Source organism: Microtus pennsylvanicus, chromosome 1 (genome assembly GCF_037038515.1).
Source record: "Microtus pennsylvanicus isolate mMicPen1 chromosome 1, mMicPen1.hap1, whole genome shotgun sequence".
Lineage (NCBI taxonomy): Eukaryota > Metazoa > Chordata > Mammalia > Rodentia > Cricetidae > Microtus > Microtus pennsylvanicus.
This window is the reverse complement of record NC_134579.1, coordinates 114,035,883-114,241,295: the sequence shown is the minus strand read 5'-3', so window position 1 is coordinate 114,241,295 and position 205,413 is coordinate 114,035,883. Positions and strand designations below refer to the sequence as shown.

Genomic DNA, 205,413 nt, shown 5'->3' with positions numbered 1-205,413 from the left:
GAACCGATTGGTGCACATTGTCCTCTGACCACATGTGTGCTGGGGCCTGATGGGGGCCTGGGTAATGGAGTGAATCTCCACGGTGATCTGAGAAGGAAAGACTCAAACCCTGAGCAAGGCTGGGTATAGTGGCACAAACAGTAATTCCAGCAATTGGGATGCAAGCAGAAGGATGGCCAAGTGTTCTAGACCAGCCTTTGTAAAATCCTGCCGCACGTGACGCAGGGCTAGTGAGATGTCTCAGGATGTCAAAACACCCATGTGGGATATAACCTGAGTTTAGTCCTCAAACCTCACAGTGGAAAGAAGGAGAGAGCTGGCTCCTGAGAGTTGCCCTCTGATTTCACGTGTGCTGTGTGGCGAGTGCATGCATCCACACATGCATGTCACACACAATAAAGTAAAAATTAAAACCCAAGACAAACCTGGGAGTAGAACCAAGCAAGGTGATTCGTGCCTGTAATCCCAGTACTGGAAAGTCAGGAAGACTTTGAGTTCAAGGCTACATACTAAGACCCTGTCTGAAAAACAAAAACAAATGACACACGTGAAAGCAGGCGGTGGTGGCAAGCGCCTTTAATCCCTACACGTGGAGGCAGAGGCAGGTGGATCTCTGTGAGTTTGAGGCCAGCCTGGTCTACGGAGTGAGTTCCAAGACAGACTCCAAAGCTACAGAGAAACCCTGTCTTGGAAAAACCCAAACAAAACCATGTCCATGACCCTGTGGCAGCCACTGTGTAAATATGTTTGATGTAAGAGTCACAGCAGGCTAGGAGATAAGTGTTTCCTCCATTCACCAGACGGGCGACAGGCTCTGCCGAGTAGCATGCCCAAGGTCGTCTAGGTAGCAAGTAGCTGGTATGGGATGTGGCTATGGCCATCTGAGCCCACTGAGGGTGTTAGGTATACGGTTAGGTACCCACAACTTAGTACCAAGGCAAGACCAAAGACAAGGGCATCTATTGTGAGAAGCCCAGAAGCCCCAGGAGTGTGTGAAACGGCCCCGCTTTCTAAAACGCTATCTGGAGCAGGGCATGATGGCACGTGCATTCAATTCTAGCATCCAAGAGGCTGAAGCAGCTGGATTTCTGAGTTACAGAGCAGCCTGGTCTACGTAGAGAGTTCCCGGGCAACTAGGCTACACAACCGTCTCAAAACAACAACAAATATATCGACTCATTTGTTTGAAATCACACAGACAAAATCTGTGCAGATGTGGCCCACGCGCTGCGGGTTTTCAAGCCTTCTGTGTCAATGTGTCAAGAGCATTTCTCTTTTTTTTTGCATGAGCCATGAAAATAGGGAGGGAGGATTTTTGCATTGGCTGCAGCCTGATCCTCTCATTTTCTTCTGCATCTTTTGTTTTTGATTTGCTTTTATGAGTCTCAGTACAGCATGGAGACTGTCCCCAAACTTCTGATCCTCCTGCTTCAGTCTCTTGAAGTGCTGGGATTGCAAGTGTGCACCACCGTATCCAACACCAACATCTTTCCACTTCTCAGTTCATGATCTTAGAAGCCCTGGTTTTTCCTCTGATGGGAAAAACCCAAAAGCCACAACAGAAGTTATGGCAATTTCCCCCGTGATACCAATGCCATCTCAGGTCTTTTTCCTACAGAGATCAAAGTGTGCCTAGTTTGTCATGGTGTGGTGCCAAACACGTTTGATTCCCAACCCTTTGGGAGGTGGAGGCAGAGGCAAGCTGAACTTGAGTTACAGGCTAGCTTGGTCTGCATAGAAAGTTCCAGGTCAGCCTGGGCTACATAGTCAGACACCCCCTCCATTTCAAAATAAAGTAAGTCCAATTTTAAGTTGGTTTGTGTTCAAAAAGAAAGAAACCAAAGTCCACCCCACTCTGTTTTTTTTGTTTGTTTCTCTCAGCTGCACCCCCAGGGTTTTGAAGGAAGCCAACCAGTAGCGTTTGACTGTTAGCCCCTTTCCCAGCTGTCTGGAGAACAAGGACATGCGGAAGGCAGCTGCACTGGGGGTTGGGGCACCAGTGCCCGCCAGCTCAGGGTGCAGGGAAGGGGCTGAGGGGTTCAGATTGGACTCTATCACAGACCAGGAAGGGTGTCCTGTGATGGCTCAGGAAGGATGCCATCCCAAAGTCCTCTGACCCCCTCCATGTGGTCCGAGTGACGACATTAAGGAGGGCTCGGCTCATCTTTAAAGGTTTTTAAAGCTATGTCGGGACCTTGTCTACTGTCTTTCTAGTACTTTCCCTGGATCAGATGGTCACTGGACTCAACCCCACCACCCGCCTTACTGTCTTAGTGGCACTTATCGCTCCTTGAAACGGTATTATCTCTTTGCCTCTATAGTGTATGCCCCTTGTTCCTAGTTCCACAAGTTCGTCCCACCAGTAGGGTCCCATTTATTAAAGTTCTTGCACCCTGCACCTGCAGCTCCGCACACAGAGGACCCAGGCTGCTCAGCAGTCTTGGTCTCCCCCTGGCGGCGAAGTGACGCCACTACTTCTCGCCGAGCGCAAACACAAGACAAAGTTTTGGACCTGGGAAGGTCGTTTTACTCAGCAGGGAAGGAGCAGGCAAGGAGGGACCCTTGCAATTGAGGGACGTGGTCATGATGTGGGTGGAACCCCGGGTTTGTCTCAGCCAGCAGAAGATTGATGCACCCGGCGTCTGCCTTGGTCTGGGTGTGAGCCGAACCTACTTTCCCGACCTCACTCCGTTGGTCTCCAGGTCGGTGAGGTTGCCCCGTAGGGCTTGCTCCTCTTCGAAAGCCTTGAACAGGGAATTGAAATTGCCCGCTCCGAAGCCCTGTGGCGATGGAAGGCAAGAATGAGGTGGGGACTTAACAAGGAGCGGGTGCTTTTCTTGGGTGCGGCCTTACCTGGTGGTTGTGGCGCTGGATGACTTCCAGGAATAGTGTGGGCCGGTCCTGCATGGGTTTGGTGAAGATTTGAAGGAGATAGCCTTTCTCGTCGTAGTCTACCAGAATTTTAAGCTCCTGGGAGGGAGACAGTGGGCTCCGTTAGAGGAAGGCCCACCAGCCCTTGTAGGATCCTTGTGGGATCCTTAGAACTGCTTGAGGTCTGGCCTCCCCCCACCCCCATTCTCCCATAGCCCCTATCAGATGTCACTCTGTGGAAACTGGGATTCTCTTCTATGTTGCTGATGAGAATATAAAATGCTGCATCCACTTTGGGAAAAGAGCCTGGGAGTCTCTCAGAACGTTACACACGTCTTTCGCCTCAGAAATGGCTCAGCGTGTAAAAACACTTGCTGCCGAGCCTGACCACCTGAGGTTAGTCTCCGGAACCCACATGGTAGAAGGAGAGAACTGGCTCCCACGCTTGTGCCATGGATTCCCCCCTCCCCCCCACAATAAATAACGCAGAGAGAATGTCTTAAACATATTTGCCTGTGCCGGGTGGTTAGTTTCCCATATACACAAGAGAGGGAATGTCCGTGTAGAACCTTGTACACCAAAGTCCACAGAAGCCTTAGCCATGATAGCCAAAAAAAAAAAAAAAAAAAAACCAAAAACAACAACAACAACAAAAAAACCCAGAACCAACTCACAGCCACCCACTGGTGAAAGAATAATTACAATGTGATTTATCCACACAGTGGGATGCTATTCAGCCCTGACAAGGATCAGGTACCCCATAGGCATGGCCTGTGGGGCTGGAGAGATGGCCCAGAAGTTAAGAACATTTGCCAATCTTGCAGAGGACCCAAGTTCAGTTCCCAACACCCATATCAGGTATCTTACAACCACTGTGATTGCAACTCCAGGGGTCTGGTGCCTCTGACCTCTGCAGCCATTGTGGTGTGCACACACCCACGTGCAGACACATACCCACACATAAAAACAAATCTTTTTTGTTCTTCTTTTTGACTTTTCTTTGTTTGGTTTTTGGGTTTGGGGTTTTTTTGTTTGTTTGTTTTGTTTTGTTGTTTTGTTTTTTGTTTTCGACACAAGGTTTCTCTGTGTGTGTATCCCTGGCTGTCCTGGAACTCACTCTGTAGACCAGGCTGGCCTCAAACTCAGAGATCCGCCTGTCTCTGCCTCCTGAGTGCTGGGATTAAAGTTGTGGACCAGCTGTGTGATTCTTTTTTTTAAAAATAACTTTTAAAAAAGAGTTTTTATGCACATTGGTGTTTTGCCTGCCTGTATACCTGTATGAGGGTGTCAGATCCCTGGAACTGGAGTTATAGACAGTTGTGAACTGCCCTGAAGGTGCTGGGAATTTAACCTGGGTCCTCCAGAAAAGCAGCCAGTGCTCTTAACTGCTGAGCCATCTCTCCAGCCCTTTTAATAATTTTTAAAGATTTATTTATTTTATGTCTATTTGGTGCTCTATCTGTATGTATATGTATACCCGCATGCCAGAAAAGGACATCAGATCCAATTATGTATGGTTGTGAACTACCATGTGGGTCCTGGGAATTGAACTCAGGACCTCAGGAAGAACTGTTAATGCTCCTAACCGCTAGCTGAGCCATCTCTCCAGCCCCCAAAGTAGTGGCACATGCCTGGGGTACAAAAGCCATGTACAAAGTTCCAGGACAAAGCCGGGCAGTGGTGGTACACGCCTTTAATCCCAGCAGTAGGGAGGCAGAGGCAGGCAGATCTCTATGAGTTCGAGGCCAACCTGGTCCACAAGAGCTAGTTCCAGGAGAGGCTCCAAAGCTACAGCGAAACCCTGTCTCGAAAAAACCAAACCAAACAAAACAAAAACAAACAAACAAAAAAAGTTCCAGGACAGTCAGAGCTGTTACAAAGAGAAAACCATGTCTTGGAAAACAAAACAAAACAAAGTAAAAAAAAAAAACAAAAAAACCCCCAAACAAACAAAAAAACAAGTAAACGGGCTGGAGAGATGGCTCAGTGGTTAAGAGCACTGGCTGCTCTTCCAGAGGTCTTGAGTTCAATTCCCAGCAACCACATGGTATCTCACAACCATCTGTAATGAGATCTGGCTCCCTCTTCTGGCGTGCAGGCATACATGGAGGCAGAATGTTGTATACATAAGAAATAATTTTAAAAAATGTTAAAAAACAAACAAGTAAACAAATAAACAAAACCCACAAATATTAAAAAAAGAAAGGAAGGAAGAAATAAAGAAAGAAGCAGACTGGTCACATCAGTGAGTCCTGGGTTTGATTGAGAGACCCTGCCTCAGTGAATAAGGTAGAAAAGTGATGAGGATGATTTCCAACATCAACCTCGGGCCTCCACAAGCTCACATGCATCCCTCACACAGGCAAATGTGCACATACATGTACATACGAGAGAGAGAGAGAGAGAGAGAGAGAGAGAGAGAGAGAGAGAGAGAGAGAGAGAGAGAGAGGAGAGAGAGAGAGAGAGGAGAGAGAGAGAGAGAGAGATAAAAAATTTTAAAGTTATAAAAATAAAAACAAGCCGGGTGGTGGCGGCATACACCTTTAACCCAAGCACTCAGAGGCAGAGGCAGTTGGATTTCTTTTTTTTTTTTTTTGGTTTTTCAAGACAGGGTTTCGCTGTGGCTTTGGAGCCTGTCCTGGAACTAGCTCTGTAGACCAGGCTGGTCTCGAACTCACAGAGATCCGCCTGCCTCTGCCTTCCAAGTGCTGGGATTAAAGCGTGCGCCACCACCGCCCGGCAGGCAGTTGGATTTCTGTGAGTTCGAGGCCAGCCTGGTCTACAGAGTGAGTTCCAGGACAGCCAGGGCTACACAGAGAAATTCTATCTTGAGAAAAAACAAAAAACAAAACACTGGTCCCTGCCAACCCGCCCGGCCTCCAGTCACTTCACACAAGGCCTTCTTTCTGTCCCTCACACACGTGGAGGCTGTGACTGTTTCAGGACCCTCGCACTTGTTGCTCTGTCTTTGCCCAGCCCTTCACGTGACCGGAACCTTATCACACAGATTTCAAGCGAAGCCGTCAGTTCGGAGAGGCTGTCCCCAGCTACTCCGCAAAGCAGCCTCAGGTGGGTCTGTTTTCACTCTGCTGCTTGTGCTTGTTCCTGTCTCTGACACCCCCTTTCCTGCACCCCAGATTTCCACTGCCTGTGTGGCCCAGTGGACTCAGGACTCTTGTTCTTCTAGCTAGGCATGGGCCAGGCCTCACCTCTAGCGTGTCCATGCTCTCCTTCACCTGGATCTTGGCTGTCTTGAGATTCTCCCGCAGCAGCTTGTAGTAAGAAGACGGGACAGCCAAGAACTCCATGCCTCGCTCCCTCAAGTGGCGGATCTGTCACGGAGCAGGGTCCAGGTCAGCCCGGTTGCCTAATCTCAACTACTGTAGCCAGGAGGGGCTAGCAGGGCAGGAGATGGCAGGGTCCTGCCCAAGCTCCTCTGTCAGGATGCCCCGTGACCTCCTTCCTATGTCTGAGCTGCACAGAATGGAAGTGATTGGTCTCACAGAAGTGTACTCCATGCCTGCCTTTCTATGTTAGGGAAACTGAGGCAGTAAGCTATGTCTGTCTCAGCATAGCGGCTGGATGAATTCGGTGGAGATGAACCAAGTGTGTCGCTTCTCTGCTTACCCCACAATGAAGTCACAGTCACAGTCAGAATTCAAGGTCCTCCATGGCCAGTACCACCTGCCCCATTCTGACTTCTTCCTGTCTCCCTCCCTCATTCGGTCCTAGCCATACGCTTCTCGCTGCTTCTGCAGCGTTCCTGGCTTCCTTATCTTTGTCTTGGTGGTCCTTTCTGTGTGGGGTGTCTCTTTTCAACTGCCTCCTCCACGTGGCCCTCGGTCCTGGCTGGGTTTATGTCAACTCGACACACTCTCTCCTCATCAGAGAGGAGGGAGCCTCAGTTGAGAAAATGCCTTCATAAGTTGGGCTGTAAGCAAGCCTGTAGGACATTTTCTTAACTAGCAAGGCCTCATCCATGGTGGGTGATGCCTTCCCCTGGCCTGCTGGCCCTGGGTTCTATAAGAAAGCAGGCTGAGCAAGCTATGAGGAGCAAGCCAGTAAGCAGCAGCCCTCCACGGCCCCTGCATCAGCTCCTGCCTCCGGGTTCCTGCCCTGCTTGAGCTCCTGTCCTAGCTTCCTTCAGTCATGGACAGTGATGTCAAAGTGCAAGCCAAATAAACCCTCTCCCCGCCAAGTTGCTTTGGTCATGGTGTTCCATCGCAGCATTAGAGACCTTAACTAGAACACCCTCCTTGATTGCCCTATTTAGATGCACCTTGCTTTATCTTCTGCTTTCTCGCACTTCCCAGCTTTTCCCCACAGCTCTTACACTGACCTGTTGTCTGTCCTTTGGGCCAGGACTAAACTAGTCCCTCCTTTAGGACTAGATAGGCTCTGGTCTCCTTGAATGTTGCATCCATAGGCAAAGCATATTTAATTTGGATAAAAGAACATAAGTGGTCTTGTAGTCTAATATCCTTGTTTGTAGACTGAGGCACACTGAAGCCCAGAGAGGGCACTGGATCCCCTTGGGCACACAGCAAAGTACCAGGAGAGCTGGGGCTGGAGCCCAGGCTTTCTTATACTTGGGACTGGATTTTTTTCCATCACAGTGGGCAGGGGTAACTCTGTGAGTTACATGATCTGGAAGGAAAGCCCTGTCATCCTCCCAGAGGGACTGCCACCACCCTCTCCTACTCTATTTGGCAGAGACTGTCCCAGCAGTGGACAGAGAGGGCACATGGGCCAGGAGCAGGGTTCTAACCGCTGTGATGATGTCGTCCGTCTTGAGAGCGATGTGTTGGACCCCGGCACCCCCATTATAGTCCACGTATTCCTGGAGAAGAAGAAGAAGAGGCCGGGCGGTGGTGGCGCACGCTTTAATCCCAGCACTCAGGAGGCAGAGGCAGGCGGATCTCTGTGAGTTCGAGACCAGCCTGGTCTACAAGAGCTAGTTCCAGGACAGGCTTCAAAACCACAGAGAAACCCTGTCTCGAAAAACCAAAAAAAAAAAAAAAAAAAAAAAAGAAGAAGAAGAAGAAGGAGGAGGGAGGAGACCGCTGCCGTTTGTCGGTCACTCAGATCTGTGCCCCGTAAGAGCCCTCAAACCTCCTTCCCTGTTCTTTCCCCACCTGAATCTGCGACTTCTTCTTGCCCGGCGCTGGTTCGTTAATGGGCATCTTGATGGACTCCTCGTAGTTGGCCACCACGATGGAGCGCAGAGAGCTGTATTCCGTGTGCACCTGCGTGTCATCCACGGACCAGAAGCGGTGGAACTGGAGGTTTTTCAGATACCTGCGGAGTGGCCAGGGGACACGCCCCTGAGTGCCTGGCCAGACTCACTTACAGCCATCTCATTCCCACCACTGAGCATGTGAGCGCTCAGTGACACCTTGGCCATCATAGATGTGAGAAAGGAAAGGGTCTCGTAACAAAACAGAAGGAAGCCAATACTCCCAACCGGGGGCCAGGAGCTTACTTCTCATCTAGAGGAGGGTGATGCTGATGCAAACCTATGGCTTGGATGTGCTGACCAAACTCATTTAATTGCCGCTGTGAGGTTTTGCAGAGCCGGGACCCTTAAAGGGCTGGGCTGTAGCTTAGTGGTGTGTTGTGGAATATTCCTTTACACCGTGTGAAGATGTGTCACCGTGATTGGTTTAATAAAGAGCTGAATGGCCAATAGCTAGGCAGGAAGAGGTTAGGCGGGACTTCTATCTCAGGGAAGAAGAAGCAGGACATGCAGGAAGAGAGGTAAAAGCCATGAGCCGCATGATGACACATAGATTAATAGAAATGGGTTAGTTTAAGTTATAAGAACTAGTTGGAAACAAGCCTAAGCTAAAGCCAAGCTTTCATAATTAATAAAAGTCTCTGAGTCATGTTTTGGGGGCTGGCGGTCCAAAACAGCCTGCTACTGTGGTTGAGTGCTTTTGTAGCTCCCTCAGCTGGGCCATGTTAATGTTCCCAGTTCAATATGATAATGTTGCCAGGTGGTGCACACCTTTAATCCCAGCACTCAGGAGGCAGAGGCAGGTGGATCCCTGAGTTTGAGGCCAGCCTGGTCTACAGAGTGAGTTCTAGGATGGCCAGGGATATAGAGAGACCCTGTTTCAAAGAACCAAAAAATACATATAAGTAAGTGGGCTTGGCTTTATCTTCCTCACGCGCAGGTCTGCACGCCCCGCTGTGACCTTGTGCAATAATAATAAGTAATGATATATAAACAGACTCAGGTAGGTAGCGACACTCCTCAATGAAGGTGAGAGTTTACACCGAATGCACGAATCTGCAACCTCAGTTGCCTCCCACTGCCTGTACCCTATTTCCTACTTTACTTAGAGAACTGGGGCGATGGGGGCAGGTGGGGCGCTCAGTGGGAAAAGCACTTGCTGCCAATCCTGATGGGTTCCATTGTGGGACCCGGGTGGGGGAAACAGAGTCAGCTCTTGCCGACTGTTCTCTGGCCTCTACACACGTGCTGCGGGATGTGTGTGTCCCCACACACAAGCACAGGAAGTGGTGGCACACGCCTTTAATCCCAGCACTGGGGGGCAGAGGCAGGCGGATCTCTGTGGGTTCAAGGCCGGGGACTCACCATTCTGAGGCAGATACCATTTCCTGGTCGGGTTGGTTGCCTACGATATGGTCGATGACCTCGAGGTTGCATCTGGGCCTAGAAGAGAGATGGGGTTAGAAGATGGGAAGACTAGCCCCCCCAAATCCTCTCCATTGCCGCGAACCTTTCTCCAACCCTAGTAGCTCACATTTATGTAGCAGACTCTGCTGTGCATTAGGCACAGTTAACCCGACAGCTCTTAACAGCCCCATTGACTGTCCTGGAACTCACTCTATAGACCAGACTGGCCTCGAACTCACGGAGGTCTGCCTGCCTCTGCCTCCTGAGTGCTGGATAAAAGGCCTGCGCCACCACCGCCTGGCTCTCCCTATCCTGTCTTATGATGAAGAAGCAGAGATGTAAAGAGGAGCCTCCTGCACAAGGTTCATGGGCTGGAAATGGAGCTGAGATGTGAGCCAGAAAGTCTGGCCGGGCCCTAGGCCTTCATCTGCTATACCACCGCTTGGTGTCTGTGCCACCTTCAGATTCCACCAGAGTGGAAAGGGGGGGGGGTGTCTCTTTCTGCCACTCCCACACCAAGGGGCACTCACAGTTTTGGAAGGAGGGTGTCCTTGTACACTGGGGCCTCGAATCCAGGTAAGAAATGGCCAGTGTAGTTGATCTTCTCCACCAGGGTGTGTGTGGTATCTCCATACTGGGGGTGGGAAGCAGCTGGAGTCAGGGAGAAGCCCCTACCCGCCAGCTCTATCAGGGTCCGGTGTTTTCAAGGCACCAGCAGACCTCTGCGTTCCACCAGGAATCTGACCCCGCCTCAGTGGGCAGTCCTTTTTGGAATGCATGGCTACTTGTCATTTGTTTGGTAGTGTCTTCAGTCTGCCTGTAGGTCCAGAAACTGTGGCCTGGGGATTCAGTTTTCTCCTTCATGGCTTTATTTATGTTTGGGATTGAGTCTAGTTAGTTCCACTTAGTTCCAGGGATTTTCCCGTGTCTACCCCCAACCCCCTAATGCTGGCCTAACAGGTATACTGGCTCTGCTCCTACCACCAGGGGTGGGGATTGAACCTAGGTCCTTACGTATGCCAGGCAAGTGCTCGACCACGAAGCTATGTCTCCAGCCACTACTGCACCTGGCTTTTTATACAGGTACTGGGGATCCGAACCCATGTCCTCATGTTTTTCTGTGGGTGCTGGGGATCTGAACCCACGTCCTCATATTTTTCTGTGGGTGCTGGGGATCCGAACCCATGTCCTCATGTTTTTCTGTGGGTGCTGGGGATCTGAACCCACGTCCTCATGTTTTTCTGTGGGTGCTGGGGATCTGAACCCACGTCCTCATATTTTTCTGTGGGTGCTGGGGATCCGAACCCATGTCCTCATGTTTTTCTGTGGGTGCTGGGGATCTGAACCCACGTCCTCATGTTTTTCTGTGGGTGCTGGGGATCTGAACCCACATCCTCATGTTTCTGCCCAGCACCCACCACACCATCTCATTTCCGCAGCTCTCTGTCCACTTTTTAGATCTTGAGACAGCGTCTCACTGAGTTGCGCAGGCTGGATTTGAGCCTAAGCACCTGGAATTTGTGATCCTCCTGCCTCAGACCCCAAGAGGCTGTGATTACAGGCCTTTCCTCACTTTTAGCAATCTTTAAATTTAATATAACTTTGAGGAAGAGGGACTGGCGGCTGCCCCGGTCTCCAGGTAACAGGAGTGCCACGCAGGCTCACCATCCCTGTAGAGAGTGACCCCTGTGCTGGGCATTGTCCTCCTGGGTGCTTTCCTGACAGGGGAGGGGTTGTAGGTGGAGAGACTGAGGCACGAGGAGGCTCAGTATGTGCCCAGGTCACGTGTAAGTTCCCGCTTCAGTATTTGGTCACGTGTGAGTTCCCGCTTCAGTATTTGGTCACGTGTGAGTTCCCGCTCAGTATTTGGTCACGTGTGAGTTCCCGCTTCAGTATTTGGTCACATGTAAGTTCCCGCTTCAGTATTTGGTCATTTCAGCAGTGCCACGGGGGAGGGGGTTTGCTCAGATGCCACTGCTCGCCTCTTTTTAATGCCCCCACCTCTGCTGAAGCTTATACCCCCCAAGCTGTTGCTTCCCACTGGGAAGGATGCCTGGCAGCTCCCAGCAGCCTCTGGGCACTGGTCATGCTTTTCAGAGGTCAGTCTTGAGAAAGGCTATACTCCGAGGCTCGTGGATAGGGTGGTGTAATGGACGAGTTGGGGGTGGTGGTGTCATGGTGTCTCCGTGGGAGTGGGCCAGAAGAGTTCACTCACCGTCTGTAGCACAGCGAACTTCACCTTCCCGAACTTGTCTTCCTCCACCCAGGGCTCCCTCACAATTTTGGCTCCCCGTTCCCGGGCTTTCTATATGGGAGACCAAATTGGGAGACTAGTGAGGGCTGGAGCCTCTCAGAGACATTTTGCAGGGCTCCTGCTGTGGGCTTCTGTGTGGTTCTGACATAGCAGGGCACTTAGCTAGCTACCTTCAGCTGGATTCTCTGGGACCATGCCTCATGCCCATCTGCCAGATAGAGAAACAGGTCCAGGTTTGAAGCTGTGCTTATAGGAGACAAAGCAAGCGAGCGTGCCTGTCAGCCCTGCCTTTACCAACTACTCTTTGAACCTGCTGTCTCTCCAGTCCTCAGTTTTCCCTCCTAGAAGAGGAGTGGTCATATAGCAACAGACGAACTGTTCTTTCATTGGGCACTTAGCGTGTCAGACCCTGTGCCGAGTGCCCGACCAGGCTCACACATTTTCTCAGCGGGAGCTCACTCACTGCACGAAGTGTTCCTAACACAGGCCGGGCACTGCTTTGAGGTTAATCTGACAATCACATGAGATGGGATTGCTACCTCCATTCGGAGGAAAGAAGCACAGAGAAGTTATGTCACGCACTCAAAACTGCACAGCCACGCACTAAACCTCTCAGTTCCCATTTTCTTCTGTTCAGTGCCTTGCTAGGGATGTTTATTAGGCAAGTGCTCTACTACGGAGCCCAACCCATGAGCAAGGAGACCTTCTGAAGGAGGGCCTCGTGTAGCCTAGGCTATCCTTGAACTCTCTGTGTAGCTGAGGATAACTCTGAACTCTGGATCTTCCCTCCGAGGCTCAGGGTGGGCATCACCATGCCTGGCTCTAGACTGCCTCTTGAGAATGTTATGGTCCAGATATGATCATTTTAATTCATTTTCTTTCCAACCTTCCAGCAAGGCTATGATTATCCCCACTTTGGAGAACTGGACATGAGATTTGCACAGAGAGCAGACGCAGTCAAGGATGGGGTGTGTGTCACTGGAACTAGTGTCCGGCCTGACTGCTGGGGTCCTAGTGGCAGAGGCTTGCTCTGTCCATCCAGCGGCTTCTCACCTGCACGATGTGCTCACAGTCCTCCACCTCGAACGCGATGTCCTTCACCCCATCACCATGCTTCACCAGGTGGTCGCCCATCTCTGCGGCCAGCAGGAGAATACAGGCAGTGGCGATCCGAGCCCCTATCCCGCCCTGGCCTTCTGGGCTCCAGTCTCACCCTGCCCCAATCCATGCCCTGATCAACTGTCAGGGTCACACTGCCACCCGCTGTGATGCTCCTCACCTTTGTTCCAGGGGTTGAGAGCAGAACAGAGAACAAACACGATCTAAAAAGTGGACAAGGGGATGGGATTGGTGGCCAGGAGAGGGTGAGGTGCCTGTCCTCCATCTTCCCTGCCTACTCTATGGCACCACTGGTGGGACATAAGACTCCACCATACAGGATCCCTGGAGCATGTGTTCCTGCCCCTTGTTGCCTCCGGTCCCTCCTGGTCCTCAGAGCTGGGGGTTTTCCCCTGTGGTAGCCTTGTGCTGGGTCCTCAGTCAGAGCCTCTAGAACTCCATGGATCCCATGGATCAGAGCCCATTTAAAGTCTCTTCTCTGACATCCTAGGTTTCTAGGGCTTCTATGGGTCCAATGCTAGGCTAGTTTGAGAAAGCCATGAAGCCAGGGAGATCCCGCTGCCTAGGGCATGAGTCAGTAGCAGCTTTGCCATGCATCTTGGAACCAGCTGGGTGTGTGTCCTGAAACGACAGGGTACCCCATTGCAGGACACACTGGAGCCCTCCACACCAGGACACCTGGGTGCATACTCACTTTTCCTTGCTTGATGACGTGGCTGACCACCTCCCGGGAACCCGTCTCCAGGCCCTTGTAGGCCAACGGCTCGAAGCCCATCTTGTTGCAGTAGAAGGAGGCAGCCTGGGTGGCACAGTGGTCAGGGGTTCAGAGGGGCATGGGGACCAAACCCGGAGATCCCTGGAAGGGATCCCCAATCTTCTGCCTGCCTTCTTGTTCCCCATTCGGAGACCCTCCTAGGAAGAGCAGCAACCCTCCCCTCCCTCTGAAAGGTCCCTGCTGGGGTCTGTGGATCTGATTGTGTAATGAGAATCCAAAGGGCCAGTTCTAGCCTGGCCTAGATCCTCCCCTCACAGTAGCCAATCCCAGCTGCAGCTGGGGCCAGCCCCCTAAAGGAGGCCTCTGACCTGTCCCCTGCCCCCTCCAGCCTTTCTACCTGCTTGGCATTGCCAACCCAGAAGGTCACAGAGTGGAAATGGAGGAATCGGCCTCGCTCGGGCTACAGGAAGGAAGAAAAAGGAGGTTGGATCCCAGGATGGAGTTTGTCCTTGCCTCTTTTCTCCAGTCTCAGTCCCCAAACCTAGGAGAATGTCACCCACCCCCCACATCTTTGTCTAGCCTCCAAAGACATCTCGTGCTAGAGGGTTTGAGCTCCTTGAGAGTTCAGAATTGGGGATCCCCCTCAGGAGCCTGCCCAGGGTTCTCAGAAGGAAGTGAGCTCATGTGGAAACGGCATGGGTGTCAGGGAGACCACAGAAAAAATCTAAACAGGTAAGCCGGGCGGTGGTGGCGCCTGCCTTTAATCCCAGCACTTGGGAGGCAGAGGCAGGTAGATCTCTGTGAGTTTGAGGCCAGCCTGGTCTACAAGAGCTAGTTCCAGGACAGGCTCCAAAGCCACAAAGAAACTATGTCCCGAAAAACAAAACAAAAGAAAAGAAATCTGAACAGGTTCAAGAGACCAACAGGTATTTATGGAGGGAGTTCTTCGGGAAGCTGACATTGAGTCCAGCTCGGTCAGCTGGAGGGGATGGGGATTCAAGCGTAGATGTCACACACCCCGTGGGCATCCTCCTCCTCCACTTTGACACCTTTGTCTTTCCCTTCCTCGGCCAAGGGCCCCGCATCTCTCTTCTTGGCTTACCTTTGGTCCTTTGTTGGTATAGGTTGTCTAGAGGGGAGAGGAAAGGCACAGTGAGAGGTGACGGCACGGACTTCACTCATGGCTACCCGCATGACCCAGACACACTTACCATGGTTGATAGTGGTCAGGAAGGCTGGGGCGAGAAGCCTGGGGAGGTTGGACGGTGTATTTATTGCAGGGCTAAGGCAGGGACCGCCCCTGGCCTGGCCTTCCTGGAGGTGGAGAGCTGAGTTAGCTCAGAGCTCCTAGACTTGGGAACCTCTGAGTCAGTTCTGACTTCACAGGGACAGGGCGGTTGTGCCAGCCTCAGAGGGAGAGGGGTGTTGCTATGGATCACTGGCCAGCAGAGCAGAGCCAGGACAAGAAGCCAAGGGCACATTCTCTCTATGTGGGGTGGGACTGTGATCTTTGCATCCAGGTTGAAAGCTCTGAGAGTAAGTCCAGTTTTAGTGCAGGGGCTATCTGATTGTGGGGAGTGAGCTGGGCTGCTGGGGGTGTGTTGAAACCCAGTTTGCAAAGCAAACATGTAGATTATATTTAGGGCAGGGTGCTCCACGGTTCCTGGAGGCACGGGTGTAGGGGGGGTTGCATCCTGGCGTAAAAGTCACCAAGCTTGGGAGTCGCAGTTTCTTTCTCTGTAAAATGGAAACAATAGCCAGGTATGGTGACACATGTCTATAATCCGAGACCCACAGGCCAAGCATGAGGATGCCCACAGTTCAGGTCCAGCCTGGTCTACATCGTGAGTGCTGGCCAGCCAATCCAGGGATATACAGTGAGACCATGTCTTAGAAAAGGGGTCAGGGTACGCAGTGATGGTTAATATGGAAGGGTCAATAAGATGACATGCAGTCTTTGGCATGGGACCTGAAGCATGGTATGGCTCTATTTATGCTGTCTGTAATCAGTTAGACTTCTTTGAGAGCTGAGGGGGGCCTTGGCCTTGCTATAATCTGAGTATTTATTAGAAGGGAGTTTAAGGCTTTATACCTGCCCCCGGCTCTTAGGATGCTGGGAAGGCAGAACTGATAGTTCTGGGGTGGGGGCAGGAAGGTCCAGGAGCTTTCATCCACATCTCTGGGTCTTTCCAGGAAGATGACGTGACAATAGCTGGTATTTACCCAAGGTCCCTAGGACACCCCCCCCTTTCATTCTGTCTCCACACCAGGACCTAAAACCTCTTTTTTTCTGGCTGACACCGGAGAGCCTGGCCAAGGACTCAGGTTTTGACTGTGCAATCAACAAATGGCAGAATGAGACCGTTTACTCTAAGTCCAGGGCCCAGGCTTCAAAAATGTGTAAAAGGCGTGGTGGCGCGTGCCTTTTATCCCAGCTCCTGGGAGGCAGAGGCAGGCGGATCTGTGTGCCTCCAAGCCAGCCTGGTCTCCAGAGTGAATTCCAAGATAACCAAGGCTACACAGTGAGACCCTGACTCAAGCCCTGCTCACCCAAAAAAGGGGGAGACCGGGCCAGGGAGGGCTCTCTGTTGGTAAAGTACTGAGCCCATGAACTCACAAGTATGTGGTTGCGTGCCTTTTTTAATCTCTGCACTGGAAGATGGAGACAGGAGGATCCCCAGGGCTCCCTTGGGCAACCAGCCTAGTCAACATGATGAGTTCCAGGGCAGTGAGAGGCTCCAGCTCAAAGGTCAGGAGTAGGGTGAACAGTACCTGAGGAACAACAGCTACGATTGTCCTCTGACCACCCACGAACATGCACACACCAGCATATCACACAAGTCCATCACACACATACGCATAGAAATGGAGTGAACACATCTCGGAGGTGGCGGAGCTGGTGGGAACAGAGAACCAAACTCTAGCCTGTTTGATTCTGAAGTTGAATCTTATCTGCCCCTCCAGAGACCATTTCTCCATTGTTAGATCTCTGTATTTGGGGCAGTTGTGGAGGCAGAATAGGTGGTCTCACTCCCTTACTCCTGCCCCTCCTCGGTGACTCTCTACCAGAGAAGGTTCCATGAGGGAGAAGGCCACCCACTATTATGCTGGACTGGACCACAGGAACGTCTTGTCCTTTGTTTACTGTGACCAACTCAACCCCCTGCTGCTGGAACCTGGCCTGGCTTCTATCCTAGGCATAAGGCCAGCCTTTCCCGAATTCAGGAAGCACGTCACGAGCAGCCTTGGGTTCAGAAGGCTGGAGCGGCAGGTGTCGGGTTCAGCTGGGCACAGCTGGTGCCTGTAGCTCTCCTCCCCTCTGCCTTTACTTCCAGAAATGTGTTGGTTCTCAGTCATGGTCTAGATATGCTACAAGGTACTCGTCTCTCTTTGGGCAGAGCCTTGGGAGCCCCCCTTGTCCCTCCCTCATGCTCTAGTTGGGCTCTGCTGGACATTAGTGGTGGTTGGATGTGACCATCGCTGCTCTACCCCTGTGCTAAGGGGTAGGTTCTAGAAGCATTTTTTTTTTGAGTCAGGGTTTCTTTGTGCCACCACTGCCCGGCCACAGCACCACCTTTAACAACCTATTCAAACAGAGCAGTGGTGGCGCACGCCTTTAATCCCAGCGCTTAGGAGGCAGAGGTAGGTGGATCTCTGTGAGCTCGAAGCCAGCTTGGTCTACAAGAGATAGTTCTGTCAAACAGAGAAACCCTGTCTCAAAAAACCAAACCAAACCAAACCAAAACTAACCAAAACTAACCAAAACAGAAGGTGGTGCTATGGCTTGTGCCAGCGATCTCAGTGCTTGGGGGTAGAAGTAAGAATTCAAGGCTAGCCTCAGCTACAGGAGAACAGGATTCTATGATTTATCCTGTACCACACCCCAGAGTACAGAAAGAACTCCCATAGCAGACCTACAATACAAGGGGGCCTTGGCTGGTATCCAGGATTCTGGGCTTCAGGAGAGTTCCCATCTTCTCAAAAATGATGGAAGTGGTTGGCTGTGCTCAGTTTGGTTTATCCAGTATGAAGTTGGTGAGATAGCTCAGTGGTAGAGAGAGAATGGGTTCCACCCCCTCCCCCCCCCGTACCAATAAGAAAGAGAGCAGGTAGGGAGAGGATGGGAGGGAGGGAGGAAGAGAGAGAGAAAGCATGAATTAATGAGCTTCTATGTAGTCACGGGGAAAGAGATTCAGGATATATGTTGGTTTTGGTTTGTTTGGGGTTTTTGTTTTGTTTTGGTTTGGTTTTGATTTTTCAAGACAGGTTTTCTCTGTGTAGTCTTGGCTGTCCTGGAACTCACTCTGTAGACCAGGCTGTCCTTGAATTCACAGAGATCCACCTGCCTTTGCCTCCCTAGTGCTGGTATTAAAAGTGTGTGCCACCACCACCCAGCCTGAATTGTTTTTTTAAGACACAGAATAATGTATGTAACACAGCACCAGACAGTGCCATGTAAAGAATCCCAAAATTCAGGAAGCAGAGGCAGGAGGATTTCTGAGTCTTCAGAGTGAGTTTCAGAATAGCCAGAGTTACGCAGAGAAAGCCTGTCTTGAAAAAGCAACGGGGACTAAAAGAAAAAGAAATTTATACCAATGAGTTATATCCTCAATCCAAATCATGTTTCTTTTCCCTCCCTTCCTCCTCCCTCTCTCCTCCCTCCCTCCCTTAGTGTGTGTGTGTGTGTGTGCATGCGAGCATGAGCGCAGGAGTCCACTCTCCCTGTGTGTGCGTGGGGGTCCACTCTCCCTGTGTGTGTGGGTTCATTCTCCCTCTGTGTGTGGGGCACTCTCCCTGTGTGTGTGGGGAGCACTCTCCCTGTGTGTGGGGGACACTCTCCCTGTGTGTGTGGGGCACTCTCCCTGTGTGTGTGGGGCACTCTCCCTGTGTGTGTGGGGCACTCTCCCTGTGTGTGTGGGGAGCACTCTCCCTGTGTGTGTGGGGAGCACTCTCCCTGTGTGTGGGGGTTCATTCTCCCTCTGTGTGTGGGGCACTCTCCCTGTGTGTGTGGGGAGCACTCTCCCTGTGTGTGGGGGACACTCTCCCTGTGTGTGTGGGGCACTCTCCCTGTGTGTGGGGAGCACTCTCCCTGTGTGTGGGGGGCACTCTCACTGTGTGTGGGGGGCACTCTCCCTGTGTGAGGGGCACTCTCCCTGTGTGTGTGGGGCACTCTCCCTGTGTGTGTGGAGCACTCTCCCTGTGTGTGGGGAGCACTCTCCCTGTGTGTGTGGGGCACTCTCCCTATGTGTGTGTGGGGGGCACTCTCCCTGTGTGTGTGGGGGCACTCTCCCTGTGTGTGGGGGGCACTCTCACTGTGCGTGTGGGGGCACTCTCCCTGTGTGTGGGGGGGCACTCTCCCTGTGTGTGTGGGGGGGGCACTCTCCCTGTGTGTGTGTGGGGGGGGCACTCTCCCTGTGTGTGTGGGGGGGGCACTCTCCCTGTGTGTGGGGGGGGCACTCTCCCTGTGTGTGTGGAGCACTCTCCCTGTGTGTGGGGAGCACTCTCCCTGTGTGTGGGGGGCACTCTCCCTATGTGTGTGTGGGGGGCACTCTCCCTGTGTGTGTGGGGGCACTCTCCCTGTGTGTGGGGGGCACTCTCACTGTGCGTGTGGGGGCACTCTCCCTGTGTGTGGGGGGGCACTCTCCCTGTGTGTGTGGGGGGGGCACTCTCCCTGTGTGTGTGTGGGGGGGGCACTCTCCCTGTGTGTGTGGGGGGGGCACTCTCCCTGTGTGTGGGGGGGGCACTCTCCCTGTGTGTGGGGAGCACTCTCCCTGTGTGTGGGGAGCACTCTCCCTGTGTGTGGGGGGCACTCTCCCTATGTGTGTGTGGGGGGCACTCTCCCTGTGTGGGGGCACTCTCCCTGTGTGTGGGGGGCACTCTCACTGTGCATGTGGGGGCACTCTCCCTGTGTGTGTGGGGCCACTCTCCCTGTGTGTGTGTGTGGCACTCTCCCTGTGTGTGTGTGTGGGGCACTCTCCCTGTGTGTGTGTGGGGGGGGCACTCTCCCTGTGTGTGTGGGGGGGCACTCTCCCTGTGTGTGTGGGGGGCACTCTCCCTGTGTGTGTGGGGGCACTCTCCCTGTGTGTGGGGGTTCATTCTCCCTCTGTGTGTGGGGCATTCTCCCTCTGTGTGTGGGGCACTCTCCCTGTGTGTGGGGGTTCACTCTCCCTCTGTGTGGGGGGCACTCTCCCTGTGTGTGGGGCACTCTCCCTGTGTGTGGGGGGCACTCTCCCTGTGTGTGGGGGCTCACTCTCCCTCTGTGTGGGGGGCATTCTCCCTCTGTGTGGGGGCACTCTCCCTGTGTGTGGGGGTTCACTCTCCCTCTGTGTGGGGGGCACTCTCCCTGTGTGTGGGGGGCACTCTCCCTGTTTGTGGGGGTTCACTCTCCCTGTGTGTGGGGGTTCACTCTCCCTGTGTGTGTGGGGCACTCTCCCTGTGTGTGGGGAGCACTCTCCCTGTGTGTGGGGAGCACTCTCCCTGTGTGTGTGGGGAGCACTCTCCCTGTGTGTGGGGGGAGCACTCTCCCTGTGGCATGTACATGTGAGCAGAGAACAACTCCCAGTGTCTGTTCTTGCTGTTCCTCTTGTTTGAGAAATGATCTCCTGTCCTAGGCTCGTCCACAAGTTTCTGTGGAGTTTCCTGTCTTGCTGCCCCAGTGCTGGGGTTAGAGATGTGCTGTGGCTTCTGGGGATCCAAGCTCAGGTCCCACACTTGTGCAGCAAGTGCTTCACACATCTCCTCTGTAGACAGAAGTTTTTGTCCTGCCCAGTTCTGCAGCTTTTCAGTCCCAAAGAAACACACAGAGGATTATATTAATTAGAAACTTTTTGGCTTATTAACTTAGGTCTATTATTAACTAGCTCTTACAACTTAAATTAACCCATAATTCTTGTCTATGTTTAGTCATGTGGCTTGGTACCTTTTCTCAGTAAGGCATTCACATCTTGCTTTCTCTGTGTCTGGCTGGTGACTGCGTCCCTCTGCCTTTCCTCTTCCCAGAATTCTCCTAGTCTGGTCACCCTGCCTAAAGTTCCTGCCTGGCTACTGGCCAATTAGCGTTTTTTTAAACCAATACAAGTGACAAATCTTTACAGTGTACCAGAGCATTATCCCACAGCATCTCATGAGTGCATCAGGGTCTGTTCACAGTATGCTCCCTTTTCAGAAATCAGCTTATTGGTGTCCAGAAAAACCAAGTCTTGGGTATGAGACAAAGTGCCAGAGCAGAATGGTAGACAGCAGAACCATCAGTCACATTTTCTCCCCTTCATTTTATGAAGAGGAGAATTCGGATTGGGCATGTGGCTCAGGGGTAGAGAGGCTTGCTTAGGTTGCCTGCAGCCCTTGGTTTGAATCCCAGCATTGCACATGACATGCCTGTAATCCCAAAGATCCAGAGGCAGAGGTAGGAGGGTCAGGAGGTAAAGGCTATCCTCAGCCACATGAACTCTATCCCCTCATCTCCCATGAAGCAGTAATTTCAGCATGTTCTCTAAAGGCACGGAACAAAAGCATTTCATCTGCATGTGGTGTACATCTGCCATCCCAGCCCCTGAGAGGCTGAGGCAGGAAGATCTGTGTGAAGCTGAGGCCAATCTGGGCCTAGAGCAAGGTCTTAACTGTGGTGGCTTGAAAGAATAGGGATTGGCACTATTAGGAGGTGTGGCCTTGTTGGAGCAGGCGTGGTCTTATTAGAGGAAGTATGTCACTGTGGAGGTGGGATTTGAGGTCTCATATATGTTTAAGCCATACCCAGTGAATCAGTTCACTTCCTGGTGTCTGCAAGATGTAGAACTCTCAGCTCTGTCTCTAGCACCATGTCTACCATGATGATAATGGACTGAACCTCTGAACTGTAAGCCACCCAGTTAAATGTTTTCTTTTATAATAGTTGCCATGGTCATGGTGTCTCTTCCCAGCAATAGAAACCCTAACTAAGGGCTGGAGAGATGGCTCAGAGGTTAAGAGCATTGCCTGTGCTTCCAAAGGTCCTGAGTTCAATTCCCAGCAACTACATGGTGGCTCTCAACCATCTGTAATGAGGTCTGGTGCCCTCTTCTGGCCTGCAGGCATACACACAGACAGAATATTGTATACATAATCAATAAATAAAATATTTTTTAAAAAAGAAAAGAGCTGGGCAGTGGTGGCACACCTTTAATTCTAGCTCTTGGGAGGCAGAAGCAGGCGGATCTCTGTGAGTTCAAGGTCAGCCTGGTCTACAGAGTGAGTTCCAGGGCAGCCAAGGCTACACAGAGAAACCCTGTATCAAAAAAACAATAAGTAAGTAAGTACGTAAGTTAGTAAAAAAATAAATAAGTAAGCAAATAAAAGAATCTTATTTAAAACAATGAAGAGAATCAGTCACAACCCACTTAAGGAGCTGGGTATGGTGGCACAGGCTTTTAATCCCAGCGCTCAGAAGGCAGAGGCAGGAGAAGCTCTGAATTTGAGGCCAATCTGGCTTACAGAGTGAGTTTCAGGACAGTCAGGGCTACACAGAGAAACCCTTTTGTAGAGGGTGGGGGTGGGTGGAGAGAGCCATCTAAGGGGCTGGAGAGATGGCTCAGAGGTTAAAAGCACGTATTGCTCTTCCAGAGGACCTGGGTTTGACTCCCATGACCCCCATCACCTGGTTCACAACCACCTGTACCTTCAGATCTAAGAGTAGGAGCACCGCTAGCCTCTGTGAACGCCTGCGCACACACACACACACACACACACACACACACACACACACACACCCATACGCTGTAATTAAAATAATAAAAATAAACTTAAAAGCAAAGCAAAACAAAACCCACCTAGCAGATTGGTCACAGGAATCAGAACAATGACAGCAATCTATCTGAGGGTCTTTGCCCCTCTTTCATAAAACGCCAGTGGATACGTCTAGAGAGTAAGTGTGCTTCCCAAGTGGCTGTGACTGCCAGGGTCATAGTGAAGACCCTGGGTTTCAGAATGTCCCTGATCTGGGAAGGAACCATTCAACAAATATGGTCGCTATGGGAACACTCACTGAAAGTTTGTGCCTCCAGAGTAGATGTTATCTTTTAACCAAAAGAACTTTCTTTTTGTCTAATTTATTTAAATTTGTCTGTTTGTGTATTGAGACGAGGTCTGGTGTGTAACCCAGGCTGGCCTCAGGCTCATGTCCTTCTCTCAGCTTTCTGAGTTCTCCTCTGCCTCTCCTAGAAGCTGAGCATCCTGAAGCCAGTCACTCCGCTTCTCTGAGTCCATTTCATGCCTGAGAAGCAGGAATGGCCCTAGTGCCATTTCCATAGGGTTTCTGTGATGTCATTGCTGTTTGGATAGGAAATGTCTCCCCAGTGAGCTCACAGACCAAACGAAGGCTTTGCTCTTTGAAGCAAGCATTGTTCAGAGCTTGGATCGTGAAGGCTCCGTGTTGCCAGTGGATTAATCCATCGATAGAATCCACATCTTTCTTTTAAGTCCTTTTAAACCCATAGAATAAATTGTATGTGTTTATTTTCCGTGGATGGGTATTTTGCCTGTGTACATCTTTATGCGTGCAGTGTCCTCAGAAGACAGTGTTGGAGCACCTGGGACTGCAGTTACAGGTGGTTGTGAGCTGCCATGATGGTGCTGAGAACTGAACCCGGGTCCTCTGGAAGAGCAGCAGTGCTCTTAATCATTGAGCCCTCTCTCCAGCTCCCAAGTCCTCTTAATTTTGTCATAGTGGGTATTGAACTTAGGATGTCATACGTGTTCTGAAAACACTCTGCCACTGAACTGTTTCCCCAGCTCTGAATTTAAAATCTATTTTTTAAATGTGTGTGTGTGTGTGTGTGTGTGTGTGTGCGCGTGCGCGCATGCACACATGAGCACAGGTACCCTTGGAGACTCGACCAGGTTGTCAGATCCCTTGCAGCTGGAGTTGCAGGCCTTTGTGGGCTCTCCAGCATGGGTGCTGGGAATCAAACTCTGTATGGAACACTCTTAATCACTGGGCCCTTTCTCCAGCCCCTGAGTTTCAAATTTACGGAACAGAAGGAAGGTGGTGGCAGATAGAAGCGGCGAGGTTTCAGAGGTGCGGTCCTGTATGTAGAATGTCTTTCTCTCCAGCTGCCCAAACAGCCTCCCCAGGCAAGGGCAAAGGTCATAGTGGGAGCTGGAGAAAGCCAGGAGGGCCCGCCTACTCATCTGCTGTAGGGTGTCTTTCACTTTTTACTCCTTTGGGGACCTGCTACCCAGCTCTTAAGCACGGAGGCTTATTATGACTTATGAGTGCTGGGCCTTAGCTTGGCTTGTTTCTTGTCTACCTTTTGCCTCTGGGCTTCTACCTTTCTCTATTTCTGTGTATCTATCTTGTCTTTCCTTCTTATACCATGTCTGGCTGTGTGACTGGCCCTCCTTCTCTTGCTCCTCAATCTTTTTTTTCCTCTTTTTCTCCTTCTCTTTTTTCTCTCTGCCTGCCAGCCCTGCCTAACCTTTCTTCTGCCTCATTATTGGCCGTTCAGCTCTTTATTAAACCAAGCTCACGTTTTCAGAGAGGTAGAGAACACAGCTTCACACAGTTAAACAAATGCAACATAAAAGAATACAACACATCTTTGCATCAGTACACAAATGTCCCACAGCATGGACGAATGTAACACTTCTTAAAATGATATTCTACAACCTTCATCTCACGCGGTTATCAGTCCTGGCACGGCTAGGCAGGGCCACTTGGGTGGAACTGTTTTTATCTTTTGAGGCATAGTGCTGTAGCTTGAACTTTGCGGTGACAGGCAGCTATATCTCTAGGCATCACTGAGGCTCTCTGGAGTCTCTGATGACATGGACTACAGGGGCTCTAGGCACTGTGAACTGTCATCTCGAGTCGTCACTGGCTTCTTTCTAAGTTTCAGTGTACCTAATTTTTAAGGCAGGGAGCCCTGAAATCTAGCAGGTTTGAAGGTTTTCCTCTGCGCGGCACTGGGGACACTAAGGAATCTCCTGGCTGTGTCATTCACATCCCTGCAGTGTGTTTCTGTAATGGTTTCTCATTTTTCCTTTGTGAATTGCCCCTTTACCGCTCCGTCTGATGGGTCACAGGACTAGAACTGGCTTCTGGGAATCCTGTGACTGCACCGAGGATGGACAAGGATTTGCCCTGGGCTTGAGGAAGCCTGTGTCTGCTGTGCATATCAAATGGTCCAAGAGAGAAAGAAGATCCATCCACACTTAGAAACAGTTGGGAGTGGGGCGCGTAGAGTTCCAGCATCTTCAGATCTTGGTCCATGTGTGCGTCTCCCTGAGCCTGGGTCTCCCACTGGCTTAAGTTCGAGCTGGGTCTCTGGCATTCACGATGCGGCCCTAGCAAACCCAAGGAGAACAACAGCAACAGGAAGTGTTTCTTCGCCCTCCTAGGGTGGGGAAGGGAGTCTGATTTGGCAAGGACAAATACCTTTTTGCCTTGAGGCTTATTTTATTATTTATTTGTTTAAATTTTGTTTTGTTTTATTTTCGTTTTTTTTGTTTGCTTTTCTTTCTTTTTTTCTTTCTTTCTTTCTTTCTTTCTTTCTTTCTTTCTTTCTTTCTTTTTTTGAGACAGGGTTTCTCTGTAGCTTTGGAGCCTGTCCTAGCACTAGCTCTTGTAGACCAGGCTGGCCTCAAACTCAGTGTAACAGCGCTGGCTGTCCTGGAGACCAGGCTGACCTTGAACTCACAGAGATCCACCTGCCTCGGCTTCCCTAGTGCTGATTAAAGGTGTGTGCCACCATCTCCCAGATCTGTCCTTCCTTCCTTCCTCCCTCCCTCCCTCCCTCCCTCCCTCCCTCCCTCCCTCCCTCTCTCTCTTTCTTCCTTTATCTATTTATTGGTGTGTGTGCATGCATGAGGATTTTCAGGTCTCCTGGAACTGGAATTAAGGGTAGTTTTGTGTCAGGTGACTTGGGTGCTGGGAACTGAACTCTGGTCCTCTGAAAGATCAACAAGTGTTCTTAAGCACTGAGCTATAAAATCTTATTAACAAAATTGCTTATGTTTGCTGGCACATAATGATAAAACCATTGGAATTTATCAGTTTTTATTAATATTCAGGTATGAGCTTTAGTGTCGTTAGTATTTTTACATATTTTTATTTTTGTATTGAGTGTGCACACTTGCAGGGGTGCACTCATGCCGTGGCCTGTGTATGGGGGTTGGGGACAGCTCTACCTTGTTTGAGACAGGATCTCTTTTTAGCCACTCTGTATGCCAGGCCAGCTGACCTTCTCCTGTCCCACCTTGTAATTCCTGGTAGGAGAGTTGGGATTGCAGATGTGTGCTACTGGAACTGGCTTTATTAATTTGAGGTATGGTCTCTCTACCTAGCTCTGCCTGTCCTGGAACTCAGCATGTAGACCAGACTGGCCTCGAACTCACAGAGATCCACAGCCTCTGCCTCCCAAGTGCTGGGATTAAAGGCATGTGCCACCACGTCTAGCCCCTGAATCCGACTTTTTGTGTATTTTAGAGATCTAAACTCTGGTCCTCTTACTTGTTTGGCGAGCATTTTGCTCAGCTTGCCCCAGACTTTCACGTGTGGCAGGGAGGGGCGTGTGCACGTGTGCCTGTATGGGTCACAGTGTGTGCACAGAGGTCAAAGGACAACTTGTGGGTGTTGTCCTTCCATAGATTCTGGGGATCAGACTTTAGTTTCCAGGCTTCTTGTTTTTTTTTTTTTTTTTTAACCCAAGGTGTCACTATGTACCACAGGCTAGCCTCAAGAGCTCACCAGCTTCCTATTTCAGTAGGGGCTTGGGATTGCAGCTGTAAACCTTCTGGCCCGATGTGAGAGTGTTTCATTTTGTTTTTGAGTGGATCCCAGGCTACCCTTGAACTTGGGTAGTGACAGACGACCTTGTACTCCCACCCACTCCCCGGAGTGCCGGGACTGCAGGTGTTTACTGCCAGGCCAGGTTTCCAGCTTGTTAAAATTGTAAAAGAGCTGCAGACAGCACACCTTGGGATAGACAGGCTCGCACTCTTCCTCAGGGGAGGCTTTCCTGCCCTTCTGTGGAGATGAGGCAGCTGTCACCCCCTAGCAGGTGACCTCACCTATCTAGACTGCTCTGGGCCTCCTTCTTCCCAGAGCAGCTCACGTGTGGGTATTTAGCACTGAGACAATAAAGTTGGGCTTGTCACCAGAGTATGGTAGGTAGATCTGCTCCCAGAGCTGGGCAGAAATGCCCAAGGCCCTCTTGGATCTCTACCACCAACTTCTCTATCCAGCCCCGCCCCTTGTCATTTCACCAGTGTGGATCCTCAACCTGTGTGTCTTCGTCTCTGCCATGGGAGGCCCAGCTTACCAGTGCCTCCTTCCCACCCACACCAGGCCAGCACAACCTCCTAGCTCTCCTTGCTTGGTGTGCCCGCCACTGCTGAACACTGTGCCTGCCCGGTGTGCCCTCTGGGAAAGCAGAACATACTCGGAAAATCTGTCCATGGCCATTAGAAAATGCTGAATCAGGTCATACGCGGCAGTATGTACCTGTAGTCCCCAGCTACTCAGGAAACTGAGTAAGGGAGATACGGATGCAGGGGAGTCTGGGTGCCTAGTGAGACCCCATTCCAAACAGACAAAGAGCAACATGGCTCAGCAGGGGGAGGTGCTTGTTGCCAAATCTGAGAACTGCAAATTGTCTTTCAATTTCCACATGCATGTCATAGAGTTTGGATGCACACACACACATACACACACACACACACACACACACACACACTCACTTGGAAGCTCCATCTCAGCCCCCCCCCTCCAAACCCTGTCCCACCAAGGGGCAGCTCCTCCCATGGAACAAGACTTTGCCTATATTCAAGCTCCGGTTCCTACACCTGCCATGCGATTTCTCTTCCTCCGTTCCCCCGAAATCACCAGGGAGTGCTTTGCTCAGATTAAACCTGCTCCTTTATTTTCTAATTCAGCTTGATTTAGCTTGTTGCACTGGCGGAGAAACCCACAATTGAGGTACTGAAAAATGCCTACCAACACACATGCATGCACACCTTGTAATTTTTATAAAGTTTAAAACAAAACAAAAATAACACCTCTGAGCCAGGACTCAGATTCACACGGCGCTCAGCAGTCATTCTAGCCATCTAAACAAAAGCAGTTCCCATCTTCAAAATCTCAAGGCACTGGAGGCACACACCATGGCCTCAGTGCTCAAACTCCTGAACCAGAAGTGTCACAAGTTCAAGACCAGCCTGAACTTGAAAGCAAGATCCTGATTCAAAGAGAAAACAAAAAAGTACATGAATTCAAAATTAAAAACAAAACAAAACAAAAACCAACAGTCTGCGTTTGAATCACCGACATCACTTGCTAACTCTTGCTTAAACAAGGAAGAAGACAGTGAGGGGACCTTGGTTTGCAACACTGATTTCTGTGTTGTGAGCACTCTCTGTGGCCCATTCCAAGTTGCCAGTGGGAGGTCACTGGACTTGGGCTGGGATAGGACATGTTCAAGGACACACACAGGGCATAATAAGAGTCATACCAAGAATAAAATGATTAAAGAGGAAAGAGATTTGAGCATTTAATACCTCTATTGTTTACATTGTGTGTGTGTGTATGTGTGTGTGTGTATTTGTCTGTCTGTCTTTCTGTCACAGAACACACATGGAGGTCAGAAGACAGTTTGCAGACTAGTTTTGTTCCTTCTGCCCTGTGGGCTCTGGGGATTGAATTTAGGCCATCAGGCTTGTCAACAGTGCCTCAACCCACTGAGCCACCTTGCTGGCCCCTATTGTCTTTCCTGTTGAATGTCCCCAGGCTTGCAAAAATCTCCTATGGTTCCGTTTGAAAATGCTGACTTTCATTTTGTCAAGGGCCATGGTGGAATTCACTGCTGGCCTCTGATTCGCTGGGTCACCTTTAATGCATCATTTAACCTCCCTCTATTTGGATAGTTGTGGGGATTCATGGCTTTTAAACTTGGTTTTAAGATGCAGTTTAAGTGGTTATATTTGAAAAAAACCATTCACAAACTTCCTTAGGAATCAGCAGAGAACCTGAGAGCCCACAGCAGCTGTCCCTCCGCTTTGGTTTCAGGGGTGGGATCAGGAGTAGGAAAAGCTGGTTGGGAAGCTGATCCAGCCTGGAACACATCAAAGGAGTTTCCTCTCCATTCTGACCAAACTGCTTTGACATCAGTAGCTCCATTGCTTGCATAAGGTGAGGGTGAAGTTACTCAAGACCAACCATTGATCCCCTCCCGGCTAAACCTGTGCCCTTGCCATCCAGTGTCCCTGGGCTTGCAAAAAAAAAAAAATTCTCCTATGGTTGCATTTGGAATGCTGACTTTCAATTTGTCAAGGGCAATGGGGGGAATTCACGGTTGGCCTCTGATATGCTGAGCTGACTTTAATATATCATGTAACCTCTCTTAACCTTCTTCTTATTTTTGAATATTTAAAGAGAGCCGTTATGAGTCCCTGTTAACCCACAGGGACAGGAGTGGCACCAGACATGGTGTTGTACATTCAGCCTCATAACCTCATGTTGTTTTGAGACAGGACCGTGTGTGGCCCAGGCTGGCCTCAGACTCACCACAAAGCTGAGAATAGCCTGGAACCTCTGTCAAGTGTCGGGGTTACAGGTTGTGCCAACTGTACCCAGCTTATTCTGTGCTGGAGATTGAACTTAGGGCTTCATGAAGGGAGCACCTCTACCAACTAAGCTACATACCTGTCCCCAGGTAGGTCTTATAGCTGTTTGAAAGATGGGGAAACTAAGGCTCACAGCAGTTGAGAGGTCTACACTAACAGGGAGAGATGGGGCTCGTCTGTCCTTCCCTCTGTCCTCATTAGGGTTTCCATGGCTGTGACCAAACACCACGAGCCAAAGCAACTTGGGGAGGGAAGGGTTTCTTTGGCTCACACTGCACAGCACTGTGCACCATCGAAGACAGTGAGGACAGGAGCTCAAACAGAGCAGGATCCTGGAGGCAGGAGCTGATGCAGAGGTCACGGAGGGTGCCGCTTACTGGCTTACTCCCCATGGCTTGCTCAGCCTGCTTCTTATAGAACCCAGGACCACCAGCCCAGGGATGGCACCACCCACAACGTCTGGACCCACCCACGTCAGTCACTAATTAAGAAAATGCTCTACTGTTGGATCTTATGGAGACATTTTCTCTGTTGAGGCTCCTTCCTCTTTGAAGACTCCAGCTTGTACCGACCCCTGTATACTGTTTTCTCCTCTTTCTGGTGGTCTTGTCGCCTTGAGATCTTTACACGGAGAGGGGTGTGAAGACCAGTAAACTGCACTTGAGTTCAAATGCCTTAGGAACCAAGAGGGTGACACAGAGGGCAGAGCCATTTGGGGCTGTGAAGAGTTAGCTGTCAACAAAGGCAAAAACAGATCTAGAGTGTGGGGACATGGACCAAGCCAAAGACTGAAGAGAAGTTAGAAACCTGAACGTTCCTGTGGGATCTGTTGATGAAAGTTATATTAATATCGTATCCAGGAATAGTCACAGTTGCCTAGAATCCCAGAATTTGGGAGGCTTGGGGCAGAAGTATCTTGAGTTCAAGGCCACTCTGGGCTGCATAAATTCTTGTCTAAAGTAGAACAGGTTGCATTGCTGGCAAAAGCCTTGATAGTTAATACTGATGTCAGTAAGACAGGGTCTACAGTCACTGAGCAGACAAGCCTCATGCCTGTGAGGGATTGTCTAGACGATGATATAGCCTCTGGTACGTCTGTGAGGGATTGTCTAGACGATGCTATAGCCTCTGGCACGTCTGTGAGGGATTGTCTAGACGATGCTATAGCCTCTGGTACGTCTGTGAGGGATTGTCTAGACGATGCTATAGCCTCTGGTACGTCTGTGAGGGATTGTCTAGACGATGCTATAGCCTCTGGTACGTCTGTGAGGGATTGTCTAGACGATGCTATAGCCTCTGGTATGTCTGTGAGGGATTGTCTAGACGATGCTATAGCCTCTGGTATGTCTGTGAGGGATTGTCTGGATGATGCTAGCCTCTGGTACGTCTGTGAGGGGTTACCCAAAGTCGGTTAGCTGAGATGGGAAGACCCAGCCTGGATGTGGGCAGCACCATTCCATGGACTGAGAAAACAAGCTGAGCAGCAACATTTATTGCCCTCTGCTTCTTTTTTTTTTTTTTTTTTTTTTTTTTTTTTTTTGAGACAGGGTTTCTCTGTGGTTTTTGGAGCCTGTCCTGGAACTAGCTCTTGTAGACCAGGCTGGTCTCGAACTCACAGAGATCCTCCTGCCTCTGCCTCCCAAGTGCTGGGATTAAAGGCGTGCGCCACCACCGCCCGGCTTGCCTTCTGCTTCTTGATTGAAGACCCAGTGTGAACTGCAGCTTCACTGCTTCTGTTAGGAGTTTTGTTGCATCAACATGACAAGTAGCTAACCCACTCCATTAAAAAACAAACAACAACAACAACAACAACAAAACGACTATCTCGGATAGATAAGTCACCAACTCCGTTTGCCAAAGCCTAGGACAAATGACAAGGAGACGAGCTTATGCAGTGAGTGTAGTGTATGGGAAGAAATATTCTGGATCAGAGAGAGGTGGTGGTTGTGCTACACTGTCAGTATTCTCGAAGCCACTGAAGCTTGCTCTTACTTACTTTATTTAGAGACAGGTTTCACTGTGTAACCTGGGCTGTCCCAAAACTCACTGTGTAGACCAGGCTGGCCTCAAACTCAAAGAGATCTGTCTGCCTCTGCCGCCCGAGTGCTGGAACTAATGGCACCATCCGGCCTGTACATTTTAAATCTTGGGAAATAGGATAGTGTTTTTTACTGAAGTTGGCTAGATATGGAAAAAGCACATAGCAGCATGTGGCCCAAATTATCCCAAACTGAACATACCTGCTTAATCAGCCCAGAAATGTGTGCCTTTCTTCTCCCTTCCTCCTTCAGACTCTGGTGTGTATTTGTGTGTGTGTGTGTGTGTGTGTATGTATGTGTGTGTATACATGTGTGTGTTTTAGACAAGCTGTCATGACATAGAGAAATTGATTTTCTTCTTTTAAGAAGTGAAGTTTGTTTAGAACGGAAATAATAAAAGTTAATTTAGAAGATGAAAGAAAGCATGTGAAATTACCTGGCGCGTGTGAGAAGAAAACACAGAACACAGAACAAACTCTCTTAGGAGTTTATTAGAGGGCATGTGCAGGCCTGGTGAGGTGGGTGTGCAGGGGGGGGCTAAAGATGGCGCCTCCAGCTTTTAAGGGCTGCCTAGCTCATATGCACAGAGGGATAACATGGTTATATCATATGCAGATGATGGAGCTCACGCATGTGTGCAAGGGCTCACGCAGCTGCATCCTATGTAGATGATGCAACCATGCTGCACGTGGGTCACGCGGGGTCCTTTAAGATTCCCGGGGCCATTAGGCACTTCTGCCTGAGGGCTTGTCCATACGTGTGGCCCTGGAACCGGGAAGTGTCAGCCATGTTGTGGGGCTGAATCATTACAATATCTAATTAAGAGTAAAAAAAAGTAAAAAGGAAGTTTTAAAAAATTTGGTAATCTTTTATCATTCTTTAACCATAAACAACCAAAGACATTATCTTATCTACAGTCTTCTAAAAAGTATCCATATACATATATATGTGATATGCATGCATGTATACATGTCTGTATACATATATACACACATATATACACATACATGTGTGCATATATGTGTATGTGTATATATATGGAGAGACTTTATACTTTATATAATTTTTATATATACTTTTTGTTGTATAGTCAAGGGTTACCTTAAGCACCTGGCCCTCCAAAGTCCTGGGATTACAGGACTGCACTACATTCTTGGTTCTTTTCATCTTTTCTCTCCGTGTGTGTGTGTGTGAGTGTGTGTGTGTGTGTGTGTGTGTGTGTGTGTGTGTGTGTGTGTAAGCCAAAGGTTGTAGTCTAGTGTCTTTCTCTGTTACCCTCCACCATATTTTTTTGAGACAGGGTCTCTTCATTGAGCCTGGAGGACACTGACTTTGGTCAATGTAAACCTCAAGGGTTCCAAAGGCCTGTGTCCTCCCCACACTGAGGTTATGAACACATGTTCACACCCGACCTTTCATGGGCACTTTCATGTGACACTTCTGTGCCAAGCACTATACTCACGAAGCCATCTTTCTAGTATCATTTTTTTTTCTTTCTAATTTCTTAAAAACTCTTTGGGCACCAACTTGCACAAATCTGCCACCCTTTGAGCTCTTGAAATCTCACTTCTTTATTGTTAAGAAACTCAGGAAAGCCAGTCGGTGGTAGTGTGGGCCTTTAACCCTAACACTCTGGAGGCAGAGGCAGGAGGATCTCTGTGAGTTTGAAGCCAGCCTGGTCTACAAGAGCTACCTCCAGGACTGGTTCCAAAGCTACAGAGAAACCCTGTCTTGAAAAACAAAACAAAAACAAAAGAAAGAAAGGAAGTCAGGAAAAGAAAAGATGGAGTCTTGAACCAGGACTGAAGTGAGAGAAATAACACAGACAGCCGATTCTGACCCGCAGATCCGGATAGGGTGGGTCTTTGTCTCCAGCTCCCTTATCTCCTGGCCTCTCTTGTTCTGAAGTGAACATGAGAAAAACAAGTTACATAGAGGAGATAGCAATTCAGGCTCCTCTGGATCTTGGCAGCTTCCTAAGACACAAGTCTTACTGGGTTGGGTGGCCGTGCAGGCTGTTCACCCAACAGCCAGGTGAAGGAAAAACGGTTGGTCCTTCCCCCTCTCCACTGCAGCTATTACAACCGTGTTCAAACACCTAACGGTAAACAAGGCTCTGTCCACAAGTTTCTGAGAATCCAGACCAAACACGTACATCTGGGGCCAACATTTACATACTGCACCGAGCGGAGAGGATCAGACACCGAGCTTCGGGGAGGAGCTGATCAGTCGGGCCCGAGATGCTCTTCCGAGAAAGGGATGATCAGGCACTAAGCCCCTGAGTGCAGAGACTGCTAGATGCTCAGTACTGCTAGAATCCTAGTAGCGTGAGCATTGTCAGGAGGAAGGAGGGAGACTGAGCGTCTGAAATAAACAGAGACCAGAGCCGGGCGATGGTGGCGCACGCCTTTAATCCCAGCACTCTGGAGGCAGAGGCAGGCAGATCTCTGTGAGTTCGAGACCAGCCTGGTCTACAAGAGCTAGTTCCAGGACAGGCTCCAAAGCCACAGAGAAACCCTGTCTCGAAAAACAAAAAAACAAAACAAAACAAAAAAACAAAAAAAAAAAAAACAAAAACAGAGACCAGAAAGGCTGGAAAGGCAAGAGAAGAGGCAGAGAATCATTGAAAGCTTTTAACGGACGCATGGTAATGGTGCCCTTTAGAAAGGTTATTCAGGCTGCTGTGGGGATGGATTAATAAGTCGACTGACAGGCTGCAATCAGGGAAGATGCGGAGCTGCAGACAGGAGTAGCGATGAAGGCGATGATGGATTGGAGAGCTACCCAAGCAGTAGAAAGGGACAGGACATTCAAAGGTTTCTTGATCACAGCCACACTGATGTAACAGCATAACAGTCTTTTAGACACCAGCCTTGGCTTTAGGTGGCTCTGATGGGGCTCCTCTCCTTGCTATTTGGGCACATTTCAAAGCTCAGAAGATTTGCCAGACAGTTTCCGTAGACATCCGCATACCTTTCTCCTGCCTTACATATTGTTACATTTGCTTCTTCACACCGCCCTGGACCTTTTAAAACTCATCAACATCACTTGCAAGGTGGTTGCAGAAACCACGACCCCTTCAAAACTAGGGCATTTGTTGCTTTTCAGTAAGGAAATTCTCTTATGTAATTACAATATCATCGTAGTGCGGGAGTTACATCAAATATATGTGTAAGTATACATATATTTGCATATATATATATATATATATATATATATATATATATATATCACCATGCCTGGCTCCAAATAGTGTCAGATGCCAGCTTCAACAAGGATACCACTTACCAGAGTAGGGGCATGGGGTTTAGAAAAATAAGTAAAGAGAACAAAGACCTGAGTGAAAATAATAAAACAGAAAGATAGGACAGTACTGGGAGAGAGTTCCAGTGAATACTGAAATTGCCTGTGTTTAATTTTCCATGCACTTTTATACCCCAATACAAGGGGGGTGGGAAGGGGTGGCAAAAGACTGCTTTAACGTGATACAAAGGACAATCAGAACAGTTACTTTCCTCAATACTTGAGACATCAAGTCATTAATGCTGTTTAGGTAGTGAACCCACCCTAGTCCAAGTATCCTGAAGGCAGCTAGCTACTCCCTAGGTCAAACCTATTAATTCAAAAGAAGGAGCAGAAGTATACTTGAATTCTCTGACCCTGGTCGGGGTAGAAAGAATAGACCTCTATGGGCCATCTTAATGTCCAAAACACCACGTAGCCACACCCTAGATCAGCCTGTGTCGTCACACTTGTTGACAATTTTGAGCAGGCTGAAACTCTCTGACCTTCAGACAAGGTAGAAATAGGTTCACATTTTTGGGCCTCCACAAAAATATTCTCCTCTTTCGTTTGTTTTTTTCTTAGTTTTTCAAGACAGGATTTCTCTGTGTAGCAGTCCTAGCTGTCTTGGTACTTGCTTTGTAGACCAGGCTGGCTTCAAACTCATAGAGATCTGCCTGCCTCTGCCCCCACCTCCAGTGCTGGGATTAGAGGTGTGCGCCACTACCGCCCTGCAACCAAATAGCATGTTTTAAAGCCTCTACTTGACATTTCATTGACTTTTACATGTATCCATATTTTGCTGGCATGAATATATGTAATATAAATATCACATGTGTGCTTGGTGGCCTTGTGTAGCGTCCGACAATATAGTACTCCTCCTTTATTGCAGCGCCTGCACTATAGAACCATTCGTGAGCCTCGGGCAAGGGGCTGGAGATGGAAACACACAAAGACACACAGAGACAGCACAGACAGAGACACACACCTCTAGTCACTGGTAAGAAGCCCTTTATTGAATAGCACCACGGAGGCTTATATACCCAACACAGTCAGGTGGGCCAGCAGGTGAAAACTTCATCTCCTGATCCTCAATCAACGACAAAGACAACACGTGCTCAGGAAGCAGAGCTGGACACAGCTTTCGGCAGCACAAATCAGAAGGCCAAGTAAAGGTCACTAGTAGGGGAGAGCAGCTGGAGGCCAGGACCCCAGACGGTTCCAACAGCCTTGGAGGGGTACAGAAGAGGGAGTCAGAGCCTCTGGTACTGGAGTTATAGAAGGTTGTGAGCCATCACATGGGGGTGCTGGGGAACAAACCTGGGTCCTCTGGAAAAACAGCCAGTGCTCTTAACTGCTGAACTATCTCTTCAATCCCCAAATTAAAGAACTACTTTTTGCATTTATTTTATTTATTTATGTGCATGTCGGAGGAGGACAATTTGCAGAAGTCTGTTCTCTCCTTCCATCTAATGTGGGTTTTGGGGATTGAACGCGGGTCCTCAGGTTTGGCAGAAAATAATTTTACCCACAGAGTCATCTCATTAGCTCGTGGACCTGCTACATTACACCAGAAGTGTCCTGTAGCCAATCAAGAATCGTGTATTATATTTAGTTATTGTGTCTCTCTCCCTCTCTTACTTTTTGTTCAACATCTGTGTCAGTTTGTTTATTGACACATGGTCATACTATATAGCCAGGGCTGCCCTCAAACTTGCGACTGTCGTGCCTCAGCCTCCTGAGTGCTGAGATTACAGGTGTGCACCACCGTGCCCGGCTTCTGAGCCACGGAACGACATCCATCTACTTTGTTGTATACAATATGGAGTATATCTTGAGGACATTGCCTTGTACAACCACAATGCAAAACTTGAATAAGAAATTTAACATTAGCCAGGTGGTGGTGGCGCACGCCTTTAATCCCAGTACTCAGGAGGCAGAGGCAGGCGGATCTCTGGGAGTTCGAGGCCAGCCTGGTCTACAAGAGCTAGTTCCGGGAGAGGCACCAAAGCTACAGAGAAACCCTGTCTCAAAAAACCAAAAAAAAAAAAAGAAAAGAAAAAAAAAGAAATTTAACATTGATGCTGTGCAATCTACACCTACGTCTCCAGGTGCTCCCAGGAATAGCTTTGATAGCATTTTGGTGGGAAACGGAGTGAGATCCCATCAAAGGATACACGCTGGACTCAGTAGGTGTATCTTTGTTTTCTCCCTTAATCTAAGGCACTTGCCTAACTGACTCCACTTGGGTGTTTGTGCGTGTTTCACAACATTGACCTTTTGGAAGACTTCAGGCCAGTTGTTTTGAAGGATGTGTCTCTATTTGGAGTTGTCTGTTTCCCCATGATTAGACTCAGGGCAAACATGTTCGGATGCTAGTAGGTTAATGTCTCTTCAGTAAAAAAAATACTAGCTTTGTCAGACGTTGAGTTTGAGCACTAGATTAAGCTGGGTGGAAGTTTTGGTTTCCCACATTTTGCCAGCCAGACAAGTCAGTTATTGGATTGTCTTTCTTTCTTTCTTTCTTTCTTTCTTTCTTTCTTTCTTTCTTTCTTTCTTTCTTCCTTTCTTTTTTTTGAGGGGGGTTTGGTTTTTCAAGACAGGGTTTCTCTGTAGAGTCCTGGCTGCCTATCTCTGCCTCCCAAGTGGTGGGAATTAAAGGAGTGAGCCACCACTGCCCAGCTCTGAAATGGTTTTCCTAGCTGTCGAATAAGCGTAACAACACACTTGGTGTCAATGGGTTGTTGAACCATCACAGGTAAGGCGTGTAGAACAGTACTGAGATCTTGCCATTCTTCTCTTTCTCATCAAGGTCTACTTCATACCTGCATGTGCTCTACCTTTGAGTTAAACTCCCTTCCCTTATCACTATTTTAAAATTTTTATTTTTATTACGTATGTGTGGACTGACTAGTTTTATATCAACTTAACAAGCTAAGGTTATCTAAAAGGAGGCTTGAACTTCAATTGAGAAAATGCCTCCTTAAGATCCAGCTGTAGAGCATTTTCTTAATTAGTGATTGTTTGGGGTGGGACCAACCCATTGTGTGTGGTGCCACCCCTGGGCTGGTGGTCCTGGGTTCTATAAGGAAGCAGCGCTTCTCCGTGGCCTCTGCCTCCAGGTTCCTGCCCTGCTCGAGTTCCTGTCCTGACTTCCTTCACTGATGAAGAGTGGCATGGATGTGTAAGCCAGATAAACCCTTTGCTTGCTAAGCTGCTCTGCTCATGGTGACAGCAATAGTAGCCCTAAGACAGTCTGCAAGGGTTTTGCCTGCATACACGTATGTGCCTGATGGTCATGGAAGCCAGATAAGGGCATTGGATCCCTTGGAACTAAAGTAACAGACAGTAGTGAGCTTCCAAGCGGGTGCTGGGAACTAATCCCAGCTCCTCTACAAGAGCAGCCAGTGCTCTTTACCGTCTCTCCACCCCATTTGTTTTCACCTACACTTACAGAGACTATGGCATGGCTTCATATTCACCACCACTGAGGGATAAGAAACCTGAAAGTGGCTGGGGATACAACTCAATTGGTACAGTGCCTCTAGCATCCGCCAACCCCCTGGTTTGGTCACCAATGGTGCATAAACCACGCCAGGTGGTATATCTCTGTAATCCCTGCCTGTGGAGGGAGAAGAGTACAGAAAATCAGATCTGCAAGGTCATTGTTGTGGAATATTTAACTACGCAAAGATGTGTTGCGTTTTTTTTTTGTTTTTTTAGAATTTCTTTTTATCTTATGTACATTGGTGTTTGGCCTGCATATATGTCTGTGTGAGGGTGTCAGACCTTGGAGTTACAGACAGTTGTGAGCTGCCACGTGGGTGTTGGGACTTGAACCTGGGTTCTCTTAACCACTGAGCCATTTTTCCAGCTCCTGTGTTGCATTTGTCTAACTATGTAAAGCTGTGTTGCTGTTTTACCTTGTCTGCCTAAGGCACCTATGAGGTCTAATAAAAAAAGCTGAATGGCCGATAGCAAGGGAGGAAGTATAGGAGGGACGTGCAGGCAGGGAGAGTGCAGGAGGAGAAATGTAGACTCAGGGGAATAAAGAAAAAAGAGATGACAGGAAGATGCCAGGGGCCAGCCAGACTTGGAAGAAGCAGGAAAGTTGGACATACTGAAGGGAAGGTAAATGGATAGAAACGGATTCTGTTAAAAGAGCCAGTGGGACAAGCCTAAGTAAGCAAAGGGCAAACATTCATAGTCGGTAATAAATCTCCACGTTTTTCTTTGAGAGCTGATTGGGGCCCCAAAGAAAAATCACAACTACAGGCCATTATACTTAGTAGGTTGTTTAAAAAAAGGGAAAACAGCCGGGTGGTGGTGGCTCACGCCTTTAATCCCAGCACTTGGGAGGCAGAGGCAGGCGGATCTCTGTGAGTTCGAGACCAGCCTGGTCTACAAGAGCTGGTTCCAGGACAGGCTCCAAAGCCACAGAGAAACCCTGTCTTGAAAAACCAAATAAAATAAAATAAAATAAAAAAGGGAAAACAAATGAGGATTTGAAGGTGTGAAGTGAATGGGCCCAGGCAGAATGGGAGGGGTGCTGATGGTGGATCAAGACATAAGACTCTTTGCATGCAGAGAATTGTCGAATATTCTAAAAAACTTGAAAAAAGTTCCGAGATCACCTTCATCTACATGAGTTTGATATAGGCAACCCTGTCTGAAAAAACCCAAAACGCCTAAAAGCAGTTTTTTAAATGCTCAAGGGCTTTGCCTGTGTGAAGAACTGAGTTGGACAGCGGGACAGGACCCTCTCATTCATACAGCTGACAGCACAGTGTCACAGTGATGCTGGATGTCCTGGACATGGTGGCAGAGGCAGGGGAATGCCCACTTTGAGGCTAGCTTCTACAGAGTGAGTTCCAGGACATCCAGGGCTACACAGAGAAGCCCTGTCTTGAAAAAAAAAAATGAAAGAAAGAAAAGAAAAAGGTCGGGTGGTGATGGCGCATGCCTTTAATCACAGCATTTGGGAAGCAGAGGCAGGCGGATCTCTGTGAGTTTGAGGTCAGCCTGGTCTACAAAGTGAGTTCCAGGGCAGCCAGAGCTGTTACTCAGTGAAACCCTGTCTCAAAAAAAAAAAAAGGAAGAAGAAGAAGAAGAAGGAAGAAGAAGAAGAAGAAGAAGAAGAAGAAGAAGAAGAAGAAAAGAAGGAAGGAGGGAGGGAGGCAGGGAGAGATGAAGAAAGGAAGGAAAAGGAAAAAAAAGAAAGAAAATCAGCTGGGAAGTGAGAGTATGAAAGGGCTAGGCTGTCCGTGCCTCCACTCGTGCCTGCCGAGTCATCGGAAAACCACGTGGTGTATCTAGCTGGGGCTTCCGGTGATCAAAGCTTCACTCTCTGAGTTTCCCGGCGCGCCAGCGCTGCCTGGGTATTTTGGGCCTTGGAGGGATCCGTAGTCGCCGTCTCTGCCGGCGTCCGTAGCCGGGAAACCGAGCGTCCGGCGCCGCGGGTTGTGGTCCGCGATGTCTGGTGAAGAAGCCCCGCGTAAGGCAGAGTCCTCCGAGGCCCGTGCGGCCGCCGTCAGTGACATCCAGGAGCTGATGCGCCGCAAGGAGGAGATCGAGGCGCAGATTAAAGCTAATTACGACGTCCTAGAAAGCGTGAGTGTGGCTAGGGCTCCGGGCAGAGAGGAGGGCGAGGCTTGCGGACGCGAGGCCCAGGGGTGCCTGCCGAGCACTAACTAAGCGCTTTCCATCCGTTACTCCTTAACAACCCCTTGACGTGGGACTTATTTTCATTTGCGGAAGCATTTAACTTTGTTTTAAATGCAGCCCAAGCTGGCCTCGAACTCCTGAGCTTGCTTCAGCTTTCCAAGTGCTGAGTTACAGGTCGGAGCCATCATGACAGGCCTGAAGCATTAGTTAAACTTCATGGTCACAAAGAGAATATTTGCTGAGGCGTATGATAGTCACCGCTGTCACCGTCCATGGGTCACGTTCCCGGGTTTGGCGTGCCTTGCCACCCGCTTTTCAGTCATCAGTGAGAATTAACTGGGCCCCTTTTAAAAGGTAGGCTAGGCTATAGCCAGGAGAGGCAGCCTTACCTGTAATCCCAGCACTTGGAAGGTGGAGGCAGGAGGATCTGGAGTTCAGGGCTATCCTTGGCCACATAGTTAGCTCGAGGCCAGCCTAGGCTATATTGGACTCAGTCTCAAAAATTAAATAAAATAAAATGCAGTTTCTAATTGGAGTGGGGAACTGACTCTGCATTTCAGGAAAACTCCTGGCAGCGCTACAGAGGACTGCTTTGAGTGTCAGGTAAAGCCCATTATCCTTACTGTAAAAGGGGGAAACTGAGGCCCAGAGTGGAGCAAATGCTTGCCAGGTTAGGAAGTGGCCGTGGTGGGTCAGGTTCTATGATTTGTCTTCCTCCAAAGCAGACATTTTTTTTTCTCTTAAAATCACAAGTCACGGTCTGAAGAGATGGCTCAGAGGTTAGTTAAGAGCACTGGCTGCTCTTCCAGAGGTCCTGAGTTCAATTCCCAGCAACCACATGATGGCTTACAACAATCTGTAATGAGATCTGGTGCCCTCTTCTGGCATGCAGGTATACTGCAGGCAGAACACTATATAAATAATACATAAATAAATCTTAAAAAAAAAATCACAAGTCACTTTGTAGAGGAAGGGGAGACAAAATCAGACCCGGATAGGCTGGGTAGAAGGGACTAAGAGGATGATGTTTCACGTGGAGGTGCCATGTTGTGGATATTAGTTAAATGTAGTTTTTTTTTTTCTCTTTGGAGGTCTGCCACCCAGCTTCCAAATAAATACATGGGGTCTTATTCTTACTTATGAATGCCCAGCCTTAGCCTGGCTTGTTGCTAGCCAGCTTTTCTAACTTAAATTATCTCGTTTCTCTTTAACTACTTTTTGCTTCTGGGCTTTTTACCTTTCTTTATATATTTTTCTTTCCATCTTCCTCTGAGACTGGCTGGGTGGCTGGCCCCTGGTACCCTCCTCTTCTTCTCCTTTTCTCCCTCCTCTTGTTTATTCTCTCTGCCTTGCAGCCCTGCCTATCCCTCTTCTGTTATTAGCTGTTCAGCTCTTTATTAGACCAATCAGGTGTTTTAGGCAGGCAACGTAACACAGCTTCACAGGGGAAAACAAATGGAACATAAAAGAAAGCAACACATCTCTGCATATTAAACAGATGTTCCACAGCCTAAACAACGTGACACAGCTTAGCTGATAGTCCACAGCAGTACCACTAGGTACCGTCTTACCAGGTGCTGACCCGACGCCCGAACCGTACTGACTGTGTGTGCTATCAGGAAACTGTCACAGCTACTCCGCTCAGTTGGTGTGTGTCCCTGAAGCTCAAAGAGGCGAAATCGGGGGCTGGAGAGAGAGTGCATTGGTTACGAGCACTGGCTGCACAATCATGACTGGAGATCAGATCTAGCCCCTACTATATAACAGTCCACATGTCCCACAGACACCTCTAACTCCATACCCTCGTGGGTACATTTAAACAGACATGTTAACAAACACAATCACTTTTTAAAAATGTGTGTGTATTCATATAAATATTTATACATATGAAAGGAGAAGTCATTTGCTTAAAGTCACAAGTGGGTTTCAGTCAAGTAGAATCAAACATCTCATGTATTATTATTCTTTGGTATTGGCCTCCTGTTTACCATTTAGCCGGATGTGGTGATGTATACTTGCAATCTCAGTACTTAGGAGGCAAAGGCTGGGAGATTGTCCCATGTTCATGGCCAGTGTGGTCTACACAGAGTTCCAGGGCTATGTAGTGAAATAGCAAGATCCCGTCTTAACAGCAGTGGGTGGGGGAGGGGAGATACTGGAGATATAGCTCTGTTTGTAAAGTGCATCCCTCAAAAGCCTGAAGACCTGAGTTCAGTCCCTAGAATCCATGGGTATAGTTGTTCATGTTCGTAATCCCAACTGGAGAGGCGGAGACAGGAAGATCGCCGGGGTTTCTGGACAGCCAGTCTAGCCTGATTGATGAGTTCTAGGCAAGTGAGACACCCTATCTCAAAGGAGGTAGATGATGTTCCTGAGGATGTCCCCGAGCTTGTCCTCTGACCTGCACATGTGTATGTGCACACACGGGTGCACCTGCATTCATACACATGCACATGCGATAAAAACCAAATAAGAGGGAAATTTATAATTACATTGCACATGGAATCTGAGCTATTTGCTAGTTTCTCTTAAATATAAGGCGATAGTGTCTGTTAATTGCCTTTAATTTATTGTATGATTGCTGAGGGCTTTTAGCATAAATATCTGCTCTGATTTTTTGTTTGTTTTTTTTTTTGAAACAGGCTCTTGGTAGGAAGCCTAGGCTGTGTAGTAGGACCCTGCCAGAGAGAGAGAAAGAGAGAGAGAGAGAGAGAGAGAGAGAGAGAGAGAGAGAGAGAGAGAAAGGAAAAGTAAGGTAAAGAGAAAGGAAAATGATACAAGTATTAAAACCTTTCATTTTGGGGCTGGAGAAATGACTCAGTGGTTAAGAACACATTGCCTGCTCTTCCAGAGGTCCTGAGTTCAATTCCCAGCAACCACATGGTGGTTAACGACCATCTGTAATGGGATCTGATGCTCTCGTCTGGCCTGCAGGCATGCATGCAGACAGGTCACTCATTAAAAAAAAATACATAAAACCTTGCATTTCATAGTACTTAGTCACGAATGTGAAAAGAGAAGGAGACAGTGGTTGCAGATCATTCAATAAGAAGCTAATGCCTGGAATATAGTAAAAGCAGCAATAAATACACAAGTAAATAAAAAAGTTAGCAAAAGACATAGGATATAAATGGACATTCCTCAAATAAAATATGTATGGTTGATAAATAAGCACATAACGCATCTGGAACAGGCCCTGGAGACAACTCACTGATCAAGAGCTCTGGCTGCTCTTTTACAGGGCCTGGAGTCAGTTTCCGGCACCCTTATGGTAACTTAAAACCAGTTCTGACTCCTCTTTCAGGGACCTGATGCCTCTTCTGACCATTGTGGTCACTGTATGCACATGGTTCGCATGCATACATAGAGACAAAACACTCATACACAAAATAAATCTTAAAAGCGAGACATGCTAAGTATAGCTATTAAGGAAATGTGATCATAGCGAGATACTACTTTATACTTGCTAGGGATGGGTATAATGAAAATGTAGGTAATATCTTAGGGGGAACACGGAGAAATAGGAAACTTCATACAACTGTAAGATGGTGTAACCATTGTCCAAAATTGTTTAGCAGTTTCTCAAAAAAAATTAAACAGTTATATAACCCAAAAAAACCCCATTCCTCCAATGTGATAATTATGATAGTTGCAAATATATATTCCTCCCAAAATTCATGCACATTGTTTAAAATATCCAAGAAGTGGAAAATGACACAGTTATTCTTCAGGTAACAGATATAGTCTACCCATATGGTGGGCTATTATTTGGAATAATAAAAGGAATAGTGAATTAATCATACTATAATTAGTAATAGTCATACTATAATGTAAATGAGCTTCAAAAACATTGTGATAAAGAACTTACAAAACACCATGAATTGTATGTCTTCTCTCTTTCACATCTTACTGTGTGCTTCTGGCTAGTTAGTTCCCTGTACTTACTATATAGCCCAGGCTAACCTTGAACTCTTGGCAATCTTCCTGCTTAAGCCTCCTGAGTGCTGGGATTATAGGTCAGCACCACTACACCTGCTTGTTTATTTGATACACATCTGGGTAAGAATCCAGACTAGGCTTGAACTCACTCTGTAATTTTCCTGTTTTGGCTTGCCACATGTTGGGCTTATAAGAGTGTGTGAGTGTGGTTCTATGTATATGAAATATCCTGTTCTGAATCTCTGAAGTCTCCCCTGAAGACCTGAATATTAAAAGTTTGGTGTCCAGGGTGATGCTCTTGAGGCATGGTGGAACCTTTAAGAGATGGAGCTCTGTAGGTCTTTGGAGGCATGCCTTTGGTGGGGTAGTTACTGTGGGTCATTGGAGGTGTGTCCTTGCTGGGGTAGTTACTATTGAAAATTGGAGCTGTTCTCTTGCTGGGGTAGTTACTATAGGTCATTGGAAGTGTGTCCTTGCTGGGGTAGTTACCATAGGTCATTGGAGGTGTGTCCTTGCTGGGGTAGTTACTGTTGATTATTGGAGGTGTGTCCTTGCTGGGGTAGTTACTGTTGATCATTGGAAGTGTGTCCTTGCTGGGGTAGTTACTGTTGATCATTGGAAGTGTGTCCTTGCTGGGGTAGTTACTGTTGATCATTGGGTCTAAAGGAGGTTGGTCATGCTGTCTCTATGTGCCCCTCCCGTGTCTTTAAGAAAACCCCCTTTTTCTTTTTCTTTTCTTTCTTTTTTCGAGATAAGGTCTTGGTTTGTAGTCAGGTTTTTTTTTTTTTTGTTTGTTTTTTTGAGACAGGGTTTCTCTGTAGCTTTGAAGCCTGTCCTAGAACTAGCTCTTGTAGACCAGGCTGGTCTTGAAATCACAGATATCTGCCTGCCTCTGCCTCCCAAGTGCTGGGATTAAAGGCGTGCACCACCACCGCCCAGCATCAAGTTGGTTTTGAATTCCACATTGTCCTGCCTCAGCCTCCTGACTGCTGGGATTGTAGGAGTGGGCTGTCCAAGGTTGTTTGTTTTTTTTCTTTTTTAGGAGGGTTGATGCAAATGTACTAAAACTGATTGTGGTGGTGGGTGATTAACTCTTGAACATATTGCAAACCATGGGCTTGTATATTTTCAGTGGTTCCGCTATGTGTATATGAATTCTGTTGTATTACAACTGATTTAATCCCAGATTAGCCTGTAGCCTAGACTTGTTGTAACAACTAGCCCCAAATGGGAGTATTGTCCTTGAGTGCTGGAGAACTGAAGAGAACTGGCACAATCCTCCTGTCTCTGCTTACCTTGAGATCCTTGGCTTGATCCCATCCTTCCTCACAAAGTCACAGTGGTTCTGGGGAGCAGGATGTGGACATATTTGGGAGCCGCCATTCAGTCACCATATTGCATGGCCTGGCTCTCTGCTAGGCGTTCATTCAAGTCTGTGTGTTAGTCTTTCAGCGGGGGAGTGTTGTGTTCCTGGTGTGCGGCTGAGGAACTGAGCCTTGGAATGTGTCTTAGATAAAGATGCCCAGTTTGTGTATAACAGAACTGGGATTGAGCTCCAAGTCTAGGCAGCTGGGCAGCTCCTGCCCACCTCAGTGCAAAGCATGCTCTGTGCCCTGATTGATGTGGGAACTTCAGAACAAACTTCAGGTGTGGTGGCTCAAGCCTGTAATCCCAGTACTTGAGAGGCTGAAGCAGGAGGATTGCTGTGAGTATGAGGTCAACTTGAGCTATAGTGTGAGAGTGTACTTCAGATAAACACTAGAGAAAATAGCAGAGCCTCTGTTCCAGCGGCTCAGGAGGCTGAGGCTAGAGAACTGAGAACAGCCTGAGTCAACACAGTGCAGCTGACTAGAAAGCGGTAACATGGATAGATTGTTTTGAATAGGGAATATATTCCCAATGTTCAGATTCAGAACCTCTAATGGATATCAAATGCAAAAGCTCTCCCCTTTCCCTAATTCCCAGCCACTTAGTTTCTTTGTCTGGTGGTGACCAGTACCATCCAGTGATGAAAAGAATCTTGGTAGACCTCTTCTTTTTATTTATGTATTTATTTTTTGAAGAGTCCAAACCTGGCCCCAGCTTGATCTCTTTAATGTTTACTCCCTCCTGTTTCAAGGCTTCAGCAAGGTGTCAGCTGCTGGGAGGGAGGAGTAGGAGGGGTCAGGCCAGGGATGGGACTGGGAGGGAACCTCTGAAGGCTCTTTGAGTGTTTTGTTGTAACTTTAAATAATTGGTTTTGGAGAGATCTAATGTATCCCAGGCTGATACTGAACATACTGTGTAACCAAGGATGACCTCAGACTTCTGATCCTCCTGCCTCCCCGTCATTCACCACCACAGTGGCTTATGCAATGCTGGGGGTGGAGACCAGGGTTTTATGCATGCTAGGCAAGCACTATAGCAACTGAGCTACATCTTATAGCCCCAGCCCCGTTTATTAATTTTTTATACTGCAGAGAATCAAATCTAAGGTCTTGCATAACCAGTCAGGTGCTGTGCTCTGAGCTGCACTCCAGCCCTGGGATCTTCGCTCTGTGTGCACTGTTCTCATGCATCGCTTGCTTTATGATTTTAGAGACTTCATTTTATAAATGTGTGTACCATGTGAGGGGCGCTGGTGACAGAGTGTGTGGAGGTCAGAGGACAACTTTGTGGGATTTGTGTTCCTCTTCTGCCTCTATGTGGGCCCAGGAACTGAACTCATTGTTCATCTTGATGGCAGATCTTTATTCACTGGCTCATCTTTATTGCCTCCCTGTTTTCATTGGTACCCACTGCAGAGGGTAGCTGCAAGGACACAGGTAAAGAGCCTGGTGTGTGCTAAAGAGATTACTGTGCGGCCCTTACTGTCACTTTTGTCATGAGTTAGAAGGACAAGGGACTAGGTAATTGCCTAACGATGTTCTTACCTGTTTAACTACATGTCTTTTCTCCAGCAAAAAGGAATTGGGATGAACGAGCCGCTGGTGGACTGTGAAGGCTATCCCCGGGCAGATGTGGACTTGTACCAGGTCCGAACAGCACGGCACAACATCATCTGTGAGTGACCCTTGCTGGGGCTCTGGCTCAGCCTGTGCTGGGGGTGCTGAAGACCCAGGGGAATGACTAGTGTTGAGCATTACGAAGTTTTTCTGCTGTGACAATATATCTTGTTACCCTTGCGTGACTGAGAACTGAAGAGTCCCATGTAAATGGTTTTAGTTTTCTATTTTAAGTACTTTCCTTCAAAGCCTGGTGTGGTGGCGCACATCTTTAATCCCAGCACTCAGGAGGCAGAAACAGGCAGATCTCTGTGACATCAAGGCCAGTCTGGCCTACGGAGCTAGTTCCATGACAGCAATTTGTAGAGAGACCCTGTCTAAAACAAACAAACAAACAAACAAACAAACCCAAAATACAAAAATCAAAACCTTGGTTCAGGCTGGGCGAGGTGGTGCCCAGCTGTAATGATCAGGAGTTGAGGCCAGTCTGGGCTGTACAAGAAAGCAAAAAGCAAGGAACGAAACTTTCCTTCCTTATGGGAAGTTTATTGAATTAACAGTGGAAGCCCATACCAGTATTGCTTACCAGCCCCATCAAATCCATGAAGGAGATTAGATTCAGCTTCTTAGGGTAGTGACCTGACTCCCACCATTCAAACAGAAAAGACCTGGACTGGCGCTCAGTGGAGACCCTTGAAGTATGCATGCAGTACAAGGGTCAGCAGAAATCAGTCTCTGCTTCTTCTTCAGGGCCCACAGGCTGTGTTCCAGCCAGGAGGCAGGTGACAGAAGGGAGGGTCTTGGCACCCTACCCTCAACTCTTTGTGTCAATTAACATTTTTCTCTCACAGTCCCCCTGCCTGCCAGGAAAGCTGGGCAGACTAGTCCACTGCGGCCCGCACTGTCCTAAGTGAGTCTCCTATGTGCTTGTTGGTTTTAATGAAGAAGCTAGCAGAGCGTGGCGCCTGGAGAGGGTTTTAGGCTTGTGTTTCTGCCCTGACAGGCTACAGACACATGTTATCTCTGACTGCTCTGGAGGTGAGACGTCCAGATAGCCTCACTGACAAAATCAAGGTGTCAGCAGGGCTGGCTCCTCCTAGACTGGGGGCAGGGTGTATTTTTTGTCTTTCCTGAGGCCACCTGTGTCTCTTGGCTCTCGGCCATCCTCTGTCTTTAGAAGTAGTGATCATATCTTTCTAGCCTTTGGTCTGTTATCTCGTCTTTTTCTGTGGTCCTCCTGTCTCCCTCTTTAACTTGTTGAGACCTTGGGATGATATCAGGCCCTCCTGGCTCAACCGTCCTCTCAAGATCCTTAATTATACCTGACCTGTGCACTCTGTTTTGTTTCATGAGGTCGCGTGTGCCCCGGCTTTGGAGATGAGGATGTGAGCATCTTTTTCTTGGCACTGGTAGATAACCAGTCCTCCATCCCAGTTACACCAGGAGATTAATCACCCGCCATTTGCACTTAATCATTTCCATTGAATGCACCCCAGCTCTGGCTTCATCTGCAGAGTGTTTCGGTAATGAGGCCTTCTTCATAAAAATAGGATGCAGAGTAAGATGCAAGGTTTCTTAAAGCCACAGTGTGATGATTGAGCACCTCAGAGCATCCTCTTTACCCTGAATATTCTGGTTTCAAGAAGGCTCAGTTTACATTAAAACAACAGGAAATGCCGAGAACAGGAAAGCCACCCTAAGACAGCCAGGTGTGAGGCAAATTCTGGGCTTTACTCTAGACCTCTAAGCCCCAGTGATGTGGCCCACTCTCTTCCACACTATTAGCAGGACCTTGGGGAAGTTTGAGAAATGCAGATTTTTATTCAAATAATTAACTTCATGTTTTAACACCATTCTTTTCCCATTAACTTGAAATGCATCAGTGTGTGTGTGTGTGCGCGCGCGCGCGCGCGCGCGTGCGTGCACGTTCGCCCACGCACTCTTGTGCCTCTGCGTTGCTGGGGGTGGAACATAGGACCTCATGCTGAGTACTTACTGTACCATTGAACTAACCCCAATCCCAGCGTAGGTTTTTAGTTAGGCCTAGCCTATTTCTGGACTTTTTACACTGTTCTACTCTCTGTGGTAATTTTATGCCATCTTAATGACTTTATTATGTGTTAAGAACATGGTTCAACAATTCCCTCTTTTTAGTATTCTTTTGAGAAACTATTCTCACATGTTATTGTACTCTTAAACAGGGACTTTTCTTAAGGACTAGTCCTAGGCTTACATTGAAATTGGGAAAATAATGCAGAGAGGTCTCATACGCTCTGTCCCCAGTTTCCTCTAGTCACCAGCGAGTGTGAGCATGGCACATTTATGACAGCTTAACTTGGTTTTGAAATAATTGCTGCAGAAACATTTACCCAGGAGATGAAAGCCTTTTGAATCCTGAAGTGGAGCTGTAATGTGTTAGCGACCAAGCCATTCCTCCTCTCCCGCACAGCTGCGTGGTGGATATAGATTATGCAGGCGATTCTGGAGGTTCTGGGGCTCCCCGTGGCCTTTCCTGCTCAGTGTGGCTTTTCTAGTCATGATGACCTCTATAACACTGACTCTTGCTTTAAACCTTCCTCATCTGGAGTCTAGTTTGATTTTTTCCCCTCACATTTGCTTCTGTGGGCTGAGCCCCAAGTCCTGTAATGCCTGAGGGCCTCATCTTTGCTCTACAGTGACAAACCAGGTTAGGTAAACAAACAGCCCACGGTCAAAGCTTCTGCAGAGATGGAGAGAGTCTGTGACCCCTGGATGCCAGGTGTGGGCTGGCAAACGGAATGACAGTGCCAGGCTGTCTTTGAGATGGCAGTGCATGCAGGACTGGCTTCCAGGCAGGCCCTGATGGACGGCATGGTGGTTCTTCATTTAGTTTCACTGTTTATTTTATAAGTATGCTTGTTCTGCATGCTGCCTATAGCATGTGTTCCCGGTGCCTGCAAAGGCCAGAAGAGCGCAGTAGATGCCCCGGGACCAGAGTTACAGAAGGTTGTGAGCATCTACGTGGTGCTGGCATTGGACCTGGGTCCTTTGAAAGAGCAGCCGTTCTTCTAACTGCTGGTCCATCTCTCCAGCCCCTGGTTAAACGTTATGAACTAGTGTTTAACACTCAAAAATTAGAGGCTGTTCTCCTGTCAAAGCCCTCAGTTTTTGACCTTTCTAGAAAATCAAAACTTTGGCAGCACTGGATTTGTCTCTTGAGCCATGTCAGTTGGCAGGAGCCCGGTAGTAGTTGCCTACCCCACACTGAATTATTAGGGTCTTATGTCTTTTTTTTTCCTGTACAAGATTTCAGAGAAGAGGCTGAAGGGATAGCTCAGTAGTTAAGAGTACCGTTTGCTCTTCTAGAGGTCCTGAGTTCTATTCCCAACCCCCATATGGTAGTTTGCAACCATCTATAACTGTAGTTGCAGGGGATCCAATGCTTTCTTCTGGTGTGCAAATATACATACAGACAAAGCACCCATAAACATAAAGTACACAAATAAAGAGAAAGTTGCTTTACTTGTTTGAGACAAGTTCTTATGTACCTCAGGCTAGCCTTAACCTCAATATTTAGCTGAGCATGGCCTTGAAATTTTGATCCTTCTGTTTCCACTTCCTGAGTTCCTGAGTACTGGGATTGCAGGCTTGTACCACCACGCCTGGGAGATGCTGTGCCGGGACTCGAACCCCAGGGTCTCATGGGTGCTCACAGACACTCTGACAGTGGAGCTCCACCCCCGCCCCAGGGTCTCATGGGTGCTCACAGACACTCTGACAGTGGAGCTCCACCCCCGCCCCAGGGTCTCATGGGTGCTCACAGACACTCTGACAGTGGAGCTCCACCCCCGCTCCTCTTAGCAGCTGTTCAGCCTCACTGTTTTGATTTGTTTTCTTGAGATAGGGTGTCATGCACCCTACTCTGGCCTCCTGATCCTCTTGCCTCTGTCTCCAGGCATTGGGATTGCAGACTTTGCATCCTGCCCCGCTGCCACCTCACTTCTTCTGTCTGACTTCTGCCATTGTCCCTGTTTATGGCATGGTTACAACTGGATGTACCCAATTTGTCCTCACATTTCAGGGCTCAGCAGGCTATGCTGCTTTTGAGGGGCCCTCTTGATCCCTAACTTACTTGATCATCACTGTTGTGTTCTTCACTAGACAGCTCGCTAGATGAGGCTAGGTCTGCCCTGAGTCTGGACTCTGGCATCTAATGAACACTCGTTCAACATTCTGCTATGTTGTTACTTTGTTGGTTGCTGTGACAAAATCCCTGGTAAAAGAAACTTCAGAAGGAAGAGCTTGTTCTGGCTGACAGTTGCGGGTGCGTCCATCCTGGTGGAAAGTCTCAGGTACCAGGCCCAGTGTGTCTGCCTCAGGGGCAGAAGGTTGAGTACTGGTCCTCAGTCTCATGGGATGGTGCTGCCTGCATTCAGGACTGTCTTCCTTCCGCAGTTAAACTTCTCTGGAAATGCCCTTAAAGACACTTCCAGAGACTTTTCTTAGGTGTTTCTCAGAAAAGATGTTGGCAAGATACAGCAGCACAATGAGCAAATTCAGGTGTCTTGTGTCATCTGTCCTGTGTCCTGAGCTATTGTCTCTTTCCTCTGGCATGCTATTCTCTTCCCAGGTCTACAGAATGATCACAAGGCTGTGATGAAGCAGGTGGAGGAGGCCCTGCATCAGCTACATGCTCGGGACAAGGAGAAGCAGGCCCGGGACATGGCTGAAGCCCAAGAAGAGGCCATGAGCCGCAGGCTGGGCTCCAACAACCCCACCCTACCCCAGGCCTTCGCCAAAGTGAACAGTATCAATCCCGGCTCCCCAGCCAGTATTGCGGTAATCCTGCTTGCTCCCCAACCCCACCTCTAGGAGTGCTATGAGTTAGACTTGCCAGAAGCCCAGCCCAGTCTCTCATTCTGTGGCTCTGAATTCCTCTATCCCTTTAACACGTGCTGGCCAGAGTTTGGTATACATAGGGTCAGCGCACTGTACTCAGGGAGACCTGTTGTGGGGTAGCTGGGACACAGTGTAGAAGGCAGTCCACATCTCAAAGAAGAGAGGAACCATTTTCCCTGGACACTGAAGAAAAAAAAGAACGAGAAGAGCTTGAAATGAATTCTTCCTCGATAGGTTCTGAGGAGACATCTTTGCAGCATTACTGAGTGGCTGTGCTTAGTAAAGGAAGAGTAGCTTAGAGCTGTGTGTCCAACACTGCAGCCAGTTTCTGACTATTTTCTTTCGTTTTGTTTTTTGCTGGAACTAGCTCTGTAGACCAGGCTGGCCTCGAACTCACAGAGATCCGCCTGCCTCTGCTTCCTGAGTGCTGGGATTAAAGGCGTATGCCACCACTGCCCAGCTCCTACTATTTTCATAGTTCCTAAAATGAAGCCCTGTGGTCCCAGACAAGTCACTCGGAACTTGGCAACCGCCAGTCTTCTTGTCTGGACAGATCTGCCTGTTCTGTACACTTCATGGGAAGGCAGTCCTATGGCAGGTGGACTTTTGTGTTTGCTTTCTTTTACTCAGTCCTGTGTTCAGGATTTATTCAGGGCTCAGTCATATATCTGGGCTTCATAACATTTTATGGCCAAATAATATCCCATTGTGTGATAGATGTGACTTGTTTGTCCATTTGTCAGCTAATGTGTGTTTGGATCACTTCTACTTTGGGGCTGTCACGAATAATGCCGCCGTGAATATCCATGTAGAAGTTTGTATGTGGGCGTGTGTTTAAATTGAATACTGTTGCCAACCTCTGGGATAGTAGTACTGTTCTCCATATTTGACCTGTGAAGAAAAGCCACACAAACTTGAAGCAACCTGAGCCAGGACACACAGCTCCTGGGAAGCAGAATTAGATTCTGAATCCAGATCCTACAAGTCATCTTATGACCATTAAACCCTCAAGACTCTGGCTGGAGGGGTGGCTCAGTGGTTAAAATTACTGGCTGCTCTTCCAGAGGACCCAGGTTCAATCATCAGCACTCACACGGAAGTTTGCACCCATCTGTACTCTAGTTCTAGGAGATCGGTGCCCTCTTCCGGCCTCCATGGGCACCTGGCACATAACTGGTGTACAGACATACAAGTAGGCAAAACACCCATACACGTTAAATAACAACAACAACAAAAAACTTAAAAAAAAAAAAGGGTCACAAGACTGCTGGGTATGGTGACATATGTTTATAATCCTTACCTCTCAGGCAGCCGAGGACGGATCGTCACAGGTTTGGGCAACTTAGAAAAATCCTGTTTTGAAATTAAAAGTGAACGAAGACTGAGGATAGAACTCTTGCCTAGGTTGTGTCCCTAGTGCTGTAGACAATTTAAAAGCAAAATCAAATCAAGTCCCCAGATTGCAGGCTGCAGCCAGCTCTGTTTCAGTCCCAGCTGCTTCTGCAGCATTGCGTGCCTAGCTGCAGCCAGTCTGGCAGGTGTCTGTGAAAGGGATGGACAAGTGGATGTCGATAATCTTGGGATCTGAAATCAAAGGGCCACCCTGGGTCTGGCTGGCCTCATCCCTGTGCTTGCTGTTTAGGGACATCTAGCGCAAATGCTTGTCTTGTCTAAAAAATATGCCTACGTTAGCCTGTCTCTTCTTGCCCTGGAACCTGGCTCAGAAACTCCAGAAGGCAGCTTGAGCTTTTCCTGTTGTCCTCAAGGCCTCCACTGGGCACCCTGGATACCATTTGCTAGATCTGCCTTAGAAGAAACCTCCAGGATGAGGTGGTCCACTCACCCACTCCCCTTCCTGTATGAGGAGTCTAAACCTTTGACCTCTTTGCTTTGATCTTGCTTTTCTTCCCCTGTAGGAAGTGAGCTCTTGACCTTGTCACTGAGTTGTGTGTTGAGCAGTAAAAATGACCAGAAACGCATTTGGCCTCTTGGTTGATTTTTAATCTTCTCCTGTCTCTAGGGCCTGCAAGTGGATGATGAAATTGTGGAGTTTGGATCTGTGAACACCCAGAACTTCCAGTCGCTGCAGAACGTTGGCAGCGTGGTACAGCATAGTGAGGGGGTGAGTTAGGGGTGGCCTGGCATCTGGGTGCTTCACAAACTGCAGGGGCATGTTGCTCAGTTGCGGGGGGGGGGGGTGGTGGTGGTGAGAGGGAAGTCCAAGAGGAGCGTACTGCAGATTGAGGGTCTGCTGTGGATGGACTATGAATTCCATCACTGGGGCTCCACCCCCTAGATGACCTCCTGCTGAAGCCCAGTTTCCTGCTCCATCACACCGGGGGTTAGGCTCCCAGCATATGCATTTCTGGATGGAGACAAACATTCAACTCATAGCACTGGGCATAACATTGGTCCAGAAAATGTTAATGGGTTCCTCACTGCTGACAGTGTTGTCCCTCAAGAGTAGTCTGTGCTCCTCCCCTTTTCCGCCCTCGTCTTTAACCAGCTGAGTTCTTTCCCAGTCACCTTGTCTAAATCCCTTGTCTGTGTCCAGTGCCTGCTTGCAGTAACTCTTCTGGAAGGTCTCTCCGCTTTTGCACAGGCTCTGTTCCCCTGCAGCTGCTAATGGAGCCTCCTTGTCTGTCATTAACTTCTTAAGACCCTAGGATGTTTCCAGCTTCCCACTAGCCTGACCATGTGTACCTGTGCACGCTTTCTTCTTCTTCTTCTTCTTCTTCTTCTTCTTCTTCTTCTTCTTCTTCTTCTTCTTCTTCTTCTTCTTCTTCTTCTTCTTCTTCTTCTTCTTCTTCTCCTTCTCCTCCTCCTCCTCCTCCTCCTCCTCCTCCTCCTCCTCCTCCTCCTCCTCCTCCTCCTCCTCCTCCTCCTCCTCCTCCCTTCTTCCTTCTTCTTTTCTTCCTTCTTCTTTTTTGTTTTCTTCTTCTCGAGACAGGGTTTCTCTGTAGCTTTGGAGCCTGTCCTGGAACTAGCTCTTGTAGACCAGGCTGGCCTCGAACTCACAGAGATCCACCTGCCTCTGCCTTCCGAGTGCTGGGATTAAAGGCATGCGCCACCACCGCCCGGCTCCATGTGCATGCTTTCTGAGATGGCACCCCTAAAGAAGGATTACTGGGTCTGAGAGTGCCACTGAGACAGTCTCAGCCTACCCCAGGCTGGCCTGGAGCTCACTGTGTAGCCTGGGATGATCTTAACCCTCCTGACTTGTGTACGTTCTTATTTCTCTGGCACATATACTTCTGGAATTTATTTTGTAATTAGTGTGACACACATTGCCAGCCCACTTTTTTCCCAAGTGGATAGTAGTTGTCCCAGTAGCATATGCTATGATTAATGCTTTACACTGGCACCTTTGTTACTACCAGATATCTTTGTATGTGGGTGGTGTTCTATTTGTTCTGAGCCTTTTTGGAATTGCTTAAAAGAATCCATTTGTCCTGTCAGCTTTCCTTTAAATACCGTGCTATAGAGTGAGTGCAAAACCATTTTGTAGGCTACTACCACAGACACTGTCTAGAGCAGTGGCTCTCAGCCTTCCTAACGCTGCCACCCTTTAATACAGTTCTTCATGTTGTGGTGACCCCAACCATAAAATTATTTTCGTTGTACTTCGTAACTGTAATTTTGCTACTCTTATGAATTGTAACATAAACATGTGTTTTCTGATGATAATGAGAACCACTGCTCTAGATGGATAGATTAGCCATCCCCACCTAGCCCTGCTGGTTCTGGTCCAGAGGCTTCTCTGTGAGGATTAGCCAGGATCAGCAGAGACCATAGCCACCCAAAGGCTTCAATGAGGCTGTGAATCCACCTTCATCCCATGGTTGGCCTGAGGCTTCAGAGACTGACCGTGTGGCTTCTTACCTTAGGTGAAGAGAGCTGAGAGGAGGCCACAGGACTTTATTTTTTTAACCCAATCATGTAAAACTCCCAGAGTCATGTATGGAGTGCGTTGCTAGGTCCGACCCACAGTGGGGAGAAGGGAATTGGACTTGCTGAAGGGAGACATGTGAGAAGACATTGGGGCGTTTTATTAACCTGCCCAGAAGGTCTTCTCTGCTCGGCCCTTGCCCACTTGTCCAGTTTCTGTAAATTCATCCTGTCACCATCTGAGAGGTCTGTGACAGAGTAAGCAGGCTCACTCTCCCTCACCTCCAGCTCTCAGCTTTTTCTCCTAGCTCTTTTTTTGTTTTGTTTTGTTTTTCGAGACAGGCTTTCTCTGTGTAGCTGTGGCTGTCTTAGAACTCACTCTGTAATTGGGCTGGCCTTGAACTCAGAGATTCTCCAGCCTCTGCCTTGGAAGTACCGGGATCAAAGGTGTGTGCCACCATGCCTGGTTACAGATGTGTTTGTAAACATGTCCTGTTAGATTCTGGAAGAGGATGTTTATACAAACAAGTTCCTGGCCATTTTCTAGCTTGGGACCTTCCAGGAGGCCTGTGCATCCCCTAGCAGAGTGCTGTTGGCTGTCTCTAGAGCATAGTTTCCTATAGCAAGACCAGCTTCTCCAGCATTCAGGCCAAGGAGTTTCGATAGCTCTATGTAATTACATCACTACCAACACAGTAAACATGCCGAGCTGTGGACCCCAGAGTGACTCAGTTTCCTTGGTAACTAGTTCTTCCCTTCACTCGATCACTAATCAGTGCTCTGTTGAAAGTTTATATTTTCCAGAATGTTACAGAAGTTAACCATAGTGTAGCTTTTTTTTTTTTAAAAAAAAAAACTTGTCCTAGACAGGATCTCACTACATATCCCTTGTTGTCCTCAAACTTGCCATGTAGACCAGGCAGACTGCCCTTGAACTCACAAAAATCCTCCTGTCTCAGCCTCCCGAGTGCTGGTGGTATTAAAGGTGTGTGCCAGCACTAAAACTGGCACACTGGTTTGTTTTTGTTTGTTTTTTAAGTATAACTATTTATAATAAACTAGTTCAGCTATAGGAATGTAGTGAGTTCTTTGTTCCAACATGGATACTGAACACATGATTCAAAGTGAAAGACGTAGCACAAGGCCATCTAATTCCACTCGGTGAAACTGTCTAAAAAGCAGATGCCTGATGCAGAGATAGAGGGGAGATTGGTGGTTACCAGGGCTGGAGGAACGAGGATGGGGACTGACTACGGACGGTCTTTTGGATGATGCAAACATTCTGCAGTTGGATAATGGTGCTGGCCTATAGCTTTCTGAGTATAGGAAACCCACTGAGCCTTATTCTTTATTATATGCAAATTGTGTCTCAGTAATAAATATAATGCCTATTTATCTTTGCAAACAAAATCACATTGTGCAAAAATGTTTAAAGTAAAAATCAAAGCCCTGTGTCTCTCCCTCCCTCAATATCTCCCATGTGTGTGCCCCCTTTCGGACTGGGGGCTGGGGTCCAGCAGGGAACAAAAGGAGACGGTCCTGGTCCTTGGCGTTGATGGAGAGCACATTATGGGGGCAGACATTAATCACTAATCCTAGGCATGCAGTTTCTCACCCTGACAAGTGTTAGAAAAGCAGCACAGGAGGCCTGGAGGAAAGCAGTGGGGTCCCTGATGTAGTTTGGGGTTGAAGGAGAGTGTTCCGAAGGACGGAGCGTTGGTGTGTATAGAAGTTGATCAGGTAGGGCGGCCACCAGAGGAGCCTTCAGGCCGGTTCAGAGGCCAAGAGGGCAGGAAGAGCAGAGCAATCAGAGGATGTTGTTGGAGCTCAGAACCAGGAGAATGGAGAGAAGGGCAGGGGGTGGAGCAGGGAGGTGGCCAGGTGGCCAGCCACTCAGGCCAGCCTTGGAGTGCCTCACAGTGGAAATTAATTGCCTTCTTTTCCTGGGGAACAGCAGGAGCTGCTGTACCTCCCAAGTTGGGGAGAGTTTGTCTTAGAAATTTCACTGGTGGGGCTGGAGAGATGGCTCAGAGGTTAAGAGCATTGCCTGCTCTTCCAAAGGTCCTGAGTTCAATTCCCAGCAACCACATGTAAAGGGGTCTGGTGCCCTCTTCTGGCCTGCAGGCATATACACAGACAGAATATTGTATACATAATAAATAAATAAATATTGAAAAAAAAAAAAAAAGAAAGAAATTTCACTGGTACTAGTTAGAGCAGGTTTGGGGGGCAGTTGTGGCACCTGGGGCTGTGTCCTAATATGGTTCCAAATAGGGCCCAGGAGTTAAACACACGAACCTGGGGGACATTCTTACTCAGATCATCACTCTACTCCCTACCACTGTGCTTTGAAGTTGCACTCAGCCCCTTAATGCCACCTTCAGGACCCCGTCCAGCTAGGAATTCAGCTAGGAGCCCATGCTCTGTGATTTCTTATAGGTCAGGAAGTGGCTTTTCAGCTTGAGTCCATTTTGAGTGTTACGGACGCTGAGGCCAGAGTGACCTTATTTGCCTTTCAGAAGCCCCTGAATGTGACGGTGATCCGCAGAGGGGAGAGACACCAGCTCAGACTGACGCCGACACGCTGGGCAGGAAAAGGACTGCTGGGGTAATGGTCTGCTTCATTCCTTCACGCACAGTATTGATGGAGCCTTTGATGAGGCTGCAGGCAAGGGGCAGTGAGTCCTCAGGTTGCCTAAGAGTCTGGTTCTCTTATTACCTGATCATCATCTTTAAGAGGAAGAAGAAGGGCCGGAGGGAAGGCTCAGCAGGTAAAGGTACTTTCTGCCGAGCCCAGTGACCTGAGTTTGACACCCAAGGAGAAACCTGACTGCTGCAAGTTGTTCGTGGCACACACTGTCAGACTCTCTTACGTACACAGTGAATAAATTGAAAAATACAGTTTTGGGCTGGAAAAATAGCTCAGCAGTTAAGAGCACTGGCTGCTCTTTCAGAGGACCTGGGTTCAGTTCCCAGTACCCACATGGCAGCTCAGAGCTACCTGTAACTCCAGTTCCAGGGGATCTAACACGCTCATACAGACATAGGTGCAAGCAAACACGCCAATGCGCATAAACTAAATAAGTCATTAAAAAATAAAGACAAAGTTTTTTTAAAAAGAGAAAAAGTGTTGATGAACAGCCCAGGAGGCTTGCTTCAGCTGTTGGTCTTGCTGGGTGGAGCCATCAAGCATGACCCGTGTCTGTGTTTTCTTTCCCAGCTGCAACATTATTCCTCTCCAGAGATGACTGTCCCCAGGGACCTGCAAGAGAGCTGTCGCCGCCGGGCCCTGCTCTGGGTCTGGTAGGGATTTCCTCATTCTTCTCGATCTCTGAAGTGTAAGGATCTGGAAGAGAGCGGGGAAAGCCGGAGCATCATGGTGGAGGACCTTCTCTGGCCTTCGGTGTAATCTCTGTGGATTGAGGCATTAAAAATGTGATTTGTGCCTAGCTAAGTCTTGTGCGAAATAGGCCATGGCCCTGTCTGGGGTTCTGTCCATCAACCAGTGAGTTGGAATGATTCTGGCAGGCAATGATCCGACTTGATTTTCTTATTTGAGACAGTCTCACTGTGTAGCTCTGGCTCCCTTGGAACTCATTGTGTAGACCATTCTAGCCTTGAGCTGTCAGAGATCCTCCTGCCTCTGCATCCTGAGTATTGGGGTTAGAGGTATGCACCACCATGCCTGATTCCACCCTGAGGGATATTTGTTACACATACATATTTTTTACTTAAGTGTTTGAGAATACCTACACATAGCCTCTTCCCCTCCTATTTAATTATACCTCAGTCCCTCCCAGATCTCCCTCATGTCCACTTCATGTCTATTTTTTTTTAATAAATAACCTACTGAGTGCAGTTCGTGTTGCCCACACACTTACGGATGTGGGGTCTTCCACCTACCGGGGACCTCACCTCTAAGAGCCACAGGGACTTAAGTGCCCCCCCCTCTTTGAAGCAAGGTCTCATGTAGCCCAGCCCATCCTTTTTTTTTTTTTTTTTTTTTTGGTTTTTTCGAGACAGGGTTTCTCTGTGGCTTTGGAGCCTGTCCTGGAACTAGCTCTGTAGACCAGGCTGGTCTCGAATTCAGAGATCTGCCTGCCTCTGCCTCCAGAGTGCTGGGATTAAAGGCGTGCGCCACCACCGCCCGGCTCCAGCCCATCCTCAGATTTGCTCAGGATGGTCTTGAACTTCTAGTCCTTAAGCCTCCAACTCCTAAGTGCAGTGTGCCCTGCCTAGGCATTTCTTCTTGTGGGGGTGGGGTTTGGAGTCAGGGTCCCTTTATGAGTACTGTCCTTAAACTTGGGGTCTCCCCACCTCAGTCTCCTGAGTGTATGCCACCAACTCTGGCTCCTTGTATAGGTTTTCTCTTTTCAAATAAACCTAGTTTTATAGTGGTAATTGTGACCATTGTACATCCTACCTGGATTTCCTATGTTCCTCAAACCAAGCTCAGAAGGAGTTGGAAAGAAAGTTGGGCAAAGCAAACTGGTCCTGGGCTGCAGTCAAGTTGATTCTTGTGCTGGAAGCCGAAACCTAGAGCTCATACTCTGGGCAAGCGTTCTCCTGTGGGGCTACACATCTTCCAGCCCCTGACGTCGGCAGCTGGCCAGCATCTCTGCTTGGAGCGGACCTACCCTGGGTAGAGAAGGCGCTAGAGTTCTATGCATGCATCCTCTGAAATTGGCTCTGTATATCCAGAGTTCCAGGAAGGGGTTAGCAAAGGTCAGGAGGCCTCACAGGTTACCTGGGATGGTGATGGCTTCCTCTTCAGTGACCTGCTGGAGAGCAGCAAACTCCCTTTACTTCTGTAATAAAAGACCTTGCAGATGGCTCCTGATTGGACTTTTTTTTTTTTTCCAAGACAGGGTTTCTCTGAACTCGCTATGTAGAGTCTGCCTCTGCCTCCCTAGTGCTGGGATTAAAGGCCTGTACCACCACCGCCCAGCCTGACTTTTATAATTGAGCCCTGGCCTTGCCATGGAGTCGGCAGCTTGAGAAGTTAGGGTGTGCTGGAGGTTACCAAGGTGAACATGTTTATTTTAAGGGGTAACATCGGTGTGGGTGAGTCCTAGTGACTTTTTCTTTGTTTTCCCATGTACCGCACTCATTTTCCCCAGTTGCTGTTTTGAGGTCTGGCACGTTCTGAGATGGAGCTCGAGTCCTTGGGTTGGATTGCTCAGGATGGAGGCAGTCTGTATTGGCGTGTGCTTCCTGCCCTGAGTCCTCATTCTCAACCGGAGCCTCCCCAAACTACTTGAGCCAGCCTTATGTATTCCTCGCTTGTAGCCAGACGTACTGTGTTTACCAGTGTTTGCTGTTTAAATTGTAGGCTATGATTCCAAGTATTTCCCAGCCTTTCTAAGCCCTGCACTATAATAAACACAGCTTGCACCATTCAGTTCATCCCTCATGAGATCTGCGCATGATCACCAGCCAGTGCTGGGGTTTGGTGGTGCGCTTGTGGGAGTCATTCATGTTTCCTAAAGTGGCAGTAGCCGAGTGTTTCCTGCGGGCCTCTCCTTAGATGGCTCAAAACAGCCACCTTTGGGCTCTTCTGTGAGTGGCTGTGACATGAATGACCCTAATGGATTTAACCAAGGTGGGTTTGCAGAAACTTTGGGATAACAGGAAGATCATACATTCCACATAACTCCAATCCCAGTTAGCTAAATCCCTCTGCATGCCCTGCCCTGGTGAGAAGTGGACACACACCGTGTGCAAGGCGGCTGGGTTTACTTACAGGGGCGTCCCCCTACCACAGTGATAGCCCCACCAGACTGCGGATGGATGCCCAGCTGGCACGCAGCTCCACTCGACAGTCTTCTTTCTCCCAGGGAAGTCTTACGTAGCCCAGGCTGACTGAACTGTCTTCATCCCCCTAGGTTTGGGTTCGCAGGTGTGTTATGCCACACCTTGCCAGGAGGATGCACCAGGTTTTGTTTTTTGTTTTTTTTTCTTTCAGTTTTTCGAGACCGGGTTTCTCTGCAGCTTTGGAACCTGTCCTGGAACTAGCTCTTGTAGACCAGGCTGGCCTCCCAACTCACAGCGGTCTGCCAGTCTCTGCCTTTTTTTAAAAAAAACAAAAAAAAAAAAAAACAAAAAAACTTCTTTGATGACCTAGGGAAGGACTTCCTGACCCTTCAGGGTTGTTATTTGTTTGTTTATCTGAGTTTCTGGAGCATGTCCCCGTTTCCTCTACCAGCCAAAATGCCCCAATTTGGAGAAAATAACTTCAAACATGACTTTATTTTGTCCAACTTCGGGAAAGAACTGCCAGCATTGAATGAAGCTCTTTCGAAGGCTCTCTCAGGAAAAGCAAGACCGTGAACCGCTCGTCCGGAAGCCGGCAGGGGGCAGGCTAGTCTAGCTGGGCCTGTGACCACTATCCTGTTCCCTCCCTTTCCGGCCTGGGGTTCGTAGCTGTTGCCATAGAGACAGAGCTTGGTTGGCAACCGTCACTAGGGTTTGTGGACAGAAGACGCTGGGCCGCTTGGGATTTTGAGGAACGAAGTGGGCACGCCCCTGTAAGTGCAAAGTGGAGGGCACAGCCCGGGTGGGGGTCCCACTCAGGTAGGGCAGGGTTGTGGGACTTAGGGCACCCCAGAAAGAGGAACTGGTGGTGCCTGGACCTAGTTCAAGGATAGACACGCGCAGTGTCCCTGACCCTCCCCGGCACTGCCTGGGCGTAGAAGTTGTCCCGGCTAGCGCACTTGCATAGTTGACACTGGATCTCATAGCAGCGCTTTTTCTTTTTTCCTTTGTTCTTTTTGGATTTTCGAGACAGGTTTCTCTGTAGTTTTTGATGCCTGTCCTAGAACTAGCTCTTGAGTTACATATGGTTGTGAGCCTGTGTAGGGGTTGGGATTCAAACCTGGGTCCTCTGGAAAAGCAGCCAGAGCTTTTAACCACTGAGCCATCTCTCCAGCCAGAATTAAATTTTTAATTATATTTATTTGGGGGGGGCACACACAACATGCTGTATGTGGTGAGATCACATGACAACCTTTGGGAGTTGGTTTTCTCCTTCCACCATGTGAGTCTTGGGGGTCTGTCTACCTCAGGTTGTAAGACTTGGCGTCTCATCTACCCCCAGAAGACTTTCAAGCTTTTACGTACTTTGCAAAAGCAGAGTTGCTTTTATCCCCCTAATACCTGCCCCTACTTTTTTTTTTTTTGCAAGGTCTTGGCTGTATCTGTTCTGAGCATTTGACCTGTGTGGTCCCAGTCTTCAAATCATACTAGAATTTAGTACTATAGTTTTTGTTTTTGTCTGTGAGCAAATTTGACCTTGGAAGGAAAATGACTTGCTTCCTGTCACAGAACAAGGGTGGTGGACGTGGGTGTGGAGAGAACCTTTGACTGTGAAGCTCACACTTCAGTCACCAGCCCATGCCACTCTCTTATTCCTATCACGGGGGTTTTTGCTAATGTCTGCCTTATGCATTTTGCTGCCTATGGGAATATGAATTATCTGAAGTGAGTTAGAAGATGCTAAGATCATTCCTAGAAAGACGGGAGGCCCGGGAGTTGATATTTCAAAGATTTTTTAAGATCCGAGCTGGCTTTCTCAAGAAGATGGCACGATGGGAGTAAAAAGCTCCCACAGGAAGGACCAGAGCTGTTGTATTCATTTCAATGTGTTAACTTATCAGGGAGCCGGGGTGGGAGGCAGAGAGCCAGCTTGCTGAGTCTGTGTTACAATTGTTCTAGAGGAAACTACAGAAGGATGTCAGATGCAGAAGAAAGTGTAGAAACAGAAAATGAAGAGGAGCAATATAATCCAAATCACAAAGAAGAAAATCCGCAACAGAGCCTGACTGGAGACACATTACCATGGGAGAAGTCTCAGGAGATGGAGGAGAAATGGGTGGAGGAAGAGGAGCAGATAGAAGGAGAGGAAGCAAGAGGAAAGGAAGAGAAAAGGGAGGAAGAGGGAGTGGGAGGGGAGGAAGAGAGAGGGAAAGAAGAGGAAATGACTGAGGAAGAGGAAGTGGTAGGCGAGGAAGAAGAAGTGGTAGGCGAGGAAGAAGAAGTGGGAGGTGAGGAAGAGGAAGTGGGAGGTGAGGAAGAGGAAGTGGGAGGTGAGGAAGAGGAAGTGGGTGAGGAAGAGGAAATGAGAGAGGAGGAAGAGGAAAAGAGAGAGGAGGAAGAGGAAATGAGAGAGGAGGAAGAGGAAAAGAGAGAGGAGGAAGAGGAAAAGAGAGAGGAGGAAGAGGAAATGAGAGAGGAGGAAGAAGGAGTGAGAGAGGAGGAAAAGAGAGAGGATGAAGAGAAAAAGAGAGAGAAGGAAGAGGAAATGGGTGAGGAAGAGGAAAAGAGATGGGAGGAAAAGGAGAGAGGTGAAGAGGAAAAGGGTGAGGGAATGGGAGTTGAAAAAGAGGAAAGTAAGGAAAATGGGGATGAGGAGGAGGACAAGGAGAGGGGAGAGGAGGAACATAAGGAGGAAGGGCAGGAAGGAAAAGAGGAGAGGAAAGAGAGGAGTGGGGAGGAAGAAGAGGGAGGTACTCTCATAAAAGAAATAGAGAAACTAATTGGAAGCGTTAAGGAAGAAGGGGCAAAGAAGCCCCCAAAACGATTCAGCTTAGATGATATCATCATCAGCTCTGAGTCATCCACGACAGCATCTTCCCTGGTGAGTCCAGACAAAGTCACCTCCCCATCCATCCGGGAGCATCTGTTGTGTGCTTAGTGTATGTCAGGCTATGGGGTACAAAACCAAAGTAAGAGACAATCCTGGGGCTGGAGAGGTGATGTGGAGGTTAAGAGCCCTTGCTGTTTTTACTGAAGGCTTGAGTTGGGTTCCCAGCACCCTTGACGACGTGTCCTGTAACCCAGCTCCAGGGAATCTGATGTCCTCTTCTGGACTCCTTGAGCACCTGTATAAAACACATGCACACACGCGTGCACTCACACACATACACACACACACACCACATCACATAAACACATATGCACTCTAAAAAGAAAAGAAAGCTACATGCTATGTACAGTAATTGTGAGATGCCAAAGAGGGTGGTCAATGCAAGCTTCCATGACATGTGTACCTGACTTGGAAAGGGCCAATGGATTAGCTGAAGGTGAGACACACTTGTTTTGGGACCAAGTGCCTGTGGCATGATAGTGGCATGTGTTTCCCACAGCCTGCCCCCAACAAAGAACTCAGTGCTGGTCCAAGGGTGGGATTCTCAACGCTAATTACCAGGGCCCACTATATGGTCTTTGCTGTGTGGGCCTGCTGGGAGACCAAGAATTAACCTGAACACAGTCATGATTAATTTCTTTAGCACAAAATGTCCAAGGCCTGGGGCTGGAGAGATGGCTCAGAGGTTAAGCAGAGGCCCTGAGTTCAGTTCCCAGCAACCACATGGTGGCTCACAGTGATCCCTGCTGAGATCTGGCGCCCTCTTCTGGCAGTGCCGGCATACATGCAGGCAGAGCACGGTATACATAATTAATAAATAAGTTAAAAAACATATCCCAGACTTCTTTTGAACCACCTGTTATCGTGAGGCTGGCTGATTGGGAATGGAAAAAGACAGGAAATGGGAGAATGTAGCAGCACTGGGTATTAGGTGCGGGGTCAGAACCTTTTGTTTCTATTTAAAGATTATAACCCCGGGAAGTAGCAAGTCGTCCTCACACTCCCAGAGTCCTGTAGTGAGCGAGATCTTCCGAGATAGCGGCATAAAAGATGAAATCACTGAGTCTGAGGAGGGACAGATCGATTCTCTCAGGAGGTCATCGAAGGAAGTTAAGGAGGAAACTGGCCAGGAGGCAGATGTTTCAGCCCAAGGATCAAAACAGGAAGGTGCTGAAGCAGAATCTGGAGAACTGGCCTTCCTCAAGGAGGAAGAAAGACGAAAATTATCCCAGCTCAAATCAGGGGGTCCCGAGGAGTCAATGGTGTTCACCTCCACAGAGGACACCTTGTTCCAGAAGGAGGAGGCCTCCAAGGTGTATCCTTTGGTGAGTGTCACAGTCTGCCATGTGGGCTTGGACGGTGCTGTGAGATAGAGCGTCTGCGCGTGTTGGGGAAGTCCAGTGTGTTTGTGCTGTGTGTGTGTGTGTGCGCGCGCGCGCGTCCACGCGCATGTGAGAACCTTGGGTGTCTCTTCAGCCTCTCTTCCCCATTATTATTAGTACTTTTGTTTTGTTTGTTTTTTTTGTGACAGGGTTTCTCTGTGTGTCCTTGCCTGTTCTGGAACTTACTATGTAGACCAAGCTGGCCTCAAATTTAGAGATGGACCCACCACTGCTGGGCTTTTTTTTTTTTTTAAGAATTTGAATTGCAAAGTAGCTGCCTGGCCAGTGACATCTACCTCCAACCTCCCAAGACCCACTTGTCCCTCCCTCCCCTTCTGTCGTGCCTAGCCGGTTTTGGTATTTACAGGAGTCCTGAGGACTAAACACAGGACTCTCAGTTGGCATCTCTCCAACCCAGAGAAACAAACAAACAACTTTTTTTTTTGTTTAATGCTTTTCAGACAAACTATGTCTTTTTTTTTTTTTTTTTTAGTATTTTTTTTTTTTTGGTTTTTCGAGACAGGGTTTCTCTGTGGCTTTGGAGCCTGTCCTGGAACTAGCTCTGTAAACCAGGCTGGTCTCGAACTCACAGAGATCCGCCTGCCTCTGCCTCCCGAGTGCTGGGATTAAAGGCGCAAACTATGTCTTTTGAAGTTGTGTCAAGAGCTGGGAGGTGGGGGGCACCCATGTCTTAGATCTGGAACTTGATGGCAACATCTGGGTTCAATAGCACTGCTCAGCAGGCCGGAAATTCCCGGCATAGTTGGACTGTCGCGTTGGCTATTTCATGAGGGAGATTCTATCGTCTTTCCCTCTCTCTTTCCCTTTCCCACCCTCTGTTCCTCTCCTTCCTCCTCTGCTCGCTCATCTTCCTCTCTTGACCCTCTCCCTTCTCAGACACTGCCGACCTTCCTCCTTCGCTTCTACGCCTTCTGCCCTCTTCTGCCTCCGCCAGGTGGAGAACTCTGAGAACTCCCCAGACCTTCATCAGAAAGTGGCAAATCTCTGTCCTCGCTGCTGCTGACATGTATCCCAGGGAGGAGCCATCTGTGAGGCACAAAAATATTGTCGTTTGCCCAGCAAAGGAGGAAGAAGAAGCCCCTCCCACAACTCTTTCCCATCTGCTGCTTTCTGGAAATTGCTTGCTAGGATTCATTCTTGCTTTTTGGTTTATTTTTTCTTCTGTCCCCTTTCCTGAGGATTCATGCCTCTGGAAAATTGATTCTATGTAAATAATTTAGTCCTGACACAGCCTTTGTACACAGCTCACAGTAGATTTTGGTTTTTTTGTTTTGCTTTGAGACAAGGTTTTGCTATGTAGCCCAGGCTAACCTTGAATCTATAACTTTCTTAGCTTCAGCGCCAAGTTCTAGGATGATAGCCATGTACACCTTCCAGTCTTCAGTGAGTCCACTATTCTCCGCCTTACTTCTTCTTCTTTAAGAATCTATAGTGCATTTATTTGTGAGAGGATGTGCACAGCCCCAGGGTACACGTGAAAGCCAGAGGGCACCTTGCAGAAGCCGGTTTCCCCTTCCCATCACGTGAGTCTAGGGACTGAACTGACGTCCTCAGACCTGGCAGTGAGCACCTCCACTCACTGAGCCGTCTTGCCCATGTCCCACTGAATTTGTTTTGAGACAGTGCCTCTCACTTAGCCTGAAGCTCATCATTCCATTTAGACTGGCTGGCCAGCAAGCCTCTGGGATCCTCCTGCCTCCACACCCCTTTGCTGAGGTGTCTTAGTCACCATTGGAATGCTGTGAAGAGATACCACAACCACGGCATCTCGTAGAAAATAAAGCATCTTCTTGGAGGCTTGCTTACAGTTTCAGAGGGTTAGTTCATGGCTATCATGGTAGGGAGTGTGGTGGGCAGACAGGTAGGCACGGGGACTGGCATGGTGCTGGAGCTAAGAGCTTACATCCTGGTCCATCTGCAGGTAGCAGGGAGAGAAAAAGAGAGGCTGGACCTGGACCTCAAAGCCCACCCTCAGTGACATACCTCCTCCAGTGAGGAGTCCTGGTAGCCCCAGCCCTAGCCTCCTAGTCCTTCCTAAACAGTCTGCCAACTGGGAACTAAGCTCAGAAATGTATAAGCCTATAGGGACCATTCTTTTTCTGTTGTTTTATTTTTCAAGACAGGGTTTCTTTGTGTAGCTTTGGGTCCTGTCCTGGAACTTAGTCTGTAGACCAGGCTTGTCTTGAACTCAGAGATCCACCTGTCTCTGCCCCCGAGTGATGGGACTAAAGGTGTATGCCACCTCCGCCCAGCCCCAATGAGATCTCTTTATGGTCCTTGTTTTGTTTACTTGTCTATCTCAGGCTGGTTTCAAATTCACTGCGTAGCCAAGGCTAATCCACTTCCCTCCACCTCTGAAGTGCCGACATTAGAGACACTCACTACCACCCCCGGCTGGACTCTTTCCTTTCTCACGACTAATTTGGAATTGACAAAATGAAATTTCAGGATGAGCATGATGATCCTTTTAGGATTACCAAGTCTCCAAAAGAGCAGTTTCATTTGCATAAATTGGCATTAGAAACAAGGCAAATATTAAGTAACTGTTCCTAGAAGGTGCAGCTTGAGACAGTTATAATTCCACAGTCCTACCACCCCCACCCACACACTCTGAGATCTAAACAGAAACGCAAGTTCCAGGGAGCAGACAGATTGGAAACAAGAAGTTTGGGGAGTGAACACTGCAGGAGAGAGACGTCACTGCACACGTCACCTGCGGTGTCTGTCTTGGGCAGACATACGCACTTCCTCCATTCAGCTTGCCAAGTTTTGTTCTTCCAGTAAAACTCACTGATCTTCAGCCATTTGTCACGTGACCACCAGCACTTTCCACGCCGCTTTTACAGGTTCAGGGTCAGGGAAAATTTGAGTGGACAGTACATAGAGTTTCTGCACATCCCTTTGTGCCCCGCCTCCAGATTCCCCTTTCATTGCCAGCTTGTGTCAGCGTGGCACGTTCGCAGGCACCGATATGCCACTGTTAGCGTTACTATTGGCAGATGGCATTAGCAGCCGGCTATGCTGTGCCTTCTGCAGGCTTTGACAGGGGTGTCAAACTCTGCACGTCTGCCATTTCTGTCCACCCCTGCACACCCCCTGCACCCCTGCACACCCCCTGTGCACTCTGCCCCCTCTTCCAGAACCCTGGCAGCACTGGTCATTTTCAACGTTGTGGTTGTTTTGCCCTTTCCAGAATGTCTTGGTTTCTCATTTCATAAAATTCTTATTTTGCCATTGCTCCCAGAAGACTAGATTTATTTATCTAGTATATGTACGTGGTGCTGGTATTGGACTCAGGGCCTTGCCCATGCTTGGCAAGTACTCTACCACTGAAGTACGGAAAGGAACAGCAACAACAAAAACACAAAACAAGGCAGAAGAATCCGCTATTCAGGCTGAATGCTTCCCTTTCTTATAAACCTGCTGGGTGGCTTTATTACACGTTTTCTGTCCTGGGTTTCCAGGAAGTAATGGAATTCACCACATTAAGAAGTCATTCTGTGTTGGTTCCAAGTGGGGCTTCAGACTTGGGGAGTAGAGAACAGAAAAGCGTGTTTTGTTTGTTTGTTTGTTTGTTTGTTTTAATTTATTTTTTAAGAATTACTTTTATTTTATGTGCCTTGGTGTCTTGCCTGCTCGTGTGTCTGTGTGTCTGTATGTCCGTGTCAGATCCCCTGCAGATAGTTGTGAGCTGTCATGTGGGTGCTGAGAATTGAACCTGGGTCCTCTGGAAAAACAGCCCTTGTTCTTAACCACTGAGTCATCTCTCCAGCTCAGAAAGAGTGTTTTATGTGATGTTAAAAACCCTCCCTCCCTGCCGCTCCTTCCTCCATTTTTTTAAATCTATTTATTTATTTATTTTTAATTTTTAGAAAAGGTAGAATAGTCAGGATGATGGGGAGTAAAAGGCCACCCTTTAGCCATGTATTGAGTTTAAGGTCAACCTGGGTCACGTGTGTCCCTGTTTCAAACAAATAAAAAGGTTTTTTTTCTTCGATTGTCAAAGTCATTCTCCTTCGAAGGCAGGCAGGGTGGGACATGCTGGAGTCACAGCACTGCCCTGTTTGTCTTTGTCCTCCAGACCATGACCTGGTCCTTTGGATGGAACAGTTTCCTCCCTGTCTACTACCTCCGTGAGAACCAGAGAGTCATTCTCTATGTCTGTGGGCACACTGCTGTCATCTACAATGTCTTCATGAACACCCAGTACCACCTTCAGGTATGCAGGCTTCGGCTCCCCAGGAACAAAAATATGTCTTTGGCTTGTTTGTTTTTGTTTTTTGAGATAGGGACTCAGATATGGAGCTCAGACTGTTCCTGGGCTCTCAAACTTTCTGGTTCAGCTTCTGAAGTTGTAGGGACAACAGGCATGTGCCACCAGGCCAGGCTGGAAGAAGCCATCTACCTATAACTTGCATATAGAATTTTCCCCTGGGTCCCAGGCTGACTTCAGTGCCTCGATGTCATTCCTGCTGGCCTCTCCTTTTTTTCCAGAAAATTCTCCCTTTAGATCAGTGGCTCTCAACCTTCCTAATGCTGCTACCCTTTAATACCCTTGTGTTTCTGTGACCTCCCAACTATAAAATTTTTTGTTTTATTTTTCGAGACAGGGTTTCTCTGTGTAACAGTCCTGGCTATCCTGGAACTTGCTTTCTAGACTAGGCTGGCCTCGAACTCACTGAGATCCACCTGCCTCTAGCCTCCCAAGTGCTGGAATTAAAGGCATGTGCCACCACCGCCAGGCCATAAAATTATTTTTGTTGCTACTTTATACTGTAATTTTGCTCCTGTTATGAATCGTGGTGTAAATATTTTTGGTGATAAAGGTTTGCCAAGGGTCACCCCCCACAAGTTGAGAACCGCTGCTTTAGAGGCACATGCTATGACAGGTGAGGTGGCTTGCAAGCTCCAAGCCTGATGACCTGAGTTTGGTCCCCAAGACCCACATGGTGGAAAAAGAGAAACAGCTCTCATAGGTTGTCCTCTGACCTCCACATGCATTGTGGCAGGGGTGCGTGTTCACACCCGCACCCCTCTGCACCCCTCTGCACACCCGCACCCCTCTGCACACCTGCACCCCTCTGCACACCCGCACCCCTCTGCACACCTGCACCCCTCTGCACACCCGCACCCCTCTGCACCCCTCTGCACACCCGCACCCCTCTGCACACCCGCACCCCTCTGCACACCCGCACCCCTCTGCACACCCGCACCCCTCTGCACACCCGCACCCCTCTGCACACCTGCACCCCTCTGCACACCTGCACCCCTCTGCACACCTGCACCCCTCTGCACACCCACACCCCTCTGCACACCCGCACCCCTCTGCACCCCTCTGCACACCTGCACCCCTCTGCACACCCGCACCCCTTTGCACACCTGCACCCCTCTGCACACCCGCACCCCTCTGCACACCTGCACCCCTCTGCACACCCGCACCCCTCTGCACACCCGCACCCCTCTGCACACCTGCACCCCTCTGCACACCTGCACCCCTCTGCAGCCCTCTGCAGCCCTCTGCACCCCTCTGCACACCCGCTCCCCTCTGCACACCCGCACCCCTCTGCACACCCGCACCCCTCTGCACACCCGCACCCCTCTGCACACCTGCACCCCTCTGCACCCCTCTGCACCCCTCTGCACACCCGCACCCCTCTGCACACCCGCACCCCTCTGCACACCTGCTCCCCTCTGCACACCTGCACCCCTCTGCACACCCGCACCCCTCTGCACACCTGCACACCTGCACCCCTCTGCACCCCTCTGCACACCCGCGCCCCTCTGCACACCCGCACCCCTCTGCACACCCGCACCCCTCTGCACCCCTCTGCACCCCTCTGCACCCCTCTGCACACCCGCACCCCTCTGCACACCCGCACCCCTCTGCACACCCGCACCCCTCTGCACACCTGCACCCCTCTGCACACCTGCACCCCTCTGCACCCCTCTGCACACCTGCACCCCTCTGCACACCCGCACCCCTCTGCACCCCTCTGCACACCTGCACTCCTCTGCACACCTGCACCCCTCTGCACACCTGCACCCCTCTGCACACCCGCACCCCTCTGCACCCCTCTGCACCCCTCTGCACACCTGCACCCCTCTGCACACCCGCACCCCTCTGCACACCTGCACCCCTCTGCACACCTGCACCCCTCTGCACCCCTCTGCACCCCTCTGCACACCCGCACCCCTCTGCACCCCTCTGCACCCCTCTGCACCCCTCTGCACCCCTCTGCACACCTGCACCCCTCTGCACACCTGCACCCCTCTGCACACCTGCACCCCTCTGCACACCTGCACTCCTCTGCACACCTGCACACCTCCGCACACACGCACCCCTCCGCACACCCGCACCCCTCCGCACACCCGCACCCCTCTGCACACGCACACACACACACGCACACACGTGAAAGAAAAGAAAAGAAGCAAGTTGTGAATCTAATCAGTGCCCAGTGGCAAACAATAGTCGTTTCTAACATTTCAAGAATTGGAAACATCTGGATTTTGTACATTTCTGCAAAAATAAAGCAAAACAAAACAAATGACCAAACAAAAAACATGGCCCCATTGACCGTATCCCCAGAGGTGTGATGAGCTATGGAAGACGGGTTGCTCAGGGACGCAGGCCCACAGCCACTGAGACTCTGGGACCATGCTGGAAAGTAGGTGTTAGTATGCCCTCGTGACAGAAGAGGAAGCAGGCTCAGAGTGTGCCGGTGACCGCCAGACTGCAGACTGCATTAGTGTGCAGTGGTTCTAGGTCTCAGGATTTGGAAGTACTCAGGAGGCCTCCTGTTCTTCCCTTGCTTCTGCAGTGGCTCTTATTTCACCCCTTCCCTGGGTGTCCTCTACGCCTGCCCTGCCTTCCTCACCCTGCTTGCTTCCTGCATCCCTGATGGTCTGACCCCTTCCATTGTCATCATTCCCTACCCAAGTGTCCTGTTTCTGAGCATCTCCTATTCTGATGTTAACCTGGTTTTTAGTTATGTGTTGTCTTTTCATGAATGTGTGATGCTATAGGACCTCTGTGGTCAATGCTAAGATTCACGAAGGATTTCCCAAGCACCCCGGGGATGCAGCCTGAGGCCTTTCCTTTCTGATAAAAACAGTGAGTGAGCAAGTCCCATTGAAGCTGGATTAAGCATTAGTGTCACCATATACAGGAATCAAGAGGGAAGGTAACTGGGATGGGCTAGCATCTTAGATGGGTATAGCATAACCCACAAGAGCCTAGCCCTGCCAGTGCACAATGAGGGCTGATCTTGACCATCTGTTCACAATGTAGTTGTATCCTAACCACTGCTGAGTTTCAGATTGCCTGTGGCCGTGAACAAAACTGACCTAGCCCCATCTTCATGGATTTCCCAGTCTGTGAGATAAACAGGCATTGAAGCAGGGCACATACACAGAGGGGCACAGAGTCAGCATTCAGAGGAGATGGGAAGGTGCACTAAGGAAGCCGGGGTGTGAGAAACCTTAGGTTAACTAGCGGGGCCCAAGAAAGTCCTGTTTCTGCCGAGACCTAAAAATGAACCAACAGGACAGTCTGGGGAAGACCCTTCCAGATGGAAGCAGCTTCCAGGGCTAAGGCCTTGTGTGTGAGGGCCAGAGAAGACTGTCAGGGTGACTGGTACAGATTAGACAGCAGGGGAGGAAAAACAGGGACCAGGTCCTACAAGAATGCTGTCATCAAGCTGGGCAGCGGTGGCACACGCCTTTAATCCCAGCACAGCAGAAGCAGGGGATCTCTGTGAGTTCAAGGCCAGCCTGGACTACAGAGTGAGTTAGTTCTAGGACAGCCAGGGCTACACAAAGAAACCCGTTTTTTTGGGGGGGGGGGGGGAAGAATGCTGTCCTCTTTGAGTATGTTTCTGGAAGATTCCTTTGTTTTTTGGGGAGATGACTGGGTGACTTGCAGAGTCAATGTTCAGCGATACGAGGTTAGTAGTGTTTGTGGGGCACAAGGCCAGCAGGGAAGTTCAGAGGTCCTGGTTGAGTTGGCCACTTAACTCCATCCCTAGGGAGGACCTAATCCTTTGGTGAGTACAGCTCCTTCAGCTTCATGGAGGAAGAGAAAGCGTGGGAACCCTGCCCCACCCCCGACCACTGACTGACCGATCAGGGAGGGCCCATGGAAGTGACTCAGGCAGGCGAGCTTTTGGAAGCGCTCAGGGCTATGTGGACCCAGCCCTCCTTGAGGGCCACACTAGGCTCTATCCTTATTGTTTCTAAAACTGTCTTCTTCTTCTCCCTAGGGCCACCCTAATATCATCTCCTGCCTCTGTGTCAGTGAAGACAGGCGATGGATCGCCACAGCAGACAAAGGACCAGACTGCCTCATCATTATATGGGACTCCTTCTCAGGGTAGGCTCCGTGTGGGCGGGTCTTTCTCACTCCAATTTCTGTAGAGGATTGGCCACTGTGGCTGAGAAGGGGCTAAATAATGGTATTGCCAAGAAACTTGGTTTGCTGGTGGCCCAGAAGAGACTGGACTGAGGGAGGGTCATAGTTACCCAGCTCACGTCAGGGTGGAGCATGGCCTGGATGTCAAATCTGTCACAATCAGGAACCTTACCTCTATGACAGATACAAAAGATTTTCATTGAAGTTCCTTTTTCTTTTGATACAGGGTCCTCTGTAGCCTTTACTTACAATGAGTCCCCTCTTTTTACAGTCCACTGTTTTCTGTCTCTCTGTGTATATGTATATATAATTTTATGTTTAGTTAATTTGTATGCATGTGTGTTTAAATAGTAGGAGTTTACTTTCTCATGGGTCTAGAAGTATTAAATTAGAGGTGTCAACAGGTCTATTCCTCTGGGGCTCTGGGGGAGACTCTATCCCAGGCTGCTCCTCTTGCTTTTGCTGGATGCTGGCAGTTCTCGACGTTCTTTGGCATCTGGTCTCTGCCTTCCATCCTCTCATGGCTTTTCTCTGCCTCTGTGTCTCCTCTTCTGTAGGACATGGGTCTTAGAGCCTTCCTAGCCAACTGTATCTGCAAAGGCTCAACTTCTTTTAAAAATTACTTTCTGTGTGTGTGTCTCTCTCTCTTTGTCTGTCTCTCTGTCTCTCTTTTTCTCTTTGTCTCTCTCTGTGTCTCTGTCTCTCTCTCTCTGTCTCTTTCTCTTTTTCTCTGTGCGTGTGTGTACACACCATGGCCTACATGTGAAGGCTGGAGGAGAACTTGCAGTGTGTTCTCTTCTGTGGGTCCAGGGAATCAAACTCAAGCACTGAGACTTGCTGGCAAGTACCCTTACTGAGTCATCTCACATGCCCCAAAGACTCTGTTTCCAAATGACATTGCTCTTCTAGGATTTCCTAGAATTTGTCGACCCTGTTTGCCTTGCTCTGCCCACCCCTCAGGGCTGCTGTGCAAGTGGACCTTGCTTCAGTCCCAGCAGCAGAGAAGGGCTCTAGGCTTCAGCAGGACGGAAGGCCCTGGCTTGTTTGGGGGCGTTGGTAACAATTGAGTCAAGATGAATAAGACAGTTAAGCAGGGCTAGAGTGGGGCACACAGGGCTGCTGTCTGTCAGCTGAGCAGCGACCCTGCCCCCCTTTAGGTCCTGAAGTGACTCATACGGATAGCCAGCACTGCACTTCCTGAGGTTGCTTCCTCCAGCTTCTTGTCAGGTTCTCATTCTGGGCGTCCCATAAACGTGAGCAGTGATGAGAGGCTGCCATGTTGTTCTCAGGACAAGAGACAGTTGTCACCACAACCCTGTGGGGAGGCTGCGCTATTCCCAGGCATCTCCTGCTAAAATGACTGAAGTCCTGTGGTATCTACCCTAGACTGTTCCTAGCTGACTCCTCAGGTTCATTCCGGGACTAATCATCTGTTGAAATGGTTTGTTTTTAAATTTTATTTTGAAGGTGTCTCTCTGTAGACCGGGCTGGCCTGGAACTCACAGAGGTCCGCCTGCTCTGCCTCCCAAGTGCAGGATTACAGACCCTGCATGGGTTTATTATTTTTATTGTAGTAAAATATAGACAACTTAGAAGTCACCATGTTAACCATTTTGTTTATTTTTTACATTTATTTATTTATTTGTGTGTGTGTGTCCGTCTGTCCGTCCAGGCCACAGCACGTGTGGGGTTCACAGATAAGAGTGGGAGATGGTTCTCCCCTTCTGTGTGGGTTCTGAGGGGGCTGAACTCAGACTATCAAGCTTGCCAGCAGGTGTCTGTTCCCACCAGCCCTATTTTATTTTTATTATTTATTTTTGGGTTGTTCTGAGACAGGGTTTTACTATAGAATCCAGTCTGTCCTTGAACTCACGCTCCTTCTGCATACTGGGGTCCTGAGTGTACACCGCCATACCCAGCAGCCATTCTTAAATATATAATCCAGTGATATTAGTTACACCACAGCGAGCTGCTTCCAGATGGATATTGGCATCACTGCAGGTAGCAACTGTGCCCTGAGCAGCTCCCACCTGTCTCTTGCAGCTCCTCTGATACACCTCCCTCCACAGATGTGTGTATGTCAGACTTCCGGGAATGGAGTCATGCAGCATGTGGGCTTTGTGCTTCTCTCGTGGGCATAGCATCGTTAAAGCAAATTCCTGTTATAGCACTCTAGTCTTTTTGGTTAGAAAATTTATGTAGAGCCTTGAGCAATGGCTCAGTGGTTAAGAGCATGGAGTGTCCTTCTGGAGGACCCAGGCTCAATCCTCATCCACATGACAGCTCACAACCACCTATAATTCCATTCCTAGGGAGTCCTGTGCCCTTTTCTGGCCTCTGGGGACACTGCACACACATAGTGCACAGACATATACACCAGTAAAATACCCATAGACAAACACACAAATAAGTTATTAAATGTTAATTTTATGTATGTGCATGAGAAGTCATAAGAGGGGTTCTGATCCCCTGGAAATGGAGATACAGATGCTTGCGAGCTGCCGTGCGGGTGCTGGGAGCCAAGCCCAGCTCTTCTACAGGAGAAGAGCAGCCAGTGTGTTTGTTGACTGCTGAGCTGACTCGCCAGGCTTGTGCTTCCTTTTGAATCCCATTGGCCACAGTGCAACAGGAGTGAGGCGTGACTCATCACTGAAGACATTTGTCACAATTTTAATCAAAAACTAAATGAATTAGTTGAGCTGAAAATTGAAGTCTGCATTGGCCGTCATCACCAGCCACGGTGCTTTTTCCATTGATAATCAGTCTGCTGCACTTCCTTCTAGAACATCTGCTAGATTTAAACACACACAGAGGCCTTCATCATGTGGTTGTTCTGCACAGGATTTTGTACTGTCGTTTCCCAAGAATAAACCTGATTGTGTAGCTGCCTGTCTGGAAGCTGCCATGACCCTGGCTTACAGAGAACACATACGCTCCTCACATCAGAGCCACGAAGGCTCTTTCCTCAGATAGGGAGCTGTCCCCACGTGGCAGGGAAAGGCAGCGTGGAGGTCACCGTGGGAGAGTGGTCTCAGCCCTGGAGAGGTGTCAGATTAAACACAGAGAAGACTGATCACTTAGCTCTGTAGTATTAATGTGTGTATGACCCAAAAAGCTTGCTCAGAATTTCCGGGCTGTATACAGTTTAAGAGAACTTGATGGATCAGGGTCTCTAGCAGATTAGATTTGTGATTGAAATGTATTGCTAATTTAGGCTTCCAACCTTAAATAGAAATCATTTTAGCTTTATAAACAGTGTTAGAAATACTTATGAAAACTTAAGGTTTACCATATTTATAGATACTTTTATTAGATTTATAGGAATTACTCCAGTATTGGTAAGAAATTTGTTTCTTACTTAGACCACAAAAAATCTTAACCATAAAACTGAATATATTATATTTCCACACGCATCTTAATTTTTTTAAGGTTAATAGCCAGATTTGTGTAGCCGTACATTAATCAAAGCCACACAAAGGTGACTGCAAACAATATGCTCCGTTTATAAGGCAAGCAGGGTCTGTTTTGAGTCAGTGGCCTCCTAGGTAGTCTAGGGCGACGTGGAATTCACTGTGCAGCCCAGACTGGCCTGATGTCCCAGTCTCCAACTGCTGGGCTCACCGATATTTACCGCCACACCCAGCTAACCTTTTGCTACGGTCATAGCTGCAGTAGTAGGGACTGAGCCTGGGGTCACATACATGCTCTATGGGTTCTCCATCACAGAACTGTATCCCTAGCCCTGAGTAAGACTTTTAAGTTGAACAAACACCTTAAGGAAAAATAATGTTTTCTTTAAGTTGTCACTTTAATAAAGAGAATATTAATTCTAAGACCAGAAAAAGACTCTGGATAATCTTTTGTAGGCAGACTTTCTCTGTCCCACCAGCTGCTTCCCAAATAACCTATGCAGAGACTAATTATTAACTATAAATGCTCAGCTGATAGCTTAGGCTTGTTGCTAACTCTTACATCTGAAATTAACCCGTATTACTTATCTACACTCTACCATGTGGTGGTACCTTTTCTCAGTATGGCATGTTCATCTCCTTCTTCCTCTGCACCTGGCTGCTGACTCCGCCAGCCCTGAAAATCCTGCCTAGCTATTGACTGTTCAGGTTTTTATTGAGTCAATCTGAGTGACAAACCTTCACAGTGTACAAAGGGATTATATACCACAGCACCAAGTGGGGCTACAACAGTGCTCTGATCTAGCTGGGTGCCCATGTCATAAACAAGAAAGCAGTGGTGGGTCTTGCCATGAAGGCGACTGTCCACAGAGGCTTCCAAGAAGAGACACTGCTAACGACGCCCCTTCTGTTGATAGAGTTTTGCAGACATCTGATGTGGAATGTCCTTCTGTATATGTGTTGCTTTTATTGGCTAATGAATAAAGATGCTTTGGCCTATAGCAGGGCAGAATATAGCCAGGCTGGAAATATATATATATTTAGAAAGAGAGAGAGAGAAAGAGAGAGAATACTCAGAGTCAGAGAGATGCCATGTAGTTGCCAAAGGAGAAAAATGATAGAACCTTACCCAGTAATCCACAGCTTCGTCGTGATACACAAAATAATAGAAATAGGTTAAATAGCTAGAAATATGAATGAACCATTAACCAAACAGTGTTGGAATTAATATAGCTTCTGTGTGATTATTGGGGTCTTGGCAGTGGGAAACAAACGAGCAGCCTCCATTTACAGATGGTGCCAACATGGGCCAACTACTGAGAGAGCTTGGGAAGGAATTCTAGACACAAAAGAACAGTGCTAAGCATGGCTTCTTGGTAGCAGTATTTTCTCAGGTGGGCTCTGATTGCTGGCAGCAGGCAGAGGCGTGATTCCTTTAAGAGAAGGCTTCCTGACTCAGCATTAATGGCAAAAACTGCATGACTTCTTTAAGAGACAGCTTCCTGGTTCATGCTGGGAGCACAAACTCTGGCTCTTTTGGGAGGTCCTGAAATGGGGTTTGTGAGCAGTATGCTACTAGTTACTTAATGGTGACATCGACCTGCTGCGTCCCTGGGGCCGGAGTGGAGAGCATGGCTTGCAGAGGTGGTGAACATACCTCCATCGTGTTGAACTGAACACAACCAACAACCAAGCAGCCTTGGTCCCAGACACATCCGCTTAGCAGAAAAAAAAGGCACTTCTAGTCAGAAAATGATTACAGATACACAATAAAGACAGATTCAGATGAAAATACTCTAAACAAGACACAGTGTGTAAAAAAATGTACATAGGCTTGGGAGAGAGAAGAAAAAGAGTATAGACAGTTATATAAAGAAATGGTTTTAAAAATGAAACAAAGTCTTTAATGAGACAATAAAAGTAATATAAAAGAGTATAGACAGTCATAGATTAAAGGATTAAAAAAATAAACCACATAAAGATGAAATATACATAGAGAGTCTGGATTATATATATTATTGTGTTTTCTTTAATTCTTTTGACTGCAGAGAGATATTTGATTCTGGGGGATGCTAAGCTAAACCAACATATATGTTTTAAATGTATCTTGACTTCAAAATTTGAGTCTAAGGATATGTTACTTTGGAAAAGAAGTTCTACTTTTGTTTCCACAGAGGATGGGAACTTGTGGAATCCTTCCAGGCTAATGTGGTTTGATGTACCAAGACCCCTGAAAGGTCACTGTGAACACCTCCCCCCCCCAAATACTTGGTCCAACAAACAGCAGGAAGCAGCTTGGAGAAAACAATGCCCAAATTCCCAAAATGATTGTTTATAAATGTTTGTTTTCATTTAAAGAGGGATGTGATATAGAGATGGATACTTTGCATTGGTATGGATCTTGGTATATTGATACAAATTTAAGGTTGATTTTGTTATACTGTGTATATATATTTCTGCTCTTGTTTAAGGTATTGTGTTTGTGCAGCTCATTTAAAAATGTAATATATAGTTAAGAAATACAGATTAATCAGATAATATCAAAATAAAATTTTTAATTATATTAGTTATGTTTTCTAGGTATACAAAGATATATTTCAACTAAATAGATAATCTTCAATATTTCAAAGACCTGCTGAATATGGCATTTAAAATATTTTTAAGAACTTAGACTTTTCTTGACAGTGAGACATGTCTGCTTCTGGCAGCACCAATCTACTTCAAAAGAATGATGGGCATCAAAGAGGCTCCCTATGGAGTTTGCTAGCCATTTGGGAAAGAAATTGCTCTTGCCTGAATAGCTTGATGGTATGCTGTATGAACTGGACATACAAAAAAGTGACTGTTGAACGTTTCAAAAGATGGAATAGTCCTTCAGGGTTCCTGCTTCACAGAAGAAGCTGCCAGGACACAGAAGAAAGTGACTGACAAACTGTCAATATAGACAGAACAGATATTTAAATTTCCTTCTTCACTGAAATGTCTGTCAGATATTATGGGCCTGTAGGCTGAAGATTAGATGCCCCAACATTACAAAAGAACTTTGTATGACTGTCCAGGTTGTGAGATGTCTCTGTCAATTCTAGAGTTTTGGAAGTTGCTTACAATGTACTTCTTTTTTTTAATTAATTAATTTATTTATTATGTATACAATATCCTGTCTGCATGTGTGCCCGCAGGCCAGAAGAGGGCACCAGATCTCATTACAGATGGTTGTGAGCCACCATGTGGTGGCTGGAAATTGAACTCAGGACCTTTGGAAGAGCAGGCAATGCTCTTAACCGCTGAGCCATCTCTCCAGCCCCTACAATGTACTTCTTATTTACTTAGGTAATATATCCTTCTGGAGTCTTTGAAGAGTGGAAGAATAGATAGTTATAGTTTGTCTTAATTATGATAAAAGATAAATTAGATATGAAACTTTAGATTCACAAAGATAGGGTAGATGATACAGTAGTTTTCTTAATTTGTCTAATGTAAATGGACTAAATATTGTAACTATAATTCTTGCTTGATAACTGTTTTGTATGTCATTTTACTATGTTAAAGTTAAAACCTTCCTTTTTATTTAGACAGAAAGGGGGAGATGATGTGGGATATCCTTCTGTATATGTGTTGCTTTTATTGGCTAATGAATAAAGCTGCTTTGGCCTATGGCAGGGCAGAATATAGCCAGGCTGGAAGAGATAAATAGAGAGAGAGTAGGCAGAGTCAGCGAGATACCATATAGCTGCTGAAGGAAAAAGACAGACACTGGAACTTGGCCTGGTAAGCCACAGCCTTGTCATGATACACAGAATAATAGAAATGGATTAATTTAAGATGTAAGACTAGCTAGAAATATACATGAACCATTGGCCAAACAGTGTTGGAATTAATATAGTTTCTGTGTGATTATTTGGATCTGGGTGGCCAGGAAATGAATGAGCAGCCTCCATTTATAGATAGCCTCTTGCTTGGGTCAGTTTTCCCTCAGGGTCAAGTTGGATGTTCTGTTGCTTGCAAGGGGTAAGACCCATTCTTCCACAGTGACCTCCACGCTGCCTTTCCCTGCCATGTGAACGTTTAGGGCTGCATTTCAGGTAGCTGAAGCTTCTCAAATGACAGAGAACCAGTGTCCTTCAGTGGAGCACGGACTTTGTCCCGGCCAGCTGACACTTCTGTGACACAGGGGACTGTTCGCAGTGGCTGTAACAGGGCCTCTGGAGAAGGAAAATGTGGGGTGCCACACAGCCCACTGTCTTGCTGCCTCTGGATCCCCTCCCCCCAGGTTAAGTCCACAGCCTCCCAATCCCACACACTTACTCCCGTTGTGTCTGGCATTCATGGGTTCCCATTGGTGTTTACACGTCACCTCACTGAATTCTGTGTGTGTCAAGGCTGGGAAGGAACTGCGTTGTTGTGATGTCTTGGCAGAGACACAGCATAGGAGTGTGGAAGTGAAAACAGGAAAATGTCTCCTCACTTACACCCTTCTCCAAACCAGGACCGTGTTGTGTAGTTGGGAATCTCTTCTGGGGTTTACAAGGCTGAAGGAGCATTCATGCCCACACGACAGAGCAGTCTGTGTTTGCCTGTTCTCACTTGGATTGTTTTTTCTTTCCCCACATGTTTTGTTTACTTATTCAGCTCAAATCTCATTTAAAAAATATTTTGATTGTGGTCTGGAGAGATGGCTCAGTGGGTACGAGCCCTGCTGTTCCAGAGGCCTCGGGTTGATTCCCGGCACACTCACGGTGGCTCACGGGTGTCTGTAGCTACAGTTCCGGGGAATCCAATGCCCTGTTTTGGCCTCCGTGGGTGTCAGGCTCTCATATCGTACACAGATATGCTTGTAGGCAAAACAGCCATACACATAAAAACAAAAAAATAATTAAAGGAGAATGTTTTAATCCTGTCTCTTAGCAATTGCATTTTAAAACATATTTATCAATCCATTTACTGAGGAGGCACAGGTGTGCCATGTCTCAAGCGTGGCCGTCAGAGGACTTGTGGGTTCTCTCCTTCTGCCGTGCAAGTCCCTGGGATCAAACTGAGGTCATCTCGTTTGATGGTCAGCATCCTCACCCCCCCCCCCCCCGAGTCTATTGGGAGGCAGAGCATGGTGCCCAGGAAGTCAGAGAGCACTGGAACACAGCAGCTTACCTCACGCTACGCTAGCCAGGAAGCACACAGGAAGGGGCTGGGACATGACCTCAGTGACTACTTCCTGAAACAAGGCCACTTCCTAGTCTCCCTCACCCTGTGTGTGTGTGTGTGTGTGTGTGTTGGGGGGGTTCATATGTTAGTGGCCAAAGATTGACTTTGGGGAGCTATCGTCTATTACTCTTATATTCTCTGACACAGGGTCTCAGTTGAACCCAGAGTTTGTCAATTTGACTAGTTTAGCGAGCCAACTTGTTCTGGGGATCCTTGTCTCTTCTTTCCCAGCCCTGGGTTAACAGGTGGGCCACCACACCCACCCAGTGTTTATGTGCACGTTCCGGAGAGCAGAACTCTGGTCTTCCTGCTTGCAATGGAAGTGGTTAAGCGCTGAGCCATCTCCCCAGTACGACATTCCAGTTTCTACCATCAGCCCTCATGCTATGAATCGCTCTAGAGATTAATCAATTATGAGCATAAAGCCTTCAGGATTCAGTCTCTGCCCCAAAGTCTATCAGCTGACACCCAGGGCTCTGTGGACACTGCAGATTCAAACCTGACAGCATCCTTCCTGTCCGACAAAAGGGCCCTGCATCGAATCAGCACCGGGAGCGACTGAGGACCGGAGCCCTGCATCAAATCAGCACCGGCAACAAGCGACTGAGGGCCGGAATGCTCCTGAAGAGAGAACAGAGCACACGTACCCCAATGCTCCAGTTAGGCCTGTTCTTACTGTTGAGGAAAGTTCTAGCAGTGTACAACTGGGCACCAGAAAGCACACAGTGAGGGTTGGCATTCGGTCACAGTGTTACACAGACGTCACCTGTACCTTGTTCCAAAGCAGTCTAACCATCCCCATTCCCTGGGAGCATTGACTTCTCCCCCCACCCCCACACCCGGGCAGTTGCCAGTCTGTTTCCTCTCTGTGAGCGCGTGCATGTGAGCTTTGGTGTCTGGCTTCCTGCACTAAAGTCACGTTCTCAGGGTGTGTCTGTGTTGTGGCAGGTGTCAGTGCGTCTTTTCTCCTTGCGAAGAATGCATAATGATGATGCTTTGCTCATACATTAGTAGTGAATAAAAATGAATCAATTCAGCTGTGCCTTCTAGCTCATAGCTGTAATCCCAGCACTCAAGAGGATCATAATTTTGGGCTACAGAGCAAGCCCCTGTCTAAAAAGCGAGATGACCTAGCCTTTAAGAGGCTGGCTGCTCGTGCAGAGTTAAGTTCGTAGCATCCATGTCTGGCAGGTCACCTGCTTGTAACTCCAGCTTCATGGGATCCAATGCCTTCTTCTGGCTTCCACAAACCATTCATGTACATATGTCTGTACACACATACACATAATTTTAAAAATAAAATAAATATTTAAAAAGAATAAATTGCCGGGTGGTGGTGGCACTCAGGTATACAGAGGAATTCCAGGAATACACAGAGGAACTCTGTCTCAAAAAACAAAACAAAACAATACAAGGACTGGAGAGATGGTTCGGTTCAGAGGTTAAGAGCATTTATTGCTCTTCTAGAGGTCCTGAGTTCAATTCTCAGCAACCACATGGTGGCTCACAATCATCTATAATGGGATCTGATGCCTTCTTCTGGCCTGCAGGCAAACATGTAGATAGAACACTGTATACATAAAAATAAAATAAATCTTAAAAATATATGTAAATAAAATCAAATTATTTGGACACAAATGTTAAGTAGACATGAACATTCCTTTGCCTAGAGAGATCATACTTCGTTATGTTTGTGGAAGCTTTGGGCTGAGTTCAGCCCTGTCGCAGCCTCGCTGGGAAGCCAGGCATCCCTCGGCAAGGGCTGCCCCCTCTGTCCTGTTTTTCAGAATCCCAGTGCACACCATATTTGACAGCTGTCCAGAAGGGAATGGCATAAGGTCGATAGCCATCACCCGTGACGCCAAGCTTCTGGCTACCATCTCTGATGCCGAAATCCAGGTAACATGGCCTTTGGGTGGACGTCTCTGAGCTGGCCAACACTGCCAGATGTCTTTGCAGCCACCTCCACACGGGCCACCTGGGGTATGTGTGTAGTGTGTGTGTTTCTAGGCTAAGCAGGCTTCACAGTGCGGAGTGGCGGGGGGGGGGCATGCTTAGGACTTGACTGTTCCTTTGCTCAGTTACCCAGGCCTCAGGTAGGGTTTCCATAGCTGTAGGCTTGTCCTTGCACCCCCAGCGGCCTCAGAAGTCCCTCACTGTGCTTTCCTTGCAGAAAGTGTGCATCTGGAAGTGGACCTTGGCAGTGGAGACGCCTGCATGCACCCTTGAGCTTCCCAAAGAGTATGGTTTCCAGGTGCGCTGAGTTTGACCCTATGATTGCTGGCCTGTGCTTACACCGAGGCTGCTCCGTGGGGGCTCTTTGTTAGTGGGGTTTCCTCCTGGAGCAGGAGGGCTTTGAATGACACTTTCCTAGCCTAGACCTCATTTTATCCTTCCTAATAATAGCTAATATGTTTGACACACTTGCCTCGTCCTAGATTCTGCTCAGTTCTTGCGTTATCTCCCATAATCTACACAAACATGCCAGTGAAGTTACTGCTGCCTATGGACTACCACCATCAATTATTAAATACTCTATCTAAAGCCACCCGCCAGCAGCCTGCCTTATTCAGGGGCAGGTGCTCTGCTGTTTCGGACCTTGCAGAGAGTTGTTGAGATAAACGGATGGATACATTGTTGTCAGCTCGCCTAAGAAGGCCTGTCTAGGATGCCCTGAGCGCTGACGTCATGCCTCTGTGCCCCACGTCAGGGCTCTCTGCTTCTCATGTTCTCATTCTTCCTGGTTTAGAGGGGACTGGCTCGGTGCTACCTGGGTCACGCATCCGAAACGCAGAGTGTTGAGGAACTAACTCAGCGAGGCTCAGGTCCTCATGCAGTCACATGTCCAGCTGCCCCATTTCTACTAGCCTGTCAATCACTCAGGAAAATAAACGCTTCTATTTTTAAAATTTGCACTGATCCAACAGCCAGCCACATGTGACTATTTAGGCATGGGGTGTGTGCATGCGTGTGCATGTGTGTGTGTGAAGTGTGCATGTGTGTGTGTGAAGTGTGCATGTGTGGAGGCCGTTAGAATTTATGTCTGGGATTATCCTTCATTGCTCCTCTACTTTACTCACTGGGCCACGGTCCCTCAATCAAACCCAGAGCCAACTGATAAGATTAGTCCTGCTAGCCAGCTATCTGGGAATTCCCCCATCTCTGCCTTCTGAGGCTGGGATCACACAAGCAGGCCATCACGCTCATTCCACATTTACATAGGTTCTGGAGATCCCAGCTTCTGTCCTCGGGCTGTGTGGCAAGCACCTTTAACTGCAGACCTCTCCCTAGGTGCAACGTTTAGTTTTTGTTAATTGACGCCAGCCTAGGCATACCTGGGCAGTTGCCTCCATCACACTGGCCTGTGGGAAAGTGAGGCATTTTCTTCATTGCCAACTATTGTGGGCGGGCTCAGCCCGCTGTGGGCAGTGCCATCCGTGGACAGGTGTGCCTGGGCTGTACCGAAAGCAGGCTATGCAGGCCACGAAGAACAAGCCAGTGACCACAATACCCTGGAGCCTCTGTGTCCTGCCTGTGTCCTCCTCCCACCCGACCCCCTTCACCCCCAGCTCTCCTCCACCCCCACTTCGCTCAGTCAAACCCTCCCCTCTCCCAGTTGCTTTTGGTCACTGTTGTATCACAGCAATGGAGAGCAGACTAGGACACCAGTCTCAGGCTTGGCATCTTTGAGACAGGTGCTGCCTATGGCCCCAGGTAGCCTTGAACACAAAGTGGCTTTGGGGCTTGGCCTCCACAGCGTGGATAGCAGGTGTGTGCTGCCACAGTTGGCTTCAGGTTTTTCAGTTTGTTTCTGTGCAAAATGCCTTTAGGACTTTCCCCGCTGAGTCTGTAGATCACTTTGTGAAGTATTGTCATCTTAATTATATTGTTTCCCAATGCACAGCACACCAGGTGTCCCACTGTTTGTTTATGCCGTCTTCAGTTCTTTTTTGGGCAGTGCTTTGCAGTTTCGAGCGTACAAATCTTTTCGCCTCCTGAGTTAAATTTATTCCTGCATATATATATATTTTCCCCCTCTCTCTTTCTTGTGCTTTTAAAATTGGAATCGCTTCCCTAATTCCCCTTTTCAGGTTGTTCACAGCTGCTGTGTAAAAACACAGCTGGATTCTGCCTCTTAGTTTTGTGTCCTGCAACTTTGCCAAATGCACTATTTAAATTTAAATTGATTGCAGTGAAATCAAATGACGGGTGGTTCTCCGGCTTTACTGGCCACATTTAAAGTTCTCTCCAGCCATGTGGGTCCTGTAGGCTACAGAATTTGATACATTCCACAACAGAGATCTCAGGCTGGTCAGGGCCATTCCCACAGCTGGCGCCTGACGGCGTTCCTCATATGTCACTGAGAGGATGGGGACATGAGGGTCAAACACTGGCCCGTCCTCACTCCCACTCGCGTTCTTTGTCCCTTTAACTGCCCCATGAAAGGCTAGCTCACTAGACCTCTTGGTCTCCTCTGGCTATCTTCCCCTGGGGCCTCCACTTTGCCTCTCCTTAACCCGGAACCAGCACAGGGCAGATTATATCACTAGTCTCCAACCAGCTCCTGTGGGCCCCGCACCTCCTTCTAACTTTTCCCCTTGGCCCTTGTCTTAGGGTTTTGTGTTTGTTTGATTGTTTTGTTGCTGTGAAGTGACACCATGACCACGGAAACTCTTGCAAAGAAAACATTTAATTGAGATTGTGGTTTACAGTTTCAGAGGTGCAGTCCATTATCATCATGACAGTGAGCATGGTGGTGTGCAGACACATATGATGCCAGCTGCATCTTGACCAGAAGACAACAGGAAGTTGACTGTCAGTCATGCTGAGGGAAACTTGAGCAAAAAAGAGATCTCAAAGCCTGCCCTCACGGTGACACACTTCCTCCAACAAGGCCACACCTCCTAATAGTGCCACACCCTTTAGGGTCCTTTTATTTCAAACCACCACTCTCTTTTTCACATAAAATATCTAGAAGGGAGCTAGTAAAATGGCTGGGTAGGTAAAAGCAAACCTGAGGGCCTGAATTGAACCTCTGGAACTTACAACAGAGGGATGGATCCAACTCCTGAATGTAGTCTTCGGACCTTTGTAAGGGCTGCAGTCACACACATAATGCATAGTATACATTTTTAAAAACCCTTCTAGAAGAGAGCTCACTGCTTCTTTCCTCTATTTTGAATCTCACCTTCATACACCTTCCTTCCTTCCTTCTTTCTTTCCTTCCCTCCTTCCTTCCTTCCTTCCTTCCTTCCTTCCTTCCTTCCTTCCTTTCTTTTTTCTTTCTTTCAGACTGCCTTCCACCCCGGAAAGTTTTGGCTTCTTAATGTTTAATTTTCTAATCATTATTACCGTGTGCATGTGTGTTTGGGGGAAGTCGCATGTGTAGAAATCATAAGGCAACTCTGGATTCAATACACTCAATCCACCTCTACGTAGGCTTCAGGGATTGAACTCGGGCTGTCAGGCTTGCGCAGCAAGCACAGGCATTTTTAGCTGCTGAACCATCTCGCCAGCCCTGTTTCTTTCACTCAGCTTACTTTGTGACACTGGTCACAGACATTTTTCTTTTTTCTTTCTCATTTTTGACTGGTATGCCTTGGATGTGTCAACTGCTTGTTTGTCCTGTTAGTGGGCATTTAGGGCTTTTCCTCCTCCTGACCAGTAAGAGCAGATGCTTCTAGGAAACAAGCCTTCCCTTCTCAGTCTTTATTTTATTATTTAGTTTTGAAGGCTAGTTCCCCTAAATGATGACCAATCTTGTAACCTTTAATCCCGGCACATGGGAGGCAGAGGCAGGTGGATCTCTGTGAGTTCCAGGCCAGCCTGGTCTACATAATGAGCCCCTGTCTCAGGGGAAAAGAAAAAGAAAAAAGAAACTAAAAGAAGCATAGCAATTATTTACAGTTCAGGAGATAACTCCCTTGGCAGAAAAGACACTTTAAATAGAAAGTACCCTGTCTGAAGACCTGTTTTCAGCCGCGGGGAGGTCTGGTCCAAACCTTCTGTCAGTCTGCATCACCCCAGGCCTGTGTGCTGCCCTGTGAGTCCAACACAGGCATTGGCCGTTCATATTTACACTGTAGGTAGGGCAGACCATTGGCAGGGAATAGGCCTGGAGGTGGGGGGAGTGGCGGGGATGGGGCAGAAGCAGCTTGCTTGGCCTCGCAGTGTGCAAGGCCTCTCTGCCTCGGGCATCCCAGCTGGCAGCTCCTGCTCCCCGCACAGGCTTCTGCTCCCTGCACAGCTCCTGCTCCTGCACAGGCTCCTGCTCCTGCACAGGCTCCTGCTCCCTGCACAGCTCCTGCTCTCCGCACAGGCTCCTGCTCCCCGCACAGGCTCCTGCTCCTGCACAGGCTCCTGCTCCCCGCACAGGCTCCTGCTCCCTGCACAGGCTCCTGCTCCTGCACAGGCTCCTGCTCCTGCACAGGCTCCTGCTCCTGCACAGGCTCCTGCTCCCCGCACAGGCTCCTGCTCCCCGCACAGGCTCCTGCTCCCCGCACAGGCTCCTGCTCCCCGCACAGGCTCCTGCTCCCCGCACAGGCTCAAATCTTCCAGCCGGGGGTTTCTGTCCCATAACTGTGACCATTGTTTGGTTTCTGCATTTAGCGTTTGCCTCGCTACAGTTTCTGTGGCGTCGATTTTTGGGAAGGGTGCCAACAACTCACGCCATACTGTCTTGGCAGCAATCGGAACTCCCTCCCGAAGCCTCATATTCATTCCAAGATCTCTCGTGAGCCTGTCAGTCTCTGAAGTGTGTGCTCATCAGCTTTTGTCTGAAAAGGCACAGAATAAAGATGATTATAGACGGGGCAGAGGCCGTTGTTCAAGGGTGGAGTGCAGTAGCTGTAGCACCCCGGGTTTAGTGCCCAGTGTTGGGGGGGAGAATAGATGAATAGCTAAATGGTGGATGCAGCTTATTCTGTGCTTGTTACGGACGATGCCTTGTAATAAATGAACCTTGTAAAGCAAGTGCATCTTACACTCCTTCCTTAAAGCCAGTACTTAAATGCTCTTCTTCTTGTTTCCCAGGTTCCAAGTCTTTTTCATTTTTATGTCTATCCCTACTCAGTTATTTGTTTTCATTAAAATTAATATTTAATTGTAACAGCTGAAGCGGTGAGAAACAGGTTTATTTTCATGTAACACATCTTTATGCCTTATGTTTCAGAACTACCTCACCTTCAACCCCGCGAGCAACAGGGAGCTGGTGAGCAACAGCAAGACACAGGCCGTCTACTACTCCTGGGTGAGTCGAGCGAGGTGTGTCAGCTGCGGATGGAAACGACGCTTAGTTCCCGAATACAGATGTCCCATAGTGTAGTAACAGTGCTTCTCTTTAGGAAGCAATGAACATGTATTCAAACCTTTTTATTTAATTATGGTATTTATCTTAGTCTCATTGGAAATTAGCATATTAAATTAGAAGCAGATAATTAAACTTCATTTAATTTTTTAAGGTAATGAGGCAAATATTTATTTGACTATATCTAATAGGTCCGAAAGATGGGGGCTTGTTTGGTTTCATTTGTTTGTTTGACACCTGAACTCTATTGCAAATTTCAGAAAGGGTTTTTTTTTGTTTGTTTGTTTGTTTTTTGAGATAGGATTTCCTGTGTCACCCTGGCTGTCCTGGAACTCACTCTGTAGACCAGGCTGGCCTCAGACTCAGAGATATACCTTCCTCTGTCTCCCAAGTGCTAGAATTAAAGGCACCTGGCTCAGAAAGTAAATTTTTTAAAAGTAAAAATAGTTTATTATTTGACAGTTTCATCCATGTAAATAATGCATCTTGGTCATATGCACCCCAGCTCCCTCTCCACCTGCCCTCGGGAATCCCCAACTCTTTTCTTCCCTTCCCTTCAGGAACCCTCAACTTCTCCATCCATTCCCCCTAAGTACCACAACATGTGCCCCCCCCGCCCATTTAATGTCATTTGTTTATTATTTAATGAGATTAAACAAACACACAAACAGCCACAGCGGAATACAGATGGACTTTGACTCAGCTCCTTACAGACCTGCCAGTCTACCTAAGTAGTCATGGCAGCAGCGCTCTTACCAGTGACCAAAGCACCCCGTGCACTTGCCTGTGGCCCTGCACACCTCTAATCACAGCACTCAGGAGACAGGATCTCTGTGAGTTCAAGGCCCGCACAGTCTACAGAGTGAGTTCCAGGACAGCTAAGGCTACACAGAGAAACCCTGCTTCAAAAAAAACAATCAAGCGAAAAAGAAGAAGCAACACAGTTTGGTTATCGAGTGTATGATTCCATTTATATGGAATGTTGGACTAGGTAAGTCCACAGAGACAGGTTTATATGGAACGTTGGACTAGGTAAGTCCACAGAGACAGGTTTATATGTAATGTTGGACTAGGTAAGTCCACAGAGACAGGTTTATATGGAACGTTGGACTAGGTAAGTCCACAGAGACAGGTTTATATGTAATGTTGGACTAGGTAAGTCCACAGAGACAGGTTTATATGTAATGTTGGACTTGGGAAGTCCACAGAGACAGGTTTATATGGAACGTTGGACTAGGTAAGTCCACAGAGACAGGTTTATATGTAATGTTGGACTAGGTAAGTCCACAGAGACAGGTTTATATGGAACGTTGGACTAGGTAAGTCCACAGAGACAGGTTTATATGTAATGTTGGACTAGGTAAGTCCACAGAGACAGGTTTATATGGAACGTTGGACTAGGTAAGTCCACAGAGACAGGTTTATATGTAATGTTGGACTAGGTAAGTCCACAGAGACAGGTTTATATGTAATGTTGGACTAGGTAAGTCCACAGAGACAGGTTTATATGGAACGTTGGACTAGGGAAGTCCATAGAGACAGGTTTATATGGAACGTTGGACTAGGGAAGTCCACAGAGACAGGTTTATATGGAACGTTGGACTTGGGAAGTCCACAGAGACAGGTTTATGGCTGCCAAAGTGGAGCATCATACATGCCACTGACGTGGACACCTGAGGAAATGCACTTGCCTTAAAAAAACAGAAAGAAAGTAAACAAAGCAAAACCAAAGACTTGCTGAAAAGCTGCATGCCAGTGATATTTATTGCTTTGGGTGTTTATTTTCATTTTAAAGCCTCATTGATGTAGAGCTCAGATTTGCATTAACCACGACACAGAGGCACAATCATGCTGGCTTTTAAATAGATTTGTATTTCTTTTCAAATGTTTTTAACTCCTCCCCAGGTGACAGGTTTTCTTCCTGTAGGCGCTGCAGCCCTCTGATCCCATTTGGGTGCATTCGCCCTGGGTTAGTTAGCACGTAGTGCCTGTCCTGGCAGCTTAGTCTTGAAATAGTAATGTCTTTTTCTGTGCTTTTCAGCATGAAGAGAAGGGTATACTTGCTCACAGTGCCCCAATTTTAACAGAGAAAGTGAGTATCCCTGTTGCATTTTCATGTCAGACACCGTGAAGGGGAAATGCAGATGTGCTGACTTGGTGGGTGTGGGCTTGCCTGGATCCTTTGTCCGTAATGAATCGTCTTGTTAAAAATAATAGAAGCCTTGTAAAAATAAAACAAAATATTATGGAAAAAGATGCTATTAGTGCGAGGAAATCCCGAGAGATGGGTAGATGTCGTAATGTGCGTGTGTCTATTGACAGAGAATGAGAGCTAAGGACGACAGAGAGTGTGCCAAAGGGAAGAAACGAGATGGGTGGGCTGGAGGAGAGAGTTTCCCTGGGCCCCGTCCCCAGGGCTGCAAACAAACGAGATCTCCTCGGAAAGGTCACTCTGTGTCTGTCTGCAGACTTTGTTCTTGTGCTCATGACTCCTGGCGGCCACGGCTCATAAAGTCCCTGGGAATAATGAGCTAGAAAGTAGTGGACCATTGCTGCTGAGGGAACCAAATAATGTTGTTGGTTTCTGTAAACTGGTGCCATGTCTCCAGCTGATGAGGGCATAACCATGTTCCGTGTAGGCTTCTGCTTTAAAGACACCTTTTAGATGTGACATGGAGGGTGTGATGGCTCATGCTTGCACTCGGAAGACAGAGGCAGGCAGATCTTTGTGTTCAAGACTAGCCTGATTATACATCCAGGACTGCACAGTGTCTCAGACAAAACTAAACAAACAAATCCCTGAGGGCTGAGGACGTAGCTCAGTTGGTAGAGTGCCTGTCCATCGTGTGTCTAGGAGGAGGGAACCTCAATTGAGAAAAATGCCTCTATAAAATCCAGCTATGAGGCATTTTCTTAATTAGTAATCGATGGGGGAAGGTCCAGTCCATTGTGAGTGGAGCCATTCATGGGCTGCTGGTCCTGGGTTCTATAAAAAAGAAGATTGAGCAAGCCATGAGAAGCAAGCCAGTGAGCAGCACTTTCTATGGCCTCTGCTTCAGCTCCTGCCTCCAGGTTCCTGCCCTGTTTGAGTTCCTGTCCTGACCTCCTTCAATGATGTGCTACAGTATGGAAGTGTAAGCCAAATAAACCCTCCCTCCCCAAGTTGCTCTGGTCAAAGTGTTCCATGACAGCAATAGAAGCCCTAACTAAGACACAAATCTAGCATCTTCTTGCAGAAGGCGATGGGGCAGCAGATTTGCTGTGGTATGGGATAGATTCTGAGTTTCCTTCCTTCCTTCTTCCCTCCACAAATCCGCTGCAGGCTTCATCACAGCTCATTTCTTTTTCTCTATGTATCTTTAAAGATTTCTGTAGCATGAATAATAAAAACTCAGAGACAGATATTGGGGTTCAAGCTGAAGATCAGAAAAGCAAAACAGCCAAGCCACTAGAGAAGCCTTACCTCTACCAAGGCTGGGCAACTGCAGCCTGAACTTTTGTCTCCTCCTGTCTTATAGTCCCCTCTAGTGCTGGGGTTAAAGGTGTGAGCTGCCACCATTTGGATCTGTTTCTGCATTGATCTTGTGTAGCCTAGGGTGGCCTTGAACTCACAGAGATCCATCTGCCTCTGTCTCCCAAATCCTGGGATTAAAGGTGTGTGACACCACTGCCTGGCCTCTAGTGGCTTAGTTTTACCTTCTGATCTTCAGGCAAACTTTATTTATTAAAACGTGAATAAAATATCACCATATTTCCCCTTTGTGTCTAAAATTTAAAAAGAGTAACTAATATAAGAAAAACTATATACAGTAAGTAAAATAACTATATACATTATATACAGGCAATAAATATATCAACAATCTCTAGTTCATTTGCATTTGACAAATTCAGAGAAAATACTCCATATCTATCCTGCCTTGGTGAGTCCAAAGTCTTGTACCTAATTTACTTTCTATCTTAACTTGATTTCTGCATCTGGTAAAACAGGGAAAACTGTAACTCTCTAGTCTTCAACTCCTTCAGAGACTCACAAAGGAAATAAAATTAACTGAGTAAGCAGGAAGTGCAAACAAGTGACTTCCAAAAGCTGTGAGAAATGACAGAAACAGCAGGCTACCTGGACAGTCACCCAGAGTTTCTCTGCAATGTTGAGGCATCCATCTTCAGCCTACAGGCCTAGAATATCTGACAGAATTTTCTATGAAACAGGGTTTTTGAAGGACTGTCCCACCTTGTCTGGTAAGGTTTGGCAGTCACTCTCTTCTGTGTCCTGCTTGTCCCATTAGGACAGCATACTGTCAGAAGTTGAGGCAAGGGCATTTTATTGCTCCATGGCTTACTTTTGCTACAAAGAAAGCAAACTCCATATGAAATTTCTTTGCTGCTCATCATCTCTGAAGTAGATTGGTGCTGTCAGGAGCAGATGTGTCGTACTGTCATAAAGAAAGAAAAAAGAACCTATGTTATTAAAAATCTTAAATGCCATTTTCTGTAGATCTCTGAAGTGTTTGATGATGACCTGTCTGTTTAAAACATATCTCTGTTTGACCGTGAAAACATACCTAATGTGACTACAAGTTCAATTGTAATAGGTGACTAATTACTAACCTGCATTTCCTTATTATCCTAAACAGTTGGTAATAATAACTTTCAAGGACTAGAAATTTACATTATACTGTTAAATGAGTTGTATAGGTACAATGCCTTGAACAAGATTAGAAATGTATGTACAGTCTATTTTAACAAAATTAGTCTCAAATTTGTATCAATATACAAAATTTGTATACAATACACAAAAGTCCAATCTAGTGTAACATATTTAAAACTAGTATAGTTGTTTTTTTAAAAGTAGATTCAATAATCTACCTTTTTATCTTATCATATCTTTATCCCCCTTTTCTCTTCTCAAGAATCTTGACTCTAATTTTCTTTGTTTAGCTTTTTTCCTGACCATTACCAATAACAACTTGTAACTAATCCCCTTAAACAATGACAAATCCATAGCCTATTGAACAACCAAAAACCATCTACCCCACCTTTTGGGAATGTGGGCATCATATTTTTAAATTTCTGCTGTCTGGAGGTGACAGTGTCTTTGGGGATTCTGAAAAGAAAATTTGGGGTCAATTGTCAAGTCCTGGAGAGGTAGCTTTATCATTTGTTGTCCAGTCTCTGCATAATGGGAAAGTGCAGGACTTGTCTCAAGTCCTGGCTGGAGTAGTCTGTTAGACTAAATCATCTCAGCTAGCCACCTCAAAATTGTTCTGAGCAGTTTGTAGTCCAAAAGTAAATCTTTAGGTGGTGTTTTCCAGTTTAGTGATGTTATCTTAGTCCTGGAGGAATTATTGTTGTAGGGCTCCATATGGAGACTTCAAAGATCACCATTAGGTGTGCTCATGGTTCACTGCAGAAAACCGATAGAGACTCAAACTTGAAATCATGTACATGAAGGTTGATGAAACCTTTATCAGAATTAGTTAGTACTCTATATGATCACTAATATCATGACAAAAAGTGTTTATATATATATATATATTTATGATAAATCTCATACCTTAAGAAAAGCTGTTAAAGAGTCAATATAAAACCAAAGATTTATGAGATTCGTGGCAATAAAGGAGTCCATAAATATTTGTTTTTCTTCTGTCCAATATCAAGTGGCTCTTCTGACTATGGCAGAGATTTTGGATTTCACTTTAATGAACATGTTTGGGTTTAGAGAAGGAGAGAGCCACACTCCAACTCCAAAGCCAGCTTTAATCTTTAGTTGGACTGGGACTACAAAAAGGATTATTTGCATTACATGTCTGTAGAAAACAACAGAAACAAACTTTTGGGAAGATTTATGAAATTTTATCCTGATGGAAATGTGATATACCAATAGACTAATTACTCCTTTTCTTGGGACACTTTTTCTGGATGATTTGTCCTTTTTCTTCAGATGTCTCATTTTGCCCAGTGATCTTCAGATTCTTTAGCTGGATACCTTTATTCTCCTCTAAAGGCAGAAACAAAACCCTTCCCCAGCTCTAATTTTGGGGAGATTTTCTTTTGGAAAGTTAAGATCAAATGAAAAACATTGTTAGTTTTATAGGTTAGTTCAGATTAAATGGCCATAGTTCTTAATGAACTGTCATCTTTTCTAATTAAAAGAAGTCTCTTGTTCAAATTTAATCTTTGTCAATTTTGATAATATCCATAGCTTTTTTTCTTCAATAAAAACAAAAGCAAAACACCTTTCTCAACATGACACATGCCGTGGTTTCCATTCTGAGGTTAGTACATATTTAAAGTATATTGGCTGATTTAATTCTGTAGTTTTTTTCTATTATCCAATGTCTCTTCCCAGCTGTTGTTCCTTTCTCATTAGCATTTCAAAATTCAAAGTTAATAAAGCATTATGCGATCTATTTCTGGGGGTGCTGTGGGACAATGGTCTTGTACCCTGTCACTTGTATTATTTTAATAAAACACTGATTGACCTGTAGCCAAGCAGGAAGTAGAGGTGGGGTGGTGAGAACAGGGGAATTCTGGGAAGAGGAAAGACTCAGTCTGCAGTCATCACCTAGACACAGAGGAAGCAAGATGAGAATGCCTTGCTGATAAAAAGGTATTAAGCAATGTGGCTAACACAGACAAGAATTATGGACTAATTTAAGATGTAAGAATTAGTTAATAAGAAAGCCTGAGCTACTAGGCCAACCAGTTTATAATTAATGTAGACCTCTGTTTCTTTGGAACTAAATGGCTGAGGGACTGAGTGGGACGGAAACCTCAGTCAACATGGGGTTATTTATCATACCTTTCTGTTTATTTAACATATCCTTTAGAATTTTATTTGATCTTTCTATAACTGCCTGCCCTGTATGATTGTGTATAATATGCTTTATATTATAATAAGCAAAAAACTGTTTTATTTTCTTAGAGACTTATGCTTCTGGAGCATTATCTGTGTTTATTGGTACAGGTATACTTATGATGATCATAACTTCTAGCAAATATATGATTACCAAATCAGCCTTTTTCGAACTCAAAGCAGTTGTCCATTGAAAACCTGAATAGGTATCAATAGACGTACATATTTTAGTTTTCCAAATTCTACAAAATGGAACACATCCATCTGCCAGATTTCATTCCTTTAAGTACCCTTTGGGTTACTTCCTGCAGGTAGTACTGTTTAGTTGTATAAAGAACAAGTAGGACATTTCCTTATAATTTCTTTGGTTTGTTGCTGCATAATGGAAAAAGTCTTTTTTTTAAATCTTCACTATTGATATGATGTTTTCTTATGAAATTCTGAGGCCTTCAGCATACTTCCAACCAATAATTGATTGATTTCTGCATTAACTTGTGCTAGAGAACCTGGCAGACATGTATGGGATAGGTTGTGAGATATATATATATATATATATATATATATATATATATATATATATATATAGTGACTTCTATTCCTGATTGTATCTTGTAACTGAATAAATAGTGAAGTCAATTCTATATCATCTGGTATAAATCATTTCAATATTCAAAACAACTCTTTCTGCATATTGTGAATTGGTAACTATGTTGAGTGGTTCTTTAAAATCCTTTAGTGAAGATGGACACTAAAAAGAAATTCCACACTAGAGCTCAGAATTAAATATAATAAAGGGTTATTTATTTAGGGGTAGACACACAGATCACACTCCTCTGCTCAAATGGGGAACAGCAACCGAATCCTGCAGCTGGAAGAGAGAGTGTGTGCTTTACATCAGCATAAATAGTATAAGAGGCCATGCCCAAGTGGGCGGGTAACTTAAAGGCTGAAGGATTTTCTACAGCACCTCTCCCTTTTGTTTAAATACAAAACTTCTATGCCTAATACAAAATTATATACAATAAGAACAAATATCAAGTATAAAAATTAGAATTACAACCAGCATAAACAATATCAAGTAAGAAACATGTGATAAATGTTTCAATAATTATCCAATCCTAAGGAGTCTAAGTGTTGTATTATAAATAACTTGGCCGGCCGGGCGGTGGTGGCGCACGCCTTTAATCCCAGCACTCGGGAGGCAGAGGCAGGCGGATCTCTGTGAGTTCGAGACCAGCCTGGTCTACAAGAGCTAGTTCCAGGACAGGCTCCAAAACCACAGAGAAACCCTGTCTCAAAAAATAAATAAATAAATAAATAAATAAATAAATAAATAAATAAATAACTTGGCCAAGTCATGAGAGGAAAGTAACTGTGACTATCTAGTCTTCAACCCCATTGAAGATCTGAGAAGGGAAATAATATTGTTTGAGTAATCAGGAAGTGCAATCAAGTAACTTCAAAAATATGCAACAAATGACAGAGACAACTGGCTATCTGGGAAATCACCCAAAGTCTCGTTTGCAACATTGGAGCGACCAACTTTGGGTAAGGCCTACAGTAACTGACAGACCATTTTCAGAGGCAGGAAAATTTTCAAAACCATCTTACCCTGTCTTAGCAAGATTTGACTCTCTTTTTTCTTGTATCCTGCTTGTCCTGTCCAGACAGCATACATTTTGTCAGTAGTTGATGCATGGGCAGTTCCTTGCCCAAAGGCCATTTTTGACAAGAAAAAACAAGCTCCACGTGGAGTGTCTTCAGTGCTCAACATTCTCTCAGGAATAGATCAGTACTACAAGGAACAATTGTGTCTCACATCAACAGAACCCTAAGTTATTTAGATGCCACATACTACAGCTCTTTGAAGTGGTTGAAGATTACCTATCTATGCAAAATACAGTCTCTAGGTGTTTAAAGAACCTGATTTATATCCACTCTTAGCTTTGGTCTTTGATCATTTATAGAAGTCTGCCAGAATATACATTTCCTACTTCTTATTTGAATTTTTGATTCATCCTCCATGTTTGTTCTATCCTCCAGAACAGTATGGTTTTTTTACATAAGGATCTGGATTTTTTAATTTTCCTGGTGAGACATGTCCTTCACAGTGACTGGAAATGACTGCACCACTTTTGACTTAGGGGCCCGTGAGAGGTCCCCCAAGGAGTTTCTTGATGGTATTGGGTTGCCTTGTCTGTCTTTTGTTGATCTGCGTTCATTGGTCTGATGTCGGCCTTTGCCACAATTTCTACATAATCTAGAAGGTAGATACCTTTTATTTTTGCCATTCCCAGAGGAGACATTATTTATAGAAATCCCTTGTCTACAATTCCCTCTCAGATGTCCTATTCTATCACAATTAAAATATTTGACATTTTGATGTTTCCTCATGCCTTTGAAAAAATGTTTCTCCTAGCCGAGATTCAGTATTATAGTCAAATATATCAATATTCATTGTATGCAGGATCCATTCATTCATTGGTACTGATCTAACCTTTAACGGCCCAAGTATCTTTTTGTATTCTAAGTTGGCATTTTCAAAAGCCAGAGATTCAATAAGTATTCATCTAGAATCTGGGTCTGTTACTCCTATTTGTACAGCCTTATTTAATCTTGTAAAAATCACTAAAGGGTGTTCTCTGGCCCTTTTAACCCTGGTATATGATTCAATTAGTTTTCCTGGTCACAAATCCTGTCCCAAGCATTTAAGGCTGCTTTGTGGCATAGGAACAAGATTTGTTCATTGAAAAGAGCTTGAGCCTGTGGGTCAGCATAAGTGCCCTCGCGAAGAATTTGATCTTGGGAAGTCTCAAGTCCATTTGCTTTCCCCTGTTGTTCTAAAATTTTTGCCTCTTCTCACAAATAACCTTTACACAGCAGTTGGAGCCCATCTTCCAGGATTGCTGAAACTAATTGAAGCCAGTTGTGTGGGGTAGCCTTATTGCTAGACCCCAATGTCTTTACCATCTCCCTAACAAATGCGAAATGCAAGCTGTAAGTTACAATTTCTTGCTTAATTTCTTTTAAATCATTCATTCCTAAAGGTGTCCATCAACCTTCTTTGGATCCTTTTGGGCATTTAGAACTTGATGCTTTGTCAGAGTTGATTTCAGGGTAGGAAGTTAAAACCCTGGGTAAATCATCTCTGACAGCTACTGGTAATGTTAAATCCTGTCCTTGTATCTTCTTTCCCTGCTCATCAGCTCCAATAATTTCCTCAACCATTTCAAATCTTTTTAGTACTGTCTTTTGTAAAGCCCGAATCTCCTGACCTGTATATATTTCTAGTGATTTCATTGAGGCACCTAATCTCTGGTCCTCATTCTGCACATGTGATTCCAAGGTCTGAAGGTTTTCCTTTAAAGATAACATCTTATCCTTGGACATTATTTGGATAGTGTGCAGATTGCCTTCCTGGAGAGATACTCTATCTGCTAACCTATCCTAACTTTTTAACAAATTTTGATTTTCATATTCAACAGTATGAATTCTTTCAGATAATTTCTCAGCACCCATTGACATGGATTGAATTTTGTTTGTCAAATTAATGTTATCCTTTTCAATAGTATTAATTTTTCAGGTAACTTTTGATTTTCTATGGTATTAATCCTGTCAGCTAGCTGTTATTTTTAGTCTGTAAAGACTGTATCATTTCCAAAAGTGACTCATTCTTAGCTCTGTTATCAAACCATTTTCTAAAGGACATAATATCATTGACAGAAGTTTCTGTTTTGCCTGGTCCCACAGCTGTTCAATCCCAAAGAAATACATTAATTATAAAGTGATTGGCCTACTAGCTCAGGCTTCTTATTAACTTTTGTATCTTACATCTTAACCCATAATTCTTGTCTGTGTTAGCCACATAGCTTGGTACCTTTATCAGTGAGGCAGTCTCATCTTGCTTTCTCTGCATCTGGGTCACTACTGCAGACTGAGTCTTTACTCTTCCCAGAATTCTCCTGTTCTTGTTGCCCTCCCTCTACTTCCTGCCTGGTCATCCAGCCTATACTTCCTGCCTGGCTACTGGCTAATCAACTTTTTATTAATAATAATACAAGTAACAGGATAAAAGATCATTGTCCTAAAGCATAATATACAGAAATAAACTGAGTCCCAACAGCCAATAAATGGATGTATCACAATAGCCATATAAGCCTTGCAGTACAATCCACAGTATCAGCAAAAAGATTATTAAAATTTTGCATGCAAATGCTTTCTGCCATTATATAGCTTTCAAGTTTATTGATTTATTAATTAATCAAATAGTTACCAGTGTTATGAGATCCAGTGTAATAGGTGTTTTAGGTGTAATAATCTTTATTGTCCAGCCGGAATTGCAGTTGCAGAGTGGCAACCAGTGGTACAACCGGTGGCAGCATGAACAGTCCTGTGCAGCTCTGACCTTCTGCCTTGGTGCTGGTCAAATACTGACAAGTATGCTTTGCTTGACAAACCAAAAGCAATCAAATCAACTCCATACACGGAGCAAGGAGCCCAGAACTCACAAACAGGGAGCACAAACTGAAAGCTGCCCATGTTGCTGTCTAACAGGGAATGCAGCAGTGGTGGGGGAAAATGTGCATGAGCTTGGGAAATTTCCAGGTCACTACGCACTTAGCTCTGCTGTGACTGGGGTTTTATAAAAAGAAAAACAAAACATTTAGTAGGTGAAAGCAAGCCAGGCAGGCAGGGATGGGAGACTTTCTGGGCCGTGGACTGTTTGGGGAGTTGGGATGCACCATGTTGGGTGTCAGATGAAGATGGATGCTAAAAAGAAATCCCTCACTAGCTCAGAATTGAGTATAATAAAGGGTTATTTGCTTAGGGGTAGACTCACAGATCACAGTCCTCTGCTCAAATGGGGAATAGCAACTGAATCCCGCAGCCAGAAGAGAGAGGGCACATGCTTTACATTGGCATTTATAGTATAAGAGGCCACGCCCAAGTGGGCGGGTAACTTAAAGGCTACTGGCAGAAGGATTTCCTACAGCACGTTAATACCATGAGAATAGCATATAATTCTGATTTTTGGACAGAATCATAAGGGTTTTGATCTGCTTAAATTTTCTGATTTGTAACCTGCCTTTTCTGATTTATATGTAACAGTATAGAATGTTGGGATTCCAATTGTTAGTGTGTCCTGTACAATGTGAGGAAGTTAATTCTGTTTATACATGGAACTTTTTTGCTTTTGGGATAGTTGTTGTTAATCTCTTCCAAAAAATTACTACAAGCTCTTTGCCAGGGTTCACTTTCTTACCATAATTTTATCATTTTCATCATTAGTAAAAGGTAGTATAATTTCTGTTGGGTCTGTTTCTGCTAATTGATAAAGTCTCAATTTTCCTTTTAGAATTAACTCAGAGACCTTTTCCACATAAGTTTTTAATTTTTTACTTGCTTTATGTGGTAAAATTTCCAACCTAAGATAATATATTCATTCTACATTAAAATTCCTGTAGGGAAATGTTTGGAGGATAATATCACCAGAATGCTGTTAAGATTCAAATCCATATGATCCACATGTGCCTTCTGTAATTTCTCTTCAAAATCAATACTCTCTCAACTTCAGTTGAAAATTCCCTGGGACTATTTAAGTCCTTGTCACCATCTAAGGTTTTGTTTAAATTAATCAAGTCATCAGGACCTATCCCTATAGTGGGCTGTAGATTGAAAATCTCTCTTAGCAATCTTTGGAAGTCATTAAGAGTCTTCAATAAATCTCTTCTAATTTGTACTTTTGGGGGCCTAATTTTTTGTAAACCTATTTTATAGCCAAAATAATTAATAGAATCTCCTCTTTGTACTTTTTCAGGAACAATTTGTAATCTTCCAAAAGGCAAAATTTTCTTTACTTTTTCAAACATTCTTTCTAAAGTAGCTACATTTGAATCAGATAGCAAAATGCTGCCCATGTAATAGTAAACTATAGATTCAGGAAATTTCTTAAATATCATTTCCATGGCTGACTTACAAAATATTGCATAGGGTGGGGCTATTTATCATGTCCTGTGGGAGAATCTTCCATTGATATCTTTTAGCAGTCTGAGAATTATTATAAGTAGGCACTGTGAAGGCAATTTTTCTCTGTCTTTTTCTTGTAAAGGTCTAATGAGGAAGAAATCTTTTAAATCAATGCCCATAAGGGCCATCCTTTAGGCAATAGAGAGGGCAAAGGAATGCCAGACTGTAGAGAGCCTATTGGCTGAATCACCTTATTAACAGCTCTTAGATCTGTCACCATTCTCCATTTTCCAGATTTCATTTTAACAGCAAATATAGGAACATTCCAAGGGCTAGTTGATTCATTCTTCAATATGGTAAGCATCTAGTTCCTCCTGTACCTGCTGTTCTAAAGCCTGCTGTTTCTCTATTGTTAAAGGTCATTGCTTGCTCATACAGGTTTGTCTATCAACCATTTAAAGGTAAAGCTGTTGGTGCCTTTGAAATATCAGCAGCTGTTGTGCCCTGTTTTTGTATAACCCAGAATGGTCGGTGACTATTCTTTATAATATCTTATAATATTTTTCCCAGAAATATATGTTAATTTATGATTTGTTTCTAAGATTGGGGAAATGTTAATCTGAGTATTCCATTGCTGTAACAAGTTATGTCTCATAAATTCTTTGCTATATTAGCTACATATGGTTTTAATATTCTTCTCTGACCCTCTGGCCCTATACATTCAACCTATCTCAAGCTCTGCTTTACCTGAGATAAAGTTCTGATCCCTAAACACTGAACATTTGCATCCTGAAGAGGTCAATTTGTGTGCCAAAATTCTGATGAAATTATTGTTACATCCACACCTGTGTCTACCAGAACTTCAATGACAATGTCATTTATTTGTATTTTTAATTTTGGTCTTTGTTCATTTATAAATGTTTGCCAAAATACTTGTTTTACGGTTTCTTCTGAATTTTTTGTTCTCTCTTCTATAGCTTCTCTATTATCCAGAGCAGTATGGTTGCACACAATATGCATTAGGTTCCTTAATTGCTCTTGGAAGGAGTTTCCTCTATGATGGCAGGAAATGACTGAACCAGATTTGGCATGGGGACCTGCAGGAGGTCCCACATGGAGTTTCCTGAGGCAAAGGATTACCATGAATATTCCTCATTGACCTATATTCATTAGTCCAGTTCCTGCCTTTGTCACACTTTCCACATAATCCAGAAGGGAGAGGCATTTGAATGGATTATTCTTTGAAAAAAACATTGTTCCTAGGAATGCCCTGTCTAAAATACCTTTTAGAATGTCATAGTTTTAAAATCACCTCTCCTATCCATGCCTCAGCATGTTCACGAGATTCAGTATTAATTGTATCTCGGATCAATTCCTCCAGAGGTGCTGACCGTGCCTTTAACGGCCTAATTTTCCTTTTGCATAAAGAACTGACATTTTCAAAAGCCGGAGATTCAATTATTATTTGTCTAACTTCTGAATTTGCTATCGTTCTATTTACTGCTGAAGTCGATCTTTGTAAGAAATCTGCAAAGGCTTTCTTTGGGCCCTGTATGTTTTTAGTAAATGACTCAATTTTCTTTACTATTTCTCCAGTTCTGTCCCAAGCTGCTGTGTGGCATAAATCCAGGGTGTGGTCATCACATACAGCTTGCATATATATGCATAGTAGCATAATCTCCTTCTCCAAGAATTTGATCTTGGGAGATTTCCCTACTTCTAGTTTTACTCCATTGTTCAATAATTTTAGCCTCTTCTCTGAACCAGGTACTCCATTATAATTGTGGACCAGGCTCTAAAACACCTTTAACAAATTCTATCCAGTTGTTAGGTATAATTCTATTACAAACTGACCAGAAGTTTAACATTAGCTTCACAAAAGGTGAATGCATGCCATATTGCTTCCTTGAATCTACTTGAATCTAACATTGGCACAGGAGTCCAGTTAGCTGTAACAGAGCCTCTGCCATTTGGCAATTCTTGTAAGGTTACTGGATATATTAAAGTTGGTTGTCTGAAAGCCTCAGGCTGTTCCTCTCTATTTTTATAATGCAGTGCTGTAATTGGCTCTCCATTAAATTCCTCTGTCTGGATTTGAATATCTCTGTGACCTGTGATCTGTTTTTCTAAGGCCTGTATCTTAGCACTCAGATTAACCAACTTTTTTTAGTGATAAGACAAAAATGATAAAGGTGATAATGTTTACAATTGACATTACATAAATCCCATCTATTAGATATTCTCTCATCTGATTGTTCTATTTTCAAACTGTCTAGCATATTATCATTTTATCCCTCTCAATTGTAATGGTTTGTCCCATTTTTTAATGTGGGGGAAACTCTCTCTTTTTAACTAATTCCTCCCTTTAAGAATTCCCAAATGTTTTACGAAATCTACTGACAATGTTGATGAAGATGTGAGGCTGATCGCCTCTGCATAGAACAGTAAAAGCCTGACCAGATTTCATGGCAGCTACCTAGTTTGGCAGCAGCCCAAGAAGGGGGTGTTCAGGGAGAGCCCACAACACATGGTGGAGAAAGAGAGCTGGCTGTCAGAAAAATACACAGGGGTCTGTCTGGAAAAAGCACATGTGTTGGAGGGCTGCCTGAAAGCCAGAACAGAAGAATTCCAAACTCACTCAGAGGCTTAGGGACAAAAGAAAAGAAAGCCTAGCCAGGTGGGGCTGGAGCCCCACATGCAGCCCCGGCCTGTACTGATGGCTTTTTCGTGAATTTGCACCCCAAACATTGGGCACTAATATAGCACAAGTAATAGAAACCCAGAGTCAGATACTGGGGTTCAAGCTGAAGATCAGAAAAGCAAAACAGCCAAGCCACTATAAAGAAGTCTTACTCTACCAAGGCTGGGCGACTGCAGCCTGAGCCTTTGTCTCTTCCTGTCCTTCCCTCTAGTGCTGGGATTAAAGGTGTGTCTCAGAGTGGCCTTGAACTCACAGAGGTCCCTCTGTGTCTGTCTCTTAAATCCTGGGATTAAAGGTGTGTGATGCCACTGCTTGGCCTCTAGTGGCTTAGTTTTATTTACCCTCCGACTGTCAGGAAAGCTTTATTTATCAAAACATAAATAAAATATCACTATTGATTTTATTTTAAAATTAAGCATGTGCATGTGTGAAGGGTGGGGTTATGTGCCTGGGAGTGTTGGCGCCTTTGGAATCCAAGGTATCAGTTTCCCCAAAGCTGGACTCACAGGAGGCTGTGAGCTGTCCAGCATGGGTGTTGGGAACTGAACTCAAGTCCCCTGGAAGAGCAGTATGTGCTCTTACCTACCCTCTGAGCCATCTCTCCAGCCCTCCTTCCATATTTTTTTCTTTTCTTTTTTTTGTCTCTTTTCTCTTTTTTTTTCTTTTCCTTCTCTCTATCCCTCCTTCCATATTTTCTCTCTGAAACATTGCATAAGAAAGACAGGGCTAAATGCCTTGTTTATCTCACAAAGCATACATTGAATAGGTGGTCTTACCAAAGTATTCTTATGCTAAGGGCCAGAAGAGTTTCTTCTGCTGAGACAATACCTTGCAGTCAAAGGACATCAGGTATAATTACTTTGTATTTTTCACCCAGAGCATGCTTCTGTTCATGACAGACTGTGTGTTTAACAGCCTCCACAAGAGAAGCTGGGCAGGTAGCAGCAGCAATCAGCCATTCTTGGGTCATGTTTCACCGTGTATGTGAGCACAGCCCATAACCTTCAGCGAACCTGCAGAGGGTCCGGAGCTAGTTACCCAGGGGGTCAGTCATTTCTTTTTCGTCTCACTGTATTTTCATCCTGATGTTATAAAACGCCGCACTGATACATGTAACTCAGAACCTGCAATTTATAACCCACACTGTAACTTACAACCTGTCTTTGAAACACAGACGTTCAACAAACTCGTGGGAAAATTCAGCCAGTCTGTCTTTCACTTGAAGTTAGCACAAATACTTTCGGCCACGAAGGAAGGGAAGCTTGTTGTCTGGGATATCCACTACCCCCCATCGTCCTCCGTGTCAGCCTTTCCCTTCATCAAGCCTCGCAAACTGGTCTATTTACAGAAGGAAGGCATCACCATCCTCACCACAGTCGACAAGTAAGGAGCCAATTGGAGGAGATCCTGGTGTGATCCCGCATGTATTGTAGGCCTCTGGTTTATGTACACATGTATTTGTAATTAAAATATAATTGCATCATCTTCCCACTAACCCCTCCTATGTACCCCCTTGCCCTTTTCCCAATTCATGACTGTTTTCTAAAATTGTTGCCACATATTAAATATATAAAATATACAACACATACACACATATATATTCCTAAATAATTAGCTGCAATCTACACAGTCTGTACAATGTTGCTTGTATGCATATGATTTCAGGGTTGAACACTGGGATTAGACAGCCAGTTGAGGGCTTCTTCCCTGGGGGAAGACTATTCTCCCAGCTCTCTCCTTAGTGTCCGAGTTCTCTGTTAGACCCTTTGTGTATACGTCGTCATAGATGCACACTGCTTCTGGGGAGAGTTGTAGCTACCTAGAGTATCAGTTGTCTCTCAGCAGGAGAAATGAGCACTTGAGGTTCAGCATAGAAATGGGTTCCATTTTGTTTTGTTTTTGAGACAGGGTTTCTCTGTCTACAGCCCTGGCTGTCCTAGAACTCTCTCTGTAGACTCACAGTTTGAGGCTGGCCTCAAGCTCACAGAGATCCACCTGCCTTTGCCTCCTGAGTGCTGGGATTAAAGGCAAATGCCACCACCATCCCCAGGAATAGGTTCTTGCTTGCTACATGCACTAACAGGATTTTATTTTATTATGATTTCTTCCTTACTATTTTTTTATAGGGTCTCATTGAGTAACCCTGGCTAGCTTGGAATTCGCTGTGTAGACTATGCTGTCCTGGAACTTACAAGGTCTGCTTTCTTTTGCCTCTTCCCCCTGAAGAGCTGGAACTAAAGGCATGCACCACCACTCCCGGCCCCTAATGAGACTTTTAAAAATCTCACGGGCACACATTATGTTTAAAAATCTTCTGTGTTAGGACACGAAAAGGGACTCCTTTTCTTCTGTGCTAATGAAACATGTTTCAGAGCCCCAAATTTCATGCTTTAAATGTGAGAAAATACCTCAAGGGGCTCGAGAGTGTAGTAATGGGAGCGGCAGGGCTGCGTCCCCAGCACCCCGGCTGCCTGCTAGCTTATGCCCCAAAATAATAACACGGACACTGTATTTTTTTTTTTTTGGTTTTTTTCGAGACAGGGTTTCTCTGTAGCTTTTGGAGCCTGTCCTGGAACTAGCTCTTGTAGACCAGGCTGGCCTCGAACTCTGAGATCCACCTGCCTCTGCCTCCCGAGTACTGGGATTAAAGGCGTGCGCCACCACCACCCGGTCACTGTATTCTTTTAAACACTGCTTGGCCCATTATATCTAGCCTCTTCTCGGCTAACTCTCGCACCTGGATTAGCCCATTTCTAATAAGGTGTGTAGCACCCCAAGGTGCACTTACCAGGAAGATTCTAGCCTATGTCCATCCTGGGTTGGAGCTTCATCGCGAGTGCCTCAGAGAGCAGAGCTATCGAGTCTGCCCGGGAGAGGGGAGCATGGCGTCTCTGAGCTCACTTCTCTTCCTCCCAGCATTCTGTTCTGTTTACTCCACCAACCTATGTTCTAACCTATCAGGGCAAGCAGTTTTTTTATTTAATTAACCAATGACCTTCCTCCATCACGAGAGGGGCTCAGCCATTAAGAGCACTTGCTGCTCTTGCTGGAGACCTGAGTTTGGTTCTCCAGGGGACACAACACCCTGTCGGTCTGAGTGCAGTCCCTGGAACCCGTAGAGGGGGAGGTGAGAAGTTGTCCTTGGTCTGCACGCTTGTGACTCTTCGCTCAGCCCCTAGTCGTTTCATGAGGACTACATGTCTGCTCCTTAGCACACGGGGAGCCCTAGGTAAAAAGCAGCTATCTTTAGTGTGTTAGAGAAGTTCCCGGAAGTGTGAGAAAATTTCTTTAGGACAAGAACTTGCCCTGTGCCTGGAGTCCCTGTACAGTCAGTCTTCACTGTGCCCATTAACTCTTGTCTGCACCACTCAGTGCAGGGTGCTGGGCAGTCCTGGCGTCCTGGGGAGCCTTTACAAAAGGAATGGGAGCTGGGGTTAGAGCCTTTGAGACCCAGGCCTGGGTTCCCTTCTCCCTTATTAAGGAACACTAGCCAAGGGGAGAAGGGCCCTACAAACATGGGGTGAGTTTTCCGCTTCTGCCCAGCATAGAGCAGTAGAAGCAATCCTTGCCAATTACTCTGCCCACCTGGCCTGGCTTATTAATCGGAAATCTCATTTAATCATTCTGCATAACATCTGAGAAGAATCTCTCCCCCCACCCGCCCGTGATTAGATTGTTTTTTAAAGGTCTTAGAAAATAAAAGATCTCTCTTGGGATGGATTGGAGGACTAGAAATAGAAGCCATCCCCCCCCCCCCCAGCACTGCCTTTGCTTGTGGTGACCCGGTGGTGGCTTCATAGTTCTAACGCATCCCACTGCCTAGCCTGTATGATGGGGGGGGGGCTATTTAATTGTTCTCCATTGTCATCTGTGGTCAGCTGGCAGTGACTGTAAGTCACTGTCTCCACTGTGGTAAGGGGCTGATCTTGGAGCCAGAAGAATGTTTGAGAGGACATGCCATTTACTTTAGGCACACCAGGCTCCTATGTACTCTAACCATGGAGCCCAGCTAGGTGCAAGTGTGTTGCAGGGGGCTGCTTGTTCGTCCCAGCCGCCCAGAACTGAAATAATCACACAGAAACTGTATTAATTAAATCACTGCTTGGACCATTAGCTCTAGCTTCTTATTGGCTAACTCTTACATATTAATTTAACCCATCTCCATTCATCTGTGCATCGCCACGAGGTAGTGGCCTACCAGCAAAGTTTCAGCATGTCTGTCTCTGGTGGAGGCTCCATGGCTTCTCTCTGACTCTGCCTCCTTTCTCCCAGCATTCCATTTAGTTTTCCCCGCCTAGCTCTGCTATAGGCCCAAAGCGGTTCCTTTATTAACCAATGATATTCACACCATACAGAGGGGAATCCCACATCACCTCCCCTTTTCTGTTTAAATGAAAAGGAAGATTTTAACTTTAACATAGTAAAATTACATATAACAAAATGGGTATCAAGCAAGAATTATAGTTACAATATTTATATTACATTCATCTTCAGTCTACAGGCCCATAGTATCTGGCAGACTTTTTCATCTGAAATTTTTCACAGAAATTTCAAAGACAGTTCTGCCTATATTGGCAGCTTGTCAGTCACTTTCTTCTGTGTCCTGCAGAATATCTAGCATGAAGTAGGCACCCTGAAGGATCATCTCACCTTTAGACAAGTTTAGCAGTCATTTCTCTGTGGGTCCTGCATGCCCAGATCACCAAGCAATTTAGGCAAGAGTAGTTTCTTTCCTAAATGGCCAGAAAACTCCATAAGGAGCCTCTCCAGTGCCCATCTTTTGCTTTTGCCAGGAGCAGATGTGTCTCATTGTTGTGAAAAGTCCTAAGTTATTAAAATATTTTAAATGCCATATTCTGTAGTCTTTGAAAGGTTTGAAGAATACCTATCTATCTGAAATACATCTCTGTACATCTAGAAAATTTAACTAACATGACTACAAGCTTGACTATTATAGATGATTATTTATTAACCTATATTTCTTAATTATACATTGTTGTCTGAGGTTTCTGTCCTGCCTGGTTCCCACAGTTGTTAAGTCCCAAAGAATCACACAGAGGTCTACATTAGTTATAAACTGATTGGCCCATTAGCTCCGGCTTCTTTTTTAAATTTATTTATTTATTATGTATACAATATTCTGTCTGTATGTATGCCTACAGGCCAGAAGAGGGCACCGGATCTCATTACAGATGGTTGTGAGCCACCATGTGGTTGCTGGGAATTGAACTCAGGACCTTTGGAAGAACAGGCAATGTTCTTAACCACTGAGCCATCTCTCCAGCCCCTAGCTCAGGTTTCTTATTTACTAACTCTTATAACCTACATTGGCCCATAATTCTTGTCTGAGTTAGCCATGTAGCTTGTTACCTTTTTTGGTGAGGCAGTCACATCTTGCTTCCTCTGAGGCTGGGTCATGACTGCAGACTGCATTCCCTCTTCCCAGCATTCTTGTTGCCCCGCCTCTACTTCCTGCCTGGTTGCCCCACCTATACTTGCTGCCTGGCTCCTGGCCATTCCACGTTTATTTAAAATACAAATGGCAGGATCCAGACCGCTGCCCCACAGCACTACATTACATTTTTAAATGAGCTGCACAAACACAATTCCTTAATCAAGAGCAGAAATATATATACGCAGTGTAACAAAATTGACCTTAAATTTGTATCCCTAAAGCAAGATCCACACCAATGCAAATCTCTATAGCATATCCCCTTTAAATGTAAACAAACATTCATAGACAACATTTGGGACTATGTGTGTTTACCCAAGATTCAGATTAATAGAACCCACTGTGCAGGGTATCCACTGTGTCTGGCAACCCTAGGCTTTGAGCAGGTGTCTTCTCTTTAGCCTTGGAGATGTAGCTATAAAGTGGGGTGACAGGAAAAGAAACCTCGCTGGCCACCGTTGAGTGGATCATGGCAACACCAGGGGCTAGAGCCTTACGCAATCAAATGTTCAGTAAAGGGCTCTTGCCATCAGTGCTGTTGTTCTTCTCTATTCCAGCTACATTGTCACAGGTGATGTGAAGGGTAGCATTAAGTTCTACGATCACAACCTGTCTGTTGTCAACTGGTACAGTAACTTCAAACTAGGTGCCATAAGGACGCTGTCCTTTTCCAAGAACCCAGCCAGTCCACCTACAGAGAAATCCAGCCTCCCCACAGACTGCACGTTAAAAGGTGACCTTTTCGTCATCAGGTGAGTTGATAACAAGTCTGGTCATAGCCAAAAATGACTGATGTCCCCTTTCAGTTTGTGTGCAGTGCCGAGGATGTTCCTCTTGTTCCTAGGACACAGAATTGGGCGAGTTCGCCTTACTAGTTTTACAGCTGTCTCTCCTTGGTTCATTGCGATCAGTGTTGGATTCTTTTGTTTTGGTTTTTCAAGACAGGGTTTCACTGTGTACCCCGGACTAGCCCGGGATGCACTCTGTAGACCAGGCTGGCCTGGATCACAGAGATCTGTTTCCTCTGCCTCCGGAGTGCTGGAATCAAAGGTGAACACCACCACTAGGCTTGGGTTTGTTTTGTTTTCCAGACAGTGTTTCTCTGTGTTGCCCTGGAGATTTTTTTTTTAATTAGTTAAAGACTTTACCATGTAGAAGCCAGAAGCTGGATGGCCCTATCCCTAACTTCTCATCTCTGTTGTCCTGGAGTCCTTGGCCATGGGGTAGTCTCATTTCTTGGAGCTGAGCTTGTCCTAGCCACTGAGGTTAAAGGCATTGGGTAATTAGTAGCCATAACATTTCAAGACTGAATTATCCATGAGTCTGCTTAATTGCCCTTGCAGTCTTTACAGGCACATCTGTATGTGCGCACCCAACTCCATATTTGCATACACAAATGAATATTTGCATGTGTAGATTAGCTAATTGTACAACTGACTGTCCATCTGCATACTTAATGACTCAATTTACATGTGGGAAAGTGGGCTTTTTTTCACTTGCAAATGGAGGCTGTTAGATGTTGGTGGTATATTTTTAGAGATGTTGGGTTAATAATGTCACCAAATCATAGACGACAAAGGCGGCTCGTGTGCAGTTAGAAGCAGAATGGTTGGCGTGGCCGGTCCCTGCAAACGCTGATCCTGTCGGGTCTCTCCTTGGCAAACAGGAATTTTATTATCGGAACATTTGATGCTACCGTGTACCACATGACGGCAGATGGCACCAAACTCGAGAAGCTCTTTGTGGAGCCCAGGGATGCCGTCTATGCCATCTCCTGCCACCCGTACCAACCCTTCATCGCGGTCGGGAGTGTCTGTGGGATGATCAAGGTGTGGGACTACGAGAAGAAGGTGTATCTGTTCAGCAGGACCTTCGAGAAGGGGCTTGGAGTGCAGAGTCTGAGCTACAACCCCGAAGGTACCCACAGTGGCTGTGCCCTGGTCTGTCACCAGCCAGTTGTCCCTCTCCTCAGTCTAGCACCCTTCCCAAGGTGTTTCTCTTCCCATTTTTCTTGTGGCGGTTTTTCCTCTTGCTTATTGCTGTCGAGAAAAGCTTGCACGGACTCTCTTGGGATGAAGGAAGTCCTTTTCCGTCATCGTTCTTGGGCTTGTCTTTTCAGGAGCCCTGCTTGGAGCTGGATTCACCGAGGGGACAGTTTATATTCTTGACGCGATGTCTTTAGAGAATGAAAGTCCAGAGCCCTTCAAATATTCCAGAACTAGCATCTCGCACGTCAGCTTCTCGCATGATTCCAATTACATGGCTACTGCTGTGAGTTCTTCCCTCCGCTCAGGGCCCTTTACGAACAAAGGGGTGAGGAGCTTGAGGAAAGTGGGGCTTACATCCCACTCAAGCTGTGATATAAAGACAAGGGGAAAGATTGGTGAGGTAGAAGGACTTCTCAAGCAGACAGGAGCAAGGCCTCAGAACTTTCAGACTTGGATTCTGCAGCCACAGGGACTGACTGTCACGTTTCTGGGACCCGGAGACCCAGGGGCTGGTTGTCATGTTTCTGGGACCCCAAGACCCAGGGGCTGGCTGTCATATTTCTGGGGCCCTGAGACCTAGGGACTGGCTGTTGTGTTTCTGGGACCCAGAGATCCAGGGACTGGCTGTCGTGTTTCTGGGGCCCTGAGACCCAGGAACTGGCTGTCGTGTTTCTGGGGCCCCGAGACCCAGAGGCTGGCCGTTGTGTTTCTTGGCCCCCATCTCTCTGTATACCACCCTTCATCCTCACTCATTTTGACAAGGTGGCCTCCTTAGGGTTTTGGATTCTGGTCTTTCCTGCTGCGATGAGGGCATATGATCTCAGGAAAGTGGTTCTGGCTGTCCCCTGGTATGAGGAGGAGAGTCCTCATGGGGCCACCTCCCTCTGACATTTTACCCACAGGCAGCCTGGCCTCTGGCTGGAACACACACACTGGCAAGGATCAGAGCTGGCCTGGCACCCAGCATGGGGCAGGAGACACCTGCTGGCTGCTCTCTGCTGCTCTGGCCTGTATCAGACCTTTTTTATTTTCTGTAGCTAGACAAAGGGTAGGGAGGACAAAGGAGGAAAGAGTCAGGTTCTTGGCTTTCCCTGAGGAACGGTGTAAGAACATGGACAGAAGAGGGGTTGGTGCCACACTGTACTCCTTCCCCCTTCACACCAGGAACCTCAGTCACCTGGGCTGCTCTTCCTACTTGTTCTGCTGTGCTGAGATTTATTTGGATAAGATAGTATGAAGGCCAACAAGTCTGAAAACCATGATGATAATTCTTAGTTCCAAAACTCAAGGGACAACTTATGCTCTTGCCCCCTTAGGATGTCAGTTTCACCGTGGCTGTGTATATGGTGGTGGTCAAAAACGGACAAAGGGTCTGGGAGTACCTGGCGAGACTCCGCTCCCATCATAACAGCATCCGAAGCCTCCTGTTCGGGGTTCATCTGGACAGCAATGAGCCCAGGCTGCTGAGCCTCGGGAAAGACAGGTTCCTGGTGAGACATTCGTTTCGGTTTGCTGATCCCCAGGGCCATGAGTCTCCCCCACCCCACCCCCGCCCCATCCTGCCTGTTCCATCCTTACCACCTTGTGCAAACCCCACCTGCAGCATGTTGGGAAAATGGCTGTGGTGAAGCATCACAGACTTCTCCGTGTTGGCATCTCGGAAGCGATGGCTCCCATGACTCATGTCCTGAAGCAGAGGTGGGCAGAGGGAGGGTGTGTCCCACACAGGATAGAAGATGCAGCTGCCTTCACTCCCCAGCGAGTGCTGGGAAAACTGACACTAATACCTCCTCAGCATCCAGGGGTCAGGGTGCGACTGGGTCAGGGGAAAGCAGTAGGAAGGGGACGGGGCAGACACAGCTGGGCATTCTTATTTGCTTTCCATTGCTGTGATAAAACTCTGAGCAAAACCAGCTCGGGGAAGAAAAGAGTTTATAGCTCACAGTCCCTCATTCAGGGAAACTGAGGCAGGAACTGAAGCAGAGACCGTGGAGGAGTGCTGCTTACTGGCTTGCTCAGTTACTTTCTCATACAGCCCAGGCCTACTGGCCCGTGGTCATGGCCTCAGGCTAATCTGATGGAGGCTGTTCCTCAAGTGGGGGTCCCTCTCCCCAGGTGAGGCTATTTTGTATCAAGTTGACAAAAACTAACCAGAGCAGCAGGGACAGTGGGTGATCTTATCAGGTCAACCCTTACCAACCAGGCAAACCACCACCCGACCCTGCTTCCGTTGTCCCGCCTGGCCCTCCTTCCCCCTCCTTTCTCCAGGCCTTCCTTGCTTCTCTTTACTTCATCTGGACCACCTGTGGCCAGTAGGAGCCGGCTGGTAATCAGGGACCGTCGAGTGCTGAGATTTAGGCTTGAGTTAGTTCCTAAGATAACGAAAAGGGGCACGGCAAAGGTTCAGGGTTGGGCTCCCTTGGCTGAGACTTAAGTCTTTGCTCCACCACTTCTTGGCTGTGCGTTCCTGAACAGTCCACGCTGTTCCTGTGACTCATAGCCTGCTCATGAGGTCTGTGTGCGAAGAGACACAGCACTGCAGATCTTTGGGGGGCCACAGGTGTGATGGTGCAGGGTGTTGACTCACCCTGCTTGCTGGGAGTTGCTTGGTGAAGGCAGCATGCCGTGTGGAGTCTGGGAACTTCCCTTAGAGACCCAGCCAGTTACCATGCAGGTCAACACCCAAGGCTTGAAGTGCCTCAGCCAGCTGGGTAAGCGGTTCTCAACCTGGGGGTCACAACCCTTTGGGGGGTACTTGAACGGCCCTTTCACAGGGGTCTAAGTCCATCAGAAAACACAGATATTTTCATGGTGATTCATAACAGTAGTAACAAAATTATAGCTATGAGGTAGCAACAAGGATAATTTGATAGTTAGGGGTCAGCACAACATGGTGGACTGTTTTAAGGGGTCTCAATGTTAGGAAGATGAGGACCACTGAGCTGGATTTTCATGAGCTCCTGTTCTCTGCAGATAGAGTACAATCTCATGAAGAGCTACAAAGACCACCTGGTAGTCCTGGACATCCACCGGACTGACCAGGTGACCTACCCCACCTGCATGATCTGGTACCCGCCGCTCACCAAGGAGCTCTTCCTACTCATCTGCACCAGCTGCTACAAAGTGAAGCTTTTCAACTCCACCACAAAGATGTGCAGGTGCGCATCGGGGTAGCCGCTGGTGGGCCGGCCACCCCCATGACTCAGCCCGCTGGTGTGCCCGCCACCCCTATTACCCCCATTGCTCAGCCTCCCCCGCGCACTGGTAACAGTTCATCCCTTCCCCTCCTCAAAGGGATAACCTAAGTCAGGTTTGCCCAAAAGCAAAAGCACACAATGGGGCCATACCCGAATAAGGATGTCAGTGTGCATCCTTGCTTTAAGCCAAGTACCGGGGAGGTAGGGCACCTGGAGCTTGATGCCCGTGTGTCTCTCTGAAGGACACAGCCCTGGAATCCAGAAGTCACTGGTGTCCCAAAACCAGCCATCCTTTTCCACACAGGAAAGAAACTAAACCTAAACCAAAGCCAACCATTTAACAAGACATGCCAGTTGCTTGGTTTTTGTTGTTGTTGTTTTGATTTTATCTTGAGAGAGGGTCTCATTTTGTGGTCCTGGCCTCTGCCTCCTGCGTCCTGGGATCACGGGATGCGCTGCCATGCCCAGTGGGTTTGATTCTTCTCCCGCTGCTTCTCAGAGGCATTTTGTCCATCTGATGGCATTCATTTGTTCATTCCTTCCATGGGCCAGGTAGTGTTCCCATCGTGCAGCGGACAACACAGTAGCAAGTAGGATGTGGGAGGTCCTTCTGTATATGTGTTGCTTTTATTTGTTAATGAATAAAGAAACTGCTTTGGCCTGTGATAGGGCCTAATAGAGCTAGGCAGGAAAACTAAACTGAATGCTGGGAGAAAGGAGGCAGAGTCAGGAGATGCCATGTATCTGCCAGAGGGGAAGACGCAAGCTGCCAGCTAGAACCTTGTCAGTAGGCAATAAGCCTCGTGGTAAAATATAACATAATGAAAATGGGTTAATTCTATATGTAAGAGCTAGCTAGCAATATATTTAAGTGATTGGCCAAGCAGTGATTTAATTAATACAGTTTCTGTGTGGTTATTTCCAGTCTGGGCAGCTGGGAACCGAACAAGCAGCCTCCTACTACACTAAATAATTTAAGTAAAATGAGATAAATCTATTAAAAAGAAGAAAATAGTGTATACGGTAGGAGGAAATGGCTCCTCGGGTAAAAAGTACTTGCCACACGAGGCCAAGTGTGAAAAATTGATCCCGCAAAGTTGTCCACATGGCATGTGTGAACCGACCACCCCTGTCATACACACACAATAACAAAAAACAAAAACAAAAAATTGCCATCACTTCTCAGCCTCTTGGCTAACCTCAAGTATAGGAAATAACTTATCAAGGTTGGAAGTCAAGTTCATAGAGCATTTAAATGAAGGGCACATTAAATGTATAACCACCTCTTCTTCCCTTGTGTAAGGCATCTCTTGAGTTAGAAAAATAATAAGTCTGGTAGCCACAGTTCAACTGGGGAAGCATTGTCTTCTCATGAGGATCAGAAAAAGAATTTTAAAATGCATTTTAGGTGTTTGAAAGGCTATAGCAAGGTAGCTTACGGAAGACCACTAACTGTAGGGGCAGATACTCAGCAGCCTCTCTTGATGAGGCAGACGAAAGCAAGACATCCTTTTTACAAATGGGATTAGTGAAGATAAAAGTGATGGATGGTCCCGAGCCTTGGCGAGAGTGCGGGGAAGCAGGCCTGCTCGTCCAGCCGCTGGTGGGGGTGTAAATTGGCGTAATCTTCGGGGAAAGCAATTTGTCACCCTCTGTTAAATTTTATACCCTCTGACGTCTAGGAATGAAGCCTGGAGAAGTGCCCTGTGCTAGGCCAAGACATAAGTAAAAGGATCTCTTGTATGGAAATATGTTTTGAAATGGAAACATACAAATGTCCGTTCATAGGGCGTTAGTTAAGTGATGTCTTGTCAGTACACCAGAACACAATGTCGCTTTCAGCAAACGGGGGGAAATAACGAGATAACTGTCTATACAGTAACATGGCAATGTCTCCAAGATGCAGTAAGAGAGAAAGCAAATTTCCAAGTAAGCATGGATAGTATAATTCTCTCTTCCTACGAAACCTGTGTACGTAAATTTGAGTGAGTCACACAGACCAAATAATGGCCCATGTCTTTCTTGGGACAGAATTCAGCATTGAAGGATGTGGATGTTCTATTCTATGAATGTCTGAAGGCTTGAACTTTCTTTTTTACAATGAACATGAAATGTCTTTCAATCCGAATGAAGAGATACGAGTTTTGCAGAATACGGGCAGACAGGTTGACTGTCACTGACAGTTACATGCCTATATCAGGAACTGTTCTGAGTGTTTTTTTTTCTTTATCCATTCACTAAGTTGTGCAATTCAAGAAGCTGCTGTCACACCCAAAGGGTAACTGGTTTCTGGACTGGCAGTTTGGCTCCGTTTGTAGAATGCTTGCTTACCATGTACAAAGTTCTGCGTTCTCTACCTCGTGCCTAATAAGACAGGGATGCATGCCTGGAGTGCCAGCACTCGGGAGTGAAGGCAGGAGGACCAGAAATTCAGAGCTGTATCCTCAGCTACATAGTGAGTCTGAGGCCACTCTAGACCACATGAAAAAGCAGAGCAAAACCAAAGAGCACACTTTCGTTCCCATCGGTAGCCACTTCCTGGCCCTGCATCGCTATGTCCCTGGAAACCACTGACCTGCTTCTGTCTTCTGAACTTGTCTGTTCTGCACATGTGTATATAATTTCATGTTATAGATGGAGTTACACAGCATGTGACCTTCTGTGTCTGCCTTCATTCACTTAATGTGGTCTTGAGACTCACCCACTTTGGGCCGCGAACTAGTGCTTTGTTGTTCTGGCTGAGTGTTGGCCCTTCCTGCCCACCCATGTGTCTGCAGATGGCGCTAGGCGTTTGCATTGCTTCCATTTTGTAGTGGTTCTGAGCACTAGGGCATAGGGTCCAGTGTACACAGACCTGCATAATTTCTTGAATGACCCTACGATTGGAGTTTCCACAGCTCCTACTCCCCACAACTTCGCCAACCAGGGACAAAGGTCCCCGTCTTCTCATACCCTGTCCCTGGGCTTTTACCCCTGTTCCCCTGCCTCTGCCCACTTGCCAGTATGTGGTAGGGCCTTAGGAAAAGGCATGAGCTGTTACGTTGTCTACCTGGTGGGCATTGTAGTGTTTCAAAGTGCTGAGTCTCTCACAGCCCAGAGCAGAAAGTTCACCATGAAAACTGTTCCTGCCACTATGTCCCTTTGCTGTGTCTCCTGTCCCTTTCCCATCACCGTCTGTGCCTCTTAGATCCGTGTCCCCTGCCTTTACCTTCTTCCTGAGTCCCATTCTTCCACTACAGGCTGTTCTCTCTGCCTCAGATCCATCATTCTGAGCACAGTCAGCTGCCCCACTAGGAATACTTCGCCCCAGACCCTTTGACTCCATGGCATCTCAAACAGCTCTTTGTCTTCTGTCCCTGCCAGTCCGTGGCCTCAGTAGCAGGGGCTAGACCTTGCACATCTCTGCATCCTGACTACCTCACACCAGGCGTGAGGAGGTACTCACAAGACTGGTGTGGTAGGATCAGTTCTCTTTTATCTAGCACCTGCAGCCTGCAATGGGACCTCACCTTAGAGCAGGCTCGTGTTTGGGAAAGCAGCTGGAGTTGGGGTAATCCAAGCTGGGTACCATGGGTGGCGTGTACCTGCAATTCTAGCTCAGCAGGAGGCTGAGGCAGAAGGTGCTCTTGAACCCAGGGGTTTGAAGCCAGCCTGAGCAAAATATCAAGAGCTTAAAAAAAAAAAAGTGGATACAGAGAAATAGACGAGTGGATAAATACTGCCACTGCCAAGCCCGAGGGCCTGAGTTCAGTCCTTGGGACGGAAGGAAAGGAGGGCCCCTCCCAGAAGTTGTGCACCCTACTGCACATGGCACAGAGTTGTAATAGATTATAAAGTCGAGCTAAAGAGGCCTGACTGGAGTCACTGCAACCTGGTGCAGTGATGGATCTGGTGACCAGTGTCATTTAAGGAAGTCTGGAACAGAGGGTGGCATCGCATTCCAGTCTGTGGGCCTGTCGGGTGTCTGCTTGCCTCCTGCCAAGACGTGCCGTTTCCTCACAGGCCTTTCTCTTGTTAGTTGTTCAATGCCGTTCCTTGTTCCTTAGGACATAGTGTCGGGAGGGAAAGTCCACACCGCAGCCAGGGGGGCTTCCCCCACAGGCAGCTTCCCTCCAGTCCTCTACAACATCTGCCGTTGGAGCCAGTGCCCCTTCTTTACAGCAGTCACTGGCAGCACTTGAATGAGAGGTTCTTATGTAGAGATTAGCTGAGTGACAAGACAGGAAATCCAGAATCACAAATACTTAAGGACTCCAGTGTAGAGGTGTGTGCCTGTAACCCCAGCACTCAGGAGACTGAAGCAAGGATTCTAAAATTCTAGGCCAGCCTGGACTATATAGCAAGACTCTGTGTCTCAAAAAAAATAAAAGCAGCAGCAACAACAACATCAACAAAAAACCCAAACCCTAAAGAACACACCACAACACAAGTATGGTAGTACCGATTATAGTCTTAAAATATACATTGAAGTTTATGGAGTTTGCACTTTTTCCCTATACAGAAAGACACTTCTTGGACCGGCTTATGGGTCTCCTATTGAGCACACACAGGTGCTCCCCGTTAGATCCACGTTAGAGCTGCAGAAGCGTTACCTGGTGTTCATCAACAAAGACAAGGTAGGCTTCCCTTCTCTGTCCCTGCAAAACGACTGTGCAATGATCTAAAGACCTTGAGATCCAGGGCCCGTGAGACAGCCAATCAGGAAAGGTGCTCACTGCCTCATCTGGGGACCCAAATTTGAGCCCTGGAACCTGGTGAGAGGAGAGACTACCTTGGGAAGGTTGTTCTTTACTTCCAAACAGGCACTGTGGCTCAAATGTTCTTTCCCAAAGAAATAATCTTAATAATACAACAGATGATAAAGACCCATGGGTCCTTAGTTCTGCTGCAGAGAATTACCTCTATATGGGTCATTGGCCACACTGAAAATTACCACAGATTAGTGAGAATGGCTTCTGGAAGGCATTTCTTTCTTTTGCTTTCATTTTTTGGTGTGTGTGTGTGTGTGTGTGCATGCACGTGTTTGCACATGCACACACCTCCACGCACGCTTGTGAACATGTGCCACAGTATGTCAAAGGTTACCTTTCAGGAGTCTGTTCTCTCCTTCCACCATGTGGGTCCTGGAGGTAGAAGCCAGTCAGGCCTGGCAACAAGTGCCATCTCTAGGCTCCTAGGAGATGTTTTCAAATAGAGTTCTCAGAGTTTCCCAATGAAAACTCATAGGCTTCCAAATTACGCTTTTCTTTCTTTTTATTGACCTGGAACAGTCTAATTTACACGAAAGATACACCAATCAGTTGTGCCTAGTCGTATGTTGACTCTGACAGATTGCTCCAGATGTGTGCATGCATAGCAGAAACATCTGGAGGGGAAGCCTGGGTATGTCAGGCTAGCTTGAGACTCAGGTACTCGAGTCTGAACACCTAATTACACTTGCCTCCCTAGGTTGGACTCCAGATCTTACCAGTTGATGGCAATCCACACAAAACATGTGCTATCATTTGCCACCCAAGCGGGGTGGCTGGAATGGCCCTTTCCTATGACGGTCGCTATGCCTTCACATCCGGAGGCCAAGATTGCTCAGTGGTTCAGTGGGAAATCAACTTAAGGTACATGAGTGGACATACCCTGGCCCCATAAGGAAGTGTAGACATCTTTTTAAAAATGTATTTGTGTGCGTATGTGTGCATGTTAGTATGCACTTCTGCATGTGAGTGCTTGAGAAGGCCAGGAGAGGGCACTGGATCTCCTGGACTTGGAGTTCATGCAGTTGTGAGCCACCCACAAGAGTACAAGCGCTTTTAACTGCTGAGCCGTAGCTCCAGCCCTTGGGCCCCTTCTTTTCATTCAGATGCGGCAGACAGCTTCAGAGTGCCTGCCACGTGCCCATTCTGTGCTAGGACAAAAGGGTACCTGGTTCTCAGGATGCTTCCTGGTGACATTATGTGCAGATCAAAGGCTGCTGTGCAGCCTCACAGACCATTCGTTAAATTTCCAGCTTGGATGGTGAAAATGCCCCTGGCTCTGCCTGGCTCCCTGAAGTTTCTCAGTATCTGTGCATTCTCACGCTGGACAGAGAGACCAAGGCTAAGACTCCAAAGTGGGCATTGCAGAAACAGTAAGGGTGAATTAAGAATCTGCTCCTCCCTGCCCTGAAAGGAGACCTGCTTGCCTAAAGACTTGTACATCAGAGTAAGAATATAGCTACTTTAAGGTGGAGTCTCGGCTCTAGAATCTGGGCGGTTTTCTTCATAGGGCTAATCCTTTGATTCTGCCTGTGAAGTGGGACTAACAGCTTTTTTTTTTAAATTTATTTATTTATTATGTATACAGTACTCTGTCTGTGTATATGCATGAAGGCCAGAAGAGGGCGCCAGACCTCTTTACAGATGGTTGTGAGCCACCATGTGGTTGCTGGGAATTGAACTCAGAACCTTTGGAAGGGCAGGCAATGCTCTTAACCACTGAGCCATCTCTCCAGCCCCCAGGGACTAACAGCTTTTATAGAGTCCTGTGTGGACCGGACAGGTTTACATAGGTGATGCTGTAACCAAACTATAAAATGTGGCATCCTTCCTTTCTTCTCTTTCTGAAAAGGGCATTTGTGTTTCAGATGGGACAGGCACTTAAGGTGGCCCTCATCCATCTAAATACAGTGATTTGAACCAGGGCAGAGCCAAGGAGTGGGCAGCCAGATCATGTCTCTGATGACCCTGTCCATGCAGGCTTCAGAGGCAGACAGCAGAGGTCCCTTCCTTCCTCAAAAGGCTGCTTGATTCATGGCTCCAGTAACGTCTGCCTCTGCCATCTGCCAAGCGCTCGTCTTTCCCTTTATGGCAGATGTTAACGCTTTCCTTCGTACCCTGAACTTGAGTGAGAATAGCTGGCGAAATCTGCTCTGGCTCCATGATGCCTTCAGACTGCAGTTGCAGCTCTGCCTTCTGCTTCTGCCATCCCGGGTGAGCGGATCCAGGCAGCTGGGGGACTTGGAAACTGGAGGTGAGCTAGCTCTCCATCCAGAAGCACTTCCCCAGCAGTCCCAATGTGTCACCCACTTGCCACCTGTAGTCCTTGGGGCCAGTGGCCTGCTGGAGGGAGATGAAGTCTCCCCATTTTGATTTTTGGCCTCAGTCAAAGTGGGATCCAGTAGGGATTTCCAGTAGCGTTCCTATGCTTGGCCAGAATCCAGGCTTCTGAGAATTTCCATTTAATCTGTTGTAGGGACAAAGGATCATTATAAACTAATTAGCACTTTATTGCTGCTTCTGGTGACTTAATATGTTCAGCATTTCACTAATGGAAAGAAATGTAAAAGCCCCAAACAAGTAAACAATACAATTCTCTACCAGGGCCCAGGCTGCAGCTCAGCTGGTAGCATGCATGAAGTCTTTAGCTCCATTCCCAGTATCAAATAGATACATGCACGTGCTGGTTACTTTTATATCAGCTTGGCAAAAGCTAAAGTCATCTGAGAGGAGGAGACCCCAACTGAGAAAACGCCTCCACAAGGTCCGGCTGTGGGCAAGCCAGGAGAGCATTTTCTCAGTGATTGATATGGGAGGGTCCAGCCCACTGTGGTTGATGGTCCTGATTTTTTTTTAGGCTTTTTTTTTTTAAGACAGGGTTTCTCTGTGTAGCACTGGCTGCCCTTGGACTCACTCTGTAGACCAGGCTGGCTTCGAACTCAAAGGGATCTGTCTCTCGAGTGTGAGACTAAAAACGTGTGCCACCACTGCCTGGCTGTTCTGGGTGAGCAAGCCATGGAGAGCAAGCCAGTGAGCAGCATTCTTCTGCACCAGCTCCTGCCTCCAGGTTCCTGCCCTGCTTGAGTTCCTGCACTAATTTCCTTTGATGACTGGTGATACAAGAAGTGTTAAGCCACCAGACAGTGGTGGTACACGCCTTTAATCCCTGCACTTGGGAGGCAGAGGCAGGTGGATCTCTATGAGTTCAAGGCCAGTCTGGTCTACAGCCAGGACTGTTAAACAAAGAAACCCTGTCTCAAAAAACAAACAAACAAACAAAGTTAAGTCAAATAAAGCTTTTCTTCCCCAAATAGCTTTGGTCGCTGTGTTTCATTACAGCAATAGTAACCCTAAGACAGCCCATCATGGTGGCACGAGCTGATCATGCCAGCACTCGGGAGGTGGAGGCAGGAGAACCAGAATACCAAGATCATCCTCCACTTTGTAGTGAGTTAAGAGACCCTCTCTGAAAAGCTTTTGGTTTTGTACTGGATTTACTGATGAGAGAGTTATAGAGTGAAGTGGGGTGGAAAGACCTTTCACCTCCTACTCAAATACAAGCAGAGACGTGGGTTCAAATTCCAGCTTGGTCAGACATAGCAGCCAGCACAGGACAATAATCCTAGTACTCAGGAAGTAGCAGCAGGAGGTCAGCAGTTCAAGGTCATCCTCAGCTACATAGTGAGGTCAAGGCTAATGTGTGTTACACAAAACATAAAACACCACCACCAACAACCAGAATAATGTAGACTTTAACTCCTCCAAGCCCCAGCTCTTCCATTGGTGGAAAGGGTACCATCCACGCCCCTGTTAGGGAGCATCTCTCGGGTGCTTGCCTGATGTCACTCTTGATGTCTCTAGCTTCGCCCCCTTGCCTAGAAGCAACCATGCTATTCCTGAATACAAGATATGTTCAATAGATCCTATTTCCCAGGACCAGAGCATTGGCTTAGCACTCAAAAGCATTTATTGTTATTGCAAAGAACGGGTTTCAATTCCCAGCACCCACCCACATGGAGGCTCACGGCTTCCTTAGGCCCCAGGCATGCATGTGGTGGGCACACATACACACAGGCAAAACACTCATACATACAAAATAAAATAAATCTAAAAAAAATAAATAAAATGCACTTTCTTTCCATGTCCCAGTGATCTCTCTCTCCCTCTCTGTCTCCCTCTGTCTCTCTGTCAGTCTCTCTGTCAGTCTCTCTCTCTCTCTCTCTCTCTCTCTCTCTCTCTCTCTCTCTCTCTTTCAGTGATTGAGACCTCAATTTAGGCACAAGAAGGCTTTTGGGAAGGTGACCAGAATCCCGTGTGGCTGCCTGGCCGCAGAGTGGGCCTGCAGAACAGCCACCCACTCGTGGCTCTCAGCCTTCTTCCTGCCCAGCTCTGCTCTCTGTGTCCTCTGCAGTTTCCTCAGATTGGAGCCCTTGCCACAGAGAGAATGAGCCCCTTTCTTTACTCTGGTTAGAGAAATTTGGTCCTCTAGGGTCAGCAGACAGTTTGTAGCCCTTGCCACAGAGAGAATGAGCCCCTTTCTTTGTTCTGCTTAGAGAAATTTGGTCCCTCTGGGGTCAGCAGACGGTGGCAGGAGCAGGGTGCACATGGCACAATGCTGATGGCAGAGCCAGAAAATCAGGCTGCCTTAGGGAGCCCAGTGCATTTGCATCCCTACCCTTGGGGTTCCTGGTGGTAACAGGGCCCCCTGTCACTTCTGGTCCTGATACCCTGCTCTAGGCAGCTTGTCTGAAAGTGACCTTGTTACCCTTGGAATCAGGAGCAGCCTAGGGGCCACAGAGAAGGAATGACTAGCTGATCTCCTGCCTTCAAAGCCTCTTGTCAGAGCCAAGAAGTTGGGTGAGGCCTGGGTCCTGCAGGAGAGGACCTCAGGTACATGTGGAGAACAATGCGTCAGGCCCCCCCTTGGACCCAGCAGCAGGGCAGAGGACATTTTGTGGTTCTTATGAAAAGGGCAAGGACATGCCAGTGATCGTCTGTCCTTGGCACAGACAGAACTGCGCTCTGGGCTTGGCCCTCTCCTGACTGCTTTACACAGTCATCTTGACTTCATCTTACAGCCATCCTGGAGACAAGTGTCGCTCTTATCCCCACTTAACTTCCAAGGGGTCTATTGATGGCTCAAGTGATGGAATGGTACTTGAGGAAAAAAAAGGGCCTGCGGCAAATCCTTCACGTGTGTTTACTTAATTCTTATGGCAGCCTGCATGACCCTTCCCATTTTACAGATGCAGAAACCGAGCAGAGGTGGGTATTTCTCATGGCAGCAAGCTTGCCGGTGGCACAGTCAGGCTTGTGTGCACGCCCCTGTGACTCCAGTTCTGGATTCTTCAGTTCTCCACTGTAGGTCTTCACTGAAGTATGCTCTAATTCACTGGACTGGTGGAAATCCAGTGAGTGGCTTTTTTAAAAAAAACAAACAAACAAACAAAAAACAGTGACTTTAGATTATTTGCCTTTTGAGCGAGAAAAAGTCGGTTGGTCTCATGCAAAAGTAGGTTTTCTTCCCATTCAAAGGGCCTATTTTCGGAGAACCTGACCCTACGCTAGAGAGCAGAGGGTTATTTTTATCCACTTGGCATGGGTCCCCGTGATCTCCCGGGCTTTTCTGAGAGCAATTAGTACTGGCAGTGCACCTGAAGAGCACCCCATCCTTTTGGTGCTGATCGGGCACGATCGGCTCAAGAGGTTTTGAGGTTCAGACTGGAGCCTCCCCCGGCCCCCAGGAGAGATGAGGTCCCCAAAGATAGCAGACAAATTGCCAGGCACCTGCCCTGTCACCAGAATGAGCATGTCACCATAATTAAGGTGGCTGCCCTGTACGGCTGCGTTCCACACTTGAAATTGAATTTCTGTCGCAGGCTTCATCACTGAGGGACAGAGACCCTGCAGAGGCCACCATCTGTGCGACTGCTCCATGACTTCATGCGTGAGTGCTTCCTAATGATGATGATTCTTATTGTTCCAGTGCCCTGGAGGCGGCCGTTTCTCTTGGGGGCGAAGACTTGACCCCATTCTACGGTCTGGTGCCTGGTGGCAGAGAAGGAAAATTCTACAGGGTAATTGTCATCAAACACTTCCTGGGGACATCTAGTCAAGGCAGACATTAGAGACTAACCCTCTATGCTTTTCCATAAAGCCCCCTCCTCCCTTACTAAGCTTAGAATAGGCTTTCTAGAAGACATCCCTTTCCTGGATGTATCTGACTGCCGTGTGCCATTTCTGTTTGGTTCCGTGCAGGAGCTGGAGGACTACTTCTACTATTCTCAGATTCGCAGTCAAGGTATTGATACGATGGAGACCAGGCAGGTGTCGGAACATATCTGCCTGTCGGAGCTCCCTTTTGTCATGAGAGCGATCGGCTTTTACCCGTCAGAGGAGAAGGTAGGTACAGGCCACAAGGCCAGCACTAGGATGGGCTATTTATATCAGGTGTCTCCAGGAGCAGTCACTGCAGGCCAGCCTGGAAACGTGCCAGATGAGCTGAGTGACTAGGGATGAAGATGTGCCCATTCCCCAGGCAGAATTCCTCATGGATGTGTGCTATTACATGAAGAGGGGCCTCCTCTAGGCCTTTGCTGCCTGCACCCCTCCTTTTTTCCCTTTGAGACAGGATCTCTATGTAGCTCTGGTTATCCAGGAACTCACTCTATAGACCAGGCTAGCCTCGAACTCAGAGATCCACCTGCCTCTGCCTCCCAAGTGCTGGGATTAAAGGCATGCACCACCACACCCAGCCTGCAAACCCTGCTTTGCACAACTCTGGGTATATTAGTGTATAAAATAGGTAGACAAATCAAACATTTGCTGATAATAAATGAAGAAGGAGGAATTTTGTGGTTTCCATACAGTTTTAGCATTTGTTGAAGACAAAACAATTTTGCATACTAGTGAGATGGTTGTGCTCATTTCTTCATACATAAAGAATTGAATCTTAGCCAGGCAGTGGTGTGGCGCACACCTTTAATCCCAGCACTCGGGAGGCAGAGGCAGGCGGATCACTGTGAGTTCGAGGCCAACCTGGTCTACAGAGCTAGTTCCAGGATAGGCTCCAAAGCTACAGAGAAACCCCGTCTTGAAAAAAAAATTGAATCTTAGCTAAATGTCCAATGCTGCGAGATGAAGAGTACCTTCAGTGCTTTTCAGAGGCGGCTGAGATTTGATTTTGTAGTTGTTAATACCAAGAATACTGCTTCACATAAATGCATGATGCCAAAAAAACATAGGGTGTATTTAGGGTCATTTAGGAATTGTTGGAAAGTCTAATTCCAAATCAAAATTTATTTAGTGATTTTTTTTCCACTTTATTTATTTATTTATTTATTTATTTATTTATTTATTTATTATACAATATTCTGTCAGCATGTGTGCCTGCAGGCCAGAAGAGGGCACTAGACCTCATTACAGATGGTTGTAAGCCACCATGTGGTTGCTGGGAATTGAACTCAGGACCTTTGGAAGAGCAGGCAATGCTCTTAACTGCTGAGCCATCTTTCCAGCCCTTAAGTGATTCTTTTTAAAAAAATAAAATAAAACTTGAGTCAGCAACTCAAACAGCATTTCTTAAATCAAGCGTTTTGGGTTGAGGGTCTAGCTCATCAACAGAGCTCTTGCCTGGCATACCTGAGGCCCTAGGTTCAATCCCCAGGACAGAGGACAAAAAAAAATCAAACTTCTACTGGAGTCTATTCCGAATATATTGTAATACTCACATCCTAGCAGCAATGGTAGGGAAATAGGAAAAGTCTTTGTTTTCTGTAGTCACGTGATCGTAGTTCTGCAGGAAAGACACTGCAGCCTGCAGTAGTGGATAGCCCTGGATCCCAGCTGAGGTTTTCATCGGCACTCTGTGGTGTTTTGTGGCATGGTGGCATTTGTGGCAAATATGCACGTGTATGTTCAGAACCAAGGCTGCAGAGGAAGTGCTGCCATGCGCCTCTCGGGTTGATTGCATGCTTGCTTGGAGCACATTTTCAGTTGCGTCTGCAGAAACCGTCCACTGCTGCCAAGCTTGTTGCAGCCCCTCCCTGGCATTCATTGCATGACCCCATGTGAGGGTTGCAACCTGTAATTTTTAAAAGATGTATTCATTTTTATTTAATATGTATGGGTGTTTTGTCTGCATGTATGTTTGTGTGCCATGTGTGTGTACTGGAGCCCTTGCAGGCCAAAAGAGGGTGCTAGATCACCTGGAACTGGAGTTACAGACAACTGTGAGCCACCATGTGGGTGCTGGGAACCAGACCTGAGTCCTCTGGAAGAGCTGCCAGTGTTCTGACCACTGAGTAGCCTCTCCAGCCCTAAACCTGCAACTTAAGATTGAGGTGGAGGGTGAACTGGTGAGCAGAGCTGGGCATGTGAGGCTAGTCTACCTCTGCCCTCCCTGGGCAAAGACTACAACCCTGGGTTTGAGCGGGATGGTGTGTTCAAGGCAGGGAGCACATCGCCAGGCCTGCAGAGAGAGCTTGAGTTGTGTTGTCCTCTGCACAGTTGCTGTTAACCTACTGTATGTTCTTGGGGCAACTCTAGAAGCTGTGCAGATGCTGGTCCTGACTCTAGCTCAGACATCAGTCTGACCACATGGCAGAAATCCCCAAACACCGGCAACTCTGGACAGAGTCAGGAGTCCATGTATTTTCCTCACATGAACTGCTCTAAATATAACTTAGAGGATTCCCTTTCTGAGTTGCAATGTGAGACATCCTCACTACAGAAGATCTGGGAATGAAAGGGTTACGTAGAGTTCTGTCACCCAGACTGACAGTAGTCACTGATGGAGGAAGGTCATTGGTTAAGTAATAAAGAAACTGCTTGGCCTCATAGGTTAAAACATAGGTGGGAGGAGTAAACAGAACAGAATGCTGGGAGGAAGAGGAAGTGAGCTCAGACTTGACAGCTCTGCTCTCTGGAGCAGAGACGCCATGCTTCCCTCTCCTGGGCAGACGCAATAGCCCCGCCAGGTCAGACATGCTAAATCTTTCCCGGTAAGACCGGTGCTACACAGTTTATTAGAGATGGGTTGATCGGGATATCAGAATTAGCCAGTAAGGGCTAGAGTGAATGGGCCAAGCAGTGTTTAAAAGAATACAGTGTCTGTGTAATTATTTCGAGGCATAAGCTAGCAGGCAGCCGGGGTGCTGGGGACGCAGCCCCGCCGCTCCCAATTACAACAAGTCACTACTATTCTCCTGGCACTTACGTGTTTATACAGTGAATGGTGCCACACTGAATGAATATGACTGTCTGTGTCCACATATAGTACAATATGTCATAGGTACTTTCCCTTTGGTTAGAAATTCTCTAGAAAAAAAAAATGTTCTTTTTAAGATACTTATTTTGCAGCTGGGCAGTGGTGGTGCATGTCTTTAATTCCAGTACTCAAGAGGCAGAGGCAGGAGGATCTCTATGAGTTTGAGGCCAGCCTGGTCTACAAAGCAAGTTCTAGGACTGGCTCCATGGCTACTGGGAAACCCTGTGTTGAAACAAACAAACAAACAGAAAGATACTTATTTTGAGTTTGTGTGTGGTATATGCATGTGGGGGCATGGGGGTATTGTTCTATCTGCACTTGTCCTTTTTAAAAAATATACTTATTTATTTTGGTTTTTTTAAAACAGGAGTTCTCTGTGTAGCTTTGGCAGTCCTGGAACTTACTCTGTAGACCAGGCTGGACTCAAACTCACATAGACCCGCTGCTCCTGCCTCCCAAGAGCTGGGATTAAAGGTGTGCACCACCACTGCCCAGTTTAAAATTTTATTTTGTTGGAGGTATGTACATACCATGATAAATGTGTGGAGGCCGGAGGACACCTTCATGGAGTCTGTTCTCCCATGTGTTCTGTTCTGGGGATTGAACTCAAGTTGCCAGGTTTGTATTGTTGAGTGGCAATTACTACCCCCTTCCCCCAGACAGGGTTTCTCTGTGTGTAACCCTGGCTGTCTTGAAACTAACTCTGTAGAGACTAGACCGGCCTCCAACTCACAGAGACCCGCCTGCCTCTGCCTCCCAAGTGCTAGGATTAAAGGTGTGCACCACCACCACCCAGCAAGTGGCAATTATTTTTACACTTCGAGCTATCTCCCCAACTGTGTTTATTTATTTATTTCTATTTTATTTATTTTGTGAACGGGTCTCTCACTGTGGCTGGAGCTCACTTTTCTGGCTAGATTGACTGACCAGTGAGCTCCCAGCATGCACCTGTGTCTGCACTGCCCACCACTGGAGTATCAGGTGCCGCTGCTGCAGCTGGCTCTACTTAGGTCCTGGGATCTGAACTCAGGTCCTCATGCTTGTTTACCTACATATTTGCCTAGTGTGTGTGAGGTCTTGAGCTAATATAACACACACATTAAAAAATTAATTTCAGGGCTGGAGAGATGGTTCAGTGGTTAAGAACACTGACTGCTTTTCCAAAGGACCCAGTTTCAATGTTCAGCACCCACATGGCAGCTCAGAACCATCTGAAATGCTAGTTCCAAGAGATCTGATGTTCTCTTCTGGCCCCGGTGGACACTGCACACAGATGGTGCACAGACTACATTCCTAAAAATAAATAAAACCTTGAACAAGTTAAAAAATAAAAATAAATATTTGTGTAACTTTTTAAAATATACAAGACAGGACTATGGGCTGAGGATGTTATTGTGTGGTTGAATCCTTGCCTACCATGCACCATATAACCTGGCTGTGGTAGCTTGTACCTGTAATCCCAGCACTTCGGATGTGGAAGCAGGAGCTTCAAAGGTTCAAGGTAAACCTCAAGTACATAGCAAATTTGAGGCTAGCCTGTCTCAAAAACCAAAACAACAAAAAACTCAAAGTTATTAGAGACAATCACTTAATATTTTGGTGAATTCTTTTCTATTGTTTATTTGTGATATAGTCATTTCTGTATTTTTAAACAAAGAATTGGCATTCTGTGATATAAATATGTACATCTCTGTACATCAGCATTAGACTGCATATACATAAGTAGTTTAGTGAGGGTATGTTTACGTGTATAGCATCAGCATACAAGTTTCTATTGTTTTGTGAGCTTGGTTGTAAAAATTCCTCAGTGAAAATTCCATGCCTTTAAGAGGCGTGACCTAGCTGACTCCTCTCCCAGCTGATGGAAGTTGGGGCTGTCTGGAGCATTTGGCTGTAGAGACCCAGTGAGCATCTCTGTGTGTGTCTTGTATACGGATCTGTTTCCATGGTTCAGAGTCCAAGTAGAACACGAGCTTATAGGCCCTGTGGCCAGCCAGGTGTGGTAGCACTCACCTGTGATCATGGGTCAGGGAAGCGTGTCCGGCCCACACAGAGGTGTTCCTTGAGCTGGTGCTGGTATGTCACGTGGTCCCACTGTTCTGAGGCCTCGCCCAGGAATTAAGGCCCATTTATCTTTTTGTTTTGTTTTGTTTAATTCTTCCTTAAAGCTGTATTTTTGTTTTGATTTTTTTTTTGATATAGGGTCTCCCCATGTAACTCTGGCCTGACACTTGTCATGTAGACCAGGTTGGTTTTAAACTCATAAAGTGCTGGAATTAAAGGTGCCAATGACACCTTGTCCCACCCTTACTGTTGTAATATTCTTAGACCTTGGTTTCCAAACTGGCCATTTTATTAGAATTACTTTGAACATTTGTCAAGTGAGATGGATTCCTAGGCCTCACCACAGTCTGAATAGCATAGCCAGCCAGGAGAGGGCCAGGCTATCCGAAGTCGCCTCTGTCCAAGGTCTCTCAGAGATACACACCCACATGGAAAGCCCTTGCCTCAGACGCCAGCTCTGAGTGGCATCTCCCAGGGCTACTCACCCATCAAGAATGAAGGACTCAACAAATACTGCAGGATTATTGGTCAGGAGTCTTCTTTGGCTGTAAGTCATAGGTACCTGAGTCATGGCAGGTTTAGGTTCAAAGAACCCAAGTCCTGAAGTAGAGGCAGCGTACAGCTTAACAGAAGCCAGAACCTCAGAAGCAGAGCCAGGAAGCACCCTTCCCTCCTGGCCTCACTTGCCTTTGTGCTGCCTCTGGCTGTGGTCCGTCCTCACCCCTGCCTGTGCCTCAGACACTGTGGTCCGTCCTCACCCCTGCCTGTGCCTCAGACACTGTCGTCCATCCTCACCCCTGCCTGTGCCTCAGACACTGTGGTCCGTCCTCACCCCTGCCTGTGCCTCAGACACTGTGGTCCGTCCTCACCCCTGCCTGTGCCTCAGACACTGTGGTCCGTCCTCACCCCTGCCTGTGCCTCAGACACTGTGGTCCGTTCTCACCCCTGCCTGTGCCTCAGACACTGTGGTCCGTCCTCACCCCTGCCTGTGCCTCAGACACTGTGGTCCGTCCTCACCCCTGCCTGTGCCTCAGACACTGTCGTCCGTCCTCACCCCTGCCTGTGCCTCAGACACTGTCGTCCGTCCTCACCCCTGCCTGTGCCTATGCCTCTGACTGTGGTCCGTCCTCACCCCTGCCTGTGCCTCAGACTGTGGTCTGTCCTTACCCCTGCCTGTGCCTATGCCTCTGACTGTGGTCCGTCCTCACCCCTGCCTGTGCCTAGGAGACCACAAGCCTAGATACTGAGAAGAGCTTCCTTTCTGGAGCCTTGGTCACCCCTTGGTAAGAGTGGGCCTGACCTCATCACTGTCCAGGAGCACAGACTGCCCAGGCTGCCAGGCCTGGCCACCCACCCTTGCTAGAGTCTGAGACAGTTTCTGTTCATGTTCACTATAAGGACTGGAGCAGGATAGAGTGTTCCCAACTGAGATTCTACCTAGGCCCTGGGATGTAGCTCAGTGATGGAGTTCTTGCCTAGCATGTGGGTTCTATCCCCAGCTCTGTGTGGGACAATGGTGGCAGCCACATCCTGGGATTACTGTAAGGATTTTGTGGATAACTAGCTGTTAGCTCAGTCCATGGGGCACGGTAAGTGCATGAAAAGCATCCTGTGTCTTTTCATCCTCCTAAACGATTCCAGGCTCTGAGATTCAAGGTCTCCCTCCCTTTTCTGTACAGGGAATAGAACCTGGGATTGACACATGCTAAAGCCAGCACACTAACACTGAGCTTTCTCTCCAGCCCTCAAAGGTTCAAGGCCATCCTCAGCTATGAGGCTAGTCCTAGGCTATCCTGAGCTACATAACACTCTGCCTCAAAAAAACCCAAATGAGAAAACATCTCCTTGGGCTGGAGGTGCAGCTCAGTGGTGTGGGTCTCGCCTGGCCCGGGTCCAGGTTCCACCCCAGCACCACCCCCACTGTGCACATCAATGCCTTTGCTCTTGGAGACGGCTGAGGATCCCGTGATCCAGATGTGCCCCACACCAGTGTGCAGGCTCCGTTAGCTATGCACTTGCTGCCCAGATGTTTCTGATATGTTGTTCTCATGTCGGATTTATAGTGGTTTTAAAGATTTTTTAAAAAGATTTGGAAAGAACCTATTCAGGGCTTTTACGTTTCTAAACCTGGCTCTTGCCGGAGTTCATGGCACACTGCTTCCTACGTAACTGTGCCCCTACCCCACCCACCGACCCCGATTCCCTGAGAAGTTGTATGGAAAAGTTGGCCTAGCCAGCTTGGGCACACACAAGACTCAGGTACAAAGCCAAACCAGCCCCTCCCTTCTCCACCCCAAGGCTAGTCAGTATTCATGGTTTTCTTACATCGCCATAGCGACCTCTGGACTTGAAGTCAATGCAGTAAGCTGAAGACAAATTTCCCAAGAATACAACCTCCCCCCAAAGAGTTTCTAGCCCCACTTTCGTCTACAGAAGGTGCACGTGCAGTGAGCACGCCTCGCCCGGCAGTCTCCTGTGCCTGGTGCTTGCTCCCTGCCCTCCTGCAGCCCCCTTTCCATTTTGCTGACAGAGCACCATTTAATCTGGGCTGGGTTTTGTGGGGAATTAACATCAGTGCAACCTCTTTGTTCCATAAATTTAAGGCTAATCCTGGTAGAAACATATGTGCCCCCAGCAAGCACCCCAATAGCAGGCACTCAGCAAATGTTAATTGAATGAATGAGTAAATGAGCAAATGGCGCCCAGTGGCCTCATTCAGCCGCAAGGACGGAGGGAAGAGCAGAATCCCTGGCGTTAGTGCTGGATCTCAGAACAAGTACCAAGTTCCCTAACTGCCGGGCAGATTCAGGAGTGGTAGCCTTGTACAGGGGCATTTAGGGAGGAAATTAGTGATTGTTTGACCTTTCAACTGTATGTACATTTGTGTGTGTGTCTGTGTGTGCCTGTATCTGTGTGTGTGTGTGTGTGCACGCACGCCATGGTGTATATGTGGAGGTCAGAGGACAACTTGCTGGAGTTGGTTCTCTCCTTCTACCATGTGGGTCCAAGGAACTGAACCCAGGTTATCAGTCTTGGTGGAAAGCACCATGAACTACTAGGCAATCTCATCAGCCCCAACACATTATATTTTAAGAACATATCCCGACTGGGTGTGGTGGGGCACGTCTTTAATCCCAGCACTTGAGAGGCAAAGGCAGGAGGATCTCTGCAAGTTCGAGGCCAGTCTGGTCTACAATAATTAATTAATTAATTAATTTTTTAAAAAATTGGAATATTATAATGACCAATGATGGGAGATAGGATCAACAAAATAAGGCAGGCCTATACTCAGGAGCTGCTAAAAAGTGAAATTGCTGTGTGGGCTCGGTGGAGCGCCTTGGACGGCATGCAGAAAGCCCTGGTTCCCAGTACCCGCACAGCATAAAATCACGTGCATTCCTGTAACCCCAGCATGCAGAAGGCAGAGGCAGGAGGATAAGAAAGAAATCTAGTGTTGACCTCAGTTACGTAGGCTGAGACCAGTCTGGAATACATCTTAAACTCTGTCTTGAGGGAGAGCAAGAGCGAGGGTAGGGGCTCTAGATTCTTCGATCACTGCTTGTCTGGCCAAAGCTGGCAGTGCCGGCCTGTCATCCCAACTACTCAGGAGGTTGGGGCAGGAGAATGATAAGTTTAAGGCCTGTCTGGGCAATTTAGTGAGGTCCTGTCTCAAAATGAACTTTCTGGTGTTTCAGTGGTAGAACATTTATCTAGCATATATGAAGGCCCTGAGTTCAATTCCCAATACCATTGAATAATCATAATTACCTTATTTATTACTTGTATATTCATGTGCCTAATCTGAAGGAACAGCTTCCAAGCCATTTCTGGGGGCTGCGAGTTGGGGGGTTAACTCTTCCTGCTTTTTATAGCGTTCAGTCTGAGGTCAACTGGGACCTTTGGGATCAACTGAAAGCAGACCGTGGTCTGTCTCCTTCAGAGGACCCAGGCTCTCCCAGTCTCTACACTCCACGTCACCCCAGGCCCCATGCTCCTATCTTCTTCACTTTGCACACAAACATGAAGCCCACTCCCTCAAGAGAGCTTTCTTGAAATCGCCAGAAAGGGTCACGCTTAACCTCATTCCACAGCTATTTACCTCAAACTGAGTATGACCACCCACCGTGGGACTCCCTGGTCGGTCTCCATCCCACCCGGCTCTCACCTTCTACCCCCTGTCCTAGGGACAGCCTCCTTCTCCTGGGCTCTTCTCAGCCTCTATCTCCAGGGTCTATCTGTGAACAGACTGCTTGCTTACCCGCCATCCTCTACCCACACAGGCAGCGTGGTTGTGAAGAGGGAGGGGCTAATACATCTGCTTTCATGCATGTTTTCCTCACCAACCAGCATATAATTGGTATTTCTTTTGTATTCAGAACAAAAACCCAGGAGATGAACACACAGGATCCTCTGAGCGCCTTGTGTGCTAATCTGTTAGAACCGGTCCCAGCTGGGGTAGAAACCGCAGCCAATGGTGCAAGCTCACCCATTTGGAAGGGGGAAAACTTGAGAAAGCCATCATGCACAGAACTTTTCCTCCTCTGATTAAGCCCCCACCATACTTAGTATGCTGGGCCCTGCTCTGAAAAGTAAACATCAGGTTGTTTCCATCCTAAAGTTAAGAGAGATGTTCTAGGGGAAGCCTGACTGGCCAACGGGGCGGGGCCTAGAGAAGGACGGCACCCAGCAAGCATTTAAATAAATAAACCCCGGATTCCCTGAGAGCCTCTGGATAAAGCAGGTGATGGCACTGTAAGGCCAAGTGCAAGGCAGATGGGGGTCTTCCCTCTTGCCCTCTCTGCATGTATCTCGCATCTTGAAGAATGCCCTGTGGGGTGTGGTCCTCTCAGTGGCCTCAGGAAGCATGCAGACCCTTGCTTTATTTGGTCTGCCCATTTTACCGGTGGTAAAAGTGAGGCTTGGAACAGGAAGGAAACTTGTGTTGCCACTCCGCTTCTGAGGGCAGAGCCAGACTTTGAACCACACAGGCTGAGCCCTGACTCGGTGTTCTGTGTTGACACATGTGCCCTGGTACAAAGAAGGAAAGCAATCCCTGCATGTTGCCGGAGTTCTGGGGATTTTTGTTTGTTTGTTTCTGTGTGAGGCAATCACTTGACCGTTGAAGCACACCCTACCCAGGGCATGTGCCTTTTCTTATATCCCCTCTGCTGGAAGCTTCCACAGCAAGCATGCGTCCATCTCTACCAGCTTTGTGGCTATGAAAGACTGGATGGAGCACAGTGATGGTGGGAAAAATATGTTTTCTAAAATGCCAGTGTTCTAGAACTGAACAGTTGTGTTGCTTGCTTTTGCTATGGCTCTGCCTTATTGAAAGGTTTACTGTAACATAGCACACACCATACAATGCACCTGTTTTCTGTGTGCGGTTCACTGATTTGGGGGTTCTTTACAGAGATGTGCAGTCATCAACCCTGTGCAACCCCAGGATATTATCATCCCCCAAAGAAACCCTACACCGTTATCAGCCACTTTCTGCCCCTCCTCCCCCAGCCCTGGCAACTGCCGATCTGTCTTCCGTCTGTGCACACTTGTCTTGATTGCATAAAAATAGATCATACAGTATGTGATATGCCTCAGTGCACTCATAAAAATAGATCATACAGTATGTGATATGCCTCACTTAGTGCACTTGGCCTGATGCGTTCAAGATTCATTCAGAATGTAGCATGCATCAGATCTTATTCTTGTTCTTTTAAGGTTTAATTTTTTTATTGGAGACAGGGTCTCACTATGTAGCCCTGGCTGTCCTGGAGTTTACTCTGTGGACCAGGCTGGCCTCAAACTCACAGAGATCCACCTGCCTCTGCCTCCAGAGTGCTGAGATTAAAGGCGCGTGTCACCATGCCTGGCTAATTTTTTTTGTGTGTGTGTTTGTTTGTTTTTTTAATTTTCGAGACAGGGTTTCTCTGTAGCTTTTGGTTCCTGTCCTGGAACTAGCTCAGGCTGGCCTCGAACTCACAGGGATCCGCCTGCCTCTGCCTCCCGAGTGCTGGGATTAAAGGCGTGCGCCACCACCGCCCGGCGCCTGGCTAATTTTTTATGTTTGATATATGTGTATGTGCTTTGCCTGCATGCCCTCAGAGACAAGAGGTGGGGGTCACATCCCCTGGAACTGGAGTTTTAGGTGATTGTGAGTGTTTTAAATGTGGGCGCTGGGAACTGAACCTGGATCTTCTGCAAGAGCAAGAAATGTTCTTAACTGCTGAGCAATCCTCTAACCACTTATTATTATTGTTGTTGTTGTTGTTATTAGTTTGTTTTTTGAGACATGTTTTTCTCTATGTAGTCCTGGAACTTGTTCTGCAGATCAGGCTGACCTTGAACTCAGAGAGCTACGTGCCTCTGCCTCCCAAGTGCTGGGATTAAAGGTGCATGCCCCTACTGCCTGGCTTCTTATTGTTTTTTAATTACTTGTGTGTCTCTGTGTGGGTTTGTGCACATGAATACAGTTGGTTATAGAGCCCAGAAGAAGGCATTCTGTCCTCTTAAAAAGTGGCAACTGCTTTTTACTGCTGAGCCTTCTCTTCAGCTTCTTTGATGATAGTGGTGATGGTGGTGGTGGTGATGGTGATGATGGTGGTGGTAGTAATGGTGGTGATGGTGATGATGGTGGTGGTGATGGTGAGGATGATGGTGGTTCTTTTTTTAATTCCTTGTATTTATTTATTTTATTTACCCAAATGAGTATTTTGTCTGCATGTATGTATGTGCACCAAGTGCATGCCTGGAGCTTACAGAGGCCAGAAGAGGAGTTAAATCCACTGAAACTAGAATTATGGATAACTATGAGCCACTATATCAGTTATCAGTGCTAGAACCCACACCCTCTGCAAGAGTGGTCAGTGCTCCTAAAAGCTGAGCCGTCTTTCTTCTTCTTCTTTTTTTTTTTTTTTAAATTTTTGCGACAGGGTTTCTCCGTAGCTTTTGGTTCCTGTCCTGGAACTAGCTCTTGTAGACCAGGCTGGCCTCAAACTCACAGAGATCTGCCTGCCTCTGCCTCCCGAGTGCTGGGATTAAAGGCGTGCGCCACCACCGCCCGGCGTGTCTTTCTGATCCCCCTTTATTCCTTTTATTGCTGAATAATATTCTCTTCAGCCCTGTGACTTTGCCACATTTATTTGTCTGTACATGAGTTGCTGAGCATTTAGGTTGTTGCGCTGTTATGAGTGGCACTATCATGAAGGCCGGAACATTTCCAACCACATTCCTGTGTGTATAGCTTCCTATTTCTCTCGTGCTTGTACCAAGCAGTGGAACTGCCTTGTCAAGTAGGAGTCTTGTATCTGCCTGTCAGAGGAATTTCTATCCCTGTTATATCGCGACTGGAACCAGCACGCATCTAGGTGCCTCAGAGTGTCCAGAATTTCTGAGAGTCACGGACACCTAATCAACTCACCCTCATGACTTGGAGGAAAGCTATAGGACTTGGCATTTAGGCAAGAGCACCTCTTTAAAATCTTTATATGCACTCACACAGGCTATGAAGACTCCACCCACCATTGGTTACCTAGTAGCTGTGCGTGTTGACTGTCGCAATACCACAAGGTAGTTTGTCGCTCTCCTGTTACTGAACATCCCCACAGTGCAGGCGTAGGGCTGCTGAGAAGTGGCTAAGCCACCGAAGCCAGAACGTGCTTCTTTTGATGAGAAAGGTAAACGTTCTCTGCTTAATACGGATAGAAGGGGAGGCAGATAGCTTACTGAACATGTGCAGTACCATAGGTTTGATACCTATGACCACAAAACAGTGACAGTAACAACGAAGATAAAAGGACATGCCCTAATATCTATGGTAAAAGCAAATCTTGTACCTGTGGATTTCAAAGAGGACATTGGTGCTTGTGCTGCTGTGTGTCAAAGTGCATAAACTATAGGCATTCTGCATGAAAAGTATCTCGTTAATATTAAAAAGGTGTGGCTACAGGAACCAGGTGCGGTGGGTGGCACCTGTTCTCTCCCAGCTTGAAGGTAGAGGCAGAAGGATCAGAAGTTCAAGGTCATCCCCAGCTACTAGTAGAATTTGACGCTGGCCTGGACTATGGGAGATCTTTTCTGTAAAAGAAAACCAGTGGTTAAAGGGTTAGTACTCTCAGCGGTTTCGGTTCCAGCATCTGTCTCCTTGGGTGACATGTCCCCAGCATGAGAGGAGGCTGCTCTGGGTTTCAAGAGCAGAGTGGAGGATAAGTAGCAGAGGGGCTCCCGGGAGTCTCCAGACACAGCCACACGGAGAATCTGCCTGGCTGTGGTTCATCCTCTAGAGCCCACTCCTCTGCCCCAGACCAGTGTGGAAACGCCAGAGTGGGCAGCAGGATTAGCTGTGGTGAAGGACTGACTGCCGTATGTCAAGGATGTTCTAAGGAGCTCTGTGCGACAGGAAGAGGGTGTCGGGAACATGGAGAGTCCTCCAGGCCTGTGAGCCTATGACACTCTCACGGAAGGGAACATGCCAGTCACCCAGAACCTTCTTCTGAGAATGAGAATGGGTTCAGTTCAAGTGCATCATGTTCCTCTCCATTTAATAAGGAGCTTATAAAACGTAATTATAAGACATGATTCAAAAGCCCTCAGTGGCTCCTTTGACTGACAGCAGGGATTGCAAACCGAAAGGCCTCCAGGGCTCAGCAGTGGGCTGAGGAAAGTCATCCTGTGGGACGGACTAGGGCCGCCCTGTGTTGTAGGCACTGCAGTAACAACATCAACAAGGGCGACATGCTAACATCTAAATGTTTAAAATTATTCTCTGGGTGGTGGTGGTGGCGCATGCCTTTAATCCCAGCACTCGGGAAGCAGAGGCAGGTGGATCTCTGTGAGTTCACGTCTAGCTTGATCTATAGAGCGAGTTCCAGGACAGCTAGGGCTGTTACACAAAGAAATCCTGTCTGGAAAAACAAACAAATAATCAAGAAAATTAAGTAAATAAGTAAATAAACAAAATTATTTGTCAGGTGAGAAACCAAAATGTTCTACCTCCAATAAACCTGAGTCAGTGCTAGAAGCTGAGCCACACAAGCTAGGGCAGGAAATGGTTACTCCAAAAGAAGCTTTTGTGATTTTTTTTTAAAAGATGGTCTCTTACTAAGTATCCCTAGCTATCTGGAAACTCACTGTAGAGCAGGCTGGCCTTGAACTCACGGAGATCCATCTGCCTGCCTCTGCCTTCTTGAGTGCTAGGATTAAAAGCGTGCGCCGCCAGGTCTGACTCATTTTTATTTTTAATTGCGTGTGTACATCTGCATGTGCAAGTGAATGCAGGTGTCCTCAGAAGTCAAAAGAGGGATCAGAACCTTTGAAGTTGGAGTCACAGGCAGTTGTGAGCTGCCAGACACCCGTTCTAGAAATGGAACAAGACTCTACAAGAGCAGCAAGCACTCTCAACTGAGCCATCTCTCCAGCCTGCTCTTTGCAAATTTTAGAGGATGTCCCTCACAGTCTCCCATATGAAGCCAGGCCGAGGAAGCAGAGTTGAAAGGTGCTCGCTGCACCTTCCCAGGGGAATAGATGCAAACCCCAACAACCAGCTCAGGCACTGCAGCGGCCACCTGTGTTTCTCTGCCGAAAGCCACAGGCCTGGTGTGACTCTTTTCTGCATGAACGCCACTTTGTGACTCCTCCTCCACAGTCAAGAATAGTGGTTCTAAGGACATTACTGAACATGTGCGGTACCACATCCCCAACCCCTGGCTCACTAAGCCGGAATCCCCTTGTTAACAAGCCCTCCAGACCATTACGGTCGGAGCAGTCTGAGAACTCTTGCCAGGTTTCACTACCTCCGCCACATCTCTGATAGCGTGGTTTTAAGTAGTATGACTGACTCTGTGCCCACACTAATGAAATTGGCATCTCTGGGCACAGGGGCTGCCCTCAGAACTAGCAAACTCTCCAGGCTGATGGAATGGCCCACTGCCTCAGGGGATGAGGGGTCAGGGTGAGAACGTCATAGAAGGCCCAGCTGACGACAGAAGAGCATTCTATGTGATCCTCCGGGCCTCCCGAATCTCCAGAGTGGTCCTCACACCAGAACATACAGAGGCCACTGAGTGCCCACATCCCTCCCCACAGTTCTCCTGAGCACAAATTTCATTTAGACCTGCGGCAAAACCTGTCTGTCTCTGTCACTAATGCCTGCACAGCAGCTCAGGAAGGAACTGTGAGGGTGCCAAGTTGCCAACACTATCATTGTGTGTGTGCATGGTGTGTGCGTGTAAAGGTCGGGGAACAACTTTCTAGATTCAGTCTCTTTCATCAGGGATTGAACTCAGGCAGCCTGTCTTGTGCGGCAAGCCCTTTACCCTCTGAGCCATCTCACTAGCCCAAGCAGGGGCTCTGAGAGAGGAAGCACAAGTCACCTACTGGGTGGTTTGTGCCGCCAGTGTTGGCTGAGATCTGGGGACTCTCTGGGTATGACTAAAGCAGGCATTTCAGCTCCTTTGTCATCACAGTCCCCTACCTTGGAATCGAATTAAATCATATATTCCATCGGTAATGTATATGTATTATAATTTATATACTTATTACTTATAAATTTGATCATATGTCATTAACATAGAATTACAACTTATATTGTAATTACATGAATTCTAATTAGTAAGCACATAGAAAATATAATAATCACAGTGTAATTACTGTCTGTTCAGTCCCTACCCTGTGCAGACACTTTACTTATATGCTTCAAAACAACCCAGCACAGGCTGGGCATGTAGCTAAGATGGCAGAGCGCTCACCTAACCTGCAGGAAGGCCTGGATGTGATGCCCCGTGCCACACAAACCAGGCCTGCAGACACCTGCCTCTGAGGTCGAAGCTCAAGGTCCTGCTCAGCTGCATAGCAAGACTGAGGCCAACTCGGACTGCATGAGACCGTGTCTCAAAAAACCCCACAAGAATAAAACCCAGACTAAACAACGCATAAACCACCCAGTGTGTGTGTTGTGCTTTGCTCTACTCTCTGAAGACAAGAAAGTTGGACATAAGTAACGCACTCAAGATCCCGTACACAGAAAGTGGCAGTGTTGGTATTTGGAGATGGATCTGCTCTCTGAAATTGTCACTTAACTTTACTCTCTACCAAGTAAGTAGTGGTGTTGTATATACCTTAACAGTATTAAAGTCATTAAAATTTTTTGCATTTTATCATTTAAAAATGTTTGTGTATATGAGTGCTTTACATGCATATGTATTCGTATACCTCCTGCGTGTCTGGTGCCCACAGAGGCCAGAAAAGGGCATTAGATCCCCTGGCACTGGAGTTACGGTCTGCTATGAGCTATGTGGGTGGTGGGAATCAAACCCACATCCTCTGCAAGAGCAGCAGTGCTCTTAGCCACTGAGATATCTCAGCACCAATAGTATTAAAATTGGAACTGGAAAGGTGGCTCAGAGGCTAAGATCTTACTACAGTGAAGAGTTACTGATCTTGGGGCTGGAGAGATGGCTTAGTGGTTAAGTGCACTGACCCTGGTTCAAGTCCCAGCACCCACATGGCAGCTCACAATTGTCTGTAACTCAAGATCCAGGGAATCTGACTTCCTCACAGGCATACAAGCAAAACGCCAATGCACAGAAAATAAAAAGAAATAATTACTTTTTTTAAAAAAATGACCTGCTGCTCTTTCAGAGGTCCCAGGCTCAGTTTCTAGCACCCACATGACAGCTCACAGTCATCAGAAACTGCAGTTTCAGGGGGTCTGACAACCCCTTCCGGTCCTCACAGTCACCAGTCATATACATGGCGCACATGAATAACATAATGCAAGCAACCATTCGTGCACATAAACTAACAATAAATAAATCTTCATAATGATTGAAATTAGAGGTTTCTCTTCAGATAGTACTCATCTTTTGCCTTGTATTATTCATATAGCACAACATATTAATATGCTCTTTTTAATATGCATAAAAAATCCTATATAATCTATGCATATTTAATAGTGCGCAGCCACGCCAACTGCAAACCCGGTAAACGCTAAAGGAAGCAGTGTCCTCACACCCAGTGCACACAGTTTCAGTTACAGCTCCTCATAACCAATAATGCTATTCCCCGAGAGCTCAGGCTGCCAGCATCTAGCAGTTCCGCTTCACACGCTGGGAAAGTGGTCGCACCTTCTTCCCTCCAACACTGACACATGGATCTAGGCAGCAACGTTCCGCAAGGGGAAGAATGAAAACGGAGTCCCCAGCAGGCTGCAACTGTGCCGGCAACAGCTTGAGAGCAACAGGTTGTAAACGATCTTGTTTTCTTCTAAGTACCCTTACAGTGAAAGTAAATAACCCTGCTTTAGAGACACGCATGCTCCCGCAACAAAGCCGAGTGAGCCAGCGGGGTGGCAGGAGATGGAAAAGTTTCGGTAGTGTTTCCACGAAACCAGGCGGCTCAGGAAAGTAGCGCGTGGAGGAATGGACAGGTGCCCATGATTTTATCCTTTAGTTTCTTGGTGACTTTAAAAGTAATTTAAAAAGTTATGAGTAACTGGCTGGAGGCAATTGAATCGCAAGCTAGGTCAGCAAAGATAAAAATTAAGTCAGACCATGGTGGTCTGTGTCTTTAATCTTAGCACTCTGGTGTCAGAGGCAGGTGGATCTCTGAGGGTTTTGGGTCAGCCTGGTCTACCTAGTGAATCCTGGGCAAATCAGGGCTACTCAGTGAGGCCCTGTCTCAAATAGAATAATAAAAAATAAAATTTAAGGCTAAAAACAGCAGAACGTCTGTGGCTGGCAAGATGGCTCAGTGGGTAGAGGTGTTCAGTCACAAGCCCGATGATGTAAGTTCAATATCCAAGATCCATATGGTAGAAGCAGGAATTTAGCACCAGCAAGTTGTCTCTGGAGCCTCCATAGATGCATCATGGGGTACGTGTGTGTGTGTGTGTGTTTGTGTGTGTGTGTGTGTGTGTGTGTGTGTACACGCGTGCGCATGTGCACAGAGGCCAGGAGAGGGTGCTGGGTCTGGAATGACAGGGTGTGAGCTGCAACCGAACTCAGGTCCCCTGCAAGAGCAGCAAGCAGTCTTAACCTCTGAGCCACCTTGCTGGCCTTTCCATGCTCTAAATCCCTTTCTGTGAACTGTCTGCCCCTACGCCGGAGCCACCCCATGTTGGTGGCTGTAGGACGGCAGTGAGTTTTCAAACTGAGCAGCGGGGAGTGTGCATCCTTAAGCAGAGTCTACTTCATCCCTACAATTTTGTCTCTTCTTTTTTCTACTATTTTGTCGATTCTTGCAGTATTAATTTCAGAATCAGCTTGTCACTTTTCACAATAACAAAAGAAGCTGGCTGGGGTCTCTGGTGCTGCTGAGGGTGGACTCAAGGTCTGGGACATGCTAGACAAGTGACCGATCGTCACCTGGAGTGCAGTCACCTGACACCATTGGGTCTTCCAGGTGCCGAGTAAGGGAATCCTTCCCTTAATTTAATGTCAACATTATTTTATAGTTTTTAGAGCTTAAGCCGTTTTTGTTAAAATTATTCCTAAGTATTTATTGAATTTGATGCTACTAGAAATAAAATCATTGGGCTGGTGAGATGGCTCCACAGATAAATGTCAAACCCACATGGTGTCCTCTGTTCTTCACATGTGCCCTGTGCCACACATGTACCATACATTACAACACACACACACACGTACCATACATTACAACACACACACACTCATGCATACATTTAAAAAAGAAATGGAATTATTTTCTCTTTTTTTTCTTTCTTTGTTTTTTTGTTTTTGGAGACAGGGTTTCTCTGTGTAGACCTAGCTGTCCTGGACTCGCTCTGTAGACCAGGCTGGCCTCGAACTCACCGAAATCTGCCTGCCACTGCCTCCCCAGTGCTGGGATTAAAGGCCTGCACCACCATGGCCCAGCAGAATTATTTTCTTAATCTTCATTGTATTCATTGTATAAAAATATAATTGATTTTCATATATTGAACCTTTTATGTTATGTGAGTGTTTTACCTTCGTGTGTGTGCACCATGTGTATGCAGTGCCTGCTAAGGTCAGAAGAGGGCGTCAGAACTGGAGTTACAGATGGTAACAAGCTGCCACGTGGGTGCTGGGGAACAAACCTGGGTCCTCTGCAAGAGCAGCCACTGTTCTTAACTGCTGAGCCATCTCTCCAGCTCTGATTTTTCCCATATTGATACATATTGATATCATACCCTGAAATATCACTGACACTTTTTATCAGTTCTAATAGGGTTTAGTGAATTTCTTAGAATTCTTTCCTTTTCCTTTCTTTCTTTCTTTCTTTTTCTTTTTCCTTCTTTTTTTTTTTTTTGAGACAAGGTCTCATTATGTAGCTCTGGCTGACCTGAAACCAGCTGTGCAGACCAGGCTGGCCTTGAACTTAGAGGTCCACCTGCCTCTGTTTCTGCCTCCTGAGTGCTGTAATTAAAGGCATGTGTCACCACAGCTGGCTGTACACCAAATTTAAAAAAAGAAATTTACTAGGGCATAAGTCACATATTTGAGTTTCTCATTGAAGTACTCATTTAGCCAAGCTTAGTTTTAAATCTTTGTAGATTCTATCTTCATGGTTTGGGAAGTACTCTTTTGTTTATTGAAACAGCATCTCGCTATCTAGCCCTGGCTAGCTTAGAACTTGCAATGTGGGTACAGATTGGTCTGGAACTTACGGCAGTATCACTGCTTCCTGACCACAGAGAAACAGGTGTGTACCACCAAGCCTGGGTAGATCCTGCCTTTAAAACAAACTGACACATATCTCTCAGGTGAGGAAGTGGTTGAGCTACTGTGTGATTCTCAGGGTGGAAAGAGACATAACTCCCCATGGTATGGACAGTGTGACATCATCAGCGCAGGACGGAGTGCCACAGATGAGGTGGCTTAAAAACAATAGGAATTAGGGACTGGAAAGATGGCTCAGGGGCTGAGTGCTCGCCTGCCTGCCTCCTCTCCTTGGTTCCTGCACCCACACATCAGGTAGTCTCACAACCACCTGGGACTCCAGCTCCATGCCCTCTTCTGGCCAACACAGGTACCTGAACTCACGTGTGTGTGCACAGAGTGATACACATGCATGGTCATAGTTTTAAAAAGTAAGTCTTCAAACAAATTATTTATTAGTTTATTCTATTTTGATGCTAAAGACCGAGTCTAGGGCTGAGAATGTGCTAACACAATAGTTTTAGGCTCTGCTAGCTTCTACAGTCAGTACCATCGGTGCCGTATGCTCCCTGTGACAGCTGCCGGGCTGACTCCTTTGGGCTCCTCCTACATTCTGACACATTTTGTTTCCTGACCATGAGGAAACAGGTGTGAATGGGACCACTCTGTGCTCAGCTCCGAGCCGTAATGGTGCGGCAGTGGACATATTGGATTGGAAGGCACCTACTCCAGCATGACCTCGTTTCTAATAAGGTCCCCAAGGTTGGGACTTCAGCATCCTTCAAGGTTGGGACATCACGCAACCCACAGACTCATGCTCCTCTCCAGCAAGTACCTTTTGTGTTGACCACAGTCTTTGCTTCGTTTCCTGGTCTCTTCTCTAGATTGAGGACATGTCTAACGAGATCAAGTTTAGCGAGTACGTGGACACAGGGAAGCTGATCGACAAAATCAACCTGCCGGATTTCCTCAAGGTTTATCTTAATCATAGGCCACCTTACGGTAACACCATGGCCAGCATCCGGGAGACCTTTAACATACTGGGTTTCACCAATTCCCAAGGGAAAACGGTTATTCGCAGAGAGGACTTCCTGAACATGCTCCTCACTAAAGGTAACGTGTGGTAGCATCCTCGAGCCTTTCCCAGCAGAGGAGGCCTCGTTAGGGCAGGCAGACACATGGGGTCCCCATCTGTCATGACAAACAGCCGTGGGACAGGGCCACCTTGTAGTGTCTTGCATATCTGACAAGTGTGGGTTAATGAGAAGGTCCCTGACCTAGAAATGGGGACCATGTGACTCATGGGCCAGCAAGATGACACAGTAGGTAAAAGTGTTTGCCGCAGAACCCGATGACCTGAGTTCAACTCCCAGAACTCACATGGTGGAAAACGTTGTACTCTGACCTCCAAGCACTGGCCATGGCACATGCCCCCATCTCCACCCACAAAATAAATAAAAATGCAAAAAAAAAAAACTTAAAGAAAAATGTGCTTCCCTCTCAACTTTCCAAGACTTCTAGTCTTAGCATGCTCACATGTGCTTTTTGTTGTTTTGTAGCCCAGGCTAGCCTTGAGTTGTTTTTTTTTGTAGCCCAGGCTAGCCTCTCCATCCTCCTGCCTCAACCTCCATAGTCCTGGGATTGGAGACATATACCACTACACCCAGTTTGACTTGTAAAATGGGGAGGTATTTGCCAGTTTAGCAATCTCCTTGGGCTAGAATACGGTCAGGATGGGTTTGGGATGTCAAACTACACTACAGTGAACGTCTATTTCTACCTGCTATGTGAGGGCCATCTTGTACTGTCTTGCACATCTGACAAATGGGATTTTTTATCGCAGCCAACCTAGGATGGCTCTGAGCAGAGGAAGTCTGAAATAAGGCAGAGCCCAGCCTTCACTGCCCTGCCTCTTCCTACAAGCCCCAGCATCTCCCAGCTCTGCAATGCCATACAAGTGTGTATTGTGACAGAATAGGACTCTTTCTATCTCAAGAAATGGCAGAGTACATCTCTTTAAGCTCCCTGGGCCAGCGAGATGACTCAGCGGGTAATGTGCTGACTGCAAAGACTAGGGACCCGAGTTCAATCTCTAAGACCCAGAGTGGCAGGAGAGAACCGAAACTGTCCTCTGACCTCCAAACATACACCACGTTGGTATACACAGCATGCGTGTGCGCACACACGCATATACACAAATAAATAAACAAATGTAAAATTAAAAAAGAACTCTAACCAGAGGGGTGGCGCACAACTGAAATCCCAGCACTTGGGAAGCAGAGGCGGGAAGAAGGAAAGGACCAAAGGCATAGCTCATTTGTAGAGTGCTTGCCTAGCGTGCTCAAAGCCTGGGTTGGATCTCCAGTACCACATAAACCAGATCTGGTGGCCCCAATCTGGAATCCCAGCACTTGGGAGGTGGAGGCAAGACCAGGAGTTCAAAGATCACCTTAGCTTTATAGAAAGTTTGAGGCAAGGCCGAGGAGACCCAGCCTCAAAACAACAGACAAAAGGATCTCATAGTTCTCGACCCTGATGTGAGATGGAGCCCCAGAGTTAACTAGACCTCTTTGATCCCCCATGCCCAGGCGAGCACATGACAGAGGAGGAGATGTATGACTGCTTCGCGACACTGTTTGGCCTGAATCCTGAGGGGTGGAAATCCGAGCCTGCAGCCACCCCTATCAAAGGTACTTGGCCTTTGTCTGGGCTTGTGGCCACCACTCACTAATTTGTTATAGACTTAAGGGCATTTGTTCCTCCCGACTGGTACAAGCCACTCTCCTTAAGACCCTGCACGCAACAGTCAGTCTGCTGGGAATCCCGTGACTAGGCGATGGCAGAGAAGTGAGCCTTGGCTGCATCTGCTGGATGAGAGCTTTCACTCCGCTCTGCTTGTCCTGTGGTGTTTTCCGGTTTTCTGGCCTTGTTCCCTCCCTCCCTCCCTCTCTCCTTCCCTCCCTCCTCCTCCTCCTCCTCCTCCTCCTCCTCCTCCTTCTCTCTCTCTCTCTCTCTTTCTCTCTCTCTCTTTCTCTCTCTCTCTCTCTCTCTCTCTCTCTCTCTCTCTCTCTCTCTCTCTCTCTCTCTCTCTCTCTCTCAGACAAGGTTTCTCTCTGTGTAGCCCTTGCTGTCCTTGAACTCACTAAGTAGTCTACACTTGCCTGCCCTGCCTCCTGCTGGGATTAAAGGTGTGTGCCACCACCGCCCAGCCCTCTTTCCTTTCTTTTTTACACTGGGTTCATCTTTCTGGCTTGGGTGGGTGAACATAAGCCACTCCTGGGTAGGCCATACAAACTCAACTCCAAGCTACTAGGACTTTAAAGCTCTATTTCTCTTTCTTTGTTTTTTTTAATTTATTACTTTTATTTTATGTGCATTGGTGTCTTGCCTGCATGTGTCTGTGTGAGGGTGTCAGATCCCCTGGAGCTGGAGCTACAGACAGTTGTGAGAGCTGGGAATTGAACCCAGGTCCTTTGGTGCTCTTAACCACTGAGCTATTTCTCCAGCCCATTTCTTTCTTCTCTTTCTCTAGTGTTTGGTTTTCTTTCTTTTTCTTTTTCTTTTTTTTTTCTGAGCTAGAGTCTCATTATGTAGTCTTGGTTGGCCTGGAACTCACTATGTAGCCAAAGCTGGCATCAAGCTTACAGAGACCCACCTGCTGCCACCCGAGTGCTGTAAAAGGATGTGCAACCATGCCTGGCTTTCTTTTTTTTTTTTAAATTTGTGAGTGGTCTCTTTATGTATCCTGGGCTAGCCCTGGACTCCTGATCCTCCTGTCTTCGCCTTCTAAGTGCCAGGATTACAGGTGTGCACCATATCCAACTCTAAATTCTTTTTCTTAAACATTTTCTTTTATGTCTTTTTATATTCTGTGTGTGTGTATTTGTGTGTGTGTGTGTGTATTTGTGGGGGGGTGCGCGCACACACGTGTTTATGTTCTCTCCTTCCACCGTGTAGGTCCTGATGATAGAACCCAGGCCTTCAGACTCTGTGACAAGGAATTCCACCCGCTGAGCCACCTCACCCACCCGTCTAGTTCTTTTTCTTGTATATGTACATGAATCTGATGTGCAGATGTGTGTTCTTGTTTGCATGTGTGTGAATAGTTATGCATGCATATGCATATGCATATGTGTCTTTATGAGTGTGGAGGCCGGAAGTGAACATCATGTGTCTTCCCTGATCATTTTCTACTATATTCATGAAGACAGGGGTTCTCACAACTCCCTGACTGTCTGCCTGGCACTAGCTGTAAGAGGCCTCTCCATCGATGGGCGTCTGCATGGGTTCTGGGAATCTGAGCTCAATCCTCACTTGTATGGAGAGCACTGTATCCTTCACGTCGTCTCCCCACCAGCTTTGAGTTCCCCAAGGTCATGCTAGCCTTGGGGTGTGCTTGATGGTAGGGACTTTCCTCACATGCCCAAAGCCCTGGATTCCGCCCCCAGCATCAAATGAATGAAAACTCCTCTTCCTCTTCTCGCTGTACCCCAAGAATGTCCCACCTCTGCTTCTTCTCAGCAGTTGCCACTCCCAGGTGTCCCTGGTGTGACTGTACTCTCAGGAAGAGCCAGTTCACACCGCTCTTCCAGGCCCTCTCCAGCTGGCAAAGTCTCTACCCACAAGCCCAGGGTAGTGGGCGGTCAGTCCACAGCTCCTGAGACTACGGACACAGACTCCTGGCCTGTCTCCCCACCACCATTTCCTTTTATTGTCTAATCAGGTTTGCCAGAACCTTGGTTAACAGGGCTCTTCTCCTCAGTAAACTGGTTCCAAGAGTCAAAAGTGACCCTTAGCTCAAAATACTACCTACTTCTCACACACACACCCCTTTTTTCTTTCTTTTCAAGGGTCTTATTTTATGGGTGTGGGTGTTTTGCTTGTGTGTATGACTGATGCCCAGAGAGGCCAAAAGACAGAGCAGGATTGGAGTTACAGATGGTTTGGAGCCACTGTGTGGATGCTGGGAATCCACCCAGGGTCCTCTGGAAGAGCAGTCAGTGCTGTTAACTGCCAAGCCACCTCTCCAGCCAGCCTCCCACTTTGGCTTAGCGTCATTCCCTTGGGTTTTAGAACTCCCTCTTGTTAGGAGCTTTATCCCTGAAAAAGGCATTTTGTCTTCTTTTCTTGCCTGTCTAGATTCAGAAATCTGCCTTGAAGAAGAACTTCCAGAAGAAATCACCCCAGAAATATTCGTGACTGAAATTCTTGGCTTAACCATTTCTGAGGCTTCCGGACTGTTGAATTAGTGAAGTCCCTGGGAATGCTGGAGGCACAAAGCACTCCAGGTGCTCGCACACGCACACATGCGTGCCTTTTCCAAGGGGTGTTCCTTTTCTGTACACGCCTGCCCCACCCTAATCTTCAGAGCATTTAGACATTAAAAGCCACTTTCTCTTAAGACAATGGAATTCACACAGTTGGACATTGCACTGTCTGTGAAAGAGAAGAGTGGGTGAAGGTGAGAACAGCCTGACTGGGGGTGGGGGTCTCAGCCAGTAGCAGCCCTTCCTCATGGCGTGTATGCTGCTTCATGGAAGTCTTAGCCACTCACGCCCTTCCTTTGGAGCACTGTCTGTACTGCTGGCCTCTGTGGCTGGGAGGAGGAGTTCTGGGCTCCTGGGAGTAGCAGACTATTTTCTTTCTCAGCAGAATACCCAAGCAGTTGTGCGTGGCCGTTCCAACGAGCATCACTGGCCATGCTTAACTCTGGTGGCAAGTGCCAAAAAAAAAAAAAAAAAAAAAAAGCAGAAGCAACGTGAGTCCCATGGACTGCACCTGGACCAGAAGCCCCATAGCCCTGCCCCTTCATGTTATAACTGCTTCACCACCTCACCCTCTGCTGGGCTGCAGGGCACTTGATGGGCAAGATCAGGGGCTTAAGGACATCTCTGAGTTTACAGTGATGTTTTGTTTCCTGCATGCTGGCAAAATAAGAGAGTGTTATGACCTGCCCTTCGAGTTTTCCCTCAGTTCAGAGGTCGAATTCCAGCAAGTGTCCCTGTGTTACCTGTATCTGCCTACCCCACCAGGGCCTTCTCAGATGTCAGCATTAAGAGACGTTTCTCTTTGAGGGGAGGTAAACATTTTTAAAATTCTTTATTCTTATTTTATGTGTGCTGGTGTTTTGCCTCCATGTATGTCTGTGTGAGTGTCAGATCCCCTGGCACTGGAGCTACAGACAGGTGTGAGCTGCCTTGTGGGAGCTAGAAACGGAACCCACAGATAGTGCGTTTAACCACCGAGCCATATCTCCAGCCCGGAGGGACGATTCTGATCCTTTTAGAGCCTTTTTCCTACGGAGCAGGAGAGACCCAGCACCACACTGCATCTCTACACATGCACCCAGCCCTCCTCAGGGTGCAGCTGCAAGTTTGTCACACTGAGAGTCTTTGGAATAGTCTGGAATGAGGAACAGAACCATCTACCCCAAACCAGGCTGTGTCATGGCGACCTTGGGGCAGGCCGCGGGAGTCAGCAGGCACCTGATTGTCGGAGCGGAGCCTGTCACCAGGGCTTTGCAACCCAGTTTATGTTTTGTTCTTTTTTTTAAAAAAAAAATCATGGAAAAAAAACACAAGCTTTATGAATCGATTTTGTAACTGCTCAGGGCCTAGGAGATAGATTACCAGGCTAGTTAAAAAGTTCCTGGGGACATTTTAGGGAACAGGAAACTGGCAAATAACTTGTTCTCATAAAAACAAAAACCTGGAATTGAGCGCAGCTTGGACACCAGGCAGGACTTTCCTTTATCCAATCTGGCACCTTTAAATTTTGCAGTTCCTGACTACAGATATTGCAATGGTTGTCATGAGCAAAATTGTCAGGGCCACTTGAACCCACCAGGGCTGGTGTCACCGTCAAAGGCAAGTTGGGACGATCTCGCCATGCTCATCCAGCCATAGAGAAGGAAGGCCAAGGTCCTGGCTATGGACAGTCCTCCAGGAAGGCCAAAATAGCCAGGGACAGAGAAGTTAGTCACAGTGCCCCTCTCTTCCCATCCAAACATGGTCAGGGGACCCTTCTACCTGGGACACTTCCAGCAGGTGACTTGAATGCGTTGTCTCTCAGTATATTTGACCAAGGCAGAGTCAGTGAGCAGCTTCAGGACAATTGAGCAAAGGAGAGGACAGGCCAGCATTGTCACCCGAGCCCATTGGTCCTGGGGATGGGACACTGCAAAGAGGCTCACAGATCACAAAATGTTGAGATCAAAGGACAGAAACTTGAACACCAAAAACCTTACTGGAAATGTTCTTTTGAAAAATGAGGCTTCTGGCTAGGAGGCTGTGTGTTACTGTGAGATTGTGAACTCACAGACCAGTAGTGAGCGGTCTTCCAGAGGCACCTCTCCTCCCCGGCACCCACCCATCCTCCCCAGTGCCCACCCCTCCTACCCAGCGCCCACCTTTCCTCCCCAGTGCCCACCCCTCCTCTCCACCTGGCCACCCATCCCCAGCCAGCTCTGAGAACTAAGATTGGGTCCCTGGTCTGCTTCTGACATCTTATAGCCCTTGTGACACCCGTGAGCCCCTGGGTGTGGCTAAGCCCTTAGTTTTGCCCTGGAATAGCTCCTGGGGAGGTGGTGAGGATTGAAGAAGACAGAGCATTCCTGGCACAGGGTACCGTTCCCAGTATGACAGCAACTATTATCACAGGCAGAGACTGTACCAGAGAACTGAGAAGTGGCCTGACAAGAATTAACTTCTCGCTGGGTGGTGGCGGCCCACGGCTTTAATCCCAGCACTCGGGAGGCAGAGGCAGGTGGATTTCTGTGAGTACGAGGCCAACCTGGTCTACAAGAGCTAATTCCAGGACAGGCTCCAACAGCTACAGAGAAACCCTGTCTCAAAAACAAACAAATAAACAAAAAAAGAATTAACTTCTCTTGGGACTACAGTTTGAACATCACAATGTACCTACTCAGCAGGGGTCTCTCTTGGTTTGAGCCTGGGTCTCCAGTATTTGTAGACCCAGAAACTTCTGTTTCTTTATTGATGGATTTAGGTAGACGCTGATGCAGACAAGGATGGCTTCTAACTTCTCATATAGCTGAGGGTGACCTTGAACTGATCCTGCTGCCTCTAAGTCATGTGCCACTACTTCTGGGGAGATATGAACAAACATCTCCTCTAGCATGAATTCTAATCTCTCTTAATAATAAAACCCCGGAGTCAGATATAGGGGTTAATGCGGAAAGATTAGAGAAGTAAATCAGTCCATCACTGAAGAGTTCTTACCTCTACCAATGCTCAGACCGAAGAGGTGGTTCTGTCTCTACGAATCCTCTGGCTGGTGCTCTCTCTGTGAAACCTTAGACTGCATCTCAGACTGAATCCTCAGACTGCATCTGACTGAGCTCGTCTCCTCCTGCCTTATATTCCTCTCTCTGCCCAGCCATATCACTCCTGTCTCCACCTCCCTAGTGCTGTTGGGATTAAAGGCATGTGGTCCCAAGTGCTGGGATCACCTTTGTGTGAGCTCTGTTTCTCTTTTAGACAGATTCAATCTTGGGTAGCCCAGGATAGTCTTGAACTCACAGAGATCCGTCTGCCTCTTTCTCCTGAGTACTGGGATTAAAGGCGTGTGCCACCACTGCCTGGCCTCTGTGACTATCTAGTGGTTTAGTTCTGCACTCTTATCCTCAGTCAAGCTTGATTTGTTAGATTACAAACAAAATATCACTACAGCCTAGTCAACCCAAACAAGGGACCAAAGTCAGGAAAGCACTGAAGTCCAACTTGGTGAACCAATGAGTTTTGCTGGGGTTACTTACAGGGACTGAAATGACTCAAAGACAGCTGCATCACCAAAGCCCCAGCATGGGTGACAGCTCACAAAAGTTGGGAGCCTGGAGCCTACTGCACAGCCTGCAGGCAACTTAATAGGCATGTAAGTTGGTCTAAGCCTCTTCCGGACAGCTCCATTTGTCCCAACGTTTCACTCAGCAGGCCTTACCATTCATATATATTCGAGGAGGGTAGGGCCTAGTGAATCTGATCAGTTTCAGGGACTTGCTAAACCCTTTGGGTTATTTTCTTTCAGAGCCTACAGAGCTCCCCCTGCAGGATTGATGGAAAGTTTCACCTCCCTTTGGAACATCCCGTGTCTTAGTGAACTTTCCTCCAAGATGGAAGGTTTTACATTGGAGAAAATTACTACACAACACTTCCAAGTGCTGGGATTACAGTCACGTGCCACCATCCACACCTAGTTCTTATGGTATAGTAGGTTCTTCTGTTCATGTATTGCTTTCATTGGCTAATGAATAAAGAAACTGCTTTGGGCCAGATAGGGCAGAACTTAGGTAGGCAGAGTGGACATAACTGAATGCTGGGAAGAAAGCAGAGTGAGAGACGCCATAGATCTCCTGCCTGAGACGAACACTGGTTTGAATCCTACCGGTAAGCCACGGTCATGTGGCAATACACAGATTAATAGAAATTGGTTAAATTAAGATGTAAGAATTAGCCAATAAGAAACTAGAGCTAGGGGCTGGAGAGATGGCTCAGCAGTTAAGAGCATTGCCTGCTCTTCCAAAGGTCCTGAGTTCAATTCCCAGCAACCACTTGGTGGCTCACAACCATCTGTAATGAGGTCTGGAATCCTCTTCTGGCCTGCAGGCATACATGTAGACAGAATATTGTATACATAATAAATTTAAAAAAAACTAGAGCTAATGGGCCAAGCAGTAATTTAATAAATACAGTTTCTGTGTGGTTATTTTGGGTGCAAGCTAGCCGGGCAGCTGGGATGGAACAAAGGGTCACCCTCCTTGTGCAACATTCTTCTTTGGATTTGAAGTGAATGCCACATCTTCCCAACCCTCCACATCAGGGCTGGCAAATTCTTCAACTGGACTTCAAGGCCAGTGGTCTCTATCTCAGTTCCGCAGAACTTATGGTGTAGGGCAAACATCAACATAGACAATGTAGCAAAGAGTGACCGTGCCAATGAGGCAACACAGCTTTAGTGATGTCACAAGAAATCTGGGCTCCGTCACTCCTACGTGTGACATCATTTTTTTCTTAATGTTTTTCACCATTCTGAAAATGAAAAGAAATATTTCTTAGCTTGCAGGCTGAACAAAAGCAGAAGTAGCCTTGGTTTGCCCACAGACTGTAGTCTTCTGACTTTGTTTTGCCTCACAGGCCAAGTCCCTCACTCTAGCAGATTATCACAACTGTACTGAATTCTATACAAAGTACTGACTCTGCCTGGCACGGTGGTACAAGCCTATAATTGTAGCACTTAGGAGGTGGAGGCAGGCAGAGGAGTCCAAGGTCATCCTTGGCTATGTAGGGAGTTTAAGGCTAACCTAGGCTACACAAGACCCTGTCTTTAAAATAGTAATGATGATGATGATAACAAAAGTAACAGCAATACTTGCCCACATCCTTCAAAAGATGTTAAGGTTGTGACAAACAAGGAAGGACCGAGACACAAAGGCCAGATGTGGCATGGTCCTTGGATCTGTCCGCTGACGTTCCATGACTGCCACTAACCTTCCGTGGTCCTCTCTGTAAGACACTCCTGTCGGGGAAGCTCGTGAAGGGTCTGTGGGGACCCTCTGTTCTGCCTTCCAATACCCCTAAATCTAAAATGATTTAAAAATGGGTGGGGCACTGCTTTATTTTTGCTGTGTTACGAACTAAAGACAGGGTCTTGTTCATGCTAAGCAAGTGCCTTGCCACTGAGCCACACCCCCAGACTCAACAAAAGCTGTCTTTTAGAAGGTGGGGTCTACATCCTTGCCTGCCTTTGCTACTTTGCCCTGTGTCTTTCTCCAGTGAACGTTCCTGAGACATTGGTACCCACCACACCAGACACCCTGGCTCTCTGACTATCCTGACCCACCCTACGCAGGCTCTAAGGTGGGACATTTGCATCCTGAACTATAGCTCCAGGAGTCACAGGTGCTTTCAATGTGAGCATGCTCTCTAAGGGTTTGACCAGTAGGTCCCAGCAGGCAGCTGTTTCACAACTGACGCAATAGACAGGGGGCCTTGGGAACCAGTATCAAGTTGCCTCCCTATGTTCATGTTATTTAACTACACTCTGCTATCTCTGCTTCCAGGAACACGAAGAAGAAAGAAGGGGACAGGGAGTTGGCATTACACCTGTGGTAATCACACATGGTCGTACACACCTGTAACCCCAGCAGTCAGGAGGCAGAGTGCACCACATGTATGAAACAACCTTCATAGTGGAGGCTTGCCTAGAAATGGAGGTACAGACGGTTGTGAGCCACCATTAGGTGCTGGGAGCTGAACTCCATCCAGTTTCCTGAATGAGCAGCCAGTACTCTCAACCGCTGAGCCATCTCTCCAGCCCAAACCTTTTGTGCATGCTAGGCAGGCTCTTTACAGCATAACTGTACCACCAGCCCTCCGTGTCTTCATTCACAAGCCAAGAACAAAGAACTTCAGTTGTTTACCCAATCCTGGGTTCCACATTTACTACACACTAGAGACTACGCCCAGAGTTAGCTGTCCCCTGTGACGTGCCTGTCCTCCGTGAATAAGACAGGGGTGGCTCTTATGTCCTAGGAGCATGTGTTAAACAAACAGTCCCACTGTGCTGGGAGGCAGGAGAGAGGCCCAGGAGACTGACACCGGAGACGACTGTGTTCTGAAGAAACAGCCAGGGTGAACCATGGAAAAAGGGGAGCATTCCAGTCAGAGCAGACAGTGTGTCCCAAAGCTGGGAGCTTGGGAAGGGTGTATGTGAGTGTACCCCCTGGGGTGCTGAGGGCTTGGTGATCTCTGAGTTCCTTCCTTGGCGCCTTGTCCTTCCACATGGGAGTCTTCCTCCTGAACAAGAATGATTTCATACACAGAAAGGGGCAGAGAAAACAGAGACCACCAAAGGTTAGAATGGAAGCTCACTTGCTCGCTCACTCTCTTTCTCCCCTCTCTCAATTTTATTGCATTTATTTTCTTACTTTGTGAAAAGAAAGACACATGCATGTTAAGGTTTACATGTGGATGTCAGCGGACAGCTTGCAGATCCACATGGGTTTTGGGGATCAAAATCAGGTCATCAGGTTTGGCAGTGGACACCTTTTACCCACTGAGCCATCTTTTGGGTCCCATTCTTATTTCTCCATAACCAAAGAGCCTTCATATGGGACAAGATGTTACTCTGAGAATCTAAGAATATATATATATTGCAAGTAGTGCCAGCCCTGAAGTTGATATGTTCCTTCATGAAACTAAACTGAGGTCCAAACTCAAAGAGTATTTCACTCCACAGGTCTTGAGTCCTTAGAGGTACCTATTCATCCTTTCAAGATTTCTAGGACTACCAACATTGAAGGTGATGCTGGGAATTGAACCTGGGGCCTTGAACATGCTAAGCACACACTAGACCACTGAGCCACACCCCTAGCAGAAAACTTTTTTATAATTCTTTTTCGTTTGTTCTGTGATGTTCACCATGCTGGGGATAGAACCAGGGCAGTTTGCTACTCTCAGATGCCCAGGCTAACAAAGGCCCAGTGTCAGCCATGTGTGCTACTTTGTGCTACATTGTGTCAGCAAACCTGATCCTTGCCTTAAGAAGGTTACATTACAGAGAAACACGCCTGGGAGAGACCTGGGGTCAGGGCAGAGACAGTGCAAAGGAGGAAGGAGAAATTATACAAATGAAGTAAAATATCCCAAGTGGTGTGCGAGTGAGAACAGACAGAGATAGCTGAAGGATCTTGGGTACCAGGGATGGGGTAGGGGCAGAAGGTCAGTCCAGATGAGGCAGTGGGTTACATCCAGGTCTGCAGTACTAAATCAAGAAGGCTACGCTGGATGGTGGCGGTCACACCTTTTATCCCAGCACTCAGGAGGCAGAGGCAGTCGGATCTGCGTTCAAAGTCAGTGTGATCTACAGAGTGAGTTCAAGGACAGCCAGGGCTTCACAGAGAAACACTGTCTTGAAAAACAAAACACAAAACCAAACAAAAAGGCTAGGTTGGATTAAAATGGAAGGGAGCAGAGGATCAAATTTGTGTCTTGGAGGTGGAGGGATATGTGGGAAAGGGGACAGTGAAGAATCTGTCCCATAGTTGAGAAAAGTGTTGGAAACAGTACTCAGAAAGAATACTTAATACTTAATAAGGCTTAATAAGATGAAGGGGCAGCTGAGTGTGTATTGATTACGGCCTCTGATTAATGGTGGTAGAAGGGGGCTCTGGTTAGCTTGAACAGAGAGGGGCTTTATTGGAAGAGAATCTGCGGAGAGGCAAGCTCTGCAAATAGACAGGACTGCCACTGTGCACGTCACCTTCCAGTCCCCCCAGGCTCTCCAAAGGCCATGCCTCCCATGTGCCTTTCTCCTTGGCCTCTATGTATCTGCTAAAGTGAAAATCAAAAGCCCAGTGTAGGCTGGCAAGATGGCTCAGCCGGTAAAGGTGCTTGCTGACAAGGCTGACGGCACTGTGACCATCAAGTCGGGGCCCTGTGGTCCATTTGGAGAAGAACTGCTCCTTGAACACTATCTTCTGACCTCCACACACGCGCCATGACACACACACACACACACACACACACACACACAAAGGGAGAGAGGGAGAGAATGTTTAAACAACAATGAACAGCACTGGGTATGACGGTGCATGCCTACAATCCTGACACTCACAAGAGAGAGGCAGCAGAATGACCTCGAGTTTGAGGCCAGCAAGACCCTGTCTCAAAAACAAGTAAATAAATCAAGACAAATCAAAACCACAGTGTAATACCATGTCATGAACCAAGCTGGCTAAATAAAAAAGTGCCAATACCAAGTGTTGTTGAGGAGCTGGCAAAGTTGGACTCCACACATGGGATATAAACAGGTCCTGCTTTGGAAAGTGGTTTGGAAGTCCCTAAAAATATGCTACAACATGGACGAGCCTTGAGCACATGTTAACTGAAATCACACACACAGGTGGCACACACTGTATTATTCTACTTTTGTGAAACATACATGCAACTGTTTGAATCTGGACTGTGCCCCATAGGCCATGAATTAAAGATTTGCTCTCCAGCCTTTAGGAGCCAGGCTGAGTGGAAATTACTGGGGTTTGCTCTTAAAGGGTCTACAGGATTCTTCCTCTCCTCTCTTCTCCCCACTTCCCTGCCCTCCCCTCTCCTCTTCCTATCTCCCTACCTCCTCTGCATCCTGGCTGCCATGAGCAGCTCTGCTCCACACCTCTTCCCTGCATCTACCTTGCCACACGGCTAAGGCACTGCCCCAACAATGCAGTGCAGCTTCTGAACCTGTGAGCCCAAATAAACACCCTGCCCTTGAAGCTGTATACCACCTGGGTGCAGTGGTGCATGCTTCTAATCCCAGCAGGAGGCAGAGGCAAGCAGATCTCTGTGAGTTTGAGGCCAGCCTGGGCTACAAGAGTGAATTCCAGCTCAGCTACATAGTGAAACCCTGTCTCAAAAATAGATAGATAGATAGATAAATAGATTAGATGATAGATAGAATTATCTTTTATTGAGATCAGCCTGGGCTACAGAGTAAGACCCTGTCTCAAAAATAAATAAATAGATAAAATGAAGTATCTTTTCAAGAATTTTGTCAGAGTAGTGGAAAGCTTTTTTTAATATTAATATTATTTTATATTAATATAATTAATAATATTAAATTATTTAATATTAATTTATTTTTTTGAGATAGGGTCTCACTCTGTCACCCAAGCTGGCCCTGAACTAAGAGAGATCTGCCTGCCTCTACCTCCTAAGTACTGGAATTAAAGGCGTGCCCCACCGTGTCCAGCTAGAGCAGCAGAAAATTTACTAATACAAGCTAGGTGTGGTGGCTTGTATAATTACAGCACGGAGTCACATAAGGACCAGGCCAGTCTGGGCTATGGAATGAGACCCTGCATCTGGGGGTGGGGGTGGGGGAATCAACTCATGAACAAGGCTGGGAGCCATGACCAGGACTGAGATTTCCAGCTGCAGGAAGATGGATCCTGTCTCCAAACTCGAGAGCTCCCACCCAGAACTGGGGAGGATGTTCAGATGCAAGAGAGTCACGCGCGCGGGAGACTCTAGGAGGAATTTGGGCAGTTTTGTAGATTCACGACTTTAGAACTTGTTGATCCTAGTATAGCTGAGTGGGAGAGCATTTGCCTAGCGTGGGAGACCACTGGGTTCAGCCCATAGTCCCGTGAATCAACACAGAAACTGAAACTGTTTTGTTTTGAGATAGATCTCACCATATAGACCAGGCTGGTCTCAGACTCATAGAGATCCTTGCTTCTGCCTCTTGAGTACAGGGATTCGAGGTGCGCACCACCATGCCTGGCAGATGGTCTGTTTGTGGAAAGGTTCCAACTTTACTTCAAGTCATGAGGTCACATAGCCAGACTGCCTGAGTTTAACACTTCAGTGTTAGAGGAGGATGTAGATATTATCTCACCTTGAACACATTAATCTTCCTTTCCTCCCACCTCCCACCTTTGACAGGATGTCATGTAGCCCAGGCTAGCCTCTAACACATTCTATAGTCAAAGATGACTTTGAACTTCTGACCCTTCTACCTCCACCCCAAATGCTAGGATTACAGGCCTGCACAGGCAGGCCCAGCTTTGTTGTGGAATATTACTTTAACTATGTAAAGATTGTTACATTTTTCCAGGCTGTATTTTTTAATGATGTAAAGATGTGTTGCGTTGCCTGCCTAAGGCACCTGATTGGCCTAATAAAAAGCTGAATGGCCAATAGCTAGGCAGTAGAGGGATAGGTGGGACTGGCTAGCAGAGAAAATGAGTGGGAGGAGGAATCTAGGCTCAAGAAGAGAACTAGAAGCCGGGCGATGGTGGCACACGCCTTTAATCCCAGCACTCGGGAGGCAGAGGCAGGCAGATCTCTGTGAGTTCGAGACCAGCCTGGTCTACAAGAGCTAGTTCCAGGATAGGCTCCAAAGCCACAGAGAAACCCTGTCTCGAAAAACAAAAACAAACAAACAAAAAAGAAGAGAACTAGAGGAGGGAACAAGGGAAAAAGAGAGGTTGATGCCCAGGGCCAGGCAGCTGCCAGACAGACAGACACTGAGTAGGACATACAGAATAAAAGAAAGGCAAAAAGCCCCAAGGCAAAATGTAGATGAAGAGAAACTGGTTAAATTAAGTTATAAGAGCTAGGGGGACAAGCACAGGATAAGGCCGAGCATTCACAGCTAATGATAAGTCTCCGTGTCATGATTTGGGGGCTGGCTGGTGGCCCAAAAGAAAGCTTGCTACACAGCTACGGTGTTTGCTTTCTGTTCAAGGAGAGAGATTGTCTCCACTGGGTCGGCTTCATAAGCAATCCGTCCTTTCTGTTCCTGTTTCACAGGAAGGGACACTAATGCATTACGTGGCTGGAACTTTCTCCCCAGCACACATGTTTCTGGGTCTGGCTAATGTCCTGCTCCTCAAACCACGGAGCACCCGTCTGTGGACACCACACTGGTGAGTCGTTAATGTCCTGCTCCTCAAACCACGGAGCACCTCTGTCTGTGGACACCACACTGGTGAGTCGCTAAACTGCAGGGAACACTGAGACAAGGCCTACAGTTCCCTCCCAATTACACATCTCTGTTCCAGAGATGGAAACCTCCTCCACCCCACAGTGGCGAACCAGCCTCCACCCTGGAGGTATGCCTAACAGCAGGCACGGAGAGTTGAATTTAGCAACCCGGGAAAGAGGAAAGAGTTTGATTTGTCTCCTGGGTGGGTCTTCATGATGCCAGCACTCTTATGGTTCCCATCTTTAGCAAATGCTTTCTGGTACACACAAGCACGTAAACAAAACAAAACTGTTTCATCCTCATAAGAACCCCGTGAGGTGAGAAGTGTTACTTTATCTTCATTTTAAAGACAAGGCACAGAGTTGGGAAGATATTTGACACTAGTGGTGACAAACTTTCATTATCCTGAGATCATCTTGTAGTCTTAACTTGTGTGGGAGGCAATTGGGCAGTGGTGGTGCACACCTTTAATCCCAGCACTCAGGAAGCAGAGGCAGGTGGGTTCAAGGCCAGCCTGGTTTACAGTGTGAGTTCCAGGACAGCTCCCAAAGCTACAGAGAAACCCAGTCTCAAAAAAAAAAAAAAAAAAAAACCGAAACCTGGGCCGGGCGTTGGTGGCGCAGGCCTTTAATCCCAGCACTCGGGAGGCAGAGGCAGGCGGATCTCTGTGAGTTCGAGGCCAGCCTGGTCTACAAGAGCTACTTCCAGGACAGGAACCAAAAGCTATGGAGAAACCCTGTCTCGAAAAACCAAAAAAAAAAAAAAAAAGACACAGAGGGAAGCAAACTTCCTCAAACTTCCTCACCCATTTGCTTTGGCTTGTTTCTTTTTGTTTAGAAACTATTAATTTCTGTAATCAAGTCCACGTGGATAATACCTTACTTTGGTTGTTTGTTTGTTTGTTTGTTTGTTTTTCAAGACAGGGTTTCTCTGTGGTTTTGGAGCCTGTCCTGGAACTAGCTCTTGTAGACCAGGCTGGTCTCGAACTCACAGAGATCCGCCTGCCTCTGCCTCCCGAGTGCTGGGATTAAGGGCGAGCGCCACCACTGCCTGGCTATTCTGACCTTCAGGTCTTTTTTTGTTTTTTGTTTTTTTTTTGGTTTTTTTTTTTTTTGGTATTTCGAGACAGGGTTTCACTGTGGCTTTGGAGCCTGTCCTGGAACTAGCTCTGTAGACCAGGCTGGTCTCGAACTCACAGAGATCTGCCTGCCTCTACCTCCCGAGAGCTGGGATTAAAGGCACGTGCCGCCATTGCCTGGCCTGACCTTCAGTTTTAACCCCTATATCTGTCTCTGGGTTTTTATTAATCATGCAACAGTGGCTCATGCTTGCAATTCCAGTAAGCAGGAGAAAGCACAAAGGTCAGGAGTTCAAGGCCATCCTCAGTTACTTAGTGAATTCAAGGCTAGCTTGGGCTAAAGGAGACCCTGCAGGGAGAAAGAGGAGGAAGAAGAGGACTAATAGGAGAGCAAAGAAGGAAGGAAAAGAAATAAAAATACTGTCTGACCCAGTCAAAGAGAGCTAGGCATCTAACAAGGAAATGTAACACCATGAGCAAGACCTAGCAGAAACATTAGCGTTGTCAGACACATTCTATAAAACAACTGAGTTTTGTTGAAAGAAAGAAATATCTTCAGGGACAGGAAACTATTAAAAACTGACATACTAGATTGAAAAAGAACATTTGTAGAAAGCTTTATGGTTTAATCAGGGATTAAAACCACAAATACCTTCAGGAGCTAGACAGCAAACAGAATGGCGGGGTAAGCAGTCGGGAGGACGAGGGCTGCTTAGCGCTAGCGGTTGCTGTGTGGACTGGGGGCCCAGTTTGTAGAACTTTGGCTAGGTCTAATAAATTTGGATTTCTTTTTATAATAGTCAAATTCATATAGCATCACACTGACTATTATAGCCATTTTTCTCCTTTTTCCATTTTCATGAGTGTGTGCTGTGTATTGCATTTTTGCATGCATGGTACGGGTGCAGATGCACAGCCTTGGGTAAGCATGCACGTGGAGACCAGAAGCTGAAGTTGGAAATCATCTTAGCTACTTTTTTTTTTTTATTTTAAAGTAAAGCAGGCTCTCTCAATCAAACCCAGAGCTCGCCAGTAGCTTTCTCTGGGGCTCTCCTGTTTCTGCCTTTCAAGGCTGGAATGACAGGCCAGTTGCCATGCCTACTAGCACGAGTTCTGGGGATCCGAACTCTAGTATTTGTGCTTCTGTAGCAAGCACTTAACCACTGAGCCGTCCGCCCAGCTCGCCGTAACCTTTTTAAAGAACCATTCAGTGGCATGGGACAGTCACCTCTACATAGTTCTAGGAATCTTTCACTTTTACAAATGAAAACCCACACCCATTAGCCCTCACCCCGCCTCCCCTCAACCCCTGGCCCAATCATGTAAGGGGGGTCATACAGTCTTCTTCCTTGTACACCCGCATCTTTCCACTTAACAAACTTTCAAGCATGTTTGGCGGTGTGGGTATTCCTTTTATTATTTGTGGATAAATAATCCCATTGTGTGTAAAGACATCCATTCATCAACTGGTATTTGGATTTAAAATTTTCTTACAGTTCAGTGTGTGTGTCTCTGTGTGTGTATTTGTATATGTGTGTGTGTGTGTGCTTGTATGTAAACATGTGGCAATCAGAACAACTTGGAGGAATCAGGTCTGTCTTTCCCACAACACGGGTTCTGGCAATTGAACTCCTGTCTTCAGGCTTGGCTGCATTTCCTAAGCCATCTTGCTGACCTGATATGTGGATTTTTAAAGTATATACATATATGTACACACACACATACTCTGTGTGGGAACTGTGGTATAGAATTTATCTAGCACAATGCCTAGCACTAAACAAAAGTTAATTCCTTGGGGCCCAAGCACATATCTGATGGTCAGGCACAGAGGGGCAAAAAGACTTCTGATTTACGGCATATTTTCCCAATCCAGCACTCAGAACAGTGCTGACATAATTGTCCTAATCTTTTGTTTGTTTTGTTTTGGGGACAGATTTCTCTGTTCTGGAACTCACTCTGTGTAGACCAGACTGGTCTTGAACTCACAGAGATCCGCCTGCCTCTAACTTGAGTGCTGAAATTAAAGGGGTGTGCTACCACAACCTGGGTGTTTGATTTTTGTTTTTGAGACAGGGTCTCACTACATAGTCCTGGCTGGACTCAAACTTCTTAAGTAAATCAACCTGGCTTTGAACTCTGAGATCTGCCTGCTTCTGCCTCCAAGTGCCACCACGCCCGACTATTGTTCTTATTTTTATTTTTCACATTAGGACCGTGTGTGTAAAATGGTAAAGATGATATGCCTGGGGGAAAGCCCACAGTTTTTTCACTCTCGTTTCCCCACTACCTCTCTCTACCACCCCCCACCTCGCAACACCCCCAAACTTTAGGTGAGGTGCTTGTAGTCACAGATGAAGTTTATGGCTTCAACCTGGAATTACTCCTTGCCTCAGTTTCCCCATCTGTGAAATGAATGGTGATTAGCTAGTTCCTCTCCAGGCACTGGCTTGCCCACATTAGGTCATCTCTTTTCCCAGCATCCATCTGGGCAAGCATTCGCTCAGTCCAGTCGGTTTAGCCGCAACTGCACACCCACCTGTCCCTATCCTGATTGACCGCGGTAGATACTGCCACCCAGCTCTGTCCTGGGATGGGGGACAGCTTCTCAAGTCTTTCTGGGTTGGACCAGTCCAGTTTACCTGCTGCTCCCGGTCAGTACACTGTGCTTCCACCAGGAGACGTTTAAGATTAATTTGTGGTCCTCTAACATTACCCAGGGAGGTTTATCCGTGACTGGGGCAACTTATCTGCAAAGGAAAGAGAGTCTTGCGACAATGCCAATTGCCACCAGGCTCGGGAACGTTAAACTACGACCCTAGTTTAAGCATAGTGAGGCAGACGTCCTAGCTCGCACATTTCAACAAGGCAGCTAACTGGCCAGAGACCGGCGTCTCCACTCTTCCCAAGATCACGAGTCCGGAACCGCGGCCTCTAACTCTTTCTTAGAAGTCAAGCGCCGACAAGAAACTTGCACGATCGCGCCCGCGGCCACCAACCCAAGACCAGGGCACCCACGGCCTCCAGTCTGCCATCCCCAGGGTGTGTGTCTTGGGGGGAGGGGTTCCCGCCGCACTTGCGGCCTCCGGGGGAGTCCGCGCGCGGGCCAGTCCCGCGTGCCGGGAGATCGGGGTCACCCCTGATCGTTTCCCGGGGCGAGGTCCCCGCGGTTCCCCGGGGAGGGCGGCGGCACCCGGAGGCCGCACTACTGGCGGCCGCGCCGCTCCCCCTCGCTCTGTGCAGCTGCCGCCCGGCGCTTGCGCACTGGGCCCCGGGCGCGCGGCGGCACCAGGCTTTGTGTGTGTGCGCGTATGTGTGTGAGTGTGTGTCTGTGCGCGAGTGAGAGAGCGGGCGAGTGTCGCGAGCAGGACCCGGCGGGCGCGCTCCCCCAGCCTCTCTCTCTCTCTCTCTCTCTCTCCTCTCTCTCCCTCCCCGCCAGAACCATGTCGGGCAGGTCGGTTCGAGCCGAGACCAGGAGCCGGGCCAAAGATGATATCAAGAGGGTCATGGCGGCTATCGAGAAAGTGCGCAAATGGTAAGCCGAGGCGCCTGCTAGCTCGCTCGCTCGCCCCGGCTCGCTGCATCGCACCGCGGCCGCCAGCAAGCCCGGACCCAGCGCACAGAGCCGCGGGGCGCAGCGGCCCCCGGGCCCGGAGTTGACGAGGACGCGCGGCCCGGGTCACCTGCGCCCCGCGGGGGCTGCGTCCGCTGCCCAGGTGTGCTTGGCGCGGGTTGCCCACCTGGCGCGGTGGCGGCGACAGCCGCGGCGGCCGCGGCGGCGACTGCAGCCCGGAGCTCGGAGCTCGGGAGAGGGGGGTTCGCAGCCGGCCCCAGAAGCCATTTCGTTTTTTTGTGCAAGTCACATGAAAGCGGCTTCCCGCGCGCCGGGGCCGTGATGCCGGCGGCGGCGGGCAGAGCGCGAGCTCCATTGTGCAGCACGGAGCGGGCCGCCGTCTTCTCCCGGGGCGGCGCGGCGCCGGAGTCCCCCCCCTCAACACGCACACACATCCACCCCACGCCCCGACCCGCCCGCAGCTCCCCGCCTCCCAGGCCTTGGCGCCCTCAAGTCTGCGGAGTTTGCAGAGCGCGAGCCGTTTAAATTTAGCGCTTTGGGCAGCCTGGAGCGAGGGCTCCGGGCGAGGAAGGAAGATGGGGGCGAGCGCTGGGAAGGCGGTGGCGCGGATGGGAGCGGGGCACCCATGGCTCCCACCCGCTCCGCGCGGTACCGGGAGCTCGGGGGACGCGATGTTTGCTGCCAGAAGCCAAGTCCTGGGCCGTGTCTGCCTTCTCCAAGCTGGAGCTGGTGTTTGTTTTGCGGAGAGAGCGAGCGACCGTTGTTTTTGTTCTCTGCTCGGGGGAGGAGGGGACCGAGAGATTCGGTGTGGGCCGTGCGTGTTTTTCAAGCTCAAATTAGATCGTGCCCGGCGTGGCCTCGTTATAATTAGTAGGATGGAACATTTTCACGGGCCTCGTCGGGATCTGACTCCGAGGCGGCCCCAGAGGCCAGGCCGGAGGCGCCAGTAGTCCACCACCAGGCTGGGTCAGACTTGTTGAAAACTCACTGCCCCCAGATTTCAACTTTATTATGTTTTTTTTTTTCTCACGACTTCATTGGGGTCCGAGAGGAAGACGAGCCGCCGCGAGGGTGTTCCCAAGTGTCAGCGGCCGCGGGCTGTTCCTGTCCTTTATAGAAACTGGCCAGGCCCCACTGCAGGCGGTTTCTTTTGGGGGTGTCATTTCATGAGTAACGTCTCTGTTGTTGTTGTTGTTGTTTTTTTAAACACTACTCGGCCTGTCTCAGGTCTGGTGGTGTCACAAGTTAGCTGTCCTTTCAGAGTGAAACCCAACAAAAAAAGGCAAGGAGAAAAATCAATAAAGTCCACGTGCTCCCGGGCCTCCTATGGAAAGGGCTGTCTGCCGATGGCCGGATGCCCGCCGTGGGCTGGGTTTGGCTCCAATGGGACAAAGAATTTTCACAACCGTGAGAGGGGGAGGCTTTCCAAAGTTGAGATCCAAGTCCTGGGTGCTGGGAGCTCCCCTGCTGAGCAAGGCTCCCAGTGCCCAACTGGAGCCATTTAAAAATGGCAGAAACAGCTGCAGGCCAAAACACGGAGGAAAACAACGCAGTGCCCCCTCTCCTGTGGGACTCTCAAGGGAGGGCTGAGGTGGCCCCCCTCCTCTGCCTCAGTCCCGGTGCAAAGAAAGAACTGATAGCTGGGCGTGAGTCTCTTCTGTCTGTCACCGGCCTAGAGGGTAGAAAGGGGCCCATGTAAGCTGTGACAGCTGCGGCTGGGTCTGCCAGCTGCTCCGCAGGGCAGGCAGATGGAGGGATGGGGCTTTCCACCCTGCGGGCCCCAAAGCAGCAGGCCTGGAGGCTTCAGTCCTGGCCGGTTCGCTGCCTGCCAAGCCTGGGATTGGAGTGGGGGATGTGGCTGCCTTCTTCCCCATGTTTTGGGGGAATAAGAATATCGTGACCCCTAAGATCCTCATACTTTGTGATCTCCTGGTTAAGTTTCTACTTCTCTTCCTTGGTGTGACCTTGGGCAGAATATGAAACTGGCTTCTCTAACCCTGGCAACCCTGGGATTCTGTGCCCCCTCGCCTTCTTGAACTGTTGGACTCACTGGCTAGTCTGTGGAGTCTCCAGGGTACACAGGAGCCCTTGTAAATGTCCTTTGTAGAAATTTTGGTTTTGTTTCCCTCCCTGTTTTAACAAAATTGGAGGGGGCTTTCTTGGGGGGCAGAATCTGGTCTTTTCTGCCTGTACAACAGTCTGGTGATCAACCCTGAAGGCAATGCTGCTGTTTATTAACTGGCCACCAACCATGCATTTCACCACTGGCTGAGACATGGGGTTGCCAGAATTAGCAAATGAAAATACAGAACACCCAACTAAATTTGAATTTCAGATAAATAGCAAAATGATTGAAAAAAAAAACAAACCTTTCTCCCTGGGTGGTGCATGATTATGATCACTGCACTTTTGTAGAGGCAGGAGAACCAGGAGTTCAAGGCCAGCCTCAACTACATAGTAAGTTCAAGGCTAGCCTGGGCTACATTCAAGCTTCTCTCAACAGAAAGCAAAAATAAATGAAATTTTCTGCTGAGATTAGTGCTTTAGTGGTAGAATTTGAGCTTAATATGCACAGGGCTCTAGGTTTTGTCTACAGCCTGTACACACACACACACACCACTTTGTGTAAGTATATTCCGTGAAATACACATAATAACATGTACTGAAAAGTTATCCATTTATCTGAAAAATTCAAAATCAACGAGTCATTCTGTGTTTTAACCAGAAGAGAGCTGAGGTGCCTGCCATTCTGTTCAGTCCAAAAGCCTAGGGTAGTGAGTGTATCTCCTCACGCGGCCGGCCCGACCCTTCCTTTGCCCTGCAGAAGAAGCCAGTGTGAGCTATGGCCTCTGTACCCACAGTTGGCAGCTGGTTCCCTTCTCTTTTCTGTCTGGTGTCCCGGCAGAGCAGGTTGGTGTGGTGTGAAGTGGCCAGAATATGGCTGAGGGAGAACAAAATGGTTGACCCCTTTTGGAGAAATGGGGCCACTGGGCCAGGCTTAGGAGGCCCAGTATGAGTGGGAAAGACAGAGAGGTCAGAGCTGCATAGTGGGCATTGGTCCAGCACCTTTCAGCCTTGGCCCAAGGGGTCCTTTCACAAGTTGCCGCGAAGGCAGAGTAGCCAGTTTAATGGGGGCTTCCCACCCATCCCTGAGACAGGCCTTCTGAGGGACACCCAGACCTACCTGATGAGGATGAGGACAGGTCTTCCAAGGTGACAAAGACTAGTCCCATAGTGGATGTAAACAGATAGATTTAGAGCTCTTTGGAGTCATTGGGGATCCCTGGGGCACACTGGGGTTTACCTTGACCTTGAGAATCTAGAGATGGATTCCTGTGATTTATGGAAGAGCCTGAGCTGGGGAAGAACTTTGGAGCTAGAGTCCCACATCTGGTGCTTCCTTGCACCCTTTTATCGCAGGAGCTCGATTCTGGTAGACGGGAGGAAAACTGGAGGCAGGGGGACTCCGGCTCCATGCTGAGTAGTTTTGTGGCTAAGTTGAGGTGCTGCCTGGTGGTCAGTGTGAATGTCTCCTGGATGGTGAGAGGTGGTTGCTGGGAGGGAGCCGATGTGTGTCATCTGGAGCAAGCTGTGCCTTCCAGGGGCATGTGGGCCCCAGATCATGTTTCGAGAGTAGCCAAAAATCTGAATTTTTATGGCTCCCTCTTTCTTTCATTCTTTTCTGCTTTGGTAATTTAGTCAATCCCCCACCCCCCACCCCACCACCCACAGATGGGTTTCTCTGTAAGCCTGTCCTGGAACTAGTTCTTGTAGACCAGGTTGGTCCTGAACTCGGAGATCCGCCTACCTCTGCCTCCCAACTGCTGAGATTAAAGGCATGTGCCACCACTGGCTTTGAGGTCAGACAAGACTTGCCTCTTGGCCAATTGCTTGCTGCCCTTGCTGTAAGGTAATGGGAATTGTCTAATCCCCCATGGGAGCAGCCAGCTGTGTGGTCCCCCAGTGATGGGCTTGAGACAGTGCCTTTGTGAAGCTCTGTCTGGTTTCCTGGGAGACCAAGGGCCAAGTCCCAGGTCAGGTCAAAGGTCAATCCCAAGGTCAGATCCCCCCCCCCCTTTTTTTTTGTACACAAGTTTGCTTTGTGTAGCCCTGGCTGTCCTGGAACTCTATCTGTAGACCAGACTGGCCTCAAACTCACAGAGATCTGCCTGCCTCTGCCTCCCGAGTGCTGGGGTTGTTTATTTTTTATTTTATTTACTTTGTGTCTGTGCTTGCGCACAAGAGGGGGGGAGCACTCACATGTCCACAGTGCACTTGTGGAGGTGGAGGACAGCCTGTGGGAGCAGGAGTAGGTCCTTTCCTTCCACTGGGTCAGTTCTGAGGACCTAACTCAGGCCACCTCACCAGTCCCTATTATTATTACTCACTATGGAGCTTAGAGCCCCCTGGGACCTACTAGAGTCATCAGGCCTCAGCCTCCCAAGAGCTGGGATCTCAGGTGGCTAGAATTGTATACCATCACACCCAGCTCCCAAGGTCAAGTTTCTGATGCCTGCCTCAGTTCCAAAGCGCCATCAGTGTCCTCACCTCGTAATAGTGATGCAGACTGTTTTCTCTCTCTGGGGTGACCCGGTGTGCAGCCGGTGGCCTACAACATAGCCAGATAACTTCAGACATTCACCCTGGTTCCTGTCATCTTGGGAGGCTCAGAGCTCAGGCGTGCTTTTCAACCTGAAGCATGGCTTTTGTATTATGAGTTAATTACGTAAATAAAAAAAAAATTTTAATATACTCCAACTTTGAATTGCTTGATTTACTAAGGCTCAGCCCAAGGAAGCTAGTCAAGGGTTTGTGAGCGCTGACTTTGGCCTTTTGATTCTAGAAGCTTCTGTCCCCAGGTGGTCTCTAGGATAGTCCAGGCAGCAGAACAGCAGAAGGTGGACTCTGCGTCACAACCTATATTCACTCTTTGTTCTCCCAGTTTTGTCTGTGTGACCTTGGCCGTGGGAAAAGTTGCTGGGCTACTTGTTTCCTCACCCACAGGATGTGTTCCTACCTTTTTGTGATCTGAGAAAGGAGAGGAGGGAGGGGTCTCAGAGCGTGGCCTCTCTCTTGTCACCGACCTTGATCCTGGGAGGGGCCCTTTCCCTCCAGGTACCTTCTGGGCAGAGAGTGAAAGGTTGGGCCTGTGGCTTGTGCGCTCTGCCCCAGGAGGCAGGAGAGGGATGCCCAAGGAGCATGGGCAGGGCCTGACAGTGGTGCCAAGAGTTTGGATTCACCTCCTTGGTCCTACTTCCTTCATCTGTCAAGTGGGAAGGTGATTTCTGCTGCCACACATGGCCTTGTGATGTTGTGTTTAGCACATGGAAGCTACCAGAAATGGTCTCCTTTAATGATAAAGGCCAGGCCATAGCTGACGGGGACTTGGAGACCTGGGTAGGCAGAGTTTGTGGATGAAGGTGTATGGTTTGGTTAACACACATACATGTGTGTGCACACACGCATGCACACTGCTGCCCGAAGCCTCAGTAGTGACATGGCGGGGACTGTCATGTGTCACAGTAGCATACGAGGGAAGACATAGGTAAAGTTTGGGTGGAGAATCCAAAGTCCTCACACTGCCTAGGTAGCAGTGGGACTTTTGCACCCATGCCTTTGTCTGACCCTGATCTCTCATCTCATTGTGGGTCCCTCGGATCAGCTGGGTTCCTTTCTGAACACCATGAAACTTCAGGCTGCCTCCCTGAGATGACCAAAGCGGGAGCTCAGACAGTTGGAGTTCAAACCCCACCTGTGCCTCTGGTGACTCTTCCCAAGTTGTGCCTGTCCCCGCCCAGGTACATGGCCTCTGACTATTTAGAGCAAGACATGACACTGTCTGACAGTAATAGCCCAGCAAATGGCAGTGGCTCAGAGAGGGCATAGTTGTTATCCTTGATGAAACCCGTCGCCCCCTTTCCCTTCTCACGGCCTGTAGTTGTTTCCTCCCTGTCTGTACACCTGTGTCTCTCTCAGCTGGGCACTTGGATCCTGTCCTGGGAAAATTTAGAACCCGGGTGACCAGGAGTCCATGGTCCATGTGGAGTCTCACCTGAAGGATAGGTGCAAGGATTTGTCCCCACAAGGCCAGGCTCGGCCTGCCTCTCAACGCCCCCTCCCCATGCTCCTAAACTGTTGTGAAGGGAAGGTGATCGGAGGGCAGGGCCATTGCTTGCTGTCTGGGTTCTGAGAGAGTAGGCAAAGAGAGGCTTGCTAAAGCCGAGGGCCCCAGCCACCAAGGGCGGAACTGGGATTCCAGCCAGATCTCTGTGATCAAACCTTGTTGTCTTAGCCCCTGGGCTACACAGACAGCTCTTTGTAGCTATGACCCTTGTCACCTTCCACCCACTAGCAGAGTCCAGTCCAAAGCCCCCTGGTTACGGGCTCTTCCTCGTTCCCTGCAGGGAGAAGAAATGGGTGACTGTTGGCGACACGTCCCTACGAATCTACAAGTGGGTTCCTGTGACGGAGCCAAAAGTTGATGACGTGAGTACATAAGGCTGTGGTGTCTTCCTTCCCTACCCAGGGTGGCCTCCATGCTGCAGGGAGAAGAGACTGTCTGTCTCTCTCCACTGGCCTGGGGACCCAAAGCCAAACTGCTTGGAAGGCACAGAGCCCAGCCTAGGCCTAGAGAGCCCCCTTGACCTGTGTCATCAGCCCCTACAGTCGTACCCCAGATTAGAATAGGGTAGGGCACAGGGACTGTCCCCTGAAGGTTGTCCTCTGTGTTAAGAGTGTAGGTGAAGCCACACTTTTATTTTGGGTGTGCTCCCCCTAGTACCCTGTGCACTATGGGTAGTAGGAGCAGGCAGTGTGGTACCCAGCTATATCAAGCCTCTGCCTTCACTGTGACCCCATCCTGAACACCCGTCCATCTGCCAGGCCCCATGCTCATGCTTCATACCATCGTCTTTCACTTGCTATCTTTTCAAATCTCTTTACATGATCTCTAAGAGGCACAGCCACTTCCCCAAAGTTACACAGTTATGTCAAAACGGAGACTCAAACTCAAGTCTCTCAGATTTTGACATGTGTGTGTTCGCTGTTCCTCAAGCGCCTTCTGACGGTTGGGGCTGTTGGTGGACCAGGAGTGAGAGAGCCTGGTATAGGGATGCCTGCCTGCACCACCCCCTAGAAGGGTTACAGGCAGGTTAAGTGAGGCAGGTGGGACGGAGCTGACCGTGGTGACCATGCTGGGCCCTGGAGAAGGATACTTGCAGGCAGCCAACCCACTTCCCACCCCAAAAGGCCTTTGTCCTACCGGCCCTCTCCATGCCCACTCCTGCCCAGGATACCCACACTTAATGCCCTCCTTTGAGAAGATGAGAGCTTGGCCCCAGCTGCTTCTGGGAGCAACATGGCCGTGGTTGATAAGTTTTGTTATGGGTCAGCAGCTACCTCAGTAAAGATAGAGGCTAAGCTTCCCTCACAAGGGGCTTGCCCCTATGACCCATCTTCAGTAACCGCTGAGATCACATGCTCACGGGGAGTCAGGGACTGATACTGGCCTGGGACTTAGGTGATTGGCAACCCTTCTCATTTTGACCTGGGTTTCTGAAGCCACCAAGGTCCCTCTTACCATAAAGAGACCAAGGCTTGGCCCATCCTCACGTAACTGGACAAAAGGCAGGTTGGTCCTAGTCCTCGGAGGCAGCTCCTGCCTCCAGCGCATCATTAGGTGGTGTAGAAATGATGGCTGTTATCTGAGGAGATGTGGTCCCTGCTCTCAAGGAATTTCTAATCTCGCTGAGGGCAGATAATTATAGAATAGCATGAAACAGTCATCAGGGAAGTGCCAAGTGGAATATGATCAAGGGGGCCGTGGGGAGGATGGGACAGCTCCCAGCTGGGCAAAGAACCCTGGCTGACCTGTGAGGCTGGGTGCATCACCTCACCGGGGCCCTCCGCCCTCTTCCTTGTGTAGTAGAGGAGCCCTGCCAAGCTTGTGGTTTCTGTACCCACTGTGTCGCCTGGAGAATACTTAGCATAGTGTTCCTGAAATGCTGAGGCCCTTTCACCTCTGAGCCATTCAGGAGTGTGCTGCCTAACCCTCTTCTAGGGCTGAGCAATTGGGTGAGATGCAGATTCCTGGGCCCAACCCCAGACAGCTCTCTGAAAGTTAAACCAGGAATCTGCGTGGCGGTGGGGGAAGGGTCAACTTTAAGGTTTTAGAATACTCAGGAGCTGGGCAGTGGTGGCCCTCGTGTTTAATCCTAGCACTTGGGAGGCAGAGGCAGGCAGATCTCTGAGTTCAAAGCCAGCCTGGTCTACATAGCAAGTTTCTGGACAGCCAGACTGGACAGTCAATCTCAAAAAACCAAAATTGAAAAGAAAAATAAATAGATAAAAATAATCAGTTAGGACTTGGTTATACCATCTTTCTCAAAATAGCGTTTTTGAAGTTTTTATTTTCTAATAAGAAAAACAGGTGTCAAAATTCAAATGTTATTTTCTTTTTATTTGTTTTATGTGTGTGTGTGTGCATTCATTTGTGTACCATGGCACATGAGTGAAAGTTAGGACAACTTGAGGGGATCAGTTCTCTCTACCATGTCCTAGGGATGCAGCTTAGGTCCTGGGGCTTGGCAGTAAGTGCCCATACTGCTGAGCCATCTCTCCAGCTCCTGTTATAAATTCTAGCCGAGGAATTTGAATGACTATGGCCCTGCTAACTCTGAATCTGAAGTGTACATTTTGGCTTTCATTGTTTCATCATATATATATATGTATATATGTATATGTATATATACACATATGTATGTATATATATTGAGACAAGGTCTTGCTCTGCAGCCCACGCTGGTCTTGAATTCTTTCTCTCTCCTCCTGCCTCTGTCATGATTACAGGCTGAAGTGCATTCTTTGGAAGAGTGAATTTTTGCTTTGAGGGTATAGCTCCATGGTAGAATATTTGCCTAACATGCATGAGGCTCTGTGTTTCTTCATACCACAGGATGCTGGGATCAGAAGTGTCTACAATGGCTCAGTAGTAAAGACATTTGCCACCATGCCTGACAACCTGAGTTTGATCCCTGAAACTCACATAGTAGAATGAGAGATCCAATTCCTGAAAGTTTCCTCTGATCTTCACATATGCACTCTGCAACTCCCCCCCACATACACACTTCACACATGCATTCATGTTAAATAAATATAATGTAAAAGTTAGTAATTCTATAACATTTTCATCAGTACCTGTTAGCAGTCACTCCCCATGCCACCAGGAATCATATATATGTTCTGCCTCTGTTCATTTGTACTTTAAGTGTTACTTTAAAAGAAAGTTACTTATTTCTTATGTGCATGAATATTTTGTCTGCATGTGTGTATGTGCACCCCATACATGCAGTTCCCGCAGAGACCAGAAAAGGGCATTGGATCTCCTAGAACTAGAGTTACAGATGGTTGTGAGACACTAGATGGGTGCTGGGAACTAAACCTGGGTCCTCTGCAGAAGCAGCCAGGTCCTTAACAGCTGGGTCATCTCTTCAGCCCTATTTAAATATTAATTTTGCAGCATATCTCTTCCTGAGTCTGCCTTTTGCCCTGCCTGCACACACCCTCTCTTGAGTTTACATCCCTGTTGGCACCCGTGCAACCACTTTGTGTTTATCCTTCCAGAAGCACACGTAGATAGAGTTCCCTCAGCACACCCCAACAGTGCTGGCAGCTGCTTGCTCTGCTCCTTTTTGTCTAGGGGATATTGAGGTATCTTAACATGTTTGTGCCTCACTGATCTTTCTGATTAAAATCCAAAGAAAGCTGCCTTTGTCTCTGTATTGTTACATTGATTGATCAGAATGTCCATGATTTATTTTAGGAGTGTTTTACCATCACTCATAGAAACCTAAATGATTCTGTTCCCTTGAGCTGTAGGTGTGGCTCACCTTCTGAGTACTTATCTAGTACATGTGAGGACCAGGTTTAATCCCCAGCACCCCCAAAGCATCCCTCTCCATCTCCCACTGCCTCTTTGAGTTCTCCATCCTTCCCAACACTTTGAGAATGGCAGCCTGGGGCTCAAGACCATCCATAGCCGTACCTGCTCCGGCCAACATGAGGGTGATCATGACCATTCCCGTAGTTTCTCCCTCTAGATGAAGTTTCCTCTAGGCAGAGTGTTTGCCTGGCAGCAGGTGACAGCCCTGCGGACAGGTGAGATTATCTTTCGGAATCCCCTCAAGGTGGGCACAGAACACCTTGTGGGCCACATTCAAATGCGGGCAAAGACAACCTGCCAAGGCTTGGGGGCTCTGACTGCTTGATGCAATTAAATATTCATGCCACTCCCTGGGGCCGCTTGCGTGCACACACACGAACATGATTGACTGACTGGGTCTCTGCTCCATTCTTCTCCTCTAGAAAAACAAGAATAAAAAGAAAGGCAAGGATGAGAAGTGTGGCTCGGAGGTGACCACTCCAGAGAACAGCTCGTCACCAGGGATGATGGACATGCACGGTGAGTCTTGCCACAGCTGGTCTCCCTGCCCGGGCCTCACAAAGCCCATACTTGTGTTTTTGTTTCTCTAGCAGGTTTGTTCACATTCCAGGCAAAGGGTAGGAGGGCTGAGCAAGACTGCCAGGCCCCTGTGCCAAGGAGGAGCCATTTCTTTCCCTGGCATACCTAGCCAAGAAAGAAAACAGAAGCATAGAAATCACACCCTCTCCTCACCCAAGGGCACAGTCTCACAGATATCCCAGCAGCCCTGCCCACCCAGGAAGACTTGGGGGTGTGGCATGCCAGACCACAACTGTATTTCCCATTCTCCATTTTGCTTTGCTCTTAGGACACTCCAGGATGGGTTTTTGAGTAGTCCGTGGTCACCAGGAACCTGGGCACTGCCCTCTCTTAACAGCCTAACTTCCTTGGCTGTCTGATTTTAGAAGTTATAATGTGTGTCTGTTCCCTTCGTCGTGGTGAGGCTGAGTCCGTGATGTAGCCAGTCTCCCGTTTTCACCCTGTCTGTCTGTCTGGCTCTCTCACCGTATTGAGAGGAGAGGCTCAAATTACAGTCCTATGGCTCCATGAAGTGTCCATAAAATGCACACACCTTACAGCCAAGCCAAAGCACAGGATGTGCACAGCCTGACCTGAAAGGCTTTCTCCCCTCTTGGCTGCCCATCCCTACAAAGAGAGCCACCATAGACATTCAAACCTGAGTTTTCCATTGTGACAAAATGCTTGAGATGATGCAGTTTGGAAGGTGAAGGGTTTATCTGGGCCTGTGGCATCAGAGGACTCAGTCCATACAGTTTATGCCATTGTCCGGGGCTGGCTGGTGGGCTAGCACATCGTGATGGAAGCAGCCAGATAGAGAAAGCTGCTGGCCCAAGAGAAAGAGGAGCAGGCATCCTTGGAGATGCATGCCTATAACCAGTACTCGGGAGGTAGAGATGGGAAGACCACTACAAGTCTGGGACAATCTGAGCAACCTAGTGAATTCTAAGCTAGCCTGGACTATGGCGTGAAACAGTATCTCAAAACTAAGGGGGCCAAGGGGACCCCTTCAGTGGCCAAAAGATCTCCCCCAGATTCCACCTCTTAAAGTTTCTACCGCCTCCCAGCTGCGCCAAGCTGAGGATTTAGCCTTTAACACATGGGCCTTTGGGGACATTTAAGATTCAAACTATAGCAGCTTTTGATATTTATAAATCAGAAAGCTTGCTTTGCTGTTGTTTGAGAAGTCAGGTGTTATTGTGCTAAAAGCAGCTGGCTATGGCAGAAACAGCTGTCATCCCTTAAGGGACGCGGATGCTCTAGCCTGCCTGGACAGCCCCAGGCTGGCCCCATCCTACCAGAGTTTACAGTTCTTATCACCCTCCCCTCCTTTCTTCTCGCCTCCCCTCCCTCCTCTTTCTGGTGTCCTTAGTTTGTTTACTTGTTTTGTTTTGTCTTGTTTTTTTAAAGAACGGTCTCTCACTGTTTTAGCCCAGGCTGGCCCAGAACTCACTGTGTAGAGTAGGCTTACTTACATCTTACCACCTCTGCCTTCCAACTATTGGGATTTAAACCGTATGCCACCACACCCGGGTACATTTATTTATTTATATGTGCGCATCCATAGCACACATGTGGAAATCAGAGGATAACCTGTGGGAGTCATATCTCTCCCTCCACCATGTGGGTCCCAAGGACTAATGGTGGCAAGCGCTTTTATCTACTGAGCCATTTTGCCAACCCTGTATTGTGAGTTGTTTTGTTATTTGTTTTGGAGACAATGTCTCACTGTATATATATAGCCCAAGCTGGTCTAAAATTTATTATGTAGCCCAGGCTGTCCTCGGACTTGTGGTAATCTTCTTGTCTCTGCCTCCCAGGTGCTGGATATGCATCCAGCTTTTGATCTTAATTTGGGGGGGGGGGGTTCGAGACAGGGTTTCTCTGTGGTTTTGGAGCCTGTCCTGGAACTAGCTCTTGTAGACCAGGCTGGTCTCGAACTCACAGAGATCCGCCTGCCTCTGCCTCCCAAATGCTGGGATTAAAGGTGTGCGCCGCCACCGCCCAGCTTTGGATCTTAATTTTAATGTTTTTACTTTTGAAGTTTTGTTTTTTTTTTTTTTTTTTTTTTTTTTCGAGACAGGGTTTCTCTGTGGCTTTGGAGCCTGTCCTGGAACTAGCTCTGTAGACCAGGCTGGTCTCGAACTCACAGAGATCCGCCTGCCTCTGCCTCCCGAGTGCTGGGATTAAAGGCGTGTGCCACCATCGCCCGGCCTTTGAAGTTTTTTATTGCATTTATTTATTCTGTGTGTGAGTCGGGGAGACACGCAAACTATCATGTTAGAGGACCGTTCTCTCCACCAAGTAGGTTCCAGGACTCAAACTCAGGTCATCAAGCCTGGTTTACCCACTTAACACCTTTACCCACTGAGCCATCTCAACAGCCCCTGCATGTGTGTATACTGTTGGCCACTCTAAACCTTTTGTACAACAAGCTGGCATCCAGTAGATCAGTTGAAGTCAAAAGGGAGTGGTGGCGCAATTAAGTCTGGTACACTTGTGTCTTAGCCAGGTCTGTAATTCTAGCTCTCCAGAGATGGAGCCGGAGGGATCAGGAGTTCGAGGACAACCTGAGCTACATGAGACTCCGTTTCAAAGACAAAACAAAGCAAAAAATGCTCACCTGATATGCACAAAGCTCTGGGTCCTGTCCCTAGCTCTGTGTAAGCTGGGTTTGGGGGTACATATCTGTAATCCCAGAAGTTCAAGGTCACCATCTGATCAGTACCAAGCTCAAGGCTAGAATTCATCTTCTCAGGGTGAGATATGGACTATGGCCCAGTTCCCTGGCAGCCCGTCTCTGACTTTCCCGCCTCCCCTAACTGTGTCACCTTGAGTTAGTGATGTAACCCCTAGCCTTCTGATTGATGTTAACGTGTAGAATGTAAATGGCAATGGCTGCTTCATGAAGTCTTCGTGGGGATTAGATGAGACAATCTCTGAAGAGCCTTGGTATGTTAACAGCTACCATGTATGAAGCCATCACAATGTGCCAAGCGTCTGGTAACAAGACACATCTCACAGATGAAGAGCTAAGGCTCAGAGAAGGGATGTCACCTTGCCCCATTAGCAAGCTGATAACTTCCAGTGCTAAAGTTGACTTAGGAGAGCCTTTGTGGGCAAAATCTAGACTTGCTGCTTGGACTGGTGCAGAAAGAACTGGCTCCTGGACATAAGCAACATATCCACCTTCTCCCATCATTTCCATTGTAGATAAGAGCAGCCAAGGCCAAGGCAGGGGTGAGCAAGCATGAAAGCCTGGGGACAGATGCAGGCCTGGCAAGAGTGTTCCAGGAGACTGGGGAAGGGGCCCAGCAGGAGCTGTGGCGGTCACCCTCACTGCTGTCTGTTGTCTAGAGTTAGCCATGTCAGCTGTGGATCCGGTTCCCAGGCCAGGCTCCAGCATCTGCCTGGTTAGACATTAATGCTTACTATCATTTATTAACAGAATTTTCATCACACATGCATTTGGGCCTTGACCTAGGAAAATTTAGACTTTCTTAAAGGTAAATGAGGAGAGCACATATTTTTCAAGTCAAGAATTCACAAGAGAGTGCTTTTATGTAACCAGCATTCCAGAGTATAGTTAAATGAGACCAGCTGGGCTGTGTGAGAGCCTGGTGCTCCCTCCAGGTGGAGGTAAAAGAGAGCGGGGTTGAGCCTTGATCCACATCAGGTGAGAGGCCAGGCGGTGGTGGCACACGCCTTTAGTCCCAGCACTCGGGGGGCAGAGGCAGGTGGATCTCTGTGAGTTCGAGGCCAGCCTGGTCTACAGAGCTAGTTCCAGGACAGGAACCAAAAAGCTACAGAGAAATCCTGTCTCGAAAATCCAAAAAAAAAAAAAAAAGAAAGAAATACCACATCAGGTGGGAGGCACACACCTGTAATCCCAGCACTGGAGAGATAGAAAGAGGATAATCAGGAGTTCAAGGTCATTCTAGATGTAAGGGCAAATTTGAGGCCAGCCTGAGTTACAGGAGACTCTGTCTTAAAAAACAAAACAAAACAAAACCCAGATAGATCTGAGGGATCACTTCTCCCATCTGTAAAAATTTTGGTAGCAATACCAGGTAGGTAGGTGCCCATCAGTATGTTGATTAAATGTGGTGCCTGGGCATCACACTGCACCTGTCGTCCCCCTGGGCATCACACTGCACCTGTAGTCCCCCTGGGCATCACACTGCACCTGTAGTCCCCCTGGGCATCACACTGCACCTGTCGTCCCCCTGGGCATCACACTGCACCTGTCGTCCCCCTGGGCATCACACTGCACCTGTAGTCCCCCTGGGCATCACACTGCACCTGTCGTCCCCCTGGGCATCACACTGCACCTGTCGTCCCCCTGGGCATCACACTGCACCTGTAGTCCCCCTGGGCATCACACTGCACCTGTAGTCCCCCTGGGCATCACACTGCACCTGTAATCCCCCTGGGCATCACACTGCACCTGTCGTCCCCCTGGGCATCACACTGCACCTGTAGTCCCCCTGGGCATCACACTGCACCTGTAGTCCCCCTGGGCATCACACTGCACCTGTAGTCCCCCTGGGCATCACACTGCACCTGTAGTCCCCCTGGGCATCACACTGCACCTGTAGTCCCCCTGGGCATCACACTGCACCTGTAGTCCCCCTGGGCATCACACTGCACCTGTAGTCCCCCTGGGCATCACACTGCACCTGTAGTCCCCCTGGGCATCACACTGCACCTGTAGTCCCCCTGGGCATCACACTGCACCTGTAGTCCCCCTGGGCATCACACTGCACCTGTCGTCCCCCTGGGCATCACACTGCACCTGTAGTCCCCCTGGGCATCACACTGCACCTGTAGTCCCCCTGGGCATCACACTGCACCTGTAGTCCCCCTGGGCATCACACTGCACCTGTAGTCCCCCTGGGCATCACACTGCACCTGTAGTCCCCCTGGGCATCACACTGCACCTGTAGTCCCCCTGGGCATCACACTGCACCTGTAGTCCCCCTGGGCATCACACTGCACCTGTCGTCCCCCTGGGCATCACACTGCACCTGTCGTCCCCCTGGGCATCACACTGCACCTGTAATCCCCCTGGGCATCACACTGCACCTGTAGTCCCCCTGGGCATCACACTGCACCTGTCGTCCCCCTGGGCATCACACTGCACCTGTAATCCCCCTGGGCATCACACTGCACCTGTAGTCCCCCTGGGCATCACACTGCACCTGTAGTCCCCCTGGGCATCACACTGCACCTGTCGTCCCCCTGGGCATCACACTGCACCTGTAGTCCCCCTGGGCATCACACTGCACCTGTCGTCCCCCTGGGCATCACACTGCACCTGTAATCCCCCTGGGCATCACACGGCACCTGTAGTCCCCCTGGGCATCACACTGCACCTGTAGTCCCCCAGCTACTTATAAGCTGAAGCTAGAGGATTGCTCGAGTCTGAGTTTGGGGCTAGCCTGGACCACATGACAAGACCTTGATTTCAGAACATAGTGGGTAATTACAAATGTTCTTTCTTAGTGCATGACACATAATAGGTGCCTAGAGCTCTTGGAGTGCCTCTGCCCGTCTCCTTTTACAAGGTCCCACACATGGCATCGCTTACAAAGACAGCCTCAGATTATAGTGTTATTTGTTTCGTTGCAGACAGAGTCTCAATTCTAAGTGCTGGCTGGCCTGAACTCACTGTGTAGAGCAAGATGATCCCAAATTTTTGGTAATTCTCCTGGCTCTTGCTGAGTGCTAGGATTAGAAGCATGAGCTGCCATGAGTGCTTCTGTGAGATCGCCACTTGGGTACCTTTGATCTGAAAGGACTGCGTCATACATAGCTGGCAGCACAGAGACCGTGGTCCAGAAAGTGGTTTCCAAGGGCTGGAGAGATGGCTCAGTGGTTAAGAGCATTGCCTGCTCTTCCAAAGGTCCTGAGTTCAATTCCCAGCAACCACATGGTGGCTCACAACCATCTGTAATGAGGTCTGCTGCCCTCTTCTGGCCTGCAGGCATACACACAGACAGAATATTGTATACATAATAAATAAATATAAAAAAAAAACCCAAGGGCACGGTTCCCCATTACACTTGAGATTTGCTGATTCACCCATGATTCTCCCCAGTGTGGGAATTCGACTGTGATTTGTGGTACTTGGGGACTGCGTTTATGCTTTCCCCTATAGAAATTAAAATTAAGTGGCTGTACCTGTGAAATGGGTTCAGGACAAGGGGAGGTGTACCCTGGGACCCAGATCTTTCTCCAGCTTTACCGCAAACACCGCTTCCCCATGCCTCTCATCCCTGCATCAGTCTCATTGGAGAGAACACCAGTGTGAGAAGCTTCATCGACTCCCTGCTTCAGTTTTTATGAACACTAGGCCACATTTGCCACATGTATTTTTAATGTAATGTTTGTGATTGACGTGTGATTTGCATAAAAAACACATGTCTCGGGTGTGAAGTCTGTGGAGCCCTGACAGTTGTCTGCAGTTTGAGCTGAGCGCCTCCCCACCCAGACATGTTTAATCTATACCTACCCATCTCAGCATACGTTGCCATAGGGTGACATTTCCCTAGACCCACTGTGCCATTATCTCTTCTAACAGAATTAAAAATAATCCCTTAATAGCTTTAAGAATTCAGACTGTATGCAAATTTTCCAATTGTTCCAAAATGTGTTAAAGCCGATGCGTTCCAAATTAGATCCAAATAATTGGCACACATCATCCTTACTGGTTAGGTCTCTTACATTTCTTTAATATTTAGTATTCTTTTCCATTTCTCCTTCCTTAGCTTTTGTATTTGCTTTTGTTTTCCCCATAATGGGGATAAGACTCAGGGCATTGGGAGGTTAGGAAATATCCTACCATGAGACATATGCCAGCCTTCTTTTAAAGTTGATTCTGGGCCAGGGAAATGGCTTAGTGTGTAAAAGCACTTTCAGGGAAAGCCTGAAGACCCAAGGTCAGATTCCTGGAAAATTTGTAAATGCCAGACTGTTCTCTGACCTCCACACAGGTGTGAGCCTCTGCACACAAAATGTGTGCACACCAAAATAAAGAAGTGTGTAGACAGTTTTTGTTGGTTTGTCTGGGGGACAGACTCTTAGGAGGCAGGCGGCCTTGGCTGGCGTAGAACTCAAGAGATTCATCTGCCTCTGCCTTGAGTGCCAGGAAAAGTTACTGGTGTGCTTAGGGTGGGAGATGAGGAGATGGCTCAGCGGTTATGAGCATTGGTTGCTCAGCTAACTCTGGTTCAATTCCCAGCATCTGTAACTCCAAACCCAAGAGCTCTAATGCCCTCTTCTGGCACCTAAGAGTGCTGAACCATGCATGTGATGCAGGCATATATGTAAACAAAACATCCATCCACATAAAATAATTTAAAACATTTTGTGGGTGAGGCTGGAGAGGTGGCTCAAGTGGTTAAGAGCACTTGATACTCTTCCAGAGGACCTGAGTTCAGTTTCCAGCACTAGTCATGTGGTTGATACCTGTAACTCCAGCTCCAGGGGATCCAGAGCTTCCAATGGGCACCTCCACTCATGTGCACATAGTCACCTGCACACACACACAAACCGAGCACATGATTAAAATAAGGGCTGCACAGTGGTGGTGCACACCTTTAATCCTGGCACTCCGGAGTCAGAGGCAGGCGGATCTCTGAATTTGAAGCCAGCCTGGACTACAGAGTGAGCTCCAGGACATCCAGGGCTATTATACAGAGAAACCATTGTCTTCAAAAAAAATTAAAATAAATTTTATAAAAAGTGATAGATGGCTTAGCAGTTAAGAGCGCTGGCTGTTCTTCCAGAGGTCCTGAGTTCAATTCTCAGCAACCACATAGTGGCTTACAACCATCTGTGATGGGGTCTGGTGCAGCAAGGGCACACCCACACTCATGCTCACTTCCTGCTCTCTTCTGGCCTGCAGGGATACATGCAGGCAGAACACTATGCATAATAAATAAATAAATAAAATCTTTGGAGAAAAAAGTGATTTCAGTGGTTGGAGAGATGGCTGAGTGGCTAAAAGCACTTATTTGTCTTGTAGAAGACCTGGATTCTGTTTCCAGCACTACTTTGTAACCACCTGGAGGCTCCAGTTTCAGGGGAACTTTTCTGTTTTCCACAAGCATGTGTGTGATGGTGCACGGAATTACCTGTAGGCACACACACATAAGTAATGATTTCTGGTTCTCTTGCTACATAGCCCGGTCGGGCCTGGAACTCACAGAGATCACCTGACTCTGCCTACCCAGTGCTGGGTTTGAAGGCCTGTGCCACCATGCCTGGCTTTCCCTTTTATATTGCATCAACAAGAATCCAGTCTGAAATTTCAGGAAATGAGGTGTAATGTTGTAGTAACACTATTTCAAGGCTACATGCACAAAATACCTGGTTTTCCCCACCCAGAATTAGTTCTCATGACCCCAAAGTTTTTTTTTCCAATATTTTCATTCTTTGAGAATTTGATATATATACAATGTATCTTTATTATATTCATCCCATAAGACCTTCCAGAGCCACTCCATCCATCCCATCTATCTTCTCTGTCCCCATATTTTAAAAAAAAAATTATTTTCTCTCTCTCTTTTGAGACAGGGTTTTTCTGTGTAGCTTTGGAGCCTGTCCTAGAACTCACTTTGTGCACCAGGCTAGTGTCAAACTCACAGAGATCCACCTGCCTCTGTCTCTTGAGTGCTGGGATTAAAGGTGTGTGCCACCACCACCCAGAAAGATTAATTATTTTATCTGAGCATTGTAGCACACACCTTTAATTCTAGCACTTGAGAGGAAGAGACAGGTGTGAGTTCAAGGCCAGCCCGGTCTACTTAGCAAGTTCCAGGTCAGCTAAGACTACATAGTGAGACCATGTCTAAAGAAAAAAAAAAAGATTTATTTTCATTTCATGTTTATTTGCCACATGTAAGGAGGCCAGTAGAGGGTCAGATCCCCTGGAACTGAAGTTACGGATGTTTATGAGCCACAGTGGGTGCTGGCAGCCACACCTGCATCCTGTGGAAGAACAGCCAGTGGTCTTACTGCTGAGCCATCTCTCCAGGCCTATGTGTCCTCTTTTCTTGTTTTTTTGTTTTGTTTTTCTTTTTTTAAATATTTATTTATTATGTATACAATATTCTGTCTGTGTGTATGCCTGCAGGCCAGAAGAGGGCACCAGACCTCATTACAGATGGTTGTGAGCCACCATGTGGTTGCTGGGAATTGAACTCAGGACCTTTGGAAGAGCAGGCAATGCTCTTAACCGCTGAGCCATCTCTCCAGCCCTTGTTTTGTTTTTCGAGACATCATTTCTCTGTAGCTTTGAAATCTGCCCTAAAACTAGTTCTTGTAGACCAAGCTGGACTCATACTCAGAGATCTGCCTGCCTCTGCCTCTTGAGTGCTGGGATTAAAGGTGTATACCACCACCGCTCAGCTCTCTTTATTCATTTATTTTTTTGATAGCCCGCTGAATCTAATTTGTGCTGCTCATATATTCATGGGTGTGGCCCAGTCCACTGGAGCTTGGTCAGCCTACTTAGGGTGACACCCTTAAAGAAAATAGCCACTCCCCCAGCAGAGTCAGTGACCCCTCCTTGCATGAAATGTTCATGGCTTGGTCGTCAAGCAGCCAAAGCTGTGGTGCCTTCCTGAACAGCTGGGGTCCTGTCAAGGCCAGGAGCTTCCCAGCCTCTGGCTGTTACCAATCTGCCACCATCTCTGTCTGGCCCCAGACACAGGGACCTTCTTAGTTAGCTAAGAACTGTGGGGGAGGTGTAGGAGGAGGTGATCTAGCTCTGAGACATTGAGGCAAAGACAGGCTGAGCCCTAGCCAGGCATGCTCACGTGTACCCACGCTACCCTCTCAGTGGCTCTAGGATGTCAACCTGTGCTCTGTTCCCGTGCAGATGATAACAGCAACCAGAGCTCCATAGCAGACGCCTCTCCCATCAAACAGGAGAACAGCAGCAACTCCAGCCCTGCCCCAGAGCCCAACGCACCTGTGCCCAGTGATGGCCCCGAAGCCAAGGCCGATGAGGCACAGGCAGATGGAAAAGAGCACCCTGGAGCTGAAGGTACTTGCCATCCAGGGATGGGGTGCAGAGGGGCTGCTGCTCAGCAGCCTGCAGCCAGACAAGCCGCAGGTATTCTCAGGAGTGCTTTGCAGTGTGCCAAGCCCAGACCATGACCATAGAAGAAAAGTAAGGCCTGATTTAGAGCCATTTAAAAAGGAGAATTCAGCCAGGCAGTGGTGGCACACGTCTTCAATCCCTCCACTCCAGAGGCAGATGCAGGCAGAGCTCTGAGTTCAAGGCCAGCCTGGTCTACAGAGTAAATTCCAGGACAGACAGCAAAGCTACACAGAGAAACCCTGTCTCAAAAAACCAAAAAAAGAGGAAGAAAAGCAATCAGCTGGGCAGTAGTGATGCACACCTTTGATCCCAATACTTGGGAGGCAGAGACAAGCATATCTCTGTGAGTTTGTGGGGCTACACAGAGAACCCCTATTTTGAAAAACAACAGAAATCAAAAAGGGAGAAATCAGACAATTGTCTTGGGTTCCATCTCCAACACCACATAAACTGAGCGTGTAGTTCATGCCTGTGATCCTAGCCCTTGGGAGGCAGAGGCAAGAGGATCAGGAGTTTGGGGCCAGCCTGGATTGTAGTCATGTGTATCTCACCTGGGGGTGGTGGCGCACACCTTTAATCCCAGTGCTCAGGAGGCAGAGGCAGGTGGATCTCTGAGTTTGAGGCCAGCCTGGTCTACAGAGTTTCAGGACAGGCCCCAAAGCCACAGAGAAACCCTGTCTCGAAAAGACAAACAAAAAAATAAGTGAGAGCCAGGCAGTGATGGCGCACACCTTTAATCCCAGCACTCGGGAGGCAGAGGCAGGCGGATCTCTGTGAGTTTGAGGCCTGGGCTACAAGAGCTAGTTCCAGGATAGGCTCCAAAGCTACAAAAAAAAAAAAAAAACTGTCGGGGGGGGGGAGGAATGAGGGATTGGAAAAGTAAGATGGAAGTCAGAGAGGGGGCTGAACTCCAAAGGTGGTGAGCTCATAAAGCCATTGTCCCCTGGCTTTTTATGAGCAGAGAGACAAGAGCATGGGTTGACTAGACCTAAAGAACTGAGAAAAGGTGGAGGCTGCCATCTGTAATGAGATCTGATGCTCTCTTCTGGCATGCAGACGTACATACAGGCAGGACACTGTATAATCTTTAAAGGAAAAGCCAAACAAAAAAACAGAAAAAAATGATTTGGTGTTTAGGGTGGAGGTGACAACACCTTTGTGAGACTGCAGCTGTCCTCGTGTCAGGGAGGGTGGCAGCTAGGAGCAGAGCGGGTGGTGCAAGGTCTGATGACTGGCTGTAATTCCAGCCCAGTGGAGGCAGGTACAAGGTGGCCAGTATGAGGCCAGCCTGGGCTAACACAGAACAAAACGAAGAAGTTTGGAGAGATGGCTCAGCGGTTAAGAGTATTGGTTGCTCTTACAGAGAGAGCCCAGCTGCCACATGGTAACTCATACCTGTCTGTAACTCCACTTCTAGGGGATACAATCCAGTGCCGCCTTCTGCCCTGCAAGGGCGCTGCATGTATGTGGTGCATTTCCATGCAGTGAGAATGCTCATACACAAGATAAAACAAATAATAAAAGGCTGAAGCTATAGGTCAATGGCAGAACTCATACCAGGCATGCAACGCCTAGGTTTAATCCACAGTCTCTCTCTCTGTCACACACACACACACACACACACACGAATGTGGCAGTCTTGCTGGAGTTTCCTCCAGGGAGGTAATGGGGTAATATGACTTTCTGCCAGAGCAAGGGTTCCTGGCCTCGGCACTGTTGGCTTTGGAGACTAAGGAATGCTTTGCTGTGGGGCTGTCCTGTATGTTCAGGAAGCTGCATAACACCCTACTCTCTGCCAGTAGCTCCCTGTCCCTAGCTGTGGCACACACACACACATTTCCTTATCATAATAGTGAGCTATGACACAACAGCTAAAGCTCTCTGCCGTCTACTCCTCTCCCTTGAGGGCCCTTGTAGTCACGGCAAACCCACTAGGCTTCCCAGCGTCTAGTTGGTTAGATGACACTTAAGGCAGAAGGTCGAGGGGCTGGGGCTACAGAGCAGCTTTTCATGGGCGGCACCGACTCCCATGCCCCTACCTGTTGTTTTGTTTCTAAAATGGGACCGATAAAAGTGGCTTCCTTTGTCGGGGATAACAAGGATGAAGGAGGTAGTGATATCAGCAAAATGCTCAGCAAAATATGGGTGGAAGGGGGTGCAGAGCTGAGGAGAGCCCTCCCCTCCCCGGCTGTATGTGTGTGGGGGCGGGGGCTCTGAGGTAACAAGGGCAAGTGTGTCACCTCTGGGGCCAAACAGGCTTCATTCCGATCCTGCAGTCCAGCTATAGCCTCATTTCCCACCTCCCCTAACAGGCCAGTTGAGCTCAGCCGTCAGAGTTATATTTGGGGTGACATTTCTGTGACTGCTATCCTTTATACCCCTATACCCTAACTGCATCAAATGCTTTATAGACCAGGTGGGAATCATACCAGAATCCTCTTCCAATCACCACAGGCCCTGGGCTTGTACCCACCTGCCCCAGCTCCCCTTGCCAAGGGCATAAGCCCAGGGCCCATGTGACCTCCCCACAGATAGGTAAACTGGGAGGGTGGATTGGCCCCCAGCTGTTGACCTTGCTTTGAACTTGTTTACTGCTGGTTAAGCTCAGGGAATGACATAATGTCCAAGCTCCCTGGACTAAATTTAGGCCCCGGGAAAATAATTTCCCCTGGGTGAGTTCCAGAGGCACCAGAATGCTCAGAGAACAGGCTGCTGTCTTGAGCCCTGGCACGCTGCAAACTGTACCATTGGCTCCATCTGAGCCCTCAGGCCTGGCTCTCAAGGAAGCCTCGAGCCTGGGCATGCCTCTGCCAGCAGACAGGCAGTGTGAATCTCCAGATCTCCTGTAACTGACTGTCTGGGGTGTGTTAAACCCTCCCCTCCTCCATCTGCAGAGCCTGGTGCATGCAGAAAACAAACTGGCCACAGAGGCAAATGCCACCGATAAGGCAGACTTTTTAGGTCGGTTACATATGTGTTTTGTTACAGCAAACAAATAGAATACAAAATTTTTCTTCTCTCCAAGAGGAATATCATGTAGCAGCCAAGGCTGGTCTTGAACTCCAGACTTCTACCTCCCAAATGCTAAGGTTACAAATATGCACTGCCAAACCACCAGGCGTGGTGGTGTGCGCCAAAAATACACAGAAACCCTGTCTTGAAAAAAACAAAAAAAATCCAAACAAATTTGCACTACTGCCATGCCCAAATTTTCTTCGTTTTCTTCTTTCTCTTCCTCCCCTTTTAATTTGAGTTAGGGTCTCACTAGCCTGGGCTAGCCTGGAGCTCACACAGATCCTCCTGCCTCTCTACCTCCTAGGCCTTAGGATTAAAAGTGCGCCACCCTGCCTGGCCCTCTAACTTTTTCTTTTTTAAAAAAAATTTATGTGTGAAAATGCTTGACCTATAGGTATGCATTTGTACCACGTGTGTGCATGATGCCCTGACAGACAGATTAGAAGAGGGAGTAAGATCCCCTAGAACTGGCATACCAATGATTGGGTGCTAGGAGAGCAAAGCAGCAGGTGCCTGAGCCTCTCGCCAGTCCCAGCTTCTCCTATGGAGTAACTTGAAATTCATGCCCAGACCTGGTGGTTCCCACACGTAATCCCGGCACTCAAGAGGCTGGAGCAGGAAGATCACAGACTTGAGACTAGCCTGTGCCCCACAGCTTCATTGCCAAACCTATCTCCAAAGAGAGAAAAGAAAGTAACGTAAAATGAACCACTTTTCCACTCTGGTGATGGTAAAGCTCAGCTGTAGGTATATATGCTTGGTCCATGAGAGAGCCCGGGTTCAACACCCAGGACCCGCCCCCCAAAAAAGAAAGAAAAAAGATTGAACTGAACTGTTTCTTTTCTTTTTTTTTTTCTTTCTTCCTTCCTTTTTTCTTTTTCTTTCTTTTTTTTTTTTTTTTGTGTGTGTGTGGGGGGGGGAGTTCAAGATGGGATTTCTCTGTATAGCCTTGGCTGTCCTGGAACTCACTTTGTAGACCAGGCTGGCCTTGAACTCACAGAGATCCGTCTGCCTCTGCCCCCAGTGCTGGGATTAAAGGCCTGCGCTAAACCATGTTTTTTAAAGATTTATTTATTATGTGTATATATAGTGTTCTGTCTGCATGTATGCCTGCAGGCCAAAAGAGGGCGCCAGATCGCATCACAGATGCTTGTGAGCCACTATGTGGTTGCTGGGAATTGAACTCAGGACCTCTGGAAGAGCAGCTAGTGCTCTTAACTGCTGAGCCATCTCTCCAGCCCCCAAACTGAACCAGTTCTAAGTGAAAAACAGTTCACCAGTGTCTAGAATATTCTGTCTCCTCGGTCCACAAAGAAACTGCGCATACTGTATAATCCCTCCCATGCCTTGCTCATAATGACCAGTTTGCTGCGTGCGTGCGTGCGTGCGCTGATGAGAGTGGACACATTACATAAAGAACGTGATGCGTCTTGTCTTCCACCCTGCTCTGCTGCTGTGGCTGCTGTGCTATATAATCCAGGCCAGCTGGCCTTGCCCTTCGGAGCCGACTAGTCTCCTGTCTCCACTTCCCATCTCTCTGTGTCACAGGAGTGCTGGTTTACAGACGTGTGCTGCTACACCCTGATTTTACGTGGATTCTGGGGAGCAAATCTGGATTTTTAGGCTTGTGTGTGACTAGTACCTTTACCTCCTGCCCCCAGCTGTCTCCTTGGCTCCCCTGTAAGGAAGACCACATTTTGTTTCTCCCTTTGGCTGTTCCCACTGTTGCTGTCATCTTTGGGAATAGTGCCACTGTGGCATTCATAGTCAAGACTCTGTTGAGTCTCTGGTTTTAGTTCTTTTGAAAATAGAATTTCTGGGTCGTGTGTTTAAGTTTTTGAGGAACTGCTGTTCATGTGGATTTTCAAGGCAAATCTAAGCCAGACGTTCAGGCCTGGGGCCTATAGTCACAACATTCAAGAGACTACAGGTGGAACCAGCCTGAGTTGTGCAGTGAGTTCTAGGCCAGCATATATAATAAATAAGTAGATGATCCTAAACTCTGAAAGAATCTCCAGGTTTACGGAGAGTTTGAGTCTGTGTCCTAGATAATCCACCAGTTATTTCCACCTGAAGTTAATTTGCAGTTGGGGAGGGCATGTTTTTGAGATAGGTTGTCACTACTGAGCCCAGACTGGCCTTGAACTCTTGCTTGCCCTGTCTCAGCCTTCCAAATGCTAGTTTTTTACACAGCCTTATGCCACTGGCCAGGGTGGCTATTGTTAACCTTGTATTTTTGGGGAGGCAGGGATCTTGGACAGGATCCCATGATTCACCAGAGGCAATGGCAGTGTTTGAACTTAGATCTGTCTCTAAACTTCATCACTCTGCATCCCGAGCTGTAAGTGGAGTGCGCCCCCTCCCCACCCCCGTTGCTGTAAGGAAGCCCAGCACAGGAACTCTGGCCAGCCATGGAAAGACGAGCTGCTGGTCTGGATAGGAACGGAGTGCCAGTAGGGCCTGGAGCTCCTACCCGCCCTGCATGCTAGCCGTCCTCACCCCCACCTGCCTCAGACTCGAGACAGCTGCAGAATCCAAACATGAGCTAAAAGAATAAGTACTATGGGCACAGTTCATGTTTGGATTTTGCTCTTTGTTATTCCTCTGCCTCAGAAAGTAAGCCGTGGTTGCTTAGTAGGCTTTTAAAACCAGGGTGAGGCTGGATGATGGTGGCACACGCCTTTAACCCCAGCACTCAGAAGGCAGAAACGGATGGCTCTCTGTTAAGTTGAGGCCAGCCTATTCTACAGACTAAGATCCAGGACAGCCAGGATACACAGAGAAATGGTATCTCGAAAAAATTTGAAGAAGGAGGAGGAGGAAAGAAGAAGAAGACATACTGTCTCAAAAAAATTTGGAGGCAAAGAAAACATAAGGCATAAAACCAGGGTAAGGGCTGGAGAGATGGCTCAGCAGTTAACGGTGATCTGAGTTCGATTCCCAGCACCCATGCTGGGCAGTTTGCGACTCCTGTAACTCTGGTTCTCAGGAATCCACCACCTGTAGCCTTTGCGTACTCCTTCACTGAGGTGCACAAGCCCTCTTCAATTAAACTTAAGTGCCAGGCACACGCCTTTCATCCCAGCACTCGGGAGGCAGAGGCAGAGGCAGGCAAATCTCTGTGAGTTCGAGGCCAGCCTGGTCTACAAGAGCTAGTTCCAGAACAGCTAGGGCTGTTACACAGAGAAACCCTGTCTCGAAAACCAAAATAAATAAATAAGTCAAATCTAAATTGATAAAGTCAGGGTAGTCTGTCGTTGTGGCCTTGTGTGAGCAGCTCAGGCTCAGGTGGGATTCTGCAGGCCCTCCTTTCCTTATTTCCAGAATATAGAGGCATGCACCACCGCTGCCCGGCACAGTTGATCTTAACTTTTTTCCTCTTTTTTCAATGGTTAGTTGTAAAAAGCGGCACGGGTCCAGTAGTGTCCAGACGGTACGCAAGCCGGGGGAACTAAGCTGGAGACTTAAAAACAGAGAGACGCGGGGGGGGGGGGGGGGGGGGGGAGTAAGACATGGGTCACTCTTGATACAAGAGTGCCACACTTTATTGTGCTCGGGGGCAGTTTATATAGGGATCCTTAGCCACGCCCAGCTCTCGAGATTTTTCAGCTGCAGACCTCATCAGAACCCACTCCCCAGCCATCAAGGTCTCGTGCTCAGAGCAGCTCTGGGCACAGGTGTTTTGCTCAGTTCACTCCAGCAGGCAAAGGGTCCCCATGTAAGCTGCCTCTGAGCACAATAAAGCGTGGCACTCTTGTATCAAGAGTGACCCGTGTCTCCGTGTCTGTGTGTGTGTGTATATGTGCGCGTGTGCATGCGTGCGTGTGTATGTGTGTGTGTGTGTGTGTTTAAGTCTCCAGCTTAGTTCCCGACTCGCTTACCATCTTGTAGCGGCACGGGCGCTACAGGACCATTCGACTGTTTACAAGTGAAGGCTCCCAGCGAGATCGGATTTTTACAGCTAGTCATTACTCTGGTCACAGGAGAAACGTCCTTAATTATGAAGAGGAATTTTAGGCTAGGGATTTAGTTCAGCTGGTGGGGTACTCACTTGGCCAAGCCTTCAGGAAGCGCTGGGTTTGATCCTCGGAACTGAATACACTATGGCAGTTCACACTTGTGGTCCCAGCATTCAGGAGGTGGAGTTCGCAGGACAGAAGTGCAAGGTTATTCTAACTACTTAGAGATTCGGGGCTGGTTAGGGGGCGGCAAGATGGCTCAGCAGGTGAAGGTGCTTGTCCCCGAGCCTGCCAACTTGAGCTCAGTCGCCAGAACTCACATGGTAGGAGATTCTATCAGGTTGTCCTCTGACCGCCGCATGCTCTCTGTGGCAAGTAAGCACATACAGTAAATAAACAAATGTTGGGGTTGGAGAGATGGCTCAGTGGTTAAGAGCACTGGCTGCTCTTCCAGAGGTCCTGAGTTCGATTCCCAGCAACCACATGGTGGCTGACAACCATCTGTAATGAGATCTGGCACCCTCCTCTGGCGTGCGGGCATACATGGAGGCAGAATGTTGTATAAATAAATAAATCTAAAAAAAAAAATAAATAAACAAATGTGGGGGGTTTGTTTCTTTTCTCCTTTTCTTTCTTTTTTTTCTTTTTTTAGATTAGAGGCTAGGAAAATGGCTCAGTGATTAAGAGTATGTGCTGCTCTTGCAGAGAACCCTGGTTTGGTTCCAAGCACCCCCTTGGTGGCTCAGAACCATCTGCAACTCCAATTCCAGGGGATTAGATGTTCCTCCCTGGCCACTGCAGGCAATGGGCACATATGAGGTGCACAGGCATAGGTGCAGGTACAGCACCCATCCGCATAAAAGAGAAATAACCCTTCGAAAAACACAAAAGCCTGCTGAAGTCTCTGTGGGAGCCAGGAGATGGTTGCTATGGTGCCTGGTGCCCAGCAGAGGGCACCAGACACTGGCAGCATTGCGTACAAAGTAGTCCTTCAGGCAGGGTAGGTATGCATGGAAGGAGGGTTGGAGACCCCCCCTGTGGCTTGGCTATTGATAACTGCCTTGCTACCCGATAAACGAAAAACTTCCCAAGTTAGCCCATCTAACTCTGGAAGTTCTCAGCCACAAAACTACCCAGATCCAGGTATTTTCGTATTTGGCGCATCTGGTGCTGCTTCTCATGCGTCTGAAAACAGCTTCTGTCGTCTTGCTCTTTGCTCAGATGCTTCTGATGAGCAGAATTCACAGTCTTCGATGGAAAACTCAATCAACAGCTCAGAAAAAGCGGAACGGCAGCCATCTGCAGAGTCGGGCTTGGCAGCAGAAACTTCGGCAGTCTCTCAGGTAGGTGGGGCGGAGCTAGGCTTCTCCATGGCCCACTAATGTCGAGCTGCTTCACTGTCGGACAGTTGGAACACTGCTTGTCCATTGGACAGCGGCTGGATGTGTTAGCCTCTGTCACCAGGGCCACCGTGCTAGGAGGGACTCGTGGTCCTGCCTCAGGAAGCCCCTGGGGTAGAGCATGCACACTCGTGTTCTAATCTCAGCTTGGTGACGGTATTTTTTGGGTCCATGAAAGTACCACCTCATCCCAGTGACCCCATGTCCTTTAAGGTTAAGGAAGATTCCATCTCAGAAACCCGAAGGCCAGATAGGTTCTTCTTTGGAATTTTGCTTCTGATCCAGCCCCCTGCTCAGATCCCCTCTGTGTTGTAACTGAACATAAACATCTCTTGGATTGTTCAGTGCAAAAATAAGACCCAGGGGCAGGAGGCAGATAGAATGGAGTCTCGTCCAGGTTCAAATCCAGCTCCAATCTGCTGGGTATGGAGGTGCAAGCCAGTAATCCCAGCTACCTGGGAAGTTGAGGCAGGAGAATCACAAGTTCAAAGCCAGCCTGGGAGACTTAATGAGAGCCCATACATCTCTGTCTGGCCTGCCCTGTGTCCTCGCTACCTAGAATAGGCCCAGATCTCTAAGAGGTACTATGTTAACCATGATGAAAAGGTGCTACTGGAGCAGTAAGAAGGCATTAGACCTAGAGAGGAGGTTGTCTCAAGTATAGCAGGATGTGGGAGGGGGGAGCTGGGTCTGAGGCTCAGCGGCACAGCACCTGCTAATCATGTGTGACGCCTCAGCTGCTATCCACAGCTGCATCACCGAGCCCCTGGGTGTCTGCCATTGCCAAGCCTCAATCTGTCAGCCGCCAATGAAGATTAGATGAGAAAATATGGGTAAGATACCCTGCCAGGGCCACTGTGGTGTGTTGACAGAAGAGGGGCTGGAGATACAGCTCAGGGGTTAAGAGCACTTACTGCTTGCAGAGGACCCAGGTTCCGTTGCCAGCACCCACATAGGAGCTCACGACCGTCTATCTCCAGTTCTAGGGGATCTGACAAAGGCACATGGTGTTCTTACATGCATGCATTCATACACACAAAATAAACAAATCAAGTTTAAAGTACCACTTCATTCCAGTGACCCCATGTCCTTTAAGGTTAAGGAAGATTCCATCTCAGAAACCTGAAGACCAGATAGGTTCTTCTTTGGAATTTTGCTTCTGATCCAGCCCCCTGCTCAGACCCCCTCTGTGTTGTAACTGAACATCAACATCTCTTGGATTGTTCAGTGCAAAAATAAGACCCAGGGGCAGGAGGTAGAATTTTTAAAAAGATGTTAGATTCAGAAGAAGCATCAGCTGTGTGTAACTCAGTGGTAGAGTACTTGCCTAGCATGTCCCATCATAAAAAAGGGGAAAGAAGAAAAATGTTCCTCGCTCTGGGGCCAGGACGACCCCTTTTTGCTGGCCTGAGTCTATTGTTCAATCTTCCTGAGAGCCCAGAGACTTTCCTCGTCTCTGTTTGATGTGGAGCAGCCCGAGCTGACTCACCCTGCTAGATCCTCCGCTCAGCAGAAGGCTGCTCCTTCAGACAGGACCCAACAGCCCTGGCAGCACCTTTGCCCACTTTGTCTTCTTATATCTGTGTCTCCCTTTAAAAAGCAAACCAGGAAGCCAGGTGTGGTGGCACGGGCCTTTAATCCCAGCACTTGGGAAGCAGAGGCAGGCTGATGGCTGTGAGTTCAATACTAGTCTAGTCTAGATATTGGGTTCCCAGCCAACTAGGACTGCATAGTGACACCCTGTCTCAAAGAAGCCGGAGGGTGAGCAACGAGATGACGCCACTGATCAAGGCACTGCGCCAGGCCTGATGACCTAAGTTCAAAATCTAGGACCCATGTAGTGGAAAGAGAAAAATGACTCCCTCAAGCTATCCTCTGACCTCTTTGCACATGTTGTTACATGCACACATGTCCATGTGCATGCCCAGTACATATAAAGAATGAATGTAATAAAACATTAAATTAAATTCCAAGGTAGTGAGGAAGAGAACCTGCTTCCCTGATGCCAAGCCTTGTCCGGAGTCCTCAGAGAACGCTCACTCAGCCTTCTGTTTGGTTCTGATGCCCAAACTGGTGCCTCTTTGACACAGTTAACACAGCACATGCTACAGACCAAGCCCTGTTCCAGGACTAGGGTGGCTCAGGCAGAGAAGTTTTATAGACAGACGCAGGACACTAAGCCTCTGTCTGGACAGATGGCGTGGGTTGATGCAGAGAAACATGAGAGGAGCCTGGGTGACTTGGGCTCTCTTTAGATTGAGAGGAATCTCCTGTACCTGAAGTTTGAGAACCATGAGCTCAGGAGAGTACAGGCTTCGAGGGGTGGGATGAATAGAAAGAGGGGGCTGTCCAGGCACAGGCTTTATTCCACGCCTGTGGTAACATGAAGACATCACAGAGGCCAGGGAGCGCCGTTTGGTCTCGGGTGATGGCTGAGGTCTGAGAGACCAGAGGTGACAGCTGGTGAGTGAATACCCTTTGGGGTGTCATAAGACTTCTGGGGAATTCAGTGACAAGGATGGACCCCTTTCCCCAGAATAATGTCCCTATGTCCACTCAGCATGAGCTCAGCATTTGCAGCAAGCCGGGTGCCTGTACCTGAGGGACAACAGTCCACACAGCACCTTCCGCTCCGGTGCTTACCTCCATGGTTACAGACAGGAAGACTAGTCACAAGGGAAACATGGTCTAGGCTTTGTGCAATCAAAGGCCAGGGGCTAAAAATACAGAGGGAACAGCCCGTGTCACGGTTCAGAGTAACAGTGGTCATAGAGTAGGTGGGTTTCACATGCTCTCCAAAGCATTTGGGTTTCAAGTTTGCCGTGTGTCTGGAACCTCCCCTCCCCCCAGGTAGAGCTCATGAGGTTGACAGAGCTAAGTAGTTTTCTCTTGCTTCCCTCTGGAGCCAGTCTGCTGTTCCACCGGTGTCCTAACTGCCCTCCCTGCTTATACTGACCCCAGTCCCTTCTCTTCTTCCCCCGAAGGATTTGGAAGGAGTGCCACCCTCTAAAAAGATGAAGCTGGAATGTTCTCAACAGAACTCTGAAGAGATGTAGATGCCCAATGGAACCCTTTGGTCCATGTTTCATGGCAGGTACATCAGCAGGCTTAATTCTAGAACGCTGCTCAAGCGATTCCTCTTGGGCGCGAACAGAACTAACGTTTCAAGTTTACTAAGTGCAAATCCAAGAAAAACCTAGAACGGTGGAACTTCTCAGACGCTGGCGAGCTCTGCTGTGAAGCAAAACACTCGAACCTTCAAGTGACTGTCCTTGGGAAGTGGGCCGACAGCTCAGGAGTGTCTGCACACTGTCTCGGAAGCCAAGATTACATTTGTGTTGCTGCTGTATCCCTGCCCCCACTTCTCTATTTAATGATATAAGCTATTTGAGGGTGGTACCAGTCAGGAATTTGCTTTTCGTAGGGGCTTTTTCACTCTTCAACCAATTCCTTCCGCTTTCTTTTTTTGTGCCTTGTACCCTAGAGGTTACCTCTGGCATGCTTCCTGGTTTTTGCATCTCTCCTGGCAAAGTGCCCATTCATTTTGGTTGGCTGCTGCCCCCTTCCTGTCTCTCTCCTCCCTGCCCCGAGACTGCTTCAGAGCAGGTGGGGTAGAGAACAGGAGATCAGGCACCTTCAGTGGCTCCTGGTTCAGGTGGGCAGTGTTTGGGCACACCCTGCACCCTACCTGGAGCCAGCCCCAACTCCCAGGGCCCCTAGGGCCCTAAGTCTCAGCCTCACTTCCCAAGGGCTGGCCTCCTTGGTTCAGGACACGCCCTCACCTCCTGGAGCCTTGGAGGCTAGGGGTTTGCAAGCCACAGTAGCCCAGATTGACATGCAAAGCCTTTAGATTCTTCTGGCACTTCCACCCTATCTCCCCCACTCTAGCCACCACTGGCACTGCTTTCTCCAGGCCCTCCAAGGACAGAATGGCTGACTGCGAGCTTGTCTCCTTAGGATAGTACAGGGCTGGGGAGGTTGGGAGCAGGCAGCAGGAATAGCTGGTGCTGAACTCTCCCACAGGACATTGCTTGGATTTCAAATCCATGGAAACCTGATGCCCTTCGTTCCTGTCCTCCCACACCCCAGATCCCAGGCAAGATGCTCCTGGCATCATGTTCTGACTCTCAGAGGCAACAGGTGGATGGAGTCTCGTTCCCAGCATGAGCTGTCAGCCTCCACTGGGGAGTGGACCTTAACAATTGGGCCTCAAAGGCCAAAACCAAGGCACCGAGGAACTGGGAAGATTTGCACACAGCCCCAGAAAGGAGCCACAGAGGCTCCCTCTTCCCCTGCCCTCAATTGCACCGAGACAGCTTTCTCTCACTCAGTGGAGACACCCCTTGGACGAGCTGCCCAACTGTTGAGTTCTGAGGCCTGGTTTGCTCTTAATTCCTCCACGGACCCCTCAGACCTGACGGCTTCCCCCCGCTTCTTTCTGCACTGGAGCACTGACTCCCTACGAGTTGTATGTTGGGGTGGGGGGAGCGGGGTGTTTGTTTTTGTTTTGTTTTTTGTTTTGTTTGCTAACTGGTGCATATTCAGGTACCACCTTGTGACGTGTGGATCTTTCTCCCAATCATCATGAGAAGTGTCTGCCAGGCTCCATTTTCTAAGAGTTTCTGAGGGGAGGAAAGCTCCAACTTCTTTTTCTGTTTTCAAGGGAGCTGTCTATTTCCTATACTCATGAAGAATCAAAATGTTCCTGAATTTTAAATACCTCATGCAAAAATATCTCCTGAAATAAGGGAAGAAAAAAAAAACTTTGAAATCTTAATGTTGAAGTTAGCAATGCTAAAATGTTTCTGTCTTAAAAAAGAAAATTCTTGTACTTAGCAATTTTGCCCCTCAGGCAGTCAGTTCTATGAAGAACTGTGTTCTGTGTCTTTGCTGGAAAGCAACCAGATGCACGACCTCCAACATATCTCAAGGTCAAGGCGGCTTTACCTCCAGATTCTAGAGCTAGGGCAACATTTTTCTTTTGCAGCAAAACTCCATTTTGGTGAAAGATGAATTTGGATATTTATTTCTTTTTCTGGGAAACAAGCGGTTACAACACACAGCTGAAGGAGAGCCCAGCACATGCATCCATGGAGCCAGCAGGGCGGCCAGGGCCACCTGCACCTCTTCTGTCCACTGCAGCCTCTCCGGACAGTCAAGAGGAGTTGACGCAGTTGAGGATGAAGACAACGACGAGGTCCACGGTACCGAGGCTGTATTAGTTTTTCTCTGAAGTGCCTGAAGGTAGGAATAGGCCGTTGATGGGGACCATTCGGGTGCCCCCGACGGCCACGCCAGGCAAAGAGCCAGCAGCCTTGCACTGCACGCTGGCCAGGAAAGCCTTCCACGCGGAGCGGTCAGACTGCAAAATCAATGTGCTTCCTTCCCCGCCACGGTCCTCTCTCCGGAGCCGATGGTCCCCATCCCCGAACCCCCGCCCTCATCCCCGCCACAGAATCTAAGACCTTTCATCTGGCCGAGCCAGGGGCTGGGGATCCTAAGCAAATGCCTTCCGTGGACATCAGGCCCCATGGCCTAAAGGGCTCCCAGGGCAAACATCCCCCAAAACTTGAAGGTGGGGGAATGGCGGCTACACATTCCACAAAGTGCTGGCACTTACACCCACAACCTGGAAGGCTATTGACCGGCTCCTAGAGGGTGGTGACTACCCATCAGACGGTGTCATGGTTTGGAATGTTAGTTATCGCCGAGGACCTGGTTAGAGATATAAAGACCTTTTTTTCACTGTTACCTTTTTTTCCCTCTCTTACAGTTTTTTTTTTTTTTTGGTGTGTTGTACAGCAGTATGATTTTTCTCTTATTTATTCCATCGGTAGATATTGTTTGTACAATGTACAATGGTTTCATTTCAGAAAATAAAAAAAAATTCAGATCATGAGTTCCGTGGCTTAACCTATTATAATAAAGAATAAAATCAGGTGCATAAAGAGAATGGATGCCTGCTCTGGCCGCTTCTGCACAAGTCTGGAACGTTCCTTGTAGGAGACTCTGCTGCCAGCCAGAGTTATGATAGCTGCCGTTATTAAACACCGGGTGGGTGCCAGGCCAGCCACTAGATACTCCTTTTTGTGGGTGTGTGTTGTCAATCACCTTCTGCACCAGAGTAGACAGCAGGGTTGTACCTTGTCCAGGTTATGCGGCCAGGGAGAGCTCCAATCTATGTCTATACCTTTGAGCCAGGACTGGGCAGGCTGAGGCAGGGTGATTGCTGAGAGTTCAAGGCCTGCGCTACTTAGTGAATAGCAAGCTAGCCAGGGCTACATAGCAGACCCAGCTCCTGGGCTCAGTCCTCAGCACCAGGTAAAACAGCGTGGTCACACCAGGAAAGGGAGCAGGAGGGTTTAGAAGCTCAAGGGTTAGCCAGGTGGTGGTGGTGCACACCTGTAATCCCAACACTTGGGAGGCAGAGGCAGGCAGATCTCTGAGAGTTTGAGGCCAGCCTGGTCTACAGAGAGTTCCAGGACAGCCAGAACTGTTTCACAGAGAAACCCTGTCTCGGAAAAAAAAAAAAAAACCTAAAACAACAAAAAAGTTTGAGGTTTTCCTATCTACATAGCAAGTACCAGGTGAGTGCCTGGGATACAGGACACCAAAAGAGAAAAAAAACAGATTCTGTCATGGCAGCAATTCTGGTGAGCAAATACTGAAGAGTGTGAGGAGGAAGAATCAAAGCCAGCTTCGACCATATCTTTAAGGCAGAGGCAGGCAGATATCTGAGTTCCAGGCCAGCCTGGTCTACAGCGTGAGTTCCAGGACAGGCACCAAAGCTACAAAGAAACCCTGTGTAGAAAAACCCAAGGGGGGGGGGGCAGCTGGAGAGCTAGTCTGCAGGGGAGTGGGCTGGAGAGCTAGACTGCAGGGGAGGGGAGGGGCAGCTGGAGAGCTAGTCTGCAGGGGAGGGGAGGGGCAGCTGGAGAGCTAGTCTGCAGGGGAGTGGGCTGGAGAGCTAGACTGCAGGGGAGGGGAGGGGCAGCTGGAGAGCTAGTCTGCAGGGGAGGGGAGGGGCAGCTGGGGAGCTAGTCTGCAGGGGAGGGGAGGGGCAGCTGGAGAGCTAGTCTGCAGCTTTTGCTATCCTTGTGCAGGACCGTGGTTCTGCTCCTTGTACCCACAGAGCAGCTCACAGCCATCTATGACTCCAGTTCTACGGGGCCCAACACACTCCTGGCCTCTGTAGGTACCAAGCATGCTTGCACATATTTGCAGGTAAAACATGGATACACATAGATCTGAAAAGTGAGCAAATCGTCAAAGGGTGGACAGCAGCTGGGGGTGCTGATGAGATAATTTGGCCCTGTGACTCTCACATTCCTAACGCTGCGACCCTTTAATACAGTTCCTCATGTTGTGGTGACCCCCCAGCCGTAAAATGAGTTTCGTTGTTAGCCAGATAGTGATGGCAGCACACACCTTATTTGTCACAGCGCTTGGGAGGCAGAGGCAGGTGGATCTCTGTGAGTTCAAGGCCTGCCTGGTCTATATAAGTGAGTTCCAAGACAGCTGGGGCTACACAGAGAAACCCTGTCTGGAAAAAAAAAAACAAAAATAAAAAACTTATTTTCGTTGCTACTTCATAACTAATTTTGCTACTGTTATGAATATAATGTTTTCCGATGGTGTTAGACGAACCCTGTGAAATGGGTTCCACTGACCCCACAGGGGTCACGACCCACACATTGAGAACCTCTGACTTACAGGAAAAGGCCCTAGTGAGCTGAGTTTGATTCCCAGGCCCCCACATGGTAGAAGGAAAGAACTGACTGCCACAGCTGCCCTCTGACCTTCACACCCACCATGACACATGTATATCTGCACACATGCGCACAATAAATGTAATTTTAAAAAAATCAAAGGTCTTGGTTTATAGAGTGCTTGCCTAACAAGCTTGAAGCCCTAGGTTTGATTCTCAGCACCACACAAACAGGATTGGTACAACCCTGTAATTCTAGAACATGCAGGAGGATCAGAAGTTCAAGGTCATCCTGTTACACATCGTGTTTGAGTCAGCCTGGGCTAAAGACTCCCCCCCCCCAAAAAAAAGTTGAATCTTAAGCATTGCAAATACGCCATTTTCTCTGGGGGGGAGTTCTCCTGGTTTTTTTGTTTTTATTTTGGGATTCATTTTGTTTTGCTTTAGGATTTTTAAGACA

The 205,413-nt window shown here is 47.8% G+C and overlaps 4 protein-coding genes across 6 annotated transcripts; 3 read left to right on the top strand and 1 right to left on the bottom strand.

Moving 5' to 3' along the window:
• Window positions 1–2,504: 2,504 nt before the first annotated feature.
• On the bottom strand, window positions 2,505–14,881 carry Hpd (4-hydroxyphenylpyruvate dioxygenase). The gene is made up of 14 exons (XM_075957459.1): window positions 14,814–14,881; window positions 14,705–14,731; window positions 14,000–14,062; window positions 13,582–13,686; window positions 13,048–13,090; window positions 12,822–12,904; window positions 11,730–11,819; window positions 10,045–10,148; window positions 9,473–9,550; window positions 8,007–8,169; window positions 7,640–7,711; window positions 6,081–6,203; window positions 2,854–2,970; window positions 2,505–2,780 (listed from the first exon to the last, which is right to left on the bottom strand). Exons 1-14 carry the CDS (start codon window positions 14,814–14,816, stop codon window positions 2,670–2,672), a joined length of 1,182 nt encoding a protein of 393 aa, XP_075813574.1. The 5' UTR covers window positions 14,817–14,881; the 3' UTR covers window positions 2,505–2,669.
• Window positions 14,882–39,898: 25,017 nt separating this feature from the next.
• Window positions 39,899–59,319, top strand: Psmd9 (proteasome 26S subunit, non-ATPase 9). Its single transcript, XM_075979413.1, has 6 exons — window positions 39,899–40,127; window positions 47,060–47,162; window positions 51,714–51,922; window positions 54,003–54,104; window positions 58,390–58,478; window positions 59,091–59,319. Exons 1-6 carry the CDS (start codon window positions 39,990–39,992, stop codon window positions 59,116–59,118), a joined length of 669 nt encoding a protein of 222 aa, XP_075835528.1. The 5' UTR covers window positions 39,899–39,989; the 3' UTR covers window positions 59,119–59,319.
• Window positions 59,320–62,320: 3,001 nt separating this feature from the next.
• On the top strand, window positions 62,321–152,510 carry Cfap251 (cilia and flagella associated protein 251). 2 transcript variants are annotated; one of them, XM_075979386.1, is made up of 22 exons: window positions 62,321–62,397; window positions 63,584–64,505; window positions 65,480–65,839; window positions 69,999–70,136; window positions 74,176–74,285; window positions 84,721–84,832; window positions 85,107–85,187; window positions 90,105–90,182; window positions 92,281–92,331; window positions 106,938–107,146; window positions 111,773–111,967; window positions 112,882–113,132; window positions 113,335–113,486; window positions 114,520–114,693; window positions 116,177–116,361; window positions 120,902–121,016; window positions 121,849–122,012; window positions 127,135–127,225; window positions 127,407–127,550; window positions 147,998–148,226; window positions 149,702–149,803; window positions 152,253–152,510. In XM_075979386.1, the coding sequence occupies exons 2-22, from the start codon at window positions 63,600–63,602 to the stop codon at window positions 152,360–152,362; spliced, it is 3,957 nt and encodes a 1,318-aa protein (XP_075835501.1). In that variant the 5' UTR covers window positions 62,321–62,397; window positions 63,584–63,599; the 3' UTR covers window positions 152,363–152,510. The 2 variants fall into 2 exon arrangements, with proteins under 2 accessions (XP_075835501.1, XP_075835512.1); XM_075979397.1 differs by lacking the exons at window positions 62,321–62,397; window positions 65,480–65,839 and having other exon boundaries at window positions 63,592–64,505.
• Window positions 152,511–167,169: 14,659 nt separating this feature from the next.
• On the top strand, window positions 167,170–203,141 carry Bcl7a (BAF chromatin remodeling complex subunit BCL7A). 2 transcript variants are annotated; one of them, XM_075979364.1, is made up of 7 exons: window positions 167,170–167,730; window positions 168,128–168,223; window positions 174,667–174,748; window positions 178,625–178,721; window positions 188,647–188,814; window positions 197,067–197,188; window positions 200,230–203,141. In XM_075979364.1, exons 2-7 carry the CDS (start codon window positions 168,132–168,134, stop codon window positions 200,299–200,301), a joined length of 633 nt encoding a protein of 210 aa, XP_075835479.1. In that variant the 5' UTR covers window positions 167,170–167,730; window positions 168,128–168,131; the 3' UTR covers window positions 200,302–203,141. The 2 variants fall into 2 exon arrangements, with proteins under 2 accessions (XP_075835479.1, XP_075835488.1); XM_075979373.1 differs by lacking the exon at window positions 167,170–167,730 and adding an exon at window positions 167,979–167,997.
• The last annotated feature ends 2,272 nt before the right edge of the window (window positions 203,142–205,413 follow it).

What these genes read in the sequence shown, in the direction of transcription:
- Psmd9 (XM_075979413.1), top strand. Translation starts at nt 39,990, where the DNA reads ATGTCTGGTGAAGAAGCCCCGCGTAAGGCAGAGTCCTCCGAGGCCCGT. An exon ending in AGCACGGCACAACATCATCT is followed by an intron (nt 47,163 to 51,713) that starts GTGAGTGACCCT and finishes TTCTCTTCCCAG; the next exon opens with GTCTACAGAATGATCACAAG. An exon ending in GCAGGAAAAGGACTGCTGGG is followed by an intron (nt 58,479 to 59,090) that starts GTAATGGTCTGC and finishes TTTCTTTCCCAG; the next exon opens with CTGCAACATTATTCCTCTCC.
- Hpd (XM_075957459.1), bottom strand. An exon ending in AGTTCGCTGTGCTACAGACG is followed by an intron (nt 10,149 to 11,729) that starts GTGAGTGAACTC and finishes TCCCACCCCCAG; the next exon opens with TATGGAGATACCACACACAC. An exon ending in TCCAGCGCCACAACCACCAG is followed by an intron (nt 2,781 to 2,853) that starts GTAAGGCCGCAC and finishes CCATCGCCACAG; the next exon opens with GGCTTCGGAGCGGGCAATTT.
- Cfap251 (XM_075979386.1), top strand. Translation starts at nt 63,600, where the DNA reads ATGTCAGATGCAGAAGAAAGTGTAGAAACAGAAAATGAAGAGGAGCAA. An exon ending in AGGCCGTCTACTACTCCTGG is followed by an intron (nt 90,183 to 92,280) that starts GTGAGTCGAGCG and finishes TGTGCTTTTCAG; the next exon opens with CATGAAGAGAAGGGTATACT. An exon ending in TTTACCCGTCAGAGGAGAAG is followed by an intron (nt 127,551 to 147,997) that starts GTAGGTACAGGC and finishes TCTCTTCTCTAG; the next exon opens with ATTGAGGACATGTCTAACGA.
- Bcl7a (XM_075979364.1), top strand. Translation starts at nt 168,132, where the DNA reads ATGTCGGGCAGGTCGGTTCGAGCCGAGACCAGGAGCCGGGCCAAAGAT. An exon ending in ATCGAGAAAGTGCGCAAATG is followed by an intron (nt 168,224 to 174,666) that starts GTAAGCCGAGGC and finishes CGTTCCCTGCAG; the next exon opens with GGAGAAGAAATGGGTGACTG. An exon ending in AGAGCACCCTGGAGCTGAAG is followed by an intron (nt 188,815 to 197,066) that starts GTACTTGCCATC and finishes CTCTTTGCTCAG; the next exon opens with ATGCTTCTGATGAGCAGAAT.